Source organism: Rhinoraja longicauda, chromosome 2 (genome assembly GCF_053455715.1).
Source record: "Rhinoraja longicauda isolate Sanriku21f chromosome 2, sRhiLon1.1, whole genome shotgun sequence".
Classification (NCBI taxonomy): domain Eukaryota; kingdom Metazoa; phylum Chordata; class Chondrichthyes; order Rajiformes; family Arhynchobatidae; genus Rhinoraja; species Rhinoraja longicauda.
In genome coordinates this window covers 34,587,422-34,794,890 of record NC_135954.1, presented here as the reverse complement: position 1 = coordinate 34,794,890, position 207,469 = coordinate 34,587,422, and the positions used below count along the sequence as shown (strand labels likewise).

At 44.1% G+C, this 207,469-nt stretch overlaps 3 protein-coding genes across 4 annotated transcripts; 2 read left to right on the top strand and 1 right to left on the bottom strand.

The window, feature by feature from the left end:
* The first annotated feature begins 18,040 nt into the window (after positions 1 to 18,040).
* Positions 18,041 to 68,846, top strand: nmt2 (N-myristoyltransferase 2). 2 transcript variants are annotated; one of them, XM_078417093.1, is made up of 12 exons: positions 18,041 to 18,239; positions 32,164 to 32,299; positions 36,975 to 37,119; positions 41,128 to 41,246; positions 51,451 to 51,542; positions 51,644 to 51,760; positions 59,524 to 59,694; positions 62,026 to 62,134; positions 62,616 to 62,786; positions 64,613 to 64,780; positions 65,696 to 65,833; positions 67,283 to 68,846. In XM_078417093.1, exons 1-12 carry the CDS (start codon positions 18,130 to 18,132, stop codon positions 67,301 to 67,303), a joined length of 1,497 nt encoding a protein of 498 aa, XP_078273219.1. In that variant the 5' UTR covers positions 18,041 to 18,129; the 3' UTR covers positions 67,304 to 68,846. The 2 variants fall into 2 exon arrangements, with proteins under 2 accessions (XP_078273219.1, XP_078273212.1); XM_078417086.1 differs by having other exon boundaries at positions 32,161 to 32,299.
* On the bottom strand, positions 67,095 to 76,749 carry rpp38 (ribonuclease P/MRP 38 subunit). Its single transcript, XM_078417107.1, has 2 exons — positions 76,603 to 76,749; positions 67,095 to 70,406 (listed from the first exon to the last, which is right to left on the bottom strand). Exon 2 carries the CDS (start codon positions 70,358 to 70,360, stop codon positions 69,440 to 69,442), a length of 921 nt encoding a protein of 306 aa, XP_078273233.1. The 5' UTR covers positions 70,361 to 70,406; positions 76,603 to 76,749; the 3' UTR covers positions 67,095 to 69,439.
* Positions 76,750 to 95,095: 18,346 nt separating this feature from the next.
* Positions 95,096 to 199,249, top strand: LOC144609354 (ATP-dependent translocase ABCB1-like). Its single transcript, XM_078427806.1, has 27 exons — positions 95,096 to 95,181; positions 96,230 to 96,284; positions 101,326 to 101,476; positions 114,262 to 114,322; positions 116,383 to 116,574; positions 121,594 to 121,765; positions 134,360 to 134,484; positions 135,799 to 135,970; positions 138,663 to 138,776; positions 140,084 to 140,194; positions 140,988 to 141,113; positions 142,158 to 142,361; positions 146,013 to 146,183; positions 147,104 to 147,265; positions 147,706 to 147,858; positions 149,385 to 149,531; positions 154,325 to 154,429; positions 159,430 to 159,507; positions 161,514 to 161,597; positions 170,517 to 170,720; positions 177,906 to 178,006; positions 185,373 to 185,513; positions 187,754 to 187,910; positions 192,799 to 192,996; positions 196,504 to 196,710; positions 198,225 to 198,371; positions 199,049 to 199,249. Exons 1-27 carry the CDS (start codon positions 95,096 to 95,098, stop codon positions 199,247 to 199,249), a joined length of 3,825 nt encoding a protein of 1,274 aa, XP_078283932.1.
* The last annotated feature ends 8,220 nt before the right edge of the window (positions 199,250 to 207,469 follow it).

Sequence of the window (207,469 nt, the reverse complement as noted above, 5' to 3'; positions counted from 1 at the left end):
GTGCTGGAGTAACTCAGCCAGTCCCGAGCTGAAACGTCACCCATCCTTTTTCTCCAGAGATGCTGCCTGACCTACTGAGTTACACCAGCACTTTGTGCCTGATTACACCATCTTCTCTGACAGCATGTTCCAGAGATTTAGTACTCTGTGGGGTGGGTGGGGTACTTTCCCCTCTGATTCCCTTTTAAAAGAGTCAAGAGTAAAGAAGACCCAAAACTCCTACATCTCACCTTGAATCCATGTCCTATTGCTTATGATACCCCTATACTTGAAAGGGCAATTCCATCAAAGCAATGCCCCCAATACCTGCTCTATATTAGCTCCCCATCCATGTACACCAAGGGTAATTAACAGCAGGATATAACCTACCAATGCACACACCTTTGTCATGTGAGAAGAAACATAAGCACTCCAAGGGACACCCACATGGTCACAGGAAGAGCTTTCAAAAGCCATGAAGAAACCAAAAACATTTGGCCTTGGCAAGCTCCTTAGAGCTTCTTGCTCCAAATACGTTTGAGATGTTTACTACCTTCCTAAATGCATCTAGTTTTATGGTCGCAGGCCAGGAATTTCCATAACTAGTTGAGGATTTTGCATTTTCTCAAAAGCAGCTTTTAAGATGCCATTAATAAAGATGTAACAGCAAGGCACTTAGAAAAATTCAAGCTACTCCTGTAAAATCGATGTGGTTTTGTAATGAGGGGTTCATGTTTGAGCAGTTGTATTTCTTTGAAGAAGTGGATGGACTGCACTTAGAAGTTATTTAGATCAAAGGCTACTGTACAAAATTTTTAAAAATCATGATATGGGGTGTAACATCTTGGGTGGGTAAAAGATTGGCTGGCTGAGAGGAAACAAAGGGAAGGTGTAAATGGGTTGTATTCTGGTGGGCATGATGTAATGAGTGGTGTGTCACAGGGATCAGTGCTGGGGTCTCCACTGTTTACATTTTACGTGGAAAACCTGCATCAGTTAAGAAACGGCTGTTATATTTGCTGACGATGCAAAGATAGGTAGCAAACCTAGTTATGAAGTGGACGTAATTGTTACAGAAGATACAGAACTGTTAAGTGAGTGAAGACCTAACAAATGTAGCATCATGTGGGGAAGTACGAAATTGCCCATTTTGGCAGGAAATAATAAAAAGAACCATGTTATCCAAATCGTGAGAAGTCCAAGATGCTATCTCGATGCTGAATTCACAAAAGACAAATGTGCATGTGCAGCCAATAATTTGAAAGGTAACGGTGCATTATTGTTCACCTCTGGAGAAATAAGATATAAAAGTTGCAAGGATATACTTTAGTTATATAGGGCATAGATGAGACCACATACAAAGTGCTGTGTGCACAGAATTGCTCTCCTTATTAAAGGAAATTTACTGGACTAATGCCTGCAATGAGCTAGTTGCCTTGCAAGGGAAGGATGCCCAGGTTACACTAAGACCTGCTGGAGTTCAGAAGAGTCAGAGGGGCTTAATTGATACATATATATGATCCTGAGGGTTCTTGTCAGAATGGATTGTCTTGCTGGGGGTATAAAATATTACTTGCAACCCAGCAGTATGAATATTGATTTCTCTAATTTCAAGTAACTCTTGCATTCCCTCTCTCTTCGTCCCTTCCTCACCCTAGTCCTACTAGTTTCGCTGTTTGCATCCACTCATTATCACCTTTTCCACAGCCAACAATGGACCAGTGTGGGCTCTACCTTTCATTGATCAACGTCGCTGGCTTTGATTTGTTCTTTTCATACCTTTCATTCCTGTTCTTTCTACCTTTTCATACCTCTAGTTTCCCTCTCCCCTGACTCTCAGTCTGAAGAAGGGTCTCGACCCGAAACGTCACCTATTCCTTTTCTCCAGCGATGCTGCCTGACTCGCTGAATTACTCCAGCATTTTGTGACAATCTTCGGTGTAAACCAGCATCGCAGCTCCTTCCTGCAAAAAATATTAAAGTTGCAATTTAAATAATTACTGCTGCACCAATGTTGTTTCCTCATAGAATTGGAATTATATCCTTGGCAAGAATTTATCTCATTCACTTTAGAATTTCATCTGCCGCACTTGGATGCCATGACTTCTCCAGATTATAATAACTTGATGCAATCTTTTTTTTTTTAAATGCTCTTCTTGCCAAGCTGTGCCTTCCGAAAATGGAAATCCAAAACAGAAAATGCTGCATTTTCTTAAATTTTTGAAGGTGGACAGTATCTTTGGAGAGAGCAACAGAATTTATATCTCAGGTCAATGACACTCCATCAGAAATAGAAAAATGAAAAATCAAATGTGTTTTAAAAAGTTACAGACTGGGGGTTGAGGTGGAGACACACTCTCTGTGACAGGGAGGGACCAAGGTTATCCGGATAATGTAATTGCTTTCAGAGCTTTGCAAGCCACAGCCAGAGAAAACATTGTAACATAGAAGTAAATAAAGTTAATAACATAGAAGTGAATAAAGTTAAAAACACTTCTATTCACTTTTCAGCAGTAAGGAGAATATTACTTTGTCTTCTCGTTTCTCCATGTAACTGAAGTTCCTTGCCATACAAAGTTAAGAAGGGTCTCGATCCGAAACGTCACCTATTCCTTTTCTCCAGAGATGCTGTCTGACCTGCTGAGTTACTCCAGCTTTTTGTGTCTGTCATTCTGCTAAGTCTCTGGTGCATTTTCTGTAGACTCTGGATGTCTTACCTCAACATATGATGCTCAGTTGCAGGGTTTAAACCTAGTGACAATGCAGGAGTGGTTATCCATTTCTAAGTCTTGGTGTTAAAGGTCTGTTTTTGTAAATTCCATCACAGTAAGATAAGCAAGTTACAGCAGTGTGCATTTTGCAGATGGGTCCGAATTCATTGCTGGTGAAGGGAATGATTGAATAGGATGGTGGATGGAGTTCCATTCAAGCAAAAACAAAGGCAAACATTGCTAGAAACACTCAGCAGGTCAGGCAGCATCCGTGGAGAAACCAAGTTATAAACGATAACGGTTTTCAAACAACTGTTGTGTTCTGCACCTTACGGATTCTGCAAGTTCTTTTATTTATTCAACATATTCTGTTCTTGTTTCAGAAATCTGCCATTTTCAGTATTTATTTTTCCTCAATTGCCAGTCAAATTTCTCAGCACTGGTGTCCCTAATATACTCCTTATACACTCATTTGGAGTGATCAAATATGGCTCCTACTCTATCTACAAGTTTACAGACGACACCACTCTGATAGGCCGGATCATAAACAATGGTGAGATGGAGGACAGGAAGGAGATAGACAACTTAGCACATGATGTCAGGACAATGACTCTCCAATGTCAGAAAAACGAAAGAGCTATTTATTGATTTCAGGAAGCGTGGGGGAGTACATGCCCCTATACACATCAATGGTGCCAAAGTGAAAATTGGTGAGGGCTTCAAGTTACTTCGTGTTAATATTACCTATGATATGTTGTGGACCAACCACATTGAGGCAACAGCCAACAAGGCAGCCAGTGCCTCTACTTCCTGAGGAGACTCAGGAAATTCGGCATCTTTCCTATGACTCTTACAAACTGATGCACCTTCGAGAGTTTACTGTCAGGTTGCATCACGGCTAGGGTTGGTATTTACTCCAGTATTTAATTCACTTTACCTTTGGTCCAATTTTGTCATCTTTTCTCTATCCAGTTCACTCCTGTAAATAATTGTAACAATTTTCATTCATTTATTCCTAAAGTGCTACTAATGTTCTGAGAAATGGCATTCATTGTGATGCCCAAAGCTTGGTTGTTGTACAATTTTTCATGCATTTGCATTTGTTTACAGCAGAATTGTACTGTATGCCCAACAATTTCAATGTGAGTTGGTCCATCTGTACCCAATTCCAAACTAGACAAATATGTTGACCTTTTCAAATATTATATTGTATTTTTTAAAGCTAACATGGGAGTTGCATGCCATGTCTTCCTATTTTGAAAATTAACAATTGGCATCGAAAATAATTATTCTTGGAAATTATTTTTAGGAACAAATGGTAATACGAAATGATTGACTATTATAAACACAAAGGGCATTTTAAGTCAAGTGAAATAAAATATATTGGATAACTTGGCAGCATAATCATTGTGAGTTATTTCTGCAAGGAGAAAAATAATTGAAATCAATCCTCTGCATAAAATTAATAATGCAAAAGAACAAACATATTAGTCAGCATAGCCAATTATAGAGCCTTTCCAATGTTCTTCTGCCCTAGACCTTGTATTAATGGAAGCTTTTACCAAAGACGAGTCAGTTGGCCACAATCCCAGCACATGCTTGGTTTTTCTGAACCACTGTTTATCTGGATAAAAAATTAAGGGTTGTGAAATGTTTTCTGGCTGTAATCAAGTCTTTGTTTTTAAAAAAAATCAAAATTAGATGATTTTTAACCTAACCCACAACATGTTAATTTTTTTTTTAACAAAGACGAGTACAGCCAGAAAACTGGTGGATGCAATCATTTAGGTAATTAGAATCATTTGGGTGATGTTTGTTTGGTACAATTTGAAATATCAATTGAAATATTTAAATTTATTGTGAGCTGCATCGTCAAGTTTTGTAAAACAAAATGGAAATGTTAGTTTGTTCTCATACTAGTACCAGCTACAACAACTTGGCTTCAACGATTAATTTTCACAGATTGATTTGTTATTAAATTTCATCTTTACATGGCATTTATTCCCTTAGTTGACTTCGGAGGAAGTGTAATCCCTCTCGCCATTTAAACCACAGCCATCATCTGCCCATCTGAAAGTACAGCATTATCAGCAAGAGAAGACGCAAAGTATGGAATAACTGAATGGGTCAGGCAGCATCTCTGGGCATGGATAGGCAAAATTTCGGGTCAGGACCCTTCTTCAAGCTGAATCTGAAATTGCACTTATCCATGTTCTCCAGAGACGCTGCCTGACCAGCTGAGTTACTCCGGAACTTTGTGTCTTTTTTTGTAAACCAGCAACTGTAGTTCCTTGTGTTTACCATCAGCATGAGGGCAGCATGGTAGCGCAGCGGTAGAGTTGCTGCCTTACAGTGCCAGGGACCTGGGTTTGATCCTGACTATGGCTGCTTGTCTGTACGGAGTTTGTACGTTCTCCCCGTGACCTGCGTGTGTTTTCTCCAGGATCTCCGGTTTTCACTCACACTCCAAAGATGTGCAGGTTTGTAGATTAATTGGGTTGGAATAATTGTAAAATGTCCCTAGTGTGTGTAGGATAGTATTAGTGTGCGGGGATCGCTGATAGGCCGAAGGGCCTATTTCCGTGCTGTATCAAGACATTAGCTTCTTACCTCCTGCTTATTATTTACATAACAGTAAAAATATTTTAGCGTTGCCTTTTATGTTAACTGTCCTATCTCTTCTCATAATTTTTCTTGATTTATCATAATTTATCGAACTACTAGTGCAGATAAACAAGAAGAAATAAGCAAGTGCGTTCTCGAGAAGAACAGAAATAAATTTATAATTTTTTACTGAGTTATAAATTAAAATAAATTGATTAAAAAATGTAAGGTCAAGACTGCGAAGTCTAGAATTACAATGACACGGATATAATATGCATTGATTTTGGGCAACTTGATATCTAAATGTCCTGAGAAAAGCCATGTTCATTTAAGATTGCATTTCTTGACAATAATTATGTAAGTGCCAATTGTAAATACTATCTAATTTCCAAGTTGTCTGCTGTTTAATCTGAGAGATGTTGTAAGGTTCACACTTTCACTCTGTCCAGGATTTGCTTTTCTCAAGGTTATTTCAAGGAGATAGTTTTGCTTATATTAACATGTTAAAAAGCAAATTGTGGAATGCACTATGGAAAGGAAAATGGATTTGTAACTGGTAATGTACTTGCAGTCTTGATCTCGATCTGGAACATGATATGTATTTGATAGCTCTGTTTCACTATCAGAAAGGACAAGGATTGGCTGCCATTATGGTACCCATTGGCCTACAGAATGGGATGCGAACAACCGTACACCTTTTTTTAGTTGGTTCAGTTACTGAAAAGACTTACATGAGAATGTTTAAGTAAAGAACAATTAACACATCAGAGCAAATTGGATGTCAACTGAGTGCACAAATGTCCAATCACATTGACAATACAGCAAACCAAGCACACCAATGCCTCTACTTCCTCGGAAAACGGAGCAAATTTGGCAAGAATCCAATGATGTTTACTGTTCTCGACAGATGCTCAATACAAAAACTCTATTGAGATGCATCAGGACTGCTCTTCCCAAGACCACAAGAAATTTGGCACTTTCTTTGTAGCTGTAACAATATATTTTGCATTCTGTTTCCTTGTATTACCTGTTGTACTCATTGTTGGTATAATTGCATTCGTGTATCATATGATCTGCCAGGATAGTATGCAAAACAAAATTTTTCACTACATCTCAGTGTAAGTAATACCAGATTTGTTACTTTAGAATAAATTTGACAAGATGAGAAACCTGTTGTTGAACAGGTTGTTGTTGTACTCAGTGAATAGTACAGTCAATGAGTACATGTACATAGTTTCCTGAAAGTCTGCAGTAATTCAGCAGGTCAGGCCACATCCCACGAGAACATGATTGGTGACGTCTTGGATCGAGACCAGACTGCTTGGAAGGGGGAGAAGAAAGCAAGAAGAGGGGAGAGGCAGGAAAAAGAGGACAAAGTATGGCAGGTAATAGGTGGTCCCAGATGAGGTGGGGGGGGGGGGAGGGGGTGGGGGTTGATAGGCAGATGGTTGGAGCAAAGGCCTGAGAAAATAGCTGTGAGACAGGATTGAAGAATTGCGAAGCTAGAGGGAGGAAAGTAGCAGGAGGGGAGGGGAGAAACAGATGTGGGTCTAGGAAAACACAGGAGTGGGGAGGTGGAAGGAGAAATAAGGGGGGTATGGGGGAGAAAGGGTGGGGGAGTTGTAGGGGGGGACTTAATTGGAGGTTACCTAGACGTGGCTGAAACCACAGGGGTTTCACTTCCCCACTCCCCAACATACATCTAGTCGATGTTCTGTCACTCGGGAATAATTTTGAGGAGCTACGGCATAGACTGCTGCTTCAAAGGCAGGTCAGGGACTGTTGAGTTATTTGTTTTAGGCAAAACATGGCCTACTCCTGACTAACCTGACTCTGCTTTGCAAGATGAGGATTTCCCCATTTATCGTATGGACCTCTAGAAACCTCAGGCAAGGGAAAAGGTGGCAACATGTGCTTTTTGGTTAACACTTTGTGGTGCATTGATGTGACGGTCTTAGCTCAATTCCGTTCCTCAGATCTGGAACACTTGAAGATACAATGTCATCCTTTAGTCGACCGACCATGTCTATCATCTTGTTGGTGATCTACATACCACGCCAATCCAATGTCAAGTTGGGACTTGAATTATACTGGGTTGTCAACACTTGAGAGGCTGCAATTCCTGAAGAGCTGTTTACCATTGACGGTTACTTCCATCAAGCGAACTTCAGAAGCTTACTTCCCAAATACCATCATCACATCTCCTGCCCCACACAAGGTGTTAACATTCTAGACCACTGCTACACCACCATCCTTGCCCTCATTTCGGCCAGTCTGATCATCTGGCTGTGCTGAAATTCATTGATAAAAACAATACAGCAGTGGTCAGAGGAGGTCGACAGTCTACTTCAGGACTGCCTTGAGTCAGTGGAACTGTATCATGTGCAAGACCACTTCATCTAGCCTGAACGAGTGTACCGCAATCGTCACCAGTTTTGTCACGAAATGACTTGAACGACTGCATTCCAAAAAATGGCAATGAACCAGGAAATTTGGATGAACAGGGAGATTTATTCTGTGATAAAGTTTAGATCGAACACGTTCAAGGATGATCCTGCATCATGCAAAAATCACAAGTATGATCACTACAAGGCTATCAGGGATGCCAAGAGAGACTTCCAAACAAACTGGAGGCTCAGTTCAATCAAATGGATGCCAGGTGGCTATGGCAGGGCCTGAATATCATCACGGGTTCTCAGCCAAGCTCAAGACAGTCTCTGGCCATTATACATCTCTACTGGATGAGCTCAATGCCTTTTATGCTCAATTTGAGCACCCAAACCAAGCACCTGGGCAGATTCCCCATTCCCGCTGGCTCTGTCCCATACATCTCGATTGCAGAAGTTAACTTATGTGAATAGATCCTGAACAAAACCATGCTTCAAATCCTACAGATTTAATTGGAGTAAAATAATGGAGCAATGGGCCAAATCAGCTTGTTACATCTATGTCCAGTGTAAGGCAGAGACAGATGGTACACCCTTCCCTCTATTTGTAGGTCTTATGAGGAAATAATGTCCTGCTGTTACATTCATTGTGATTTCTTATCCCGACCAAAGACCATATGCAAGTGTGAAACATTCCATCACATCATCATAAGGAAAACCAAATGGTTGGATCTATTTGGTCATCCTTTCTATCCATATCATATATTTGGGGACATCAGCATCATAACATACGGGTTAATTACCAAGCCCTATGTATTAAACACCTCATTTTGCAAAACGTCGACAGAGATGTTCCCATCCTTCTTGTGAACCCCTGTCATTTTTTATGCAAAATTTCATACATGTATTATACACTTTATTGCCCTCTACAGGATTCTTATGGTAAAATAGATCCAGCTCTGATTCCCTAAATATTGTCCAACCCATTCCCCAAATTATTTAAACAATTCCCATATCATTCACCCATAATGGCATCTTAGCTTATGCCAAGCTCTTAGTCTGTTCCTAGTTAGATTTAAGTTTTCATGGTTTACCATATCATCTGAGACTGAATCAACACTAGTGCATTTGTTAGCCCTGGAATATATTTGGGGCAGACAATTTTCTGCATCTTTCCCAGCTTTTATTTGGCAATGTAGATTTTATACAGGGTGGTTTGTGATCATTCTTCAGTTATGCTAAGCTTGTGACAAAACTCCAGTTTTTATACCATCCTGGTTAATAAGTTTAGTTTAATTTAGTTTAGAGATACAATATGGAAAGATTGGATAGCCAAGATAGGATTAGGGTTGGAGGATGGTTCAAGAACCTGATAGTTGTTGGAAACGAGCTGTTTCTGAACTGCTGATGTGGGACTAGAGGCTTCTGTGCTTCCTGCCCAATTATTCAAAAAAAATACCTGCCCTAACATGATTCTTCCCCTTCACATGGATCCTGGAGAAAACATGAACGAGGAATAATCTGCCAGGTAGTTTGTCATTATGGGAAAACCTTGTCAACATAGGCATTAAGACTACAAAATATTCCAAGCAACATAAACAAGATTACAAAGAGATTATATATCTCAAAACTCAATAGAGCAGTGACCAAGACTGAACACCAAAAGCAGACACTTTTTAAAACTATGATTTCAAACAACTAATGATGAATAAAACAATCGGTGACACTTTTATACAAGTGGAATTGACTTTCCTCTTACATTCTTACAATGAAGACTTAACAAAGATCTTTCTTGCTCTCTCTATATATTTTCTCTCTCTCTCCCTGCCTCACTCTGTCCTCTCTCTTACTCTCCTTCTGCTATCAAACATAGGAATGCCATAATTATTTATGAACGCTTTCCGATGTTCTCATCCCCGATCTATTGAGTTCCGATTATAAAATCTGTTTGCCCTCTTGTCCCAGCTTTCCATATTTTTAAATCTCTCTTACCCAGGGCCTTTTCTGGCTCTTTTTGTTGGCTTTAAAAGTTTGGACCTTTCTCTAAGGCAACCGTGGGAAGCAGAGGATAATTTGCTTCCACTCTGGGTTTTTTGGCTCTGAGATGACCGATGTGAGAACTGCAAACTCTCTCACAGATGGGCAGGAGGTGGCTGACAGGGTGTCAGTAGTTTGTCCGTAGGTCCAGTCCTTCCGCTGTTTACACAAGGCTTCTGTGCGCTCCCAGTGGAAGGACTCTGAATACTTTTCCAAATCCTCTTGCTCCACTTGGAGAGGTTGAACAGATTTGGATTGTTTGCTCTGGAATGCCGGGGGTTGCAGGGAGACCTGATAGAAGTATATAAAATTATGAGAGGCATGGATAGGGTGGACAGTCACAATCTCTTTCTCAGGATTGCAAAATCAAATACTACAGGGCATAGCTTTAAGGGGCAAAGACTAAAGGAGATGTGTGGGGCATGTTTTTTATACAGAGGGTGATGAGTACCTGGAAAACTCTGCCCAGGTTAATGGTTGGGTAGATATAATAGTGGCATTTAAGAGACTTTTGGATAGGCATATGGATATGTAAGGAATGGAGGGATATGGATTCTGTGCAGGTAGTTAAGAATTAGTCATGGCATCAAGTTTGGCACTGACATTGTGGGCCGAAGGGCCTGTTCTTGTACAGTACTGTTCTATGCCCACTCTGAGTGAGCATGTACCAGAGATTCCCAGGAATCAATGAGAATGTTGTATCTCTTCAACAAGGCTTTGAGCAGTTTCATGAATCATTTCCTCAGTCTGCCTGAAAATATCTTTCTATGACAGAGCTTGAAATATAGTGCCTCTAGTGGAGCCTGGCACTGGATACACAAGCTGTGAGGCCTGCCTAACATGGATTTCTAAGTCAAAATGGGCCCTCCATGTTGGGGGTGTTGACTTTGGATATGAGGTAGACATCTAAATTATGGGCTTTATTTCATGAACCTTTCTGATTTAGGTATACTTATTATGTCTGTGCTTCCCTTCATATCCTGATGAACATGAGAGCATTAGGAGAGAGCATGAACATCAGGAATAATTCATGCTTCAGGTTAGTGGCTGTGGGCCTGGATATTCATCACAGCATCTCCATAGAAGATGACCTCAGAAACTCTCACCTTTAAGTTGGTTCTCAATGTTTAATATTTGTCGATGCAGATTTTATGTACAATTTCACCATGGCAATAAGTAGGAGGTGAACCTCAGAATGATCTGGAGAAATTTGGAAGACTTTCCTACTCAGCAGGATAATATGTTAAAAAGATTAACGTTCAGGTGGGCGGCACGGTGGCGCAGCGATAGATTTGCTGCCTTACAGCGAATGCAGCGCCGGAGACTCGGGTTCGATCCTGAAAACGGGCGCCGTCTGCACGGAGTTTGTACGTTCTCCCCGTGACCTGCGTGGGTTTTCTCCGAGATCTTCGGTTTCCTCCCACACTCCAAAGACGTACAGGTATGTAGGTTAATTGACTGGGTAAATGTAAAAATTGTCCCTAGTGTGTGTAGGATAGTGTTAATGTGCGGGGATCGCTGGGCGGTGCGGACTCGGTGGGCCGAAGGGCCTGTTTCCGCGCTGTATCTCTAAATCTAAAAAAAAATCTAAAAATTATATCATTCTGGCCATTAATCAAAACCTCAACTTTGGGTCCCATCCCAAATATCAGAAGGTAATGTGGTAACCAGGTGAAGGTGACTGTATGTAAAGGAAAAAGTAAAGTTACTGCACCAAGCCTATATTAAATGAGTAAATAGACAGGGGGATAAACTAAAAGAGTCTACTGGACCTGTCATCCACAGAGCAAACGTCACCTATTCCTTTTCTCCACAGATTCTGTCTGAACCACTGAGTTACTCCAGCTTTTTGTGTCTATCTTAGCAGTATTTCTTAAGTTGCCTCCTGTCTTCTTTTCAAGACTGTGTGAATAACAACATAGATGGGCTCTTTCCAAAGAGGATAAATCTCACTTAGTTTTGCAGCATTTTACTAGGTTGACAAAGAAACTCAATTGCACAGCGGACCATTCATGCACATTTGCAGCAAACTTTGCTGTGTTTTTTTTGGTCAGTGAGCAGAATCAATGGAGGGAGACAATGTAATATTAAGTAATTGTCTGGAAACTGAAGGAAGCTGGGTATGCGGCAAGAAAGTGCTCGCTCAATAACCCAGAACTCAATACATTTAACAGAGCAAGGCTAATAGGAATGCATGAAAGGGTAATATGATGGCAATTTGGAAAAGTAATAGTGATAGCAAATGACATATATAAGTGCATAGTTGCAGAGACACAGGTTAAAAAGCTGTCATCGAATGACAAAAAGAAAGTAAAATAATGTAGCAGTGGCATGGTGCATCAAATGGAAATGAACAAAAATTATTTGCCATTGAGTCCAGTGAAATGGGTTTGTATTTATAAATATTTCGTAGGATAGTTTGCAATACCACTGTCAAAAAACATTTATAATGATATATTTGCAATGAAGAGCAATTAATTATTTGAGATTAGTGTCAGGATTGTTCAATAGACTGACAGGTCTGCGCAATGTCAAGACAAATCTTGCTGGAGATTTTGAAATCTGCTAACCAAGTGAATGAACAAAGGCTGAATAACATAACCAAGCGGTAAAATCGTGGTGATTCGCTGAATACAGAAAACCCAATGTCAATTTGCAGCAATGAGTTGTGACTCACTCGATAAAATGCTAAACCTCCAATCCAGAGTGTAATTGGTTTAAGTCCCGTGCTGAACACCTGGGCACAAATCTAAACAGAAGGACGGCACTAGCTGTATCTAAAAATGGTAAGGTGTCAGCCTAGTGAAGCTTCATACAGCACTACCTGTGAGCCAAACAGCAAATATACGTATAGCATGCAATAGATAATAGTTCAGCAATCTTGCAACTTACAGCTCACATTGTAGTTCTGCAGTGCTGACATATCCAGTCATGAATGGATGTGATATTTAAACAAAGACGTCTCCAAAAGACATACAGGTTTGTAGGTTAATTGTCTTGATAAATGTAAAATAAATTGTCCCTAGTGGGTGTAGGACTGTGTTAATGTGCAGGGATCGCTCGACAGCATGGACACGGTGAGTCGAAGGGCCTGTTTCCACGCTGTACCTCCAAAATTAAAAAAATTCCAGAGCTGAGCTGGAAGTAACTGCCCTTGACATCAAGGCAGCATTTGACTGAGGGTGGCATCAAGGAGCCCTGGTAATACTCAACTCAATGGGCATCAAACGGGAAGCACGTCAATGATTGGATTAAATCTGCACACGAAGTAAGATGGTTGTGCTTGCTGGAAGTCAACTACTCCTGCCCCAGGACAACAATCAGGATTTCATCATGGGAGTACTCTAGATCCAGCCATCTGCTTCAGCAATGGCCTTCATCAGGTGCTTTATCAATGGCCTTCCGTCCATGAAAAGTTCAGAAGTATGGGTGTTCATTCATGTTGGCACAATGGTTGATTCCACCTACAAATGAACCCGTTCATGTCTGTATGATTCAGATAATATGCAGGTATGGACTGATCTGGCAAGTAACAATTGCAGCACAAAAATTACAGGCAATGACCATCTCCAACAGGAGAAATCTTAACAGCCTCCGTTTGACATTCAATGGCATTACCATCTCCAGTTGTCCCACCATCAATACTGAGGGGGCACGGTGGACCAGAAACGAACTAGATAGACCACATTAAAAATTGTGTCTATGAGAGCAGATCAAGGTCTGGGCATTCTGTGCTGAGGAATTCATCTCCTGGAATCCCAAAGCCTTTCCACTGTCTACAAGGCAAAAACCAAGAGCATGACATAGGTAGAACATAGAATAGTAAAAACAGGAACACTTTTTTCTTACCCCAACTATGATTGTTTTTTAATTACTATTGTCACATGTACTGAAATATAGCGACTCATTAATGACAACAGAGGGGTTAAAGCCGTCCTTGAATCTGGTGGAACGTACGTTAAAGCCTTTGTATCTTCTACCTCACTGGATAGAGAAGAGGGAATGAATGATCAGGGTGAAAAAGGTCCTTGATTATATTGGCTGCAATCCCGAGGCAGTGTGACGAGTAGATGGAGTCAATGGTGGGGAGCCCCTTCTGGTGATGGACTGGACTACACCCACAACTCTCTGCAATTTCTTGCGGTCTTGGGCAAACCAAGCTATAATGCAACCCTATAGTATGCTTTCTATAGTGCAATTGTAGAGGTTGGTAAGAGCTGTTGGAGAAATGCTGAACTTCCTCAATCTCCTGAGGTAGTAAAGGCATTGCTCTTCTTTTTTTGACCAGAGCTTCAACGTGGTTGGTCCAGGATAAATTCTTGGTGACAATTATGCTTAGGAACTTGAAGCTCTGGGCCATTTCCACTTCCTCACCATTGAAGCTGATTGAAGCGTGCATTCCACTTCGCTTTCTGAAGTCATTAACTAGCTGCTACATCTTGTTGACATTGAGAAGAGGTTGTTGTTTTGACACTTTGTTACTAAGCTCTCTTTCTCCTTCTTGTACTCTGTCATGTTATGTCACTACAGTGGTATCATCTGCAAATTTGTAAATGGAGATCGAGCAGTGTTGGGGTGTACAATTGTGAGTGGATAGGGAGTATAGTAAGGGACTGAGAACACATCCTTGTGGGACATTAGTTTTGAGAATTATTGTGGAGGTTGTTCGTCCCCCATCCTCACTGATTGTGGTCTCTGGGTCAGGAAGTCAAGAATCCAATGGCAGATGGTAGTTCCTGGTGTTTGGAGATGAGTTTGGTTTGGATTATGGTGTTGAAGACATATCTATAGTCAATAAATAGGACACTGATAGAGATGTGTAGGAAGGAACTGCAGATGCTGGTTTAAACCAGATAGACACAAAAAGCTGGGGTAACTCAGCGGGACAGGCAGCATCTCTGGAGAGAAGGAATGGGTGATGTTTCGGATCGAGACCCTTCTTCAGACTCATGTCCTTGTTTTCCAAATGTTCTAGTGATATGTGCAGTTTATGGTGTCAGCTGTGAATCTATTACGATGGTAGGCAAACTGCAGTGAATCAAGGCTGTCTGGGAGGCTGGAGTTAGTGCACCAGCCTCCCGAGGCACTTCATGATGGCAGATATCAGGGATACTGGATGGTAGTCATTAAGACACGCTACCTTGTTTTTAGAGTGAATTTAGAGATACAGCGTGGAAACAGGCCCTTCGGCCCACCGAGTCCACTCTGGCCACTGATCGCCCGTACACTATTCTATGTTATTCCACTTTCGCAACTTATATGCTAGGGACAATTTACAGAAGCCAATTAACCTGAAACTGCATGACTTTGGAATGTAGGAGGAATCTGGAGCACCCAGAGAAAATGCACGGGGTCACAGAGAGAACATACAATCTCCACACAAACAGCACCCAAAATCAGGATCGAACCCGGGTCTCTGGCGCTGCAAGGGTACTGTGCTGCTCCTTTTCTTTAAGTGATCTTCTTAAAGCAAGTGGGGACCTCAGAATGGAGCAGAGAGAGGTAAAAAATATCTGTCAATACTGCCAGCTGGTCCTGAGGCTGTGTCCAGGGACTCCATTCGGGTTTCCACATATTCACTCTCAGAAAGGCTGATCTGACATCTGCATCAGTTACCGTGGATACAGGGGCAACCAAGGCTGTTGGAGCAGATGATATCAATCCAACAACCTTCTGTTCAAAGCAAGCATTGATCAGGAAGTGACCCATTGTTCCCAACAATACTGGCCAACTTCACTTTGTAACCTGTTACAGCATGCAAGCAATGCCACAATTTACAGGTGTCTATATGTTTATCTTGGCATTCTAGTTTGGTCCAGAATTGCCTCTTGGCATTCTTGATGGCTTTCCGTTGAATGTAAATAGATTACTTGTACTAGTTTGGATTTTTTTACTTTGAATGTTGCAGATTTGGACTTCACCTGGGAGTAAACTAATCCATGATCTGAAGAAGGGTCTCGACCCGAAACGTTACCCATTCCTTCTCTCCAGAGATGTTGCCTGTCCCGCTGAGTTACTCCAGCATTTTGTGTCTACCATGATCTGCAAATGATCCATCTCGCTCTGTTCCCTGTTTATGTGCCTATCCGAATATCTCTTAAATGTCACTATTGTGTCGACTTTCACCACCCTCCCCTGGCAGAGCGTTCCGGCCGTACTCTATGTAAAAAACTTACCCCACACATCTTTAAACTTTCCCCCTCTCACCTTAAAGCTATGCCTTCTACTGTTTGACAGTTCCACACTGGGTAACAGATCCTGACCGTCTAACCTATTATGCCTCTCCTAATTATATAAACTTCCATCAGTTCTCTCCTTAGACCCCCTACACTCCAGAGAAAATAATCACATTTTCCTGGATGAGCAAGGCGTCAATAAATTTCAGGGAGCTCAGCAAATTCCCGGACAAAGCTGCAAGTTTCATTGTCACTCCGTCAAGCACTCTCAAAATTCATTTATTCCTTCCATCGCCAGTGCACAGTGGCGGCAGCATGCACAATGTACAAAATGCACTCCAGTTACAAGCGCTGATCCTTCAACAGCAGCTCCCAAACCTGTGACCTCCCTTCACCAGGAAGGCTGAGGAGATCAGGCACATGAGAACACCACCAGCAGCAGGTTCCTTCCAGGTCGTACGACATCCTGACCTGGGAATATAAAATCAGTGCTTCATCGCCACTAAGATTAGGAGTTCAAGAATGGTGCTCAGGACAATAATCAAGAAGGGACAATAAATGCTCAACAACCCAAGCCATCTTAAGATGAAATTTTTTTAAAAACCCACAGCCTGGTTTAGTTAAGTTTAGAGATACAGCGTGGAAACAGGACCTTCGGCCCACTGAGTCGATGCCGACCAGCAAACCCTGAACACTAACACTGTCCTACACACACAGGAGACAATTTACAATTTCTCCAAGTCAATGAACCCACAAACCTTTAGAGTGTGGGAGGAAACTGGAGCACCCGGAGAAAACCCACACGGTCATGGGGAAAATGTACAGCAGCTGTAGTCGGGATAGAAGCCAGGCTTTTGGTACTGTAAGGCAGCAACTCTACCGCTGCTCCCGGGTCTCTGACGCTACCATGTCGCCCTATTAGCTGTATATTAAAAATTCCATAAAACCATCTGAAAGCAGAAAATATTTTTTTCCTGGTTTGGAGGGCAATCCAACCAACAACACTAAATTAGCTGATGCTGCTGCAAGTAAGATTTTTCATTGTAACTGTACCTTACTATACTTGTGCATATGACAATGAACGTGTAGTAATTTGAGGTAGTTAAAAAAAGTGCAGGCAAGCAGCTAGTAGTGCAGCATCTGTGGTCAGCATTTTGGATCAAGCTCCTGCATCAGGACTAAAATTCTTCAGTCTGAAGAAGGATCTCGACCTGAAACGTCACCCATTCCTTCTCTCCAGAGATGCTGCCTGACCCGCAGAGTTAATCCAGCATTTTGTGTCTATCTTCGGTGTAAACCAGCACCTGCACTTCTTTCCTACACTAAAAAACGATAACTTGGTTAGAGGTTAGTGGTGGTGGTGGGCGGGCTTCCCCGGTTGCGGACCGGGCTGGGCTGGAGTTCACCGGTGTGGGTAACGTTGTTGCCGGCTCCCCTGGTTACGACCGGTCCCTGGGTTGCGGACTGGTCCCCGCGTTGCGGACAGGTCCCCGCGTTGCCCACAGGTCCCCGCGTTGCCCACAGGTCCCCGCGTTGCCCACAGGTCCCCGCGTTGCGGACAGGTCCCCGCGTTGCCCACAGGTCCCCGCGTTGCGGACTGGTCCCCGCGTTGCGGACTGGTGCCCGCGTTGCAGACATGCCCCGCATTGCGGACTGGTCCCCGCGTTGCCCATTGTTCCCCGCGTTGCCCACAGGTCCCCGCGTTGCAGACATGCCCCGCGTTGCGGACTGGTCCCCGCGTTGCCCACTGGTCCCCGTGTTGCGGACTGGTCCCCGCGTTGCCCACTGGTCCCCGTGTTGCGGACTGGTCCCCGCGTTGCCCACAGGTCCCCGCGTTGCGGACAGGTCCCCGCGTTGCCCACAGGTCCCCGCGTTGCCCACAGGTCCCCGCGTTGCGGACAGGTCCCCGCGTTGCCCACAGGTCCCCGCGTTGCCCACAGGTCCCCGCGTTGCCCACAGGTCCCCACGTTGCGGACAGGTCCCCGCGTTGCCCACAGGTCCCCGCGTTGCCCACAGGTCCCCGCGTTGCGGACAGGTCCCCGCGTTGCCCACAGGTCCCCACGTTGCGGACAGGTCCCCGCGTTGCCCACAGGTCCCTGCGTTACCCGTCGTTCCCCGCGTTGCAGACATACCCCGTGGACGGGGTTGTGCCGGTGCGGGCCGCACGGCGGCGCTGTCGCCGCTCCCTCCACCCCCGGCCTTGCTCGGCTCGGCTCGGCTGGCGGCGCCTGCACCATGGCGGAGGACAGCGAGTCGGCGGGCAGTCAGCAGAGTCTGGAGCTGGACGACCACGACACCTGCGGCATCGACGGAGACAATGAGGAGGAGAATGAGCAGACGCACAGGTGAGGGGTGTGGAGCCGGAGCCAGAATGGGGGCCGGGCTGGGGGTGAGGATGAGGATGAGGGTCGGGGCCGGAGTGAGGGGCCGTGAGAGAGCGCGGCCGACTCCGGCCTGCGGGCCCGCCTCGCTCCGGGGCCGGGACCTACAGAGCAGAGAGGCGGCAGCGGGGGTGGGGGTGAGGGCGACCCGCTCCCGCTCCCCCTCCCCCTCCACTAACAACCATCGGGCGACAACGGCAGCGGGGAGACAACGGTAAAAATAATGCGCTGCTTGTCCAGATCTAGACTTCTCCACAACCCCTCCCACCCCCCTCATTCAAAACCCAGTCACCTCCGCAAAAACCCCCACTCCCCCCCCCCCACTCCACACTCCCCCCCCACTCCACACTCCCCCCCCACTCCACACTCCCCCCCCCCACTCCACACTCCCCCCCCCCCCACTCCACACACCCCCCCCCCCCCACTCCACACTCCCCCCCCCCACCACTCCACACTCCCCCCCCCCCCACTCCACACTCCCCCCCCCCCACTCCACACTCCCCCCCCCCCACTCCACACTCCCCCCCCCCCACTCCACACTCCCCCCCCCCCCACTCCACACTCCCCCCCCCCCACTCCACACTCCCCCCCCCCCACTCCACACTCCCCCCCCCCCCACTCCACACTCCCCCCCCCCCACTCCACACTCCCCCCCCCCCCCACTCCACACTCCCCCCCCCCACCACTCCACACTCCCCCCCCCCACCACTCCACACTCCCCCCCCCCACCACTCCACACTCCCCCCCCCCACCACTCCACACTCCCCCCCCCCCACTCCACACTCCCCCCCCCCCACTCCACACTCCCCCCCCCCCACTCCACACTCCCCCCCCCCACTCCACACTCCCCCCCCCCACTCCACACTCCCCCCCACTCCACACTCCCCCCCCCACTCCACACTCCCCCCCCCCCCCCACTCCACACTCCCCCCCCCCCACTCCACACTCCCCCCCCCCACTCCACACTCCCCCCCCCCACTCCACACTCCCCCCCACTCCACACTCCCCCCCCACTCCACACTCCCCCCCCACTCCACACTCCCCCCCCACTCCACACTCCCCCCCACTCCACACTCCCCCCCCCCAACTCCACACTCCCCCCCCCACTCCACACTCCCCCCCCCACTCCACACTCCCCCCCCCACTCCACACTCCCCCCCCCCCACTCCACACTCCCCCCCCCCACTCCACACTCCCCCCCCACTCCACACTCCCCCCCCACTCCACACTCCCCCCCCACTCCACACTCCCCCCCCCACTCCACACTCCCCCCCCACTCCACACTCCCCCCCCACTCCACACTCCCCCCCCCACTCCACACTCCCCCCTCCCACTCCACACTCCCCCCCCCCACTCCACACTCCCCCCCCCACTCCACACTCCCCCCCCACTCCACACTCCCCCCCCCACTCCACACTCCCCCCCCCCACTCCACACTCCCCCCCCCACTCCACACTCCCCCCCCCACTCCACACTCCCCCCCCCACTCCACACTCCCCCCCCCACTCCACACTCCCCCCCCCCACTCCACACTCCCCCCCCCCACTCCACACTCCCCCCCCCACTCCACACTCCCCCCCCCCACTCCACACTCCCCCCCCCCACTCCACACTCCCCCCCCACTCCACACTCCCCCCCCACTCCACACTCCCCCCCCACTCCACACTCCCCCCCCCACTCCACACTCCCCCCTCCCACTCCACACTCCCCCCCCACTCCACACTCCCCCCCCACTCCACACTCCCCCCCCCACTCCACACCCCCCCCCACTCCACACCCCCCCCACTCCACACTCCCCCCCCACTCCACACTCCCCCCCCACTCCACACTCCCCCCCCACTCCACACTCCCCCCCCCCTCCACACTCCCCCCCCCCACTCCACACTCCCCCCCCCCACTCCACACTCCCCCCCCCCCACTCCACACTCCCCCCCACTCCACATTCCCCCCCCCACTCCACACTCCCCCCCCCACTCCACACTCCCCCCCCCACTCCACACTCCCCCCCCCACTCCACACTCCCCCCCCACTCCACACTCCCCCCCCCACTCCACACTCCCCCCCACTCCACACTCCCCCCCACTCCACACTCCCCCCCCTCCACACTCCCCCCCACTCCACACTCCCCCCACTCCACACTCCCCCACTCCACACTTCCTCCACTCCGCACTCCCCCCCCCACTCCACACTCCCCCCCCCACTCCACACTCCCCCCCCCACTCCACACTCCCCCCCCCACTCCACACTCCCCCCCCCCCCACTCCACACTCCCCCCCCCACTCCACACTCCCCCCCACTCCACACTCCCCCCACTCCACACTCCCCCCCCACTCCACACTCCCCCCCCACTACACACTCCCCCCCACTCCCCACTCCCCCCCCACTCCACACTCCCCCCCCCCACTCCACACTCCCCCCCCCACTCCACACTCCCCCCCCCCCACTCCACACTCCCCCCCACTCCACACTCCCCCCCCCACTCCACACTCCCCCCCCACTCCACACTACCCCCCCCACTCCACACTCCTCCCCCCCACTCCACACTCCCCCCCCCACTCCACACTCCCCCCACTCCACACTCCCCCCACTCCACACTCCCCTCACTCCACACTCCCCCCCACTCCACACTCCCCCCCACTCCACACTCCCCCCCACTCCACACTCCCCCCCACTCCACACTCCCCCCCACTCCACACTCCCCCCCCCCCACTCCACACCCCCCCCCACTCCACACTCCCCCCCACCCCACTCCACACTCCCCCCCACTCCACACTCCCCCCCCACTTCCCCCCCCACTCCACACTCCCCCCACTCCACACTCCCCCCCCCTCCACACTCCCCCCCCTCCACACCCCCCCCCCTCCACACCCCCCCCCTCCACACCCCCCCCTCCACACCCCCCCCTCCACACCCCCCCCCCTCCACACCCCCCCCCTCCACACCCCCCCCTCCACACTCCCCCCACTCCACACTCCCCCCCCACTCCACACTCCCCCCCCACTACACACTCCCCCCCACTCCCCACTCCCCCCCCACTCCACACTCCCCCCCCCCACTCCACACTCCCCCCCCCACTCCACACTCCCCCCCCCCCACTCCACACTCCCCCCCACTCCACACTCCCCCCCCCACTCCACACTCCCCCCCCACTCCACACTACCCCCCCCACTCCACACTCCTCCCCCCCACTCCACACTCCCCTCCCCACTCCACACTCCCCCCACTCCACACTCCCCCCACTCCACACTCCCCTCACTCCACACTCCCCCCCACTCCACACTCCCCCCCACTCCACACTCCCCCCCACTCCACACTCCCCCCCACTCCACACTCCCCCCCACTCCACACTCCCCCCCCCCCCACTCCACACCCCCCCCCACTCCACACTCCCCCCACCCCACTCCACACTCCCCCCCACTCCACACTCCCCCCCCACTTCCCCCCCCACTCCACACTCCCCCCACTCCACACTCCCCCCCCCCTCCACACTCCCCCCCCTCCACACCCCCCCCCTCCACACCCCCCCCCTCCACACCCCCCCCTCCACACCCCCCCCTCCACACCCCCCCCCCTCCACACCCCCCCCCTCCACACCCCCCCCTCCACACTCCCCCCCTCCATACTCCCCCCACTCCACACTCCCCCCCACTCCACACTCCCCCCCCCACTCCACACTCCCCCCCCCCACCCCACACTCCCCCCACTCCACACTCCCCCCCCACTCCACACTCCCCCCCCACTACACTCTCCCCCCCCACTCCCCACTCCCCCCCCACTCCCCACTCCCCCCCCACTCCACACTCCCCCCCCCACTCCACACTCCCCCCCCCACTCCACACTCCCCCCCCCCACTCCACACTCCCCCCCCCTCTCCACACTCCCCCCCCCACTCCACACTCCCCGCCCCACTCCACACTCCCCCCCCACTCCACACTACCCCCCCCACTCCACACTCCCCCCCCCACTCCACACTCCCCCCCCCACTCCACACTCCCCCCCACTCCACACTCCCCCCCACTCCACACCCCCCCACTCCACACTCCCCCCCCCACTCCACACTCCCCCCCCCCACTCCACACTCCCCCCCCCCACTCCACACTCCCCCCCCCACTCCACACTCCCCCCCCACTCCACACTCCCCCCTCCACACTCCACACTCCCCCCCACTCCACACTCCCCCCCCACTTCTCCCCCCACTCCACACTCCCCCCCCCCTCCACACTCCCCCCCCCTCCACACCCCCCCCTCCTCCACACCCCCCCCTCCACACCCCCCCCTGCACACCCCCCCCTCCACACTCCCCCCCTCCACACTCCCCCCAATCCACACTCCCCCCACTCCACACTCCCCCCACTCCACACTCCCCCCACTCCACACTCCCCCCACTCCACACTCCACCCCCCACTCCACACTCCCCCCCCCCACTCCACACTCCCCCCCACTCCACACTCTCCCCCCCCACTCCACACGCCCCCCCCCTCCACTACCACTCCCCACTCCCCCCCCCATCCACTACCACTCCCCCCCCCATCCACTACCACTCCCCACTCCCCCACCCCCACTACCCATCCCCCACCCACTCCCCACCCACTCCCCCCACCCACTCCCCACCCCCACACCCACTCCCCACCCACCCACCCACTCCCCACCCACCCCCACCCCTCCTCACCCCCTCCTCCCCACCCCCCCCCCACTCCTCCCCACCCCCCCCACTCATCCCCACCCCCCCCACTCCTCCCCACCCCCCCCCACTCCTCCCCACCCCCCCCCCCCACTCCTCCCCACCCCCCCCCACTCCTCCCCAGGATGTCAGGAGTGAGCGGGACAAAGGTAGAATGTAGTAGGAGACAGTAAGACTATTGGGAGAACTGGAAAGGGGGGGGGGGGTGGAGAGGGAAAACAAGGGCTATCTGAAGTTAGAGAAGTCAATGTTCATACCGCTGGGATGTAAACTACCCAAGCGAAATATGAGGTGTTGTTCAGAATGATGTCATTGAATTGTGTGCTAGTTTAATTCTGAAAAAAATCGGCATCTCTATGCAGGTGTGAAAATGACAGAGGGGAATAATTTCTTCAACTAAAGAATTTGTAAAGCAGTAGTTCATTTAGAAATTAAATATTACAGCAATTTGGTGTAACTATGGCAACTGAACTTGCATTTTAAAAATGTGTTTTTTTCACAATACAGATCATTCTCCAATTATGAGCAATTATATGGTCTATATAATGTTTTTCAGAGAACTTTGTCCAAATGTCACAACTAAATTGTATGAGCTGGTTGTCATCTGCATACCAACCACAATATGTATAACGAGGAACTGTAGACGCTGGTTTAAAAGGAAGGCAGATACAGAAAATTGGAGTAACTCACGGGTCAGGCAGCATCTCTGGAGAAAAGGAATAGGCGAAGTTTGGGGTCACGACCCTTCTTCAGTCTGAAGAAGGGTCTTGACCCGAAATGTCACTTATTCCTTTTCTCCAGAGATGCTGCCTGACCTGCCAAGTTACTCCATTTTCCTGTGTCTACCAATCACAATAGTTTGAAATGTTTGAATGTTTAGGGTTCTTAGTTCTCTTTGGGTAAGGAGAAGAGGGATGGAGGGAGAATGTGAAAAGCTTTCAAATGCTGGATTACTAACTGTAATTGGAACAGTAATCTAATCAGGAAGTTTAGTGTTTTGATAAATAATAGAGTATACCTTGAGGACAACTTAACATCTGCATTATATGTAAAACCAACGTTTATCTAATTTCCATCTTGGGAGACTTTACCATACCTATAGTATATCTGAAGCCACAATATCACAAGCATGTCATATGATGATACACTGTATGAGGATGCACATTTTGTAGAATCTTTATTTTTGAGTTTACTTTTGTGAACATGGCTGTCATCATTGCCAAAGTCATTTGAACGTGATGCAGAAAATTATATTGAATTATTGTTCGTTTAAGGGGCGGCACAGTGACGCAGCAGTAGAGTTGCTGCCTTACACCGCCAGAGGTCCTGGGTTCGATCCTGACTACAGGTGTTGTCTGTACAGAATTTTGACTGCCTGGGTTTTCTCCGTGCTCCAGTTTTCTCCCACATTCCAGAGATGTGCAGGTTTGTAAGATAATTGACTTCTGTAAATTGTCCCTAGCGTGTGGAGGATAGAACTAGTATACACGTGATCATAGATCGGTGCAGACTCGGTGGGCTGAAGGGCCTGATTCCACGCTGTGTTTCTAAACTAAACTATACTAAACTACTGATTGCAATGTCACTGCTACAAGGCTAACAAAAGAGTAATTTACAAAAAAGTGCTGGAATAACACAGCGGGTCCATTCAGTTATCTGCTGATCCCATTTTGCCACCAAACCAAACTTTTCTGTTGTCTTTTGTATATCTTGTAATGGCCTACTTTAGACCCAACTCCTGCTCTTTTGAATCTGTTCCTGCTAAATTGTTGGCCTGGTCCTCTTGGTTGTTCACACCATAAATGGTTCCCTCTTAGCTTTTGTTTCTCCATCTTTTCACAATGCAGCCACGGTATCAATGCAGCCATGGATGTTTGGCTCTGTTATTGTGACCACATTGCTTTATCTGTTGAGTCCTCTTTAATTTCCAATCTCTGACAGGTTAATCACTCTATTCCCTTCCATGCCTGATCTCTTCGGCTAGCTTAGTGGAATCCTCCAAATCTGGGTGCATTGTAACTGATTCAAACTCCCCAAACAGCATTGCTCCCATCCCCGCACAGTTATCTTTGCAGTTCAATAGACAATAGACAATAGGTGCAGGAGTAGGCCATTCAGCCCTTCGAGCCAGCACCGCCATTCAATGCGATCATGGTTGATCACTCTCAATCAGTACCCCGTTCCTGCCTTCTCCCCATACCCCTTCACTCCGCTATCCTTAAGAGCTCTATCCAGCTCTCTCTTGAAAGCATCCAACGAACTGGCCTCCACTGCCTTCTGAGGCAGAGAATTCCACACCTTCACCACACTCTGACTGAAAAAGTTCTTCCTCATCTCCGTTCTAAATGGCCTACCCCTTATTCTTAAACTGTGGCCCCTTGTTCTGGACTCCCCCAACATTGGGAACATGTTTCCTGCCTCTAATGTGTCCAATCCCCTAATTATCTTATATGTTTCAATAAGATCCCCCCTCATCCTTCTAAATTCCAGTGTATACAAGCCTAATTGCGCCAGCCTTTCAACATACGACAGTCCCGCCATTCCGGGAAGTTCCTCAGGAACTTTTGCTGCCCTTCACTTTATCCACCACTTGGTACTCTCACACTATCAGCTGGGTTTAAAGATCAGTTTCTATATTAATGATGATAGCAGGGGTCTGCCTTAGCATGTAAGTGGCCTTGCACTGTTTTATCCGCCAGTGCTAATTTAGCTAAAGGTTGCGAGCAAAATGTAGTGGGACATACTATATATCGGTATGTGACGTACAATGACCATATCTAATATAGCAAATTCCAAAGCGCACATGGCTGGATTTTGTTGAATCAAGCCCTAGAGGTGCGCATTAGTTGCTGAAAGACTTGTCTAGATCCTAAATGATAAGGCCCATCATGGTCACATATCAGCTATCAGACATGAGAAACGGCTGAGAAAACTTCTGACTGACAGAAAAATCAGTTTTTCAAGCAAGAGTCTGAGCTTACAAATTTTTACATTGCCTTTGATAAACTATTTTGGAAAATAAAAATGACTTTTGTACAGGCTTTTGCTAGAATTATTGATTTTTTACCACATCTGCATTTGATCTATTATTAACTTTGATATGATTGCAACAATTTTTATTTCTACATTTCTACTGTTTGTTGGTGGTTAATCTCATTTAATGTGCAATCAATAATTTACCTGCTCTCATTGATGGTTTTAAATTCACCGTTTACATGCTTTAAACTCTAGGTTAAATGCTTTACCTTTTACCGTTTACATGCCCTGTCTATATGTATTGTACTGCACTGTCTAATTGTATTGTACTGTATCGTATTGTACTGCACTGTCATCCCCATTCTATGTTTTGCATTTGCATTGCACAATGGCCCCCAGAGGCACTCTGTTTCATCCCATTCGTTGCATGATCTGTAAGGAGTGTTGCATGATCTGTAAATAAACTAACTGCTAACTGCTAATAAACTACTTAATAATTTCCCCAAAAAATGGATAAATGCCAAATTTGAGATAACTATTTTGCATTCTTTCACTTTGACTAAGATTCAGGCCACTTTAAAACGACTCAAATGTTGCCTTTTACAGCTCTTAGTAGGCATAGATCCACATCACAAACGGGGCTTTTTCTAGTTGGCTTCCAGTGACTAGCGGAGTTCCACTGGGCTTGGTGCTGTTCTTCACGTTGTATATTAATGATTTGGATGAGGGGATTTAATGTTTTGTGGGCAAGTTTGCGGATGATACGAAAATAGGTGGAGGGGCTGATAACGTAGAGAAAGCAGGGACTTTGCGGAAGGATTTGGATAGGTTGGGAGAGTAGGCAGAGAAGTGGCAGATGGAATATAGTGTAGCAGAGTGTGGAAGTCATGCATTTTGGTAGGATGAATAAAGGCTTAGATTATTATTTTCTAAATGTGGAGAGAATCCAGAAATCAGAAATGCAAAGGGACTTGGGAGTGCTGATGCAGGATACCCAAAAAGTTAATCTGCAAGTCAAATCAGTAGTAAAGAAAGCAAACACAATGCCAGCATTTATTTCGAGATGGCTTGTAGACATAAGCTGGGATGTAATGCTGATGCTCTATAAGGTGCAGGTCAAGCTGCATTTGGAATATTGTGAGTTGAATATTTGGGCACCATATCTGAGGAAGGATGTGCTGGTAGACACAAAATGCTGGAGTAACTCAGCGGGTCAGGCAGCATCTTTGGAGAGAAGGATTGCATGACGTTTCTGGTCGAGACCCTTCTTCAGACTGATGTCAGGGGAGGGGGCGGGACAAAGATAGATTGTAGAGCGAGACAATGAGACTAGTGGGAGAACTGGGAAGCGGGAGGAGATGGAGAGAGAAAACAAGGGCTATCTGAAGGATGTGCTGGCTCTGGGGAGGGTCCAGAGGAGGTTTACAATAATAATCCCAGGAATGAGCAGATGAGCGTTTGACGGCACTGGGCCTGTACTCACTGAAGTTTAGAAGAATGAGGGGGGACCTCATTGAAACGTACAGAATAGTGAAAGGTTTGGATAGAGTGGATGTGGAGTGAAAGTTTTCACTACTGGGAGAGTCTAGAACTAGAGATCATAGCCTCAGAATTAAAGGACTTTATTTTAGGAAGAAGATGAGGAGGAATTTCTTTAGTCAGAGGGTGGTGAATCGGGAATTCTTTGCCACAAAAGTCAGTGGATATATTTAAGGCAGAGATATAGATTCATGATTGGTACATGTGTCAGGGGTTATAGGGAGAAGGCAGGAGAATGGGGTTAGGAGGGAGCGATAGATTAGCCATGATTGGATGGCGGAGTAGACTTGATGGGCTGAATGGCCTAATTCTGCTCTTATCACATGATTTGATGATCATATTATCCATGATTTGACACTAATGACTTATTTGTACTTGACCTAGGGAAACATTTGCGTAACTTTTTAAAGAACAGAACACTATTTGTATTACATAGATCAAGTTGGCTATAATGTGATTTAGACGAGTAACTGGCCTCAGTAATCAGGCACTATTGTCTCCTAACAACACAGTCTACCATTTTAAACGCTGGAGGCCACTGACCAGAGTTACGTTGGAAATTGACGAGTAGTAAAATGTTGGCTTGGAAAATAGGTCTTGGAATAAATACCTGTTTATAACTTTTTATGGAATCTCCCTGCAGTAATCAGACACCATTGTTTCATAAGAGCCCAGGCTGCCAGTTTCACTGCAGGTCATTTAAGAGAGATACTTTGGAAATTGACAAGTAATTGCTTCTGTTGATCCTTGTGTAATGATACTCTATTAAACAGTGTAACATACAGCTTTTATGAGTTTTAGCCTGCAGCAACAAAATAAACGAATAGTCATTAAATACACTTTCATTTTTGAAAATCCTGTATGAAAAATGACTTTGTTATTGCGAGTCTCAAACTTTATTCCCCCCCACCCCTTTTTTCCCCATTAATACAACTTTTTAATAATGCAATTTTCTATAACATAAGGTTTCTTAGGAATGCAACTATCATTTTATGGCAGAACTATCTGCATCTTGTGTTTGCGGTATACAGCTGCTAGTGGTTGTGCATGGAATGACACTTAAGTGCACTTTTTTCCTTGAACACACAAGGCTGAGGGGTGACTTTATTGAGGTTTACAAAATCATGAGGCATAGATAATGTGAATAATTATAGATTTTTGCCCCAGGATAGAAAAGTCGAGAATTAGGTTTAAGGTGAGAAGGAAAGATTTATAATAGACCTGAGGGGCAATTTCGTAATGTAGAGAGTGGTGCATATATGGAACAAGCTGAGAGAGGAAGCTGCAGAGACAAGCACGTTGGTGATGTTTAAAATACATCAGGCAGGTACACAGATAGGAAAGGTTTGGAGGGATACTAGACCAAGTGGACCCGTTGGGCCAAATCTCTCCTTTATTGGTGCAGCACCTTCTCCTCCCCTCTCCCTCTCCTCCCCTACACTCCATCCCCCTCAACCCCCCCTTATCCTCCTTCCTCTTCCCTCCCCCCTCCCTCCCTAGGAGATAGATTTAAACTTTAAAATGTGAATAACTTAAAAAATATAACCGATTTCAATGAAACTTCTTCCATTCGCACCAAAGGGACGACGGTGATTAAGGCGGGCCTAAAATTGTCGCGCTATCGTGTACCGTTTTGGCTGTAATTCAGGAACAAACAAACAAACGAGAGTTTTAGTATATAGATAGATGAGCCTTATGCAGACAATTGGGACTAGCTCAGCTATAAAACCTGGTCAGCATGGACGTGTTGGGCTGAAGGGCTTGTTTCCCAGCTGCCTGATTCTATGAATTTGAATAGTTTCTTGTCAGACATATGCCTTTGATGTCATTTATTACAGTATTATAATACAGTATTGTGGAAGTGTGGTTACAATAGCACGTGATCTTTGAGTATTTTCTGACAAGGACAAAATTGATCTATGCGGGGGCCTTTAAAAATGGAAACATTTTTTCATTGTATGCAGAATAGTTTGTTTGTAATCAGCATTTACAATTATGCATCTTAGGTAAGCTTTTTTTTTTTATTGCTATGGTTTTGAGGTACAGTAAATACTGGTTTTAATGGACCCCTGTATGAGGGATTTCAGTTATAGTGAACGGACCTTCCGACACCACCCCCGGCTCCCACCGCCTCCAGCCTCGGCTTCTGATGCCATCTCAGGATTGCAAGGTGCACCAGCGAGCCTGTCTTCACCGTTTGGTTGATGCAGCTGTTTTTGCGGCCCGAGTTGTAGCTCCAAGTAACAGTTTTCTTTAGGCCACGGCCAACAACGGGTTGTGCACGGTCACCATGGGGCTCCCACCCCACTCACCTGGTCTGTTATAATGAGGGTTTACTGTACTTTGGAGAACTCCAAACAGAAGTTGTAAGAAAGTAGAGGTTAATGGCATTACGGGTTCTGAGTCTTGGACTCTGTTAACTCTATTACCCAAGTGATATTAAAGTTTTTGCAGTGCTTTTTATCGTCTTAAGTACTTCAGACTGTGAGCATTTTCCATTTTGATACAAATGTGACAAAGTTGGAAAAGTCATTGAAGAATGGATTTGTATGCAAACAATGGGATTTGTTGCCGAAGATAAAGTATGTAAGATAACTTCTGAAAACATGGAGACTGGTATTTGGTAAGTGAGATGTTATACAGTGTAGAAACAAGGAACTGCAGATACTGGGTTGCAAAAAAAACCACACAGTGCTGGAGTAACTCAGTGGATCACGCAGCATCTCTTTGAACATTGAATTCTCCAATTTTAGGTAACTACCAAGCCCCCCTACCCCTTCTCCACCCCTTCCCTCTCTCCCCTATACCCCACCTGGACTTGTACCTATTTCTCCCCTTCCACCTCCATTCCTTCCTCTAGCTTAACCATTTGCAACTTTTCCATCCTTTTGTCTCACACCTGTGTTTTCATCACTGGCCTCTGACCAACCATCTGTCTATCAAAAAAACCCGTCTGTCTCCACCTATTACTTGCCAGGCTTTGTCCTGCCCCTCCCTCTACCCGCTTTCTTCCCTCATTCCCCCCAGCTCAATCAGTCTGAAGAAGCCAAATGTCATCTATTCACGTTCTCCAGAGATGCTGCCTGACCCACTGAGTTACTTCAACACTGTCTTTTTTTTAACTCGGGGAATCGAATTGAACATATAAACTTTCTGGACAGAAAAAGTTTGCAGATAATATGAGAATAAATTGAAGCTTATTTGTTGTACAGAAGAGTGAAGGAATTGGTGTTTGAAACTCAGGCTAAACCTGACATGATTCTTTATCCCCATTATGATCCGCTTATGGATGGATGGATTGGGATATATTTGTGAGTTTCGGGTAGAAGCTTACTGAAAGACTAGTTTTGACAATAATCTAGAGATTGTTTTCAACTCAAGTTATAGAGTCGTAGTTCTACAGAATAGAAAAAGGCCCTTCAATCCAATTATCCTTGATGAATAAGTTGTCTACCTCAGTGGGTTACATTTGGCCTATATCCGTCCAAACCATTGCTATCCATGTATCTGTCCAAAATATGTTTTTTTTATTGTGCCTATCTTAACCACTTCTGCAGCTGATTTCACATTACAACCACCTTCTGTGTTTAAAAAGTCACCTGTCAGCTCCCCTTTAAATCTTTTTCCTTTTTTCTTAAATCAAAGTCTTGTTTGAATTCCTTGGCCTGAGAACAAGACTGACCATTCACCTCATCAAAGCTTCTCATGATTTTATATAACTCTATAAGGTCACCTTGCAGCCTCCTATTATGCTCCAGGGAAAAAGTGCCCCAGCCTAGCCAGTTTCTCTTTATAACTCAAGCTCTCCAGTCACATTAACAACCTGGTGAATATTTTCTGCACCCTTTCCAGCTTAATGATCAGAACCGTGCACAATACTTAAAGCATGGTTTCAACAACCATTTGTACAACGTATGACATGTATTATCAACTTTTCTACTCGGTGTCCGACTGATGAAGCCAAGCATTCCATAGGCCGTCTTCGCCACCCTATCTACCTCTATTGTCAGTTTCAGGGAAATGTATTTGTCTCCCGAGGTCCATCTGTTCTAAAACACCATGGCCATGACATCTACTATGAAAGTCCTGATCTGGTTTAATTGATCTTACACGTCCCCGAGTAAAATCCCATCTTCCATTCCTTGGTCCACTTATCTAGTTGATCCAGATACCTCTCTGTAAGCTTAGGTAACCTTCCTCATTTTAATAAAATCTGACTGTGCACTTTAACCACATGTGATTTTTTTCTATTACAAATCTCAAATTGTGGAATACAGAGGCAAATAAATAAGTGATGGGTCTTTGTCCCAAACATAGAGGGCACTGTATTTGCCCCCCATTAGAGAAAACATCCTCTTAACATCCACCTTGCCAAGCCCCCTTAAAATTATGTATTTCAATAAGGTTACCACTTGTTCTTAATACTCAATGAGTATAAGTCCAAACATGTTTGCCCTTTCTACAATGTATATTTATGTTTAGCCCTCAAGTCACAATGTAGAGGAAACTAGTTAATTTTGAATTCTGAATGAAAGACTGCTATGGTAAAACTTAATGGACTAAGTAACCCTTTCTCTTTCTGTACAAATAGACTGTTGATATTTGTGCCATTAATGAATTGTTGTACAGCTAACTAAATTATTTGCTACAATACCCACTTTTACCCTTATTCTAAACATGTTTTGTCAGAAGTCCTGGAGGGGATACTGGGGCCAGAAAGAAAAAGAAAAAACAGAAAAAGAAGAAGGAAAAGCCCAGTTCTGCCAGCACCAAATCAGACTCTGCTTCAGATTCACAAGAAATCAAAGTACAACAGCCTCCTTCAAAGGTAAAGTCACCTTTTTGTGTTTTACATATTTACAGTGTATGCTAAACATTGAAAGTCTTAATTTCCTGAGTAATGGTATTTCAGAATGAGATTCTACATTTTATATCATTGCAGTTTGATAATTTGATGGAATTTGATTATAAATGCCAGTTAACTGCTTGGTTTGTTCAGAAGACTGTAGATGTTACCTATATCAGTACTAGGGTTATGGCAGTATGATTACAAATCAGGATTAAAAAAACATTTTTTTAAATTTGTTGCACCTACCAACTGTATTTCCCCTTTATAGAACATAGAAAAGCACAGGCCCCAGAACCCACCTTGCCTGCACTGACCATGATGCCAAGTAAAATGAATTCCACTTGAGTGCTATGGTCCATTTTCCCCTTTACCCTACCTATTCAAATGTCTGTCCTAATGTCTCTTCAATGTTGCTTTCATACCTGCTTTTACCAATTCTCCTAGTAGCATTTTCCAAGCATCTTTCCACTCCTTGTGAAAAGTAAAACTTGCCTTGCCTTACCTTTAAACTTTCTTCCTTTAACCTCAAGCCTGTGCCCTCCAGTATTTGATTTTTCTACCTGCACCCTTTTGTCTTCTCCACTCATCATTGCTATATTTGGTGAGTAATTCCACCCTTCTCTCCCCTATTTGACTCATCTGCCAATCAATTTCTCCTTACACCTCTATCCACCTATTGCTTGCTAGTTATTCCCCACCCCTTCCCCTCACCTCTTTCTACAAGCTATCTCCCTGCTACTCCATTAGTCTAAAGAAGTTCCTGACTCTAAATCTTGTCCATTTCCCCCTGCAAATATTGCTGAGTTCTATTCTTTACCATCAATTACTCAATGGTCTGGTGAGTCTCTTTGCCTCCATTCACATCCTTTCCATAGTGTGGTGACCAAACCTGTACACACAACTCTAAATGTTGCCTGACCAAAGTTTTATACAAGTGCAATGAGACTCACTGCCTTTTATACACTGTGCCTTGACCATGTCATATGCCTTCTTTACTATCCTAACCACTTGTGTTGCCAGTTTCGGGGAGTTATAAACTTGCACCTCAAAATGTCTACACAAATACTGCTAAAGGTCCTGCTGTTACTGTATACTTTCCTCTTCTATTCAACCTCTCAAAATGTAACCCCTCACACTTATTTGGATTTAGTTTGCAATTATTGGGAGCATTATTCACACCAATTGATAGTTCCTGAGAAAAAAAATTAACTTCATACACATTAACTGTTGCATCTTGCATATTACGGTTCAGAAACTTAAGTTTTCTTCAAGAAAAAATATCTTTGGGGCAACTCCTTCTGAGCCTCCGGATCTAAAGAAATAAAATGCTTTCTTTGTATTGATTATAGAGTTTATTCTTGTTACTTTATTTTTCATTTCTAAACTCTCTACAGCCTGGCCAAAAACACCAGCTTGGATTTACATTCCTCATTTCAGAGGTTATTTCAAAGCAATCTACAGGAGTATATTTAAATGACATCTGATATGTAATATATGATGATATTGGATCTGCAGAGGTATATTTTTAAAAGGATATTAAAGGAGGAAAGCAGGTGAAAGATTTACCTGATGTTTTCGAGCTTAATTTCTTGTCGGTTGAAGATGTCAAATATTGTTTTTTTTATTGATTAATTGACAGCAAGTTGTTGACTATAGAAGTGAAGGGTGAATGAGAAGCTGTACTGGGAGTATACAGGTCAAACACCGATTTTCTGGCACCCTTGGTTCCAGAGCCTTCCCATATTATCCATTTTCCCGGACCAACAGAGTTCACGTAATAATGATACAACAATATGCCTCTGACCCACTAAATATACCCTCCCGTGGCTCAAGCACCATGGACTGCGAGAAACATTTGATTCTGTGGTGGAGTGTCTTAAATTAAAGTTGCTGTGAGTAACCAGGTCTTGCAACAGCACCTTGTATTTCGCTTGGGCTGCTTACAACCCAGCAGTATGACTTTGATTTCTCTAACTTCAAGTAACCCTTGCTGTTCCTCTCATTCCGTCCCTCCCCCACTCCAGTTCTCCGACTAGTTTCATTGTCCTTCTGATTAACTTTACTGATTGTATGCCTCCTGTCGCCTTTCCCTCAGCTAACAATGAAATATTGTACATTTCCTTATCATCGTCAGCTTTGATCTGTCGTTTTCACACCTTACCCTCTCCTCTGACTCTCAGTCTTGAAAAGGGTCTCGGCCTGAAACGCCACCCATTCCAGAGATTCTGCCGTCCCGCTGAGCCACTCCAGCATTTTGTGTCTTACTTGGAATTGAATATGGACATCCTTGTCATCACTGCATTGTACTAACTGGGGTGCTTGGAATTCATTTATTTGACATTTTTACTTATTATAACCAATAATTCAAATGTGGGAGAACAAATGCTAAAGATGTGTCTTCATGATTCTCTAAAGGTATGTCAGCCTTGGAAAGATGGTAACGTGCAGTAAATTCAACAGCAATTGCAGGTACTTAAATAAAGTACTGAGATAAGTACAGTAAAACAATAATCTACTATCTGATTGTCAGGAAATCCAGATGGTTTAGCATCTGGTCCAGCAGGTGATGTTTTGTTTACTCCCTTTAAACTCCCTCGGGTTCTGCTTCTGAGTGCTCCTTATAAATTTGCTGAGCTACAACCAAACACTCCTTTCATAAACACTCTCTCTTGACAGTGTCAAGTTGACACTGCAAACTCACTGGAATCCTATTCTGGGCTCCTTTTAAATTCACTGACGCTTCGTTTGCTGGCTCTATAAAATCTTTCTGATCACAGAATAAAATGATTGGTGCCCTTCCTCAGGCCTTTTATAAACTCACTTAGACAACATTTCTACGCTTCTAAAATATTTGCCGGGGCATTTTTCCAATACTTCTGTGCTCTCATTAAATTCACCAGATTGTAGGAATTAATTGTTGTGACATCCAATAGCCCGAGAAAATCTCTCAGTGAACCCCTAAAGTCCCGAGGGTGCCAGAGGATCAGACTTTTACTATAGCACTTTGGAACGAGGCCTTGTATGTTCTTGCTGGCTACAGAGACAGCCCTGAAATCATTACAGCTGCTACTCAAATGCAAGCCTTTTTTCTTTATTTTTCATTATCTGTATGAGAGTGCAAATTCCCACCTAATTCTTTTTTTTCTTCTACTCTGATGAGTAATCTTGGTATGTCAAATTGTTTTTTTTCAAATGTAATGGCTGTGGAAAGAGGAAATTTGATCCTTGTTAAAATGATGCTGAATAAAGCTGCCTAATCTGTGAACATAAATTTTGTGAGAATAAGCAAGAGCAGAAAGCTTCCCACTTAATTGTACACTCGGACATTTTTTGTCAAAGATTTCTGACTGTAATAAACTTTGGTTTTATATACACACCTCATTTTTCTTATAAAAATCCAAAACAAATATTTTTTAGTATCTGTCAAAATTCATTTCCAAGAGGTTAAATTTAGCCAGCAAATGTACAACCGTCTCAAGTTACAAAATATTAGTATTCCCACATTCCCCTCTGGCCTGCTGAGTTACTCCAGTTTTTTATGTCTATCTTCCCTCTATTATCCTGACTCGCCCACCTCCGCTGAGTGCACGCTGACGATTGACACACGGCTAGTGTTATGTTACCCATTTTTACGTCATTCCCTTCGCACTCGTGACAATTTTATAGAGGTCAATTAACCTGCAAACTCGCACGACTTTGGGATTTGGGAGGAAACAAGAGCACTTGGAGAAACCCACACAATCACATGGAGAACATGCAAACTCCACACAGACAGCACGGTTAGGATCACAATCCGGATCTCTGGCGCTGTGAGGTAGCAGCTCTACCCAGCTGTGCCATTGTGCCGCTCATAAAGCCGCTTATAGTTTTGCTCCCCTCAATCTCTTCTGAATGGAATAAGCCATCATGATATTACAGATACAACCACCAATTTTCAGGTACCCTTGGTTCCAGAGCCTTACCATATTATCCGTTTTGCCAGACCAACAGAGGTCACAGCCTCGGGGAGGGGGTCTGCGATACCAACCCACAAAGTTGGCCTCGTAAGTTGGCTATGGGAATGGATATGCTGGCTCCGACAGGGCAGGAGTTCCAGAGCTCAGGCCCCAGGTGGCAAATTCAACCCGCCAATTGGCCCCGGAGGTTGGCTATGGGAACAGGTTTGCTGGTTCCGGCTGGGCTGGAGTTCCAAACTCCTGGCCACAGGGAGCAAATTCAACCCACTGATCGGTACGGATGTCCCGATCTGCCACCTCACTTGACTAACGCCAGTTGTTTTCTTCTATGTTCTGAATGAGACCAGTTGATTCAAACTAAGATTGCGTTTTTGTTCTTACTGATTGTTTAGTTCACCACATGATTATAATTAATGTGAGGAAACTGAATAGAAATTGGTGATTATTCTTTGTAGGGTTGAGTGGTTCCGTTGTCATTTATGATTTGTATTAAGAAGTTGGATGACGGCTTCATTGGAACAAATTATAACTGATTCCAGTTGAAAGATGTTTAAAGGAATTAATTAATGTAGACAAATTGATCATTTTCATATTGATTTGTAAAGCAGTTTGCATTTATATCGTACCAGAAAAACATCTCAAAATCCATAATTTATTTTCAGAACATTTTAAAGTGTGACATTGCTCTTTCTCACTAGAATCCCTCGGTACCAATGCAAAAATTACAGGACATTCAAAGAGCCATGGAATTGCTCACAGCATGTCAAGGCCCTGCGAAGAATCTGGAGGAGGCAAGTCAACACAGATACCACTTCTGGGATACACAACCGGTACCCAAACTTAGTACGTTTAGCACCTATTCTGGCTGACAATATATATACAGGATTCTTATGTTAATACAAAGGGTGAACTTTCAATTTAGTCATTCACTGAGCCAAAGGATTCCTAATCAGGCATCACAGAAAACGTCCAAGTCTAATAACAAATTATCAACTGTGTAATGTTATGAGATGTAATCAGGAAGTAAGAATTCAAATGTTTAGAACTTTAACTTTGTTTTTAGAATCTAAAAAAGTAAAAATGTCCACAAAACTGTTGCAAAGGCTCAACTAGTTTCGTTGGGAAGAAAATCTGGTAACAATACCCAGTTTAACCTACAGATGATGATTTCCTCTAATGTGGTTGATTGTTTTACTTCTGAAAAGCTATTCAGTTTGCACCACTTGTCAAGAAACTTGGCAACGAGAGGTGGGCAGGGAAGGCTGAAGTTGCCTAGGACCCGGGGTTGATATATATATTTTTAAAGATCGTCGGACTAATAATTGCCTCAAAATATGCTGGGGGAATTGTATAGATTTTGGTAGCAGCTGTTTGTTCCTAATCAGTACAAGGTACTTATTAAATCAAAATGAACTTCTACTCTATGAAGGGATTTTCTCCATGAGCATATAGATTTTATGAAGAGATGCATTTATTTATTTTTGCTTTCCAAAACATTGTTTACTTCCTGTGCCACATCTCCACCATTTTTCCAAAATTTATTACATTTTATATTTGTTTTTGATCAAGTATTTTGAATTATATGTGCAGCTAGAATATTGAAATCCAGCATAATGTGGGTTAAAAATTAGAAGCCTTTGTTTGTCATATAAAATTTGTTGCATTCTTTTTGATAATTTTATATTTACTAAATTTTATTGATGAAGTGTCCAGCAACATCACTTGGGATCATAATGTTCCATAGAAATAAAAAAACAATTCTGTGAAATGACTTAGAGCACTAACTTGATGATGCTGGAAATACAAAGCAAAAACGGAAAATGCCATGAACACTCAGCACAATCTGCATTAAGAGAAACAGATTCAACAAATTAGGTCAATAAACCTTCATCGGTACTGGAATAATGAGAAAACAAGCATGTTCTAAATTGCAATTTGAAGGGAAAAGGGAAAGAAACAACCAGCTCCCTCTAACATATGGGCACATTGCAGCCCTTCGGAGTTAAATTGGATTCAGCAATTTCAGATAAACAATTTTTCTCTTCACAGATGTTGCTTGATATTTTAGTTTCAATTTGTACCTTGGTTTTCCCCCTGACTGTAGTTGCCTGTATTTAAAGTAAATAAGTTACTTGCTACCGTGACAATTTTAGCCTGTAGCCTAGCCTTCTACAGCTCTCCCTATCTCCCACCACCGTTCCCACCCCCAACTTAAAATGGTGATTTACTCAATTTCCAGTTCTGATGAATGGTCATCGATCTGATGTGATGATTCTGATCATCTTCACAGATGGTTTGTGACCTGCTGAGTGCTTCTGGAATTTTCTGTTTTTGTCTGGGAAATTACTGGGAAACCCAGTAAGTCATCAACAAAACAACAATGACTAAATATATACTAGTTCCCAATGCTATTCTGTGGATAATTTCCTCTTCATATCACCTTAATTAATGGCTTTCTATTTCCAACTGATCTTTAGCTGTTTTCATTTTAACTTCTCCATTTTCTATTTTGTAATCAAATGTTGCCTTTAATTATGTTTTGGACCATTGAAGTTTGCAGCACCAAAATTAGTGCATTCAGCATTTTGAATATGTGTCCTTTTAAGATAAATTACACTAATATGCCACTTCTCCAGACTCTTCCCATAATATTTATATAACTAAAACAATCAAATTTCCACCCAAAAGATAAAATTATTATTTCCTCAATCCCTGCCCCAATGGCACACTGTGTTTCAACAACCCTTTTGAGTAACCAAACATGTCCTAAATTTACTCCTCATTTGTTTAGTGACATAACAAAATTTTATAATTTCTGGGATTTTGCTGGTCATTGTAAATTCCACACTTTTTGGAATAATATTAACTGCCTAACCAAAGTTTCATTTATTTGCTGTAAAGTTAGCCTTTTTGCTCATATAATTATTTATAACTCCCCAAATCCTGTTTGTCTTATTATGACTTTGTCAATACACTTCATCTTATAATGATGATACATGGAACTTAAATTCTTTATTGTGTGATGTATTCAATCCTTTCATTTCCCTTACTTTTAATCCTCCAGTTAAATGTTAAGCACACTTCTTTAGGTTTTAATACTGTGCTAAAATAATTGGTTCATCCTATTAATTAGTTTGGCTTTCAGACACTGGTTGATTACCATTCTGAACTTATTTTTTTAACCCTTCCATTTTAACAGAGAACATTCTCAAATATGTTTATTACATAAATATGATTTAATCATGCACATATTTAAGAGACACGAGATGTGCATTTAAATATTAGCTGAATGCATATATTTTTTCTTGTCTCTAAACTATGTGTGTCATTAATTCATTATTGCAATATAACAATAGCATCTTATTTAGAAGTCTAAATTCATCAAATCTTTTTTATAAATAATTATTTATCATTGGTGAACAAATGCATTGACTTTTGTATTTCCACAACTTTATGAACCGCATGGTGATAAATATGTAAGTTAGCACAGGCACTGCCCGAGTCATATATGGGGTTCCATTCCTGGGAAATGTCCATGAGCCAATTTCTTTTGTCAGAAATGCTCGTTTTCCAAAGCTACCCTTATCATGTTGCTCTTCATACACTTCCTATCATTTTTTCATTTCATTGTTAATCGCCTTAATACTGCCCATAATTAAACTATTCTGTGTCCAGTCATAAATGAGACATTATTATTATTATTAGCTTAAAAATGCATGGGAGAATTTTCATAAAGCTGATTTCCATATGGCAGGTCATTCGAGCTCAGGGAGGCCCTCTATATCTATTTTTTAGTTCTGCAGCATTTATAAACCGAAAGTATCTGAAATCTAAATTATGTATGTCATAAAACTATATTTCACCAAGGAATCACTGAAGATTTAATTGAATTCTCTAATTCAGGTTGAGGAACGCAGTATGCATGTACTGACTCCTTTAGGTTGTTTATATTGCTAAAAGGCCTCTCAGTATTATTTGAATAGATAAACTAATGTTAACACTGTCAATACTCTCTTACAATCGGAGCTACAATGTGTAAACATTTTTAAAAACCTCACAGTTACAAGGTTTAATATTGTTTATTCAAGTTTAAAAGATTAAAAGCTTGTTGATTAGAATATTTGATTGTGTGCAATTCAACTCGGTAATATGTGCCACTCTCCCAGTCTTTCACCGAGTCCTGGTACCTGTGTTCCCCGTTTACAGCCCTCATACTGGGGTCCTGGTTCCTGTGTTCCCCATTCATGTATCGGGGCCCTGGTTCCTGTGATCCACAAGCACACATTGGGTCACTGTTCCTATGCTCCAAATCTATTCACCTGGGCTCCGGTTCCTGCGCTCCTGGGACCCCAGTTCCTCCACTTCCTTCAAACTCACCTCTTCTGTTGGCGATGCTCCCTTGAAACTCATCAAGTTAAGTGAAATGCTACCATATAGCATCTTAATTTAAAAAATAAGTGTACTAGAATATTAATAAATTAACATTTAATAGCCCAGTAAGTTTACTAGAACAGCATAATCGTGAGCATAGACATAAAGTGCTGGAGTAACTCTGGGTCAGGCAGCATGCCTGGAGAAAAAGAATGGATGATGTTTTGGGTCCCGACTCGAAATGTCACCCTTCCTATTTCTCCAGTGATGCTGCCAGACACGCTGTGTTACTCTAGCATTTTGTGTCTATCTTTGGTATAAACCAGCATCTGCAGTTCCTTTCTACCCATTTAATCCCGAGCATGTTGAATTATCTGAGCTTTACTATATACTTAATTTATATTAATGGTTCTATTAAGTGATTGGTACATTGTGCCAGCAGTGCATTTATGAAAGAATTTTGTGTTTTGGTCCCTCTAGATGAAGTGGTGACAACTCATGGTTCTATTGAACCAGATAAGGAGAATATCCGTCAAGAGCCATATACTTTGCCTCAGGGCTTCACGTGGGATACTCTGGATATGGGCAGTTCTGAGGAGGTCAGTATCCCATTTTAAGTTCATAAAAGGTTGCTGCTAGTTGTTTTCCATATAAATGTGATCATCTTAATTAAAATTCAGCCTGAGAAAAAACACCCTCCCTCAGGAAAAGTCACTGAACATTTGCAGCCTATGATAAAAGATGCCAATTGAAAAGGCTGCTGGAATAATCAATGTTAAAAATTAAAAAACAGCATATGAAATTGTGTGGATAAACTTGGATTTTTCCATTCATATTTAAGAATGTAAATGGTGGTACTTAAAGTGGCCACATGTTTCCATGGAAAGACATAGAGTGCTGGAGTAAGTCAGCACGTTGGGCAGCCACTCTGGAGAACATGGATAGGGTACATTTTGGGTTGAGACTTTTCTTCTGACTATCCATGTTCTTCAGAGATACTGCCTGATCCTCTGAGTTACTCCAGCACATTGTGTTTTTTAAAATATAAACAAACATCTGCAGTTCCTTGTTTCTACATTCTAAGTTTCCTGGCTAGTATATTGCAGGCTTACAGAATCACATTTGCCCTGGCTAACATTCATTTTCCAACTAGTCCAAGTGGACCCATTGTGCCCAAACCTCTCCTGCATTGGTGCAGCACCTTCTCCTCCCCCCTCCTCCCTTCCTTCTCCTCCCCTCCCCCTCCCTCCCTCCTCCCCCATCCCTCCATCCCACCTTCCGCGTCCCTCCTCCCCCCTCCCCCTCCACCCCCCTGCACCCTTCCCCCCACTCCATCCCCCTCAACCCCCCTTATCTCCCCCTCCCTCCCTCCACCATTCTCCCTCCCTCACTCCCCCTCCCTCCCTAGGAGATAGATTTAAACTTTAAAATGTGAATAACTTAAAAAATATAACACCGATTTCAATTAAACTTCTTCCATTAGCACCAAAGGGACGACGGTGAGTAAGGTGGGCCTAAAATTGTCATGCTATCGTGTATCGTTTAAAAACAAACAAACAAGAGTTTTAGTATATAGATTATGTGGGAATAATCTCATTGCTGCTTTTTAAACCCCAGCTGTATTAATTACTGCATTTTGTTACAACAGTAATCCTGATATTGGTCACTAATAGACTGAATAAATCTGCTTTTCTCAGTAACATCACTTGTCATTACATTTGGTATTATCTGCGCTCTTGTTCAGATTGATTAGTAGGACTAGATGTTACAATCCCTAAGGTTTGCACTACAATTGACTGGTGTTGTTCTTGGGGGTGACCACTAGGTGATGTTGCTACCATTCCGACACATCTTCAGTTGTGTACCTCAACGTCACTGGGTGTTTCGGCCTTTTATCACAAGACACCCTCAGTCGAGGCAGGCCCACCGCAGGGTGATCAGACCTGGGTGTGTGTCTTATGGTTAGCCTCAAGATGGTCACGTGGCAGCCCAGACAGTATATTTTATTTTCAGCCACAGCCAGTGACTGCTCCGTTCGGCGGCATTTGCAAGTTCTTTGATTGCCCTCCTTTGGGCATGCCCTCTGACTCCAACTTCCCTCAGGAGCCTTGCAGTGGAACTGGCTACAAAGCCCCTGCACCCCACCTCCACTGGACGCATTCTTACACTCCAACCTCGCTCCTCTGCCTCTACTGCAAGGTTGGAATATGTCAGCCGTTTCCTTTCAAATGCTTCATCCACAGCCTCCTCCCAGGGCACTGTCAGCTCAATGATGTAAACACGCCGACAGGAGTTGGACCAGAGGACGAGGTCTGGTCGCAGGTTGGTAGCTGCGATTTCAACTGGGAAGGAAAGCCTCTGGCCTAGGTCAACCCGCATTTCCCAGTCTCTGGCTGCGCTCAGTGGGCATGAGTTGAGAGGCGAGGTGGTAGTCTTCCGTTTCTCCTTCCCGGATGAACGATTGGATTTGCGGGAATGGTAGCTGGGCATTGATAGGCATGGCGTTGGTGGTAACTCTCTTGCACTCGAGTGCAGCTGCCAAACACCTCAGCACCTGGTTGTGTCGCCAGGTGTATCTGCCTTGTGTTAGGCTGGTCTTACAACCGACCAGGATGTGCTTGAGGTTTGCTGGAACTGCATACAGGGGGCAGGCTGGATCCTCTCCCAGCCAAAGATTTAAGTTTATGGGAGAGGGAAGGACGTCATATGTGGCTCTGATAATAAAGCTCAGCATACTTGACTCCATGTTCCACAGCTCACTCCATGTGATCTTCCTCCTCTCAATGCTATCCCACCTCATCCAGCGGCCTTGCTTGGCTTGAGATATGGCTTTGGCACACCTGGCTGCTTCTTCTTGGTGGCGCACCTCCTCCACCACCAGGTGCCGACGTTCAGCTGGAGTAGCCTTTTGCCAGGTAGGTTTCATTACTCCCAGGCCAAAGCCCCCTCGGCCTTGTTGGACATGGCCCACTATGTCCCGGTGTCGGAGGGCAGATTTTGCGTCCTGTACCACTGCTGCTGGAGTCCATTTCTTCCCTGTTGCTAGGGTTGGAGCGACACCTCTAACTATTGGGTCCCGGGATTCTGTTAGTGTCATGTCCAGCCTTGCTTTGGCGCATTTGAATTCCTCCACCAGGCTTGAGACTGGCAGTGAGAGGGCTCCATTCCCATAGAGTCCTATACTGCTGAGGCACTTCCCAAGCCACTTCCTCACTTGTGAGTTCACAAGTCTCTCCAGAGTGAGATTGAAGTGGGGTGTGAGGAAGTTTGTGCAATCCATAAACAAGTTAACAAGCCAATTGGCTGTTCCTGAACTGTAAAATATGGTCTAAATTTAGCCACAGAGTTACCATAGCTGTGTATCACAGAATTATAATCAGCAGCAATCAGCAGTAGCAGCAGCAGCCAGCAGCAGCAGCAATCAGCAGCAGCAGCAATCAGCAATAGCAGCAGCAGCAACAAGCAGCAGTAGCAGCAGCAGCAAGCAGCAGCAAGCTGTGTTGCTTGGGAAGTAGTGTGTGGGGATTGTGTGGGGATAGTAAGGAGTAAGACCTGTGTGATCTCCCGGACTAGTTTCGATCGCCTAGCTTGGGGTCGGAGAGGAATTTCCCGGATTTTTTCCCAAATTGGCCTGGGTTTTTTATCCGGTTTTTCGCCTCTCCCAGGAGATCACTCAGTTCTTTTGGGTGGGCGGTTGGAGCGGTTGGAGTAGCGGCCGGGCGGTAGGTTTAGTAACCGAGCGCGGGGCTTTGTTTGGAGAGTATGACTGCCAGGGCAGTTTTTTGTTCTGGGTGTCAGATGTGGGGAATCTGGGAGTCTGATAGTCTTCCAGACATCCACATCTGCGCCAGGTGTGACGAGATGGGGCTCCTAAGGGACCGTATTAGGAACCTGGAGCGGCAGATTGATGACCTCCGTCTGATCAGGGAGAGTGAGGAGGTTATAGATAGGAGTTACAGGGAGGTGGTCACTCCTAGACCACTGGAGGTAGACAAGTGGGTCACTGTTAGGGGGGGCAAGGAACAGAGGCAGGGACTAGGGAGTACCCCGGTGGCTGTACCCCTTGGAAATAAGTACTCCTGGTTAAGTACTGTTAGGGGGGACAGCCTACCTGGGGGCAACGACGGTGCCCGGGCCTCTGGCAAGGAGTCCGGCCCTGTTGCTCAGAAGGGTAGGGAAAGGAAGAGGAGAGCAGTAGTAATAGGGGACTCTATAGTGAGGGGGTCAGATAGGCGTTTCTGTGGACGCAGTCGGGAGACCCGGATGGTGGTTTGCCTCCCTGGTGCCGGTGTCCGGGATGTGTCTGAGCGTGTCCAGGATATCCTGAAAGGGGAGGGAGAGGAGCCAGAGGTCGTGGTACATATAGGTACCAACAATATAGGTAGGATAAGGGAAGAGGTCCTGAAAGGAGAATTCAGGGGGCTAGGAAGAGAGTTAAAAAAAAGGACTTCCAAAGTAATAATCTCAGGCTTACTGCCTGTGCCACGCGATAGTGAGAATAGGAATGGAGTGAGGTGGAGGATAAATACGTGGCTGAGGAACTGGTGCAGGGAGCAGGGTTTCAAGTTTCTGGATCATTGGGACCTCTTCTGGGGGAAGTATGACCTGTACAAAAAGGACGGGTTGCATCTGAACCCGAGGGGAACCAATATCCTGGCGGGGAGATTTGCTAAAATAACTGCGGAGACTTTAAACTAGTACGGTTGGGGGGAGGGACTCAAACACAGATAGCTAATAGGCAGTGTGTGAGGCAGGAGGCAGAAAAGGGAAACACTCAGACCCAATATGTAGGAGAGAAAGAAGGGAAAAGAAATAAACTGAGAATAAGAAATGATGGGTCCCTTAAATGTGTATATTTTAATGCTAGGAGCATTGTAAGAAAGGTGGATGAGCTTAGAGCCTGGATTGACATCTGGAAGTATGATGTTGTGGCGATCAGTGAAACATGGTTGCAGGAGGGTTGCGATTGGCAATTAAATATTCCAGGATTTCATTGTTTCAGATGTGATAAAATCGGAGGGGCAAGAGGTGGGGGTGTTGCATTGCTTGTCAGGGAGGATATCACAGCAGTGCTTTGGCAGGACAGACTAGAAGGCTCGATTAAGGAGGCTGTTTGGGTGGAACTCAGAAATGAGAAAGGTTTAGCAACACTTATAGGGGTGTATTATAGACCGCCAAATAGGGAACGAGAATTGGAAGAGCAAATATGTAAGGAGATAGCAGATATTAGTAGTAAGCACAGAGTGGTGATTGTGGGTGATTTCAATTTTCCGTATATAGACTGGGAATCACATTCTGTTAAAGGGCTGGATGGTTTGGAGTTTGTAAAATGTGTGCAGGATAGTTTTTTGCAGCAATACGTAGAGGTGCCTACCAGAGAAGGGGCAGTGTTGGACCTCCTGTTAGGAAATGAGATGGGTCAGGTGACGGAGGTATGTGTTGAGGAGCACTTTGGGTCTAGTGATCATAATGCCATTAGTTTCAATATCATTATGGAGAAGGTCAAATCTGGACCAAGGGTTGAGATTTTGGATTGGAGAAAGGCTAATTTTGAGGAGATGAGAAAGGATTTAAAAGGAGTGAAATGGAAATTGTTGTTTTATGAAAAGGATATAATAGAGAAATGGAGGATATTTAAAGGTGAAATTTTGAGAGTACAGAGTCTTTATGTCCCTGTTCGGTGGAAATGAAAGAATAATAATTTGAAAGAGCCGTGGTTTTCCAGGGAAATTGGACACTTGGTTCGGAAAAAGAGGGAGATATACAATAAATATAAGCGGCAGGGAGTAAATGAGGTTCTTGAGGAATATAAAGAATGTAAAAAGAATCTTAAAAAGGAAAGTAGAAAAGCGAAAAAAAGATATGAGGCTGCTTTGGCAAGTAATGTAAAAGTAAACCCCAAGGGGTTCTACAGATATGTCAATAGCAAAAGGATAGTGAGGGATAAAATTGGTCCATTAGAGAGTCAGAGTGGATAGCTATGTGCTGAGTCGGAAGAAATGGGGGAGATATTAAACAATTTCTTTTCTTCGGTATTTACCGAGGAGAAGGATATTGAATTATGTGAGGTAAGCGAAACAAGTAGAGTAGTGATGGAAATTAGGAGGATTAAAGAAGAGGAGGTACGGACACTTTTGAAGAATATAAAAGTGGATAAGTCTCCAGGTCCTGATAGGATATTCCCTAGGACATTGAGGGAAGTTAGTGCAGAAATAGCAGGGGCTATGACGGAAATATTTCAAACGTCATTAGAAACAGGGATGGTGCCGGAAGATTGGCGCATTGCGCATGTTGTGCCTTTGTTTAAAAAAGGTTCTAAAAGTAAACCTAGCAATTATAAACCTATTAGTTTGACATCTGTGGTGGGAAAATTAATGGAAAAGATACTTAGGGACAATATATATAATTATTTGGACAAACAAGGCCTGATTAGAAACAGTCAACATGGATTTGTGCCTGGAAGGTCATGTTTGACTAATCTTCTTGAATTTTTTGAAGAGGTTACCAGGGAAATTGATAAGGGCAAGGCTGTGGATGTTGTCTATATGGACTTCAGTAAGGCATTTGACAAGGTTCCACATGGAAGGTTGATTAAGAAGGTTAAATCGTTGGGTATTAATAGTGAGGTTGCAAGATGGATTCAACAATGGCTGAATGGGAGATACCAGAGGGTAACGGTTGACAATTGTATGTCAGGTTGGAGGCCAGTGTCTAGTGGAGTGCCCCAAGGATCTGTGTTGGGTCCACTGTTGTTTGTCATTTACATTAATGATCTGGATGATGGTGTGGCAAATTGGATTAGTAAATATGCAGATGATACTAAGATAGGTGGAGTAGTTGATAGTGAGGTAGATTTTCAAAGCCTACAGAGAGACTTGGGCCTTTTGGAAGGGTGGGCTGAAAGATGGCAGATGGAGTTTAATGCTGATAAGTGTGAGGTGCTGCATTTTGGTAGGACAAATCAAAATAGGACGTACAGGGTAAATGGTAGGGAATTGAGGAATGCAGTGGAACAGAGGGATCTGGGAATAACTGTGCATTGTTCCCTGAAGGTGGAATCTCATGTGGATAGGGTGGTGAAGAAGGCGTTTGGTATGCTTGCCTTTATAAATCAGAGCATCGAGTATAGAAGTTGGGATGTAATGTTGAAATTGTACAGGGCATTGGTGAGGCCGAATCTGGAGTATGGTGTGCAGTTCTGGTCGCCAAATTATAGGAAGGATGTCGACAAAATGGAGAGGGTACAGAGGAGATTTACTAGAATGTTGCCTGGGTTTCAGCACTTAGGCTACAGAGAGAGGTTGAACAGGTTGGGTCTTTATTCTTTGGAGCGTAGAAGGTTGAGGGGGGACTTGATAGAGGTTTTTTAAATGTTGAGAGGGACGGACAGAGTTGACGTGGGTAGGCTTTTCCCTTTGAGAGTGGGGAAGATTCCAACAAGGGGACATAGCTTCAGAATTGAGGGACAAAGGTTTAGGGGTAACATGAGGGGGAACTTCTTTACTCAGAGGGTTGTGGCTGTATGGAATGGGCTTCCGGTGGAAGTGGTGGAGGCTGGCTCGATTTTATTATTTAAGAGTAAATTGGATAGGTATATGGATAGGAGGGGATTGGAGGGTTATGGTCTGAGTGCAGGTAGATGAGACTAGGTCAGGGAGAATGGTCGGCGTGGACTGGTAGGGCCGGACAGGCCTATTTCCATGCTGTAGTTGTTATATGTTATATGGGATAAAGTGACCTCACAGATGGTAATTGGCCACATGAGTCGGGGCAGCAGACCAAATTGAAGGCACCAAAACTTCAGCTTCCCTGGGAGAGCAGTGTTGTTGATTTGCTTGAGGCCACTGATTGTATCCTGCCTGAGTTGTTCCACCTGCTCTGCGTCCTTGAGGTGTGCGGTGTACCATCGCTCGAGGCTTTTGACAGGCTTCTCCAGGACAGTTGGTATTGTCTCGTTGTTGATGCGGAACCTTTCATCAGTGAGCCGGCCTTTGACGATGGAAATACTGCAGGACTTGCTGGGTTTAATCTCCATTCGTGCCCATTTGATGTTTTCCTGGAGTTTATCCAACAAGCGTTTGGTGCATGCTTTTGTTGTTGTTGTCATGTCATCCATGTACGCCCTGATTGGAGGAAGACGCAGCCCACTCTTCAAGCGTTCCCCTCCAACTACCCATCGTGATGCTCGAATGATTAGCTCCATTGCCATGGTAAACATCAGAGGAGAGATGGTACAGCCCGCCATTATGCCTATCTCAAGGTGCTGCCAGGCGGTGGTGTTGTCCTGTGTTGTGATGCAGAACTGGAGGTCCTGGAAGTAAGCTTTTACCAGCTTTGTGGTGACCTCTGGGACCTGGAAGAAGTTAAAAGCTGCCCAAAGAATCTCATGGGGCACTGAACCAAAGGCATTGGCAAGATCTAAGAAAACCACGTGCAGATCTCTCTTTTCTTTCTTGGCAGTTTGTATCTGGTGCCAGATGACATTTGCATGTTCCAGACATCCTGAGAAACCACGTACCCCTGCTTTCTGCACTGACGTGTCAATGAAGTTGTTGCTCTGCAAAAACGCTGAGAGTCTTTGGGCCACAATACCAAATAAGATCTTTCCTTCCACATTCAGAAGGCTGATCTGGCGGAATTGGCTAATGGTTGAGGAGTTATTTTCTTTGGGAATTAGGATCCCTCCTGCCCTTCGCCATGCCTTAGGTATGATTCCTTTCCCCCACGCCACTTTCATTAACTTCCAGAGGTATTTCAGGACACCAGGTGTGTTCTTATAGAGCCTGTATGGAATACCATTGGGCCCTGGGGCTGATGCTGATCTTGCTCGTTTAACTGTGTTCTCCACCTCTTTCCATGTAGGAGGTCTTGTGTCCATCTGGTGCTCAGGTGGGTGAATAGGTGGCATGTCGTCTGGAATGGTGACTGGCTCATGCCTCAGGTTGTCGGAGTACGTCTTCCTCAGGTGCTCCTCCTGTTCCCTTACAGGTACTTTCAGGATCCCGCTCTTCTCCTTGACAAAGAGGCTTTTGACAAACTTATATGGATCTCTATAAAAGCCTGTCCTTGTCCGTTCTTTCTTCTTGTGTTGCTTTCTCAGGCATTCTGCTCTTCGCAGGAATGCCAGGCGCTGCTTTACGTCTGCCTGCAGTGCCTCGAGTCCTTTCCTTTCTGCCTCTGGCCTTCCTCCACTGTTTTCTCAGCTGCCTCCTTTCCTTCACCAGTCTTTTTATCTCCTGCTGCCTCCTGGAATTGTACTGGAGTGAGAATTGTACTGGAGTGATAGTTCCTTCTGTGCCCTCTGTTTCTTGACCTTCACCCCAAATCTCTCCGCCCCATAGTTGTATACGATGTCTCCCATCTTCTCCAGTTTTCTTTCTACACATCCCTTCAATCCTTCCAGAAGATGGACGAGGTCAGTGTTAATGGTCTCCCACTCTTTCCTCTGGCAGGTTTTAGGCCACAAGATTTGAGGCTTTTTTCCTTCCATCTTCCTCTCTACCGCTGACTGTGGCTGGTTGGGCTCTGGACTCATGTCCGTTGGTGGGACTGTACTTGGTTGAGCTTCGCCTGGGGTGCTGATATCCTGTGGACTGTGGTGATTATCCTGCCACTGGGCTTCACTCAACTGATTTGACCTACATCTTAGAAAGTAATGGTCAATGCGAGGCTAGCAAATGAAGGAATTTGGATGTTTTTACCATATAATGTGAGCTTTGTCTCTTGGGGTAGTGAAGGTAATTTATCTCTACTGAGCAGATAGTTAACTTCACTGCTCCCAAGTGCTCAGTGCAACAAAGTATCCCTGTATTGGTAATAACAGAATATCTATTTTATGCATTAATTCAACAACCAAGCAATATCTTGTTTTTTGAATTTGTGCATAAAGTAAAAAATTATGCAATTTCCAATAGTCATTGAGTTTTACAACGTGGAAACAGGCCCTTCAGTCCTCTTTGCTTACCCCGGCCAATATGTCCACCATACACTAGCCCTACTTGCCTGCGTTTGGTCCATATCCCTCTAAACGTATCCAACCTATCCATGTACCTGTCTAAATGTTTCTTAAACGTTGCGATAGTACCTGCTGCAACTACCTCCTCTGATAGTTAGTTCCATATACCCACCACCCTTTGTGTGAAAATGTTATCCCTCAGGTTCCTATTAAATCTTCCCACCCCCCCCCCCCCCCCCCCACCTTAACCTATGTCCTCTGGTTTTCGATTCCACCTGTGATTCCTTGATGCAGATTTTACTCAAAAATTACATATGAATAAATAAGATCTTTCAGGATCTTTAGCACAAACATAAGTAAGTTTAATCCACTATAACGTTTAATTTGTGTTCCCTTTTACCTGGTGAGTGCAACTGAACCCTGAATTCAAATGGAAAATTATGGAAATACCCAGCAAAGTAGACAGCATTGTGAAAGGGGATCTTAAAGTTTGTCGTTTAGTTTAGAGATACAGTGCGAAAACAGGCCGTTCGGCCCACTGGGTCCACGCCAACAAGTGATCCCCGCACATTAACACTATCCTACATACACCAGGGACAATTTTTACATTTACCAAGCCAATTAACCTACAAACCTGCACGTCTTTGGAGTGTGGGAGGAAACCGAAGATCTCGGAGAAAACCCACGCAGGTCACGGGGAGAACGTACAAACTCCATACAGACAGCACCCGCAGTCGGGATCGAACCCAGGTCTCTGGCGCTGCATTCGCTGTATGGCAGCAAATCTACTGCTATGCCGCCGACAATTTGATCAATGGCATTACTTATTTTGCCTGTTTTGCTTGCAGTTAAAAGAACTGTACACGCTGTTAAATGAAAATTATGTGGAAGATGATGACAATATGTTTAGATTTGATTACTCGCCTCAGTTTTTACAGTGGTAAGTAAATCGTTTTTACAGTTAAAGATGCTCTTTTGTGATTTTAAAAAACCCATATAATTAGTTTGGATTGTTGTTTTAAAGGATGAATATTTTTATAGGGCTCTTCGTCCTCCAGGCTGGTTACCACAGTGGCACTGTGGAGTCCGTGTGTCTTCAAACAGAAAATTAGTGGGGTTTATTAGCGCCATTCCAGCCAATGTCCGTATTTATGAAATGTAGGTTCTCATTCTATTCCATTTATTTTGTATATATATAATTTGTTTATCTGCACTATTTGTTTATGTTTTACTTTTTAATGTAGAACTAAAATTTGATTGTGGAAAATTTGATTTTTTCAGTTGTTGGATGTTTTTTAGATTTTTCTTTAATTTAAAAAAAATGCTTATTTAAACATAGCACAAAAAGTAAGGAAATTTGTGTTTGGTAGATTATTTCTTTGTTGTAACAATGCTTCTTGGCAATAAATCTTATACCGTTGGAAAGCCTGTTTATTTCCCTTTTAAATGGTGCCACATTTGTAAGGAACATGCATTTGTGGGATGAGCAGCAGAGCTGAGTATATGGGTTGCGCCCATGAAAAATTTGCCAAATCTTCTCTGCCAATGCCAAACAGCTTATTCTGCTGTTGCTATTGACTCTTGTTTTGAGCTTCTGGTACCCCCAGGTGCTGACAATCAGGTGCCTGATTGGCACCTGATTGGCAGCATCTGTGAGCATGGGCCCTGCTACAGTGGTCAGTGGTTGTCTGCTCCAAGAATCGGCATGCCACGTTTGACTGATCTGGATAGGGCCCGTGCGATAGGGCAACTTCAAGCTGGTGTTCCGCAAAACCAAGTTGCGGCATTATTTGGAGTGAGCCCTAGTACCATCTCCAAAGTGAAGGCCAAGTTCCATATAACGGGGGATGTCAGAGACAGGCCGCGAAGTGGGCGTCCCAAGAAGACGACACCCGAAGAAGACCGTTTCCTCACCCTGTCAGCACTTAGGAACTGTAGGCTTTGCAGTCAAGGTTTGCAGGACGATATTGCCGACGGCTCTCTGCCCAGACAATTCGGAACAGACTGCACGCAGCCGATCTCCGGTCTCATAGGGCTGCCAGGAGGCCTGCCATGACCGTCAGGCCCGTTTGCGCTGGTGTCGGCAACACGTGCACTGGAACCTGAACATATGGAGGAACGTTATGTTCAGCGATGAGTCCAGATTCTGCCTACGGTAGTTGGATCATAGGGTCAAAGTGTGGAGAAGACGCGGAGAACGCTATGCTGATTGCTGCACCGATAGAGTAACATCTTTTGGTGGAGGCAGTGTGATGGTGTGGGGCGGCATCTCCCTCACTGGAAAAACGAGGCTTGTCATCATTGGAGGCAATCTCAATGCAGAGAGATATCGAGATGAGATTCTGCAACTAGTGGCAATCCCATATCTCCACAGTCTGGGACCGAACTCTATCCTCCAAGATGACAATGCTCGCCCCCACAGAGCAGGGTTTCTCAGAGACTACCTCCAGAATTTGGGAGTGGAGAGGATGGAATGGCCTGCCAGCAGTCCTGACCTCAACCCCATTGAACACTTGTGGGATCAGCTTGGGCGTGCTGTTCGTGCCAGAGTGACCAACACAACCACGTTGGCTGACTTGCGACAAATGCTGGTTGAAGAATGGGATGCCATCCCACAACAGTGTGTGACCAGGCTGGTGACCAGCATGAGGAGGAGGTGCCAGGCTGTTGTGGCTGTGTATGGTTCTTCCACACGCTACTGAGGCTCCTGTTTATTAAATGAATAAATTGTTAAATTGCCAATATGTCTTGTTTCTTCAGACTTCAATCATCCAATCCACCAAACAACACCGAACAAGAGTCAATGGCAGAATAAGCTGTTTGGCATTGGCAGAGAAGATTTGGCAGATTTTTCATGGGCGCAACACACATACTCAGCTCTGCTGCTCATCCCACAAATGCATGTTCCTTACAAATGTGGCACCATTTAAAAGGGAAATAAACAGGCTTTCCAACGGTATAAGATTTATTGCCAAGAAGCATTGTTACAACAAAGAAATAATCCTTACTTTTTGTGCTATGTTTATATGTATTGTTTAGATTGTATGGTTAGTACCTCTAAGAAGATGGGGACACCATTATTATTTTCGAATACGGTTATTTCCACATTATTAACTCTTAAAAACTCTGACTGTCAATGTGCTGCAATTTTTATATTGCACTACGGCCCTGTCCACTTCATAGAAACATACAGAACTTCATCCATGCCAACTGCGATGCCTATAGACACTGATCCCATTTGGCTGCATTAGGTCCATAAGATACTTTCTTATCTAGCAACCTGTCCAAATGCTTTTTAACATTATAATTGCATATGCCTCCACTACCTCCTCTGGCAGCTTGTTCCAAATATTCACCCTTTACACTCTTTGTGTAAAGAACTTAACTGTCAGATCTTCTTTAAATTTCTCCCTGTCTTAAGCCTATGATCTCTCCAGACTCCCCTGCCTTGCGAGAAAGATTCTGACTCTATCCCACCTATGCCTCTCATAATTTGTAACCATCTACAAATGCCCCTTTCAGCCTCCTACATTCCATTGAGAATAAACCAACCTCATCCACTCCTTATAATTATAGCGTTCCAATCCAGCGAGCATCCTGGCGAATCTCTTCTGCACTTTCTCTACTGCTACCATATTCTTCCTGCAATATGATGTCCAGAACTTTACACAATACCCTTAGTTTGATCTAAACATTGTTTTGTATAACTGCAACATAACACCCCAAATCTCATACTCACTACCTCGGTCGATGAAGGCAAACATACCAAATGCCTTTTTCACTGACTGATCCATTGTGTCAACACTTTCAGGTGCACCCTGTCCCTATTGTACAGGTCACCTCTGGCTGAGAAGAGTTCTTCGTGGTCCAAAAATCTGAATCCCTACTCCCTTCACCAATTGCTCAGCCACACATTCACCTGTCCTATCTTCCTCTTCCTACTCTCACCAGCACAGGGCACTGGGGGTAATCCGGAGATTTCTATCCTATCACACGTATTGTCATCCGAAGCATCAAGACTTATGAAAAACAGACTTTACCTTATCTTCCATCAACCTATCAGCCTCCACACTAAAGTCCCGTAAACCAAAGCCTTCGCCCTTACATTCAAATGCAGCAATTAGCCAACACGAAGTCTTGGGCATAATACACATCCTCTCTCAACATGGCCAATCAAAATAGACCACTCTGCCAGAGCCTGCCTTTCTTTTATACACCTCCAGGAGTAGTAACACCTGGACACTAATGGCTTTCTTAAATTTCTTGCACTACTTCTCTTCGCTGCTCACATTCTGGCTGCTTTTTAAGTTTCCATGTAAAACATACTAGATTTTAAATCTTGTAATCTCTCTTAGATTTTAAATTTTGTATGTTTCAGTCAAGTTACTACTCTCTGCTGCTGACTTGCAAGTGAGTTTCCCGATCATCTGTGTCCAGCTGTATCTTTAAACAACTTTGTTATCTATGACTCCACTATTTTTAGTGTCATCTGCAAACTTATTGTTCATACTCCTGACATTCTCATCCAAGTCATTTTATATATTGCAAACTGCAAAGGGCAAGTACCAATCCCGGTAGTATACCATGTGATAGACTTCCAGTCTGAAAAACGTTTTTTAACATATCGCCTTGTTATCGGCTTTTCCATAAGAGGAAACATCTTTTCCATCTCCAGCCCCCCACCCCTTGCCATAACAAGAGCTGTCAGGATCGTGTATGTTTCAGTCAAGTTGCTGCCCACTATTCTAAACTTCAGTGATAAAGGCTTACAGTGCCCTCCATAATGTTTGGGACAAAGACCCATCATTTATTTGTTTGCCTCTGTACTCCACAATTTGAGATATGTAATAGAAAAAATCACATGTGGTTAAAGTGCACTGTCAGATTTTATTAAAGGGTATTTTTATACATTTTGATTTCACCATGGAGAAATTACAGCTTTGTTTATCAGGCATTTGAATTTTCTGTGTTTCCGTGGATTTCCACGTTTTAAAAATCCATTTTCCGCGTTTTTTGCATGATTTCCGCGATTTTCACTTTGCCAAATAAACGGAGAAATCGGATCAAAAAAAAGAAAGAAAAAAAAAGAAAATAAACGATGTATAGACTTGTAATGAACACTAGAGTTCCGTTAAAGGTCGCTAGAGTTCCGCGAGAAATCCCCTGCGCCCTGGAAGTCTCCCTGAAAATGTGGTACCTAGGCTGGGCAAGGCAGTCAATCTCAACCTTATCGAGAATTCCACGGCCGATCGGTGGGTTGAATTTGCAACCCGTGGCGGAGGCTCTGGACCTCCAGCCCAGCTGGAGCCAGCACATCTATCCCCATACCCGACTCCCTTGGCCAGCTGGATAAACCAGCAAAGCTCTGGACCAAGAGTGGCAGAAAATCAGTGGTGGGACTGTAAAGAGTAAATATTAAATTTAAGCGCAAGATTATATAACTAAATGAATTAAGACAGGGTTAAAATATAAAACATAGCAGAAAAGCTAATTACCACCCTTTTGGACTGATTATCAATTAATGTGCGAATTTACTTCAAAATGTTATTAGTACACAGTGACATATTCACATTGTAATGTCTGTTTTTACTTTGAAATGCACTAAAAGAGGCTTGAAACTGATAATTATATGGGTGAATTTTCAACAAAAAAACCCCGTTTTTTTGGCCCCCGCTGTATGTCTCGTGCAAGTGCTCGGCTCTTTTCCTCTTTTTTTTTTTACCTCACTCACGTGCCTGGATTATACATAGTCCCCCCCATTTCATGGCACCACAATGTTTGGGACACATGGCTTCACAGACGTTTGTAATTGCTCCAGTGTGTTTAATTGCCTCCTTCATGCACGGATAAGAGAGCTCTCAGCACCCAGTCTTTCCTCCAGTCATTCCATCACCTTTGGAAACTTTTATTGCTGTTTATCAACATGAGGACCAAAGTCGTGCCAATGAAAGTCAAATAAACCATTATGAGACTGAGAAACAAGAATAAAACTGTTAGAGACATCAGCCAAATACAGAGGCTACACTGCAAGGTGCAAACCACTGGTTAGCTGCAAAAATAGGATGGCCAGGTTACAGTTTGCCAAGAAGTACTTAAAAGAGCAACCACAGTTCTGGAAAAATGTCTTGTGGACAGATGAGACGAAGATTAACTTATATCAGAGTGATGGCAAGAGCAAAGTATGGAGGAGAGAAGGAACTGCCCAAGATCCAAAGCATACCACCTCATCTGTGAAACACGGTGTTGGGGGTGTTATGGCCTGGGCATATATGGCTGCCGAAGGTACTGGCTCACTTATCTTCATTGATGATACAACTGCTGATGGCAGTAGCATAATGAATTCTGAAGTATGTCGACACATCCTATCTGCTCAAGTTCAAACAAATGCCTCAAAACTTATTGGCCGGCGGTTCCTTCTACAGCAAGACAATGATCCCAAACATACTGCTGAACCAACAAAGGAGTTTTTCAAAGCTATAAAATGGTCAATTCTTGAGTGGCCAAGTCAATCACCCAATCTGAACCCAATTGAGCATGCCTTGTTTTTATATGCTGAAGAGAAAACTGAAGGGGACTAGCCCCCAAAACAAACATAAGCTAAAGGTAGCTACAATACAGGCCTGGCAGAGCATCACCAGAGAAGCCACCCAGCGACTGGTGATGTCCATGAATCGCAGATTTCAAGCAGTCATTGCATGCAAAGGACATGCAACAAAATACCTAACATGACTACTTTCATTTACATGACATTGCTATGTCCCAAACATTATGGTGCCCTGAAATGGGGGGGACTATGTATAAACACTGCTGTAATTTCTACATGGTGAAATCAAAATGTATAAAAATGGCCTTTATTAAAATCTGACAATGTGCACTTTAACCCCATGTGATTTTTTTCTATTACAAATCTCAAATCAGTACAGAGGCAAATAAATAAATGACGGGTCTTTGTCACAAACATTGTGGAGGCCACGGTAGCTTGTTCAACTCATAAAACAATCCGGCCGTTCTGTGTATCAGTCTAGAAAGACCTTCTCTGAACACAGTTACATCCTTTCGTACATGAGGAGACCAATGCTCAACATGATAATCCTGATGTCTTATATTAGTGAAGCCTAACTTCCTTACTTTTGTATTCTCTTCCACTGACAGTAAATAATAACATTCTGTTTGCTTTTAAATTATTTTCTGTACTTGCAAATTAGTCTTTTGCAAATCATGCATTCGTTCACCCAGATTCTTCTGGATCTCAGAGTTCTAATCTCTGTTTTGATCATGGACTCTTTTATGTTTAGGCTAAATAGAATAATTTCATATTTTCTTACATTTTACTCCATTTGTCCTGACTTTGCCCATTAACAATCTCTATCGCTTTCCAGACTTCTCAGGTTATTTTCATAACTTTTTTATGCCTACCTTTGTGTCGATTCCAACAATTTAGTAACATTTCCCAGTGATTGTAATTTTGCCATTCCCTTTCATTTCCTGATTCTGTGAAGTTATTCATATCCTATAGAAATAGAACCCAATGGAAATGCAAATAATCATAGTCTTACTGCACCGAAGCAGGCACTCTGGCCCACCATGATAAGCTCTGCCCATCTATTCATTACAACCATATGACTATATATTACAACCATAAGACATACAACTATGCCTTGTCTATGTAAGTGTCTGTCTAAATGCCTCTTAAACATAATCGTTTTATTCCTCAAATGTCTCACCTCAGCTTAAGCTTATGCCCTCTTGTTTTTAGATACCATATTACAATTTATCTGATCTATGACACTCGTAATTTTACATCTCTCAGGACAATCCTCCACCTTCTTTGCTGCAGGGAAAGCAAGCACAGTCTGTCCAATCTCCAGTCTGTAATTTAAAGTCCTCCAGTCCAGTCAACATCCTGGTGAATCTACTCTGCACTCTCTCATCCACCATCATATCTTTCATATAGTGTGGTGACCAGAACAGCGCACAATATCCCAAGTGTGTCATAATCAGAGTTTTGTAAAATTATAACACAATGTCCTAACTCTTGTATTTTATACCCTACCTATGAATGCAAGCATGCCTAATGCCACCTTTAGCCCCATTGACTTATGTGCCATTTTCAGGCAATGTGGACTTGAACCCCAGCTCTCTCTGCTCATCAATATTATTTAGTGTCTTACCGTCATCATGTAATCATTTACATTAGTTTCCCACTGCAACATTCGGAGGCATTCTATCTTTAAACTCTGTAAATACATATGCTACCATGATATTCCTTAACATATATTGACCGCAAAAGATATCAATGGTTCAATGGCACTTCATTGTCACATGTACAGTGAAATTGTTATTGTATACAATTTAGTACATATCTTACCATACATAAGCACAATCATACTTGAGTACATGATTGTAAGAATAATAGGTCACATCAATGATCAAATGTAAATGACTCCTTGTTTCTTCCAACTGCACTGACTACAGCTAGGCCTTATAAGTGGTGTATGTGTTGCTTTAAACTATACCTGAGGGATGGATGAAATTGCAATAGTAGCACCATTATTGCTACTAGAAATGATCAATATGCCGCAATTCATTTTAAACTAGTGGTTGTAAATCACGATATATTGCAACAGAAATTCTACTGATAGATAGATTGTATAAAATATTAAATTATTTTCATCACCGGTGCTCATCGCAAGAGGTTTTTTCTGCAGTTTAAAAAAAAAAGAATATATTAAGCAAAATGGACTAATTCTATTAACCTGTAATAATATGCTTGTTGTTCATTTATCATTAGAAAAGATTATTTTCAAGTGATTCAGAATAATGCTATACAGATCAAAATGCCATACAGAACAAAAATATTATTTCCACTATTTAATATAGTTAAGTACATAGTTTGAATGTTTTGTAATTGTTTCTGTCAGTGAAAAGAAGATGGTAGAGATTAATTTTCTTTGCGTACACAAGAAGCTGAGGTCGAAACGTGTTGCACCTGTTTTAATCCGTGAAATTACACGAAGGGTGAATTTGGAAGGGATCTTTCAGGCAGTGTACACGGCAGGAGTGGTTCTTCCAAAGCCTGTAGCTACATGCAGGTAGCATTTTTGTTAATCTAAGTAGTACTTCAAAAGTTAATAACTAATTGGTTATGTAAGTATGTCTGTTAAATAGAACTAACATTGCTCTTCAGACATTTGTGTTCTTTAGGATATTAAATCTTGTCCTCGGGTTATCACATCTTTCATATCAGAATATTGAGATGAATTTCTTTCTGGTGAAGCGCAGACAAATGATCCATTGTGCACCAGCATACAAGTGATCCCTGCATTACAGGAGTTGAGTAGGAGGGGTCCTAGAAAATGTTTTAATTGCAAAGCTGCATCATCTGCATGTGTCAAGAAACCCAAGTTGACAAAAATAAATCTTGAATTTATTTACCTTGTTAAAGAACAAATTTTATTCTGTACCTTAAATTTTTAGATAGTGATTTGTAAATTCTGTAAGGGCAAATTAATGCAACCCAAACGGCTGTAACGCAGTGATCACACAGGCAGATGCGAGGAGAATGAACCTTTGAGTAATTGAGATCAGGGATGTCCACACTCCTCATCAACACTAACATTTCACTTGTCCACTAGACCAAAGAACTAATAATATTTCACCTGAAAACATTCACTTAGTGTTGCAATGGAATGTTAATCTAGATAATGTGGTCATCCCTGATGTGGATTCATAAACCTTGTAACATAAAGATCAGAGTGCTATCAACTTAGCTGAGTTTGAAATAAATGAGAGAAAATATCAGGATGCAAGATTTACATCTGAACGCCTATTTCTCCTTGCAAATGCTGATGCTCTTGCTGTGTATTTTCAGGATTTTTAAACATAAATTATGTAGATCATTTTGTTTTGCCAATGATTCACAAATGAGTTTTTACGGAAGGATTTGAGATATTAAGGTCTAGACTTTTGATAGCATACCTACTAGTGGTGGGGTAAAGAGAGAAGGACATGCACCAGAGGGCAAAGTTTAAGGAACAGAGTGGATTCAAAAGCTAGAAATAGTTAGTACACATTATGTGAACTCTGATTTTGTGATATGCAGATCACTGAGGACAAGAAAAGATATTGGGCAGGTAAATATCTGGGAAATGGAGTAAACGAACATAAAATGTGTCCCTTGAGCACGATAACCTTCGAGAGAGCATGATTGGCTCATGAGATTAAGATTAATACTAGGATTTGGGACACTGGTATCTCAACATAAAACATACATAGAAATCAGACTGCTCTTAACACGCGACAAAACGCTTTTCACTGTACCTCGGTATACGTGACAATAAACTAAATTAAATTAAAACAGTACAGCACGGAACAAGCCCTTCAGTCCACAATGTCTGCACCATACATGATGTCAAAATCGACTCTTGTTTGGTTGCACTCTTTTTGACAGCCATGGGGAAAAGGGATTGAATTAGCCTTTTTTTGTCTAGGCTTATGATAGAATAGTTACAATTCATAGAGAGAAGAAACTTTTAATGTAGGCTGCATTTGAAGTATTGTGTGCAATTCTGATCGCCCTATTACAGAAATGATGGAGATGATGCAGGAGGTTTACCAGAATACTGCCAGGATTAAATGGTATTAGCAATAAGGAGAGTTTAAACAAACTTGGATTGATTTCTCTGGAGCGGCAGAGATTGAGGGGAGACCTGCTGTTAGTATGTACAATTTTGAGAGGCAAGGAACCTTAGATAGGTCAAGACATTTTTACCAGGGTGGAAATATCAAAGACTAGAAGGTATCGCTTTAAGGTTAAAAGGGAGTGTTGAGAGATGTCCACAGCAAATGTTTTACGCAGCAATTGGTGGGTGCCTGGTAAGCACTGCAGGGGTGGTGGTGAAAGCATACATAATACTCGTGTTTATGGGTTTTTTAAGATAGGTATGTTTTTTTTTTACAGGAAATGGAGATATATGGATCACATGCCGACAGAGATTAGTTTAACTTGGTACCATGTTTAGCATGGACATTGTGGACCAACGGGCCTGTTATGTGCAATCTTTCCCCCTCATTTTAAACCTATGCCATCTAGTTTCAAATCTTTCTAATCTGGGAAAAAATCTGAGACTATTTATGGCCCTCAATTGTAGAAATCTCTATGTGGGGATATAAGGAAGTGATCAATCATGCCTCCTTATCTGTGACAAGATTGGTTGTGTGATTTGCTCTGTGGTTTACAATAAAGTGCAAGGACTTTAATAGACTTTTTAAAATCTGTGACAACATTCGGTTGCCAATAGGACCAGTACATAGTATTTAATTTGTTAACACTGTTAGTAGGTTGTGATTCAATTGTTCTTGATGATGTTATGGGAAATTAATGATATTTTGATTCATGATCTATACTGCTGGTGTATTGTAAGGTACTGGCATCGATCTCTGAACCCCAGGAAGTTGGTAGAAGTGAAGTTCTCTCATCTCAGCAGAAATATGACTTTACAGAGAACCATGAAGCTCTACAGATTACCTGATGTAAGTTTTGCAAACAGCTTCTATCCTAAAACACATGCTGTGGAAATAGTAAAGTTGATTCTAATTACTCCCTTGATATCACTTTCAGAATGCACTTGTTTCAATGAGAGAACTGAAGTTTTAGAGCAATAATGTGTTGTATCATTAAAAAAACCCACAAAGTCCTGGGGTAATTCAGCGAGTCAGGCAGCATCTCTGGAGATCATGAATAGGCGACGTTTCGGGCCGGGACCCTTCTTCAGTCATACTGTGATAATGCTTAGAACATTTCCTGACAATCACTGTGGAAGTCTAATGGTCTTCTAAAATGATAAAGAAATATGTATTCATACTGGTGGTTATGTTATGGCATTGCTATGGCATGTGTTGAAATAAAGGAATAAAGTACAGCGATAGTAAAAAGTGGGTCAATCTTGATTAGAAACAGTAGTACTAACCTGTTTATCCTAGTGACAATTCCATTGTATTTCTTTTTTGTTAGACCACCAAGACAACGGGTTTAAGGCCAATGGAACAAAAGGATGTGAAAAGTGTGCAAGAGCTGCTCTTTAATTACCTAAAGCAGTTTGAACTTGCTCCTGTGATGAGTGAGGCAGAAGTGATCCACTGGTTAATGCCTCGTGAAAACATTATTGACACTTACGTGGTAGAGGTAATGCAACGCTGTCGTGGGTCTGCATATTTAATGACATCCAACCTTGGGATCATAATTTTTTTAATCGCTTCAGGTTCTCTTAATCCATTGACAGGCATCGATTAAGTTAATTGTTGACTTTCCACTGCTTTTGTCAGTTTGTTGCAGCATTCCAGATTTGACCCTATGAGGGCATCTCATTATCCAGAAATGAGAAAGCACTCTATTATAACATCTAGGTGAGGAGTTTGAGGCATTTTTTCACCCTTAATGCTTTTTTTGTAGGGGAATGAAAGAGAGAAAATAAGTTAAAGTTAATCATTTTGTTTGTTGAAACAGATGGAAACTTTTTGAAAATTACATATGAAACATACACTTGAAAAGAGCGGTTAGCAAAGATAAAATACAATCAGCGGTTTATTTAGAATTTAGATCGTTTCAAAAATACAGACGCAGTTCAAATTCTGAAAATATTTGCAGAAACAGAATCATATATTTACCAATTTAAGAAAACGTAAATTCCACTTGTCAAACCTCCAGACTTTTACTATATTTTGAAAAGGTACTTGCTGATTTCACTCCTGAAAAGCTTTACACTTAATTATATGTGTCTTTTTTGTTTGTTTGATATATTTGCCAGAGGTAATACTTACACTGTATTTACTGTATCAAGTTCGTCTTAATATTTTAAATATCCCAATCAGGTATTTTCTTGATCTTTAATAGTTTATTGGGGCTGATGGATACAGTTTAGTTTAGTTTATTGTTACGTGTACCGAGGTACAATGCAAAACTTTTTGTTCATGCTAACCAGTCAGCAAAAAGACAATATATGATTATAGTTGTGGAAGTAAAAAATATGAAAGCATTTAAGTCAATGCAGTGTGGGAATGTTGAAGTTTGGAAAATTGAGTCTACCCAAATGAATGTGCTAGATGGTGTTCCAGCACGGCACCAATGATGCTTTTGGTTTTGGGCTCTCAATTAGGCTAACGAACAAAAAAAATGTGTTGTGCTCTAGTTGGCTCTGACAGAGTCCTCGGGGCATTGGTCTGACAAGCAGCTGTGGGCCTGATCAGTCCTATGCTGCTGTTTGGGGTGGGAATGCTTAGTTGGCATCAGGGAATATTCAAGGGAATAATTGGGACTGTGTCGTGGGTGAAAAGAGGAGGATGATCAAGGCTTCTTTTTTTGGTGAGGGAAGGTGGAAGTGAGAATTAGCTTTTTAGCCAGTCATCATGGACAAGCATTCAGGATTATGCCCAATGATTGAGATTCATTGGCCAGTAATAAGGTCAATCAGTAGGAAAGGAAGTCTGGGATCGAGGCTAGTGGTAGACCAAATTTAAAGATGGTTATGGCTGAGGATTCAGGGTATTGATGTGGTAAGTGTAAAGCAAGAGGTTGAAGGGTTGCAAAATTAGGAAGGTTCTAAACATTTCCTGTCCACGTACCTGTCCAAGTGTCCTTTAATGCTGTTATAGTATCTGCCTCAATGCCTCTGGCAGTTCATTCCATATACCCACCACACTGAATGAAAAAGTTGCCCTTTGGGTTTCTGTGAAATCATGCCTCTTTCACCTCAAACCTATGATTCTCCTTGTCTTTATAAGTAAGTTTTGTCTTCAGTCTTTTTAAACGGAGATTTGCAAATTCTTGATTAGTATGGGTGTCAGGGATTATGGGGAGAAGGCAGGAGAATGGGATTGAGAGAGATATAGATCAGCCATGATTGAATGGCGGAGTAGACTTAATGGGCCGAATGGCCTAAATTCTGCTCCTAGAACTTGAGAACTTATTTCTTCAGGTTTGCTTTGTTTAAACAAGTATTTATTGTCTTTCAGAGTTCTGATGGTGTTCTGACGGATTTTGTAAGCTTCTACACATTACCCTCCACAGTTATGCATCATCCTATTCATAAAAATCTCAAGGCTGCCTATTCTTTTTATAATGTTCACACTGAGACTCCACTTAGTGACCTTATGAATGATGCACTAATAATTGCAAAATCGGTAAGCTTTTGATGATCTTTTCTTGATTTAATAACTGAAAGTCTGATCAGATCAGTCGTGGAGAACTGTTGCAATGATGCTTTGTAGGCAGAATAGTAACTAGAAAATCAATTCTTCCTGCTTCTCAATTGTGCAATAATATTGGTTATTCTTAAAATGAGTTACATTAAAATATGTTAGATCTATCAGCTTCTAGAAACATAGAAAATAGGTGCAGGAGGAGGCCATTCGGCCCTTCGAGCCAGCACCACCATTCATTGTGATCATGGCTGATCGTCCCCAATCAATACCCCGTGCCTGCCTTCTCCCCATATCCTTGATTCCACTAACCCCTAGAACTCTATTTATCTAACTCTCTCTTAAATCCATCGTGATTTGGTTTCCACTGCCCTCTGTGGCAGAGAATTCCACAAATTCACAACTCTCTGGGTGAAAACGTTTTTTCTCACCTCAGTTTTAAATGGCCTCCCCTGTATTCTAAGACTGTGGCCCCTGGTTCTGGACTCCAACATTGGGAACAGTTTAGGTACCAAGCAAACACAACTCTGTCAATACTGCTGACTCATGCATGGCCAGAACTTTTTATCTAATTTTCTTCAGATTGAGTTCTTCACGTGCCTGGGTACATGAAAGTAATTGGCCATGCACTTTAAATGTAAATATTTGAAGAACAGTGATGGTAAACTTGCCGCCCAATTGCACCACACAAATTTTGCAAAACATAAATTTTGCATGCTGCAATCCATAGAAATATTTCCCCATCTATTGTCCAACCATACATTTCTTGTTTTTGTTTATAGAATAATTAAAGGGACATTAAAAAAAAATGTTGATAACTTCTAATATTTCATGCATACTGAGAATGGAACGTAATTTTTGAAGATTTATTAATAAGAATATTTTATTTTTTCACAGAAAGGATTTGATGTGTTGAATGCACTTGATTTAATGGAAAACAAAACATTCCTAGAAAAACTAAAGTTTGGCATAGGTGATGGAAATTTACAATACTATTTGTACAATTGGCGATGCCCAGATATGGAGCCTGAAAAGGTGAGAAACATTATAAACTCTCAGGCCAAAATATAACTGGGGTAGACCTAGATGGATTCCACTATTTTAGATACTCCCATGAATACTGAGGCTGCAACTCAGCAGCGGAAGATGTTGCATCTGCAATTTGCCCAGGGTGCGTTGGGCAGGAGGATAAAGCATGAGTCAGAAAATGCTGGAAATATTCAGCAGGTCAGGTTTCATCTTCGGGAAGAGAAACAGTAAACATTTCAAGTCGGAGACTCTTTGGTGTGAAATTTCGACACTTTTTCTTCCCGTATAGTTATTTACAGCATTAGTTGTTGGTGTTTTAGATTTCCAACATCTGCAATTTAAAAAAAAAAATTGTACCATGAGTCATTTCTGCTGGTGAAAATCTGATCAGATTCTTAGCAATTAGATAAGAGCACAGGACAGAACAGCACAGAAACAGACTCTTTGGCCCATGTTGTTTGTGCTGAATATGAGGCCAAGTTAAAATAATATCCTCTGCCTGCACATGATCCATCCATTTTCTGCATGTCCACGTGCCAATCTAAAAGCCTTAAACACCAAGATCATATCTGCTTTCAACACCACCCTTGGAAGCATGTTCTAGGCACTCAACACTGTGTAGAAAAAAAACTTGCCTTGCACATCTCTCTAAAACATCTCCCTTCTGACGTTAAAGCTATGCCCTATAGTTGACATTTTCACTCTAGGTGGGGTTCTGTATGTCCTTTGTCTCTCATAATTTGATACACTTCTATCAGGTCTCCCCTCAACTTCTGACACTCCAGGGGAAACAATCCAAGTTTGTCCAACTTCATAGTTAAATCCCCATAATCCAGGCATTTCCAAAGCCTCCACATCCTTCCTGTAATGGGGCGACCAGAACTGCGCACAATACTTAATGCACCCTAACCAAAGTTTTATAAAGCTGCAGAGTGACTTCCTAAGTCTTGAACTCAATGACCTGTCTGAAAAGGGCAGGCATACTAGGTCTTTACCACTCTAACTACTTGTGTTGCCACTTTCTGGGAGATTGGATGGGCCCCATCAATGTTCAGTCAGGTTTATCAATGTCATTAAGGGTCTTGCCATGAACAGTAAGCTTCCTCCTTCCATTTGGCCTTCCAAAGTGCAGCACTTCATACTTGATTCGATTAAGTTAACACACAATTCCCTCGTATGATCCAGTTTAGTATCCATGTGCATTTAAGCCTTCAGAACATTACCATTTCTTTGCAGACTGAACATTATTCCACACAATTACCTCAGGAGTATTTTTTTTTAATTACTCTTTTGAGCCTTTAATGAATCAGTGTGTACGTTTTGTCATTTTATATGCACAAATAAGCTAATTATTTAACATTTTGCAACTAATGAGCTGGTTTTTAATTTTGTACACACAATAAAACTTATTTATATTTTGAGTACTTTTACATAAAGTTGTTATTGTTTTTGTAGGTTGGTTTAGTGCTGCAGTAGAACATTCTGTTCTGTGGAAGCCTCTTCATAGAATGCCAATGCCATGCCTTTGATCAGTGACAAAAGTCTACCAGCTGAACACAGAATTCAATAAAAGGAGCTGGTAGTTTCAACTAAGTTTTGCTTTCAACAGAATGGAGACTATTGATTCTTTTTAGGACTTGATTTTACTGTGCAGTGGTGTTGCATAATTCCATGGTGTTTTGTTGGGAGTTTAAACCTTTAAGAAGTTTATCTGATAACCATTTGCCATCTGAATGACAATTCTCACGAATAACTGAGGATTTTGTATGCACTTTGTTTTATTAAATTCCAGAGGCAGATCTGCAATTAGATTTTCATAATGAACTTGTTGCTGCTACTATAGATAGTAAGGAACAGAAAGGATTCTTTTGCAGAATGACAGCTAAGTATTTTGTGCAAATGAAATGCGCAATAGTAAATTGTGAAGAAAATTGTTACTATTGTACGTAGCAGGTGTTCTTGTACTGCCAGACATTTCTATTTATTGACCAGTGTTTTTTTAATTGTTCACAATGGGGATGCTGAAGAACCATGGTATGAACTGACTCAGTTGCATCAAGTTTGCAAGACGGGGTGAGATTTTTTGCATTAATGCAAATTCCAGAATTTCCATCAAACAAATGAATCAGAAGGTGCCCATGCTATTCTGTATGCACCCTCAATGTTGACAGTGCAATTTGGCTGCTCGTAGTGTTCATGGCTTACTTGTGAAAGGGGCTGCATTCCCACAATTTTTTTATTGTACAGCTGAGACAAAGTTTGTCCTCTAGTTTTTAAGCTTTTTTAGATGCCACCTGGTGTGGCCCAATAATAGTGGTAAAAATGCTTGTTTTACAATTCCGAGGTCAGAGGTTGAGTCCAAGAACTGTGATGTTTCAGCTATATGCCTGGGCTGCAACTCATTTTTAGGTCCCTGGCAAGCCAGTACATAAATAGCCGAGTTGGTGGTAGATGAACAAAACAGCACCCAAGGAAGGCTGCTTTGAGAGGATTTAAAAGCAAAATAAATCATGATCGATTAGCATCTTCCTGCCAAACCATTGAAAACCTGGGTATTTTTTCTCCCCAAAAACCTGGATATTGAGTCAGGTGTGTGTGTGTGTTTTTTAAAACTGCTCCTGTAAGTAACTGACAGACTAAATCAAAGGGAAATAATTTTTTTAAATAAAAAACTGAAAGCTTTGTTCTATGTTGTGTTTTCCACAAATTATGTTAAGAGGAAGGGATAGGGCCTTGTTTGAGCATGTTTAGCTGTTTAACAGCTTAAAACTTTGCCTGGAGAAATGAATGACAGGTTGCATATAGTTTACTTTTATTGTTATGCATGCTTCACTGAAAAGGCCCCACACTAGAAAATGTGTGCAAGAAACTATCCATTCCTAAATCAGTTCTCAATAGAGGACAAACATGGTTTATATGTTGCCAGATGAAGAATGTACTTTTTCATTTCAGTAATGTTTTCAGTTCACCAGCATGACTGTTTGATGTCTAAATTAATAAACAAATTATTTCAACTTTGTTACAACCTGCATATGCTTTGATTCTTTCAATTAGTTCAGATACCAGAATATCAACTTTTAGAAGTATATATGCATATTTCTTGTTTTAATTCCTCCCACATTCAAAACCGTTCACACCAGTTTCGCAGAGAAAGCACTGGAATAACAGATGGCTGCAGTACAGGCCTGGCAGAGCATCACCAGAGAACACACCCAGCAACTGGTGATGTACATGAATCGCAGACTTCAAGCAGTCATCGCATGCATAGGATATGCAACAAAATACTAATCATGACTGCTTTCATTTACATGACACTGCTGTGTCCCAAACATTATGGTGCCCTGAAATGGGGGGACTATGTATAAACAATGTTAAAGCGTCCATCAACAGATCCTTGATTTATCTGAAAATAAAGATTGCACATAGCAGAAATCTGAAATTATATTAAAAAAAAGGTTATTGACGTGGAATGCTAACTGTCCAACTGGGTCGAAACTTTTGAGCATCCTTGACCATTTTTTAAATCTTTGTCTGTTGTGTCCACAAATGATAACTGACGTTTGCAATTCCCAGCATTTTCCAGTTCTAATTTAGATTCCCAACATCTGATTGTTACTTTTTCTTTTTGGGCTTTCGAAGTTTATTTGGATTTGGAATCACCTTCTTTATTTTTAAAGGTAGCAATGTCACTCCTACTCCTTGCTTCCTTGTATTGCACAATTCTAAAGGAACGTCTCTTGATTCAATTTCACACAATTTACGTTTCAGACTTTGTGGAAATGCGACGTCCATTTCTTCACTCTTTGGCATTTCACTGGTCTCCTTAAACTCCTGTGACTCCAACCCTTGGGCACTCTCAACTTGCTGACTTTGTTGCATCCACAAAACATTTAAAGGAGGCACCTGTGGGCCAATGGCATTAATCATTTCAATAAAAGTCTCTGAATTCTTTTTAAATCCCAGTGCAAGTGTGGATTTTAAACCCAGCAAAGGCGCCACCGTTTCGCTCAGTCGGGCAACTTGACAGGCAGGGACAGTTCTACTTACACTCAGCTGTATGAGGTGCTGGGTCATCATAGGGGGTTTCACTGACTTACACACCAGAACCAGACACAATTCATCTTTCTCCAAAGCCCGAGTTACTTCATTGATTCCAATGGCCAGCTGTTTCCTCAGATCCACATTAGTCCATCCTTGTTTGGCCTCTGGAATCTTGATTGCTTTATTGTCTTCTTTCAAATCTTCTGTCTTCTTTTGGCCTTTGCTGATTTCTGCAGTGTTTCCTTCCGTAGCTCTATTTTCCTGATTTTTTGGTGTCTTGGAAGCTCTTAGTTTCCTGGGCCTCTGAATAGGTTCCTGTTTGTACAAGTTAGTCTGTTGAAATGTTTCCTGCACCTTCTTTAGGATGAATTCCATGTTTTCCCTTTTCAAAGGGCTCCACTCTAAAACAAATGGATTGCTGAAAGAAATCTTAGCCTTTGGAGGTCGCGTTTTCCGTACCCCCTTTCGCACTACTTTGGCTGGGGTTTCCATGTTTTAGATTTAAGAGGAATAAGATCCAATGTATAAAACTGTCAACCTGTTAAAATAAAACACAGGTTTATTTGAAAAGCAAGTAAACTTCAATAAAACAAAAATTCTGCTCGTTGACTATCAGAAATCCCTACGGTCTGGCATCTGGTTCACGAGATGACGTTTGCTGCACTCTCTTTTCATTCAGCAGGGTCCTGGGTTCAATGTTTCCTTGCAACCGCCAGGGTTCACTGGAAACTATTACAATACGGATGCTCCTCAACTTACAATGGAGTTACCTTCCGATAAACCCATCGTAAACCGAAAATATCGTACGTCGAAATGCGTTTAATACACCTGATCACGTGGTCGGAATCCAGTTATGGGTCGCTGCCGTTGCCCAGCGTTTGCACCATTGTGTTGAAATATCACAAGTTGGAGCATCTGTATTTTGTACCATCTTAAAATAAAGCAAATTATGTATATCGGGGTATAATCTGCTATCAATGCTATACTAAACATGACACAAGCGACTAGATGTTGGAATCTTTACCAAAAACAAATGCTGAAGTAACTGAGCAGTCAGGTAGCATCTGTGGAGGAAATGCATAGGTGACATTTCTTCAGATTGCAGTGGGAGGGGGGAAAGCTTTCTTCCCCCCCACCTCCCCCCCCCCCCCAACTTCTACAACCAGCCTGAAGAACTGCCCCCCTACTACAATCAGTTTGAAGAAGGGTCCCAACCCAAGGCACTGCCTGTCCATTCCCTCCACAGATGCTGCATGACCTGTGTTATCCCAGCACTTTGTGTGTTGCTCAAATGTCCTAAGCATGGTTTCACGAGTGTAACAGTTTGGTTAACCAAACTAAAGCCAGAGAAGTGAGAATTCAAATTATAAATCTGCATACTGAACAGACTCGTCTCAACCAGTGATTTAGCTGTACACAATAAATTGCAACTGCAAGAATATATAAGATAATCCCTGCCATTGTAGGAGTTAATTTTTAAGATATTGTTCCAAGTTTTTGCCAGCAGACTTAAACTTTCCTTTTCAGTTTAAATTTGCAGGCAAATGTTCATTAAAAAAATAGTTTACATCTCCAAGATCAAACTTCTGAAATTTTACTGGCAAATAGAATGAGATGGCTCTTCCAGGACTTTAGTGACGATCATCTCTACTATTCTAACCATATCCTACCAATTCCTGTTGAATTGTACTTTTGATTTATACATCGCTTCACTTTTCTGACATTTGCAGTTTTCATTTCAGATGGTTTTTATGTTTATTATGAATGAACAATTTATTTGTACTTCCATTTGATATAAAATAATTATTCAATCCATAGTCATCAAAGTTTTACCCTCTTTTAGATTAGGGCTTCAATTAGCTAGCTTCAATTAATTAGCCCGTTCTGGCATTACTTCTATATTTAACAGTGAGCAACGTTGAATTTCAAAAGGACCTAGATGTGCTTGTACACAAGTCACTGAAGGCTAACGTGCAGGTCCAGCAAGTGATTAATAAGGCAAATGGTATGTTAGCCTATACTACAAAAGGATTTGATTACAGGATCAAGGAAGTCAGTGCTTTGCAGAGGGCCCTGGTGAGATCACACCTGGAGCACTGTCTACAGTTTTAGTCTCTGTGGGTTTGCTGTGTGAGGAGCGATTCAATAAACTGGGAATATATTCTCCAGTGTTTAGAGGAATGACAGAAGATCTCCTCAAAACATGGAAAATTCTTAGAGAATTTGACAAGCTAGATTCAGGAAAGATTGAAGATAGACACATGGATAGGCAACATCTCTGGATACATGGAATGGGTGACGTTTCGGATTGAGACCCTTTTTCAGACTGAACTCAGTCTGAAGAAGGGTCTCGACCCAGAACCTCACCCATTCCTTCTATCCAGAGATGCTGCCTGTCTCGCTGAGTTACTTCAGCATTTTGTTTATCTTTGGCGTAAACCAGCAGCTGCAGTTCTTTCCTACACATTCATGAAGGATTGTTTCCCTGGTATTGGTAGATTTTTATCAGGTATACAGAGATAAGAACCTCAAGCAGTGTAAATGCAAAAATAGACAGTGTTACAGCTACAGAGAAAGCACAGGTAAAAATAAATGCAAAAGCTGCAACAAAGTAAATGGGACAAATGATCTGATAACAGCAGGGGGAAAGTTGTCTTTAATCTGGTAGTGCACAGTTCCAGGATTTTTTTATTTTCTGACTGGTAGGAGAGAGAAGAGAGAATGACCGGGATATAAATAATCCATGATAATGTTGGCTGCTTTCCAGGGCACATGTGATGGAGTGGCTGTGGAGGCGAGGATAGCTGAGGGCATACTAGCTAAGACAAACCGGGGCCGGACTTAGACAGTAAATAGTGGGCTCCTGGAGAATGCTGCAGAACAGACAAACTGAGGGGGGCAGGCATATAGTTCCTTGAAAATGATCACTTAGAAAGGGTAGCGAAGGAGAAATTTGGCACACCTGACTTTCATTAGTCAGGATACTGAGTACAAGAAAATACACAAAGTGCTGGAGTAATTCAGTGGGTCAGGCAGCTTCTATGGAGAACATGGATAGGTGATGTGTCGGGTTGAGACCCTACCTACTGAGTACAGGAATTGGGACATTATGTTACAGCTGTACAAGACATTGTTACGGCCACATTTGGAATACTTTGTAGAGTGCTGGTTGACCTGTTATAGAAAGGATGGCATTAAACTAATGGCATCAAAGTGTGTAAAAAAAGACTTACGAGGATGTCATGGGGACTGGAGGATTTGAGTTTTAACAAGCTGCAGGAAAGGCTAAGACACATTTCCCTGGAGGAGGCCGAGGGGTGATCTTATAAAGATACTAGACGGGCGTGGACTTGTTGGGTCCATGGTTAAGAAGGTGTGGTGGGATTATGGACAGCATGGAAAGGTTAGTTAATAAGAAATTTATTCATCCACAAGACAATGAACTAATGGAATTCTCTACTCCAAAGGCCTATTGAGGCTGTTATTGTAATTATTCAAAATTTAAATTTATAGCTGGATTTTTGCATGATTGGATATGGAAATAATGCTGGAAAATAAGCTGAAAATCACCCATGATCTTATTAAATGGTGGAGCAGGTTTGAAAGGCCCAATAGCCTACTCTCATCTATTTATTATGCTAACTACCATAAAACATACGTTCAAAACCTTCTTGAACCACTCTAATACATCAATGAGGACGTGCTGGAACTTTGAAGGTGAAGCATGTGAGGTAGTCGCCTTCTTAAATAGAGACAAAGAGTATTAAACAGGCAGAGAAACACCCTCCCCCAACCTTCTTGCATCTTTTAAAACTTATTTTATCTTCTTTTCAGTTCCAACCGTAAGAGTTGATTCTTCCCACAGATGCAGTCTGACCCGCTGAGTATTCCCAACATTTTCTGTTTTGGCATTAGATTTACAGTGTTTGCAGTTTATTAATGTTCATTTAAGGTTACATTAAATCTTTTCATAAAACAACTTGATTTGGCCTTCACTGGAATAGCTTCGAACCTCCCTTAACAGCCAGTGGGGTTGAATTATAGAAATGCTGTCAGGGATGAGGGATTTCAGCCATAGGGTTAGATTGGAATTAGGGTTGTTCTCCAATACCCTGTGTGCAAGCTGTTTATATGCAATTATAATAATTCCTTTTAACTTCTATTATATCAGAGGAATTCATTTTCATACAATTATTCCCAACCACCAATTTTCAAAAATATACTGCTAAATCCCCATAAATCCCCGGAAGTGGCGGCGCCTAACGGCTGCGGCTCGCTAGCAGTCTGTTCGTCTTTTTTCCTTTTTTTTTTTGTTGTGTCGGTGTTGGGATGGTTTTTGTATTTTTTTTTTGGTTGTGTGGGGGGTGGTGGTGTGGGTGGGGGGTGGCGGGGGGGGGGGGGGTGGGGGAAACTTTTCTCTTCCTCACGGCGCGGGGTGCGGCTCGGCTGCGGGGCCTAACATTGCCCGGTGCGGCTCGGCCGCTGGACTTTACATCGCCCGGTGCGGCTTGGCCGCTGGACTTAACAGTGCCCGGTGCGGCTCGGCCGCGGGACTTTACATCGCCCGGTGCGGATCGGCCGCGGGACTTTACATCGCTGGTGCGGCTTGGCCGCTGGACTTAACAGTGCCCGGTGCAGCTCGGCCGCGGGACTTAACATCGCCCGGTGCGGCTCGGCTGCGGGACTTTACATCGCTGGTGCGGCTCGACCACGGGACTTTTCATCGCTGGTGCGGCTCGGCTGCGGGACTTAACATCGCCCGGTGCGGCTCGGCTGCGGGACTTTACATCGCTGGTGCGGCTCGACCACGGGACTTTACATCGTCCGGTGCGGCTCGGCTGCGGGACTTTACATCGCTGGTGCGGCTCGACCACGGGACTTTTCATCGCTGGTGCGGCTCGGCTGCAGGACTTTACATCGCCCGGTGCGGCTCGACTGCGGGACTTAATATCGCCTGGTGCGGCTCGGCTGCGGGACTTAACATCGCCCGGTGCGGCTCGGCTGCGGGACTTTACATCGCTGGTGCGGCTCGACCACGGGACTTAGCTGCGCACGCTTGGTCGCGGGGCCTTTCATCGCCCGGCTCGGCCGCAAGAAGTTTCAGCGCCCGGTGCGATTCGGCCGGGGGGACTTCCATCCCCTTGCGGGGACTGTGCGGGTCGGTCGGGGACGAGCTGTCTGTCCGTGGGCGTGGGGAAGAGAGTGGAAGTTTTGTTGCCTCCATCACAGTGAGGGGGTGTTTGGAGTCACTGTGATGGATGTTTGTGTTGGGGCTATGTGTCTTGTGTTCTTTTTTTCTATGACTGTTATGTAGTTTCGTTCGGTACTTCGGTACCGAATGACAAATAAAGCTCTGTTATACTGTCTGTTATAAGAGTCATTGACCTGAAACTGTTTTACTCTCCATGTCTGCTGCAGACCTGCTGAGCGTTTGAAGAAGGGTCTCGACCCGAAACGTCACTCATTCCTTCTCCTGAGATGCTGCCTGACCCGCCGAGTTACTCCAACATTTTGTATCTCCCTTCAATCGTTTCCAACATGCTCTGTTTCTGCTAGTATTTGGAAATGGTCTAGAACAGAGGGGTACAATGGTCGAGGCACGGTGTGAATAGTTCTGATGTGTGAATAGTACTCCTAACTAATTACCAAAGTTCCAAGCACATGTTCTGGCTCCTGCCCCTTATCCCCTCTAACCTGGACTTAAATAGTAACCTCTACTATAAACCCACTGACTCGCACAGCTATCTGGACTATACTTCTTCCCACCCGGTCTCCTGCAAAAAATCTATCCCCTACTCCCAATTCGTCCGTCTATGCCGCATCTGCGCCCAGGATGAGGTGTTTCACACTAGGGCATCAGTGATATTCTTCAGGAAACGGGGCTTCCCCTCTTCCATTATAGATGAGGCTCTCACTAGGGTCTCTTCTACATCCCGCAGCTCCGTTCTTGCTCCCCCTCCCCCCACGCGTAACAAGGACAGAATCCCCCTCGTTCTCACCTTCCACCCCACCAGCCAGCGGATTCAACAAATCATCCACCAACATTTCCGTCACCTACATGGGACCCCACCACTGGCCATATCTTCCCAACCTCTCCCCTTTCTGCGTTCCGCAGAGACCTTTCCCTCCGTAACTCCCAGGTCCACTCGCCCTTCCTACCCAAACCACCCCATCCCCGGGCACTTTCCCCTACAAACGCACGAGATGCAACACCTGTCCCTTTACCACCCCCCTCAACTCCATCCAAGGACGCAAACAGTCTTTCCAGGTGAGACAGAGGTTCACCTGCACCTCCTCCAACCTCATCTATTGCATCTGCTGCTCCAGATGTCAACTGATTTACATCGGCGAAACCAAACGCAGGCTCGGCGATCGCTTCGCTCAACACTTGCGCTTGGTCTGTGTTAACCAATCTGATCTCCCAGTGGGTGAGCACTTCAACTCCCCCTCCCATTCCCAGTCTGACCTTTCACCCCCCCCCCCCCCCTCCCCCCCGCTTTCTGTCATGGGACTCCTCCAGGACCATAGTGAGGCCCACCGGAAATTGGAGGAACAGCACCTCATATTTCGCCTGGGCAGCTTGCAGCCCAGCAGTATGAACATTGAATATTAAACGTTTCAGTGTCTTGCAATACGGTACATTTTATTTCTGGTTAATTCAAAGCAGTGTATTGTAGCATAGGTCTAAAAGCTCCATGGAGCTTGGGCAGCGGTTTGCACGGAAAGCTACTCACCTCGCTAAGTGTCACAAATTCACCAGAGAGTCTCCGTTAATGTGTCCAAGGCCTCCCTACATCAAAACACTCCAGGTTCCTGCAAGGGCGCGAGACCGTCCAGGCCACGTTCCACCACTCACGATGCGCGAGCCCGCCCGGGCCACGTTCCACGTTCCACCACTCACGATGCGCGAGCCCGCCCGGGCCACGTTCCACGTTCCACGCACGCGGTGCGCGAGCCCGCCCGGGCCACGTTCCACGTTTCACGCACGCGGTGCGCGAGCCCGCCCGGACCACGTTCCAGTTGAACAGGGGGGAGTGTTGGTAATGGTGCGTGAACAATTAGATATATCGACGCTCCTTGGCATGTGATTGCACAGCATGGAAACTTTTTGTTCTGTTTCTTGCAAATCGTTAACAAGCCATGCTGGCGAAGGGGGTGAAAAGAAACTACCCGGAGACAAGAAATACGGAAATAATTTAGATGAATGAAAATAAAAATATTTCATTAACATTTGATGCTGTCAAAGGCATGGACTGTACAGGCAGCTGGAATCAGGACCAAGGAGTGAAGGAAGAGTCGGCCCATTGGGCATGCGCAGGATAGTAGGAGAGTTTATCAAGGATAGAAATTATGTAATTTGGGGTCAGGTAGGTGTGTGAACTAAAGCTAATTGTCAGAGATTTAACCCGAGCTTCATTTTCCTTTTGTCTATTTAACATTGCTATATGACAAATTCTGTGCTCTCAGGTTGAGGAAAATTGTAATGTAGATACTACAACATAAACAATGAAGCCTTAAAATAGTACGTTTTAAAACTTATTTTTATCAGTGTTTCTGATTATAACACAATACAAAGTGCTGAAACAGTGGGCAGATCAGTTTCCCATTGTACATTTCAGTTGTGGCTCTCACACACATTCTGCATCCACTTATTCAGGTGATACGTGCTACTCCCACAGCCCAAAATTGCACAAATTTGCATGGCTTCAATCATATGTTTATTCAAATAGGATCCTGTCAGCATGCCAAGTTACAATGCAAAAGAAAATGGTGCAAGTATATACCTCCCTCCTCAACTCCATCCAAGGACCCAAACAGTCTTTCCAGGTGAGACAGAGGTTCACCTGCACCTCCTCCAACTTCATCTATTGCATACGCTGCTCCAGATGTCAACTTATTTACATCGGCGAAACCAAGCGCAGGCTCGGCGATCGCTACGCTCAACACCTGCGCTCGGTCCACGTTGGCCAAACTGGTCTCCCAGTGGCCGAGCATTTCAACTCCCCCTCCCGTTCCCAGTCTGACCTTTCTGTCATGGGCCTCCTCCAGTGCAAAAGTGAGGCCCACCAGAAATTGGAGGAACAGCACCTCATATTTCGCCTGGGCAGCTTGCAGCCCAGTAGTATGAACATCGACTTCTCCCACTTTAGATAGTTCCTCTGTCCCTTTCTTCCCCTCCCCCTTCCCAGATGTCCCTCTATCTTCCTGTCTCCACCTATATCCTTCCTTTGTCCCGCCCCCCTGACATTAGTCTGAAGAAGGGTCTCGACCCGAAACATCACCCATTCCTTCTCTCCTGAGATGCTGCCTGACCTGCTGAGTTACTCCAGCATTTCGTGAACTAATTTATACAATCACAAGATTATAACAGAAAATTAGAATGTCAAATAGTGATTAAAATTATCCAATGTTATGGAAATCAGAAAAGACATGATTAGTCAGGAGACTCCACAACTTTACATACACATGGACGTGCAGAACTCATTCAGAAGTCTATTGATAGTTATAGAAATCATACATTTCATTTCATTCTCCCCCCCAAAACAAAAAAAAATGCTTGTTATTCATCGCCACAATCTCGCTCACTCACCAAAGCATAAAGCAATAAAACATAGAAACATACAAAATAGGTGCAGGAGTAGGCCATTCGGCCCTTCGAGCCTGCACCGCCATTCAATATGATCATGGCTGATCATCCAGCTCAGTAACCTGTATCTGCCTTCTCTCCATACCCCCTAATCCCTTTGGCCACAAGGGCCACATCTAACTCCCTCTTAAATATAGCCAATGAACTGGCCTCAACTACCTTCTGTGGCAGAGAATTCCACAGACTCACCACTCTCTGTGTGAAGAAATGTTTTCTCATCTCGGTCCTAAAAGACTCACCCCTAATCCTTAAGCTGTGACCCCTGGTTCTGGACTTCCTCAACATCGGGAACAATCTTCCCGCATCTAGCCTCTCCAACCCCTTAAGAATTTTATGTTTCTATAAGATCCAACAAAAATCATCGTAGTTTTGCACAAATGAACCATAAATACACCTAGTTAATAGTTTTGAAAGCAGTATTTTCTTACCTCAAAGAAGCAAAACTGGAAAATACAAATGAAACGCAGGTCTGTATACATGCCGGCGAGAATGTTTAGCACGAGTGACCTATGACATGGGCATGCACACCGGTAGAAGTCAGTGCGCCAAACTACCACAGCACCTCCCTTGTCGGCGGGTTTGACATGTCGGGGTTGCTGCAGAGTGAGCGGAGGGCTGTACATTCAGAGGGGGAGGTTAGAGTAGGTAAGGAGAGTGGAAAGGTTGAGACGGTTGATGTCACGCCGGCAGTTAGAAATAAAATGGTCTAAAGAGGGAAGAGGGCCGTCCGGGGTAGTCCAAGAGGATGGGGGACTGGTGGAGACAGGAGAAGCGGGTCATCAACGGGTGGCGAGGTCTTCTTCCCATAGAAAAAGGTGTAGAGGTGATGGAAGAAAAGCTCTACGTCGTGGTGGACCCGGAACTCGTTGAGGTGGGGGCGGAGGGGAACAAAGGTGAGGCCTCTGTTGAGGACAGACCGTTCGGTATCAAAAAGGGGGAGGTCAGGGGGGATGGTGAAGGCACGACAAGGGTGGGGGTTGGGGTCGGAGGAGGGCCGGGGAGTAGATGGAGGCCGAGGCGATGTCTGGTGGAGGGATGGTGGGTGTTCAAGCAGGAGGGGGGCATGAGGACTATTGTGTGGGTGGGGAGTAGCTAGGGCCACCTGGTTAAAATGGGAAGAACCAGTGGGGGGGGGGGGGGGGGCAGTAGGACCCAGCACAGTCAGACCCAGTGGTGTGGGAGTCTGCATCGTGGAGACTGTGGGCCCGGTGATGAGCCTGGGACTCGGGTAAGGCAACGGCTGTGGCGCGGTGGAGTGGCGAAGGTCGATGGAGCCGCTGGTGGAGGCACGCGGGGGTTGGTCCAGGTCAGCAGACAATGTGTCGATACCCCCGGTTAGCGGATGGCCGGGGAGGCGGCGAAGGTCGACGGCGGCCCTGGGGAGGCGGTGAAGGTCAGCGGCCGCGACCCCGGGGAGGAGGAGAGAGTCGGTGGCCGTGGCACCGGGGAAGCGGTGAGACTTGGCGGCAGTGGTGGTTGTGGCACCAGGGAGGCGGTAAGAGTTGGCAGCGGTCCCGGGGAGGTGCTGATGGTTGACGATGGTGGCAGCTTCGGTGGTCCGAGCCTGGGATCGGCCGGGAAGGCGGTGAGGGTGGGAGAGGCGGTGAGTATTGGTGCTGCTCCTCGTGGCAGCAATGGCATCGTGGGTCTGGGCCTCGTGGTTGTCGGGCAGGCGGCGCCATCCAGCAATGGAGCCCCGGGCCTGCAGGCGGTTGAGTTGAGGAGTGTCGGTGGAGGGACCGGTCTGGGGGCGGGTGTGCTGTATATTATGGTAACTGTAACTTTAAGAACTTGAGTACTAGGATGGTATGATTTGTGTCATGTGATATATTCAATATCTTATCAGTTGAGAATATGTGTGAGTACGCGCAGTGTACATTTGCAAAAATAAAGACCCACACTGGCAACAGCGTGTACTGAAAACCTGGGCTTGTTTCTATCTACATGCTGAAGCCATAATATCTTACAATGAAGACGAGGATTGGATGGAGTTTCTGAACTCAACCTTTAAATACAGTGCAGGACTCTTTTGTAATATGAAGTTTTAGAGTCATAGACACATAGATTGATACAGTGTGGAAACAGGCCCTTCGGCACAACTCGCCCACGCCGGCCAATAATGTCCCAGCTACCCTAGTCCCACTTGCCTGCGCTTGGTGCATAACCCTCCAAACCTGTCCTTTCCATGTACCTGTCCAACTGGTTCTTAAACGATGGGATAGTCCCAGCCTCAACTATCTCCTTTGGCGGGTAGACATAAAATGCTGGAGTAACTCAGCGGGTCAGGCAGCATCTCAGGAGAAAAGGAATGTGTGACGTTTCAGGTCGAGACCCTTCTTCAGACTGATGTCAAGGGAGGGGGCGGGACAAATATAGGTTGTAGTAGGAGACAGGAAGACTGGTGGGATAACTGGGAAGGGGGAGGGGATAGAGAGGGAAAGCAGGGACTATCTGAAGTTAGAGAAGTCAATATTGATACCGCTGGGGTGTAAACTGCCCAAGCGAAATATGAGGTTCTATTCCTCCAATTTACGCTGGGCCTTACTCTGGCAATGGAGGAGGCCCAGGACAGAAAGGTCAGATTGGGAATGGGAGGGGGATGTAAAGTGCTGAGCCACTGGAAGATCAGGTTGCTTAAGACGGACTGAGCGGAGGTGTTGAGTGAAACGATCGCCGAGCCTTGGTCTCGCCGATGTAGAGAGGTTGACACCTGGAACAGCGGATACAGTAGATGAGGTTGGAGGAGGTGCAGGTGAACTTCTGCCTCACCTGGAAAGACTGTTTGGGTCCTTGGATGGTGTCGAGGGGGGAGGTAAAGGGACAGGTGCTGCATCTCCTGCGGTTGCAGGGGAAAGTACCTGGGGAGGGGGTGGTTTGGGTGGGATGGGACAAGTGGAACAGGGAGTTTTGGCAGGAACGGTCTCTGCGGAAAGCAGAAAGGGGTGGAGATGGGAGGATGTGGCCAGTAGTGGGATCCCGTTGGAGGTGGCGCAAATTTTGGAGGATAATATGTTGTATGCGACGGCTGATGGGGTGGAAGGTGAGGACAAAGGGGACTCTGTCCTTGTTACGAATAGTGGAGGGGGAGCAAGAGCGGAGCTGCGGGATATTGAGACCCTAGTGAGAGCCTCATCTATATTTGGATTTGGATATTTTGGATTCTGAATCCGTGGCTACCTGCTGGAAAAAGGTTAGAAAAAGGTCATAATAGCAGTCGCTGGAGCTGATTTCTTAGTACTTCGCCGAGTTCCACACTTCGATCCGAAGGGTGATGCGAGTACCATCAGCGTGAAGTGGAAAGTGTTGCTGGATAAATTCGAGGCCTACGCCGACAGTCGCGGGCTCTTTCTTGATGAGAGTACGCCGGCGCAGAAGGCGCAGCGGAGAGCGTTGCTTCTCTTCGCCGCGGGGCCAGTGGTTTGAGAATTTTAAAAATTACTCCCTGACACCAGAATGAAGGAAGACTATAAGAAAGCCGTTGATGCATTGAACAGTCAATATGTGGTGGTGCCGAAGGCTACATTTCAACGCTATTACGCAAAACAGGAAGAGGGCGATACTGTTGCTCAATTTGTGAGGAGACTCAGATGGCTGTCTGAAGGATGCAAATATGTAGCTGCTGATGTGGAAAACCAGACATTGGATCAGGTTGTCCAGCATTGCAGGTTCGACAAGCTCAGGAGAAGGCTGCTAGAAAAAGGCGGTGAGTTAAACCTAAATGATGCTTTGTCGATTGCAGCAGCACTGGAAGCTGTTGAGGGACAATTTCACAGCATGAAATTGTAAGATTCCAAGACTGGGCAAGTTAATTAGCTGTCCCACGGTAGACCAAGAAGTAAGAAGAAAGACTGGATAGACTAGGCTTATACTCGCTGAAATTTAGAAGACTGAGGGGGGATCTTATTGAAACATATAAAATTCTTAAGGGGTTGGAGAGGCTAGATGCGGGAAGATTGTTCCCGATGTTGGGGAAGTCCAGAACCAGGGGTCACAGCTTAAGGATAAGGGGGGTCTTTTAGGACCGAGATGAGAAAACATTTCTTCACACAGAGAGTGGTGAGTCTGTGGAATTCTCTGCCACAGAAGGTAGTTGAGGCCAGTTCATTGGCTATATTTAAGAGGGAGTTAGATGTGGCCCTTGTGGCTAAAGGGATCAGGGGGTATGGAGAGAAGGCAGATACAGGTTACTGAACTGGATGATCAGCCATGATCATATTGAATGGCGGTGCAGGCTCGAAGGGCCGAATGGCTTACTCCTGCACCTATTTTCTATGTTTCTAAGCCTGAACGTGAAATTGAGTGTTACAGGTGTGGCAACAAGGATCACATAGGGAAAGATGCATGTTGTCCGGCAAAAGGTAGAACATGTAGGAAGTGTGGAGGCAAAGATCATTTTGCAAAGAAATGTAAGAGTAAGACCATGGAAAATACAAATGATTACAACAAGAGTGAATCTTTCAAGGCAAGGGAGAAAGGGAAGTCCAGTGACAAGACAGACCGTGGCCGAAAAAGAAGAGTCACGTTCGATGATTTCGGAAGTGATAAGGACAGTGATGAACCTGGTGAGCATGCTGTTAAGAGGAATTATCAGTTTGCACTGAATGGTAGCCATCTGCAGGAAGTTGCAGTGACAATCGGAGGTGTTACAGTGTTAGTGATTGTAGATTCTGGTGGCGGTTGCAACGTAATTGACAGATCACTGTGGGAATGCTTGAAACAGCAGAAAATCAAGTGCACGTCAAGGAGATGTAGTAGGAAGTTATATCTATACACTGCAACTGAACCATTGCAGACCATTGGATGTTTCACGGCTAAAGTAGAAGTCGGAGATAGAAAAACTGAGGCAGAATTCGTGGTGATAGAGGAGAAAGGAGAGCCCCTGCTCAGTAGAGGTACAGCTCGAGAGCTGGGAGTGCTTCACATCGGAGTGCAAGTCAATTCAGTGCAGTCATATGATGACATGAGGCAGGAATTTCACTCAGTATTCCAAGGGGTTGGAAAATTGAAAGGCCGGCAAGTGAAGTTAGCCATACAATGTTGTATCGAGGAGCGGCAGCAGGGTGGCAGTCAAGTCTCCAGAAAGTATTATCTACAAAAGGAATGTATCAAGTGGAAAAAAAGTACATGTCGAGAGACACTCCAATCGAGAGGTCCCAAAGTCCACCGAGAGCTACCGATTCAGAGGGGCCAGACGACATCCCTAAGGTGGTGACCGGTGTTCCTGACCCAACCAGCATTCCTGAGGTGGTAACCAGAGTTCCAGAGGCAGCACGCTGCGACGCAGATGATGAGCAGAGATGGCATCTGGATGACAACACTTTGGCAGATTCAACAGACTCTGATGTTCTTGTGCCAGCTGGTAGACCAAAGCGTGAAAGGAGAGTCCCCAAAAGATCCGACGATTGGTTTTGTTTAGTAATTATATGATGTTTGTTTAGAGGCAAAGGAAGCTTACAAGTTATTATTTGTATTGAGGGAAATAAATAGTTTGTAGATTTGTATTAAGGGGAAAAAATAATATAATAATTTTTAAGAGTAAAGAATTGTTTAATTGGGGGAAAGAACACAGTAATTTAAAGTTTAATTCTGGTAAAGGAGGGATGTCATGATGATGAGTCATGATAATGATAGGCAAATATCATGATCTTTGTATCAGGTGGCTTGAGAGTAGGAAGGTGTGCTTGCTATGTACTGCAAGGCCGGAGGCTGCAGTCGGGAGAGACAATAAACATAGAAACTAAGTAATGTAACTTATAAAGATTGTGTCTGCATCATTATTCCACATTTGAAGCGGAGATGTGACACCGTTCTAATCAAGAATTTGGCTATCTCTGCTTTAAAAATATCCACTGACTTGGTCTCCTCAGCCCTCTGTGGCAATGAGTTCATGGAGCAACTACCCTCTGACCAAAGAAATTCCTCCTCACAATTACTGCAAAAAGTAAATACAAAATGATGCACTGGGGCTGATCTTGAACTCTGAGCCTCCTGGAAATGCAGGGCAGTCCTCAGACCTGTGGTGGTCCCCAAGATCCAGGCATTAGAAAGATCAGCCTTAGTGCACATGGACCAGGACAGGCGCGAGGCGAATGACCACTCGCTCTATAGACAATAGACAATAGACAATAGGTGCAGGAGTAGGCCATTCAGCCCTTCGAGCCAGCACCGCCATTCAATGCGATCATGGCTGATCACTCTCAATCAGTACCCCGTTCCTGCCTTCTCCCCATACCCCCTTACTCCGCTATCCTTAAGAGCTCTATCCAGCTCTCTCTTGAAAGCATCCAACGAACTGGCCTCCACTGCCTTCTGAGGCAGTGAATTCCACACCTTCACCACTCTCTGACTGAAAAAGTTCTTCCTCATCTCCGTTCTAAATGGCCTACCCCTTATTCTTAAACTGCAGCTATTATTTTATATGGAACCCTTGCAACTCCTCTGCTGGCTTCAGAATCTTCCATCAGTCCCCGTCCTGTCACACTCCCCACATCTATGGTGACCATTGGCGCCTGTTTGATTGGAACGGTTCACCCTCCAGTTGTCCAGACCAAGAACCTGTGGAATGATTGCAGGATAGCTTTTCTCCAGCAGCCATCAGGATCCCACAGGTAACTCCCTCCAGTGACTTAGCAGAGGTGGCATAGACCGCTCACCCATTATTGAATTAAATAATGGATACTTCTTGAACACCCTCCCTTATGATTTTTCTGCGTGCAGTGTTAATTCTGATCATGAAGTGAGAACCCGATTAAGCTTTATTTCTTCAATTACTAAGTCACAAGGAACCGTCTGTTAAGCGTGTTGCCTCAACACTCTCCTGTGGATTGTTTAAAAATGACACCACCATGTGTTCTTATTTCAAATACTATGAACACAAATTAGCTCATTTTGATTTTTATTTTAGCTCAACCTTCCACTCTGATGAGTCAAATATGTTTAACTCAAATGAAATTAGTAATTTTTCCCAGTAAATGAAATATGGACCAATTGTGATATACCAGTGCAGGAGATTGAATCATCTGATTGACACTAACCTCTGAGAGATATAAAACTTTGTAAACATTTTTTTGAATGTAGAAAATCAGAACAATACACTATCGAACTCTGTAAGAGGAAAGTTCTGAAATTACGAGGGTTCTGCTTTTCCAGATACTTTAGTTCCAATAGTCAAGCAGATATTTGTGTCTTACATCAGAGCACTCCAGCAACATCTACAATAGGCTTCATCTTTGCAATTTCAGGTTGTCAAGAAGCCCATGGTAAAGTTGCAGACACTCCCCTGCATCAATTCCAGGAATTGGCAGCTTTCAGATGAGTGATAGGTGTACGGAACAAGCTGTCAGGAAAAGTGGTTGATGTTGGTACTTTGGCAATATTTATAAGACATTTGGATAGGAAAGTTTAAGAGGGATGTGATTAAATAGGTCTGGTTTAGATGGGCAACATGGTTGGCAAAAACAAGTTGAGCCGAATGCTTGTTTCTCAACTATATGTCTACTTCCCTGTAACATTAAGGGCTCAGGAGGCATAACAGAAATTATGGAATAGGGCAGGGATAAGCTTTGTGGTTACAAATAATATGCTAATTCCTGCTGGCGCTGATCCATACATGTCTGTGGTGGAGGTTAAATCTTTTTCACGAAGGTAATCTTTCAGAAAGCAGTCAGCCGGGATGGAGTCATACTGGCTCAGGGACACATACTGGCAGCTCAACAGGCTTGGGTTTCGATTTTTCAGATGAGATAGAGAGGGGTTAAAGAGGTGGAGGAGTTCCTTTACTAATCAGGGATAATGTCACAATGTCACTCAGAGAGGACATATTGGAGGGTACGTCTACTGAGGCATTATGTGGTGAGCTAAAAAATTAATGGGTTTTGTATATTAAAGGCCTCCCAATAGCCAGTGGGAGATAGAGGACCAAATACGTAGACAGATTACGGAAGAATGAAAGAACCACAGGGTTGTTGTAGTGGGTGACTTTAATGTCTCCAATATTAACTTGGACTTACTCAGGGCAAGAGGATTAGACTGGGCAGAATTTGTTAAGTGTATCCAAGAGGGTTCCCTTAAACAATATGTGGATAGTCTAATTCGAGGAGGGACCACACTGGACTTTGTATTGGGAAACAAGCCTGTCCACAACTCCATAAGTTGTATGATTGTTTTGAATGGGGACAGGTGGAAGTTGGGGAAGGTAATTGGGGCAAGGCAGATTACACTGTCATTAGGCAGGAGCAAAGGAGGTAGATTGGGAGCCGTTATTATTGGGTAAGACCAAAAATGACATGTGGGAGTCATTTAAAGGCCAGCAGATCAAAGTGCATGATCAGCATGTTCCAGTAAGAAGGAGGGTTAAGGACGGCAAGGTACAGGAACTGTAGATGACCAAAGAGGTTGTAAACTTGGTCAGGAAAAACAAAATGTCGGGTTTAAGAAGGTGACATCAGATGGAACTTATGAGGAATATAAAGTGAGTAAGAAAGAACTCAAGTGGGTGATTAGAAGGGCCAAAAGGGGCAATCAAAGCTTTTCACTGTACCTCGGTACACATGACAGTAAACTGAACTGAACTGAACTGTTGGATTCAGGAAAATCCTAAGGCTTTTTAAACATTTGTTAAAAACAAGAGGGTGACCAGGGAGAAGGTAGAACCGCTCAAGGACAAAGGAGAGAATCTATGCTTTGAGTCGGAGGATGTAGTTAAGGTAGCCCGGCAACGAACCCTAAGGCACACCACTAGTCACAGGCCTCCAGTCTGAGCAGCAACCTTCCACCATCACCCTCTGCTTCCTTCCAACAGAGTATTTTGCATCTGCATTCACCGTGGAGGAGAAGGAAGGCAGCGAGATCAGTGTGGAGAATCCAAATATGCTAGGACAGTTTGAGATGGAGAAGGAGGTGGTGCTGAGGCTCTTGAAGACCCGGGCCTGATGGGATCTATCAAGTTATTTAAGGTAGCATGAGAAGAGATTGTGGGGCCTGTGACGAGGATCTTTGTTTCTTCTCTAGCCACAGGCGAGGTCGTAGACGACTGGAGAGTGACCAATGTTGTTCCTTTGTTTCAGACCAGGGCGGGTGAACCTTACATCAGTGGTAGGGAAACTATTGGAGTGAATTCTACCATGTGGAATAGACATCTCTTTCTGACCATTTGAAGGTAGCCTAATCTCCAGGGCCTAATCAGATAAATCCAAAGACATTATGGGAAACTAGAGAGGAAATTGCGGGAGCCCTGATTGAAATTTATAGGTCGTCCTTAAATACAGGAGAGGTGCCGGAAGACTGGAGGGTGGCAAATGTGCCTCTTTTCAGGAAGGGCTGCAAGGAAAATGCTGGGAACAAAAGGCCGGTGAGATTAACATCTGTAGTTGGTAAGTTACTGGAGAGTACTCTGAGGGTTAGTTTATACGGGCATTTGGATGGGCAAGGGCTGATTAGGGATAGTCAGCATGGTTTTGTACGTGGGAGGTCGTGTCTCACAAATCTGATTGATTTTTTTTTTGAAGTTGTGACCAAAAAGTTCGATGAGGGCAGAGCTGTATATGTTGTGTACATGGATTTCAGTAAGGCATTCGACAAGAGTTTGCATGGTAGGCTGCTCTGGAAGGTTAGATCGCATGGGATCCATGGAGAGATAGCTGAATGGATAGCAAATTGGCTCCATGGAAGGAAGTAGATGGTGATGGTGGAAGGTTGCTTCTCAGACTGGAGGCCTGTGACTAGTGGTGTTCCTCAGGGTTCGTTGCCGGGCTCATTACTGTTTGTCATCTACATCAATGATTTGCATGAGAACATACAGGGCAAGATTAGCAAGTTTGCTGATGATATAAAAGTTAGTGGTTTTGCAGATATTGAAGATGGTTATGAAAGATTGCAGCAGGATCTGGATCGATTGGCCAGGTGGGCAGAGGAATGATTGATGGAATTTAATACAGATAAGTGTGAGGGTTGCAAATTGGGACGTCGAACAAGGGCAGGACCGACACAGTAAATGGTAGGCCTCGGGGTAGTGTTGTAGAGCAGAGTGATCTAGGAGTACAGGTGCATGGTTCCTTGAAGGCCGAGTCGCAGGTGGATAAGGTGGTCAAAAAGGCTTTCAGCACTTTGGCCTTCATCAGTCAGAGTATTGAGCATAGACGTTGGGAGGTCATGTTACAGTTGTATAAGACGTTGGTGACACCACTTTTAGAATATTGTGTTCAGTTCTGGGCACCATTTATAGGAAAGATATTGTCAAGCTTGAAAGGGTTCAGAAAAGATTTGAGGTTGTTTCCAGGACTAGAGGGTGTGAGCTATAGGGGGAGGTTGAGTAGGCTGGGTCTCAATTCCACGGAGCGTAGGAGGATGAGGGGAGATCTTTTTCGAGATAAACAAAGTCATGAGAGGAATAGATTGGGTAGATGCATAGTCTTTTGCCTCGGGTAGGGGAATTAAGGACCATATGTTCAAGGTGAGGGGGAAAAGATTTAATAGGAATCCGAGGGGTATCTTTTTCACCCAAAGTGTGGTGGGTGTATGGAACAAGCTACCAGAGGAGGTAGTTGAGGCTGGGACTATCCCATTGTTTAAGAAACAATTAGACAGGTACATGGATACAGACCAAGCGCAGGCAAGTGTGACTAGCGTTGCCGGGACATTATTGGCCAGTGTGGGTGAGTTGGGCCGAAGGGCCTGTTTCCACACTGTATCACTCTATGACTCTTTTGGATTTACTCCCATTTGGAAGTGAATGGGCTAATTAGGAATAGCCAGCATGGCTTTGCACACGGCAGGTCGTGTCTTATGAACGATTGTGTTTTTGGAGGAGGTGATAAAAGAGAATGATGAAGGTAGAGCAATGGATGTTGTATATATGGTTTTAAAGTCAAGTCAAGTCAAATTTATTTGTCACATACACATACACGATGTGCAGTGAAATGAAAGTGGCAATGCCTGCGGGTTGTGCACAAAAAGAATTACAGTTACAGCATATAAATAAAGTTAATAAGTTACTATTATTGTTGACAAAAATTTAGTCTCTGGGGTTATAAAAGTTGACAGTCCTGATGGCCTGTGGGAAGAAGCTCCGTCTCATCCTCTCCGTTTTCACAGCGTGACAGCGGAGGCATTTGCCTGATCGTAGCATCTGGAACAGTCCGTTACTGGGGTGGCAGGGGTCCCTCATGATCTTGCTTGCTCTGGATCTGCACCTCCTGATGTATAGGTCCTGCAGGGGGATGAGTGTAGTTCCCATGGTGCGTTCTGCCGAACGCACTACTCTCTGCAGGGCTATCCTGTCCTGGGCAGAGCTGTTCCCAAACCAGACTGTAATGTTGCCGGACAGGATGCTCTCTACAGCCCCAGAGTAGAAGCAATGAAGGATCCTTTGAGACACTCTGAATTTCCTCAGTTGTCTAAGGTGGTAAAGGCGCTGCTTAGCCTTACCCACCAGTGCGGCAATGTGCGTTGCCCACGTCAGATCCTCTGCGATGCGGACTCCCAAGTATTTGAAACTGCTCACCCTATCCACAATAGACCCATTTATCTCCAGTGGCGTGTACGTCCTTGGATGTTTAGCCCTTCTGAAGTCCACAATCAGCTCCTTTGTTTTAGTGACATTCAAGAGGAGGCTATTGTCCTGACACCAGAGTGCCAGATCAGCCACCTCCTCCCGGTAGGCCTTCTCATCGTTGTTGGAGATCCGGCCCACCACCACAGTGTCATCAGCAAACTTGATGATGGAGTTTGAGCTGAACCTGGCCCTACAGTCATGTGTGTACAGGGAGTACAGGAGGGGGCTAAGGACGCAGCCCTGGGGGGATCCTATGTTCAGGGTGAGGGAGCTAGATGTGTGTTCCCCCATCCTGACCACTTGGGGCCTGGCAGTGAGAAAGTCCAGGACCCAGGCACACAGAGGGGTGCTAAGCCCCAGTTCCAGCAGCTTCTCAACCAGTCTGCTGGGGACTATTGTGTTGAATGCTGAACTAAAGTCAATGAACAGCATCAACAGGCCTCCTTATAAAAAGGCTTTTGATAAGGTCTGTACGGAGTTTGTACATTCTCCCCGTGATCTGCGTGGGTTTTCTCTGTGATATCCGGATTCCACCCACACTCCAAAGACATACAGGTTTGTAGGCTAATTGACTTTGTATAATTGTAAATTGTTCCTAGTGTATGTAGGATATTGCTAGTGTGCGGGAATCGCTGGTCAGCACAGACTTGGTGGGCCGAAGGGCCTGTTTCCACACGGAATATCTAAACTAAACTAAGAAGGCATTTATGAGTCAATCTGGTGGGCGTGGAGTCACACAGGAAGATTGGAGGTGGCTGATGTGGTGACTCTATTAAGAAATGCTGCAAGGATAATCCTGGGAACTACAGAACGTTTAGCCTACTTTCAGTGGTGGGAAAGCTACTGCATGGGAAAGTTACTGCAAACATCTCTGAGCTCTATAAACCTTCACCGTTTCCAATGTCTTGGGTCAAACCAGTTCATATCCTGAACCTGAACAGCAAACACCTCCAGATGCTAGGAACATTCAGCCAGTCATACAGCATGCACGAAAAGAGACACGGAGTTCGCTCCTTCCAACCTGACAATAGACAATAAGTGCAGGAGTAGGCCATTCGGCCCTTTGAGCCAGCACCGCCATTCAATGTGACCATGGCTGATCATTCACAATCAGTCCCCATTTCCTGCCCTCTCCTGATACCCCCTCACTCTGCTATCCTTAAGAGCTCTATCTAACTCTCTCTTGAAAGCATCCAGAGAATTGGCCTCCAGTGCCTTCTGTGGCAGAGAATTCCACAGATTTACAACCTTCTGAGTGATAAAGCATTTCCTCATCTCCGTTCTAAATGGCCTACCTCTTATTCTTAAACTGTGACCCCTGGTTCTGGACTCCCCCAACATTGGGAACATATTTCCTGTCTCTCGCGTGTCCAATCCCTTAATAATCTTATATGTTTCAATAAGAACCCCTCTCATCCTTCTAAAATTTCAATGTATACAAGCCCAGTTGCTCCAGTCTTTCAACATACGACAATCCCGCCATTCTGGGAATTAACCTAATGAACCTATGCTGCACTCCCTCAATAGCACGAATGTCCTTCCTCAAATTTGGAGACCAAAACTGCACACAGTACTCCAGGTGTGGTCTCACTGGGGCCCTGCACAACTGCAGAAGGACCTCTTTGCTTCTATACTCAACTCCTCTTATCATGAGGGCCAACATGCCATTAACTTTCTTCACTGCCTGCTGTACCCACATGCTTACTTTCAGTGACTGATGAACAAGGATACCCAGATCTCTTTATACATCCCCTTTTCCTAACTTGACACCATTCAGATAATAATCTGCCTTCCTGTTCTTACCACCAAAGTGGATAACCTCACATTTATCCACATTAAACTGCATCTGCCATGCATCTGCCCACTCACACAACGTGTCCAAGTCACCCTGCATCCTCATAGCATCCTCCTCACAGTTCACACTGCCACCCAGCTTTGTGTCATCTGCAAATTTGCCAATGTTACTTTTAACCCCTTCATCTAAGTCGTTAATTTATATTGCAAATAGCTGCGATCCCAGCACCGAGCCTTGCGGTACCCCACAAGTCACTGCCTGCCATTCAGAAAGGGACCGTTAATCCCTACTCTTTCTTTCCTGTCTGCCAACAAATTTTCTATCGATGTCAATAACCTACCCCCAATATTATGTGCTCTAATTTTTGCCTACTAATCTCCTATGTGGGACCTTATCAAAGGCTTTCTGAAAGTCCAGGTACACTACATCCACTGGCTCTCCCTTGTCCATTTTCCTAGTTACATCCTCAAAAAATTCCAGAAGATTAGTAAGCATGATTTCCCCTTCGTAAATCCATGCTGACTCGGAACAATCCTGTTACTGCTATTCAAATGTTCCACAATTTCTTCTTTTATAATTGACTTCAGCATCTTCCCCACCACTGATGTCAGGCTAGCTAGTCTATAATTTCCAATTTTCTCTCTCGCTCATTTCTTAGAAAGTGGGATAACATTAGCTGCCCTCCAATCCACAGGAACTGATCCTGAATCTATAGAACATTGGAAAATGATCACCAATGCATCCACCTGAACTTGATGAACAGAATTGATGATGCTGATTGATTGCCGGGGCACGTTGCACCACACTACTTATCGCTGGAGGTTGGGTTAATGCATCACATGTGGATTTAATTTCCCGTTGCGTTATCTGTTCTAACTGCGTGATCCTCAGCGCTCGGTTATCGTTTATTGGTCCAGTGTGCGTGGAGGTAACTTCGCCTTCCGATGAGACTTTGCAGCAAAAACAGAAGCATTTTTGTTACATTTCCAGTTCAGATCCCTCCAGCAGCGTCGATCGTGAATTATCGGGTGAAAATCTGACCCAGTCCAAGGTTTGCTGAGGGAAATCATAAGTTTCATTTCTTCTCTGCATGTTACTACGTTAGATTTCTCTTAATTCCGTATGTCAATTTAATCAGACAAATTAGTAATTTGATAAAATAGCTGGGATTTTAAATGCAGAATCTTCTTAATTATATTAATTGTATCAAATTCTCAATTTGAATTTATGTATTTTACAATCAAGTGATAATAAAGAAGATCCTGCATTAAAATCTTAAGTTATTTATCAGGAAAGCATAACACGGTTTAAATATACACATAACACACATAATTCTGGCGCTAGTCATAATTCTGACGAATCAAATGTGAACATTTAATAGTTGAGTCCTTTAATCTGCCATAGTTTTGACAACAGTTAAATATATGCTATATAGGGACATACTTTTAAACAGGTGATTAAAGTACCACCAAGGCGCATCCGCCCCCATTCACCTCAAAGGTAGACACAAAATGCTGGAGTAACTCAGCAGGTCAGGCAGCATCTCAGGAGAGAAGAAATGTGTGACATTTCGGGTCGAGACCCTTCTTCAGTGATTCCTTCTCTCCTGAGTTGCTACCTCACCCGCTGGGTTGCTCCAGCATTTTGTGACTACCTTCGATTTAAATCAGCATCTGCAGTTTTTTTTCCTATCATACACCTCTAGCTGGGTTCCATACGTCTCGGTGGCAGAAGTCAGATCTGTTTTGGCAAGAGTACACTATCTGAAAGTAGCTGGTCCGGACAGGTTCTGAAGTCGTCTGCCAATCAATTGACCACATTTCCCCCGATATTTTAAATCTCTTCAACAATCTACTATCCTCATCTGCTTGGAGGATAAATAAATGGAACCAAATAATGGAAGGATGATGGGCAGACAGAATCACGTACGAGAGCAGATAGGAAGGGTAGTGCATGGGAGAATAAATCCAACTGTATTGGCGTGAGGTGGTCAGCAGATGGAACCTAGTGGTTAGGATTAATGGGGGAACGGGGATTAGAAAATGGGAACAAAGGGAGAGAGAACCTAGGTGGACCAGTGGGAGTGGCAAAGGAATGCTTTGGGGCTATGTATTATCTGTAAAGTGCATATGATTCTCTGCCTCGCCTGGAAGAGCTGTTTAGATCAGAACATGTGAGAGACAATATTTTAGGCGCAACATCCCATGACAGTTCTTTGACCTGAAAAGCTGGCTCTGTTTCTCTTCCCACAGATGTGGCCTGACCTAGTGAGTGTTTCCAATATTTTCTGTTCTTATTTTACATTTTCTGCACTTTTCATTTTGAAAAGGAAGTTGGTTGCCGGTTTGTATCTATTATTTTCTTGTGCCAATTTGAGGTTGGTATCTCGTTACATGTTGTAGCTTTAGGTTTGATGGAAAGATAGTGGTTGTTATGGGTGCCAACAAATTCCTTTGAAACTCACCAAATGTGCCTGTGTCCCCATTATGTCATTGAGGTGTCTGTAATACGACTGGGAGCCTGTGGCCATTCCAAAGGACTGGATCTTCCCAGTATGCTGCGTTTGTATTGGCATTACAAAGAGCAAACATCTTGCCCAAGGGAGTGCCATTAATTTGCAGATAGAATTCATTGTTGAATTGAATATCGTTGTTTGTCAATCTCTGGTATAATAACTGGTCTATTCAATGCATTCCATTGCAATGCACCAGATATTTTCTTCACATCATGTTGCAGAACATAAAGTGCTGGATTAACTCAGCGCGTCAGGCAGCATCTCTGGAGAACATGTATCGGTGAAATTTCAATTTGAGGCCCTTTTAGCGCCTGTATCTCCTTGTTTGTCTTCTCCTTCTTCCGTGTCCATCATCCATGTTTCAAATGTTGACATCGCTGTCATCGTCCATCCTGAAAAGAGCGCAAGCTTCCGGCGACAATCAGTGGGAGCCATCACTTGTTGCAATAGATGATGGTGGTAGCAGAATTAGCTCAGGACACTTCCAGTTTCCAGCCCATCGACGTGGACGCTCCTGCTATGGGGCCCTCCTTGTTTCTCCACATTACAGAACTCATTCCTTTGGACAGAAAGTGTGCAAAATTCAACGATGCTAAGGATTCTAGTTTTGTTTTTGATATCGTGTTACATTACAGTTTTTTATTTACACACTAATCTATTTTAAAGTCCTTAAAACTCTAAAAACCTGAGAAAATTACGTTTCTACAACAGGTGAAAGGATGACTAAAAACCATATAAACGGGGACACTGAGGAAACAAACAAAAGTAACGATGTCCCTTCTGATAAACCACAGGATGAAAAGAGGTGAGAAACTCTATATTAAAGATTGTTGAAAAATAGTTGAGCTTTGTAGGTATTTTGTTGATGAATATTGTCGTATGTTGTATACACTAATTATGGAATCTGCAGCTTTTGCAACCATTTGTATTGTATGAATAATTACAATATCTTCACTGATTTATTCACTTTATATTGAAACATATTTTCCCACAGAAGTTCGAACTTCAGCCAAGTTATAGTTAGTTACTCCTGAGTTTGCTAATTAAATTCTATAACAGTACATATAAAAATAGCAGGTGAGAAAGCAAAATGCACAACCAAGTTGTGAGCATTCATGTCTCCCAAGCGTATCTTGTCTCACACATATATATTATCTTGCATCATCAACGTTTGTCCAGCCTGTCCCGATCTATTTCTGTAAAATTTGCCATATCAAAACCAGGATTTAGCATCGATATTTCTGTAGACTTTTCTCAGCGCATAAATTGATTGAAAGATACAGCATGGAAGCAGGTCCTTTGGCCACCGAGTCCTCGCCAATCATCGATCACCCATTCACACTAGTTCTACGTTTATCCTATTTTCGCATCCATTCCTTACATGCCTGGGGTAAATTACAGAGGCCAATAAACCTACAAACCTGTGCATCTTTGGGATATGGGAGGAAACTGGAGCACTCAGAGGAAACCCATGTAGTCACATGAAGAACATGCAAACTCCACACAGACAGTACTTGAGGTCAGGATCAAACCCCAAGGTCGCTGGCAATGTGAAGCAGCAGCTCTACCAGATCTGTCATTGTGAGGCCATGTTAGATAAATCTAATCGTATTGTGAGCACTGTTGAAAATAATGCCAGTAAGATGAAATTATTTAAACACAACCAAAAAATTAATTCTCAATTTTAAAAATTGTTCATAATTTTGATTTGATTTTAAATAAACATTTTTTATATTGAGAAATTAGCATGTTTTAACTGATTTCAGGAATTTTTAAATGAATGAGATATTTAGAGAAATAAAACACAGGCCATTAAAAAAAAAATCTGATTATTATATCTTATAAATTTGCAGCAAAACTAAGGACGAGAAAAGAAAAAAGATTGAAATGGTCAGCCCATTGTCATTGGTAAGGCTCATTTTCATAATTTCTAAAAAGTAACTGGCAGTTATCTATATTACTAAATGTAAAGTATTTTAAGATCTAATTTGCTAATAGTATTGTGAGAAAACTTTCTTTGTGAGATGTGTGTGCTTAAATATACTAAAACATCATTTATATGTAAAAGACTACACATGGTACAGTCTGTGACCTTTAACAAAATTGTTACTTTGTGGTTGAACGCACGTAAAAGACAAGTAGGAATGTGTTCTACTCTATTGCAATCTTTACCTCAAGATCTGCAAACATAACAATGAAACTTGTGCTCAATGTGAGAATGGGTTTTCACCCAAAAAATGTTACAGTGAGTGAAGGGACAAATAATAACAGGAAGTTTGAAACCACCATTGTGAGTGAATTGTAACAGAGGCTTTCACTTGGACAGACATAAAATGAATTAAGACTCTGATTGTGAAAGGTTTCTGGTTTACATATAAATGATTCAACTTTGGATTGAAAGAATTACATAGTCATAGGGCTGTACAGCTTACAAACAGGCACTTTGCCCACTGTGTCTATGCTGACCATCATGCCTAAACCCAATTGCCCCCATTAATTCCATGCCCCTCTATGCCTTACTTATCCAGGTACCTGCTCTGAAACGTTGTTACTGTTCCTGCCTCCACCACCTCCTCTGGCAGCTAATTCCTCAAACTAACTACTTTAGGTGAACAATTCACTGCTCTGATCCATTTTAAACTTCCCTCTCACTTTAAACTTAGACCTTCTAGTTTTAGACACATCTATCATGGGAAACAGACTCTGACTATCTACCTTATAATTTCTCTCATTGTCTCTCATAATTTGATACACTATCATGTCGTCCTCATCCCATCTTTGCTCTGGGGAAACCAGAACCAGTCTATTCAATCTAGGCAACGTCCTTATGAATCTATTCTCCATCGTCTTTAGCTTAATCATATCTTTCCTGTGATGGCAGTTAACCCAATCCATATCCACCCCTCTCCCCAGGGGCAGTGGTAGCGTTGGATCAGAGATCAAAGGTACTGTAAGGTGCAGATACAGTACACCCTTGTTTAACGGACCATGGGGGGAGGAATAGTATCCATTATTGCCAATTGTCCATTATAATCGACATTTTGATCTATGCTCATCACTGCTGGTAGTGAGGCTCTTAATATACTGACATGTTGCACAATAAAGTGATATTCAAGATTCCTGTTTTCAATGTGATGTAATCCTTCATCCCAATTTATAACACACTATATTGATCCAATACCTGCTGATAAGCGATTAATGGGTGTTGTAATCTTAGATTATGTCATTATGCATGTGCAATACAATGGGAAAATAACTTACGTGTTGAGGTGAATCATGTAAGGGGACTCCTGGTCCAATTTCCTAAATGGTGGGAAATCATTAAAAAATACACACAAAACGTTTGCTGTGCTTAGTGCCTGCAGAAAAGGAAGTTGTAAATGAGTGTAGATTGCTGAATGACCTAGGGAGTGAAATCAGTAATTCAGTGAACATGCAATGGTAGTAAAACCATAAAGAAGGATAATTGAACTTTGTATGTTATGAGAGTTAGAATTGGGACAAAGGTGCAAGGATAAAGTTAAATGTGATTATTGAAATTGCTGATGGTCTCTTGGTGTTGAACATGACATGATTCCATTCCAGTTCTGTGGAATCTGAGGGAGGCAGAAGAGGCCAAAGTGTGGCAGGAGGTCCTTGATATTGCAGGTGAGTGGGCAGCTTGGGGGGTGCTGTTAGAAACATAGAAAATAGGTGTAGGAGAAGTCCATTCGGCCCTTCGAGCCAACACCACCATTCATTGTGATCATGGCTGATCATCCACAATCAGTAACCCATGCCTGCCTTCTCCCCGTATCCCTTGATTCCACTAGTCCCTAGAGCTCTATCTAACTCTCTCTTAAATCCATCCAGTGATTTGGCCTCCACTGCCATCTGTGGCAGAGATTTCCACAAATTCACAACTCTCTGGGTGAAAAAGTTCCTTCTCACCTCAGTTTAAATGGCCTCTCCTTTATTCTAAAGGTCCCCTGGTTCTGGACTCCCCCAACATTGGGAACACTTTTCCTGCATCTAGCTTGTCCAGTCCTTTTATAATTTTATATGTCTCTATAAGATCCCCTCTCATCCTTCTAAACAAGCCTAGTCTTTTCAATCTTTCCTCATATGACAGACCGCCATCCCAGGGATCAATCTCGTGAACCTACGCTGCGCTGCATCAATTACAAGGATGTCCTTCCTGAAATTAGGAGACCAAAATTGTACAAAATACTCCAGATGTGGTCTTACCAGGGCCCTTTACACTGCAGAAGAAACTCTTTACTCCCATACTGAAATCCTTTCGTTATGAAGGCCAACATGCCATTAGCATATTTCACTGCCCGCAGTAACTGCACGCCAACTTTCAGTGACTGGTGTACAAGAACACCCAGGTCTCGCTGCACTTCCCCCTTACCTAACCTGACACCATTGAGATAATGTTCCACACCTGTCATTTCTGTTGGCTCCAGTGTGCCCCTGACAAAGATTCTCCAGGCTCTCAGTGCAGTTTGTTTTCTCTTGAGTATTGGAGGCTGAGGGAGACCTGATAGAAGGAGATAAAATTATGAGGCAGGGCAGAGTCAGAAACCTTTCCCCCTAGGGTGGAAATGTCAACGATTAGAGGGCATAGATTTAAGGTGAGAGGATAAAGTTCAAAGGAAATGTGCAGCCAAAGCTATTTTCCACAAGGTGTGATGGGTCCGTGGAACGCATTGCTATGGATGGTGGTGGAGGCAGATACAATAGTGGCATTTAAGAGCCTTTTGGAAAGGCACATGGACATGCAGGGAATGGAGGGATGTGATCACATTCAGGCAGGAGAGATTAGTTTAACTTGATATTCTATTCAGCATGGACATTGTGGACTGAAAGGCCTGTCCCTACGCTGTACTGTTCTATGTTCTACGTATTCCCAAATCCTCCTCCATTGTATGTGGCCGTTGGGTCAGAAACTATCATACAATATGGTATAATTTTTCAAGGTGGCTTTGGGAAATTCTCTGTCACCCTGTTGTGAAGTCTTTCCATTGACTGGTTAGCACGCATCAAAAGCATTTCACTGTACCTCTGTACACGTGACAATAAATAAACCAAACGAAAACAAATGAAGGTCCTGCTTTGAGAGTTTGGTGCCAGGCATGAGAAGGATAATACATATGACTTGGAGATGTAGGCCTTCAAAAGAACAATGAGTGAGAAAGTTTGAAGAGATGAGCACAAATGGTTATTTTTATTTGTGGAATATTGTTTTAGAGTATTGGCGCAGATCCAACATATTGAAAGACCTCGGTGCTATTTTATGGCACAGTGGAGATAATATTGTTGAATGACAATCAGCCAAACCGCAGATGCTAGAAATCCGAAATAAAAACAAAATGCTGGATAAGCTGAGCAACTCGGGCAATCTGTGGAAAGTAAAACAATTAACTTTCCAGGTCTGGCACTATCTTTTTCCATTCTGGTGAAGCGTCCCAGACCCGATATGTTAACTGTTTCCCTTTCCACAGATGTTACGTGACCTACGAGTTTTTCCTCAAGTACCCTATAACCAAGAATGTGTTGGTGTGTTAGAAATTACTGTCATGTGCTATAACCATCTGGGGTGGCCAGTATTCACTCCAGCATGTCCTATTTTTAATATTAAACTAGACCAAGTGGACCTGTTGGGCCCAATCCTCTCCTGCATTGGTGCAACACCCTCTCCTCCCCCCTCCCCTCTTTCGCCCCTCCTCCGCACTCCTCCCCCCCCTCCCCTCCCCTCCCCCTTCCTCACCCCCCTTCCCTTCCCCTCCATTTCATTCCCCTCAAACCCCCTTATCCTCCCTCCTCCCCCTCCCAACCCCCCCCATCCCTCCACTCCCTTCCTCCCCCTTCCCTCCCTCCCCCTCCCTCCCTAGGACATAGATTTAAACTTTAAAATGTGAATAACAAAATATATAACACCGATTTCAATGAAACTTCTTCCATTAGCACCAAAGGGATGATGGTGAGTAAGGCGGGGCTAAAATTGTCGAGCTATCGTGTACCGTTTTGGCTGTAGTTCAGGAACAAACAAACAAACAAATTAGAATTTTAGTGTATAGATGACGTTGTCATACGGGCATTAATAAAACACATTCCAGCACAACCATTAGAAAGATCTTTATATTTGATAATGATGCCACCATGTGTCTTCTGCCACAGATTTATTTGAAACGATATAATCCAAATAGCTATTTTAACAAAGCAAAGGTGTTCCACCTCTCTCTGTATCTGGCAGATGTTGGTGCTGCTGGAAATATTTAACATATCCTGATCTGCTTGGCAACGTTATGTGACGTTGCCCTTTCGGTAGATTCCCCTACATTGTGCAGAGAACGATGAGCAGGAATAGATCATGTGGCATCTTGAAGCAGCTCCACCAAACAATAACATCACGAGTGAGGTGGTCCGATTTCTACTCTACTTTATTGCTTATTTCACATAACCCTAAACGTTCCTAGAGTCTAATACTTTATATATTCCAAAGTGATCCCACCACCAGTCACATCTTCCCACCACACCACCTTCCACCATCTATAGAGACTGCTGCTTCCGCAACTCCTTGGGTCACTCGTCCCTATCCGCCCAAACCACCCCCTCCCCAGGTACCTTCCAACATCAGTTATCCAACATCAATTTTAGTCATTTAATTAAAATTATTTAAAGTCATTTAAATTGAATTAAAGTCATTTAAATCTGGCAGCCTGGTAAGTCTAGGAAAGGTTTGGAATATGGTAAAAGTTTTTGAAATGGTAACTTACAGAAGTGATGATATACCTGTAATTATGGGTTACTTTGAATTGTTAGCCAAAGTCAATCCAACTGTGATTTTGAAAATTTTGAATGAATTAAAATAGCAATGTAATATATATATATATATATATCCAATTTTAAAATTTCAATATTGGTTTCAAAATTAATACCAGTGTTTCTAATTATTCTTATTTAGTTTCGCTATGCAGATTGTGAAGACAAATTGTTGATGGTGCTGGGTAGTGTTGCTGCCATAATTCATGGGTTTGCCATGCCACTCATGATCATAGTATTTGGAGAGTTGGTGGACAGCTTTGTTAATGATGCAATTATGAAAAATGTAACAGGTAAATAAATACACAACTTTTCCACAGAAACCACAGAATCTTGAATACTTGCTTTCCACATATGTAAGTACATAACTGCATTTGTACAACATTGAGCAGGAAATGGAGGAACTGACTAAATATATATACTTTTTGTCAATGGATAGGTCACTTGTGATTGTAACTTTCTGGATTATCAATATAATGCGGTATTGTGGCAGATATTGTACAGTATAATTTAACCTTATGTGCACACTTTAGTCATATTTATTTGTCTTGAGTTGCTCGTGCTAATTCCGAGAGAAGCACTCTTATTCACACATTCAAATCCATTAAATTCAATAACTTGACTTTATTTAAGTTACAATCAACTGTCAAAAATGTGTGCTAGCAGTATTTGATGCTCTCACATAAGTTTAGTGCTAACAATGGAAGAAAATGTGTTCACTTAAACAAAATGTCGGTTTTGAAAAATAAACATTCACCAGAGCCATATTAACAAACTCATCATAATTTTGGTTAAAATTGGTCTGAAGAAAGGTCCTGACCCAGAACGTCACCTATCCATGTTCTCCAGGCATGCTGTCTGATCTGCTGATTCTCAATAGCACTTTGTGTCTTTTAAAAAATATATAGCTTTCATTGCAATTCAGTTTTTACTCAAAATGTATCTATCAGTTATTTTTAGATGACAGTAAAGAAGATTTGTTTTTTATTGGGATCGGAATTTGAAAATGCACTGCTGTAGCAAGTTGGCTGCAAGATGGCACTGGAACATGGTGACTCGGTCTGTTCTTCCCAGAGAAGAATATACTATCATCTCATACAATTGCCCTAAGTCTTTCAAATCTCTTTATTATCTGTAAATCTATACAATACTGAGAATTATATTCTGCACTCTGTATCTTCCCCTTTGTTCTATCTATTGTACTTTTGATTTGTATTGGTGTACAGTATTATCTGATTGGACAGCATGCAAAACAGGGTTCCACTGTACCTTGGTACATGTCAATAATAAACCGAAGCATTTTTTTCAGTATGGTTAGAGTAATTTTGCTTCATGACATTAGTGCTCGGTGTTTACAAGCTGGTCAAATTGTCATTGCCGCACTTTTGTTGATGAAATGTTCACCCTTTCTAGTGAAACATCAGCATATTTCAGAAGTAGATCAGAGATCAGAGAGAAATAACTGCCCTCATTTTGCCAAAGCTGTAATTTAATGACAACTGAAGTTTTAATGTCTAACCTCATTTAAGACAAGTCAGAGTAAGAATGCATTATCTTTATTTTAAAGATTAACAGAGATGCTGGAAATCTGAAATAAAAACAGAATACTAAAAACACTCTGTGGGTCAGCCAGTTCTGGGGAATGAGAAGCAGATTATATTGGGTTAGAGACATTTTGCTGGAAAAGTAAAAGAGAGACAAGAGAGGGAAGGAAGATGACAGGAAGGATGGATAAGATAATAAAACTACCTGTGATAGGGTGAGAGCAGTGCAATTGAGCTATTGGAGCAGTTAGAAGTTGGCTATGTTTCTTTGACTAATTGTTATGTTGAAAGAAGCAAGGTGTGGGACATCTCCTGTAGTTTAGGCTGTGCTAATGGAGAGAGAAAAAACCGAGCAAAATGATAGATACATAAACAGCAGAAATGGCGACTTCCAATACAGAAAGACAATATGAGTTACCTAAAATTGGAGCGGCAAGTCTTGACCCGAAACGTCACCCATTCCTTCTCTCCTGAGATGCTGCCTGACCTGCTGAGTTACTCCAGCATTTTGTGATATCTAAAATTGGAGAGTTATTTCAATTTGATTTCTCCAGTTGCAGTCATGGCAATTGGACTCGTGCTTTTGGACTAATGGTGAGGAACTTTAGATGCTAGACCAGTAATTACACCACAATCCTTCTAAAATATCATCATGAGATCTTTTGACAAGCCCAAAAATGCATTGCACTCTCAATATGATGCTGGAATATTAAACCAGAATTTGCTGCTTTAATCTCTGGAGCGGGATTTGAACCTTCAATCTCCTGACTCAGAAAAGTGTTCACCACTGACCTTTTGCATCAGGTGGTTAAACCTTGATGTGACCCATAATTGGTCACTTGCATCAGGATCACAATGCATACGTGTCAGCCAAGGTGACAGGAAAAATCTGTGGTTTCTTTTCTATGACTCTTAACTTCCCCTTGTAGAGTGTGACACACTGTTTTGATGACTCTGAGCTGACTCGGTTGATTTAATTCAGGATAGTGGTTGGGGACTCTGAACTAGTTACAGTACTCTGGTTTAGAAAGAGGAAGAAGGTGGCTTATTTTGTTCCAGCATTTCCTCCCATTATAACGATAGAGTGAGACTAGGATCACATGAAAGTTCATCAGAAATCCATCTAAAAATATTTCAATGACATTGACCCGTGAAAATTTGCAGTGTCAGAACCAGTTTTGAGCGCTGAGCTCTTGCCGTGCCTAACATATGAAGCAGCAACTTGGACATTGTAGTTATAAAAAGTTCAACAATGATTCATGAGTGTGGAACCAAGGATGAAAAGGTATGGAGGTAGATTTTGATTTTCATCCTTGGCGAGCAATCTGATAACATTCCACTGCTCTTCACTAATCCAGCTGATTTCCAATCTATTTACTTCAATATAAGTACAATTGACAAATTCTGTCAAAGCTTAGTTTTCAGGTGTGTAGATTCCTGCTGAGATGGTGGTTGAAAAGTCAACCCTATGATGCTATGACAAAACCATAAAAGGAAGAACATGGAACAGTACAGCACAGGCCCTTTGGCAAATAATGTATGTGCCGATCATAATACTAATTTAAACTAATCCCATCTGCCTGTGCATGGTCCCCTTCCATCCCCGGCCTATTCATGTGCCTGTCCAAATGATTCTTAAACATTCCTATTGTATAGGGCGGCAGAGTAGCGCAGCGGTAGAGTTGCTGTATTACAGCACCAGAGACCCGGGTTCGATCCTGACTACAGGTGCTGTATATATGGAGTTTCTACATTCTCCCCTTGACGTGCATGTGTTTTCTCTGGGAACTCTGGTTTCCTCCCGCACTCCAAAGATGTACAGGTTTGTAAGCTAATTGGCTTAGTAAAATTGTAAATTGTCCCAAGTGCGTGTAGGGTAGTGTTAGTGTGTGGGGATTGCTGATCACCCCAAACTCTGTGGCCGACGGGCCTGTTTCCGTGCTGTATCTCTAAACTAAACCAATCTACTTCCACCATCTTCCCTGACAGCATTTTCTGGGCACCTACCACTCTGTAAACAATAAACTTTCCTCGCAAATGTCCGTTAAATGTTTTCCTTTTCACCTTAAATCTAGGCCATCTGGTGTGTGACATTTGCATCCTGGGAGAAATAAATGCCTCTGGCTATCGGGCATATACAAGCCTCTCATAATTTTATATACTTCTACTAGGTCTATCCTCAGCCTCCTAATCATTCTTTATCAATCTCTCTACTTCCAGGGAGCTCTGGGCCTCCACCCCCGAGATCTCTCTGTACGTAAAAGCTCTGAAGGATCCTGCCATTTACTGCTATTCTTTTCTCTTATTTTTGACCTGACAAGGAGCAGCATCTCAGATTGTCCATATGTATTTCTCTCCCCATAATTTCAGCTGATCAATATGCTGCTGTTTCATACGTTCAGAAGGCATAGGAGCAGAATTAGGTCATTTTGCCCATCGAGACTGCTCCGATCACGGCTGATCTATTTTTTCCTCTCTACCCCGTTTACCTGCCTTCTCCCCATATTCCCTGAACAAAATTGGCTATTGCCCTTCCTCTTAGGTATTTTTCTTTGGAATAAACAAGGATGAGTCGTGATTAATTGAGGAGTTCAAAATTGAGAGATAACTAAAAACATGCCAAACAGAAAAAAAGTATTTCCATTTGCAGGAAGTCTATTCCAGTGTAGTCTCGTGGTTTATCTGTCTCATCAACCTGCCCAATTGGCTAATTGTTTACCTTGGCTCCATTTTCCTGCATCATCTAATGGAGTTACAGGAAATGCAACATCTTTTACCTCTTCCTTTTCCACCACCCAATCAATACTCCCAGGTAAAGCAACAGTTCCCTTGCACTTCTTTGAGTCTAGCATACTGCAACATTCCAACATTGGGAACATGTTTCCTGCCTCTAACATGTCCAACCCCTTAATAATCTTATACGTTTCGATAAGATCCCCTCTCATCCTTCTAAATTCCAGTGTATACAAGCCTAGTCGCTCCAGTCTTTCAACATATGACCGTCCCGCCACTCCGGGAATTAACGTAGTAAACCTACGCTGCACGCCCTCAATAGCAAGAATATCCTTCCTCAAATTTGAAGACCAAAACTGCACACAGTACTCCAGGTGCGGTCTCACTAGGGCCCTGTACAACTGCAGAAGGTCCTCTTTGCTCCTATACTCAACTCCTCATGTTATGAAGGCCAACATTCCATTGGCATTCTTCACTGCCTGCTGTACCTGCATGCTTCCTTTCAGTGACTGATGCACTAGGACACCAAGATCTCGTTGTACGTCCCCTGTTCCTAACTTGACACCATTCAGATAATAATCTGCCTTCCTATTCTTACCACCAAAGTGGATAACCTCACACTTATCAACATTAAACTTCATCTGCCATGTATCCGCCCACTCACATAACCTGTCCAAGTCACCCTGCAACCTCATAGCATCTTCCTCACAGTTCACACTGCCACCCGGCTTTGTATCATCTGCAAATTTGCTAATGGTACTTTTAATCCCTTCATCCAAGTCATTGATGTATATTGTAAATAGCTGCGGTCCCAACACCGAGCCTTGCAATACCCCACTAGTCACTGCCTGCCATTCTGAAAGGGACCAATTTATCCCCACTCTTTGCTTTCTGTCTGTCAACCAATTTTCTATCCATGTCAATACCTTACCTCCAATACCATGTGCTCTAATTTTGCCCACCAATCTCCTATGTGGGACCGTGTCGAAGGCTTTCTGAAAGTCGAGGTACACCACATCCACCGGCTCTCCCCTGTCCATTTTCCTAGTTACATCCTCAAAAAAATTCCAGAAGATTAGTCAAGCATGATTTCCCCGTCGTAAATACATGCTGACTCAGAACGATCCTGTTACTGCTATCCAAATGCTCCGCAATTTCGTCTTTTATAATTGACTCCAGCATCTTTCCCACCACTGATATCAGACTAACTGGTCTATAATTTCCCGTTTTCTCGCCCTCCTTTCTTAAAAAGTGGGATAACATTTGCTATCCTCCAATCCACAGGAACTGACCCTGAATATATAGAACATTGGAAAATGATAACCAATGCGTCCACAATTTCTAGAGCCACCTCCTTAAGTATCCTGGGATGCAGACCATCAGGCCCTGGGGATTTATCAGCCTTCAGTCCCATCAGTCTACCCAAAACTTTTTCCTGCCTAATGTGGATTTCCTCCAGTTCCTCCGTCACCCTAGGATCTCTGGCCACTAGAACATCTGGGAGATTGTTTGTATCTTCCTTAGTGAAGACAGATCCAAAGTACCGGTTCAACTCGTCTGCCATTTCCTTGTTCCCCATAATAAATTCCCCTGCTTCTGTCTTAAAGGGACCCACATTTGCCTTGACTATTTTTTTCCTCTTCACATACCTAAAAAAGCTTTTACTATCCTCCTTTATATTATTGGCTAGTTTACCCTCGTACCTCATCTTTTCTCCCCGTATTGCCTTTTTAGTTATCTTCTGTTGCTCTTTAAAAGAGTCCCAATCCTCTGGCTTCCCACTCTTCTTTGCTATGTTATACTTCTTTTCTATTTTTATGCCGTCCTTGATTTCCCTTGTCAGCCACGGGTGCCTCTTACTCCCCTTAGAATCTTTCCTCCTCTGTGGGATAAATTGATCCTGCAACTTCTGCATTATTCCCTGAAATACCTGCCATTGCTGTTCCACCGTCTTCCCTGCTAGGGCCTCCTTCCAGTCAATTTTGGCCAGCTCCTGCCTCATGCCTCTGTAATCCCCTTTGCTATACTGTAATACTGACACTTCTGATTTTCCCTTCTCCCTCTCAATTTGTAGAGTAAAACTTATCATATTGTGGTCACTGCCTCCGAATGGCTCTTTTACCTCGAGTTCCCTTATTAGATCAGGTTCATTACACAACACTAAATCCAGAATTGCCTTCTCCCTGGTATGCTCCAGTACAAGCTGTTCTAAGAATCCATCTCGGAGACACTCCACAAACTCTCTTTCCTGGGATCCAGTACCAACCTGATTTTCCCAGTCTACCTGCATGTTGAAAACTCCCATACTTTTGGATGCAAATGATACTTTTAGATAGCTCACTTGAGTATCACATGTCTTGTGTTGATATTGCCACTCTATTTATCTCACCTGATTGATCACCTATGACGTGTTGCTGATTAACACAGTGTTAATTAGCACCACAAGCCATAATCTGGATTACTCCGCACAACCAGATTTTCCTGTCAAACAAATCCAAGGGAGATTGCCAAATTGTATAAAAATCTGATCAAATGTTGAAAAGCGGCTCAGTGACAGGAAGCAACGGGTATTGGTTAACAAGAATTTTAATGAATGGTGGGATGTATGGAGCCAGGTGCTGCAAGTCTTGGTAATAGGCCTCTTGTTTTCTGGAGCGTATATGTGGATAGACAATGAAGAATGAATTTTAAGGCTATCAGAAAATATCAACGCAAGTAATATGCACAAATACAGTGAGCTGCAGGGACAATAAAAATCTTGCTTACAGCAGCATCACAAGTACAGTCAGAGAGTTGTGAATCTGTGGAATTCTCTGCCTCAGAAGGCAGTGGAGGCCAATTCTCTGAATGCATTCAAGAGAGAGCTAGATAGAGCTCTTAAGGATAGCGGAGTCAGGGGGTATGGGGAGAAGGCAGGAACGGGGTACTGATTGAGAATGATCAGCCATGATCACATTGAATGACGGTGCTGGCTCAAAGGGCCGAATGGCCTCCTCCTGCACCTATTGTCTAATGTCTAATGTCTAATGTCTACATAAACTTAAACAGCCCAAAACATAAATAATACATAAACTACACATAAATTCTGCAAGAAAGTAAAAAAGAAAAACAAAAAATTTGCACTAAAACTGTGACTAACTTAGATAGGGGATCTTGGTCAGCATGGGCAAATTGGGCCAAATGGCCTGTTTCCGTGCTGTATGACTCTGTGACTATTTTTGACACTTCTATTCCAATTTCAGTCTCATTCTTGTTCCACTGTGAGAGCAGGGAGACTCTGGAGTTGATAACATTAATAAAGCAAAACAGAAATAGAAAAAAAGAAAATAGGTGCAGGAGGAGGCTATTTGGCCCTTCAAGCCAGCACTGCCATTCATTGTGATTATGGCCAATCATCCACAATCAGTAACCCGTGCCTGCCTTCTCCCCATATCCCTTGATTCCGTCCTCTAGCCCCTAGAGCTCTATCTAACTCTCTTTTGAATCCATCCAGTGAATTGGCCTCTGCTGCCTTCTGTGGCCGAGAATTTCACAAATTCACAATTCTCTGGGTGAAAAAGTTTGTTCTCTGCTCAGTTTTAAATGGCCTCCTCTTTATTCTGAGACTGTGCCCCCTGGTTCTGGACTCCCCCAACTTTCTAAATTCCAGTGAATACAAGCCCAGACTTTCCAATCTTTCCTCATATGACAGTCCCACAATCCCGGGGATTAACCTTGTGAACCTATGCTGCACTGCCTCAATAGCAAGGATGTCCTTCCTCAAATTAGGAGAACAAAACTGCACACAATGCTCTGGATGTGGTCTCACCTGGGGCCTGTACAACTGCAGAAGGACCTCTTTACTCCTATACTCAAACCCTCTCATTATGAAGGCCAACGTACCATAAGCTTTCTTCACTACCTGCTGTACCTGCATGTTTACTTTCAGTGACTGGTGTACAAGGGCACCCGGGTCTCGTTGCACTTCCCTTTTTCCTAATCTGACACCATTGAGATAATAATCTGCCTCCTTGTTCTTGCCGCCAAAGTGGATAACCTCACATTTGTCTACATTACACTGTATTTGCCGTGCATTTGTCCAAGTGACCCTGCATCCTCCGAGCATCCTCTTCGTAATTCACAATGCCACCCAGCTTTGTGTCATCTGCAAATTTGCTAGTGTTACTTTTAATCCCATCATCTAAATCATTAACATATATTGTAAATAGTTGCGGCCCCAGCACCGAACCTTGTGGCACTCCACTCGCCACTGCCTGCCATTCTGACAGGAACCATTTATTCTTACTCTTTGTTACCTGTCTGCCAACCAATTCTCGATCCATGTCAATACCCTACCCCCAATACCATGTGCACTAATTTTGCCCACTAATCTCCTGTGTGGGACCTTATCAAAGGCTTTCTGAAAGTCCAGATACACTACGTTCATTGGCTCTCCTTCGTCCATTTTACTTGTCACATCCTCCAAAAGTTCCAGAAGATTAGTAAAGCGGGATTTCCTCTTCATAAATCCATGCTGACTTGGTCCAATCCTCTTACTCCTTTACAAATGCGCCGTTATTACTTCTTTAATAATTGACTCTAGCATCTTCCCCACCACCGATGACAGGCTAACTGTTCTATAATTCCCCATTTTCACTTTCTCTCCTTTCTCGAAAAGTGGGATAACATTAGCCACAGGAACTGATCCTGAATCTATAGAACATTGGAAAATGATCACCAATGCATCCACAATTTCTAGAACCATCCCCTTGAGTAGCTGGGATGTAGATCATCAGGCCCTGGGGATTTATCAGCCTTCAGTCCCATCAGTCTACCCAATACTATTTCTCGCCTCATGCAAATTTCTTTCAGTTCCTTTGTCTCCCTGGATCCTCTATCCTCTTGTACATCTGGTAGATTGGTTCCGTCTTCGATGAGGAAGACACAAAGTAAGTACCTGTTTAACTCTTCTGCCATTTGTTCCCCATAATAATTTCATCTCTTTCTGCCTTCAAGGGACCCACATTTGTCTTTACTAATCTTTTTCTCAACATACCTAAAGAAGCTTTTATTAGATATTCTTGGCCAGCTTCCCCTTGCACTTCATCTTTTCAGCCCATATTGCCTTTTTTGTTACCTTCTGTTGTCCTTTGAAAGTTACCCAATCCTCTGGTTTTCCGCTACTCTTTGCTATGTTTACACGTTTTCTTTTAATTTTATCCCATCCTTAATTTCCCTTGTCAGCCATGGTTGCCTCTTACTCCCCTTAGAATCTTTCTTCCTCTTTGGAATGAAAAGATCCTGCATCTTCTGTTTTATGCCCAGAAATTCCTGCCATTGCTGTTCCACCGTCATTCCTGATCGGATCCTATTCCAGTCGACCTTAGCCAGCTCCCCTCTCATGCCTTCGTAGACCCCTTTGTTCAAATGCAACACTGACACTTCTGATTTAACCTTCTCCCTCTCAAATTGCAGCATAAAACTTATCATATTCTTTTTCTTCAGAGATGCTGTCTGACCTGCTGTATTACTCCAGCATTTTATATCTATCTTCGGAATATACCAGTATCTGTAGTTCCTTTTTACACATTCATAGGATCATAATGTTTTACAGTAAGCTCTTTGGGCAACTGGGCAACTCAAACTGTTCCCATGAAGATGGCGGGTTGTGTGGAGAAAGAGGGACTCTGCAGAAGGACTTGGACAGGTTGGGACAGTGGGCAAAGCAGTGGCAGACAAATGCAGTAGCAAAGTGTGAAGTCATGCATTTTGGTAGTAGGAATATATGTCTATTTTCTAAATGGGGAGAGGATTCAGAAATCAGTGGTGCAAAGAAACTTGGGTGTGCTGGTGCAGGATTCCTCAAAAGTTCATTTGCACGTTGAATCGGTAGTGAGGAAGGCAAATGCAATGTGAGCGTTTATTTTGAGAGGACTAGAATATAAAAACCGGGGTGTAATGCTGAGGCTTTATAAGGCACTGGTCAGACCACATTTGGAGTATTGAGAGCAGTTTTGGGTCCCATATCTGAGGAGGGATATTCTGGCGTTGAAGAGGGTCCGGAGGAGAATGTTCCCGCGGATGATTGGGTTAATGTATAATGAGTATTTGACACCACTGGGCCTCTACTCGCTGGAGTTTTGAAGATGAGGAGGGGACATTATTGAAACTTGTGGAATAATGAAAGGCCTGGATAGAGTGGATGGGGAGAGGATGTTTCCACCAGAGAGAGTCTAGAACCAGAGGGCATAGCCTCAGAATAAAAGGACGTATATTTAGAAAGGAGATAAGGAGGAATTTCTTTAGTCAGAGGGTGGTGAATCTGTGGAATTCATTGTCACAGATGATTGTGGAGGCCAAGTCATTGGGTCTTTTTAATGCGGAGATTGACAGATATTTGATTGTTTATGGGAAGAAGGCAGGATCATGGAGTTGAGAGGAAAAGATACATCAGCCATGATTGAAAGGCAGAGTAGACTTGATGAGCCAAATGGCCTACCACTATTCCTATGACTTATGAACTTATGAACCTGCCCAATTCATGTCAGCCGCACCTGCTCTTTATCAATAACTCTACGAATCCTTTCAACTTCCTCCCTTAAACAATCACACCCATAAAGTAATTATCCTTGCAACATATGAAACAATGAGCCATCATGTTTGCCCACATAACACCAGTGTCAGAACTTCAAGGCGACTCACTGTAATGCCATGTTCTTTGTAAATTACTGGAGGTTCAAGTTTTTATTCATTCATTGAATCTTGTGATGTGAATGCTACTGCCAAGCCCACTATCAATCTCCCATTTCTTCTGAACTGAGGAGGCAGGTAAGAGTCAATGATAAACACAAAATGCTGGAGTAACTCAGCGGGACAGGCAACATCGCTGTAGAGAAGGAATAGGTGACATTTTGGGTCAAGACCCTTCTTCAGAGCTGAAATGTCACCCATTCCTTGCATCCAGAGATGCTGCTTGTCCCACTGAGTTATTCCAGCATTTTGTTTCTACCTTCGATGTAAACCAGCATCTGCAGTTCCTTCCTACACACTAAGAGTCAATGATGTAGGTGCAAGTGGAGTCATCTTCAGGCTGCACCAGGTGAGGATGGAGGAGTTCAAGCCCTGAGGCAGAATCTTGAACCTGACGGGCTTCCAAACTCAATCCAATCGTTTACAACTTACAGCTATAAGTAAAAACTAGATTTTTCTTTTAATTTCCAGATTTTCTTTCCATCATTTGAATTTAAATTTCCCAACTAATATTTGGGGAGGGAGTTAAATGGCTCAATAAATGTCCAGACTCTGTCTGGTAGACCCATACTAGAAGCATTAACCTGTCAAACTTCTGGTATTAGAAAACAATGTTTTTTTATTGGGTTAATTTTCATAGTAGCAATACAACTTGTTCAATGATAGAAGTTAGTAATAAAATTCAATGAAAAAAGTCAATGTGTTCTGCAGATTTTGATGTACAGTAAACTCTTATTATAACGGACCGTGGGGTGATGTCCTTTATTGCCAATTGTCCACTATAACAGAGTAAGGGATTCCCACAACCAAATACCCAGTGTGAAAGGACTTTGACTTTAGGCGTTAACTCCGTTTCTCCTTCGAAAGACACTAACCTGCTGAGTGTACAAAGTTCTTTTTAACAACTATAAATGATTTTTTTGTTAGTGCAATTTCGATGGCTTGTCAATTTCTTTGGTGAACTGTGATAACTGTGGGGATACTCAATCCGCTAGAATTAAAATCCATTACTAAGAGTCAAGAGAGTGTTTTATTGTCATGTGTCCCAGATAGAACAATGAAATTCTTACTTGCTGCAGCACAACAGAATATGTAAACATAGTACACTGTGAACAATATGACCAAAGAGGTCCATAATAACAAGGGTTTACTGTAAATGTGATTTTTTCCACAGGACACTTAAGGTATCACTTCCACTTAAGGTATCAGCTCCAAGGTGACTGAAAATGCAAGCTTTACTCCAGGGGTAGTCATATAGGCACATCCTGCAAGCATCACTCTGAATCAGCTTCCCTGTCATTTCTTCACCACGTCTCACCTTCTTCAACTTTTGGCATAGTCTCCTCCCTCAGCCTCCTCACCGAGGACTCTCGAGCCAAAGACTCGCACTCCCCTCGACAAGGCCGCTCCCCTAGAGCAAACCTTGCTTATATTAGTTGATAAATTGACTACTTCGCTAACTTCCCGATTTGCTTATTAAATTCCTCAGCCAATCCCCGCCCTCACTCCCTCACCTGCCGCTCCTCTGCCGACCTTGAAGGTATGTGTTACAGGCTGGCCCCTACCCGTTTTTAAATCATCCGCTGCTGCCGCTCCATTAACGACCTTGAAGAAATGAAAGATGACTTCACCTCCCTACATTCCAACTCCTTGCTATCCAATCACAACCTTACTCCCTAAACTCTTTGCTTTTTGTTCTTCTTCACTGGAATTTATTTACATTCATTGATGTCTGAAACTACTCTAGGTCAACTTTTTTCAATGTCGCAGCTTAACCAGTCTTTCATCTTCAGCAACTACATGTTGAGTCAGAGAAGATTGCTTGTTTCCGAACTGACTCTCAGTGTCATGGCATTACCTAACTGTGTGTGTGTGCGGTGTGTGTGACATAACTGTGTGAGTACAGGTGCATGCTCATGAGTGCGTGTTGTCTCTGTGTAGATAATATTAATATATCTTGCATTCTATACATCCTTTGTTATCATTTCCTCATATTTATGTGATGACGATTTCCATTAATGTTACTAACTTGAACAGAAGGGCACATACTAACTGCAACATATCCATTCCAGCAAATTCAACGCTGAATGCAACTGGTAATTTTACCGAAACATTGGAAGAGCAAATGACGAGGTAGTTAACACATCAAAATGGGTTATATTCTTTTTGTATTAATTTCTATAATCACACTGGTTGGCTCCAGTTGATGACATAAAGATATTTTAGTAATTTCAGAATTGCAAATAATTAGAATTACGATATGCCTGAAGTTATTTGTTGCACCATCAACTGTAATATCAGTTTAAAATTATATTTTTTAGGATGATGCATTATTGACCTGGCACAGATGGAAAGTAAAACTTTAATCGGAAAGAAAACATGATATTTGATTATGCTTAGCTTTGGTTATGAAAGTGCACCTTGATGAAAATATTTTCCTCTACTAAGTTAAAATATGGTATAAGATAATCTCCTGGTGGGTCCACAGTTCCAGATGTATGATCTCTTAAAGGCAATATCCCATGGTAATTGCAACATTTAATTGAGAAGGTTGGATGTAACTTTCAAACATTGCTGCCTGGTTCAAAACCTGTTGGAGCTGATTTCTTAATAAAACCCACCTGATTTTAATTTAATTCACTTTAATAGAACAAACAGGGTTAATCTACAAAGGATGGGCAGTCCATTTCAGATTGGAACATAGAATAGTACAGCATAGAATCATGCCCTTCAGCTGACAATGTCTGTGCTGAAAGTGGCACCAAGATACACTAACCTCATCTGCCTCATGTAATCCATACCCCTCAATTTGCTGCATATCCATGAGCTTATCTGAAAGCCCCTTCCAATTCCACCATCGTATCTGCCTCTACTACCGGGTAGTGCGTTCTGGGCACGTAACACCCTGTATGTAAAGAAAAACTTGCCCTGCTCACCTACTTTAGATTTTACCTCATGCACATTAACGCAATGCCCAATGGTCTATGACATTTCCATCCTGTGAAAAAAGTTCTGACTGTCTACCCTATCATTGCCTCTCATCATTCTAGATACTTCTATTATCTGTCCCCGCAACCTCTGCGCTCTAGTGAAAATAACCTTTCCTTATAGCTAATACCCTTTAATCCATGCAGAATTCTGTAAACCACTTCTACATCCTCTACAAAGACTCCACATCCTTCCTGCAAAATGGCGACCAAAAATGTACACAATATTCTAAATGCAGCTTAACCAAAGTCAAAAAAGCTGCAACATATATTTCTGATTCTTATACCCAATGCCAATGAAGACAAGCATACTAAATGATTTCTTTACCATTCTATACCATATTTCTGAGGAATAAATATTGCCAGTAATTTGTCCTGGACCAGCCTCACCAAAGCAATGGCCTCGAAAGCACACCAATGCCTCTACTTCATTAGAAGGTTTAGGAAGTTCGGCAAGGTCCCAACAACCCAAAATGCAACACCTTCATACCGCTGAGTATTTTGACAGCTTTTCTCACAGTCACAATCCCAGCAATCTTAGTGTCATCTGCAAAGTTACTTACCAACCCGTCTTCATTTACGTGCAAGTCATTTATATATATTACAAACAACAGAGGCCCCTCCACCAATGCCTGTGGAACTCCACTGGTCACAGAACTCAAGCCTAATAACACCCTTCCACCACAACCTTTTGGCTTCTATCTTTAAACCAGCTGTGAATCCATACAACCACATCACTGTGAATCCTGTACATCTTAATCTTCTGGATCAGCCTACTATGGGGGACTTTATCAAATGCCTTACTATAATTCTTGTTGACAGCTTCCTACCCTCATCAATCACATTTATCACTTTTAAAAATCCAATCAAGTTAGTAAGACATGACCTGACGCATACGATGCCTTGCTGTTTGTCCATTAATAACCCATTCTCTTCCAAATGAGAGTAAATCCTATTACAAAGAATCCTCGCCAATAACTTCCCTAACACTAACAAGGCTCACTGGCCTACAAGTCCATAGATTCTTTCTACTTCACTTCATAACAAAGGAATACATTTTGCCACTTTCCAGTCCTCCGGGATTGCAGAGTGGATGGCAGTAGATGCTGTATATCAAAGAAATTAAATTATTATTTAATGCCTCGCAACAGCTTCATATTAATTCCAGTACTTTTATTTCAATACAGTTTTTCTTCTGCTTTGCAGATTTTCCTATTACTATGTAGTTGCAGGGGGAGGTGTTTTAATTGCAGCCTTTATCCAGATTTCCTTCTGGTCACTGGCAGCAGCAAGACAGACAAAGAAGATAAGAATGGAATTATTTCATGCTGTGTTGCGTCAAGAAATTGGATGGTTTGATGTCAGTGAGATTGGTGAGATCAACACCCGTCTAACTGAGTAAGTGATCACAAATACAGACTTTAATTTCATATATATAGTTTAGTTTAGAGATATGGCACGGAAACCGGCCCTTCGGCCCCACCGAGTCCGCACCGACCAGCGATCCCTGCACATTAACATTGTCCTACACACACTAGGTAGAATTTACAATTATACCAAGTATATAAACCCAAGCCAATTCACCTACAAACCTGTACGTCTTTGGAGTGTGGGAGGAAACCGAAGTTCTCGGAGAAAACCCACGCAGTTCACCGGGAGAACGCACAAACTCCATACAGGCAGTGCCCGTAGTCGGGATTGAACCCAGGTCTCCAGTGCTGCAAGTGCTGTAAGGCAGCATCTCTACCGGTGCGCCACCATGTCGCCCACTCTCACTCTCACTCTCATTCATACATACATACATTGTAAGTGGCCATTATTGGCAAGGCCAGCATTTAGTGTTTATCCATAATTCTCTTTGAGATGATAGAGGAGTTTCAACTAATTGAATTGCTGCAAACCTTCTGCCAAAAGAACCTCCACAATTTTGAGCCAATGGAGGATTATCCAGGATGTTTTGTGACTGGGAAAGAACCTTCAGCCAATGAACTTATCAAGGACTGCAGAAATCCTATCTTACATATAATTTGTGCAAATTATTGTCGATATAGTTCTAAACTAAGGCAGCTTAGCTTTTATTTTTAATTATACACAGAGTTCTTAACTTATTTTATTAGTTGTTATAATGCCCGAGTGATTTTTCATTGATTCGTGCATGATTGGGAGGTTATTTGGCCACTGTAAATTATTTTATTGTGACATGTACCGAGATACAGCAAAACATTTTGTTTTGCATGCTATCCAGGCAAATCATGCCATGCGTGATTACAATCAAACAATACATGAGTATCACAGGTAGTGCAAAAACAGAAAAGCATCGAAGTACAGAATATAATGTTACAGCCACAGAGAAAGTGCAGTTTTTTTACAAAGCTCAAGGGCCACAATGAGATAGATCGGGAGATTGGAAATAAATCCTTAGCTGTGAGATCCATTCAAGAGTCTAATAAGAGTGGGGGAAGAAGCTGTTCTTAAATCTGGTGCTGTACTTGCAAAGCTTTATATCCTCTGTCTGATGGGAGAGGAAGAAGAGGGAATGACGAGGGTGTAAGTGGTCCTTGATTATGTAGACTACTCTCCCAAGGCAGCGTGAAGTGTAAATGAAATCAGTTGAGGGGAAGACTGGCTTTAATCATAACCTTCTGCGATTTTTTGTGGTCTTCAGCAGAGCAGTTTGCAAACCAAGCTGAAACGCATCCCAATAGGATGCTTTCTAAAGCATAGATGAGTGGACGATGTGATGGGGATGTGAGGGGAATGTGTGGAGAAAAGGTTTTAGGGGAAAATTAGTGAGGTGAAGTAAATACTTTGTGAGCCAGCATAAACCTAATCGGTCAAAGTATCGTCCTTCCATGTTGTTTGGAGTGATTAAATAAAACTCAGGTCCTGACCTTTATACACAGCTTTAAGCACATAATACTGTGTTCCACCCTCATTTTGGTATTAAACCGATTCTTGTTCATGATATTTGGTTCCTCTGCATTAGGCTGCATCTGTCAGCTGTGGCCCCATAAGGGTGTCAGGGGGTGACGGGAGAAGGCAGGAGAATGGGCTTGAGAGGGAGATAGATTAGCCATGGTTGAATGGCAGAGTAGAATTAATCTCTCTGACACTTTGTTCTGAGTTTAGTCGTCTTATTAAGCCAAATAGCTTAATTGTACTCCTAGAACTTATGAACTTATAACCCACGTGAAGCCAAATCAGTCTGTAACATATTTTACAAAGCTAATGTCCTAATACTAACCACATGGAATCATAAATAATTTAAATTGTTAGAGCACCAAGGAGGCCATATATATATATATATATATATATATAGATATATGGAGCTGAATGGGTGGTCTAATGAGTCTTTTCTTGCCTGTTATTGTTCAAATGCTTGTACTTCAATGCTGGCATTATGACAATAGATGCTCAAACAAGTTAGCAGAATCTGGTTTTAATATATTTTGGCAGCTACCATAGGGTCATTGTTTTTAGCTCTACGAGTGCAACCAGGAAACAGGAGGGATTGACTGCATGGGATGGAACACTGTTCTTTCACCATTCCACACCTGCTAATTCGTATTGTCTCCAACATTTCATGCAATCGAGAGGATCTTGATGTTGCCAGATATTTAATAAACACCTAACAGTAAATGTTTCTATACTACATGAAACATTTCTGAATGAAGCTTACAAAAATACATAACAATTTATTGAAACCAGGGAATATGTCAAGCATCTACCTGGTTGATAGACCCACTGTGATGGGCCTAGATAAAATTGGCGTGTCAAAAATGTAATGCTACGGTGGTTATGGGAGATTTCAACATGCAGGTAGACTGGGAAAATCAGGTTGGAAATGGACCCCAGGAAAGAGAGTTTGTAGAGTGCCTTCGAGATGGATTCTTAGAACAGCTTGTACTGGAGCCTACCAGGGAGAAGGCAATTCTGGATTTAGTGTTGTGTAATGATCCTGATCTGATAAGGGGACTAGAGGTAAAAGAGCCATTAGGAGGCAGTGATCACAACATGATAAGTTTTACTCTGCAAATGGAAAGGCAGAAGGGAAAATCGGAAGTGTCGGTATTACAGTATAGCAAAGGGGATTACAGAGGCATGAGGCAGGAGCTGGCCAAAATTGACTGGAAGGAGGCCCTAGCAGGGAAGACGGTAGAACAGCAATGGCAGGTATTCCTGGGAATAATGCAGAGGTTGCAGGATCAATTTATTCCAAAGAGGTGGAAAGACTCTAAGGGGAGTAAGAGACACCTGTGGCTGACGAGGGAAGTCAGGGACAGCATAAAAATTAAGGAGAGGAAGTATAACATAGCAAAGAAGAGTGGGAAGACAGAGGATTGGGACTCTTTTAAAGAGCAACAAAAGTTAACTAAAAAGGCAATACGGGGAGAAAAGATGAGGTACGAGGGTAAACTAGCCAATAATATAAAGGAGGATAGCAAAAGTTTTTTTAGGTACGTGAAGAGGAAAAAAATAGTCAAGGCAAATGTGGGTCCCTTGAAGACAGAAGCAGGGGAATTTATTATGGGGAACAAAGAAATGGCAGACGAGTTAAACCGTTACTATGGATCTGTCTTCACTGAGGAAGATACACACATTCTCCCAAATGTTCTAGGGGCCGGAGAACCTAGGGTGATGGAGGAACTGAAGGAAATCCACATTAGGCAGGAAATGGTTTTGGGTAGACTGATGGGACTGAAGGCTGATAAATCCCCAGGGCCTGATGGTCTGCATCCCAGGGTACTTAAGGAGGTGGCTCTAGAAATAGTGGAAGCATTGGAGATCATTTTTCAATGTTCTATAGATTCAGGATCAGTTCCTGTGGATTGGAGGATAACAAATGTTATCCCACTTTTTAAGAAAGGAGGGAGAGAGAAAACGGGTAACTATAGACCAGTTAGTCTGACATCAGTGGTGGGGAAGATGCTGGAGTCAATTATAAAAGACGAAATTGCTGAGCATTTGGATAGCAGTAATGGGATCATTCCGAGTCAGCATGGATTTACGAAGGGGAAATCATGCTTGACAAATCTACTGGAATTTTTTGAGGATGTAACTAGGAAAATTGACAGAGGAGTGTCAGTGGATGTGGTGTACCTCGACTTTCAGAAAGCCTTCGACAAGGTCCCACATAGGAGATTAGTGGGCAAAATTAGGGCACATGGTATTGGGGGTAGGGTACTGACATGGATAGAAAATTGGTTGACCGACAGAAAGCAAAGAGTGGGGATAAATGGGTCCCTTTCGGAATGGCAGGCAGTGACCAGTGGGGTACCGCAAGGTTCGGTGCTGGGACCCCAGCTATTTACGATATACATTAATGACTTAGACGAAGGGATTAAAAGTACCATTAGCAAATTTGCAGATGATACTAAGCTGGGGGGTAGTGTGAATTGTGAGGAAGATGCAATAAGGCTGCAGGGTGACTTGGACAGGTTGTGTGAGTGGGCGGATACATGGCAGATGCAGTTTAATGTAGATAAGTGTGAGGTTATTCACTTTGGAAGTAAGAATAGAAAGGCAGATTATTATCTGAATGGTGTCAAGTTAGGAGGAGGGGGAGTTCAACGAGATCTGGGTGTCCTAGTGCATCAGTCAATGAAAGGAAGCATGCAGGTACAGCAGGCAGTGAAGAAAGCCAATGGAATGTTGGCCTTCGTAACAAGAGGAGTTGAGTATAGGAGCAAAGAGGTCCTTCTACAGTTGTACCGGGCCCTGGTGAGACCGCACCTGGAGTACTGCGTGCAGTTTTGGTCTCCAAATTTGAGGAAGGATATTCTTGCTATGGAGGGCATGCAGCGTAGGTTCACTAGGTTAATTCCCGGAATGGCGGGACTGTCGTATGTTGAAAGGCTGGAGCGATTGGGCTTGTATACACTGGAATTTAGAAGGATGAGGGGGGATCTTATTGAAACATATAAGATAATTAGGGGATTGGACACATTAGAGGCAGGAAACATGTTCCCAATGTTGGGGGAGTCCAAAACAAGGGGCCACAGTTTAAGAATAAGGGGTAGGCCATTTAGAACGGAGATGAGGAAGAACTTTTTCAGTCAGAGAGTGGTGAAGGTGTGGAATTCTCTGCCTCAGAAGGCAGTAGAGGCCAGTTCGTTGGATGCTTTCAAGAGAGAGCTGGATAGAGCTCTTAAGGATAGCGGAGTGAGGGGGTATGGGGAGAAGGCAGGAACGGGGTACTGATTGAGAGTGATCAGCCATGATCGCATTGAATGGCGGTGCTGGCTCGAAGGGCTGAATGGCCTACTCCTGCACCTATTGTCTATTGTCTAGAAGGCATCAAACTCCAGTGATGAAAGAGGAATGAAAACGCTGAAGACTTGAAGAGTGAATAACATGTTATTGCATACTGCTGTTTACCAGATTACATTCTTTGATTGTGTTCTGTTTGTTTTTCAGTGATATTTCAAATATATATGATGGTATTGGTGATAAAATAGGCATTCTCATACAGTCACTGACCACCTTTGTAGCTGGGTTTGTGGTTGGCTTTATGAAAGGATGGAAGTTGGCATTGGTGATTCTGGCTTTGAGCCCCATTCTGGGAATCTGTGCTGCAATCTTGACTAAGGTCAGTATACTTGACTCATTGATTTAATTCAAACTCAATCTTGCATATTTAGAATTTGTTGAGTGAAATTCATTTTCATTACTTATAAAATATTGTATTTTTTCACAATTTTATCAGTTTTTCTTCTCCAATTTTTCCAAATTTCTCAACATTTCCAAGATGGGCAGGAAGCCATTCTTGGGACTCTGGAAAAAACTCTGAGCAGTCAATATCAGATTTCTCTAGTCACCAACCGAACCAGAGGCTTGATCGATGCACCAGTTTCAGATAACCACAAAGCAAAGGAATCTTGTGCTGCACCTGATATTCACCATTTATTTGTGTCAGGCAGCTGACATGTGGAAACTTAGTACCAAATACATAAATCGATAATTTAAATCATTAAGGATTTTTCAATAGGACACAAAGTGCTGGAGTAACACAACGGATGAGGCAGCATCTCTGGAGAACATGGATAGGTGGTGTTTCAGAACGTATGAAGAAGGTAGGATTTTGGTAGGACAAATCAAAATAGGACGTACAGGGTAAATGGTAGGGAATTGAGGAATGCAGTGGAACAGAGGGATCTGGGAATAACTGTGCATTGTTCCCTGAAGGTGGAATCTCATGTGGATAGGGTGGTGAAGAAGGCGTTTGGTATGCTTGCCTTTATAAATCAGAGAATCGAATATAGAAGTTGGGATGTAATGTTAAAATTGTACAGGGCATTGGTGAGGCCGAATCTGGAGTATGGTGTGCAGTTCTGGTCGCCAAATTATAGGAAGGATGTCGACAAAATGGAGAGGGTACAGAGGAGATTTACTAGAATGTTGCCTGGGTTTCAGCACTTAAGCTACAGAGAGAGGTTGAACAGGTTGGGTCTTTATTCTTTGGAGCGTAGAAGGTTGAGGGGGGACTTGATAGAGGTTTTTAAAATTTTAAGAGGGACGGACAGAGTTGACGTGGGTAGGCTTTTCCCTTTGAGAGTGGGTAAGATTCCAACAAGGGGACATAACTTCAGAATTAAGGGACAAAAGTTTAGGGGTAACATGAGGGGTAACTTCTTTACTCAGAGGGTGGTGGCTGTGTGGAATGAGCTTCCGGTGGAAGTGGTGGAGGCAGGCTCGATTTTATTATTTAAGAGTAAATTGGATAGGTATATGGATGGGAGGGGATTGGAGGGTTATGGTCTGAGAGCAGGTAGATGAGACTAGGTCAGAGAAAGTGGTCGGCGTGGACTGGTAGGGCAGAACGGGCCTGTTTCCCTGCTGTAATTGTTATATGGTTATATGGTCCCGGCCCGAAACGTCCATGTTCTCCAGAGATGCTGCCTGACCTGCTGAGTTACTCCAGCACTTTGTACCTTTTTGTGTACACCAGCATCTGATGTTCCTTGTTTCTATGAGAATTTCTCCAGGCTTGAATTATTAATTGATGTACATGGTGTTTCGGATTGGTTAAGGCCTTTGGTGTTCCACATTACCCATTCTTGGCATGGACATAAGAGCCAAGGCTAGAGGAAGTGGGATGAAAAATTCTGAGTGTGATGAATGAATGGCTATCTTATTAGGGCTTGATGTTCCAGTGGTTATGGAGAATTATGCTTTTGCAAAATGGACATCAAAGGCAGCGACAGTGGGCTTTTTAAAATCCCGGCCAAATGTTCTTTAAGAATTCTCGTTAGGATTATTGTACACCATGTTTTTTGTGGCAGTTACCAATGTTTGCAATCCCAGCAGACAAATGCATTGAGGTCTTTCCTTGACATTTAATGCAGTTTCAGGAATGTTGGATGTAGGCTCTATTTGGTATGCCATTGTCCATCCTTCATTTTCACTGAACTGAGGAAGCATTTGAAAGGCAAATCTCATATATCCAGACCAAGTAAGGATGAGAAATTTCCTTTCTTGAAGGGCATTCCAACACATGTGTTTTTATAGCGATCTTTTTTATAGAAGTCTTTTCATTGTTGCCTTTATTGAGACTAGCTGTAATTCTAGATTCATTTAATTCACTAACTGCCACAGTTGGATGTCACTGGGTTAATACTCTGGAGTTCTGGCTCTTAGTCAAGTAATTTAATTAACAATGTATTACTATTTGGCAGGTAACAAGGGGCAACCTAGCCTCACAACTTGCACACACAGTAGCCGAGTAAATCTGATGTCTAATTTGTTACAATTCTTCGACCCGATGTACGTGTCCTGGGTAAAGATTGTACTTTCCACCTTTTACACGAACATTGTGAGTTATAGACAATAGACAATAGGTGCAGGAGTAGGCCATTCGGCCCTTCGAGCCAGCACCGCCATTCAATGTGATCATGGCTGATCATTCACAATCAATACCCTTTTCCTGCCTTCCCCATACCCTCTGACTCCACTATCTTTAAGAGCTCTATCTAGCTCTCTCTTGAAAGCATCCAAAGAATTGGCCTCCACTGCCTTCTGAGGCAGAAAATTCCACAGATTTACAACTCTCTGACTGAAAAAGTTTTTCCTCATCTCCATTCTAAATGGCCTACACCTTATTCTTAAACTGTGGCCCCTGGTTCTGGACTCCCCCAACAATGGGAACATGTTCCCTGCCTCTAACGTGTCCAATCCCTTATTAATCTTATATGTTTCAATAAGATCCCCTCTCATCCTTCTAAATTCCAGTGTATACAGGCCTAGTCGCTCCAGTCTTTCAACATACGACAGTCCCGCCATTCCGGGAATTAACCTAGTGAACCTACGCTGCACGCCCTCAATAGCAAGAATATCCTTCCTCAAATTTGGAGATCAAAAATGCATAGTACTCCAGGTGCGGTCTCACTAGGGCCCTGTACAACTCTTTAGTTGCCGCTTTGCTCCTATACTCAACTCCTCTTGTTTTGAAGGCCAACATTCCATTGGCTTTCTTCACTGCCTGCTGTACCTGCATGCTTCCTTTCAGTGACTGATACACTAGGACACCCAGATCTCGTTGTATGCCCCCTTTTCCTAACTTGACATCATTCAGATAATAATCTGCCTATCTATTCTTACCACCAAAGTGGATAACCTCACATTTATCCACATTAAACTGCATCAGCCATGCATCCGCCCACTCACACAACCTGTCCAAGTCACCCTGCAACCTCATAGCATCTTCCTCACAGTTCACACTGCCACCCAGTTACAATGAACTTTTAATTGTACTCATTCATCTTGATCTCACTAGACCAGCTGCTCCTCAAGGTAATAAAGAAACTTGCATAGAATCTAACCCTTTTCACTTCTAGTGAAAATGTCTTTGTTTCCAGCAAGCCCACAACGTTCTATGAAAGAAAGGAAGCAGCATCTATTTCTAATGATTACACAATCATTATTGGAACTAGAATAAAGAAAGCATATATATTCATTGACATAACATCATGACTTTAGCATATCCCATTCGACATAAGGTATTTGTGCGAATCTTACTGAGAATTTTTTTTTTGTTCATGCAGAGAATACAAAAGAGGTTGACACATGACAACCACAATTCTTTTGTTATAACATTTGCTTGAATGCCATTCCAGTTGTAGTATATAGTGAACTTTATTTGAATTTGAATGCTGTGAGGAGGGAAGAGGGTGTTGTCGGTTATGGCGAAATCTGGTTCTGGTTGATTACTGCGCAAACACCTCATAAGTGGTTATCTCACACAGGTCGGAGTGAGTAGAATAGTGATTCAATTTTGAAGTGGGCCTTTTTGACCTTGTTGAGGAGATCTAGTTGCTCAATCCCCTTAATAAATGACTGAACATCAGGAACTGTTGGGTGGTAACATATTCCATTCCCTTATCGTCCTAGGGTAAAGGGAATATTGCTAGCAAAGTTTATTGAAATTCAGCGAGTTGGTGATGTAGGGACCGGTATTTTGACTTGTTTCATGGCAGTTGGTGCTCTGGGATGACGGAAGATTTGATGACGTGATTTTGTGAGTCTCTTTGTAAATTGCAATGTCTTAGCCTGATTTTGAAGAGCTCTAGGGTATCCTATCCGAGAGAAGTCAGCATATTATTCACGCTGTATTTGCGTTTGTAGTCATTACATACAAAGCAAGCTGCTCGGTGTTGTACTTTCTCCAGGGTGATCTTGTTGTTGCTGTTGAAAGGATCTCATACAGCTCCACAATACTCCAATTTGGGCCTGACCAAGGACGTAGGCATTCTCTTTGACAGATGTACTACATGCGTGGAAATTTCTTTTAAGAAGACCGAGCGTTCTATTTGCTTTGTTAGACACTTGACCAATATGCCTCGCCCAACTTAAATCTTTGCTTAATTCGACTCCTAGATATGGGTGATGGTCGACAACAAGTAATGTATGGCTACCCATGTTGTATTCCAATAAAAGTGGTTTAGTCTTGTGTGAGACATGCATGGTATGACATTTGGTTGTATTGAATGACATCTGCCAGGTTTTTTCCCCACTCACAGAGAGCATCCAGATCCATCTGTAAGGACACGCTGTCTTCTGGTGTTTTAATCTCTCTATAAATTATGGCATCATCTGCAAAGAGTCGAACTCTGGACAAAACTGCATTTGGAATGTCATTGATATACAGTAGGAAGAGCAATGGACCCATGACAGTCCCTGTGGCACACCTGATGTCACAGGAGTTTCAATAGACATCTCTCCCTCCAAGAGAACTCGCTGGTGTCTCCTTGTCAAAAAGATCTCAATCCATTTTAGGATGTTGCCGTCTATTCCTACATGGTTGTGCTTGTAAACCTTATCAAAAGCCTTACTGAAGTCTAATATAATCTCAGGTCAGTCTGACCCTTGTTATCGAGTGACCTGCCTAGGTCATCGATGAGTCCCGCCAGTTGGGTTTCACATGATCAACCCCGTCTGAAGCCATGTTGGTGGTTTGTTAGTACCTTGTGGAAGTCAATATGGTCCATGATATGTTGGTGGATTATATGTTCGAGAATCTTGCATGGTATGGAGTTCAGTGAAACTGAGCGATAGTTTGCAGGATTTATCCTATCTCCTTTTTTTTGTAGATGGGGACAATGTTAACAATCAGCCAATCTTCTGGGAGTTCTCCACTATTCACAGACTTCTGAAAAATCTTTTGAAAGACTGGAGCTAAGCTTGCTGCACAATTCTTTAAAACTCTGGCTGGTATCTGGTCTGGTCCTGATGCCTTCTTTGGGTTTTTTTCTTCCAATAATTTCTGCACCCCATTCGTTGTTACCTTAAGAACTGCAATTTTTGGAGTTTGTTGTGAGTTCAATGACGGGAATTCATCTAGGTTTTCTTCCGTAAAATCTGAGCAAACCTGCTGGTTTAACACTTCGGCCTTGTCTGCGGCCTTATCTGAAATGAAGGAGTTGATTCCCAAATGAAACATAACTCTGATGATATGCAGTGTCCGGTACTGGAACTATGTGTGTTATAGGTCAGATCAGAAGTGGAGGAGATTTCCTACAAGTAGAAATTGGTAGCTAAAATTAAGTCTGCTTCATTTGCTACTGAAACCCTTATCCATATCTTTGTTATCAAGGTCAGTTTATTGTTACATGTCCCAGTTAAGGTACTGTGAAATTTGAGTTACCATTCAACTATACCAAGTGAAAAGCAACAAGACGCACAACCACATAAAAGTTAACATAAACATCCATCACAGTGGATTCCACATTCCGCACTGTGATGGAAAGCAATAAAGTTCAACCATCTTCCTCTTTGTTCTCCTGCGGTCAAGGCAGTCAAACCATCTGCAGTCGGGGTAATCAAAGCTCCCACAGCCGACAATCGAAGCCCTCGTCGGGGTGATCGAAACACCTGTGCTGGAGTGGTTGAAACTCACTCCGCAGCTCCTGAGTTGGCCTCTTCTTACTAGAGACCGCGGGCATCACAGGCATAAAGTCCACAGGCCCCGCAGTTGGAGCTTCAATCCCCGGCAAAGGGATGGCAATCTCTGCTAAGTTAAAGTCCCGCAGACACCTGCTTGGAGCGTCGGGTTGGTCTCCAGGAAAGGCCGCCAACTGCTCGATGTTAGACCGCAGTGGGGACGGAGATACGAAACGGAAAAAAATTGCATCTCCGTCGAGGTAAGAGATTGAAAAAATGTTTCCCCCAACTCCCCCCCCCCACCCTCCACTTTAAACAAACCAAGGAATACTAAAACATACTTTTAACACATACTAAAAATAACAAAAAGAAGAAAGGACAGACTGACTGTTGGCGAGGCAGCCACTGCAGGATGCACCACCCGGTGTTTTCACTGGATAACAATACGATTGCCCTGTGACTAACCTGCCTCATTCCTCCTCCATAAGTTTACTTAAAGTTCTCCAACCCATGTTCTAACTTCACCCACCATCTTTGCATTTACAAATCCACATTGACTTCCAGTTAAGCAATTACTGAACTTAAAATACTCAATTATGTCTGCAAAACCCATTCTCTCCTCTCTGCTGTGCAAAGCGTAACCCCCTCCTTGTTAGCCTCAAAATATCTGCTCTTTCCCAGTTTTGGATCAATGGTCCATCCCATTTTAAATCAGTCCATCTTTGATAATTATGCCTTAAATTCACAATCCTCGATGCTCTGGTAGAGACAATAGGTGCAGGAGTAGACCATTCGGCCCTTCGAGCCAGCATCGCCATTCAATGTGATCATGGCTGATCATTCTCAATCAGTACCCCGTTCCTGCCTTCTCCCCATATCCCCTGACTCCGCTATTCTTAAGAGCTCTATCCAGCTCTCTCTTGAATGCATTCGGAGAATTGGCCTCCACTGCCTTCTGAGGCAGAGAATTCCACAGATTCACAACTCTCTGACTGAAAAAGTTTTTCCTCATCTCCGTTCTAAATGGCCTACCACTTATTTGTAAACTGTGGCCCCTGGTTCTGGACTCCCCCAACATTGGGAACATGTTTCCTGCCTCTAACGTGTCCAACCTCTTAATAATCTTATATGTTTCGATAAGATCCCCTCTCATCCTTCTAAATTCCAGTGTATACAAGCCTAGTCGCTCCAGTCTTTCAACATACGACAGTCCCGCCATTCCAGGAATTAACCTAGTAAACCTACGCTGCACCCCCTCAATAGCAAGAATATCCTTCCTCAAATTTGGTGACCAAAATTGCACACAGTACTCCAGGTGCGGTCTCACTAGGGACCTGTACAACTGCAGAAGGACCTCTTTGCTCCTATATTCAACTCCTCTTGTTATGAAGGCCAACATTCCATTGGTTTTCTTCACTGCCTGCTGTACCTGCATGCTTCCTTTCAGTGACTGATGCACTAGGACACCCAGATCTTGTTGTACGTCCCTTTTTCCTAACTTGACATCATTCAGATAATAATGTTGGATATTCCTACCAACATTCACTGCCACTCTTTACTACTTTGTTTTTCCTAGTCCCACCTGCCAGCATTTGGTCCATATCCATCCAAACCTGTCAAACTGCTTCTTAAATGTTGGGATAGTCCCTGCCGCACCTACCTCCTCTGGCAGCTTGTTCCATGCACTCAGCACCATTTGTGTGAAAAGGTACCCCTCAGTATTAAATCGTTTCCCCTTCACTCTAACCTATGTCCTCTGGTCCTTGATTCACCTCCTCTGGGCAAGAGACTCCGGGCATCTATTACGTGTCCACACATGTTTATTACACAGCGGATTGTGGACACGAGGTTAATGATCTCATGGTCTATACCTCCTGTAACATCTGGGATGTTATACTCCATGCGCATAGTTAGAACTCTAAAGATCAGATCATGTGCCAAAGATTGCCTCCTCTTAGTCTTACATGATATTGTCTAATCAGTTTATATGGTTTCATTTATCTTTGTCTTTGGCACGACTGGACTTTGAATCGGGGTAAGAAGGAAACTGCTCAATCAATAAAGCCACATTTGGCAAAGATTCATATTCTTTTGAAATTTTTGATTGCAAGAAGAATCACATTTATCTTGAACTTCACAACTTAAGGTTAAAAATATTAAAATAATAAAATAAGCAAAAAACTACAAAACATTCCTAAATTCATGGGTGAATAGGTTTTGCAAAGGGTCACAATGTGTTTTTTAAATCAACCTTAATTGTAGGCAGCAAATTATCAATGTGTTGTCATGTGATAAGAATGATTTCATTGTCAGCCTGGGCAATCAGAACAATCAGAACATCCTCTCCACATTTACTGTACCAAAGGCCTTTAGGATCATTAATGTTACAATAAAGTCGATCCTCTTATAAACCTGATTCGAGCCGAACATTGTCAGTTTTTCTATTTTATTTTGTATTAATATTGATAAATCAAATCCTCCCATCCCAAAGTCGGTTAGGTTTTACACATCTTAGAGACCTGCTTAACGGATGAAGTTGAAAGCAATTTGGGGCAACTGTTCTTTCATCAGAGACATGACAAAATATGCAAGGAATGGATGATATGCTTGTGTGAAAGTTGAAGGGGCATATGAGGTAAAAAAACCCTGCAGTTGCTAGAAATTTGAAACCCAAACAGAAATGTGGAAAAAATTCAGTAGGCTAGGCATCTGAAAAGAGAGTCAACATTTGAAACATTGTGTTTCGTTTGCCACAGATGGTGCCTGATAAACTGATTATCAAAGACACTAGAGGAACAAGATGGACCACTCCGTTGAAATCGCTTATACTGAAGTGTAGTACGCAAAGGAGCGGAACGGCTGCCATTTTAGTAGGCAAAGACAGCCGTTCGCTATGCCTTTCGCAGTGTAATCAGTGTTGTGGGGGAACAGTATGTGTGATGAAACCATTAAAATGCAGAATATATCTCATCTATCAACTCACGTTTTGTTGTTATTTTTATTTTTAAATGTTTTCCCCGCTTAATTTCTCTGAATTTATTATTTCTTACTGCTTCTGCCCATTTCCCTCCCATCCTTCCTCCCCAGCCCTCTTTTGTGGTTTCCCTTGTATTGCTCAAACACACACTCTGCACAAATTTAACACACATATTCATATATATATATACATATATATTTAATATGTATACATACATACGTGTATATATATATATATATATATATATATGAATGTGTGTGTTTGTGTGTGAGAGGCAAGATAGAGATAAATAGATCACAAAGTTCATTCTCATGGATCAAAGCATCTTTGATTTAAAACAACGCTCTATTTCTCTCCATCTTATTTTTCACAAAGGCGATTCGACTTTTATGGTTATATACACACACACACATATATATATATATATATAGTTTCTTTCTTGTGATTTCCTCTAATTATCTGTTTAGGAACCTATTTCTTTCAATCTCTATCTCTCTCTCTCTCTCTATATATATATATATATATATATATATATATATTCAGTCATGCACACACTTCTCAGCACATGGTTCTTCCTATCATGATCACTGTTCTCTCAAAATGCTGGAGTAACTCAGCAGGCCAGACTGTCTTGACCCAAAACGTTACCCATCCCCTCTCTCCTAGATGCTGCCTGACCTGCTGAGTTACTCCAGCATTTTGTGAAACCTTCGATTTGTACCAGCATCTGCAGTTATTTTCCTACACTGTTCTCTCACATCCATTTCATTAGAGCCTATCCATACACATTCGCAATCAGTGACGTCAAACTTATTTCCAGAAATCTGCATCCCAGGGTACTTAAGGAGGTGGATCTAGAAATCGTGGAAGCATTGGTAATCATTTTCCGATGTTCTATAGATTCAGGATCAGTTCCTGTGGATTGAAGGGTAGCTAATGTCATCCCACTTTTTAAGAAAGGAGGGAGAGAGAAAACAGGAAATTATAGACCAGTTAGTCTGACATCAGTGGTGGGGAAGATGCAGGAGTCAATTATAAAAGACGAAATCGCAGAGCATTTGGATAGCAGTAACAGGATCGTTCCGAGTCAACATGGATTTACGAAGGGGAAATCATGCTTGACTAATCTACCAGAATTTTTTGAGGATGTAACTAGGAAAATGGACAGGGGAGAGCCGGTGGATGTAGTGTACCTTGACTTCCAGAAAGCCTTCAACAAGGTCCCACATAGGAGATTAGTGGGCAAAATTAGAGCACATGGTAATGGGGGTAGGATACTGACATAGATAGAAAATTAGTTGGCAGACAGAAAGCAAAGAGTGGGGATAAATGGGTCCCTTTCAGAATGGCAGGCAGTGACTAGTGGGGTACAGCAAGGCTCGATGCTGGGACCGCAGCTATTTACAATATACATTAATGACTTGGATGAAGGGATTAAAAGTAACATTAGCAAATTTGCAGACAACACAAAGCTGGGTGGCAGTGTGAACTGTGAGGAAGATGCTATGAGGTTGCAGGGCGACTTGGACAGGTTGTGTGAGTGGGCGGATGCATGGCAGATGCAGTTTAATGTGGATAAATGTGAGGTTATCCACTTTGGTGGTAAGAATAGGAAGGTAGATTATTATCTGAATGGTGTCAAGTTAGGAAAAGGGGGCGTACAACGAGATCTGGGTGTCCTAGTGCATCAGTTACTGAAAGGATGCATGCAGGTACAGCTGGCAGTGAAGAAAGCCAATGGAATGGTGGCCTTCATAACACGAGGAGTTGAGTACAGCAGCAAAGAGGTCCTTCTGCAGTTGTACAGGTCCCTAGTGAGACCGCACCTGAAGTACCGTGCGTAGTTTTGGTCTCCAAATTTAAGGAAGGATATTCTTGCTATTGATGGCATGCAGCATAGGTTCACTAGGTTAATTCCCGGAATGGCGGGACTATCGTATGTTTATAGACTGGAACGACTGGGCTTGTATATACTGGAATTTAGAAGGATGAGAGGGGATCTTATGGAAACATATAAGATTATTAAGGGATTGGACACGTTAGAGGCAGGAAACATGTTCCTAATGTTGGGGGAGTCCAGAACCAGGGGCCACAGTTTAAGAATAAGGGGTAGGCTATTTAGAACAGAGATGAGGAAACACTTTTTCAGTCAGAGAGTTGTAAATCTGTGGAATTCTCTGCCTCAGAAGGCAGTGGAGGCCAATTCTCTGGATGCATTCAAGAGAGAGCTAGATAGAGCTCTTAAAGATAGCGGCGTCAGGGGGTATGGGCAGAAGGCAGGAACGGGGTACTGATTGAGAATGATCAGCCATGATCACATTGAATGGTGGTGCTGGCTAGAAGGGCCGAATGGCCTACTCCTGCACCTATTGTCTATAGTCTAAATCCTAATATTGTGAATAAAATACCTGTGAACACATGTCAAGATATTTTTTCATTCTATATTAGTGTCATAAAATGTAATGCAGACATACCTACACTGATACAGAGGGTATCAGTCCCCTCTGATAGCTAGCTTTAGACATGAATAATTTACATTGCTACCATAGTTTAGTTTTGAATTTAACATATAATTGAGGGGGTCGGTGCAATATAGTGCTAACCCTCACTTTTGTGAAAAATGAGTTGCATGCATTAACACAATCCTTGCCCACTACCCTACCTTTAAAATTTTCATATTTAAATTCAACCGATAAGTTGGTCAAATAACCTTCTTGTTTTTTTTGTGATTTATGGACCAACCCCCTCAATTTTACATAATTAAAAAATGAGCTTCATAAACAAGGATAACTTTTTATTTCTGTCATTCATGGTATGATTTACATCATTTTGTGTGCGAAATATACAGTGTTGCACTGTTTTGCATATCAGTAACCAATGAAAAGATCAGGTCCTGATTTATACCAGCTCTTCACCTTCCCCCCCTTGTCTGAAGAAGGGTCCCAACCTGAAACATCATCCATCCCTTTTCTCCAGAGATGCTGCCTGACCCAGTGATTTACTCCACCACTGTGTCTATTTGAATTGGATTCATGCTTCTGTACCACGTCAGGCAGCATTGGTCATTTTAGTGTCTGTCAAGGGTTTTTAACTAATCAATTCACCAATTGAAATTTTCTTGGCTCTAAGTATTGAGTTAAATGTATTTTCAATTATATTGTGGATACAGTAGAGTTCTATTGTTTGCAAATGCCTAATCTCTGCTTCCATGACTTTAAAAAATAAAACAAAAAGAGATACAGCTCGTGGAGGTGAAATTAAAATTAACAGAGAAAGCAAAGAACAGTTCATTAAATATGATCAATTGGCCAGATACAGACAGTGGATCTCTAGTGCAAATATTCAATCAGTTACATCCAAAGTTTAAAGATCACGAAGCAGCAACTCTTCAAGAAATAGTTATAAATGTCTATTATCAACTTATCCAAGAAGTTGAACAAAAATAATTGTTTGCAAACATTTTATATACGAAGAAATCGCAGAGTTATGAACACTGCCCAGTCCAGAATCTGCCTACTAAATGGCGCTAAAATTTACCCATGCCCTACTACGGGTTTCAGAGTCGAGTGGTCTATCTTGGTACTCTAATATCTTTGCTGATTATTTTTCCCAGCATTTGCTGTTTTTCTTTGAAGTGAGAACATTTCCCTTTCCCCCTGATTCTTCGGTGTGGTTAAGTTGTTATCAAGAGGACAGCAGCTCCTGCTGGGATGAGCTTCAGACTATCCAATGACATTTCTTGTGTTCTTCTATTTGGACAACTAAGGAAATAATTGTATCAATAAATGTGAATCTTAACTGTTTTCCTTTTTTTTGTGTGCACTGATTCAGATACTGACCTCGTTCACAAAACAAGAGCAAAGTGCCTATGCAAAGGCTGGAGCTGTGGCAGAGGAGGCACTGTCAGCCATCAGAACTGTGGTAGCTTTTGGGGGACAGAAGAAAGAAGTTGATAGGTTAGAATTTATGTTCACTTTCTCCAGTGCTGATATTGGGGGTTTGTTGGCAATAAAGTTGTGAATTAAAGATGGAATTTATTGGGGCTGAAGACCATGTTTCTTGCCTGAGGGGTAACTATTTTCACACAAGGGGGGGTGGGTGTATGGAACCAGAGGAGGTCGATGAGGCAGGCACTATCCCAACGTTTGAGAAACAGGCAGACAGCCACATGGATAGGACAGCTTTAGAGGGAAACTGGACCAGGAGGGTGCCCGGGGCCAGTGGCTCCCTCTCCCCTTTCCTCTCCCCCCTCGCCCGCATCCGGCCCCGGGGAAGACTCCGAGCAGGAGGGAGATGGTCGTCCACCCCGTCGACTGATCGTTCCCCTCCGTCTCCTCGAGCACCCGCGTCGACGAGTCCCCGCTCTCGCCTGTGCCAAGCACCCCGCACCATCACTGGAATACAATCCCCAGCGGGCAGCTTCTTCTCCTCTTCCTCCCGTGTCTCCTCCAGCGGCCGCTTCATCCGACGGCATCGTCGACGACTCCACAAAAATGGCAGCCGCTCTCCTTCTTCTACTCTTCCCGCTCTGCCATCTTGTACGCGCCTCCCGCCACTGCGCTGCCCGCCGGGAGGTGTAGTCCCAGCGCCTGCCGCCGCGCTGCCCGCCGGGAGGTGTTCCAGCTCCCGCCCGGCCCAGGCCGCCGTCGCTCGCCGGCAATCATGTGCTGCACGCACGGGCTGCTGGTAAGTGGCTTTCACTGCCAACGGGTCCACGGAGGGGAGTGCGCGTGGGCGTGGGGGCCGAGTGGGGGGGAGGGGAATGTGGAGGGAGGGGAGGGGAATGTGGAGGGAGGGGAGGAGAGGGAGGAGAGGGGGGCGAGTGGGGGTGGGGGCTGGGGAGGGGCAAGTGGGGGTGAGGGCAGAGATGGGGGAGTGGGGAGGAGAGGGGTAGAGAGGGGGAAATGGGGGTATGGAGTGGGGGGGGAGGAGGGGAGGATACGGGCGATTGAGTGGGGGGGTTGAGGGTGCTGGACCAATACAAGGGAGGCTTTGGGTCCACGGCTCGCTCTGGCTGCAGCGCTGGTGCCACGGGGCCAAGGTCAGTGACACCCTCTCTCTTTTCCTGTCCCGGAGGAGGAATGGGCCCAACGGGTCCACTTGGTCTAGTATTTTATTAAATTCATAATGTAATGTGTGTGCTGGAATATCATGTATGTGATTGATTGTTTTTAAGGATATCTTTTTTTCTATTTCTTGAAATCAGCATTGTTAACATGAAGCTAAATACTGCAGTGGTGATTATCTAATATGTTCACCATTTTATTCAGGTACCTAAAAAAATTAATTGAAGGCCAAAAACTTGGATTTAAAAAGGCCATCAGCAGCAATGTAACAATAGGTCTCACCTACTTACTAATCTATGGATCCTATGCTTTGGCCTTCTGGTATGGAAGTACTCTTGTTTTGGATGAGGACTATACAATTGGAACAGTGCTCACAGTAAGTGACCTTTTGCATTAAGCATACAAATATGTAAATGTTCCTAGAAGTTGTTGGGATTATTCCTGATCTTTGTTTCTATTCCAGTCCCTATTAAATGTCATAGTTTAATGCAATGTCTGGCCTTATTTAAACTGCATTAAACAAGAAGTGCATCAGAAATATCCAAATGGTATTGATTGCTCCACCATTCAATCAGATCAAGGCTAGTCTTTTATCTCAGTGCCATTTTGCTGCACTAACCCCATATCTCTTGATTCCCTTAATGTGCAAAAAAAGTATTGGTCTCAGTCTTGAATATACTCAGTATTGTGGATATAGAATTCCAAAGATTCATTGTGCTCCAAGCAAAGAAATTTCTTCCCATTGCTTTCCTAAATGTTTGATTGCTTAGCTTGAGACCTTGACTCGTGGTTCTTGAATCTTTGCAAAGGCAAACACCATACCGGCATCTATCCTTTCAAGCCTTGTAAGAAATTTGCCTTTCATTCTACTAAAGGATGAGGGGGGGATCTTATGGAAACATATAAGATAATTAGGGGATTGGACACATTAGAGGCAGGAAACATGTTCCCAATGTTGGGGGAGTCCAGAACAAGGGGTCACAGTTTAAGAATAAGGGGTAGGCCATTTAGAACGGAGATGAGGAAGAACTTTTTCAGTCAGAGAGTGGTGAAGGTGTGGAATTCTCTGCCTCAGAAGGCAGTGGAGGCCAGTTCGTTGGATGCTTTCAAGAGAGAGCTGGATAGAGCTCTTAAGGATAGCGGAGTGAGGGGGTATGGGGAGAAGGCAGGAACGGGGTACTGATTGAGAGTGATCAGCCATGATCGCATTGAATGGCGGTGCTGGCTCGAAGGGCTGAATGGCCTACTCCTGCACCTATTGTCTATTGTCTATTGTCTATTAAAACCTGGACAGTGTGAACAGTGTGTGGTCACATTAAGGGAAAGTAAACCAAGGGAGAGCAGCTGATGTTGTTTACGCCTCCTCACTGTGGTGCAGTATTTAAACATGAATTAAGCCTTAAGATCAACTTCTATACAGATCATCCATGGCGAGTCAGAGTGTCGTAGAACTGTACATCATAGAAACAGTCCCTTCGGCCCAACTCATCTTGTTAAATCAAATTCTTTACCTTCAGTCTGAATAATCCCACATGATACTGGATTAGCACATCAGATTTATTCCACCATGGGGTTCTTCCCGAGAAGATCTCCAGACACAACACTAGTGTCTGAAGAGACCTCAACTCAGGGCAGGGGAAGAACAACTTCTCCACCATTGTTTACTTTTTTATACAGAAAAAGAGAGGTGTGACAAAAAGAAATCAAGGACCAATTACACATCTAATACAAGGACCAATTACACATCTAATACAATTCCCATGGTTACAGAGAAGACAAAATCATTGATACAGGTCACATGCTCAGAAACCAAACCATTAATATAAGTCACATGTTTTTAGAGAAACGCATCAATTTACCTAGAGTGGATTCAAAACTTTTCCTACTTTCACACACACCCAAATAAGGAGTTGTTACTAAGAAAGAAACTTTCTTATCTCTATAGACGAGCAATCTCGCAGCTGCATGACCTTGCTTTACTGTTTCAATACACAGTACTCGCAGTCAGACAGAGTGGGAGAGGACAATAGCCCATCTCTTCTGTACACTCCTTATCACTCGTAAAGGGACAAACACATTCTGTTCCCAAGGATAACGTTTCTGCCACAAGCATCCATCTTATTGCTTTCCTCTAAAATAAGCATCCATTTTATATTAGCTAAAACAACAAAAGAAACCATCTTTACTACAACAAAATATAATATCTCTAATTGACTATACCAGCTAATAGCATAGATTCTCAATCTAGGCTGACTAAAGTTGCTTCACAAAGCTAGTCCCATTTGGCCCTGGCCCATATCCCTCCGAAACATTCCTATCCATATATCTAAATGGCTTTTAACTGTGGATGACAATGGGCTCAGCACCAATCCGAGGCACAGACCGAGAAACAACATTCCACCATCACCCTCTTCTTCCTTCCATCAATCCAATTAGCTAGCTCTTCCTGGATTCCATGCAATATAACCTTCATGTAAAATGGATATGTTCACAAATTTCTCATTCTTTACATTAAGTGGAAAGAAAATTGTGAGGACCATGAGTCAGAGATCCAATCACCACCCGAAATGTCCTACTGTCTATACTTACCACAGAATGTCCTCTTCCAGAATTTACTTTGAGAACTTTTAAGCTTTCAATGAGTTATACCAATTACAGTAATGGTATTCTCAGTGCAAATAAATCAATTATCCGTATTATCTAATGAGGCATTGGTAATGGGTTGTACTGTGTGTGCTGGTCTGAATTACAGTAAGATAATGTTTGGAATTTGGTACTTCCAACATGCTACTCAGGAAACAAAGAATTAAACGGCAGTGGCTTACATTGGGAATTAGGTTCTCTGAAACTGCTGGCCTTGGTTTAGTTTTCCTGAGACTCCATGCAAGTTTAGAATTTCTCCAGAATATAGGTTCCCGACCCGAAACGCCAACTAATCATTTCGGGTGGTGATTGGATCTCTGACTCATGGTCCTCACAATTTTCTTTCCACTTAATGTGGAAATAACAATTCTTGCTCTTTTGGTCAGAGTAACCTAGTTTATTTCTATGTCTTCAATTTTTTTCAGGTACTCTTCGCAGTCTTAATTGGTGCATTTTCCATTGGTCAATCATCACCGCACATTGAAGCATTTGCCAGTGCAAGAGGAGCAGCGCATGTGATCTATCGCATCATGGACCAGGTAACCGGGTCAATCTATCAGAGCACGTGCTCAGTGTTCGTCGATAATTGGATTGAAGAGCTGGAGGAAAGGGATGCTTTACCTTTTGATCACCCAGTAGATCTTGAAATTATCAAACCGATAAGCAAAGGAATACAGTTGGGCATTAAACTTGCCAACAGTTGTTTTTTACTGGCCAACAATAGTGAATGTATACATTGTTTGTTAATTTTATTGAAAGTACGATATATGTCATAGGCATCATTAAGGTGTTGCCAAACTAAGCTATGATGCATCCCAATAGGATGATTTTTATGGTGCGTCTGTGGAAGTTGATGAGAGTCATTGGAGACATGCGGAACCTCCTTAGTCTTCTGAGAGTTCTGGGGAAAGAGGATTTGTTTTTTTTGTCTGTAGCTTCAATGTGGTTAGTTCAGATCAAATTGTTGGTGATATTTGCATCTAGGAACTTGAACCTACCAGCCATTGGCACTATTAGTGCTGCTTAGGGTCGTCTATACAACACCTCATTTCTTGAAGTCAATAACTAGCTCTTTTGTCCTGCTGACATCAAGGGAGGGGTTCACAATTATTCTCAAATATCTCAATTATTGATATACATGCAAATACACTTAAGACCATGTTTGATGTGTTAAATTACAACATAAGTTTGGTCTGGAAGCTTCCTTGATCTCAGTCACAATAGTGCAAAATAACTTAGCTGATGTCTGATGTCTGGTTTGATGTAGGATAATTAATATGACTCCATGGTCTTACTTTCGACTGATGTACACACGAACGTATCATGGTCATGTCAGTTTACAAACCACATTTCTCGAGTCGCCTGTGCTGTATTTGTTTACAAAGCTGTCCTTTTAATTTTAGATGACTGCTTGCAGTTAACATTAGAAAAAGTTTTTTTCCCCCAAAGACTGGTTCTTGTTATATATTTGGTTCTATACCCACAGAATTCCTTCACTCCTGAGTATTCTACCAGGTTTGATAGATTTTTGGACACTGTATGTATTGGACGATGTGGCGTACAGGCAAAGAATGAACTTGAGGCCACCTTTTTTAAGCACATGCCAAGTAAAAATCCATATTTTTGTCAAAACCATTGACCTCCCTTCCCACTCTCACTCTCGTTGGCTAAATATCAGTTTTTCTTGTGTCTCTCTCTGTGAAACTTCTTTGATCACACTTCCACTTTCCCATGCACCAGACATCTGCAACTCCTAACCACATGTACAGCTGCAATTGGAAATTTATATACTGCATTAATGGATATGATTATGTATAATTTTGCTGATATTTCTATCATAATTCAGGAACCATCGATTGATAGTTTTTCAGAAAGTGGACACAGACTCAGTCAAATTAAAGGAGATGTGGAATTTTCAAACGTGCATTTCAATTATCCATCACGACCTGATGTTAAGGTAGGACTCGAGTCATTCAGATAATAAGATTGTAGTGATAGACACAAGTGCTGGAGTAACTCAGTGTGTCAGGCAGCATCTCTGGAGATAAAGGATAGGTGATGTTTCAGGTTGGGATCCTTCTTCATACCTTCCTTCTGAAGAAGGGTCCCGACCCGAAACGTCATTGATCCTTTATTTCCAGAGATGCTACCTGATCCACTGAGTTACTCCAGCACTTTGTGTCTATTTTGGGTGTAAACTAGCATCTGCAGTTCTTTGTTTCTACATAAAATTTCAGACTCTGTTCCTCCAATAATAAGATAAAGTTGAACCTATTATATCTAAGATCTGCATTTACATTCGGTCATATTTACCTCCCTGAAAAACTTCAAGGCAGTTTATATTTTTGTGGAACTGTGATAATGTCTACGGATATTAAGTAATCCAATATGATTAAGGTTAGATCATTCTACCTATCGTAAGATTTAAAGATTAGTTAACTCTTCATTGCAATTAAACGTCAGTGCATCATCCAATGATTAAACTCAATAAATAGTTTATAATACACATGAAGGAAAATTACTTCAAAATTGGGAGAAGACACAATTAATAGCATTCTTTAGCATAAGCTTAAATTAAATTCAATTTCTGATAATGACATTATGTTTTTAACCAACTACCCTTTAAAAACATAAAATTAGAAATTTGCATGCCCCTAACTTTCAGAATAGAAGTAAAACATAATGACACAAAGCACTACATATTAAAGCCAAACCCAAATATCTTTTCCATATCTGTTATTTTGAGGTAGATATTGAAGGGTCTGAACTTGAAGATACAAAATGGCCAAACAGTTGCACTGGTTGGCAACAGTGGCTGTGGAAAGAGCACCACCATTCAGCTTCTGCAGAGATTATACGATCCTGAAGTTGGAATGGTAAGGCATTTACCAATGTTTGTCATGCTGTCAAAATATCATTGCAAAACATCATGTATTTTGGGGCAATAACGCTGAGAGAGGTGGGGTGGAGGGAGATTCCATGTATTGAAGTATTCTTGAGTGAATTAAATTCTTATGCATGTTGAGGAATTTTAAAAAAGCAGTAATTATCCATTTGAACCATGGAATTCATTTTTACAACTTCTTTGAGGCAGTTTATTGTAGTTTATAACCGAGGATATTGAAGCTTTAATTATTGGACATGTGTAACTTTAATATGTAGAAACTCCAATGTATTTGCTTCACACATATCCATAAAGTTCAGGCATTCTCCATGCAAGTTGGTTGCGTGGAATTGCTGCATTGTCTGAATGAATTGCTGCTACATTTAGGAAAAGAGTTGAAGATTATTGAAGCTTGAGGGAATGATTCAATACAAAGGAACGCGGAATGTAATAACTGCTAGAGAATAAACAATGACTTGAGTGTACTCAATCCTACCTGGCATTTGCACAGAGACATAGAGGTTTACAGCATGAAAACAGGTTATTTTGCCCAACTTGTCCATGTCTGAGTTAGTTCCATTAACCTGCATTTAGCCAATATCCCTTAAACTCTACCTATCTATAAATCTGTCTAAATATGTTTTGAAGATCATATATCTATCCGCTTCTATCGCTTCCTCTGCTAAATTATTCCAGATACATACTAACCTGAGTAGAAAAAGCTGCCCGCTGATTCCCACTTAAATCTCGCCCCTCTCACTTTAAGCTAAGGCCCTCTAGTATTAGAATCCTCTACTCTTTGGAAAAGACTGTGAGCATTCACATTATCCACATTGATCATGGTTTGGTATCTGAGAAGGCACAGTTAGGAATCCTTTCACAGTTAGGCTTATTCTTTCTTTTGATTCATCTATTATTTCATTTTAAACAATTTTTTCTCCCCCAGGTTATTCATTTCATGGTAATGGCTTTGCTTACAGAATTTTCCAAATCCCCGGTGTCCATAATTATTGATTTGCTGTATCATCTCCAATAGATAATGCTCGATGGACATGATATTCGATCCTTGAATGTTAGGCATCTCAGAGAATTTATTGGAGTCGTGAGCCAGGAGCCCAACCTCTTTGCCACCACAATAGCTGACAACATTCGCTATGGCTGTGAAGATGTCAGCATGACTGACATTGAAGAGGCTACCAAGGAAGCTAATGCCTATGAATTCATTATGAAATTGCCAGAGGTAAGTAATGATCTTACCGAAAAAGACACAAAGTGCTGGAGTAACTTAGCGAGTCAGGTAGTATGTCAGTAGAACATGGTCTACAAAATGGCGGCGCTACCATAGCAGCTGCGGCTTACCTGCGGTCCATTTGTCTTTGTGTTTTGTTGTTTTTTTGTGTCTTAATTGTCGATGTGATGTCGTGTGTTTGTGTACTATGTGTGGGTGTGGGGGGAACTGTAAAATTGTAAATATGTGTCCCTTCCGAACGGAGACCCGACCTTTGTTTTCTGGGTCGGGTCTCCGTTCCTGCTGCGGCCTACCATCGGCCCAACTCCTGGAGCTGGCGGCCTCCAGGGCTCTGGTTCGCAGAGCCCGCGGATCGGACTTACCATCAGCGGAGCCGGCCGTCTTCGGAGGCTGCGGGAGCGGCTGCGACTCGCCTTAGGCTCGGGCCGCGTGGATGCCGACATCGGGAGCTCCGGCAGCGGCAGCGTGTTTGCCCGCCCCGGATCGCGGGGCTTGGGTCGCGGACATTTCACCGTCCGGCGCGGCCTAAAATAGGCCGCGGGATTTTTCTCTGCTGGGCGGGGGCTTCAATGTCGGGAGCCATGACCGCCCCGACGTGCAGTAACAGCGGCAGGGTGTTCACCCGCCCCGGATCGCGGGGCTTGGGTCGGCCGGCTGCGGACCGTCCAGCGCGGCCTGCAACCACAACAACCTGACCGCGGGAGAAGACGGCAGGGGAAGGGAAAAGACATTGTGGCCTTCCATCACAGTGAGGAGAGGACTGGAGGAGACTCACTGTGATGGATGTTTCTTTGATGGATGTTTCTTTTTTTGTGTGTTTTTGGGGTTGTGTAATTTGCCTATTTTAATGCTTTATTGTGTAATCTGCCTATTTTAATGCTTTTATTGTTGGACTGTGGGTGACTGAATTTCGTCCAATTTTGATGACAAATAAAGCTATCTTGATAATCGGCGTGTCACCTGAAATGTCACCTATCCATGTTCTCCAGAGAGGTTGCCTGACCTGCTGAGCTTTGTACTCCAGAACTTTGAATCTTTTTTAGTAAAGCAGCATTTGTAATTCCTTGTTTGTACGTAATGATATTCCCTGCTCTGGGTTGCCATTGTAGTTTCTGCACCTCAAGAGGTTGATTTATATAAAGATACTTTGGTGAAGACAGTCACTCACAGGGACTGCTCTATAAAATAGCATCTTAAATAGATGGATCTGCTGGTCGAGATCCATTGATTCCACACCGCTGCATGTAGTATAACTGTTGTATGTAAAAATAAAATATTCATTTGTGACTTCTTACCTACCATTAAAATTGTCTCCTCAGATGAAGCAAAGCTACCTATTCTAGGCCTGATCTATCCTTCAGGAGATTAAGATCTCCTCTAAATGATGCTTTTCTTCCTACGTTCCAATTATATTTTCTTTTCTATCTGATTTAGTTTACTGCAGAGATACCTGCTCTTCGGCCCGCTGAATTTGCCCTGACCAGTGATCACCACGTACACTAACACTATCCTACACACTCGGAACAATTTATAATTCTTTTACCAATGTCAATTAACCTACACACCTGTATGTTTTTGGAGTGTGGGAGGAAATCGGAGCACCCGGAGAAAACCCACACGGTCATAGGGAGAACGTACAAACTCCGTACGGACAGCAACTGCAGTCGGGATTGAACCCGGGTCTCTGGCGCTGTAAGGCAGCCGCTCTACCACTGTGCCACCCCCATGTCACTGTGGCTGAGGAAATGTGTCTTTGCCTCCAATGCTTTTAGTGCATTCAAGTCAAGTCAAGTCAATTTTATTTGTCACATACACATACTCGATGTGCAGTGAAATGAAAGTGGCAGTGCCTGCGGGTTGTGCACAAAAAGAATTACAGTTACAGCATATAAATAAAGTTAATAAGTTACTAAACATAGCACAAAAAGTGTCGACAAAAATTTAGTCTCTGGGGTTATCAAAGTTGACAGTCCTGATGGCCTGTGGGAAGAAGCTCCGTCTCATCCTCTCCGTTTTCACAGCGTGACAGCGGAGGCGTTTGCCTGACCGTAGCATCTGGAACAGTCCGTTACTGGGGTGGCAGGGGTCCCTCATGATCTTGCTTGCTCTGGATCTGCACCTCCTGATGTATAGGTCCTGCAGGGGGACGAGTGTAGTTCCCATGGTGCGTTCTGCCGAACGCACTACTCTCTGCAGGGCCATCCTGTCCTGGGCAGAGCTGTTCCCAAACCAGACTGTAATGTTGCCGGACAGGATGCTCTCTACAGCCCCAGAGTAGAAGCAATGAAGGATCCTCAGCGACACTCTGAATTTCCTCAGTTGTCTAAGGTGGTAAAGACGCTGCTTAGCCTTACCCACCAGTGCGGCAATGTGCGTTGCCCACGTCAGATCCTCTGCGATGCGGACTCCCAAGTATTTGAAACTGCTCACCCTATCCACAATAGACCCATTTATCTCCAGTGGCGTGTACGTCCTTGGATGTTTAGCCCTTCTGAAGTCCACAATCAGCTCCTTTGTTTTAGTGACATTCAAGAGGAGGCTATTGTCCTGACACCAGAGTGCCAGATCAGCCACCTCCTCCCGGTAGGCCTTCTCATCGTTGTTGGAGATCCGGCCCACCACCACAGTGTCATCAGCAAACTTGATGATGGAGTTTGAGCTGAACCTGGCCCTACAGTCATGTGTGTACAGGGAGTACAGTAGGGGGCTAAGGACGCAGCCCTGGGGGGATCCTATGTTCAGGGTGAGGGAGCTAGATGTGTGTTCCCCCATCCTGACCACTTGGGGCCTGGCAGTGAGAAAGTCCAGGACCCAGGCACACAGAGGGGTGCTAAGCCCCAGTTCCAGCAGCTTCTCAACCAGTCTGCTGGGGACTATTGTGTTGAATGCTGAACTAAAGTCAATGAACAGCATCCTCACATAGCCCCCCTGGCTGTCCAGATGAGAGAGAGCGGTGTGTAGAACCTGGGAGACCGCATCACCCGTGGACTTGTTCGGACGGTATGCGAACTGTAGTGGGTCCATGTTGCGAGGAAGGAGGGCGCAGATGTGCTTCTTGACTAGCCTCTCCAAGCATTTCATGACAACCGAGGTGAGGGCCACCGGTCGGTAGTCATTTAAACACGCTGGAGAGGCATTCTTTGGCACCGGTACAATGATGGATCTTTTGAAGCATGCAGGGACCACGGACTTTGCCAAGGAGAGGTTGAATATTGTGGTGAGCACTGGAGCAAGCTGAGTAGCACAAGACTTTAGTACTCGCCCAGATATACCACCTGGGCCTCCAGCTTTCCTCGTGTTCACACGCGTCAGAGCCCACCTCACCTCATGCTCGGACACCGAGAATGTGTGCACATCCCCTGCGGTGGATCCCCCTCCAGCCTCGCTAGCCAGCGCCCCTTCGGTGCTGTTTTTAGACGGCGAGCTGGTGGTGTTACCCGTCTCAAACCGTGCGTAAAAAGAGTTCAGGTCACGCCTTTCTAATGTGAATATGCATTATTTGGGCTGATCACCATGAAAGGTGGAAGCCTTCAGGTAGCTGTTAGGTTCATGTGGGTTTTTAAAAGCTGATATGTTACATTTTGTTTATTAAAAAATCCATTGTTAACCTACTAAGAGCTCTAACCCTGCGTTTTGCTGCAGAAATTCAATACATTAGTTGGAGAAAGAGGCACTCAGCTCAGCGGAGGCCAGAAGCAAAGAATTGCCATTACACGTGCACTGGTTCGCAATCCCAAAATCCTGCTGCTGGATGAAGCAACGTCTGCATTAGACGCTGAGAGTGAAGCTACAGTCCAGGTTGCACTAGACAAGGTACTGATGGTCTCTCCACACTGGCATTGTGAGCCTGGTTGTGTTGCTGGAGGCTTGTTACAAAATAGTAAGTGTGGTTCACGTTTTCACTGTGAAAACAAAGTCATCTCTCCCTTCACCACCATCACTCTGCACAACCAATGCGCCACCTCACACCTGCTTTGCATCACGCTGGCGCCACACCACAGGGTTTCAGTCTCTGTGCCGCCTCTCGCACCACCCCACACTGCCAATGCCACAACTTCACACCATTGCTCTGCGTCACCATCCCGAGCTACCGCCCTACACCCCCATAATTTCCTTGCACAGACAGCACCCCATCACCACCCACACCACCCAGGGCCGTTTTTACAGCATTATGGGCCCCCGGGCAAAGCAGTGTACTGGGGCCCCTACCGTTCCTCTCCCCCACCCCCTTTCCCTACCAGCCCCCCCCCCCCTTCGTGCCGGCGAAAAGCACTTACCGAAAAGCACTTAGCGATGGACTTAGGGTGCTACATTGTTGCGAAAAGCACTTACAGATCACTGTGAGAAGCACTTAGGGACCGAAAATGTTGCGAAAAAAGCACTTATTGAACCTATATTTTTAAAGTAGTATTTATTTATTGCAAGTCACTTAACATACACAGATCAGCATGGGGCCCCTATGCTCGTGGGGCCCCGGGCAAGTGCCCATCAGGCCCATGCGTTAAGACGGCCCTGACACCACCACCATCCAGCACCACCAATATCCCGGGCCACAACTGTCCAACACCAGTACCCTACTATCCTCTGACACAGAGCAAGAATAATAGTTAATTGAACCAAAGAATTTAAGAAGTTGATACACAAGAGTGGAGTTTTTAGAATTAAGAAAAGAACACTGATATTCAGTTGGAAGCATCTCACAAACTTATGATATGTTCTATATTCACTCAAAGGTACGAAAAGGCTGCACTACAATAGTAATTGCTCATCGCCTGTCAACTGTTCAAAACGCAGACATCATTGCAGGATTGGCAGACGGTGTAATTGCAGAGCTGGGAACCCATGAACAACTGATGGAAACAAAGGGGATCTATTACAACCTGGTCACCACACAGGTACTACTGATGAAGGAATAATCAGTTTCATCTTAGGTAACTATTTAGTTGGGGGGGGGGGGGCACGGTGGCACAGCAGTAGAGTTGCTGCCTTACAGCGCCAGAGATCTGGGTTTGATCCTGATCCAGGTGCTGTCTGTACAGAGTTTGTATATTCTTCCCGTGACCACAAGGGTTTTCTCCGGGAGCTCCGGTTTCCTCCCACACTCCAAAGACGTACAGGTTTGTAGGTTGATTGGTTTTGGTAGAGTTATAAATTGTCCAAGTGTAAGGGATTGTGCCAGTTTGTGGCAATCGCTGGTCGGCGTGGACTCGTTTGCCTGAAGGGCCTGTTTCCGTGCTGTATCTCTAAACTAAACTATAAATCAAATCACACACATAGGTTTAATTTTACTAAAAGAAAAACTGTACACATATTAATATTTTTAATTTTATTTCAGACTTTTAAGCGTGAAAATGAAGATCAAGTGAGAAATGATGCTAAAACAGAAGCAGAAAGCACCAAAAAGATACTGCCTGGACAGTCCAAGCAAGTTAGTGTAAAAAAGGCAGAAACAGCTACAGAGAAGACAGATGCAATTGATGATGCACAGGTAGGATTCACATTAATGTTATCAATGAGAATATAATCTGCATTTTAAATGTATTTGGGTTTTAAACGTTGCATCAAAGGTACTTTGAGTGCATTGCTTGTTAATTCTCCCGTCAGTCCTCTTGCACAAAATAAATTATCATTCATTCTATTTTTATCCTATTGTAAACATTGATAAGATGAAGAGGTAAAGGAAGAGTTCAATGCTGTTTTTGATGATTCAATTTGGTAATATGTTAATTTGTATTATAGGTTTCAAACATTCATAATAATGCATAGTTATTAAAAGCATGAATCTCCTGCGTACAATTAGTTAGAACAGCATGAACCTGGGTTCAAATTCAACTTAACCCAACAATGCGTTAAAAAATGCTGCCTGCAAGGACTATGAGCTGGAAATTAGGGCTTACTGCCTTTATTACTAACAACAGTTCCGTGCATGATTGCTGACCACAAAACTGTTGATAGTAATAAAGGCAGAAAATTCTGGAAATACTGTAGATTTCAGCAGCATCTGTGGAAAGAGCATCAGATGTCATTGACCTATCATCCAGTGTGTTTATGTTTTTTCAATGGTACTTTATTGTCACATGTGCCAAGGTACAGTGAGATTTATTTTTCTATACAGATCAGTGCAACTATCACTATAAATAAGCACCTAGATACCTCTTAGATAAGCTCCTCAGATACAGCAGAGGTGTATAGCAGTACAACACTGAGACAGTATGCAGAGTCGCCAGTTTTTGATGCTATTTCCAGTTATTGTAAGTGCAGGGTTTTTAGACTGACCATAAAGGCCCATTGTCCAGATGGCATCACACGGTCGGCCTGGCCAAACCTAGCCGTGGTGTCCTTCACTGCTGCAGCCAGACTGCATCCACGCACTCGGCCTCTTGGAGTGTCGCCCGGCTCAGCCGAGCTCCAGGCTGTTGCAGGGCCTCCAGCAGCCCACTTCACCGTCAAGACACTGCACTACCTCCCACAGCCAGGCTACTTCCGGGCCCTCCATCCGATCCCCTCATCCCTGGACGGGCGAGCCAGTCCTGTTGACGGGTATGGACGAGGTACGTTGGGGGGCAATCTTCTGCCGTAAAGAGATGATCATCCACAGTTGCCGACTCCCTCCTCTTTGGCCTTCTGGGTGGGTTCTCGGTCCGTGGATTGGAGAGCTGGGCCTTCGAGGTGGGTCCATGGCGGGTGAGCCGGGCCTACTGGTGAGTCTGGCTGCAGCTTGTCACGGTTCTCCCACCGCACGGCGTTGCATTGGTTCTGCTGTTTATGATCCACCTCATTGATTCCATAAATTTTGCCATTTAACCCCATTGTTAATTATTGTAATATCTAATCGGTAAATTTGTGTAATTGATTCCCCGTCATCATGCAATGTGAAACCAGAATTACTGTTCATTGATTCCTCATCCTGAAGTTATGAATTAATTCTTACATTTTGAAATAACAAGGTATGAAAGGTGTATTTTGAAATGTTGTTCTATATCAGTATACATAATGAAATATTGTATTTTTCAGGATGAGGATCTACCCAACGTGTCCTTTTTTAGGGTCCTCAGGATGAACCAAAAGGAATGGCCTTATCTACTAATAGGAACATTCTGTGCTGTTATAAATGGGATCTTGCAGCCTGCCTTTGCCATAATTTTTTCAATGATTATCGGGGTAAGTTTACTATTGTTATAAAGGACACAAAGTGCTGGAGTAACTCAGTGGATCAGGCAGCATCTCCGGAAGAGGTGACATTTCGGGTTGAAACCCTTCATCAGACTGGGTGTGAAGAAGGATCCCGACCACCTATCCCTGCTCGCCAGGGATGCTGCCTGACCCACTGAGGTACTCCAGCACTTTGAGTCCTTTTGTGTAAACCAACATCTGCAGTTCCTTGTTTCTATGTTTTAACATTGTTTAATATGGTCTCTAATCCAAATATGTACAGTGACGTCCATAAGTTCATAAATTATAGGAGCAGAATTAGGCCGTTTGGCCCATCAAATCTACTCCTCCATTCAAGCATGGTTGATCTATCTTTCCCTCTCAACCGCATTCTCCTGCCTTCTCCCATAACCCCCGACACCCGAACTAATCACGAATCTATCAATCTGTGCCATAAAACTATCCATTGACTTGGCTTCCACAGCCTTCTGTGACATCCAGTGTTCCCTCAGATGCCACATCTGTGATTTTGGTTCCTTGTATCTGTCAAAAGCACTGTGACGGTCTCTTTCTCTTCAAACGTGCTTCGCCATAACTTAAGGGCAAGATAATTGAGCCGACTCCAGTCCTGCAAGGAGTACAGTGCAGGAATAAAGATCTCTCTCGGGCATCTTAACACCCTCCATCCCCCCACCCCCTGTCTACACTGGTTATGGATTGTGATAGCAAATGCTCCCTCATCGTGGTTGCAGTTCCGGCCTCCACCAACAGTCTCACAGCGGATTTGCACCGATACAACCTACCTCCCCGTCCCCCTCCACTATGACCATTTACCAAGCACCCTTCCCATCCTCTCCACCCATTATCCATCTCAATTTCTAGCCTGCCCTTCACAGTCGTCTTGGTCGAAGCAAGGGCGGCACGGTAGCGCAGCGGTAGAGTTGCTGCTTTACAGCGAATGCAGCGCCGGAGACTCAGGTTCGATCCTGACTACGGGTGCTGCACTGTAAGGAGTTTGTACGTTCTCCCCGTGACCTGCGTGGGTTTTCTCCGAGATCTTCGGTTTCCTCCCACACTCCAAAGACGTACAGGTATGTAGGTTAATTGGCTGGGTAAATGTAAAAATTATCCCTAGTGGGTGTAGGATAGTGTTAATGTACGGGGATCACTGGGCGGCACGGACTTGGAGGGCCGAAAAGGCCTGTTTCCGGCTGTATATATATGATATGATATGATATGACATGCATAAAGAATTTTAAAAATGAGGGCGCTTTACAGAAACAATGGAATTTATAATATGAAGTGAGAAAATGACAAATGAATTAAAGAAATACTTGGCGTCCACCTTCACAGAGTCATGCAAAATCTGGTAGATGAATGAAGAGAATCAAGGGTCTGGTGAGAAAGTGACCATTTCAGAAATATTCACAGGGGTGCCAGGGAGGGAGTGTAGCAAAGATTTCCTGAACAATGCCAAGAATGGCAGGTTCGCTGTTTGAGGAGAAATTGAGTAAACTATGACTATATTCCCCAGAGTTTAGCAAAATAAGAAAAGATCACATCAGAACTTACAAAATTTTGGAAAGGGCTTGACAGTTTCGATGCAGAGAAGATGTTTCATCTGGCTGAGGAGCCCAGCATTAGGGGCAGAGTTTGAAAATAAGATGAAGGCCATTTTAGGACTGAGATGAGATTTTTTTTCACTCAGGGTTGTGAACTTTTGGATTTCTACATCTTGGATCTGCTATAAAGGCTCAGTCATTGTGTTCATTCATATCACAAATCTTCAAATTTCCTCTTGTACAAGTCAGTGTCGAGGTCGTTGTCTTTGTTGATGATCTTGTGAAGGGTAGCCAATCTGAGCATCTGGCGTCTGGTTTCAAGGGAGTCCCAGTTTAATTCGGTGAGCATTTTGGTTACACTGGATTGTCGTCTGAAATCGCCATACACAAACCGGGCTGCTCTTTGTTGAACATTTTGAAGAAAATCTTCATTTTTCTTGATACGGGGGTTCCAAGCAGCAGAGGGACTATTGTTTGGCGCAAATTTTATTTAACAGATTTGGAACAAAGGTGGAAGTTTCTCTGGACGAAGTTGAGCATCTTCGCGGCTTTGTTTGCAGCATAATGTGACTGCTTATCCCACTTCAGGTTGTTTTGTATAAAGGCAACAAGATATTTGTCTTTGGTGACTTCCTGTAAGGTTTGGTCAAGGATAGAATACGTTGCCGATCCTGGTTTACGTTTCCTGGACACCCTCAACACTTTACATTTTGATGCATTAAAACTCATGCCCCATGCTTTGGACCAATTAACAAGGCTTGTGAGGTCAGACTGAAACGAAGTTTCATCTTCTTCAGAATTGATGGCTTTATATATGTTGCAGTTGTCTGCAAACAGTCTTGTGGTAGATTTAACAACTTCAATAATGTTATTTATGAATAGGTTAAAAAGGTGCAGGCCCAATACAGTGCCCTGAGGGACACCACTCAGGACTGGTTTCCATGTTGATGCTCAACCGTTGACTATAACCCTCTGGAGACGGTCAGTGAGAAAAGCTTTGATCCACAGAAGTGTTTTGTTCCTAATACCGTAATACTTGAGCTTCAGCAATAAACGCTGGTGGGGCACAACATCAAATGCCTTACTGAAGTCCAGGATGGCGATGTCAGTCGTCTGGTGATTAGTATGGTTTGAAGTCAAGTAATGAAGAGTTGCAATCAATTGTGTATCACAGGATCTGGATTTTCTAAAAAGCATGTTGAGCATTAGTGAGAGTGTTTTGTGATATCAGGAATTTCATAATCTGGCTGTCAATGACGTGTTCCATTAGTTTACAACAGACGCACGTCAATGAAATGGGATGGTAGTTAACTGGGTCGGACTTACAGCCTTTCTTATAGATGGGAGAAATATTTGTTCTCTTCCAGTCGTCAAGCAATGTGCTTTGGTCCAAACTCTGTTTAAAGATGAACTGCAGGGCAGGTTCTAACTCAGCTGAAGCAATCTTCAGGGTAACATTTGGTAATTCGTCTGGTCCAGCAGCCTTGTTTGTTTGAAGCGAGGCAAGCAATTTCTCGACACCATCAACAGTGATCTCCAAGTCTGGCACATCTGGATATGGACTGGTTGGTAATGAGGGAAGGTTTAGGTCTTCATTTAAGAAAACACTTTGAAATTGGTCAGCGAGTTTGTCAGCTTTGTATTGGTCGTCTACAAATATCTCATTTCCAATCTTCAGTGTCTGAATGCCAACATTGTCTTTTCTACAAGATCTTATGTAGTTCCAGAATTTCTTTGTGTCATCAGCAGAAGACAGGTTAGCAACATACTCTCTGCTAGCTTTACGAAGTTCCTTGTCAACCATATTATGGATTTTCTTGAATTGGTTCCAGTGTTGTTGTTCACCGTGCTTTACGGCCTTCAAATAATAGCGCTCCTTTTTTCTACTAAGTCTTTTGGGTTTCTGTGTAAACCAAGGTGGACGTTGCTTGCCTTTTACTTGGTTGCTTGGAACATGTTTCTTAACCAAATGTATGATCGCATTGTTAAAAGTGCACCAGTTTTCATTAACAGTCTTGTCCTCCGGTTTGCTGACAGAAAATCTCCAGTGAATTCTTGGGCATCTTCCTTGATACTTTGCTCATCCACTTTATTCCAAAGATAATAGACAATAGGCAATAGGTGCAGGAGGAGGCCATTTGGCCCTTCGAGCCAGCACCGCCATTCAATGTGATCATGGCTGATCATTCTCAATCAGTACCCCGTTCCTGCCTTCTCCCCATACGTCCTGACTCTGCTATCCTTAAGAGCTCTATCTAGCACTCTTGTGAATGCATTCAGAGAATTGGCCTCCACTGCCTTCTGAGGCAGAGAATTCCACAGATTCACGCCTCTCTGACTGAAAAAGTTTTTCCTCATCTCAGTTCTAAATGGCCTACCCCTTATTCTTAAACTGTGGCCCCTTGTTCTGGACTCCCCCAACATTGGGAACATGTTTCCTGCCTCTAACGTGTCCATCCCCTTAATAATCTTATACGTTTCGATAAGATCTCCTCTCATCCTTCTAAATTCCAATGTACACAAGCCTAGTCGCTCCAGTCTTTCAACATATGACAGTCCCGCCAGATAAACAGTTCTTTGTGGTTTCACTGGCATAGACATTTAAGGAGTTAAAAAATATTTGGTTACTGCCAAGTGGCAAATGAATCTGAGGTTGCAGTTAAGCCATGTTCTTTACCAGTGGCCGTGCAGGATCGGAGGCCCTGGATGCCCTCGTCCTATTTGGAAATAAGAACTGCAGATGCTGGTTTACCAATGAAAGGCACAAAATGCAGATCAGGCCGTGTCAATCGAGAACATGAGCAGAGTCATAGAGTCTTACAGCGTGGAAACTTGCCCTTCGACACAACCTGTCCACACTGGCCAATGTGTCCCACCTGTACCAGTCCCACCTGTCTGCATTTGGCCCATATCTCTCTAAACCTGTCTAAATGTTTCTTAAATGTTGCTATAGTACCTGCCTCAACTACCTCCTCCGGCAACTCGTTCCATGCACCCTTTGTGTGAAAATGGTACCCCTCAGGTTCTTATTAAATATTTCTCCCTCACCTTAAACCTATGGCCTCTGGTTCTCGATTCCCCTACTTGGGGGAAGAGACTGTGCATCTACCCAATTTATTCCTCTCATGATTTTGTCCACCTCCACATTACGTTTTGGGCTGGGAATATCATCAGACTATTTCTTATGTTCTTTTCTTTTTGCAATCACTAGTTGATTATATTTCTTTTAATTCCACACAGGTTTTTGGCAAAACAGACAAGAATGTTATACGTCGTGAGACTACGTTGTATTCCCTTTTATTCTTAGCGATAGGAGGTATCTCCTTCGTTACTTTTTTTCTGCAGGTACGTGCTAAAGAACATTTTGCTGAATAAGTGAGATATTGGATGGAGTGGGTAACAAAGCTGAAAGGTTTAGATAACATCACAAACTGCAGGAGCAAAACTTGCATGGGTCATGCACTTGGTTTAATTTATTATTGATTTAAACCTAAACCATTGAAAGTCAGGAATATAATTTCAGAGTTTCTGCCTGCTGTTATTGAAGTAGCGGTGTTCTTAAAATTGGACTGATAACGTGACTGCTCCTTCACCAGCAGACGTGTCGATTGTTTTGAAATGATCCCAATCCCTATACTCAGTGTTCACAATTAGCTCCCCCCTTCCCCCCCACCCCCAACCCAAACTGCTATACAATACAGTAATCTCCTTTAACATGGAAATATGTGCTCTCAGTCATAAATAAGTTTTCTTAAAAGTTGGAACTGTTCAGAGTCTGCAATGCTGTCTAAAAGCCTAAAAGCTGGACCGGCGAGGATTGTTGGAGTGCTGGCTTACCTTTTTAAGTAGAAATGCTATTCTGCAACCCACAAAAATAAAGTAGGTCCAAATGCCTTGATGTAAATGCTTTATGTAGATTGCTTTTAAAAAGAACTGGGGCCTTATTTATGGCGGAGCACATAAAGGAGATTACTGTTTCGGGAGGGCAGGGTTGGGTTTGCTTATTATGGACACCAAAGGTAGCGATTAGACTATTTCCAATCAATCGCCTTGTGTTTAGAAGAGCGAAAGATGTAACCTATTGAAAAGTACAGAATTCTTTCTTGACATGTGGAGTTGATTTTTCCCCTTGCTGACCTATCTAAAACCAGGGGTCATGAAATCATAGAACTATAGAGTTTTGCAGTCTTGAATGCCCTCAATAAACTAACACCTTACTACTAAGAGAGCCAACTCTGTACAAATCCATCAAAGACATAGGTGTGTGCATTCCATCTGCCCAACCAAGAAGCCAAACGCCGACTGAATGTCACCTGGTCTGGTGCCCCTCTTGAAAACTGCGATCACCCAGTATATCTAGGAGTCATCTTAGATCGTTGTCTCTCCTTCAAGACCCATGTTGAGAAGACAAAAGCTAAAGTCTGTGCAAGAAACAACATTGTCAGCAAATTTACTGGAACAAGGTGGGGCGCAAGTCTTGACACTCTCCGATCAACTGCCTTGGCCCTTTGCTACTCAACAATCTGTGAAAGATCAGCCTATGTGAAGAAGATTGATCTAGCCGTCAATACAACCTGCCGCCTTATCACTGAATGTCTTAGACCAACATCAACTGACAGCCTATACATACTGTCTGGTGTAGCACCACCAGAGTTTCGTCGTAGTGCAGCAAGCAGTAGAGAATGCCATCGCCAGACCACCAATGTACAACATCCCCTATTCGGCAATGAACCCGCAAAGAGTCAGCTAAAATCCAGGAAAAGCTTCCTCAACGAAGTTGAACCAAATGGTGAAGCTGAAGGTACTAGAGTTGCATTATGGGAAGAGAGACTAGCCAATTTCCCATCAACGACATCCATGTCCATAAGTGCCAAAGAACAACTTCCTCCTGGGGCCAAATCAAGCTGGGCTGAATGGAAATACCTCAACAGACTGAGAGCTGGTACTGGTCGTTGTAAAATGACTCTCAAGAAGTGGGGTTATATAGACACTGAAGACTTCATATCATATCATATCATATAAACATAGCACAAAAAGTAAGGAAATTTGTGTTTGGTAGATTATTTCTTTGTTGTAACAATGCTTCTTGGCAATAAATCTTATACCGTTGGAAAGCCTGTTTATTTCCCTTTTAAATAGTGCCACATTTGTAAGGAACATGCATTTGTGGGATGAGCAGCAGAGCTGAGTATATGGGTTGCGCCCATGAAAAATTTGCCAAATCTTCTCTGCCAATGCCAAACAGCTTATCCTGCTGTTGCTATTGACTCTTGTTTTGAGCTTCTGGTACCCCAGGTGCTGACAATCAGGTGCCTGATTGGCAGCATCTGTGAGCATGGGCCCTGCTACAGTGGTCAGTAGGTGTCTGCTCCAAGAATCGGCATGCCACGTTTGACTGATCTGGATAGGGCCCGTGCGATAGGGCAACTTCAAGCTGGTGTTCCGCAAAACTAAGTTGCGGCATTATTTGGAGTGAGCCCTAGTACCATCTCCAAAGTGAAGGCCAAGTTCCATATAACGGAGGATGTCAGAGACAGGCCGCGAAGTGGGTGTCCCAAGAAGACGACACCCGAAGAAGACCGTTTCCTCACCCTGTCAGCACTTAGGAACCGTAGGCTGTCTTCTACAGATTTGCAGTCAAGGTTTGCCCTTCACCATCAGGCCCGTTTGCGCTGGTGTCGGCAACACGTGCACTGGAACCTGAACATGTGGAGGAACGTTATGTTCAGCGATAAGTCCAGATTCTGCCTACGGCAGTTGGATCATAGGGTCAAAGTGTGGAGAAGACGCGGAAAACGCTATGCTGATTGCTGCACCGATAGAGTAACATCTTTTGGTGGAGGCAGTGTGATGGTGTGGGGCGGCATCACCCTCACTGGAAAAACGAGGCTTGTCATCATTGGAGGTAATCTCAATGCAGAGATATCGAGATGAGATTCTGCAACCAGTGGCGATCCCATATCTCCACAGTCTGGGACCGAACTCTATCCTCCAAGATGACAATGCTCGCCCCCACAGAGCAGGGTTTCTCAGAGACTACCTCCAGAATTTGGGAGTGGAGAGGATGGAATGGCCTGCCAGCAGTCCTGACCTCAACCCCATTGAACACTTGTGGGATCAGCTTGGGCGTGCTGTTCGTGCCAGAGTGACCAACACAACCACATTGGCTGACTTGCGACAAATGCTGGTTGAAGAATGGGATGCCATCCCACAACAGTGTGTGACCAGGCTGGTGACCAGCATGAGGAGGAGGTGCCAGGCTGTTGTGGCTGTGTATGGTTCTTCCACACGCTACTGAGGCACCTGTTTATTAAATGAATAAATTGTTAAATTGCCAATATGTCTTGTTTCTTCAGACTTCAATCATCCAATCCACCAAACAACACCGAACAAGTCAATGGCAGAATAAGCTGTTTGGCATTGGCAAAGATTTGGCAGATTTTTCATGGGCGCAACCCACATACTCAGCTCTGCTGCTCATCCCACAAATGCATGTTCCTTACAAATGTGGCACCATTTAAAAGGGAAATAAACAGGCTTTCCAACGGTATAAGATTTATTGCCAAGAAGCATTGTTACAACAAAGAAATAATCTACCAAACACAAATTTCCTTACTTTTTGTGCTATGTTTATATACAGCCGGAAACAGGCCTTTTCGGCCCACCAAGTCCGTGCCGCCCAGTGATCCCCGTACATTAACACTATCCTACACCCACTAGGGACAATTTTTACAGCCAATTTACCTACATACCTGTACGTCTTTGGAGTGTGGGAGGAAACCGAAGATCTCGGAGAAAACCCACGCAGGTCACGGGGAGAACGTACAAACTCCTTACAGTGCAGCACCCGTAGTCAGGATCGAACCTGAGTCTCCGGCGCTGCATTCGCTGTAAAGCAGCAACTCTACCGCTGCGCTACCGTGCCGTCATCTGCGTAAGTGGCACTGAACCACAAACTATGGAGCACCTATTGAGATGTCCTCTATTGGAGCACGAATGCAAAGCTGAGGACCTCACAGGAGACAAAGATATTGCTGAGAGTTGTGTTCAGTTTTGGATGAAACACAATACCTAGCATGTGTGGGCATAAGAAGAAGACAGTCTGGAAAAGGCTTTTCTGCCCAGCTCATCCTTGCCAACCAAGATGCCTAACTGAGCTGGTCGCATTTGCCAATATCCCCCTAAACCTATTCAATCCATGTACTTGACCAAATATCTTTTAAACTTTGTAATTAGATATACCTCTACCACTTCCTCTGGCAGCATGTTCCATACACCGACCTTGCTCTTCATAAGCAGATTGCCTCTTAAATCTATTTTAAATCTTTGCCCTCTCCCAATAAACCTACACGCTCACTAGGGTCACAAAGTAAAGGGTTGGTCTTTCAGAATAAAAATGCAGAGGAAAATCTTCACCCATAAAACGGTGAGTCTTTGGAATTCTCTACCCAGGAGGGCTGTGGAGAATCAGTTGTTGAATTAATTTAAAACAGAGATGAGTAGAATTTTAGATGTTGACAAAATCAAGGTCAGTGTGGGAAAGGTCCTTGAAATAAAGATCGGCTGTGGTCTTACTAAAGGATGGGGAAGGCACAAAAAGCCAATTTGACTACTGTGTTTTTTAATGTTCCTACATTTTGTTTTCTAATGGTCAGCACCCCAATAATCAAAACAAATTCCCTAATATGAATTGTGGGCAAAATTTCTTTAAAAAATATATAGACAATAGACAATAGGTGCAGGAGTAGGCCATTCGGCCCTTCGAGCCAGCACCACCATTCAATGTGATCATGGCTGATCATTCTCAATCAGTAACCCGTTCCTGCCTTCTCCCCATACCCCCTGACTCCGCTATCCTTAAGAGCTCTATCTAGCTCCCTCTTGAATGCGTTCAGAGAATTGTCCTCCAATGCCTTCTGAGGCAGTGAATTCCACGGATTTACAACTCTCTGACTGAATCCCTGAGGCTTCCCAGTGAAGGATTCATCCCAGTGAAGGATGCCTCTGTAGTGGCAATTACTGAAATCACAAGGAAAGCAAGTAGCAGTACTCCAAGGATGTTGGTGGCATGCACACTCCCATGGTCCCAGAAATGTTTGCTTCCTGGACTTTTAGTTCTTTCAGAATCCTTTGTGCAATCTCACCAAGATTTTATCATCTTTTCTCATTTTAAATGAAAACAGAAAATGCCACGAAAGGCTCAGGGGGTGGAGGAAGGGAGAGACATAACTGTGGAAATTGAGTTAATTTTTCATGCCAATGATCTTTCATTTGAACTGACTTCAAGATTGATTTTGGTGGCAATGATTGTACTTTCACCATCCTCATGTTATCTCTGTTGACAGGGATTCATGTTTGGTAAGTCTGGTGAGACAATGACTCTGAGACTACGATCCATGGCCTTTAAGGCGATGATGCGACAGGTAAAAGTAATATATTAACAAGCTTATTAGCTTTTATTAATTTGCAATATACAATTAAATATTTCACTTATTTTGTAGTTTTTTACTTTGTAAATAATTGAGAAAAATAAAATTAGCTTATTCTTCATCTTTGGATTCAGGCGATGGTACTGAATCAAGTGAATCAGAGCAGCACAGTGGCAAAGCGGTAGAGCTGCTGCCTTACAGTGAATGCAACGTCAGAGACCCGGGTTCGATCCCAACTATGGGTGCTGTCTGTACGGAGTTTGTACGTTCTCCCCGTGACCTGCATGGGTTTTCTCCGAGATCTTCGGATTCCTCCCTCACTCCAAAGACGTACAGGTTTGGAGGTGAATTGGTTTGGTAAAATGTAAAAATTGTCCCTAGTGGGTGTAGGAGAATGTTAATAATTGTGGTGCAGGCTCGAAGGGCCGAATGGCCTACTCCTGCACCTATTGTCTACTGTAATAAGCGGGGATCACTGGTCAGTGCAGGACCGATGGACCGAAGGGCCTGTTTCTGCGCTGTATCTCTAAACTAAACTAAACTAAACTAAATAGTGAAATGTTTCCGCATATTTTTCAGCAAAGAATTTTGCAGTAGTAATTACAATGAGACTCCAAAAAGTATCACCATCACTCCATGTAACTGACAACATCTTAGGATTTCAGCTGTCGCAAAATTTAAAGTATTTATTTTGCTGTTTAATTAGTTTATTCAAGATGATTCAGCTGTGTTGCCAGTAGCTCTGCTTCTTACTTGAAATCAAAGTTGATTAACCTGGTTCCTGTTGTGTGCCCATGAAGAGTGCCTTTGTGCTTACTCTTGCCTGTTCCACCTCCTCCCTGACATTCTCTCCCTCCTCCTGTCGTAATATCCATGAGATTGTAGAGGTCTCCATAGGTTATGTCAAAGTGAGGAATCTGGAGTGCACGGCGGTGCAGCTCCAGGTCCATGATAGATCCTCTGCTCAGGCACCTTGGGGTTTTTTGGGCTATTCTGTGGCTCTCATTTTGTGTACTCTGCATCAGTTGCTGAAGATTTTATTGGAATCAATCCTCATGAACTGAAATCAGGAGGCAGCCCTCAATGCCCAAGTTCATTGTAAATGTTTGGAGCATTTGATTGCCTCAGAATTGTGTGAACACCATCATTCTCTGCCTCACTTGGAGTGACCATGAGTGAAATGTGTATGGTGCAACTTTCTACATCTGTTGGTGTTGTCAACTGTTGTAGGATGATTAATATTTCTGGTTAAGACACTGCATCAGGCCTGAGAGTGTAGAGGCATGGTAACTAGTAAGTAAAAGTGAGAGAGATTTGAACCTGATTCTGCAATAATGACAAATAAATGAGTATGAACGAGAAAATATTTAACTGGCTTTGATTGTTTGCATTCAATCTCTCAATGAACATTTGAACAAGTATATGCAACATTATATTCTGTTTTATTTTTCTCTCTTTTACATTACCTTGACGTATTATGCCTGGTACGACTTGTAAACAAAGTTTTTTCACTATATCTCTGTACATGTGTGAATAACATTCTACTTCCAAGTATATTTCAACAAAGCATTCCCAACAAAGGAAATAGAACTCGTGTTTTGGAATCTGATGACCAACTCTCATTTATAAGAGCATAAATAATGTCATAAGGAATAGGAGTAGAATTAGGCCATTCGGCCCCATCAAGTCTACTCCGCCATTCAATCATGGCTGATCTATCTCTCCCTCCCAACCCCATTCTCCTGCCTTCTCCCCAGAACCTCTGACACCTGTCCTAATCAAGAATCTACCTATCTGTGCTTTAAAAATATCGACTGACTTGGCCTCTACAGCCTTCTATGGCAAAGAATACCACAGATTCACCACCCTCTGACTAAAGAAATTTCTCCTCATCTCCTTCCAAAAGGAACGTCCTTTAATTCTGAGGCTATAACCTCTAGTCCTAGACTCTCCCACTAGTGAAAAAATGAGACTAATTAATTAACGTGTACTTTTTTTAGGATATTAGCTGGCATGATGATTCAAAAAACCGTACCGGAGCGTTGACAACCAGACTTGCGAATGATGCATCTCAAGTTAAGGGGGTAGGTATCCATAGGAATTCAGATGGTATCAGCAAACCCTATCCATTATATGAATCTTAATCTGGTGAAACCTAACTGTAAAGGCTAAAGGTAACCTCAGAACTGGATTACTACCAGTGCCACGTGCTAGTCAGAGTAGGAATAGGAGGTTATTTCAGATGAATAGGTGGCTTGAAAAATGGTGCAAGGGGGAGGGATTCAAATTTCTAGGACATTGGAATCAGTTCTGGGAGAGGTGGGACCAGTACAAACAGGACGGTCTGCACCTGAGCTGGAATGGAACCAATGTCCTTGGGGGAGTGTTTGCTAGTGCTGTCGGGGAGGATTTAAACTAATGTGGCAGGGGGATGGGAGCATGAGCAGAGAGACAGAGGGGTGTAAAATGAGGGTAGAAGCAATAGGTAGCAAGGTGAAAAGTAAAAGTGGCAGGCAGACAAATCCAGGGCAAAAAGCAAAAAGGGCCACTTCTCAACATAATTGCAAAGGGGTAAGAGTGTTGTAAAAACAAGCCTGAAGGCTTTGTGTCTCAAAGCAAGGAGTATACGTAATAACGTGGATGAATTAAATGTGGAGATAGTTATTAATGATTATGATATAGTTGGGATTACGGAGACATGGCTCCAGGGTGACCAAGGCTGGGAGCTCAACATCCAGGGATATTCTATATTCAGGCGGGATAGACAGAAAGGAAAAGGAGGTGGGGTAGCGTTGCTGGTTAGAGAGGAGATTAAAGCAATGGAAAGGAAGGACATTAGCTTGGAGGATGTGGAATCGATATGGGTAGAGCTGCGAAACACTAAGGGGCAGAAAACGCTAGTGGGAGTTGTGTACAGGCCACCTAACAGCAGTAGTGAGGTTGGGGATGGCATCAAACAGGAAATTAGAAATGCGTGCACTAAAGGTGCAGCAGTTATAATGGGTGACTTCAATCTACATATAGATTGGGTGAACCAAACTGGCAGGGGTGCTGAGGAAGAGGATTTCTTGGAATGTTTGCGAGATGGTTTTCTAAACCAACATGTCGAGGAACCAACGAGAGAGCAGGCCATTCTAGACTGGGTATTGAGTAATGAGGAAGGGTTAGTTAGCAGTCTTGTTGTGCGAGGCCCCTTGGGCAAGAGTGATCATAATATGGTGGAGTTCTTCATTAGGATGGAGAGTGACAAAGTCAATACAGAAACAAGTGTTCTGAACTTAAAGAAAGGTAACTTTGAGGGTATGAGGCGTGAATTGTCCAAGATAGACTGGCAATTGATGCTGAAAGGGTTGACGGTGGACATGCAATGGAAGGCATTTAAAGGTCGCATGGATGAACTACAGCAAGTGTTCATCCCAGTTTGGCAAAAGAACAAACCAGGAAAGGTAGTGCATCCATGGCTAACAAGGGAAATCAAGGATAGTATTAAAACAAAAGATGAAGCATACAGATTAGCCAGAAAAGTAGCAGACCAGAGGACTGGGAGAAATTCAGAGTCCAGCAGAGGAGGACAAAGGGCTTAATTAGGAAAGGGAAAATAGATTATGAGGGAAAACTGGCAAGGAACATTAAAACTGACTGCAAAGGCTTTTATAGATATGTGAAGAGAAAAAGATTAGTTAAGACAAATGTAGGTCCCTTGCAGTCGGAAACAGGTGAATTGATCATAGGGAACAAGGAGATGGCAGACCAATTGAACAAATACTTTGGTTCTGTCTTCACTAAGGAAGACATAAACAGTCTGCCGGAAATAGTGGGGGACCGGGGGTCTAATGAGATGGAGGAACTGAGGGAAATCCAGGTTAGTCGGGAAGTGGTGTTAGGTAAATTAAATGGATTAAAGGCAGATAAATCCCCAGGGCCAGATAGGCTGCATCCCAGAGTGCTTAAGGAAGTAGCCTCAGAAATAGTGTCAAGTCAAGTCAATTTTATTTGTATAGCACATTTAAAAACAACCCACGTTGACCAAAGTGCTGTACATCTGATTAGGTTCCAATGGGAAAAAAAATGAAACATACAGTAGCAAGCAAACAGTTCACAGCGCCTCCTCAATGAGCCTCAAACGCTAGGGAGTATAAATAGGTTTTGAGCCTGGACTTAAAGGAGTCGATGGAGGGGGCAGTTATGATGGGGAGAGGGATGCTGTTCCACAGTCTAGGAGCTGCAACCGCAAAAGCGCGGTCACCCCTGAGCTTAAGCCTAGACCGTGGGATAGTGAGTAGCCCCAAGTCGGCCGACCTGAGGGACCTGGAGTTAGAGAGGGGGGTTAGAAGATTTTTGATGTAGGGGGGGGGGAGTGTCCATTTAGGGCTTTATACGTGAATAGGAGGAGCTTGAAGTTGATTCTGTACCGTACAGGGAGCCAGTGGAGAGAGGCCAGAATCGGGGTGATGTGGTCCCTTTTACGGGTACCCGTCAGGAGTCTCGCTGCGGCGTTTTGGACCAGTTGCAGGCGGGACAGGGAAGATTGGCTGATCCCAGTGTATAGGGAGTTGCAGTAGTCTAGGCGGGAGGAAATGAAAGCGTGAATGATTTTTTCTGTGTCGTCGAATTGGAGGAAAGGTTTGATTTTAGCTATGGTTCGAAGTTGGAAGAAGCTGGCTTTTACCACAGCGTTGACTTGCTTATCAAATTTTAATGCAGAGTCAAATATCATGCCGAGGTTTTTGACATGCGGTTTGACTAGGCAGGATAGACTTCCAAGACTGCCTGTTATCAATTTGATGGAGTCGGGGGGGCCGAATATGATGATCTCAGACTTGCTCTCATTTAATTGGAGGAAGTTCTGTGCCATCCAACATTTTATGTCCTCAAGGCAGTGTGAGAGGCTGTTTAAATTTGACTGGTTGTTGGGTTTCAGGGGGAGGTAAAGCTGAGTGTCATCGGCATAGCAGTGGAAAGAAATGCCGTGCCTTTGAATGATTTGGCCAAGGGGGAGCATGTATAGAGAGAAAAGAATGGGGCCTAGGATGGAGCCTTGTGGAACTCCGCAGGAGTGGCTAGCTGGAGCAGAGGAATAACTGCCTATGTTGATGGCGAAACTCCTATCTTTGAGGTACGAAGCGAACCAGCTCAGGGCAGTGCCATCAATGCCAACCGTGTACCGGAGACGGTCAATAAGGATGGTGTGGTCCACTGTATCGAACGCTGCGCTGAGGTCGAGAAGGAGCAGGATTGCACAGTCGCCGGTGTCGATGGCGAGAAGCAGGTCGTTGTGTACCTTCAACAAGGCAGACTCTGTGCTGTGGTGGGCTCTGAAACCTGACTGGAAACATTCCAGGATGGTGTTTTGGTGCAGGTAGGGCACTAATTGGTTTAGGATTGCCTTTTCAAGGACTTTTGACAGGAATGGCAGTTTGGAAATGGGTCTGTAGTTGCTAGGCAAGGTGGGGTCTAGGTTAGGTTTTTTCAGTAGGGGCTGGACCACCGCGTGCTTGAAACTGGTTGGAACAGTGCCAGTGGCCAGAGAACTGTTGATAATAGAGAGGATGCTGGGACCGGCTATTGCAATGACATCCTTCAGAAGGGCAGTGGGGGCAGGATCAAGGGGGCAGGTTGCAGGTTTCATAGCGGAGACAAGCTTTGCAAGGGAGGATGGAGTGACGGGTTGGAAGCAGTCCAATTTAGATGAACAGACTAGTGAGACAGCTAGGTCACGGGTGGGAGGGGAAATGTTCATTCTAATGTTCTCAACTTTGTTGGTGAAAAATTTAGCGAATTCTTCGCACTTAGCAGGGGACCCAACTAAGCTGGTACTGGGGGCGGGACATATGACAGAGGTAATTGTTCTAAATAGGACCTTGGAGTTATGAGAGTTTTTGGAAATAAGGTCGGAGAAGTATTGTGCTCTAGCAGACTTTATTGCTTCCTGGTATTTGAGAAGATTGTTTCTCAGAATTTCGAAGGAAATTTTAAGCTTGCCACATTTCCACCTCCTTTCTGATTTTCTGCACTCCCTTCTTAGGGCTTTGGTGGAGTCATTGAGCCACGGCCGACCTTTGGGCTTAGGCTTTTTCATTTTAAGGGGAGCGATAGAATCCAGGATGGAAGAGCAAGTGATATTAAATAAAGAGGCGAGATCCTCAGTGCTGAGATGGGGGGGGGAGAGGCCTCAATAGTGCAGATGTTGGGGGCAGCTGTGAGAGCCTCGGAGAATTTACTGGCAGTCAATGAATTTATGTCGCGGGAGTAGCGAACAGGGAGATGAGATTTTGCAGGAGATAAAGGCAGAGATGCGTCAAAAATGATAGCGCTGTGGTCCGATAGACAGGCTTCAGTAGTTTCGATGTTGTTGATTGGGAATCCGGACGATAACACTAGGTCGAGAGTATGGCCTAACTTGTGAGTGGGTCCCGTGGTGTGAAGAGTCAGATTGAAGGACTCAACCAGGTGCATAAATTCACTCACAAGAGGCTTAGTGGGACAGCAAACATGAATATTAAAGTCACCAAGAATCATGATCCGGTCAAATTTGGGCAAAATGCTAGAAATCACATCAGCAAATTGGGTGATGAAGTCCTTATGCATTTTTGGTGGGCGATACACAAGAACAATTAAGAGGGGATAGGCTAGGCCTACTTTAATTAGTTGCACCTCGAAACTGGAGAAATGATCAGCGTTCAGGAGGCGGCAGTTGAAATGTTTCTTGAACACAGTGGCTAAGCCCCCACCACGTCCGGAGAGCCTAGGCGAGGTGAAGAAGTTACAGTTATCAGGACAGAGTTCCACGAGTGGAGCAAGCTCACCAGGGTTAAGCCAGGATTCTGTGAGCAGTAAGAAGTCCAATCCACGGGTGATGAAGAAGTCGTTGAGGATGAAGGTCTTGTTCTGTAGGGATCTTGTGTTGATCAGGGCCACTTTAGCAGGGACAGCAGGTGAGCTTCGGTCTGGTAGCGGCTCCCACGCCAGCGGGCGGAGGTTCAGGGAGACCACGCCGCTGCGCTTCACAGATGGCCTTGCTGGGAGCCCACGGGCCGGCAGTCCAGGGACCGGGATGATCGGTCGAAAAGCGGCATACCTGAGCTCGAGGGAGCGCCGGTGGATGGAGCTGTAAGGTCGACCAAGTCCGACTTTGCAGCGCTGGGCGAGGTAGGCCGCTGTTGGATGAGCGCGGGCGAGGTTTTTTTAATTTTCGAATGTTCCCGCGCGTTTACCCCGCCTCCTAGCGCGGTGCGTGCGGCGGTGGATGTAAGGCTGGGCCCGCACATCTACCGGGAGTTGATCGAGGAGCGATCGCTGGAAGAAACTTTGTCCGGGACCTGGACTGAAGAAGTCGACGACGGAGGGTCGGATCAACAGGAGGGTTCGGCGGTCGTAAACCAAAGTGGCTCGAAGAACACTACGATCTCCAGGTGCGCGACGACAGGCAGCCAAACACAACGGCGCGGCCATCTTAATGGATGCATTAGTGATAATTTTTCAAAACTCTTTAGATTCTGGAGTAGTTCCTGAGGACTGGAGGGTAGCTAATGTAACCCCACTTTTTAAAAAGGGAGGGAGAGAGAAAACGTGGAATTATAGACCAGTTAGCCTAACATCGGTAGTGGGGAAAATGCTAGAGTCAGTTATTAAAGATGTGATAGCATCACATTTGGAAAGTGGTGAAATCATCGGATAAAGTCAGCATGGATTTACAAAAGGCAAATCATGTCTGACGAATCTTATAGAATTTTTCGAGGATGTAACTAGTAGAGTGGATAAGGGAGAACCAGTCGATGCGTTGTATCTGGACTTTCAGAAGGCCTTCGACAAGGTCCCACATAGGAGATTGGTGTACAAACTTAAAGCACACGGTATTGACGGTTCAGTGTTGAGGTGGATAGAAAATTGGTTGGCGGACCGGAAGCAAAGAATAGGAATAAACGGGTCCTTTTCGGAATGGCAGGCAGTGACTAGTGGGGTACCGCAAGGCTCGGTGCTGGGACCCCAGTTATTTACAGTGTATATTAATGATTTGGACGAGGGAATTGAATGCAACATCTCTAAGTTTGCGGATGACACGAAGCTGGGTGGCAGTGTTAGCTGCGAGGAGGATGCTAGGAGGCTGCAGAGTGACTTGGATAGATTAGGGGAGTGGGCAAATGCATGGCAGATGCAATATAATGTGGATAAATGTGAGGTTATCCACTTTGGCGGCAAGAACAGGAAAGCAGAGTATTACCTGAATGGTGACCGATTAGGAGAAGGGGAGATGCAACGTGACCTGGGTGTCATGGTGCACCAGTCATTGAAAGCAAGCGTGCAGGTGCAGCAGGCAGTGAAGAAAGCGAATGGTATGTTGGCATTCATAGCAAGAGGATTTGAGTTTAGGAGCAGGGAGGTTCTACTGCAGTTGTACAGGGCATTGGTGAGACCGCACCTGGAGTATTGTGTGCAGTTTTGGTCTCCTAATCTGAGGAAAGATGTTCTTGCCTTAGAGGGAGTACAGAGAAGGTTCACCAGATTGATCCCTGGGATGGCGGGACTTTCATATGAAGAAAGACTGGATAGACTAGGCTTGTACTCGCTGGAATTTAGAAGACTGAGGGTGGATCTTATAGAAACATATAAAATTCTTAAGGGGTTGGAGAGGCTAGATGCGGGAAGATTGTTCCCGATGTTGGGGGAGTCCAGAACCAGGGGTCACAGCTTAAGGATAAGGGGGAAGTCTTTTAGGACCGAGATGAGAAAACATTTCTTCACACAGAGAGTGGTGAGTCTGGAATTCTCTGCCACAGAAGGTAGTTGAGGCCAGTTCATTGGCTATATTTAAGAGGGAGTTAGATGTGGCACTTGTGGCTAAAGGGATCAGGGGGTATGAAGAGAAGGCAGGTACAGGTTACTGAGCTGGATGATCAGCCATGATCATATTGAATGACGGTGCAGGCTCGAAGGGCCGAATGGCCTACTCCTGCACCTATTTTCTATGTTTCCATGTTTCTGAGAGTGCAGCACCAGAAAGGACTGCCCAGCTGAATCTGGCCTCAAATTCCTGAGCATTAACACCTCGGATAACCTGTCCTGGGCCCAGCACAAAGATATAATCGTGAAGAAGGCACTCAGGAGCCTAAACTTGCAACGAAATTTAAAGATATTTGGCATGTTATCGAATACAACGACTTTGATAAATGTAAAGTAGAAAATATCCTGGCTGCTCGTATTATGGCCTGGTATGACAATTACAATACACAGGCAAGCAAGAGGCTGCAGAGAGTGCTTGGCTCAGCCCAGTCCATAATAAACACAACCCACCCCTCCATCGAGATTATCTACATAAAGTGCTGCCTCAAGAAGATAGCATCTATCACCAAGCTAGATGCAGGAAAAATGTTTCCAATGTTAGGCGAGACCAGAACCAGGGGCCACAGTCTAAGAATAAAGGGGAGGCCGTTTAAAACTGTAGTGAGAAGAAACTTTTTCACCCAAAGATTTGTGAATTTGTGGAATTCTCTGCCACAGAAGGCAGTGGAGACCAATTCATTGGATGAATTGAAAAGAGAGTTAGATAGAGCTCTAGGGGCTAATGGAATCAAGGGGAGAAGGCAAGCACAGGTTACTGATTGTGGATGTTCAGCTATGAATGAATGGTGGTGCTGGCTCAAAGGGCCAAATGGCCTCCTCCTGCACCTATTTTCTATGTTTCTATCAAATGAGCCATGCCTTCTCACTGGTACCATTGGGCAGAAGGTACAAAGCCTGAAGTCCCACACCACCAGCTACGTTCCTACAGTTATCAAGGTCTTGAAACAACCCACACAACCCTAATCCCACCTCGACAACAGAACACTGGACCACTTCTTGCCCTATCATGGACTTGTTTTTCCGAAGTGTGTTTTGCACTAGTCCTAATTTTAGAGTCATAGAGTGGAACCAGACCCTTCAGCCCAACTTGCCCTCACCGGCCAATATGACCCAGCTACACTAATCCCATCTGCCCACGTTTGGTCCATGTCACTCCAAACCTGTCCTATCCTTGTACCTGTCTGACTTTTTCTTAAATGTTGGGACAGTCCCAGCCTCAACTACCTCCTCTGGCAGATTGTTCCAAACACCCACTACTCTTTGTGTGAAAAAGTTACCTCTCATTAAATCTTTTCCCCTTCAACTTAAGTCCTCGATTCACCTGCTCTGGGCAAGAGACTGTACGTTTACCCAATCTATTCCTCTCATGGCAGGAATATTTGAAGGAAAAGAGTTGTAGGATTTCAGGTAATCAATTAAACATAATTAAACACATTTTAACAGTGTACAAACAGAATCTTCTCACAGTGGAGCGGTGGTAGAATTGCTGTCTTACAATTGCAGCGACTAGGGTTCAATTCTGACTATGGGTGCTGTCTGTGCGGAGTTTGTACATTCTCCCCGAGACCTGTGTGGGTTTTCTCTGAGATCTTCGATTTCCTCCCACACTCCAAAGACGTACAGGTTTGTAGGTTAATTGGCGGGGTATAAATGTAAATTGTCCCTAGTGTGCAGGATAGTGTTAATGTGCAGGGATCGCTGGTCATTGTGGACTCGGTGAGCCAAAGGGCCTGTTTCTGTGTTGTATCTCAACTAAACTAAAAGGTTAAAAATGACCTGATATACAGAAATTTGGCTTCATGCAATTTCTTCCACATATTTAAAAAAACATTTTTCAAGCTTGTAATAAAAAAGTACATAAATTAATAAAATAATAAATTAGTAAGGGCATCAAAGGTTACGGGATAAGACAGAGGAATGGAGTTGAAAGGGAAAATTAGATCAGCCATGATTAAATGGTGGAGTAGATTCAATGGGCAGAATGCCCTAATGCTGCTCCTAGTGTATGTCGTATTGTCTTATAACAATGTTTTTAACTGTACCTCAGCACACATGACAATAATAAACCTATCATCTGCATGGATGAGTTGGGACTGAAGGGCCTGTTCAATCTTGTACGAGTCAATTAATAACAACCTGCTGTTTTCATGTCGTTACTATAGGCTACTGGTTCCAGACTTGGTATGGTCGCACAGAATGTATCTAATCTTGGATGTGCCATCATTATTTCCTTCATCTATGGCTGGCAACTGGCTCTGTTGATCTTAGCCTTTGTGCCAATCTTGGCAGTGTCAGGAGTGATACAGATGCGAATGCTCACTGGTCATGCCAACAAGGATCGGGAGGAACTGGAAAATGCTGGAAAAGTGCGTGAGTTATGAGAGGGGTAAACAATTTTATGGGCATTGACGTTATTTAACATTAGATTTAACTCCAGACAGTATTTTGTATCTTTTGGAGTAGGTAGAAATTTACAGGAGACACAAGAGACTGCAGGTGCAGGAATCTGAAGTGATCCCCGCATATTAACACTATCCTACACTCTGTACAAATTACACTTGTACCAAGTCAATTATCTAGCATACCTGTATGTTTTTGGGGTGTGGGAGAAAACCGAAGATCTCAGAGAAAACCCACGCAAGTCACGGAGAGAACGTACAAACTCCATACAGCCAGCCCCCTTAGCCAGGATCAAACTCGGGTCTCTGGCGCTGCAAGCGCTGTAAGGCAGCAACTCTACCGTGCCGTCAGATCGTTATGTCTGCAGGATGTCCTCTTGTTCTTCATGGCCCACTAGGAAACTCTGTAAAAGATCCTTCTCGCCTTTCACCCACCAGGTTGTCTGAGACCATATGGCAACAGTTGGTAAAATGGAGCCACACAGCCATAGACAGTTATACTGCGTGAATACTGGCTCGAAAGCCCAACGTGCCCCAGCTACACTAGTCCCACCTGCCCGCGCAACTCTCTAATCCTATCCTATCCATTTACCTGTCCAAATGTCTCTTAAATGTTATGATAGTACTTGCTTCAACTACCTTCTCCCGGCGATCGCTCCATATGCCAACTACCCTTTGTGCAAAAATGTTATCCCTCAGCTTCCTATTAAATCTTTTCTGCCCTCTTTTAAAACCTATGTCCTCTGGTTCTCGATTCCCCTATTCTGGGCAAATGAATTCTAAAAGATTTCAATAGCCAACCTCAATAGTCAATAGTCAATTTATTTGTCACATACACATAAATGTGCAGTGAAATGAAAGATTACCCACAGTCCAACAATAAGACCAATAAAATAAAATAAGCAATAAAAATACGCAATAACACACACAATCATAAACCAACACCAAACAAAAAGAAACATCCATCACAGTGAGTCCCCTCCAGTCACATCCTCACCGTGATGGAAGGCCAGAATGTCTTTTTTCTTCCCCTGCCGTCTTCTCCCGCGGTCAGGCTGTTGAACTTGCCACGTCGGAGCGGTCGTGGCTCCCGACATTGAAGCCCCCGCCGGGCAGAGAAAATCCCACGGCCTATTTCAGGCCGCGCCGGGCGGTGAAAGGTCCGCAGCGGGCCGACCCAAGCCCCGCGACTCGGGGCGGGCGAAGATGCTGCCGCTGCCGGAGCTCCCGAGGCCTACGAGCTTCCGACGTCCACGCGGCCCGCGGCCGAAGAAGCCTCCTGAGACGAGTCGCAGCCGCTCCCGCAGCGCCACCACAACCTCCGAAGGCAGCCAGCTCCGCTGGTGGTGAGTCCGGTCCGCGGGCTGAGCGAACCAGAGCCCAGGTGGTTCCAGGTGGAGGCCGCCAGCTCCAAGTGTTTGGCCGATGGTAGGCCGCAGCGTGAACGGAAACACCACCCAGAAACAAAGGTCGCGTCTCCGTTCGGAAGAGACAATTTTACCGTTCCCCCTCCCACATAACACACAACCACAAAAAAACACTACATCACATCTAAACACTACAATTAAGACAAAAAACAACAAAAACCACAAAAGACAAACAGACTGCAGGCAAGCCACAGCTGCTAGGGCAGCACAGGCGCACCAAAAGATGATCATTACAAGATATGTGTCATTTTCCATCTTCTGCAAATTCATTAAACAGTAAATTGAGGTCTGTCAAAACCCATATTGATTATTTGCTATTGTTTTTGGTTTCTTGGTGTTTTTATTTCTGCTTTAGCAGTATATTTTCAATTTTTTACTGATGACCTTCAGTTAATTGATTCAGTTCCTTGGTGATGCTTCTTCCTAACTCTAACTCTAGCTCTCTGCTGGCACCACACTCTTTCCCAAAGAATTATTAATAATCTGTAATTGTACTTTGGTTAATACTTCCCCAAATTCTGGGCCAGACCAGAGATCTAATGCTAATTAGATTTTATGAATTAATTAGCTACTTAATGTTTTATTTTATTTCTAATTACTTCTAATGTTGCAATCCATCTCCTTAGTAATTACTGAAACATACAAATTATTTATTATTTTAACATTGCTATCTGATTTAATATTTTAATATTTCTGCAATTTTGCCTGTGATTTTAATGGCTACATTCTTTTCCCAATCACCCTAGCTCCCACAATCTGCATGTAGGGAAACAGTTGGCTTTGAAGGCATTGTTTTGCATGGTGCCACAGCAGTTAGTACTGCTGACTCACAGCTTCAGCGACCTGAGTTAACCGTGACCTCTCCCCCCCCCCCCCCCCCCCCAATGCCATCTGTGAAGACTTTGCACATTCTATGGTCCCCTGGTTTCCTCACAGGTTCTTAAGATGTGCTGTTGGGTTTTCGGGATATTGGTCGAACGCAGGCAAATGGAACTAGCATCTTGCTCATCCTTGTCAAGTTGGACGGAAGGGCATGTTTTTGAGCTGTATGTCTCTTTGATTCTCTCTTTTGACTAAATAGCATATCCGAGTGGACCCAGACATACCAGAGACCCTTTAAGATCATTTCTGGTTCAAGTTTATATGGGTTTTTTCCACTCAACTGTGGTTTTGGAGTTTACCAATGAGGCAGTAAAATTGAGACACAAGATAGGCTTTGTTTCAGGTCAGGATCTTTATTTTCCTATCCGTTCTGTCGACATGTGCTGCCTGATCCGCTGACTTACTTTAGTGTCTTTTATTTGCTGATGAATGACATAATTCTGGTCTCACTTCTCTAATCCATTTAGTTTTCTTCTGCCTCAAATTATATGAGTATGTTAGATTATTGCTAAAGTAGAACATTGTAAAATTGGGCCAGGAGCTCCAACAACATTGAGAAAATACTGCCTGCCAATCTGTGGAAGAGTCTGCTGTTCTCACATTAAACCAGAGAAAGCACTAAATCAAATTGGAAGCAGGCTATCCTGGATCCTGAGGGACTGCCTAAGAGAAAAAAGAAGAAGCATTGAAGATAATAGGACAACTTGGTATAAATTCATATACAGTGCCCTCCATAATGTTTGGGACAAAGACCCATCATTTATTTATTTGCCTCTGTAAGCCACAATTTGAGATTTGTAATAGAAAAAAAATCACATGTGGTTAAAGTGCACATTGTCAGATTTTATTAAAGGGTATTTTTATCCATTTTGGTCTCGCCGTGTAGAAATTACAGCTGTGTTTATACATTGTCCCCCCTTTTCAGGGCACCATAATGTTTGGGAAACATGGCTTCACAAGTGTTTGTAATTGCTCAGGTGTGTTTAATTCCCTCCGTAATGCAGGTTTAAGAGAGCTCTCAGCACCTACTCTTTCATCCAGTCTGTCCATCGCCTTTGGAAACTTTTATTGCTGTTTATCAACATGAGCACCAAATTTCTGCCAATGAAAGTCAAAGAAGCCATTATGAGACTGAGAAACAAGAATAAAACTATTAGAGACATCAGCCAAACCTTAGGCTTACCAAAATCAACTGTCTGGAACATCATTAAGAAGAAAGAAAGCACTGGTGAGCTTACAAATCGCAAAGAGATTGGCAGGCCAAGGAAGACCTCCACAGCTGATGACAGAAGAATTCTCTCTATAATAAAGAAAAATCCACCTGTCCGACAGATCAGAAACATTCTTCAGGAGTTAGGTGTGGATTTGTCAATGACCACTGTTCGCAGAAGACTTCGTGAACAGAAATACAGAGGCTACACTGCAAGATGCAAACCACTGGTTAGCCGCAAAAATAGGATGACCATAGAAAATAGGTGCAGGAGTAGGCCATTCGGCCCTTCGAGCCTGCCGGTGCTCGCAGGTATCGCACCCGTCAAGTTTCGCAGAGAGTTCTTCACTCATAGGCTGGTGTGCAAGACCCCATCGGACGCCAAACATCCTTTGCACCACCTTGCCCAGGATTCACAACAACTGGGATCTCAACGCCTGTCATCTCTTCACCCTTTCTCCCGTCATGCAGCGATCCTCTGTGGCTCTGGTTTCAACATACTAGGAGCATGGAGAACAAGCTGTGAACAGACATCGCAACCTCCTCAATTCACTGTCGCACCGAACACCACAGCCCCACCCGGCTTGGACACGCCCCACAAAGAGTGGGTCGCCCTGAACCGGTTCCGCACAGGGGTCGGCCGGTTCAACGCCAACATGCATCGTTGGGGGTTGCGTTCATCAGTAGCCTGCGTATGCGGTGCAGACCAGCAAACAGCGAGGCACGTCATTTTCGACTGCACTGTCCTCCGTCCCCCTGGTGGAGGGGTGGACCTCACGGCCCTCGACAACAGCACATTGCACTGGCTACAGCGCCTGGAGGGCGTTACATAATTTCTGCTGCTTCAAACGCAAGAAGAAGAAGACCAAATCAGAAAAATATGCTTTTCCAGTTTTTAACACCACATACCCAAGTGATAAATTCAAGATTTTCCCTGGAACTTCGGAGGTTGAGTGGAGACTTAATAGAAGTACATAAAATTATGAGAGGTATAGATATAGAAGACAGAACGTTTTCCCAGGATGGAAATGTCCAGCACTAGAGGTGCTCATTGAAGGTGGAAGCACAAGTAGATAGGGTGGTAAAGAAGGCATATATATAGGATGGAACTGCAGACGCTGGATTACAATGAAGATAGCCAAATGCTGGAGTAACTCAGTGGGACAGGCAGCATAATGATAATAATATATTCCTTTATTCATCCCCAGCCGGGGAAATTTACAGTGTTACAGCAGCAAAGTGGATAGCAATGAGATCATTCATTATAAATAAAAGTAAAGACAAGGATAAGTTATCATCAGTTTTCTGTGTATTCTTAACTGTTACTGTTGACTGGTCTGCTGGGAGCAGTGCTGGTTGTGCAGTCTCACAGCAGCGGGAAGGAAGGACCTCCTATATCTCTCCTTCACGCAATTGGGGTAAAGGAGTCTGTCACTGAAGGAGCTACTCAGTGCAGTGACTGTGTCCTGCATGGGGTGGCAGTTGTTGTCCAGCAACGATGCTAACTTTGCCTTCATCCTCCTCTCTCCCACCGCCTGCCCTGAGTCGAGGGGCAATCCAGGACAGAGCTGGCCTTCCTGACCAGCTTGTCGAGTCTCTTCTCTTCCGCTGCTGAGATGCTGCTGCTCCAGCAGACCACTCCATAGAAAATGGCTGATGCAACCACTGTGTTGTAGAAGGTCCTGATGAGTGCCCCCTGCACTCCAAAGAACCTGAGTCTCCTTAGCAGATAAAGTGCTCTGGCCCTTTCTGTATAGTGCATCGGTGTTTTCGGTCCAGTCCAATTTATTGTTGAGGTAGACACCCAGGTGCTTATAAGAATCCACCCTCTCGATGCCCATACCCTGGATGTTCACCGGTGTCGGGGGGACCTGGCTGCGCCTGCGGAAATCCACCACCATCTCCCTGGTTTTCCCCGCGTTGATCCGGAGGCAGTTCCGCTGGCACCAGTCCACAAACTCCTTGATCAGTTCTCTGTGCGCCCTGTCCTCGTCGCCTGTGATGAGGTCGACGATGGCAGAGTCGTCAGAGAACCTCTGTAGATAGGAGTTTGCAGAGCTGTGCCTGAAGTCCACAGTGTACAGGGTGAACAAGAATGGCGCTAGCACTGTTCCCTGCGGAACCCCAGTGCTGCAGACCACCCTGTCCGAGACCAGGTCCTTTCTCCTCACATACTGTGGTCGGTTGGTGAGGTAGTCCAGAATCTAGGATGTGAGGTGGTGATCCACTCCTGTGCGCTGCAGCTGGCCCTCCAGAAGCCCGGCTGGATGGTGTTGAATGCAATGGAGAAATCAAAAAACATTATTCTCACAGTGCTATCCCGCTTCTCCAGGTGTGAAAGAACTCAGTTCCGTAGGTAGATGATGGCGTCCTGGATGGAAGGAATGGGTGATGTTTTGAGTTGAGACCGTTCTTTAGAATGAGAGTCAGGGGAGAGGGAGACATGGAGATATGGAAGGGTAAGGTGTGAAAACGAGAGATCAAAGGGGACGAAACTCAAGGCAAAATGTATAATGGATCATTGTTAGCTGCGGGGAAGGTGACTACGTGGCATACAATCGATAAAAATTAATCAGGAGGACAGTGAAACTAGTCGGAGAACTAGGATGGGGGAGGGGAGGAGAGAGAGGGAAAGCAAGGGTTACTTGAAGTTAGGGAAGTCAATATTCATACCGCTGGGATGTAAGATGCCCAAGTGAAATATGAGGTGTTCCTCCAATTTACATTGGGCATCACTCTGACTGTGGAGGAGGTCCAGAACAGAAAGATCAATGTGGGAATGGGAGGGGAAGTTAAAGTGTTTAGCAACCGGAAGATCATGTAGGTCTAGGCGGACTGAGCGGAGGTGTTCAGCGAAACGATCGCCGAGCCTGCGCTTGGTCTCGCCGATATATAGGAGTCTACACCTGGAACAGCGGACACAGTAAATGAGGCTGGAGAAGGTGCAAGTGAACCTCTGCCTCACCTGAAAGGTCTGTCTGGGTCCTTGGACAGAGTCGAGGGTAGAGGTATAGGGACAGGTGTTGCATCTCCTGCGGTTGCAGGGGAAAGTACCTAGGAAGGGAGCTGTTTGGGTGGGAAGGGATGAGTTAACCATGGAGTGGCGGAGGGAACGATCACTGCGGAAAGCGGAAAAGGGTGGAAATGGGAAGATGTGACTAGTGGTGGGATCCCGTGGGAGGTGGTGAAAGGTGGAGGAATATGTGCTGTACTCGACGGCTGATGTGGTGAAAGGTGAGGACTAGGAGAACTGTCTGGTGTGCATATGGTATGCTTGCCTTCAAAACTACTGGAGTCAGGAAGTCATGATACAGCTCTATAGGACTTTGATTAAGTCACATTTCGAGTCTTGCAAGCAGTTCTAGTCGAGAAGTTTAAGAAACTTTTAGATAGTTACATGAAAGAGCATGGAATAGAGGGATATGGATCATGTACAGGCAGATGAGATCAGTTTAACTTGGTATCATGTGCGGACAAACATTGTGGACCAATGTTCCTGTGCTGTACTGTTCTATGTTCTTTGGTTGAGACTGAGATTTGGAAGCCCACTTACGAAAAATCTGCTGTTACATCTGTGTTGTAGGCAATCCCAATTATGCTGCATTATTTAACCGTTTTCTTCATCTTCACCAGCTTGCTACAGAGGCAGTTGAAAACATTCGAACAGTTGTAGCTCTAACAAGAGAGAAGAAATTTGAACAAATGTATGAAGGTAGCTTGGCTGTTCCATACAGGTAACAGGAGACAGGTTTTTTTTGGTTGATGGTGTAAAGGGGACTTTATTAGCTAGAAGAATAACTAGGAAAGTTAAAAGATATTTTTTATCCAAAATGTTATTGTACTGTAGGGACATACGGATTGGCGGGGGGGTGTCGAACCCTCGGTTGGGCTAACGGGTCACGTGGTGCGGGAGCACGAGGTATAGGTGTGTCTGGCGCCAAACTGGAGAGATGAGATTAGATTATTTTAGCTAGTTAAGTAGTGTGTGTCCAAAGTAAGTGCGTTGCGTCTTGTCACGGTTTTTACCAAGAATAAAGTCTTTTGATAACATCGCTCGATTTGGACTCACTACATTGGTGACCCCGAACGTAAGATCTGAAGCGAACACGCAGAATGTCACAGGTGGGAGCGAGCGCGGGCGAGGTTCACCTACCGCCGTTCTGGGTCCATCAGCCGCACCTGTGGTTTGTGCAGGCGGAATCCCAGTTCCATCTTAAGAGGGTGGAGAAAGACCAGGAGAAGTTCCACCACCTGGTGAGCTGTCTGCAGGCGGAGGTGGCTGCGCGGGTCAGTCAATACCTGACCAGTCCACCCCAAACGGAGCAGTACGTGGGGCTCAAGAGGCTCCTCTGAGGACTTTCGGCTGAAGCCAGAACCAGCGGGCTCTGAAGCTCCTCCATTTACCAGAGCTGGGGCAGCGGCTACCGTCGGAGTTGATGACCGAGATGCTGACCTTGGTGGGCGACCATCAGCCGTGCATGGTTTTTGAAGCAGCTTTTCGGGAGAAATTACCCCGGGACGTCAGGCTAGTGTTGGCCGACGTCTCGTTTGAAGATCCGGTAGCGTTCACCGTCAGGGAGCGGCACACCCGAGACGACTCGGTTAATCGGGTCTCGAGGCCCAGCGGCAGTCGGTGGAGCGGCCGAGAGAGCGACGCATCGGCCGCTATTTCGCCGTCAGCCCGCCAAGAAGGGGCTGCGGAACATGTTTATTGGTCGCGGGCTCAAGCAACAGGGCCGAAGAGGCGCGGCTGGTGTTTCTTCCATCGGCGGTGGGGCAGTGAGGCCCGAAGCTGCAGAGCCCCGTGTGCGTTTCCGGGAAATGCCTGGGCCGATCGAATGTAGAGGCAGTCTCGATTGGCTGTAATTGCCGCCTCTATGCGACGGACCAAGGTACCTGGATCGTTTTTCTAGTGGATACGGGAGCGGTTGTGAGTATTGTGCCCCCCTACGACTGCGAAGTTCAAGCGGGGGGGGAAGGGGCCGCCCCTCATTGCGGTGAACGGTAGCCCCATCCGCACTTACGGTAAAAGGGCTATGTCCCTGTCCTTCGAGTCCAGGACCTACCGTTGGGATTTCATCGTGGCGGATGTGGGCCAGGCCATTTTGGGTGCGGATATTCTATGGGCGTTTTCGTTGGTCGTAGACGTCCGCGGTAGCGGCCTGCAGCCCTCGGCTGGCGTGCGGCCCCTCCAAGCGCCGCCCCACCCAGTTCAGCGATCCAGGCCATCACCATGGCCCCCGGTCAGTTCGATGCGGTCCTAGCGGACTTCCCGCAGCTCCTCGTTCAGCGGTTCGATGCACCTTCCGAGAAGCATGGGGTCGTGCATTTCATTCCGACCGAGGGGCCGCCGGTTTTTGCCCGGGCACGGCGCCTCCCACCCGACAAGCTGGCCATGGCTCAAGAGGAGTTCCTGAACTTGGAGAGGCTGGGAATTGTGCGGCCTTCAAGTAGTCCGTGGGCCTCCCCCTTGCATATGGTTTCCAAAGCATCTGGGGGGTGGAGACCATGTGGGGATTTCCGACGACTTAACGCGGCAACACGGCCGGACCGCTACCCGATTCCGCACATACAGGACTTCTCAGCCAGCCTGGAGGGGGCTACAATTTTTTCTAAGATCGATTTAGTGCGGGGATATCATCAGATCCCGGTCCACCCGCCGGACATTCCAAAGACGGCTACCATTACTCCGTTCGGGATGTTTGAGTGGTTGCGCATGCCTTTCGGCCTTAAAAACGCAGCTCAGGCATTCCAGCGTCTGATGGACCGTGTGGGTCGAGGTTTGCCGTTCGTGTTTATTTACCTCGATGACATTTTGATTGCCAGCCGTTCGGTCCAGGAGCACTTAGTCCACCTCCACACTGTATTCCAGAGGCTGCAGGACCACGGCCTGATTCTGCACCTGGCCAAATGCCAATTCGGCCTGTCGGCGGTAGATTTTTTGGGTCACCGGGTTACACCGGCCGGTGCCACTCCTTTGCCAGCTAAGGTGGACGCGGTCCGCTCTTTTCCACGCCCTGCTACCATCAAGGGTTTGCAGGAATTCGTGGGCATGGTGAACTTTTATCACCGGTCGTGTCTGCAGCAGCTCGGGTCATGCGCCCCCTTTTTCAATGCCTCGCGGGTAACCCCGCTGAGTTGGTATGGTCCGCAGCTGCAGAGACGGCTTTTGTCGCGGTCAAACAGGCCCTCGCCAACGCCACCATGCTGGTGCACCCGCGCTCCTCCGCCCCCACGGCGCTGACGGTGGACGCCTCAGACGTGGCGGTGGGTGGGGTTTTGGAGCAGCAGGTCGCAGGTCAATGGCAGCCCCTGGCGTTTTTCAGCCGGCAGCTCTCGCGAGCCGAGCTCAAATATAGTGCGTTTGATAGGGAGCTCCTGGCCCTCTATTTAGCAGTCCGCCACTTCCGTTATTTTTTGGAAGGCCGTTCTTTTGTGGCCTACACGGATCACAAACCTCTGACATTTGCTTTCGCTAAGGTTTCTGATCCGTGGTCGGCTCGCCAGCAGCGGCACCTCACCCTGATTTCGGAGTTTACCACCGATGTCCGTCATATTGCGGTTAGGCTTAAAGCTGTTGCTGATGCCCTGTCCCGGCCGGCCATTCCCTCCGTAGCCGTGGTAGGCGGACAGGTGGATTTCCAGGAGCTAACGGAGGCTCAGCGCCTGGAAGGAACTGCCGTGGTGTATGCCTCCGCAGCCTCGGGACTGCGTTTGGAACAGGTGGCGTGTGGCCCCACAGGTACCAAATTGTGGTGTGATGTTTCTCTTCCACGCCCACGCCCGGTGGTGCCTGCCGCCCTGCGGCGTAAGGTTTTTGAGGCCATTCATGGCCTGGCACATTCGTCCATCAGGGCGACTTCAGCCATGGTGGCCGCCCGGTTTGTCTGGCACGGCCTGCGGAAGCAGGTGGCAGCCTGGGCACGTGCCTGCATTCCGTGCCAGACCTCCAAAGTTCATCGCCATGTCCAGCCCCCATACCAGAGATTCGAGGTTCCCCCAGTCTGTTTTTTCCACATCCACGTGGATTTGGTGGGTCCATTGCCCTATTCTAGGGGTTATACTCATCTGCTGACGGTGGTGGATCGGTTTACACGTTGGCCGGAGGCACTCCTATTGTCGGACACCTCGGCGGCCTCCTGTGCACGGGCCCTGGCGTTGCATTGGGTGGCCCGTTTCGGCGTCCCGGCTATCATCACCACAGATCGGGGGGCCCAGTTCACCTCCTCCCTCTGGGCCGTGCTGGCACAGTTGTATGGGTCTCGTTTACAGCAGACCACCGCCTACCATCCCCAATCCAACGGGATGTTGGAGCGTTTCCATCGGCAGCTGAAGGCGTCCCTCTGTGCTCGCCTGACCGGCCACGATTGGGCTGACCAGCTGCCTTGGGTCCTCCTCGGCATTCGTACGGCCCCAAAGGCCGAGCTAGGCATATCCTCGGCCGAGCTCGTCTACGGTTCACCCCTGCGGGTGCCGGGTGACATTCTCCTTTCCGCCCCCGCCTTACCGCCGCCCATCACGTCGGTGTTGGGTTCCCTCCGGGCACGGGTGGGTTCTCTGGCTCCAGTCCCGACCTCCAGGCACGGAAGCACGGCCATACGGTGTTGGGTTCCCTCCGGGCACGGACATACGGATTGGCGGGGGGGTCTCGAACCCTCGGTTGGGTCACGTGGTGTGGGAGCGCGAGGTATAGGTGTGTCTGGCGCCAAACTGGAGAGATGAGATTAGATTATTTTAGTTAGTTAAGTAGTGTGTGTCCAAAGTTAGTGCGTTGCATCTTGTCACGGTTTTTACCAAGAATAAAGTCATTTGATAACATCGCTCGATTTGGACTCACTACATACAGTACCTTGGAACCTTTATTTGACAATTGAGTCATGAAAAGTGGCATAATTTAAAGTGGATTTGGATAATGATTTGAAATAGAATTTTGAAGGGGAAAAGGGACAGGGTGGTGCTGTAGGTTTGATACTGAGCTGATAATCCACATGGCCCTAAATGGTGTGCAGACTGCTGAGCTGCAGTGGGTCAGGGAGTAGCCTTGAGAAACCTCAATATTGTTTTATTTGGAAGGCTGACTACCGGGCAGGATCTATGCCTTTAGACTTTAGTGATACAGCACGGAAACAGGGTCTTCAGCCCACCAGGAGCAGCGCCGACCAGTGATACAGCACGGAAACAGGGTCTTCAACCCACCAGGCGCAGCACTGACCAACGGTCACCCCCCGCGCTTGCACTACCCTAAACACCAAGGATAATTTTTTTTAATTTACAGAAGCCAATTAGATTTACACAAACCTTTACGACTTTGGAGTGTGGGAGAAACATAGAAACATAGAAAATAGGTGCAGGAGGAGGCCACTTGGCCCTTCGAGCCAGCACCGCCATTCATTGTGATCATGGCTGATCATCCACAATCAGTAACCTGTTGCTACCTTCTTCCCATATCTCTTGATTCCACTAGCCCCTAGAGCTCTATCTAACTCTCTTTTAAATTCATCCAGTGAATTCGCCTCCACTGCCTTCTGCGGTAGAGAATTCCACAAATTCACAACTCTCAGGGTGAAAAGATTTCTTCTCACCTCAGTTTTAAATGGCCTCCCCTTTATTCTTAGACGGTGCCCCCTGGTTCTGGACTCTCCCAACATTGGGACCATTTTTCCTGCATCTAGCTTGTCCAGTCCTTTTATAATTTTATACGTCTCTACAAGATACCCTTCTAAACTCCAGTGAATACAAGCCCAGTCTTTCCAATCTTTGCTCATATGACAGTCCCGCGATCCCAGGGATTAACCTCGTGAACTTACGCTGCACTGCCTCAATAGCAATGCTCATCCAAGGAGATTTCAATCTAAATCATCGAATGATGATAACCAGAAGACTTATCTCCAAACCGCATGACTTTTTAACATTTGTAAACTGTTAGGTGAGTAACTTGAAATATGCAAGTGGATTTAAAATTCCAAAAGAACAAATCCATGAGACATAGCCTGTGATGAAAGCAGAAATTTACAAGACAACGAGTCACTTTCCTTTTCTGTGCAGTTGGTTGGCCAAGGGAACACACCTAATTCACTCTTAAATCACATAGCCACTCACTGATCAAGAGTCAAAATTAAAGCTTTAGTAAATCATGGATAAACAGGAATCAAAAAATGTCTGCAAAAAAAAGAAATCTTCATTAAAACGGAATTGGTCTTACTATTATCCAGCTTTACTGAAGACATGGCTCCAGCTTTATTTTCACGCACCTCCCACTGGGCTTCACCAGATTTTCTATTGTTTGTCTTGATTTCAAGTTGGTTACAGATCTCTCCAGCAATGCCCATGAAATTGCACAAAATAAGAGAAATTCCGAAATTATTTTGCTAGCGTCCTCTTAGGTTGTTCCAACAAGCCAAAGTTTTCACTATCTTCTTTTTGGGTAATTTAAGATGAGAGATGTGTGGCCTCTCATCTCTTGAAGGGGAGGAAACCAAAGCACCTGGAGAAAATACACATCGTCACAGGGAATACGTACAATCTCCGTACAGAGAGCACCCGAGTTCAGGATTGAACCCGGGTTTTGGGGGTTTAAGGGAGCAGCTCTACCACTGCACCACTGTGCTGCCCTTGTGTCAAGATTGAGTTGGGTATACAGTTGTGTATAGGACACTGATTTGTAGGGTCCCAGAGGCTGTAATTATACAGGGCCTCAGTGAGTTCACACCTGGAATATTGTGTCCTGTTTTTTTATTCCTTATCCACGAAAGGCTGTACATGGCCGAGTAGGGATACAAGAAAGATTCACAAGGGTTCCAGGGATGGCAGGTTTGCTGTTTGAGGAGTGATTGAGTAAACTGGGATGGTATTCTAGAGAGATTTAAAGAATCTAATAGAAACATACAGAATTCTAAAAGAGCATACTTCAGGATGCAGGGAAGATGTTTCCCCTGGCTGAGTAGTCGAGCACGGGACATTGTTTGAGAACACGGTTTAAGCTACCCAGCACTGAGAAGAGGAGCAATTACTTCACTCAGTGGATGGTGAGTCTTTGGGATTCTCTATCCTGGAGACTCTGCGAAGGCTCAGTAATTATATTAGGTCAAAACGCACATTGATAAAATTCTGGACATCTAGGGAATCAAGAAACATGGGGCTGGTGACAGAAAATAGCACTGAGGCGGTAGATCAGGTAGTAGATCACTGAGGGGCAGCACAGTGGCACAGCGGTAGAGTTGCTGCCTTACAGCACCAGAGACCCGGGTTAGATCCTGATGACAGGAGCTGTCTGTATGGAATTTGTACGTTCTCCCTGTGACGATGTGGTTTTTCTCCAGGAGCTCCGGTTTCCTCCCACACTCCAAAGATGTACAGGTTTGTTGGGTAATTGCCTACAGTTAAAAAAATTATAAATTGTTCTCAGTGTGTAGAATAGTGTTTGTGTAAGGGGTTTGCTGGTCAATGGGCCAAAGGGTTTGTTTCTGCGCTGTATTTCTAAAGTCTAATCAGCCATGATCCAAATGCATTGAAGCTTGAAGGGCCTACTTGAAAGGGCGGCACAGTGAGGCAGTGGTGGTAGAGTTGCTGCCTAACAGTGCTTGAAGCGCCGTATACCCGGGTTCGATTCCGACTACGAGTGCTGTCTGTACGACGTTTGTATTTTAGTTTCTTCCCACACTCCAAAGACGTACAGGTTTGTAGATAAATCGGCTTGGTACAAGTGTAAATTGTCCATAGTGTGCAGGGTAGTGTTAATGGGGATCGCTGATCGCTGCGGACCCGGTGGACCGAAGGGTCTGTTTCTGCACTGTATCTCTAAACTAAATGAAATACAGGCATATTCTTCATCCAAATTCTTCTGTTCCAGGATTTACCTATATTCAGAGGGAGCCATCTGCCTGTTTGAGTGTATAAGAGTTGGGACTGCGTGGTGGGGGCGGGATGGATAGGGTTCTCAGCTGGTTGATAATAACTGTGCAGTTAACATTATCATTGATAGGGGGCAGCTGGGATATAGTATGACATCCCTCCTCTCGCTGTATCAAATGTATGCAGTGAATTAAAATCATTGCCACGCATTGCTCAACATTGTCCATTTACCCTTTTATGTTTCCAAAGAAACGCCAAAAAGAAGTCTTACATTTATGGAATCGCCTTTAGCCTTTCACAAGCAATTATGTTCTTTGCTTATGCAGCAAGTTTTCGATTTGGAGCCTGGCTAGTGACTCATAACTACATGGGGTTCCGAGACGTTTTTCTGTGAGTATAAATTCTTGTTGCATCAATCTGTTTCTGCAAGCGAACGATGCCATTGGCTTGGGTTATTATTGATGTACCTGCTTTAATTATGTGAGGTACCATAAGGGTCACTTTACAAAATGCAACAGGAATCCATTTAAGATAATGATGAGATTTGAAATATTGTGTTTAAGTCTGATCTCCTGACTTAAGGAGAGAAACATTTGTGATAAAGTAGTGTAATAAAGATTCACTAAATCGATTCCTTGGATCTTGGGTTTATTTCATGAGGAGATATTAAGCAAACAGGGCCCACAGTCTTGGAAGTTTAGAAAACTGAGAGGTCATCTCAATGAAATGTATCAAGACTCATAAGAAGCGTGCAGAGTGAATGCAGGGATGATGTTTTCCCTGGCTGCAGTGTCCAGAATCAGGAGTTATAGTCACAAATTGAGAAGGTGGCCAATCAGCAGAGAATTGAGAAGAAATTTCTCCATTTAGCAAGTTGTGAATCTTTGAAATTTGCCACCTGAAAGAGCTGTGCAAGTCATGATATATATTCTACAAAAGGGAATAGACTTTAGAGATACAGCACGAAAACAGGCCCTTCGGCCCATCGAGTCCGGCACCATACGGCAACAACACTACTGCTGCACCACTGTGCCGCCCCCGATTTTTAGATGTTAACGGGATTAAAGTATGTGGGTTTGTATAAGAAAGTGGGGCTGAGCTAATGATCTTATCTAATAGTGGAGCAGGCATCAGGGAACAAATGACCTCCTTCTCCTGTTCTGCATTATGTTAAAAAAAATCTGTATTTTCAGTATCTTCTAATTTTCCTTGCATTCTCTTTTCCCCCAAAAATGTTTGACTATCTAATTCTTCAGCTTCTGCAACTTGCTTTCTTGACGCTGTCCTTCTCTTTCCAATGTGTACAGTCTGCTTGTTTCTATCTCTTTCCTTGCACGATGGTCTACTGCACAGTTGAATGAAGTGAGGCATCTCTGAGAAGACTCACTCGGGTCCTGTCAGGCTACTGCTTGCATCTGAGCTGAACTCTTGGAACAATGCCATGAGGCATCTGAGAAGCGCCTTCCGGTAACTGCTGAAAATCTCATTGTCCATCTGGAAGCCAAAACCTTGCCTGCTGCCCCTCCGTTTCTGTACATCGGTATGATTAACACCTCCTCCTTATTGTTAACTTCATTTCATTTACCTCTCATTTTGTCAATTTCATCTGTAAACTGCAAACAAGAATAGCGTATTTTATTCATTGGAGCAAAACTAACTGCAATGTGCTGCAAATGGGAAAGCAAAACAGAAGTTGGTAGATGCAGTCAGTCGGTCAGGCAGCATCCATTGATACGTCCAACGCATCAGGTCAAATCCACTAACTTGATATCCACTGACTTGATATCTTGTGTAGAAAGGAACTGCAGATGCAAAGATAGACACAAAGTGCTGGAGTAACTCAGCGGGCCAGGCAGCATCTCTGGAGAAAAGGAATGCGTGACTGTCTTCTTTAGACTGTCTGAAGAAGGGTCCTGTCTCCTAACGTCAGCCATCCTTTTTCTCCAGAGATGTGCCTGGCCTGCTCAGTTACTCCAGCATTTTGTATCTATCTTCGACTTGATACATTGAGTCTCTTTTTCACTTGCTTTTCTACTTTTCTTGGTTCTGCTAAGAATTATTGACTTGGAATGTTTCATCTGTTTAGAGTTTAGTGATGCAACATGGAAACTGGAGAGGCATGTTGGCCTAAGTCCCATGCCAACCATTGATCATCCGTTTACACTAGTTATCCAACTACACACAGGGGGCAATTTTATAGAGGCCATTTAACCTGCAAACCCAAATGTCTTTGGGATGTGGGAGGAAACCGAAGTACCCAGAGAAAACACATGCAGTCACAGGGAGAACATGTAAACTCCACACACACAGCACCTAAGGTCAGGATCGAACTCTGGTCTTCACTGTGTCGCCCTTTCTCTGTGGATGTTACCTTCTCTGCTGAGTGTTTTGACATGTTCTGGTTTTGTGAAGGTTCTTCCAAGTACTTTTCACACTATATTTACATCTACTAGGTACACAAGACATAAATTAACCTAAACTTAAACCTAGCAAAACCCATTTAAGTTGACATTGTTTATGAATTGCACAAGAAACTTGGTACATTTCTTTATGGATTATCATTCTGCAGAACTCGCATATCTGTAGGGATAATATTGCATGTTCTTTAATCCGATTTATGATTATTGCAGCGTGTTCTCAGTGATTGCATTTGGAGCGATGGCTTTAGGAAAGACCAACTCGTTTGCTCCTGATTATGCCAAGGCTAAAGTATCAGCAGCCCGAATCATCATGTTGATTGAACAAACAGTATCAATAGACAGCTTTAGTGATGCTGGCGATTTTCCCGTAAGTACCTCACTGTCTTGCAGTTAATGCTCAGTAGCACCGAACGTTAAAGAATTGAAGCCTATGAAATGTCAGAATCTCAAATTGTTCAGAAACAGCACGAGGGGGGACATTGAAACGTACAGAATAGTGAAAGGCTTGGATAGAGTGGATATGGAGAGGATGTTTCCACTAGTGGGAGAGTCTAGGCCTCAGAATTAAAGGAAGTTATTTTAGGAAGGAGATGAGGAGGAATTTCTGTAGTCAGAGTGTGGTGAATCTGTGGAATTCTTTGCCACAGAAGGTTGTGGAGGCCGTCAGTGGATATTTGTAAGGCAGAGATAGACAGATTCTTGATTAGTACAGGTGTCAGAGGTTATGGGGAGAAGGCATCTCTGGAGAACATTGCTATGTGACATTTTGGGTCGAGACTCTTCTTCAGACCCTTTTTCAGACTCCAGGGTCTGAAGAATGGTCTTGACCTGAAATGTTACCTGCTGAGTTACTCCAGCACTTTGCGATCTTTGGTAACTATATATTTAGCACAAAGCCTTGAAAGACATTTTCATCTGTTGTGAATAGCATTGTGAATAGCGTGGGAGGAGTTGGCCGCGCCTAATGGCTGCGGCTCTCTGGCAGTCTGTTCTCTTTTTTTCTTTTTTTTTGTTTGTGTCGGTGTTGGGATGGTTTTTGTTTCTGTTTTTGGCTGTGTATGTGTGGTGGGGGGTGGGGTGGGGCGGGGGGAAACCTTTCTTTTATTAGGTCTCTTCCCCGGGGCGCAGCTCGCCCGCGGGGCCTTCCATCGCCCGGCGCTGCTCGGCTGCGGGACTTAACATCGCCGGCGCGGCTCGGCCGCGGGACGTTTCAGTGCCCGGTGCGGCTCGGCCGCTGGACTTAACATCGCCCGGTGCAGCCGCGGGACGTTTCAGTGCCCGGCGCGGCTTGGCCGCTGGACTTAACATCGCCAGCGCGGCTCGGCCGCGGGACGTTTCAGTGCCCGGTGCGGCTCGGCCGCGGGACGTTTCAGTGCCCGGTGCGGCTCGGCCGCTGGACTTAACATCGCCCGGTGCGGCCGCGGGACGTTTCAGTGCTCGGTGCGGCTCGGCCGCGGGACGTTTCAGTGCCCGGTGCGGCTCGGCCGCTGGACTTAACATTGCCCGATGCGGCCGCAGGACGTTTCAGTGCCCGGTGCGGCTCGGCCGCGGCACGTTTCAGTGCCCGGTGCGGCTCGGCCGCTGGACTTAACATCGCCCGGTGTGGCCGCGGGACGTTTCGGTGCCCGGGGCGGCTCGGCCGCGGGGCCTTCCATCCCCTTGCGGGGGCTGTGAGTGTCGTTTGCCTCGGTAGGGGTCGAGCTGCCTGTCCGTGGGTGCGGGGGGAAGAGAGGGGAAGTTTTGTTGCCTCCATCACAGTGAGGGGGTGTTTGGAGTCACTGTGATGGATGTTTGTGTTGGGGTCGGGTGTCCTGTGTTCTTTTCTTTTTTCTTGTGTCTTGTGAATGCTGAAATTTCGCTCGGTGTTTGTGCCGAGTGACAATAAAGTGTTGTTATGTTATGTTATGTTATGTCAGAAATATTTGCCATATTTGGGAAGACTATAAAATTTAGAATTTCCAACTCGGGAACCCAATATCTAGTTTTGACACAATTGAATAGAGAGTGTAAAGCAGCATCTTCCTGGGAGTGTGAAGGAGCAGGTGATAATACAACTAATGCCAGAGATTAGGCATAAAAAGTGTAATTTTGCAATAGCAGTTGAAAAGGTTCCAGAGCCACATGTGGGCTGTTGCACACGATGGACGTGGATATAAGTGAGCATAGAATATATGTCTGAAGAAGGGTCTCGACCCGAAGTGGCACCCATTCCTTCTCTCCAGAGATGCTGCCTGTCCCGCTGAGTTACTCCAGCATTTTGTGTCTATTATAGAATATTAAACCCTTGGTCATGAATATCATTGACATAGTTATAACAGTATAATAACAGAACTTTATTGTCATTCGGTATAAATACCGAACGAAATTTCAGCAGTCACAAGACACAGCAAAAAAGAAAAGAACACAGGACACACGACCCCAACACCAACATCCATCACAGTGACTCCAAACACCCCCTCACTGTGATGGAAGGCAACAAAACTTCCACTCTCTTCCCCCCCGCGCCCATAGACAGGCAGCTCGACCCCTACCGAGGCAACCGACACGCACAGCCCCCGCAAGGGGATGGAAGGCCCCGCGGCCGAGCCACACCGGGCACTGAAACGTCCCGCGGCCGAGCCGCGCCGGCGATGTTAAGTCCAGCGGCCGAGCCGCACCGGGCACTGAAACGTCCCGCGGCCAAGCCGCGCCGGCGATGTTAAGTCCAGCGGCCGAGCCGCACCGGGCACTGAAACGTCCCGCAGCCGAGCCGCGCCGGCGATGTTAAGTCCCGCAGCTGAGCCGCACCGGGCACTGAAACGTGCCGCGCCGGCCATGTTAAGTCCAGCGGCTTAAACTGAATGTTTGCCTCTTCTATCTTTAAAGGGCACAGGTGAAGGCCCTTCTTGCTTTATAAAATAGCACGTGGTCCAAGTGACAAAATTGTTGACCTGATCCATCTGGAATCCATGTAATTGATGCTTTAATGCTGCTGAACTGTGTTTTCCTGAATCATGGAACATTTGGTATTGTCGGCAAACCCGACATTTATTTCCAGAGATACCGCCAGACTCACTGAGCTACTCCAGCACCTTGTGTCTCACACAACCGTAGATCTGCATTCACATATAGACCAGGCTGGGTAAGGATGTGGCATGTTGACAAATGAATGGCTTGCCAGATCATATGGGACAGCACTTAAGAGGCAACCACATCGTCATACAAAGTAGACACAAGGAAATGCAGGTTCTGATTTACAAATAAAGATGCAAAGTGCTGGAGAAAGATGGAAGGCCTTTGTCCAACCATCTGCCAATCAAAAACAGCCTCATCTGCATCCACCTGCACAAACCAGCAGACATGGGGGGGAAGGCAGGAACCGGGTATCGATTGAGAATGATCAGCCATGATCACATTGAATGGTGGTGCTGGCTCGAAGGGCCGAATGGCCTATTCCTGCACCCATTGTCTATTGTCTAAATCGATGGTAGTCAAAAAATGCTGGAGTAACACAGCAGGACAGGCAGCATCTCTGGAGAGAAGGAATGGTTGACATTTCAGATCAAGACCCTTCTTCAGACTGATGGCAGACGTTTCGTGTCATTGATCTCCTGGTTGCTCAGCACCTCAACTCCCCCTCCCATTCCCAATCTGACCTCTCTGTCCTGGGCCTCCTCCATTGTCAGAGTGAGGCCCAGTGCAAATTGGAGGAACAGCACCAAATATTTCGCTGGGGTAGCTTACACCCCAGCGTTATGAACATTGACTTCTCTAATTTCAAATAGCCCTTGCTTTCCCTCTCTCTCCATCCCCTCCCCCATCCCAGTTGTCCCACCGTCCTACTGTCACTGACTACATTCTATCTTTGTCCCGCCCACTCCCCAGACATCCGTCTGAAGAAGGGTCTCGACCCAAAACGTCGCCCATTCCTTCTCTCCAGAGATGTTGCCTGTCCTGCTGAGTTACTCCAGCATTTTGTGTCTACTTGCCAGACCTTGTCCCATCCCCACTTCTCTTCCAACTTTCTCCCCCAGCTCCCCTCCCCCTTGATTTCCTTCCAGAGTGAGCCAGATGTTTTTACTTTATATAATTGCTCAGTAATTTCATGATCATCATTACTTAGTTTAGTTTATTTTAGAAATACAGTGCGGAAACAGGCCCTTCTGCCCACTGAATCCACGCTGCCACAAGCACTATCCAACACATGAACAATTTATAATCTTTACTGAAGCCAATTAAGCTACAAACCTGTACGTCTTTGGAATATGCGAGGAAACCGGATCACCTGGGAAAAACCCATGCGGTCACGGGGAGAACGTACAAACTCCTTACGGACAGCACCCACAGTCAGGATTGAACCCAGGTCTCTGGCACAATAAGGCAGCAACTCTACCGCTGCGCCACATAATAACGTAATCAAGATAATGGTAAACACAAAAATGACTGATTATAACTTTTCTAATTCCACGTTATTTAATTAACTGTATTGAGAATTCTCACAGCCATGGTGGAGATACATTAGTGCACAGTTCATATACCTAACCATTAAATCAAAGCACCACTCCCAACAATAAATTAGTAAACCATTTAAACTGTCCTTGGCTGTGGATCCTCATAGTTCACCTGCAGTGTGTCATCAACTGCATCTGCAAGTATTTTTACACCTGGCACTTAAGTGTTGAAAGTTATTTATCACATTATGCAAGCAGAATTATCCTGATAAAATGCTCTCTGATATATATGTGAAGCGGTGGTAAGTGGCAGAGCACTTGGTACTGTTGCAACAGCCTGGGTTCCATCCAGACCTCCATTATTATCTTTGTGGAGTTTGCATGTTACCCGTGTGACTGATTGAATTTCATCCCACATCCTAAAGAATGTGGAGTTTGCATGTTCCCCCTGTGACTGATTGGATTTCATTCCACATCCTAAAGAAGTGCTGGTTGGCAGGTTTACTGGATATTGTAAATTATCCCCAGTCTTGGTTTCCCTAATGCAGGAGAATCTAAGCTGGATGTGTGAAAGAGTAGGTTACCAGGAACTAAATGTGTGTGTGCGTGTGGGGGGTGGGGAGCAATGAAACATTGGGACTGCTGTGTGAGCTGACATTGAGTCCAGTATGGAGAACAATAGGAGAAAATATAAGTGTGACATATACTTTGGGTTCTAACTGTTGATGGACACCCGTATATTTGATATCTTCGCAAAGTTATTTGAGAACATGTATAGAAAAGTTAAAATGGTACTAAATGTCATGGTTCTGATTCTTTTTCAAGAGCACATTTGAAGGAGTGGTCAAGTTTGAAGATGTTGCCTTTAACTATCCTTCTCGCCCGGATGTGCCTGTGTTGCAAGGTTTAACAGTTGCAGTTGGGAAAGGACAAACCTTGGCTCTAGTGGGTAGTAGTGGCTGTGGGAAAAGCACCACTGTCCAGCTGCTCGAGAGGTACTATGACCCACAAAATGGAAATGTGGTAAGTGACTTACTCCCTTTTGATCGGGTCAGAAATCTGTGGGGGTGTTGTTGCGTTCAAATAATCATCGACTGTCTATTTCACCATGTGTGTTACACGTTCTTCTGGATTTTCATTAGAATGATGGTACGTTCACAGGCTGTTTTGTTCATAAGTTCATGTTATGGGAGCAGAGTTAGGCTATTTGGCCCATCAAATCTACTCTGCCATTCAATCATGGCTGATCTACCCTTCCCTCTAAACCCCATTCCCCTGCCTTCTCCCCATAACCCCTGCCACCTGTACTAATCAAGAATCTATCTATCTCTGCCTTAAAAATATCCATTGACGGCCTCCACAACCTTCTGTGGTAAAGAATTTCACAGATTCACCACCCTCTACAGAAATTCCTCCTCATCTCCTTCCTAAAAGAACTTCCTTTAATTCTGAGGCAATGACCTCTCGTCCTAGACTCTCCCACTAGTGGAAACATCGTCTCAAAAGCGCACTAATTCTACTTTTAGTTGGTAACCTCTTTATTAGTCACCTGGCATCTCATTATCATATCTGGATAACATGCAACAAAAAGCTTTTCACTGTACCTTGTTACACATGACAATAATAAACTAAACTAAAAAGTTCAAGAGAGCCACTAATGCTTTCTCTAATATTGCCACAGAACCTTATTTTTTCGGCAGGGAAAGAGGCCTTGTGGCCGTTTGTCCACACGGACCAAGGTATTTACCTGAACTAGTCCCATTTGCCTGTGTTTGGCCCATATCCCAGTAAATCTTTTCTGTCCCTGTACCTGTCTTTTTTAATTTGTAATTGTTCCCTCTACCACTTTCTCGAGCACCTCATTCTGTACACCCACCACCCTTTATGTGAGAAAGCTGCCCCTCAGATCTCCTTTAAATCTTTCCCTTGCTACCTTAAACCTAACCCTTCAGTTTTATACTCCCCTACCCTGGGAAAATTACTGTGATTATTCACTTTATTTATGCCTATCATAATTTTATAAACCTCTGTAAAGTTATCCTTCAGCCTCTTTTGCTCCAGGGAAAACACACTAAAGCCTAATTCATCTCTCCTTCTAACTCAAATCCACAGGCAACATCATTGCGAATCTTTTCTGCTTTCACTAGCTCAAATCACATCCATATCCACATCCACAACTACACTCTAATCATATAGTATGGCGATGAGAATACACTTCATTTATTTTTCATAGATCCAGATTCATGTAGAGGCCCATCCAACAGATACTTCCTATGTTCAAAGAGCAAACCTTGCATTCAGTGGCATTACCATCAGCAAATCCTCACCAATCACCATTTTATTGTTTGCCAGCGAGCAGAAGCTCCACTGGGCCAGCCATGTACAACCCATGGCCACAGGAGTTGGACAGAGACCAGATATTATGTGGCAAATGATTCATGTCCTGCTATCCCAAAGCCTGTCCATAATTTACGTGTGCCACTGTCTGGTTGCCTGAATGACCGCAGGTCAACATTCCAGGTTGATGAGAAAATTAAGATGATTTATGAAAGTATGATCAATCAGTTTTTTACAGCGGTTAAACATAATAATTTTCTCTGTCAGAATTCTATTTGTTTTGTCTCGGACCTCACAGAGTCAATTATTAATAGCCTCTTTATTACTATTATGTGCATGTGATTTGGGTGAGTTCGTACAATATCAGTAATAGCCTCTTTATTTCCATTATGTGTATGTGATTTGGGTGAGTTTATACAATATCAGTAATAGCCTCTTTATTTCCATTATGTGTATGTGATTTGGGAGAGTTTGTACAATATCAATGATTTGGATGAGATTGTACATGGCAAGATTAACAAGTTTGCAGATGATATAAACGTGGGTGGTTTTGCATATAGTGAAGATGGTTGTGGAAGAATGCATCAGTTGTCTTGATCGGTACAGGTGGACTGAGGAATGGTTGATGGAATTTAACACAGAAAAATGTGAAGAGTTGCATTTTGGGAAGTCTAACGTGAGCAGGGCCAACACATTGAATGGCAGAACTCTGGGGAGTGTTATATGTTCTATAGATTCAGGATCGGTTCCTGTAGATTGGAGGGTAGCTAATGTTGTCCCACTTTTTAAGAAAGGAGGGAGAGAGAAAACGGGAAATTATAGACCAGTTAGTCTTACATCAGTGGTGGGGAAGATGCTGGAGTCAATTATAAAAGACGAAATTGCGGAGCATTTGGATAGTAGTAACAGGATTGTTCCGAGTCAGCATGGATTTACGAAGGGGAAATCATGCTTGAATAATCTTCTGGAATTCTTTGAGGACGTAACTAGGAAAATTGACAGGGGAGAGCCGGGGGGATGTGGTGTACCTCGACTTTCAGAAAACCTTCGACAAGGTTCCACATAGGCGATTAATGGGCAAAATTAGAGCACATGGTATTGGAGGTAGAAAATTGGTTGACAGACAGAAAGCAAAGAGTGGGGATAAATGGGTCCCTTTCAGAATGGCAGGCAGTAACTAGTGGGGTACCGCAAGGCTCGGTGCTGGGACCGCAGCTATTTACAATATACATTAATGACTTGGATGAAGGGATTAAAAGTACCATTAGCGAATTTGCAGATGATACAAGGCTGGGTGGTAGTGTGAACTGTGAGGGAGATGCTATGAGGTTGCAGGGTGACTTGGACAGGTTGTGTGAGTGGGCGGATGCATGCCAGATGCAATTTAATGTGGATAAGTGTGAGGTTATCCACTTTGGAGGTAAGAATAGTAAGAGTATTATCTGAATGGTGTCAAGTTAGGAAAAGGGGACGTACAACGAGATCTGGGTGTCATAGTGTATCAGTCACTGAAAGAAGCATGCAGGTACAGCAGGCAGTGAAGAAAGCCAATGGAATGTTGGCCTTCATAACAAGAGGAGTTGACTCTAGGAGCAAAGAGGTCCTTCTGCAGTTGTACAGGGCCCTAGTGAGACCGCACATGGAGTACTGTGTGCAGTTTTGGTCTCCAAATTTGAGGAAAGATATTCTTGCTATTGAGGGCATGCTGCGTAGGTTTACTAGGTTAATTCCCGGAATGGCGGGACTGTCATATGTTGAAAGACTGGAGCGACTAGGCTTGTATACACTGGAATTTAGAAGGATGAGAGGGGATCTTATCGAAACGTATAAGATTATTAAGGGGTTGGGCACGTTAGAGGCAGGAAACATGTTCCCTACTCTTGCACCTATTGTCTATATAGCAGGGGGATCTAGGAGTGCAGGCGCATGGTTCCTTGAAGGTGGAGTCGCAGGGAGAGAGGGTGGCCAAAAAGGCTTTTGGCACATTGGCCATCAGTCAGAGTATTAAGTATAGAAGTTGGAAGGTCATGTTGCTGTTATATAAGACATTGGTGAGGCCGTATTTAGAGTATTGTGTTCAGTTCTGGGTGCCATGTTATAGGAAATAATTATTAATGTCTATCACATAAACCTAATGGTAACAAAAACGGCATGCAATAAAGTGCAGACTTTTGAAATATACCTTTTCTCCAGTTTTTAGATAACAACAATATAAAGGGCCTCAATATTCAGTGGGCTCGGGCGCAGATTGGTATTGTGTCTCAAGAACCAGTGCTGTTTAACTGCAGCATTGCTGAGAATATTGCCTATGGGGACAACAGCAGGATTGTATCCCAGGAAGAAATAGAGGCTGCAGCCAAAGCTGCTAACATACATTCTTTTATTGAAACTCTCCCTCAGGTATGTACTGCATGGTTACACATAATAAACTCAGTAATAATATCTAAAAATAATTGAATGTCTCATCTTGCATAAAAGCAGGAAACGATTATACTAGAATTCTGTACAGCATTTGTTAGGCCACAATTTGTGAACTGTGAACATGGGCTGGTTCTGGTTCTGGTCAACAAGACAAAGCTGCCACCTCACAACACCAGAGACTTGCATTCAATCCTAACCTCGATGGAGGTCTGTATGGAGAGGGAGTTTGCATGTTCTCTCTGTGACCATGTGGGTTTTCTCCAGGTACTCCAGTTTCCTCCCAAATCCCCAAAACACGCGGTTTGGTAGGTTAATCGTCCACTGTAAAATTGTCGGAGTGGACTTGGTGGGCCAACAAGCCTATTTCTATGCTGTATCTCTAAACAAAACTAAACATAACAATAAAAGATGTGATAGCAGTGGGAGAGTGCAGAGATTTACGAAGATGTTGCCAGGATGTGGAAACTTAAACCATGAGGAAACAAAGCCATCTGAGGGGAGTGTTAATCAAGGTGCATAAAATTATGAGGCCTTGATCGGCTAAACCTTCCTAGTTACTTACCTCATTGCTATTTCCTTTAATGGTGAGTTCCATTCAAGTTAATTGGTAAAAGGATTAGTTAGATGAGCAGCACTTTTTTTTCCACCAAGAGTGTGCTAGTGGTTTGGAATTCATTTCCTGAAAGGCTGTTAGGGGGTAAAAACCATCATCAGGCTTAGAAGTAACCGGATATGTAGCTTTTCAACCATCAAGGACTAACTTGCTTCCACCTGATTTTATTTTCAGATTCTATAACTTTGGGTGCTGGCAAGAGATTACATTAGCTATAAAAACAGATGTTTATTGTGGTAGTCGGTAGCTTCTTCTACGAGGCTTACTGAGAAGGTAAACAAAATATTGAGGGATTGGGCTAATGATTTCCCCAATCCAAACATATTTCCATGATTTGAGTGAGTGATTATTTTATTCATAGGCATAGTGTGATACAGCATAGTAACAGGCCCTTTGGCCCGTCTTGCCCACACTAGCCAACAGTCCCAACTACACTAGCCCCACCTGCCCGCATTTGGCCCATATTCCTCCAAACCTGTCCTATCCATGTACCTGTCTGACTGTTTCTTCCTTTCGATAGTTTTGCAAGCATTATAATTGTACAGGGAATGGAATGAATTCCTCTTAGTATGATGCATTGTGTAATATGTGTTACATCACCAGTATTTTCTTTCAATTACACCTCAGTGTGCATTCTACATGCAATAATATGCATGATATCATAACAGTTTACCAGTTCTGTGGTGCATTGCTCTTTGGAGTATTTCAGAGATCAAAAATTAAGTCATAAATTTTTAAGAGTAAAGACCTATCGTTAAGTTATGAATATCTAAAACAGCTAGACTGCAGTTCATTTGTTATTATTGAAGAAGTAAACAGGTAATTTAAAATGAATCATTTGTAGAAAAGGTAAAAGCAATATTTTACTCTGTTTATTTAGAAATATGAAACATGTGTCGGAGACAAGGGCACCCAGCTATCTGGAGGGCAGAAACAGCGAGTGGCCATTGCCCGAGCATTAGTCCGAAATCCTAAGATCCTGCTGCTTGATGAAGCTACTTCAGCACTGGATACAGAAAGTGAAATGGTAAGATTGGAGCTTTTGGACGTGAAGTGCAATATTTTTGCAGGCAAAATAATTATAATTTGAAATGTCACAAGACAACTAAGAGATAAATGAAAAGGATAAAACATTAGGAACAATGCATCCCCATATTGCACAACATCCTCCAACTGTATACTGGGAATAGTAAAGATGAAAATGTATTCCTAAGAGAGTTGCTGTAGAGGACAATCATTGATGTAATGACAAAATTAACAAGCCAGATTAATTTATGATAAATTACAGGGTTTTGCATTAAGATTAAACTAAGTTTTTATTGACAAACATTATATTATTTTCTATCCCTTTACATTCTGAGATGGTTTCCCATTGGAGTGCATTGGCAGATATGGTGCCCAGTATCACTCAAGTTTGAGTACATATTTGTGGAATTCCTGACCTTGCTGAAATTTAAACAGCTGTTTTTATCATCACTGTCACCATTATTGATCATTGTTATCAGCAGGAACTAGGCTATGATGTGCATTTCACACTTGACTTGATTCTAAACATCTAATTCCAGAGATTAATTTTAATAGAATTATTTTAAGTCTTAAGGCTCGAAGGGCCAAATGGCCTCCTCCTGCACCTATTGTCTATAAAATATGACTATCAATGTGAAATGTTTTCATATTTGATTTCACTTCTTCCATTTTCAACAGATTGTCCAAGAAGCACTGGACAAAGCAAGAGAGGGCCGTACCTGCATTGTGATAGCTCATCGTTTGTCTACTGTCCAGAATGCCAACAAAATCGCTGTGTTTCAAAATGGACAAATTGCAGAGGAAGGAACACACCAGCAACTTTTGGCCAAACAAGCTCTTTACTACAATCTAGTTAATGTACAAATGGGACGAAACTGAGTGGGGGGAAAATATCAATCACTATATTCAATTTTTTTATTTTTTTTTCAGTTTGGTTTTGGTAAATGGCAATAAAATTAGACCAGTGGAATAACATCTTGTATGTACAGCACCTTTAACATGGTAAAAATGTTGTAAATTATTTATATTAATTACATGTCCTGCCTTGGAGAAGGTTCCAACTATGATGGGGTGAACCTATTAATAAATCAAGTTCAGATCTGTTCAAAAAAAGTTAATTATTTAGAATACGGGATTGTCAAAATTGTATCATCTCTGACAAATCTCCGAGGCAGCTACTAGAATAAATGTAACCCCACACTCCCAACAGACCTGCACATATAAGTCACGTCAATTTTATTTGTATAGCACATTTAAACACAACCCACGTTGACCAAAGTGCTGTACATCAGTGCAGGTACTAAAAAAGAACATACAATAGCACACAAACCTAACAACACATACATAAACAGTTTACAGTTTACAGCGCCCCCTCAGAGGGCCTCAAACGCTAGGGAATAGAAGTAGGTTTTGAGCCTGGACCTAAAGGAGTCGATGGAGAGGGCAGTTCCGATGGGGAGTGGGATGCTGTTCCACAGTCCAAGAGCTGCAACCGTAAAAGCGCAGTCACCCCTGAGCTTAAGCCTAGACCGCGTGATAGTCAGTAGCCCCAAGTCGGCTGACCTGAGGGACCTGGAGATTGAGTGGTGGGTTAGAGGATTTTTGATATTGGGGGGGGGGGGGGGTGGGGGGAAGCCCGTTTCGGGCTTTGTATGCAAATAGGAGGAGCTTGAAATCGTTTCTGTCCCGTACTGGGAGCCAGTGGAGAGAGGCCAGAATCGGGGTGATGTGGTCCCTTTTACGAGTACCCGTCAGGAGTCTCGCTGCGGCGTTTTGGACCAATTGCAGGCAGGAGGAAATGAATGCATGGATGATTTTTTTCTAGGTCGTCAAATTGGAGGAATGGTTTGATTTTAGCTATGGTACAAAGCTGGAAGAAACTGGCTTTTACCACAGAGTTGACTTGCTTGTCAAACTTAAAAGCGGAGTCAAATATCACGCCAAGGTTTTTGACATGCGGTTTGACTAGGGAGGATAGGCTTCCAAGGCTGCTTGTTATCGTTTTGGAGTCAGGGGTGCCGAATAGGATGACCTCAGACTTGCTCTCGTTTAACTGAAGGAAGTTCTGTGCCATCCAATATTTTATGTCCTCAAGGCAGTGCATGAGGCTGATTAAATTTGACTGGTTGTTGGGTTTCAGGGGGAGATAAAGCTGTGTGTCATCCGCATAGCAGTGGAAAGAAATGCCGTGCCTTTGAATGATTTGGCCGAGGGGGAGCATGTACAGAGAGAAGAGAATGGGGCCGAGGATGGAGCCTTTTGGAACCCCGCAGGAGAGACTAGCTGGGGAAGAGGAAAGATTGCCTATATTGATGGAGGAACTCCTATTTTTGAGGTAGGAAACAAACCAGCTCAGGGCAGTGCCATCAACACCAACCCCGTACCGGAGACGGTCAATAAGGATGGTGTGGTCCACTGTATCAAACACTGCACTGAGGTCGAGAAGGAGCAAGATTGCACACTCACCGGTGTCGATGGCGAGAAGCAGGTGTAAGGGGTTTCTGCGCCGAGCTTTCGCCTGACCTAAGGTCCCCGTGCCTTGCTCTGATCCCTTGACCAGGCCGCGCACCCTGGTTCCCCGTGAGTGGTTCGACCCACTCACCCCTTACGGTTCTAGACACTGGACTTAGATGCAGGAGCGTTTATAGTGCAGAAAAATTCCACCAGACCAGATTTGAAAACCAGGGTTTAAATGAAAAAGGCTTTTATTTAGCGCTTGGGACTATTGTCCATGAATACCTATACATTTCTATACGACATATCTATAAAACACATATTGAATCACATGAATACCTTTGACTTATGAATCATAAAACGCACAGTTCTACAAGACATATACACGAATACCTTATTCTCTGAATTCTTAAACACACAGTTCTACAAGACATATACACGACTGTAAGATGGGGAACGTACGACACATCGCAAAATTGACCAACACATATTTCTTTACACACCCAATGTTTATTCAAACCACCCTCCCCTCTACACTAAACTATGTCCAGGATATGCAAGATCTGGGTGCATGCTCACCATGGGGCTATTACTGGGGTTACTGGCTGTTCGTTTTGCAGTATTTCTCCTCGAGTTGCGTGCCTGTTCCTCTCTCTTGCATCCGTTCTTCTTGCCTGTCTTTTCTTCCTCCTGCATTCGTTTTCTTGCCTGCTTGTGTTCCTTGCAGGTTTTCTTCTTAAGTTTAAAACCCAAAAGTCGTGGCCAGTTATACTATTCTGACCCGTCCTATCTCCCGCCAGATCTTGGAATCTCTTTGTTTAAAAAGATATGTATGAGTATTCTCTCTGATCTGCGCTTATGTCCGGGGATACCGGGGATGGCCAGACGGTGTTAATTGGTATTTCGTTGCAAGGTGATGGGTTTAACTGGTTTCCCATCACCTAACAGGTAGTTTTCTATGGGCTATTGTGCTTTTGGTTTTGCTTTTGTGGCTGGTCCCTTGGGAAAAAAACGACCGCAGCCTTCCTCCGCTATCAGCCCCAGTCTCCCGTTTAAAATGTCCAAACTGCAGCTCTTTGGTTTTGTGTTGCTTTCAGAATGAGGGAAAACTTCTCAAATCTTACACAGGTCGTTGTGTACCTTCAACAAGGCAGACTCTGTGCTGTGGTGGGCCCTGAAACCAGGATGGTATTTTGGTGTAGGTAAGGCAATAGTTGATTTAGAATTACCCTTTCAAGGACTTTTGACAGGAATGGCAGTTTGGAAATAGGGCTGTAGTTGCTAGGCAAGGTGGGGGTCTAGGTTTGGGTTTTTTCAGGAGGGGCTGGACCACCGCAAGCTTGAAGCAGGTTGGAACGGTGCCAGTGGCCAGAGGGTCTGAGTCCAACTATAACTGAACCATAAGTTGTTAGGTTAATCGGCCACTGTAAAGTAATCCCAGTGTAGAATATGGGAGTGGTTGATGGAAATTTGAGAATAGAAAATGGGATTAGTGTAGGAATTTTGTCAATGGGATCTACAGGGACATGCTGCTTCTCTTTTTTCTTCTCTGCTCTGAGTGCAGCTCTCTCCGGAAACATATTTTCTGGAGCCATTCCTCATTATCGACAATTATAAATTAAAAACAATGAGTAATTTAGTTTTTGTATTTCTATGTATGGGTATTTAAAATGTTTTTTTGATGATTACTTTCCAAAGTCTGACTATTTCAAAATATTTTGACATTTTCTAATGTCATACATGTTAGTAGATTCCTTTAAATACCTATTTATGCATTGTCATGAGGTTGCAACATTTTGATCAACAGATCGACAATAAATACCATGGAAGTCATTATAACCATAGTGTTCAGGTGTGAATGATATTCTTAATGCAGTGATCAGTCCTAATTCCTGTCTATTGATTTTTAAAATTTTTATAGGTAGGAGTTGTTATTCCACAAGAGTTGAATTTCTCAGTCTCGATAAACCTCCATCAGAATGGTCTTGACAGGACCGGAGGGAGAGGAAAAATAAGCAATGGGGAACTTAGAGAAGGCAAGGATGGTGAGATGCAAGTTTGATACTGAGGAAAATGGGAATGGGAAGTTTGTTCTAACATGCCATCTTCCACACTTCCTGTAGCTTTTTTAAAAAAGTTTATGGAAGAGGTTCTGATTGCAACATACTACGAGATTACTTTCTACCGTTGCAAGATTTCTTAATCATCAGAGTAGATATCCTCAGATGAGGACCAACACAAGAGCCCTGATACAAGCCTGGTGTTCAGAAATAAAATAAAGATATTAATGGGGATACGCCGCAGGCCAGGCAGTATCTGTGCATCAGTCGCTGAAAGGAAGCATGCAGGTACAGCAGGCAGTGAAGAAAGCCAATGGAATGTTGGCCTTCATAACAAGAGGAGTTGAGTATAGGAGCAAAGAGGTCCTTCTGCAGTTGTACAGGGCCCTAGTGAGACTGCACCTGGAGTACTGTGTGCAGCTTTGGTCTCCAAATTCGAAGAAGGATATTCTTGCTATTGAGGGCGTGCAGCGTAGGTTTACTAGGCTAATTCCCGGAATGGCGGGATTGTCATATGTTGAAAGACTGGAGCGACTAGCCTTGTATACACTGGAATTTAGAAGGATGAGAGGGGATCTGCACCTGACAGCAACACCTTCACTGTGCAGGAGTATGATGTTAAGCGCGTGCTCAGAGCAGTGAATCCCAGGAAAGCTGCAGGCCCCGATGGTGTGACGGGAAGAGTGCTGAGGGAATGTGCAGACCAATTATCTGAGGTCTTCACAAAAATCTTCAACCTGTCCCTTTTAAAATCCACCATCCCTCCCTGCCTGAAGTCCGCCACAATCATCCCACTGCCGAAAAAGTCTGTCATCAGCGGCCTTAACGACTACCGTCCGGTAGCACTCACACCGGTCATCACAAAGTGCTTCGAGAGGCTGGTCCTGCAGCACATCAAAGCCAGCCTCCCACCCACCTTCGACCCATACCAGTTTGCCTACAGAGCAAATAGGTCTACAGGGGATGCCATCGCCACTGCTCTTCACACTGCACTGACCCACCTTGAACACCAGGGGAGCTATGTGAGGATGCTTTTCCTAGACTTCAGCTCTGCCTTTAACACAGTCATCCCGAGCGGACTGGTCACCAAACTTTCTGACCTTGGATTTTCCCAAACCACCTGCCAATTGATCAAGGACTTCCTGACCAACCGCCCCCAGACCGTCAAAATAGGCCCTCACCTCTCCTCCACCATTACACTGAGCACCGGCTCACCACAGGGCTGTGTGTTGAGCCCCATCCTTTACTCCCTCTACACTCACGACTGCGCCCCCACCCATCCCACCAACACCATCATCAAGTTAGCGGATGACAAAACTGTGGTTGGACTCATCTCAGGAGGAGATGAGACAGCCTACAGGGATGAAATCCAAAGGCTGGCAGCATGGTGTTCAGTGAACAATCTTGTCCTGAACTCCTCCAAAACAAAGGAACTTATAATAGACTACAGGAAAACCAGTGCAGAACACGATCCACTCTACATCAATGGGGTCTGTGTGGAAAGGGTACCCGCTTTCAGGTTCCTGGGTACGCACATCGCAGAGGATCTTACCTGGTCTACCAACACCATCACCACAGTGAAGAAGGCACAGCAGAGACTCCACTTCCTGAGGATCCTCAGGAAGACCAACCTGCAGGAGAAGCTCATGATGTCCTTCTATCGCTGCTCCATCGAGAGTGTGCTGGCATACTGTATAACCACATGGTATGCCAGCTGCTCAGAAAAGGACAGGAAGGCCCTTCAGAGGGTCATCACGACGGCCCAGAAGATCATCGGCTGCTCACTGCCCTCCCTGGAGCACCTGTTCAGCCTACGCTGCCTCAGTAGAGCAGGCAAAATAATAAAAGATCCATCCCACCCCGGCCACCGTCTGTTTGTTCTTCTGCCCTCTGGTCGACGTTTCAGGTCGATCAAATCCCGAACAAACAGACTTAAGAACAGTTTTTACCCCAGGGCCATACGAGAACTGAACACTACTTTCTGCACTAGGTCACACTGTTAAAACTTTAGTATTTAATATATTTGTATTTATTTGTTTTGCATTTATTGCATATATGTTTTTACGCACCGTCAGGATTGCTATTTTTAATTTCGTTATACTCGTTGCAACGACAATAAATGAATATTATTATTATTATTATTATCTTATCGAAACATATAAGATTATTAAGGGGTTGGACACGTTAGAGGCAGGAAACATGTTCCCAATGTTGGGGGAGTCCAGAACCAGGGACCAAAGTTTAAGAATAAGGGGTGGGCCATTTAGAACGGAGATGAGGAAAAACTTTTTCAGTCAGAGAGTGGTGGAGGTATGGAATTCTCTGCCTCAGAAGGCAGTAGAGGCCAATTCTCTGAATGCATTTAAGAGAGAGCTAGATAGAGCTCTTAAGGATAGCGGAGTCAGGGGGTATGGGGAGAAGGCAGGAACGGGGTACTGATTGAGAATGATCAGCCATGATCACATTGAATGGTGGTGCTGGTTCGAAGGCCCGTGTTAATTATGGGAATCATGTTAATTTTAAGTTGCAAAGAGGATGAGATATTCAGGGGAAAGGAAATATCTCTGAAAGAGGGTCCCCCAGTTACAGCGCTGCCTGATGAATTGATTAATTAAGACAGAGAGAGAGAGACTGAGAGAGGGAGGATGATCAGTTTAAGGAGGTGAGATGGGAGTGGTGATAGATAAAGCATGGTGTCAGATGATGTGGAGGTATGATAGGCAGATGAAGGTAGGTGAGAAGGGAGAGGTGTATGTTTAGAAACAGACTGGTGGAAGCTGATAAGAATAAAAGACAAATAGAGCCAGCTAGGGGGAAGGGAGTGGGAAAGTAGAGATAAAGAGTCTAGAAGGTAGTAGTAGAACTAGGTAAGGATGGCTAGATGGAACATAGAAACAGAAAATAGGTGCAGGAGGCCATTCAGCCCTTTGAGCCAGCACCGCCATTCATTGTGATAATGGCTGATCATCCACAATCAGTAACCTGTGCCTGCCTTCTCCCCATATCCCTTGATTCCACTAGCCCCTGGAGCTCTATCTAACTCTCTTTTAACTTCATCCAGTGAATTGGCCTCCACTGCCTTCTGTGGCAGGGAATTTCACAAATTCACAACTCTCATCACATTTGACCTTCCAAAATACAACACCTTACACTTCCTTGGATTTAATTCCACCCATTTTCTGTAAATGATTTATATCCTACTGTATTCTTAAACAACCTTTCTCATTACTTGTCAAATGCATTACTGAGGTCCATGTGGACAACATCCATTATCTTACTCTCATCAATCACCTTCATCACCTCCTCAATCAAGTTTGAACCGACCTCCCCACATGACCTCTCACATAAAGTCATGCTGACTGTCTCTAATTAGCCCCTTCTATTCCCAATGTGAATAAATCCTATCCCTCAGTATCTTCTCCAAAGGCTCACCGACCTCTGATGTGAGGCTCACTGACCCATAATTTCCAGGATTCTTTCCGTTTCTCTTCCTGAACAATTGGATATCTTCATACTTTAGGTTGAGTAAAACAGTCAGTGATTTAACAGCCCGCAAGCTGTTTTACAAATCCCTGGATATGTCCAATTCCCATCCATATATACAGGTATCATGTTAGTTATCCCCATGCATGGTTCTCTTTTGAATTATTAACTGTGCAATGATGCCTCTTCTGTCTTTGTCCTATATTATTTTAAAGTGCACAGATACAATCCTTCCAGACCCGGTGATTCTTTCCTCTGTTTTAGTTAAATTAATACCTTAAATTAAGTGGACTTATCATGTTGTCCATATCATCATCTTAAAACTCAAAGTCCCCATACTCCATGTGCACAACTATTTTCATATTTCTAATACAGAAGTTCTTCATGTCATGAGCAGAAATAGGCTATTTGGCCATCAAATCTACTCCACCATTCAATCATGGCTGATCTTTCTTTTCCTTTCAACCTCATTCTCCTGCCTTCTCCCCCAACCCTTGACAACCTTACTAATCAAGAATCTTTCCATGTCCACCTTAAAAATACGCAATGACCTAGCCTCCACAGTTGTCAATGAATTCCACAGATTCACCGCCTTCTGACTAAAGAAATTCCTCATCTCCTTTCTAAAGGCATGTCCTTTTATTCTGAATTACACTGAATTACATTATTTTTAATTATACTTTCACACTTTTACTTTTGTTATTGCGGTTACATTTTATTTATCCCAATTGGTTTTTGCTCTACTTGCTTTCATTCCATGACAGGAGGCAAAGAAGCTAGAGCGAGTTCGGGAGAGCGACCAAGATTTAACAGAATAGAAACAAGGGCACCAATTCTCCTCCAAACAGAGCTATCCAGCTGTCTGCGGGCAAATTATATCCTGACAGCAAGTAGTCAACGATGAGAGGGGCAGCGATTAAAGGAGATGAGAGGGGCAGGATTTTTCTGCATGCTGAGTGCCTGGAATGGGCTGCTGGTGGCGGTGGTGGGGGCAGATACAAAGGTGATATCTAAGAGACGTTTGGATTGGCACATGGATATGCAGAGAATGGAGGGATGTGGATTATGTGCACGTAGAAAAGAGTGAGACAAGCATCACGTT

Excerpts from the sequence above, each read along its gene's own strand:
- rpp38 (XM_078417107.1), bottom strand. The coding sequence starts at position 70,360 with ATGGAAACCCCAGCCAAAGTAGTGCGAAAGGGGGTACGGAAAACGCGA.
- nmt2 (XM_078417086.1), top strand. The coding sequence starts at position 18,130 with ATGGCGGAGGACAGCGAGTCGGCGGGCAGTCAGCAGAGTCTGGAGCTG. Across the intron at positions 32,300-36,974 it reads TACAACAGCCTCCTTCAAAG|AATCCCTCGGTACCAATGCA; the intron begins GTAAAGTCACCT and ends CTTTCTCACTAG. Across the intron at positions 64,781-65,695 it reads CACTAATAATTGCAAAATCG|AAAGGATTTGATGTGTTGAA; the intron begins GTAAGCTTTTGA and ends ATTTTTTCACAG.
- LOC144609354 (XM_078427806.1), top strand. The coding sequence starts at position 95,096 with ATGACTAAAAACCATATAAACGGGGACACTGAGGAAACAAACAAAAGT. Across the intron at positions 141,114-142,157 it reads ACGATCCTGAAGTTGGAATG|ATAATGCTCGATGGACATGA; the intron begins GTAAGGCATTTA and ends CATCTCCAATAG. Across the intron at positions 149,532-154,324 it reads TTTTTTCAATGATTATCGGG|GTTTTTGGCAAAACAGACAA; the intron begins GTAAGTTTACTA and ends AATTCCACACAG.